This window comes from Musca vetustissima, unplaced genomic scaffold (assembly GCF_032173495.1).
Source record: "Musca vetustissima isolate MV318-11 ecotype Yass unplaced genomic scaffold, APGP_CSIRO_Mvet_v1 utg13007, whole genome shotgun sequence".
Taxonomy (NCBI): domain Eukaryota; kingdom Metazoa; phylum Arthropoda; class Insecta; order Diptera; family Muscidae; genus Musca; species Musca vetustissima.
In genome coordinates this window covers 114,805-363,620 of record NW_026881886.1, presented here as the reverse complement: position 1 = coordinate 363,620, position 248,816 = coordinate 114,805, and the positions used below count along the sequence as shown (strand labels likewise).

General features: G+C 33.6%; 27 protein-coding genes and 1 long non-coding RNA gene across 37 annotated transcripts; 11 read left to right on the top strand and 17 right to left on the bottom strand.

Moving 5' to 3' along the window:
- Nucleotides 1-21,258: 21,258 nt before the first annotated feature.
- Nucleotides 21,259-52,929, top strand: LOC133327929 (casein kinase I). 9 transcript variants are annotated; one of them, XM_061536467.1, is made up of 11 exons: nucleotides 21,260-21,484; nucleotides 24,194-24,253; nucleotides 24,803-24,913; nucleotides 32,972-33,120; nucleotides 36,687-36,801; nucleotides 36,879-37,147; nucleotides 37,217-37,387; nucleotides 43,524-43,604; nucleotides 47,054-47,152; nucleotides 51,951-52,057; nucleotides 52,502-52,929. In XM_061536467.1, the coding sequence occupies exons 1-11, from the start codon at nucleotides 21,373-21,375 to the stop codon at nucleotides 52,551-52,553; spliced, it is 1,326 nt and encodes a 441-aa protein (XP_061392451.1). In that variant the 5' UTR covers nucleotides 21,260-21,372; the 3' UTR covers nucleotides 52,554-52,929. The 9 variants fall into 9 exon arrangements, with proteins under 9 accessions (XP_061392456.1, XP_061392451.1, XP_061392455.1 ...); XM_061536466.1 differs by having other exon boundaries at nucleotides 21,261-21,484; nucleotides 32,969-33,120; XM_061536465.1 differs by lacking the exon at nucleotides 32,972-33,120 and adding an exon at nucleotides 28,436-28,599 and having other exon boundaries at nucleotides 21,264-21,484.
- A 6,696-nt stretch (nucleotides 52,930-59,625) lies between these two features.
- On the top strand, nucleotides 59,626-60,608 carry LOC133327956 (lymphokine-activated killer T-cell-originated protein kinase-like). The gene is given in 2 exon segments (XM_061536501.1): nucleotides 59,626-60,067; nucleotides 60,070-60,608. Coding segments are annotated over 2 exon segments (981 nt in total).
- Nucleotides 60,609-63,157: 2,549 nt separating this feature from the next.
- On the bottom strand, nucleotides 63,158-65,705 carry LOC133327955 (activating signal cointegrator 1 complex subunit 2-like). The gene is made up of 6 exons (XM_061536500.1): nucleotides 65,676-65,705; nucleotides 65,527-65,610; nucleotides 65,305-65,462; nucleotides 64,501-65,242; nucleotides 64,283-64,419; nucleotides 63,158-64,208 (listed from the first exon to the last, which is right to left on the bottom strand). The coding sequence occupies exons 1-6, from the start codon at nucleotides 65,703-65,705 to the stop codon at nucleotides 63,158-63,160; spliced, it is 2,202 nt and encodes a 733-aa protein (XP_061392484.1).
- A 780-nt stretch (nucleotides 65,706-66,485) lies between these two features.
- Nucleotides 66,486-70,897, top strand: LOC133327954 (nucleolar protein 6). The gene is made up of 8 exons (XM_061536499.1): nucleotides 66,486-67,851; nucleotides 67,914-68,202; nucleotides 68,267-68,377; nucleotides 68,437-69,113; nucleotides 69,180-69,737; nucleotides 69,808-70,208; nucleotides 70,277-70,585; nucleotides 70,877-70,897. The coding sequence occupies exons 1-8, from the start codon at nucleotides 66,486-66,488 to the stop codon at nucleotides 70,895-70,897; spliced, it is 3,732 nt and encodes a 1,243-aa protein (XP_061392483.1).
- Nucleotides 70,898-71,857: 960 nt separating this feature from the next.
- On the bottom strand, nucleotides 71,858-74,432 carry LOC133327953 (protein asunder). Its single transcript, XM_061536498.1, has 5 exons — nucleotides 73,585-74,432; nucleotides 73,225-73,526; nucleotides 72,701-73,159; nucleotides 72,263-72,432; nucleotides 71,858-72,204 (listed from the first exon to the last, which is right to left on the bottom strand). The coding sequence occupies exons 1-5, from the start codon at nucleotides 74,416-74,418 to the stop codon at nucleotides 71,858-71,860; spliced, it is 2,112 nt and encodes a 703-aa protein (XP_061392482.1). The 5' UTR covers nucleotides 74,419-74,432.
- A 314-nt stretch (nucleotides 74,433-74,746) lies between these two features.
- LOC133327926 (uncharacterized) lies at nucleotides 74,747-75,943 on the top strand. Of its 2 annotated transcripts, XM_061536462.1 has the most exons (3): nucleotides 74,755-74,883; nucleotides 74,967-75,058; nucleotides 75,127-75,943. In XM_061536462.1, exon 3 carries the CDS (start codon nucleotides 75,134-75,136, stop codon nucleotides 75,830-75,832), a length of 699 nt encoding a protein of 232 aa, XP_061392446.1. In that variant the 5' UTR covers nucleotides 74,755-74,883; nucleotides 74,967-75,058; nucleotides 75,127-75,133; the 3' UTR covers nucleotides 75,833-75,943. The 2 variants fall into 2 exon arrangements, with proteins under 2 accessions (XP_061392445.1, XP_061392446.1); XM_061536461.1 differs by having other exon boundaries at nucleotides 74,747-75,058.
- A 71-nt stretch (nucleotides 75,944-76,014) lies between these two features.
- On the bottom strand, nucleotides 76,015-77,682 carry LOC133327917 (uncharacterized). Its single transcript, XM_061536453.1, has 2 exons — nucleotides 76,927-77,682; nucleotides 76,015-76,854 (listed from the first exon to the last, which is right to left on the bottom strand). Exons 1-2 carry the CDS (start codon nucleotides 77,350-77,352, stop codon nucleotides 76,042-76,044), a joined length of 1,239 nt encoding a protein of 412 aa, XP_061392437.1. The 5' UTR covers nucleotides 77,353-77,682; the 3' UTR covers nucleotides 76,015-76,041.
- A 1,679-nt stretch (nucleotides 77,683-79,361) lies between these two features.
- On the top strand, nucleotides 79,362-81,703 carry LOC133327908 (ATPase family AAA domain-containing protein 3A homolog). The gene is made up of 6 exons (XM_061536444.1): nucleotides 79,362-79,582; nucleotides 79,807-79,961; nucleotides 80,032-80,144; nucleotides 80,205-80,411; nucleotides 80,477-81,301; nucleotides 81,372-81,703. Exons 1-6 carry the CDS (start codon nucleotides 79,375-79,377, stop codon nucleotides 81,634-81,636), a joined length of 1,773 nt encoding a protein of 590 aa, XP_061392428.1. The 5' UTR covers nucleotides 79,362-79,374; the 3' UTR covers nucleotides 81,637-81,703.
- Nucleotides 81,704-87,924: 6,221 nt separating this feature from the next.
- LOC133327952 (N(6)-adenine-specific methyltransferase METTL4-like) lies at nucleotides 87,925-88,968 on the top strand. The gene has a single exon (XM_061536497.1). The coding sequence runs from the start codon at nucleotides 87,925-87,927 to the stop codon at nucleotides 88,966-88,968; it is 1,044 nt and encodes a 347-aa protein (XP_061392481.1).
- A 1,404-nt stretch (nucleotides 88,969-90,372) lies between these two features.
- Nucleotides 90,373-93,542, bottom strand: LOC133327951 (uncharacterized; the record flags this gene model as incomplete). The annotated part of the gene is made up of 3 exons (XM_061536496.1): nucleotides 93,494-93,542; nucleotides 90,898-91,294; nucleotides 90,373-90,517 (listed from the first exon to the last, which is right to left on the bottom strand). Coding segments are annotated over exons 1-3 (591 nt in total), but the record flags the coding sequence as incomplete, so codon positions are not given.
- Nucleotides 93,543-96,229: 2,687 nt separating this feature from the next.
- Nucleotides 96,230-99,109, bottom strand: LOC133327916 (uncharacterized). Its single transcript, XM_061536451.1, has 4 exons — nucleotides 98,837-99,109; nucleotides 98,370-98,534; nucleotides 97,931-98,304; nucleotides 96,230-96,307 (listed from the first exon to the last, which is right to left on the bottom strand). Exons 1-4 carry the CDS (start codon nucleotides 98,921-98,923, stop codon nucleotides 96,232-96,234), a joined length of 702 nt encoding a protein of 233 aa, XP_061392435.1. The 5' UTR covers nucleotides 98,924-99,109; the 3' UTR covers nucleotides 96,230-96,231.
- A 2,287-nt stretch (nucleotides 99,110-101,396) lies between these two features.
- LOC133327950 (periostin) lies at nucleotides 101,397-117,647 on the bottom strand. Its single transcript, XM_061536494.1, has 7 exons — nucleotides 117,562-117,647; nucleotides 109,411-109,748; nucleotides 109,171-109,324; nucleotides 105,074-105,250; nucleotides 104,630-104,906; nucleotides 104,091-104,559; nucleotides 101,397-102,613 (listed from the first exon to the last, which is right to left on the bottom strand). Exons 1-7 carry the CDS (start codon nucleotides 117,639-117,641, stop codon nucleotides 101,397-101,399), a joined length of 2,712 nt encoding a protein of 903 aa, XP_061392478.1. The 5' UTR covers nucleotides 117,642-117,647.
- Nucleotides 117,648-125,413: 7,766 nt separating this feature from the next.
- On the bottom strand, nucleotides 125,414-129,891 carry LOC133327923 (THO complex subunit 4). Its single transcript, XM_061536459.1, has 4 exons — nucleotides 129,596-129,891; nucleotides 128,172-128,370; nucleotides 125,660-125,854; nucleotides 125,414-125,565 (listed from the first exon to the last, which is right to left on the bottom strand). Exons 1-4 carry the CDS (start codon nucleotides 129,836-129,838, stop codon nucleotides 125,417-125,419), a joined length of 786 nt encoding a protein of 261 aa, XP_061392443.1. The 5' UTR covers nucleotides 129,839-129,891; the 3' UTR covers nucleotides 125,414-125,416.
- A 1,519-nt stretch (nucleotides 129,892-131,410) lies between these two features.
- On the top strand, nucleotides 131,411-132,265 carry LOC133327949 (dephospho-CoA kinase). Its single transcript, XM_061536493.1, has 3 exons — nucleotides 131,411-131,528; nucleotides 131,599-131,890; nucleotides 131,953-132,265. Exons 1-3 carry the CDS (start codon nucleotides 131,417-131,419, stop codon nucleotides 132,263-132,265), a joined length of 717 nt encoding a protein of 238 aa, XP_061392477.1. The 5' UTR covers nucleotides 131,411-131,416.
- Nucleotides 132,266-132,528: 263 nt separating this feature from the next.
- LOC133327948 (uncharacterized) lies at nucleotides 132,529-133,140 on the bottom strand. Its single transcript, XM_061536492.1, has one exon. It carries the CDS (start codon nucleotides 133,138-133,140, stop codon nucleotides 132,529-132,531), a length of 612 nt encoding a protein of 203 aa, XP_061392476.1.
- Nucleotides 133,141-139,161: 6,021 nt separating this feature from the next.
- Nucleotides 139,162-141,195, top strand: LOC133327910 (aryl hydrocarbon receptor nuclear translocator homolog). The gene has a single exon (XM_061536446.1). It carries the CDS (start codon nucleotides 139,207-139,209, stop codon nucleotides 141,193-141,195), a length of 1,989 nt encoding a protein of 662 aa, XP_061392430.1. The 5' UTR covers nucleotides 139,162-139,206.
- Nucleotides 141,196-142,325: 1,130 nt separating this feature from the next.
- On the bottom strand, nucleotides 142,326-143,731 carry LOC133327947 (abasic site processing protein HMCES). Its single transcript, XM_061536491.1, has 4 exons — nucleotides 143,712-143,731; nucleotides 143,208-143,656; nucleotides 142,870-143,150; nucleotides 142,326-142,811 (listed from the first exon to the last, which is right to left on the bottom strand). The coding sequence occupies exons 1-4, from the start codon at nucleotides 143,729-143,731 to the stop codon at nucleotides 142,326-142,328; spliced, it is 1,236 nt and encodes a 411-aa protein (XP_061392475.1).
- A 505-nt stretch (nucleotides 143,732-144,236) lies between these two features.
- LOC133327925 (splicing factor 3B subunit 5) lies at nucleotides 144,237-144,500 on the top strand. Its single transcript, XM_061536460.1, has one exon. The coding sequence runs from the start codon at nucleotides 144,243-144,245 to the stop codon at nucleotides 144,498-144,500; it is 258 nt and encodes an 85-aa protein (XP_061392444.1). The 5' UTR covers nucleotides 144,237-144,242.
- Nucleotides 144,501-149,944: 5,444 nt separating this feature from the next.
- LOC133327906 (E3 ubiquitin-protein ligase Kcmf1) lies at nucleotides 149,945-153,917 on the top strand. The gene is made up of 6 exons (XM_061536442.1): nucleotides 149,945-150,018; nucleotides 150,111-150,535; nucleotides 151,434-151,694; nucleotides 151,790-152,056; nucleotides 152,132-152,364; nucleotides 153,218-153,917. The coding sequence occupies exons 1-6, from the start codon at nucleotides 150,003-150,005 to the stop codon at nucleotides 153,870-153,872; spliced, it is 1,857 nt and encodes a 618-aa protein (XP_061392426.1). The 5' UTR covers nucleotides 149,945-150,002; the 3' UTR covers nucleotides 153,873-153,917.
- A 2,609-nt stretch (nucleotides 153,918-156,526) lies between these two features.
- On the bottom strand, nucleotides 156,527-157,501 carry LOC133327946 (uncharacterized). Its single transcript, XM_061536490.1, has 3 exons — nucleotides 157,146-157,501; nucleotides 156,697-157,067; nucleotides 156,527-156,630 (listed from the first exon to the last, which is right to left on the bottom strand). The coding sequence occupies exons 1-3, from the start codon at nucleotides 157,499-157,501 to the stop codon at nucleotides 156,527-156,529; spliced, it is 831 nt and encodes a 276-aa protein (XP_061392474.1).
- Nucleotides 157,502-163,507: 6,006 nt separating this feature from the next.
- Nucleotides 163,508-163,907, bottom strand: LOC133327927 (uncharacterized). Its single transcript, XR_009754272.1, has 3 exons — nucleotides 163,755-163,907; nucleotides 163,622-163,694; nucleotides 163,508-163,560 (listed from the first exon to the last, which is right to left on the bottom strand). It is a non-coding gene; the product is annotated as an uncharacterized LOC133327927 (long non-coding RNA).
- Nucleotides 163,908-166,695: 2,788 nt separating this feature from the next.
- On the top strand, nucleotides 166,696-179,237 carry LOC133327945 (uncharacterized protein DDB_G0286299-like). The gene is made up of 3 exons (XM_061536489.1): nucleotides 166,696-166,968; nucleotides 177,719-178,156; nucleotides 178,227-179,237. The coding sequence occupies exons 1-3, from the start codon at nucleotides 166,696-166,698 to the stop codon at nucleotides 179,235-179,237; spliced, it is 1,722 nt and encodes a 573-aa protein (XP_061392473.1).
- Nucleotides 171,522-173,610, bottom strand: LOC133327909 (V-type proton ATPase catalytic subunit A-like). Its single transcript, XM_061536445.1, has 4 exons — nucleotides 173,521-173,610; nucleotides 172,740-173,437; nucleotides 171,687-172,664; nucleotides 171,522-171,614 (listed from the first exon to the last, which is right to left on the bottom strand). Exons 1-4 carry the CDS (start codon nucleotides 173,594-173,596, stop codon nucleotides 171,522-171,524), a joined length of 1,845 nt encoding a protein of 614 aa, XP_061392429.1. The 5' UTR covers nucleotides 173,597-173,610.
- Nucleotides 179,238-188,180: 8,943 nt separating the features above from the next.
- LOC133327944 (sodium-coupled monocarboxylate transporter 2-like) lies at nucleotides 188,181-192,721 on the bottom strand. Its single transcript, XM_061536488.1, has 8 exons — nucleotides 192,539-192,721; nucleotides 191,681-191,840; nucleotides 191,274-191,391; nucleotides 190,702-190,769; nucleotides 190,450-190,601; nucleotides 190,240-190,380; nucleotides 189,678-190,161; nucleotides 188,181-188,714 (listed from the first exon to the last, which is right to left on the bottom strand). Exons 1-8 carry the CDS (start codon nucleotides 192,709-192,711, stop codon nucleotides 188,181-188,183), a joined length of 1,830 nt encoding a protein of 609 aa, XP_061392472.1. The 5' UTR covers nucleotides 192,712-192,721.
- Nucleotides 192,722-195,612: 2,891 nt separating this feature from the next.
- Nucleotides 195,613-202,443, bottom strand: LOC133327943 (sodium-coupled monocarboxylate transporter 2). Its single transcript, XM_061536486.1, has 10 exons — nucleotides 202,229-202,443; nucleotides 198,331-198,490; nucleotides 198,150-198,267; nucleotides 197,994-198,061; nucleotides 197,768-197,919; nucleotides 197,561-197,701; nucleotides 197,381-197,489; nucleotides 196,267-196,641; nucleotides 196,042-196,199; nucleotides 195,613-195,973 (listed from the first exon to the last, which is right to left on the bottom strand). The coding sequence occupies exons 1-10, from the start codon at nucleotides 202,441-202,443 to the stop codon at nucleotides 195,613-195,615; spliced, it is 1,857 nt and encodes a 618-aa protein (XP_061392470.1).
- Nucleotides 202,444-209,640: 7,197 nt separating this feature from the next.
- LOC133327942 (sodium-coupled monocarboxylate transporter 2) lies at nucleotides 209,641-215,394 on the bottom strand. The gene is made up of 7 exons (XM_061536485.1): nucleotides 215,002-215,394; nucleotides 214,777-214,894; nucleotides 211,502-211,569; nucleotides 211,273-211,424; nucleotides 210,750-210,890; nucleotides 210,076-210,687; nucleotides 209,641-209,911 (listed from the first exon to the last, which is right to left on the bottom strand). Exons 1-7 carry the CDS (start codon nucleotides 215,392-215,394, stop codon nucleotides 209,641-209,643), a joined length of 1,755 nt encoding a protein of 584 aa, XP_061392469.1.
- A 21,221-nt stretch (nucleotides 215,395-236,615) lies between these two features.
- On the bottom strand, nucleotides 236,616-237,482 carry LOC133327920 (keratin, type II cytoskeletal 2 epidermal-like). Its single transcript, XM_061536456.1, has 2 exons — nucleotides 237,334-237,482; nucleotides 236,616-237,212 (listed from the first exon to the last, which is right to left on the bottom strand). Exons 1-2 carry the CDS (start codon nucleotides 237,349-237,351, stop codon nucleotides 236,616-236,618), a joined length of 615 nt encoding a protein of 204 aa, XP_061392440.1. The 5' UTR covers nucleotides 237,352-237,482.
- A 4,493-nt stretch (nucleotides 237,483-241,975) lies between these two features.
- Nucleotides 241,976-242,701, bottom strand: LOC133327921 (uncharacterized). Its single transcript, XM_061536457.1, has 2 exons — nucleotides 242,590-242,701; nucleotides 241,976-242,524 (listed from the first exon to the last, which is right to left on the bottom strand). The coding sequence occupies exons 1-2, from the start codon at nucleotides 242,605-242,607 to the stop codon at nucleotides 241,976-241,978; spliced, it is 567 nt and encodes a 188-aa protein (XP_061392441.1). The 5' UTR covers nucleotides 242,608-242,701.
- Nucleotides 242,702-248,816: the final 6,115 nt, after the last annotated feature.

The following is a 248,816-nucleotide window of genomic DNA, read 5'->3' as shown; positions in this document are numbered from 1 at the left end:
AATTGTATTATTAAATGCGAATTCAATTTTACTGAGTTGCTTTACCCAATCAGCGTGGGCTACCGGTTCGCTGAGTTTTGCTAGCATTCCTACCAAAGTCCTGTTTACCCGTTCGACCTGCCCATTTGCTTGAGGTGAATGCACTGCTACCTTTATGTGATCCACATTCTTTTCTTCCAAAAATTCTTCGAATTCCTTTGAAGTGAAGCAACTTCCTCTGTCTGTTATGCATCTAACCGGCCTACTGTAATAATCAAAGTACTTCAACATGGCTGTTGAATTTTACATACCCTCCAAATAAGCTCTGAACCTTCTTAAAGAATAAATGATCGCCAGAGTTTCTAACTCGAAGCTATGGTATCTTGTTTCCGCATCTATCGTTTTCCTTGAAAAGTAAGCTACTGGGTGAAATTCACCATCGTCCTGCTTTTGCATCAATATTGCTCCGAAACCCATTGCACTAGCATCACAATGCAGTTCCGTTTCCCTATTCGGGCTATAAATTGCCAAAATTGGCTTTGATGTTAATCGTTGCTTCAATATCTCGAATGCCTCTCTGCACTTGTCTGTAATTATATACTTGGCTCCATCCTTTGTCAACGCATACAATGGTTTCGCAATTAGAGAAAATCCCTGTACAAACTTCCGAAAATACGAGCATAAACCCAAGAACGCTTGCATTTCCTTTAAATTTTTTGGCATTGGATAGTTCCTGATTGCTTCTACATGTCCATCTGATGGTTCAATACCCTTCCTTGACGCCTTATATCCCAAATATTCAATTTCATTATAGGCGAACTTACACTTCTGTATTTTGAGTTTTAGTCCATATTCAGCTAATCTGTCCATTACTCTACCTAACAGCTTCGTGTGTTCCTCTAATGTTCGTGACCCTATAACAATATCGTCCATATAAATTACCATTTCATTGTTCCTTAAAAAGTCTTGAAAAATTCCGGAAATAAATCTCTGAAACACTGCTGGTCCGTTTTTTAACCCAAACGGTAACCTTAGGAATTCATATTGACCATTTGGTACTACAAATGATGTGTACTTGATTGAATCTTCTTCCAGCCTTACGTGGTAGAAACCCGACTTAAGGTCCATTATAGTGAACCATGACTTTCCCTCAAGATATTCCAAGCAATCTTCAATTAGTGGGAGGGGGTAATTATCCCGCACTATTATTTTGTTCAAGGCCCTGTAATCCACGCACATTCTAGTCTCTCCACTTTTCTTTTTCGTTAATACTATGGGCGATGCATAGGGTGAATTGCTTGGGCGTATGATTTTCTTTTCTAACAAGTCTGCTATAATTTTATTCACCACCTGTTTCCCTGCAAAAGATAGTCTTCTGGGCGGACAATATGTCGCGTTCCCTGACGTCACTAGAATTGAAGCCTTAAACTCAGATGCCTTTGGTTCTCTCTCGAGTTTCTCCAAATAATTTGTTCTAATCAAATTGCGCAATTTATTTCTATCCTGAATGCTCAGATGCGGGTTCATGTCCCATTTTTCCTCAGTTTCCTCAGTGTTTTCATCATTCCCTTTCTCTTTCGTCCATAAGTCGCTGACTTTTCCCTTACTTCCCTCCTCCTCCACTGTACCTACATTTTGGAAATTTTCCTCCCCTCCATTTCCCCTTTCTTCCCCATAGCTCGCCTCTTCTCGAGGGCTACCCCCCTTGTCCTCTTTTTCATAACCAATATTATTTAATTCATTTTTTTCATTTTTATTTATATTTTGCGGCCCAATTTTCCTTTTATTTTTCGGGTCCGTTTCCAAAAATAATTTTATACATTGATCCTCGGTTTCATTTTTTAATTCACCTGGGGCCGGGTCCCCTTTCCTTAAACATAAACTTATTCTAAAAATTTTTAAAAAATCGCGACCAAGCACCAAGGTACACGTGGCCGTCTTTGGCAAAATAATAAATTTCAATTTCTTTTCTAGTCCTCCGAATTGTAGGACTGCTGTCACCTGTCCGCATGTCTCCAGTCTTCTCCCATCTAACCCCTTATACTCCGAGATCCTCCTCTTTTCTGTCACTGTTTTTGGGCACACGGATTTGACTACCATCTCATTCATGAAGCTACATGGGCTACCGGTGTCAAGTAAAGAAGAAAACATGCGACTATTAGATCCATATATGTCAGGACCCAAGGCTACTCTTACCTGTACATTCCAGCACACTTCTCTTTCCTCCTGGGAAACCGCTGCTGCTGCTAACATTGGGCAATGAATCTTGAAGTGCCCCGCTTTTCCGCATTTGAAGCATGCTCCCATTGGTCGCCTTTCCTGCTTGCAACTCGTTGCATAATGGCCTAGCTTCTGGCAGTTGTAGCAACGAACTCCCTCGTATACCTGCTCCGCTTTATTTATTTTACTTTGCCTCTGGCTCCGCTCATCCACCATCTTTTCGTACTGGGGTATCAAATTTTTGAATTCCTTCATCGTAGTCGCCCCGAAAAATATGGATGCTGCTACCGATTTGTCCCCCATTCCATCCAACACACACTCCACTAGCTCCTTCTCAGAGATTGCCGCCCCCTCTGCAATCTCCTGCATTTCCAACGCGTACCTGTGCAAGCCTTCGTTTGCCCTGTTCCATTTTCTAGCGTCCAGCCGACGTAGGGTTTCTTTTATGCCTGTTGACTTATGAAACTCGTGTAACAATTCGTTTTGCAAACATGCCCAAGTATCAGCTTCGGCTCGACGCAAGAAAATTGCCGCGCTACCAGTCATCATCCGGCGAGCATAAATGAATTTTTCTGGTTCCTCACAGTTCATTATATTTGTCACTTTATTGAACTCCTTCAGCCATTTAGTGATGCTGTATTCATTGTCGCCCGAGAACTTTGGCAACGCCCCTTCTATATCAGCGAATGTGGCAACGTTTTTCTTTGTGCCTCTTGCTTCCTCCAATTCGCTGATCTCTTTCTTTAGTTTTAAAATTTTCAATTTTTTCAATAACCGCCGTTCTTCGGCGTCCTCTCCGCCATCTTCCATCGTTATTGTTTTTTCTTTTGTACTTTCGTCTATCGACTGTACTAGCGATGCATGGCCGTCTTCGTTTTGCTTGCTTGTTTGCAGCTGTGGCGTATGTGTGTGTGTTGGTTGCATTTCCACCACCTCCTCGTTTTGTTGTAACTGCTTCTGTGGCGGCGATGCTTCACTTGGCGACACCGAGCTTACTCCTATCACCTGCCGTAACAGCTCACGTAGCTGGGATGGAGTTGCGCTCTCTGGAAAATCTATTCCGGCTTCTCGCAGCTGCTCCATCAATGCCTCCCTTACCATTTCGGTGTATTTTCTTTTCCACAAATAATTTCAAATTTTTCTTTTGTTATTTTTATTTTTCAATTTTCCTCAGTTTTTTCTTCAGTTTTTTTTTTTCTTCAGTTTTTATTTTCCTTTTTAATTTAATTTAACTTTTTCTTTAAGTTTGGTTAACTTCACATTAATTTTTTCTTTGTTCTTCCACACCTGATTTTGTACACGTTGTTTCTCTTTTCGTCGTCACAATCAGAATGACGCTTCTTTTTATTTTCACATCTTATCTTTTGTACATTTTATCTTTTGTAAATGATCTTAACTTATCTTTGTAATCTGTTACCGTGTGTATACAACTCTGTGTTAACAAGGATGCATTCAAACAATAGTTGTGTTCCAATATATTCTACTACAAAATTGCCTTTCGTATAACAGAAAATATTTCCGACAATGCAATCACACTTTTCCCCAATTAGCGGTTGTAATTGTGTATCAACTGTATTACATCCTAGGATAATCTTTTGCCTGACATTTAATTAATATTTTTTTTCAAGGTATTTTGCGAACTCTTTCAAAAATGATTCCTAATATAAAACGGCATATACCTTTTACTGGGTTAACCTACTTTATGGGGATTTATTTGACAAATATGCAAAGGAATTGACAATTGAAACCCACTGGGTTAACGAAATCCGGTTAAATGTAAACGTACTGTAAGGCAGTAATAGTAGATTACAGAAAAACTAATGGTAAAGTACCGTTATGTTCACGCAGTGTATACCATAATGAAAAAAGCAATCAATATGTAAAGAATTTTTTTTACACTGGTAAAACTAAATTTTTGAATTGCAGCACACAATTCCGATAAATAGCAAACAAATATCCAAAATAATATTAGTATTATTTTGAGTTTCTACATTTGAAAAAGTTTTAATAATTAACCAGGTGTAAACTCAGTCTTGGCATACTGTATATATTAGAAGAAAGAATAAATCATTGTTGCCTAGTGTAACTACAAATCTAATACATATTTTCAAGGTAATTGGTGATAAGCTGCTAAAGCTAAGTTCGACAACCCTTGTAATGCATTTGTAGCCTTAGAAAACACTCCCAACACAAGTGAACACACCGCATATACAAATTATTCGAGGGAGGTTCACACACAGCACTCCCTTCCTTCCTTTCTTCCTAAACAGTAAAACTTAATTAGATGCATGGTTTCTAGTTCTGTTCTGTTTTGTTTTTTTTTGTTAACTACACAGACAACATATGATGTATGAACATGACCAAAACCAATAACGATAGCAACAACAACAAAAGCAGCAGCAAAAAGAAAATACACAACACATTTGTTGTTTACAACTATTTAAATATTTAACAGTGTTTTTTAGTTATTTTCCCTTTGTATGGTCATTTGCTTAAATTTTTTTCCTTGCCAGGTCACGCCAAAATGCATGCTTCAGATTTAGGCATGCAAATAGACAAACAACAGTCATGTTGGTTGTTGGCATGCATGAATTTGCTGAGCGAGCATACAATAACAACAACATACCGCACAGCACACATGTTTCGTTTTTTAAACGACCAGTCATCGTTTCCAGTTGTTAGTCGTCTATTTCGTTTGTTGTTGTTTTTTGCTACTATTCTCCCCCATACTCCCGTTTTTTTTGTCATTTTACAAGGAGTGCAAGAGAGGGAGATTGCTGATTAGCCTCCTCCTCCTCTCAGAGTGTTTGTGTGCATACGTGTGCAAATGTGTTTCAATTCACAATCATCAACACAACAGTGCTTGCACAGACAGCAGTGAATAATGCATTAATAATCAACTGTTTAGCTTTATTAGGTCTATAAGGCATGCAAAGGTCAATCTCAACAACAACAACTGCAACAACAAAAATAGCAACAACATTGTAATCTAGAAAAGAATACAATACACAGTACAATAACAAAAAAATGTAAACGTAAGCAATGTAACCTTCCTTACACAGAGATTAGATGGGGGAAATCTACATATTGGCATTGCTTGCTTGCTGCTAGTCTGGACAAAAAAGTGAAATAAAATAAAAACAACAATTTAAAAATTGTTGTCAGTTTGTGATAGATGGTTGCCAGATTTTTTTTAATGGCGTTTACACAATTAACCAAGCGATTTTGAGAGAAGAAGAAAACACAGTCATAAACGAAACGTTAAAAAAAAGCTCGTTTACACCAGTTTTGAACAGAACTAAATCGATAGTAAAACGGCATTTAGTGTACGTTTACATTGTACCGGATTAAGTTAACCCAGTGGGTTTTAACTGTCAATTCCATTGAATATTTGACAAATAAATCCTCATAAAGTAGTCGTTTTACATTAGAATTTTTTGCCGGGTGAACCACCTCTATGAGGATATATTTTGAAATATATGTAATGGGATTGACAATTTAGATCAACTCGAAAAATCATATTTTTTTTCAATAACTAATTAATTGGGAATATTGAAATCAATAAATTTTTTGCACATATTTCATTAAAAATCTAATATTGGCCTTATAAATAATGTGACCTAAGAAGATCAGCTGCAAGGCCTAATTTATAAGGCCATCCAGAGAGACCAGCTGGATATCAGCTGTTTTTGATGTTTCCTGTCAAAATCCATTATTGTGAATTTACTTTCATTATGAAAACGTAAACCAAATCCAAATTGTTGGCATTAGATTTAAGGAAAAAACAGCAGATTATTTTTGCTGGGCGACCTTATATCTTGATCAGCTGACTGTCAAAAATGCATTATTGAGAATTGATTTCGGGTAAAAAAACCAAAAGATAATATCATTTTTTTTTTTGATATTTAACATGAGAAATAACAGTTGTTTTTTTTCTACAAGAATCAAACGAAATTCTGAGGACACAAATCGTACAATTTGAATACGAGCCGATTTAAATAATTTGGACTGTATACACAAATTGGTACTGTTTACATGCTCTCTTCTTTATATTGAAAAGCGCATAACTCGCTTTTTTTATATGTGTCGTCCATTATCAGGCCTTAACAGAAGTAATCTAAAAAAATGTATTTTTACTTGCTGCGCCTTAAATATAAGCTCCAAAACATTGGACCACAAAAGGATTAAAAACCCACTGGGTTAACGAAATCCGGTATAATGTAAACGAACTATAAGATCAGAAGACATATAACCGTTATTTTGGTCTCTCCATGTAGGGTTCTTTAGTTTCAAAAAACAGTCCTTTTTCATTATCTATGTAGGGTTCTCTAGTTTGAAAAAGAAATACAGCCCTTTTTCGGTGTTTATGTAGGGTTCTCTAGTTTGGAAAAGCACACGGCCCTTTTACGTTATCTATGTAGGGATCTCTAGTTTGAAAAAAGGGTAAAAATCTTCTATTATGAATTTATTGAATTTAGTTCCAATAAATATTTTCACAAAAAAAATGAAAACTTTTTTTCTTGAAATTTCACCAAATTTATGATTTGACTCCCATAAAATAAAAACCCTGTATGGATTTCCTAAAGTAATATTTAGGTCCTAGTAGGCCTAAAACAGGTTTTCCGAAGTATTAAAAACAGACAGGTAGGGTTCTCTAGTTTGAAAAAGAACAGCCCTTTTTCTTTATTTATGTAGGGTTCTTTAGTTTGGTAAAACAAATACAGTCCTTTTCGATATCTATGTAGGGTTTTCTAGTTTGGAAAAAAAACACAGCCCTTTTTTGGTGCCTATGTAGGGTTCTCTAGTTTGTAAAGTATGGGTAAAACTCTTCTATTATGAATTTGAATTTATTTCTAATATTTTCACTAAAAATTAAAAGTTTGCATACAATTTCACTTAAATTTATGATTTGTTTCCCATAAATAAAAGACCCTGTATTGATTTCCTAAATTTCCTAAATATATAGGTCCTTTATACAAAAAGAAGTTCCGTAATGACAACAAAAACCGTAACAGGTTTTTAGAAGTAAAGAAGAAAAACTGACAGAAAGAAAACAAAACAAAGAGAAACCACGGGATATTTTAGTGCAATAAAATATCGTTAAGAAAGCGGATATCTTTTTTATTTTTACAAAAAAAAAAACACAAAACAACAACAAGAATTGGTATAATTTTCAATATATACCAACATTAGTATGAAATAAGAAAAAAAAGCAGACAAGAAGAAACAAAACTGGTCTTAAAAACGAAAGAAAATGGCAAGAAAAAAAAGACCAAAACCATAACTCTTTTTTTTTTTTTTTTTGAACGGCATGGATTGGAGTAGTGAAAAAACCAAACGATCGAAATAGCAGGATTTTCACTAGCAATAACCACAAAAAAAGAAACAGACGAAAAAAACTTAACCACCAGCACAGCCAGTCAGTCATTCAGCCACATGTTCTTGTTTTCTTGTTATTGTTGTAATTTTATGTACATAGTTGGTTATTATTTGTCGTTTTTTTTAGAGGCCGACAAACTTAACGAACCATAAAGACAGCTGAAAAATTGTAACACACACACACAAACAGCCAAGCTCACAAAACTTGAAACAATTGAACTTTACTTTACCAAACCAAGTCGGGGCAGACCAAGACAGGAGCAGCCACTCAGTCCAATCCATCCATCCACCACAAAAATACAAAAACAAAAACTTACATAAAACTCGTTTTGCTGTTACTGTGGTTCATATATTTTTTTTTTTGAGCTTTTATTCCCCATTTTCTGTTTTTTTTTTACAATATCACCACAGAGCAGCAGCGTAGACCAGTTCCCGCTGTGTTGACAGGGTAACAAAAAACTACCGGTACTTGTTGTTAAGGTGGTAGGTAGACACAATGAACTGCTGTGTGGTGGAGTGGGGAAAGGGTGGTGTTCTATTTTTTTATGAAAACTTCGTAAGGGGCACCATTATAATGATTATAATGACGAAAAGGTTATTTTTTCGGATGTTTTATATGGTTGATGATTTCTTGAGGTGGTGGGGGGAGATGCGTGGATTCATTCAGATAAGATTTATGCATGCACGTGTGCGTGAACCCACCAATTGTCATAGTTGGTTACATTCACACAAATTTCTTGGTATTTTTGGTTTAGGGTACACACAATTTTGATGGAGCATTTCATGGAATTTTTTTGAAAAAAAAGAAAAAAAAAACTAATAATAAATAAAAAAGGTATAAAACAATATTTTGTAATATTTAGTATATATTTTTTTTGGATGTTCGGTAAGAGAAGTGTTTTTTTTACCTACATTCTGATTTTTAATTATTTTGAGCCTTTTTTGGCATTGCAATTAATAAACAAAAACCGGTACAATGTAAACCTACTATAAGGTCAGAAGATACACAGCTGTTTTTCGGTCGTTGTTTAGGGGTCTCTAGTTTGAAAAAGAAAAACAACCGTATGTCGGTATTTAATTAGGGTTCTCTAGTTTGGAAACAAAACATCCTTCTTCATGGTCTCTATGTAGGGTTCTCTAGTTTGAAAGAGAAAAACAACCGTTTGTCGATCTTTAATTAGGGTTCTCTAGTTTGAAAACAAAAACAGTCCTTTTTGCGGTTCTATGCAAGGCTCTCTAGTTTTGAAAAAATTGTGATTATGTCTTCTATTATCTTGCGCCCCCGAATTTATTTCAAATAAATATTTTCACTATATCTAATAATTTTTAAAAAATGTTTTTTTTTTAGTTGTTGATGAAATAAAAAACTATTAACACTGGACAGAAGAAACAATTCATTGTGAAAAATAGTTTAAGGAAAAACAACCGTCAATCCGGTCTTTATGTAGGGTTCTCTAGTTTGATAAAGAAAATCAGCAGTTTTCTATCTCTAGTTTGAAAAAATAGGGGTAATGTCTTCTATTTTCTTGCGCTCTTCAACATATTTCTAATATATACTTTTAGTATATCTAAAAATTATTAAAAAAAAAAATTTCTTTCGAGTTGTTGGAGATATGAAAACTGAAAACACTGGACAGAAGAAAAATGCATTGTGAAAAATAGTTTGAAGAAAAACAAAGGCATGAAAATCAAGAGATTGGAATGAGGAGCTCTATAGAGGTCCGTATAGGTACTGAGGAGCTCTATAGACGTCCGTATAGGTACTGAGGAGCACTACAGAGGTTCGTATAGGTACTGAAGAGCTCTATAGAGGTTCGTATAGGCTCTGAGGAGCTCTATAGAAGTTCGTGAGCTCTATAGGGGTCCCCATAGGTATAGATCAGCTTTATAGGGGCCCGTGTAGGTACTGATCATCTCTATAGAGGTCTGCATGACTGCTTGTCAGATAAAAAATGTAGCTATGGCACACATAAGAACATACAGTATGTCAAGAATGAGTTTTTACACATTGAATAAATAAGAATTTTTTTTCAATTTTTTTAACTCATTGTGGCCCAATGTTGCCCAAAGGCAACAAAATGTTTGAGAGCTTATATATGTATTATTTGGATTTCATATTTCAATACGTGGATTTCATATGTCAATACGTGATTATGGACGACACATATCAAAAGAAAAATCAAAAAAATCAAAATTTTGGTAAAGTTATGAGCTTTTTAATATAGAGAATAGGGTACATTTGTGTACAGGACTAATTTGTGTATACAGTCCAAATTATTTAAATCGCTTCGTATTCAAATTGTTCAAATTATACCCTTAGAATTATTTTTGATTCTTGTAAAATTAAATATAGAGAATAATTTAAAATGATTTTTCTGTCGATTTTGCATTTGTTTTCTTGTTATTGGACTTTAATTTTTCCGAAATAATGTACTGTATCTCCCGAATGCAAGGATGTAGCGATGTCAAATTTTGTGCATATCCTATTTAGGATAGTTGCATTAAATCTGTGAACAGAAATTTGTTCTAAGATTGCGGAAAAAAATTCGGGGCTCAAAGGGTTAATCAGATTTTGAATCTATTTCATGTTAATACTAGTCTAAACAGTTATTGATATATCGATTTAGAAGGCAATTTCTAGATAATCAAAAAAGACTCCACAAGTAGTTGAATATATCCCATTGCATTTTCGATCTATAGATTCCTTTTAAGCATAGCCAAAAAAGGTTTTCGCATTTCTCTCTCTCTCTACATTCCATTTATCGAACTGTGGAACCCTTCAGTATAGAGTTGCCTTAATTTTTAAAACGATTTTCTTTATGGAAGGGTATTTTATTCTTTCTACTATCTTTTATTTTCGTCCGCAATATTGACAGCTGGAAAATGGCATTATTATACACATATGTTTTGCTTTTATTTTGTTTTTGCATTGTTTATTCTTACAATTGTTGTCTTAAACAAAATACCGGTTTTTCTTAATGTGGTCGGTCTGCATGTGCATGCATTGCATTGTTGTGGTGCTGCTGGTCTGGTGCTTGGTGGTTGTTATTCTTGTCGTTGATTCATAACCCGGCGATCCGTTTCAACGTCGGCGGTTCGGTGGCCGGTCGGTCATTGATCACAGAATGGTCGTGTATGTGTATGCATGAGAGGAAATGTAGACACAAAATAACAACAACAACACACCATCGCAAAGGGTGGCATATGAAGAAAAAATAAAAATAAGAAGAAGAATTAATAAAAGAGTTGGAGGTTGGCCGATGAATCATGGTTAATAGTTTTTTTGTTTGTTTTCATAATAAATACAAAGAAAAAGGCACAAAGAGAAAGGGAGGGAAATAGATAAGGAAATGTAATAATGAAAAAAATAACCTATTAAGGGATTACAATTATGTAAATTCTAATTTCTTGCAACTGTCATTCTCTCCCTTGCAACTGTCATCACTCACCACCCAACTGTCATAAGAAAACATATTGTCAAATCATTAAAAATGTAATTTTACTTAGCAAATAATACGTCAATGTTGCCTGTCTGTCTGTCTGTCTTTATGTCACCCATTATCAAAACGTCATTACAATTATGATAATTTGTTTCTTATCAATGACAATTCCACGACGACGTCAAGCACAAATAAGGCCAAGTAGTAGTTGCCATTGTAATTTTGCCGCCGATGCCGTCAACCAACGTCGGTATTGTGGGCGGCGACTACAATTACATTCTCATGAAATTGGGAAGCATTGAGAAAATTGAGAATGCAAATGAATTTGTTGAAAAAAAAAACACTAAAACGCCGACTTTTAAATTGACAATTTGCATAAATTCGATATGAATATTAAATTGCGATTGTAAAGTAGATATTTTCCCCTTCCTACTCATCCTCCTCTTCTCTCTAGAGTTTTAAATATACGGCTTAGTTTGTTGTGGATTGAATTGCAATGGATTGAATTTTGGCAACAATTGTGATTTTTTTTTCATGGAATGTGACAAGAGAATTTTATGAATAATTACCTAGCTAGTTGTAGCAAATTACAAAAAAAAAATCTGACGCAGGGTTTTCTATGACGATTTAATAGAGAAAATATGAAAAAGTATTCTTCTCTTAATAACGAGTTAAAAACGTGGATCGATTTTGATATTTTTTGTAGGACGATTTTTGAACCCATGATAGGTTGTATCGTAAAAAAAGGGGCGGACATTGATAATTTCCTTGTAGCTTCGGAACAAGATCTATTAATAAGGTCACCAAGATAGCAAAAATGTCAACTTTCTTTCCGTTTTCATAATTGAAGTCAATTCACAATAATGAATTTTTACAGCAAACTTGAGATGTATCGATTATTAGCTGGTCTCCCTGGATGACCTTATTTATAGGCCATGCTTCGGAATATGTATTTTTATTTGTTATACTGTCTTTCTGTCATTTATAGAACAATAGATCCCTTTTTAAGGATCGAATACCGAGAGGAATTTTTACATGTTTTTTCACTCGTTTACTATTTTTATTTTTTATAAAAAGTTCGGGAACGCAACAACATAGCCACTATAAAGACAAAGATTTATTCTAGGTAGAAGCCGAGATACCACAAATGCACTTTTTAGTCACCGCAAAGATTATGTAAAAACGCCTTTCAATTTGCAAATATTGTTTTAATGATTTTATAGAACTTTAGATCCCTATGTAGGGATCTAATACTAAGAGTAATATTACACGGTGAATTCAAGTGGCAAACAGCTGATCTGATAATCAGCTGATGGATGTGTAATACCAATTTAAGCGAAAAGCGTGCCTAAAATCGACAAAATACAGAAGGAAGGGTTATACCTTTGTAAGAAGGGACTATACCCCATCATTGAACGGCATTGATAATTTTCTCGTAGAAAATTAGGCATACCCTGAAAACCCAAAATATCAAATTAAAAACCAATTCGGTTGAAAAAAGTGAAAAAAAGTATAATATTATGGAGTACCGTTATATGGGACCTAACCCGAAACATAAGCCAATTTTGATAAATTTTTGTGGGAAGATTAAGATTAATAAGCAGTGATAAAATATTTAATTACAATCAATTTAACTAGAAAAAAACGTGACTAGACTTTGCAGAATATACCGAAATTTTGAAGGTACCATTACATGGAGGCTACCACTAAAAAATGGACCAATGTGGAATATTTTTTGTTGGAAGACTTTTCTAACCAATGAGAACCTAAAAATACTAAATTTCCGGCAATTCTGTTGAAATATGTACCCAAAATCCTCAAAATGCCGATTAAAGGAGGTATAGGAACTTACCAAGAAACTTAATTTTATATTGATAGTTTTTGGTAGATAAAATGTTTAAGCCCGGGGGAACTCAAATACTTATTTACAGCCAAACTGTTTGAAAAAAACTGCCTGCATTTCAAAAAAAAAAAAAAAAACCGAAATTTTGGAGGTATTTTTTATATGGAGGCTAGCCTAAAAGTTTGACAAAGATTGAAAATTTTTGGTAGGAAGAATTACGGTACCGAATTCTGGCTAATTCAGTTGAGGAATTTGCCAAAAATTCCTAAAATATCGAAAAATGTGGTGTATAGCGTTATTTGGGGACATTAACGAAACGGGGACCTAATATTGATAAGTTTTGTTAGGAAGATTTAATACTCAAATTTGACAAAGATTGAAAATGTTTGGCAGGAAGATTTACTACTCAATGAAAACCCAAAATACAGAATGCCATCTAAATCGTTTGAAAAATGTGCCAAAAATCCCAAGAATATCGAAAATTTGAGGTATAGCGTTATTTGGGGACATTACCGAAACAGGGACAACAATTGATAATTTTTGTTGGGAATGAGAATCCGAATTACAGTAAATTCGATAGAAAAACTTGCTTAAGGTAACAAATATGGGGGGTATTGCTATATGGGGTGCTCTCCTAAAAATTTTGATAATTTTTCTTAGGGGGATTTCCTACCCAATAATAATCCAAAGTATCAAATTACCGCCAATTTGCCGGAAAATGGTGCCAAAATTTACCAAATATACCGTAATGTTAAAATTTAACGTTATATTGGGACTATACCTAAACGTGAACTGATATATTTTATTTTCGATACCAAACGTCCTAGGAGTAGTTGTAAAGTCGGTTCAAAATTCCAAAGCTCTATCTTAAATATTGCGATCTCTATTGTGTTTTCAACTAACAGACGGGACATTTATATTTTGATAAAAAAAATATGGGATCTCCTTTAAATATTATTTTGTAATGAAGAGCCAATTCATCATAGATATTCTAAATTCCCATATTTTTATTTAAAAAAAAATTGGAATAATCATGATTTTCTCTAAAATTCCATTTATCGAGCTATAGATCCCTTTTGGCTTGTTTTTGAGCAGGGATGCCACTTATTTAAAAGAAAACACACACATATATATATATGATCTGTTCCCGTACTGCAAGAATCTACTAATTTTTACTACGATAACACTTTTTGTCTTTATGATATCGGGAACATACCAAAATAGTTTAATTAAAATGAGAGAAAACATATTTTTGATATTTCCCAGGTTATTCACAACGTTTTTTTTTCAACTAATCTTGGTAAAAAATAGATGTTTTTAAATTTTTTGGAAAATGAAATTATTTATGTTTCAATTCTTTTTTTGTTTTCTTTTTACTATTTCTATACAAATTTGTCCCAGTTTCTGTTGTCTGCATAAATTCAAAAAAATACCTTTCATTCCATTTTGTGTTTTTTTTTTCTTTTTTTGCTTTTCACAAACCCCATACCCCTATTATTATGCTAATTTAATGCAAAAAAAAAAACGAAAACAAATAAATTTCTTATTAAGGTGAAACATTTTTTCCCCTTACCATTGTTTTTTTTTTTTGCACAACTTTCCTTAAGTTGGGCGCCATATTCGGTGGTGGTTGGTTGGCTGACTGGCCTCCCTTTGTTTCTGTTTTGCTAATTGTCTCGACAACTTATTGTACTATAATACCACAACTGTTGTTATTGTTATCCAATGTTCCGATTATGACAGTTAATGTGTGTATATATATAGAGAGAGGGGATTACACAATAATAATAATAATAATAATATAAAGAGAAAAAATAAAAACAACAAGAAAATATACATTTTACGGCGCTAGACTTTGGCTTTAATATGGATTGGATTTCTTGGGTGTTTGTGTGTCGACACCCCGCCTGCGTGTTTATTGAATGCCTAAAAAGAAAGTGAAAATAATTTCTAATGTCTTGACTAATTAGTAAAATATGTTTTGGAGTTTTTTTGTACTTCTTACTCATATGGAAGTTTTTTTGCAAATATGTGTAGATATTTTGTTATGTTAAAATAATTTTACAAATATTATGTAAAAATTGCATTTTTATTTGTTATATTGTCTTTATGCCATTTATAGAATGGTAGATCCCTTTTTTAAGGAATGTAATACTGAGAGCAATGTTGACATGTTTTTTTACTCTTTTACTAGTTTTATTTTTTATAAAAAGTTCGGGAACGCAACATCATACCCACAAAAAAGACAAAGACTTATAGTTAGAAGCCGAGATATCCCATAACGGATATTTGATGTAAAAACGCCTTACAATTTGCAATATTGTTTTTTATGTCATTCATAGAACTTTAGATCCCTTTTTAGGGATCTAATACTTAGAGCAATTTTAACATTTTTTTCTATTTGCTTTTATTTTTTAAAAATTTCAGGAACTCAAGAGTATACCCTCAAATAGAAGACAACATGTTGTTATATATAAATAATAAAGACAAAGTTTTATTTTAGGTAGAAGTCGAGATACCACAAATGACTTTTTATAGTCACCCAAAGAGTATGTAAAAACGCCTTTCAATTTGCGTTATTGTCTTTATGTCATGTATAGAACTATAGATGCCTTTTTAGGTATTTAATAGTGAGAGAAAATTTAAAATTGTTCGCTATATTATTAGATTTATTATTTAAAAATTTCGGGGACACAGCAACATACTCATAAATAGAAGACCTCAGGTGGTTATTCTAGCCGAAGTACCACCTTGGATTAATTTGTTTACTTTTTTGTGGTACGTTTAGATATACGAAATCCACTCGATCTCAAATGTCAATTCCATTGCTTATATGTCAAATATAATCCACTGGATTTGTGAACAGGATTAATGTGACGTATACGCAATGGAATTGGCATTTGAGATCGAGTGGATTTAGTAGCCTAAACGTAGCCCCTTAGTCACCTCAAAGATTATATAAAAACACCTTTCAATTTGTCTTTATGACATTTATAGAACTATAAAGTAGTCTAAACGTAACCTTAGTCACCTGAAAGATTATGTAAAAACGCCTTTCAATTTGTCTTTATGACATTTATAGAACTATAAATTCCCTTTTTAGGGATCTGATACGTAGCCCCTTTTGATTTTCTCTCTCTCTCTCTCTCTCTCTCTCTCAATCTATTTTATTAGTTTTATTGTTTAAAAAGATCGGATACACAGCAGCTTATACAGAAATAAAAGACCTCAGGTGGTTTTTCTAGATAGAAGCCGAGAATATTTTTATACCCTCCACCATAGTATGGAGGGTATATTAATTTTGTCATCCGAACCTATAAAGTATATATATTCTTGATCAGGGTAAAATTCTAAGACGATCTAGCCATGTCCGACGGTCCTCCGTCTGTTGTAATCACGCTATCTTTTGAAGGAATTGAGATAGGGTGCTGAAATTTTGCATAGGTTTGTCTTTTGTTTGCAGGCAGGTCATGTTTGAAGATGGGATATATTGGTTTACGTTTAGGTATAGCTCCCATATAACAGTACCGCCCAATTTTCGGTATTTTGGGGTTCTTGAGCGCGTTTTTCAAACGAATACGCTGAAATTTGGTACATTGGGTTCTTATTGGGTAGTAAATGTATCCACAAAAAAATATAAATATAGGTCCACTTTTTCTTGTAGCCCCCATCCATATAATGGTACATCCTAATTTTCAGTATTTTGGGGGGTTTTGTCGTATTTTTACACCGAATTGGCTATAATTTAGTATTTTGAGTTCTCCACAAAAAATTATAAATATAGGTCAATTTTTTCGGATATCTCTCATATAAGGATACCCCCAATTTTCGGTATAGAAAATCTCTCGTGATTCGTGGTAATGATTCGTAATGTAAAGTACTACTTAATCTCAATTTAGTTTTGAAACACAAATTTTTTCTCTCAATCTCTCATTATTAATTCCGTTTTTATTATCCAATAAATATAGACTTCTTATTAACTGCATCAACTTTTGACGTACACTGTTGATAATGTGTCAGCTGCTGCTGGTGCTATTAAATAAGTTAACCACAAAAAACCATATGACAAGAAAAACAAACAGACACCAAGCCCCAAACTCTAGTATAGCAACAACAAGCCGCAACAAAACAAATTTTGTTAACATTACTTGTCGCCGTCGTCTTTGCTGTGCTTTGTGACGACAACGGCACAGCACAAATTGCCGACAACAGCGGCAAATGGCGTCAAACGCAATTGTTGTCGTTGACGGCGCTGCCGTCGTTACTGTGACTTTGCTGTTGCTGACACCTTGGGCACTGTACTGCAATGAGTCATCCAAACGTTATATCGTGGCGACATGACATAAATCATACAACAACAACAATAACCACAACAATTCAGCACTACTGAAGTCAACAGCGGTGGCGGGAGTATTATGTGTGGAGGGGTAGGAAGAGAGAGATAGAGAGAGCGCGTAAGGAGGTTGACCATTGTTAGCTTTTTGTTGTTGTTATTATTATTTAATTTATTGAATTGCAATGTAACCAAGCAATTAAAAATTAAAAACATTTCTACTCTCTCATAACTACTCTAGATAATAACAACAGTAACATTAACAAAATAAAAGGTCTGATTTAATTCATGGCGGAGTGATAGCACATTTGTTTCTGCTTCTTCTTATTGTGCACCTGTAAGTGAGAAGTTTTGTTTAGTTTTGCTGGACTAGTAGTAGTGGATTGCATGTGGCTTAAAAATTAATAATGCAATAAAAAATAGTTGTTTTCTCTCTTGCCCTCTCTTTCTCTTTCATTTGAAATGTACCACAATAACATAAAATTGTATTAGTTTTGTTTGCTTATAAGGTCTGCTTCTTCTTCTTCCCCCTCAACTCACAACCACTCATCACTAAGTGAGTGTTAAACGTCAATTGAATAGAAAAAAAAGTAGTTCAATGCCACGCGAGAATTGAATTGCGAATTTATGACCATCATAAATTACAAAACAAAAAATTAAATAAATTTAATATTAGATGAAAGAGAGAGATAGAGGGGGAGCACTAAAGCAAAGTAATTTTTAGGATAGGTCGGGAAAAATTGGCGTTTTTTACATTTAAGTGTAAAAGGTATTTTAATGGAAGGCGGCTTAAAATACCAAAAAAGGCCGTTTAGTGGGATTTCTGGATTTTATATATGCTACAACATGTTTTTGATTTATTGACAATTACAACATTTTTCAACAAACAAGATTATATTTTTTCTGCATTTTCTTTAATTTTTTACATCATTATACAAATTCTCGAAGATTATTAAATTTTATAAAAACTGGAAAACCCCTACTACGGCATTATTTTCAGACATACAAAATATTATAATTTTTGCAATACTATACATTTTTTTAAATTTGTGACAATTTTTAAATGGGTTTAATTTTTATATTGTATTTTTTAATAATTCATACATGTTTTTGACAAATTTTACCTCATTAACCGAATGTTTAAATGTTCACGAAATTTTGTACTATGTACAAAAAATCATAATAAATGTGGCAGTTTCCTGAACGTTCATTGCTTTTTTACAATTTTTGACATTTACACCAGTTCGTAAAAACCTTGAAAAACACCCAATATAGCATTTTAAGAGTTTCAATATTTCCCCTCTTTAAAAGTTCTTTACAAGTTTTTGACATATTTTACAGAATGTATGTACAAAACGTACAAAATGGTTTTTGACAATTACAATATTTCTTGCCACTCAATAAGAATATAAATCAATTAATGTTTTTCAAATTTCATACATATTTTATACAAGTTTTTGACATTTGCGATATTAGGTACCTTTACAATAATAATAATACCTTTAAAATAATATTTTAAATGTTTTTTAATTTATATTTTGATTTTCTACGTTTTCGTACAAGTTTACGACATATTTTACAGTGTGTGTGGTATGTAAAAATTGTTTTTGACATTTGCTAACTTATGTATCAACCACAAAAAAATCATAACAATTATTTTTTTATAGTTTCCTCAATTTTCATAAGTTTGTTACATTATAATACATGTTTTCGACATTTACATCAGTTTGTAAAAAAATCTGAAAAAATACCCAATATGGTATTTCTAAGAGTTTTCCAATATTTTGCCCCTTTAAAAGTTTTTTACATGTTTTTGACATATTTTACAGTATGTACGAAATGTAGCACTCATTTAGAGTAGCAATCAACTAATGTTTTTGAGGTTTCATACATTTTTTTACAATTTTTTACAACTTGTTGACATATTTTACAGTATTTAATAACCATAGGAATGTTTTTTACAGTTACTAAATATTACACTAGTCATTAAAAATTATAATTAATCAATTTCTAGGATTTTTTTGGAATTTTCATACGTTTTTTACAGTTTTATACAGTTTTTTTTTTACATTTACAACATTATGTTGTAAACCTTGAAAATCGCTGTAAATAGTTTATTTCTGAGTTGTGCTTAGTTTTGTACTTTTTGAGTACGTTTTTGACATGTCTACACATTTTTTACATATTTTACAGTATGAAGGAAATGTAAAAAAAAGTTTTTGACTTTTGCAAAATTTTTTACCAATAATAATATAATTATTTTTTGGGAGTTTCCTGAATTTGTATAAGTTTTTTACATTATTATACAAGTTTTTGACATGTGTATGTTACTGTATTTATGAAATGTAAACAAAAATTGTTTTCGACAATTACAAAACTTGTTACCGGTCATTAAAAATCGTTAATAATTTTTTTTTCGAGCGTTTCCTGCATCATTATTAGTTTTTTTACATTTACAACTTTATGTCGTAAACCGGGAAAATTCCCCAAAATATGTTTTTTTAGTTCTTCCTGATTTTGTACCTTTTGAGTACGTTTTTGACACGCCTTTACAAATTTTTTACATATTTTACAGTAAGTACGAAATGTAAAAAATGGTTTTTGACATTTGTGAAATTTTTTACCAATCATAATATAATAATATTTTGGGATATTTCAGCATTTTCATAAGTTTTTTACATTATTATACAAGTTTTTGACATATGTATGTTACTGTATTTACGAAATGTACAAAAATTGTTTTCGACAATTACAAAACTTACAGTTTTATACAAGTTTTTTACATTTACAACTTTTATGTCGTAAACCATGAAAATCACCATAAATAGTTTTTTTTTTGGTTTGTCCGTGGTTTTGTACCTTTTGAGAAAGTTTTGACATGTCTTTATACATTTTGACATGTCTTTATACAATAAGTACGAAATGTAAAAAACGGTTTTTGACATTTGCGAAATTTTGTACTAATCATAAACTTTTTTTTTTGTGATTTTCCTGAATTTTACATTGTTAAACAAGTTTTTGACATGTGTATGTTACTGTATTTACGAAATGTAAAAAATGTATTTTCGACAATTACAAAACATGGTAACAGTCATTAAAAATCGTTAATAATGTATTTTTTTGGGCGTTTCCTACTTCATTATTAGTTTTTTACATCTTTTTGACGTTTACAACATTATGTCGTAAACCCAAAAATATTTTCTTTCTGAGTTGTGCGTAGTTTTGTACCCTTTGGGTACGTTTTTGTCGTCATGTATTTTATTTCTAATTGATGAGTCTTGACATTTACGGCGTGTTTACACCACTGGGCGGCAAACAATTCTTTGCCGCCTTCAATTAAGTTATCACAGACGTCATTCATTACTGATTGTTAAATATGTCAAAATATATTTTTTGTCATTGTTGTTGGTAGTTGTGTGGGGAATTAAGTCGGCCGGTCGGGTTCTTTCCCTTCGTTTCAATTCCAATAATTCAATTATCAAAGAAACAGCAACCACATAACAACAAAATTTGACAGCTGACATAATGCCAATAGAATAGATAACAATTTGCGTGTGTGTGCGTGTGTTTTTTTATTTCAGAGAGAAGAGAGTGTGAGAGCAAGACATCAAAATTTGTTTGCAGTTAAAATTCTTTTGTTTTTTCTTTAAATGTTGCGACAAGAATTGGTTTTTACCACCGGCAACAACACGAACAATAATAATAACAGCAACAACGACGACGATAACAACAACAACAATATAACGTCAAAGAAAATGTGGGTATTTTTCCAAAAAAGCCTGTGTGTGACGTGACGTCTGACAATGACTGTTTGTGTGTAAACTTTTTTTCTAATTGTGTGTGTGTATTTTTTATATCAGAATGTCTTCTAAACTTTTGCAAAAATTCAAAAAATATTGGTAAAATATACGGATTTGGGGTTTGAGAGATTTATACCCGCCAATATTTTTGTTGTCCCTTTCCCTTTATTTTGTGTTTACTTTTCTTTTTTCTCTTCTCCTCTCATCTTGTCAATTTGTAATTAATGTGTTGTTTTTTGTTTCCTTTTTTTTTGCAGTGGTGGTGGAACACAGCCTGCAGGGACATCCGGAGCCGGTGGAGGCGGCGGCGGTGGGGGAGGAGGAGGCGGTGGGGGTAGCGGCACAGCTCCTGCACGTAACGCAGTCAGCTCCGGCAATATGTATTCCGCCCGCCAATCAGTAAGCACCTCAACCGGGGTCCTTATGGTCGGACCAAATTTTCGTGTCGGTAAAAAAATTGGCTGTGGTAATTTTGGAGAATTGCGGTTAGGTAAGTAGAGTCCAGATACAAATCACTTAAATAAATAAAAAACCATGGTTCTAGGAATAAGTCAGGAATATCAGTGGGCTTCAAGAAAAAACTTTGACACCTGATATAGGAGACTAATGAAAAATCCGTTTAAATCGATGTCCTGTAGGAGGTCTCAAAAGGCCTTTTGTAAAAGATTTATCCAGGTAAAAACGAATTTAATGGAGAATTTCCATATATGGAAGATCGCTACAATGTTTCCTCAATAGATTGATGTGTAGTCCCTGGAATATCTACTATTTGTGTTGGGACCTGTAAAATGTCAGATTTAGCATCCTAGATTGATTTTTGAGTTATGACTACTTCTGGAGAGGCTTTTTTTTAATAAAACTCCCCTGAAATGATCACCTATAAGAGGTCCTAGGAATATTTCCTTCCATAGATATATAGACACCAGACATTAACTATGTGCGTTAGAGATTTTTTTTGTCTTGGATCGGAAAATATCATTGGAGATATATGAAACTCTGTTTAGCAGTGGAAATTTATTTTAAGAATGTGAGTTTCTCTGGAGGGATTTTTGTTAACGGAATACCTCTAAAACAATTGTCATAAGTGAAAGGCCCCTTTTATGTTTACTTCAATGGAAGATTCTTCGAATGTTCTCTATACAAAAATAAAGACCTCTGAAGGGACCTCAATTGATTTCTAACTATGACAAATGCCCAAGACTTTTTTATCTGCGGAAAATTCTCAACATTTCTACTTTTATAGAAGATCTCTTAAAGGGTCTAAAAACGGGGTTTTAAGGTATGCAGAGGTTATAGAAGGCATTTCAAGTTTAGAGGAATTATGGACGGTCTTCTAACAATAAAGGTCATACGAAATCGAAGTTAACTAGAGCATTTTTAGATTATGTATTTTGTCTGCAGAAGATTGGAAGATTTAGAGTATCTCCATAAGGTCTCATGTCTATAACAGATCTCAAAGTCGTATTTTGCTTTAGAGAACTTTTGTGGAGGATTTCCCTTTAAAAAGAAATATTTCTCAGCCATTTACATAGAAGTTCCTCGATCGATCGATTTAGAAATAACTCTATAAGGTATGCTTATTCGAGAAGGTTAGTCTTTGACTACCTTTGAGACTACAGCTGATCAACTTTGAAACTACATTTTATTAGCTCTGAAACTACAGCTGATCATAATGAATATCCGAAGAGGCCTTCTCGAATAAGCATACCTTATAGAGTTATTTCTAAAGACACAAGGACTTCTACAGGTCGATAATAGATCGACGAACTTCTATGTAAATGGCTGAGAGAAATATTTGTTTTTAAAGGAAAATCTTCCACAAAAGTTCTCTAAAGTCTCTGAGCTAATCAGATGTAGTCTCACAGCTGATCAGCTGTAGTCTCACAGCTGATCAGCTGTAGTCTCAAAATTGATCAGCTGTTATCTCTGAGCTAGTCAGCTGTGGTTTCAGAACTGATCAGCTGTTATCTCAGATGTAGTTTCAAGGTTGATCAGCTGTAGTCGCAAAGTTACTCAGCTGTGGTCTCTGAGCTAATCAGATGTAGTCTCACAGCTGTTATCTCAGAGCTAGTCAGCTGTGGTCTCAGAACTGATCAGCTGTAGTTTCAGAGCTGATCAGCTGTAGTTTTAAAATTAATCAGATGTTATCTCAGAGCTAGTCTGTGGTCTCAGAACTGATCAGCTGTAATCTCAGAGCTGATCAGATGTAGTCTCAAAGCTGATCAGCTGTTGTCACACGGGTATTCATTATGATCAGCTGTAGTTTCAGAGCTAATCAGCTGTGGTTTCAGAACTAATCAGCTGTAATCTCAGACCTTAAAACTGATCAGCTGCAGTCTCAAAGCTAGTCAGATGTGGTCTCTGAGCTAATCAGCTGTAGTCTCAAAATTTATCAGCTGTTATCTCTGAGTTAGTCAGCTGTGGTCTTAAAACTAATTAGCTGTAATCTCAGAGCTGATCAGATGTACTCTCAAAGCTGATCAGCTGTAGTCTTAGAGCTGATCAGCTGTAGTGTAAGACCTGATCAGCTGTGGTTTTAGAACTAATCAGCTGTAATCTCAGAGCTGATCTGTAGTCTCAAAGCTGATCAGCTGTAGTTTTGGAGCTGGAGGATCAGCTGTAGTTTCAGAGCTGATCAGTTGTAGTGTTAGAAGTGATCAGCTGTAGTCTCAGAGTCAATCAGCTGTAGTTCAGAGCTACTTAGCTGTTATCTCAGAGCTAATCAGCTGTAGTCCTAGAGTTCTTGTTTCAGATCAGCTGTTAGGACCTGTTTTGTTTTTACTAGAGTCCTCTAAGGTTTCTGTACATGTAGAAGGTCCTATGTTGATACAGAAAAACATACAGAATGTGTTCTGTAGAAGGTCTTTAATTTTGAAACCCCTCTCATGAACAAAATGTACAAGAGCTATTCGATTTTTTTTTCGATGTTACCAAAGAGGTGATAAACCTGTTCAGCTTCGAGAAAATGAGATAGTATTTTAAAAAAAATTAGCTTTTAGAATTTTCTATGACGCGAGACGTCGTTTCATTTAAAGAAAATACAATAACAAATAATTTGTTGTAGTATTTTTTTAACAAAATTTTGTTTGTGGAAATTATTTACGCCATTGGAAATCCCACAATAGCATGGTGTTTTTTCCTTTGGCATTTAAATTCATTCTTCAAATATTCTCCTTTTAAACAAAAAAATACTCTACAGGTCGTCGAATGTGTTTCTTTCCATCAACACCCTATGCCGAAAAGAGTATTAATCCAGCAGGTATATACGATTTGTCTTTGCCTGCAAATGGTGTCCGTGTGTACGTCGATGTGTCGTTCAAAATTCATGATCACGTTGTTGTTATTGTGAATTAAGCAATTTTCATTCATCATCAGCTGTTTGGATTGCATGCATCCATCGTAAAATGATGACAACGTGTGAACCACCATACATCATACTCTTCTTAGTTTAGGGATCTCGCAATCGTTAACAATCATAACCAGCTACCGACTGTGTGATATTTTTCTTTCGTACGGTAGAACAGCTGTTGGATTGCTGCATGCATCATAAAATGATGACATCGTGTTAACCATCATTTACACTCTGTTTGCATAGGGATCTCGCAATCGTAATCAATCATTTTCAACAAAAAAAGTCGAATTTGTGATATTTATCTCTCTCCTCGTTCTCTTTTCAAATTGTGTTGTGATCATCGTATGGTTGCCTTAGATTTTGTGATTTTGTTTACAGCTTAAATGTATGAATAATAAGTTTTTGAAATTCATAATATATTAATGTGTATATTTTTTTACTTCCCTCCTCCTCTAGGCAAAAATCTGTACAACAATGAACATGTAGCAATAAAAATGGAGCCAATGAAGTCAAAGGCTCCACAACTACACTTAGAGTATAGGTTTTATAAACTATTAGGATCACATGGTAAGTCGATTTTTGAACAATTTACATTGTATTATTTTTTTTTTTTGGCTTTATTGTTTTTGTTATTTTTTACGTTTGTTTTTATTTTAGCAGTAAATTGTATTAGAATATTTTCCTAAAAAAATAGATTTCTTAAATGACTTGAAAAAAATCGGAACAGAAATGGGGGAAAATGGGAATTTTCAATTAAAAGATTTTTTTTTTTTTTGAATTCCATTAAGGTATTGAAATACCCCAATAAAATTGAGTCTAAATTTCGCTCAAAAAAAAATCAGATTAATGGGCAAGCATTTCTTTTTTTTCTAATCCCATTAAGAAGAAAACTTTTTACAAAAAAAAAAAATTGCTTTAATTTTCTTTCAATATATACTTTTTATTCTCTGTTATACTATACATACATATATGTATCTATATACTATATAAAATTTCACTAACTTATTTAACTTTGAAAGAAAGAAGAAAAAAAAAAATAAAACAAACAAAAAAATATATTTACTTTGACGTTAATAATAATCCCTATAGAAAACTTAGAAAATAAATAAACAGCCCTCCCCAATTTTTTTAAGAATATCCATTTTTTTTTTGCTGCACCGTTACCACCTTTTTGTTGAACCAACAAAATAAAAACGAAACTTAACGAATTTTTTCTTCAATTAAAAAAGAAAACTGTTGTTGTCTACTTTTTTTTCTATATACATTCATACATACATATATGCAGATTAAAATATATATATGTACATTGTTACATATTAAGAAAAAAAATCAAGATTTATTTTCTCTAGCATATTTACAACGCGCGGAGGTCGGTGCTTAAACTATTTTTCTTTTCTATTTAATTTTTATAATTAAATTTCAAAATACAAATTAATATTATAATTAGAAAAAAAAAAACAGTTGACCCGTTCATACATACTACACACACACTTACATTATAAATGTTGTATTTTTATTTATTATATTCTATATTTTTTAATATTATTAAAATTTTAATTAAAAAATGTAGTTAAAATTCTTTGGCAAAAAAAGTAAACAAAAAACACAAATTGTTGTTATTATAAATTGTGTTGTAAACACTTTGTAATATATATTTCTTAAATTTAAATTACATTGAACAATATATTTTGTTGTGGTGATATATTCTTTTTAACGACCTAGCGTTCCCTATGTGCGTTTATATGGCAAACACAATGACGGATGTACAGCAGATAGGGTACACATAGTCGAAATATGACACAAGTCATTGTATACGCAGAGTGTTATAACGGCGTCATTCATGTATTAGGGTGCACTAAATCGAATTATGACAACTTGCTTATAATCTGTTTTTCTTGATAGAATAATGAAATTTGAGAGAAAAATATTTAAATAATTTGCCAATTATTAAAACAAAATTAAAAGATAAAAAATACCATGTTTACACGAATCGATTTGAATAAAATAAATAAAAAGTCTGTTCATTATGGAAAAAATTGCCTATGCCGATGGAATTGTTGCCATAGATTGGGCGCCATTTCATGAAATTGTAAAAACAAAATAAATTTCCCAATAAAAAACAAAAAATCCCATGCTGGCGCCATTTAAAAAAAATATAGTTAAGTGTGGCAAAAAGTTTTAATTTTTTAAAATAAAAAGTCTGTTCATTATGAACAAAATCTTCTACGATGGAATTGTTACGCTTGCTATACGTTGGGCGCCATTTAATAAAATTGTATTATTTAAAAATATTAGCAAACAAAAAATACAAAATAAAGGGGTTTGTCTAACAAAAGAAATTCCCATGTTGGACGCCATTTAAAAAATATATAGTTATGTGTGGGAAAAAGTTTTAATTTTCTAAAAAAAATAAAGTAAATATATTAGCTAAAATGGAGTTTTATTTTTGTTTTTATATGAGACACACAAATGTTTCAAGTTGATCGCCAAAATTTATTTACAAAAATATCAATTTGTTCTTGGCTAACAATTCTTTTACGTTGGGCGCCATTTTTTTAAATATAATTTCTTATATATAACTGTGTGTTATTTAATATTTTTTATTAAAAAAATCTACAAATTTTAGATTTTTTTTTAGCCACTCTAATCAGATTTTTATCATATAATTGCCCCCACGTTGGGCGCCATTTTCATAAAAACTCTTTTTTATGTTCTTAATAAATTATTTCACCAAAATGTTATATTACACACAGAAAAAATTTTAAAAATGTTATATGCCTCAAAAAGCTTGTGTTGGGCGCCATTTTTAAAAAAGCTTTATTCTTTAATTTTGCCAAAAATTTTATAAAAAAATTGTAGCCACACTATAATGAGATTTTTATCAGATATTGCCCCACGTTAGGCGCCATTTTTAAAAAAGCTTTATTTTATAATTTTGCCAAAAATTTTGTAAAAAAAAAAATTTAGCCACACTATAATGAGATTTTTATCTGATATTGCCCCACGTTGGGCGCCAGTTTCATAATAACTATGTTGTATGTCTTAAAACCCTATAGCGGGATAGTAAAATTCCTGTTCTGGGCGCCATTTCTTTTTAATCTTGGTCTTATAATTTGAGTCAAAAAATTAATACAAATTTTATAAAAAAAATTGTAGCCACTCTAATGAGATTTTTTAAATATATTGCCCCACGTTGGGCGCCATTTTCATAATAAGTTTTTTTTTTACTATTTCAATAAATTATTTCATAAAAATGTTATATCACATACAGAAAACTATTTTAAAATATTGTATATCTCAAAAAATTATTGTTCAATGTTTTTTTTTTATATTTAAGAAAATGTATTAAATATGTATGTTATTGAAATTATTATATACAAAATAGTTAAAATTTTGTATGGTTTTTGTCAAAGTCACATTATTATTTCTTTTTTTATAAATATTAATTAGATATAAAAATCGTTGTTAAAGGACATTTTTTTAATATAAAAACAATATTATAATAAAATTATTAAATTAAATACATTTACAAAAAAAACCTTAAACTAATGATGCCATCCATGATGACTTGAACTCGAATTGGCCCACCCTATATGTCATCTGTCAAATTTGCCACCATTGTACAATTTATTGTCCAACCAAACTTTCGAATGCCGCAACGCACAATGTGATCCGATCTTCTTTTGTACACTCCATACAAATACCTATTTTGAAATTAGTTTGATGCAACATCAAACCACAACAATATATTCTAATACCAATCAATGATATTGAAAATATATATTTATCTTCTTGGCTCATATATCTATTTTCAATATAATATTTTGTTGTAAATGTTTCCACTACATATATATGTATAAATATATATATATATATATATATATATATATATATATGCGTTTCTTTTTTACATATATATTTTTAAAAATATATTATATTTTTTGGTAATTTTTTTTTATTGCGAAAAAAATATAAAATATTTTTAAAAATATTTTTATAATTTTTTATTATATTTTAATTTATATATCTATACATATATACTTTGAATTATCTATATGATTCTCCCTATCACACCTCACCCACATATAGATAATTGTCCAGAGGGTATTCCACGTGTCTATCACTTGGGCACTTGTAGTGGCCGTTACAATGCCATGGTATTAGAATTATTGGGACTGTCTTTAGAAGATCTCTTCAATATATGCAACCGTCAATTTTCACTCAAGACTGTACTGATGATAGCTAAGCAACTTGTAAGTTTATACAAAAAATCAGTAATCATTTATATTATTTATTAAGAAATTATTATTTGTTAATAATGAAAAAACAAATTAGGAACCTGGGATTTTTTTGAGACTCCAAAATATCATAAAATGGAAATTTCAGGTTCCTTTTGTTTTCAGTAATACCTAACATATCCGACTACACAACACTACACTCAAAAAAAGTAATAGATCTGAAAATGTATTTCCTTTTAGTTTATTTAAAGAAGGAAAAAAGTGAAATCGTTTTAAAAAAAAAATATTTTATTAAAAAAAAATATATAAACCCACCACTTTATTTCTTCTTTAAATCTTTTTTTTAACAGTGTCTCAACTACAAATAAAAAAATAATAGAAAAATTCTAAACGAAAATAATTCAAAATAAAATGTAAATTATATAATACTTACCTACATTTATTTATAATATATCAGAAACAACAACAACAATGAAAACCAAATTACTATTATTATTAACAAAAAAAAATCCATATTTTATTAATTGTTATATTTGTAGAAAAAAAATTCTGTAGCATCTATTTTTTTTCTAATTTAATTAGGATTGTTTTTATATTTTTCTCTAAACTTAAATAGAATTTGTTTGATTGGTTATATTGAAAATTAAAAAATATTGTTTAAATACTACTCTTAGCAACAAAACTGACTTTAGTATTTTCTTTAAAATTAACAACAACAACAATCTCTTACACATTTTCTATTTTTTAATACACACAAAATATATATGGGGCATGATTTTCTTAGAACAACAACAAGAAAAACATTTTCAAAACCTTTACGAGAATTTATATTCTTAGAATTTTTTTAAGAATAAATTGAAAATAATATGAAATTGTGAAGTTTTGGTATGGCCCCACGTTGGGCGCCAACAAAAAATTGTTACGGAATTCTGTCTTTCATCAATACGATAGCTTATTTAACAACTTTTTCCTCTTTCAATTTCAAATATCTATTTGTACATTTCATTTCCTTTAATGTTGGGCGCCAATTTTTTTTAAATACACAAAATACATGGGGCATGATTTATTATGAAAATGGAAAAACAACAAGCGAAACATCTTCAAAACCACTAAGAAAAATTATATTTTTAGACATTTTTAAAACATACATTGAAAATAATAAAAAATTGTGAAGTTTGGGTGCAGCCCCACGTTGGGCGCCAACAAAAAAATTTTACGAAATCCTGACTTTCACCAATATGATAGCTCATTTAACAACTTTTTCGTCTTTAAATTGCAAATATCCATTAGTTTTGCACATTTTTATATTAATTCGACGTTGGGCGCCATTTTTGAAACTTTGTAAAAATTAAAATTTTCCCCAAAAAATATGTAAGAAATAAATTAATATCCATAATATGTATATTAATAATACTGATAATAATATGAAATTGTGAAGTTTTTGGTATAGCCCCACGTTGGGCGCCAACAACAAAAATGTACGAAATTCTGTCTTTCATTATATTAACAAATAATGAAAGCGTTTTTAGCAACTTTTCTCTCTTTAAATTTCGAATATCTATTAATTTTTTCACATTTTTCCATTTATTCTACGTTGGGCGCCATTTTTGAAAATTTCTTAAATTTCAATTTTTTCCCCAAAAATATGCATAAGAAATAAATTATTATCGACGATACAGATAATAATGAAATGTTATTAAAATATACTCTAGCTCCACGTTGGGCGCCACGAAAAAAAGTTTTAGGAATATTTGTAGCAAAATAATAAAGGCTAATTTCTTAATAAATTAGAATGTTTTCTTTGAAATTAGTTATGTCGAGAAAAGTTTTTAAAATTCGATAATTAACAAAGAAATGCATTAATTTGGCTTTGCCGCCAAATCCAGCTGGTCGTTGTTACACCATACAACAGTTGATCTTGTAATAATATCCGTTATCATTTGGTTTAGTAACGGCCAATAAGAGACAGTTTTACACAAAAGTCAAAGAAGAACCGTTGTTACACAGTTATACCATAGTATAATCAGAGATGCGATATTATTAAAACTTAGCATAGCCCATTGGGCGCCAAGAAAAAATTTTTGTTGTTTATTTTTTTTCTAAATTGGGCGCCATTTTTTGTATTATTACAAATAAAAAAAAAAAAGATTCAGATTGGCCCCACGTTGGGCGCCAAGAAACATATAACTCTTGATAGCTCCTGACTTTCATCAAGAAAATTAATGACGAGCAACAGCTTTGCTGGCTTTTTATTCAGTTTTCTTGAATTTTTTTCACACTTCATTTAACGTTGGGCGCCATTTTTGAAATTTGTTAAAAATTGGATAAACAAATTAATTCTGCTGTCTTTTTATTCAGTTTTCTTTGATTTTTTACACTTCATTCCCCCTTTCAAGGTTGGGCGCCATTTTTGAAATTTACTAAAAATCATATTTTTTACACCAAATATGAATACAAAAATTAATAACAATCATATCATATAAATATTTAACAAAATGAAATGTTAGAATTTGGTATAACTCCACGTTGGGCGCCAAAAAAACGTTTTAGGAATATTTTTTGTCATATAGAAAAGTGCTTGAAATTGACACTTCATTTGTTAAACCAGTGAAATTAATACCTCATTATTATTAATTTTTTTTTATACGTTGGGCGCCATTTTTGTAATAATACAAAATTGTTAATATTTAGTTTAGACCCGCGTTGGGCGCCAACACAAAATTTGAGATACACTTGTTTTTTTTTATCAAGTAAATTAATGTTAATTTAATTAATCCAAAATGTTGGGCGCCATTTATAAAGTATTTTAAAATTATTATATGCTATAGATTATGTGATATTTATTGAGAGTAATGAAGAATTCTAAATATTTGGTATAGCATCACGTTGGTCGCCAATCCTTAAAATGTTAATGAAACTAATTTTTCATCACGTATTTTAATGCTGCACAATAAATGTTGTATAGCAAGAAGTGTCGAAAATTGGTACCGACCAATACAGGCTCAATATTTAGGCGTTGATTTTTTTTTTGGCTTTACTAAGAAAATGTTGGGCGCCAATATTAGATAACCCATATAAGTATAAAAATGCCGGACTTTTTTTTTGTAATTATCTTGCTTAAAATATAGTTCCTTTCCTCTCAGACACTGAATTAAATCCCTTCATTTTGTTTTCAAATTTATTGTATACCACCCACCTCTGTATTCGTTTCATATATATATACCCTGCTCCCCTTCTTTTTTGCATGTGTAATATGTTCTAAATTAATATATAATTTTCTTTTAGAACATACTAACCACACAATATTTGGCCAAAATACAATTTTTATTGACCTTTCTTATTAAAAAGTAGGAAATATATTTCTTGATAAATTTAAAAGGATTTCTTTTACATTAATTGTAGAGAAAAGATTTTAAAATTTTAGAATTTACAATAAAATACATAAATTGGGGCAAGCTGGCCGTTGTTACACCACATAACAGCCGATGTTGTATTTCATCTGTTATCTTTTGGTTAAGTAACGGCCAAAGAGAGAGGCAGTCTTACACATAAGCCAACAAGAGCCGTTGTTACATGGCTATACCATAGCATCAGAATGGGAGAGAGAGAGAAAAAACATCAAATAGAGTAACAATGGGAAGCCTAATATCACATTTACATTACAGTGACATTGTTTACATTGGACATTATCAGAAATAGTACACCGTAACGTAACTGTAAAGTAAATGTTCCAGTCTTGTAAATTAAATGTGGGCATATTTAAAATATTTTAATAGCCTGGGCATTATTTTTTCGCATATATTTTTGGTTATATTGTAAGTATATAAATATTTAAAATAAATAAATAACATTTTTATAGTTAAAGAAAAAAAAATCAAGCATTTGACTTCCATTTCGAAAATATGCAAAGAGAGAATGTCTTTTTTTTTCTTTTGTGTGACGATGATGACAATTGATTGAAAAAAATGTATACTATATAAAAAATAATAACTTATGAAGGTGGTAAATAAAACTAAATGATTTAAGCATAGATTTTGTTTACTGTAAATTAATAATTGGCAAAAATAGAGCAAATATTTTCCCTGCTCTCTATTTAACAAAAAAAAAAAAAGAAATTCAGACAACAACAACAATTCCCTTCGTTAAGCCTTATGCAAAAATTCCACAAAAAGCCGCCAAAAATGCAATTTGAAAAAAAAAAATAAAAGAAATCGAATCGAAAAACAAAATATGTCCTCCCGTTAATTTTCATTTATTTTTTCATCTTCTACTTTTTTCAAAATAAAACAACAAAAACAAAATTAGCTTACCTTACTTATAACAAAAAAAATGAAAAAAAAATCTGCATTGTTGTTGTTATTGTTTTTGTTTGTTATTATTGTAGCAGAAGGTGTACCCGAAGTATATTACTTCGGACCATGCGGCAAGTACAATGCTCTTGTTATGGAATTGCTCGGTCCATCACTTGAAGATTTATTTGATATTTGCGGCAGACGTTTCACTTTGAAGACAGTACTACTGATAGCTATACAATTAGTAAGTACCCCATAAACAAATACAAACAAACAAACAAAAACCCCAAAATCAAACTTCTTCTCCTTGTTTTCATTAATTTAATCGAAAAATGAACCCAAAACAACAACAAATACACAAAAATAATTAATTTAAAGCTATAGCAAATAAGTAACGAAAAAAAACACAGCTTTAACCAAATCACCACCACCACCACCCTTCAAATAAATGACAATTAACACATGGTTTGTAAAAAAAATTTGATCAGAAAATGCGGGAAATTAAATATGCCTTAGGACCCTTATATAATATATAGAAGATTTAATTATTTTCCATAGAATTCTATTTTGTATTTAATTTAATTTTTAATTTTTAAATTCTAAATTTCCATCCCTGTCATTTGGTCGAACGCGCACTTCTCTCTTCATTTCTTATGTGTGAATAGAGGGTAATTCCCCATAACATTTGACTGTTGACATTAAGAGAAAAAAGTACTGTACATTTTCTTATTTATAAGGTGGTCGGTCCACACATTAAGTCAGTTTCTCCAAATGACAATTAATTTGAGAAATTTATGTACCGTTTTTACACAACCTTTACTCTCTTTCACAACATTTCTAAAGTGGTCGGGTCATACACTAAGTCAGCTTTTTCAAATGTCATTTAAATCGAGAATTTGATGTACAGTTGCAAATTTATTGACCGTGTTTACACAACTTATTCTCCCTTTGACAACATTTCTAAGGTGGTCGGGTTACACAACGAATGCCAAGTAATTCAAGAATTCGATGTACAGTTGCAAATTTATTGACCGTGTTTACACAACTTATTCTCTCTTTGACAACATTTCTAAAGTGGTCGGGTCACACAATAAGTTAACACGAATTTCTTTATTTTGATATAATGTTGCAAATATTTTGGCCGTTTTTACAGAACAGACTCTTATTATAACCTGTGTTTTTGACAAAATTGCTAAAGACGGACGGGTCACACATTAAATTAAATCGAAAATAATCCAATTCCACCTAGAAAAACTACAGATTGTTGATGTCTTTACAATTTACCTGGGCCCATATTCTCCTCACCCACATTTGAACATTTTTTTTTACAGACCATGTGTTTTGAAAATAAACTTGTTATGGACATTACATTATTATTTTTTTTTTATTATTACATATTTTGGCCTATAAATATCCGTGTTTTTTTAATATTTTTTGTTCTTGTTTACATACATTTGTTTTTTTGCTCATCTAATAACAATCGAAAAATTGTCATCATTGTTTGAAAATAATCCCAACTCATTTTGTTTTTGATTAACCTTTTTGTTGAATATTAACCCGAAATTACATTAAACAAAATGGTTAAGGTTTTAATTTTTTTTTACATCACCCCCACTAGTCGTTTTTTTAGAAAAAAATATATAAAGTCACTATTAGAATGTTTTTTTTCACAGCTCAATTATTTTGTTTTAGAATTAGCATAGTATTTTAGCATTTATTTTAAATTTTTATTTTATTATTATTGAACATAATTGTTGGAAGCATGTTTTCTTTTCTTTGCGAATAATCACCGCCAAAAGAGCCAATTCAAGCAACACATACAAATTGTTTTGTTATATTTCATTTTATTTTGAATTATTTTTATTTATTTATTATTATTATTTTTTTTATTACAATGCTTTTTCTTCAAATTACCAATGAAAAGTAATAATTTACATTTACAAAAAAAAAATAAATTATCATCAAGCAATTTTTTGAAAATGAATCATTTGAAAAAAGAAAAATAAATTTTATAAAATGTGTTTTTATTAGTATCCAAATATGAAATAATGCGCTAGTTGAGACACTACTTTTTTATTTTCTTTAAAAAAATATTATTTATTTATACCATATACTACAACTACTTATCGCTAATTAAGCTAAGATACAAATTACATACTATCATATGCATGTTTAAAACATATTAACTGTGCTTACATACCCTCTACATACCCACCACATACAAACATTTAAAATAACATACAGAAATTATTTTGATTTAAAAAAAAAATCCAATTAAATTTAAATATTTTTAAAACTATATATTTAAATTGATATTTGCAATATATAATACAAATAAAATTACAATCGAAGTGAATTTCTATTAAATTATCTTATTGTTTGAACGAAAAATCAAAGTTTAAGGTTAAATTTATAAAAACGCTTGATAAATTGCGACAAAATTGTTACAATATGGCGTTATTATATATGTGTAACAACGCTGTCATAGTTTACACTGTTATTGACAACTACGCCGTTGCTACAATGATCGCATGGGAATCATATGGTATTACAACGGCGTTACAATGGATAACGCCGTCGACGAGCAATTGCTGCTTAAACGGCCTGGCCACTAATTAAATTGTTCATGGGTTATTATAATTCTCAGCTGGAAATCATAATTCTATTTAAGCTAAATATTAACAGCCATTCTGTTTTAATAAAACACATAGGCCATTTTGGCCTGGACACATATCAATTATGTAACATGGCCACACAACAAATTTGTGTAATTTTTATAAAAATTGAAAAATTTTTATTTATTACACAAACTTTTTGTATGGTGGATGGATTTCATGAATTTTGGACAATTCAAAAAAATAATAAACCCCAAGGTCACACATTAAATTGTGGACAAAAACTTATCAACATTGTCATATAATTTTATCCTTTACCGTATCTTTTAACGATTTGCCAGAAATAAAATATTATTAGGTGTACTGGCAACACAACAAATTATTTTGAAAAAAATCCGGGTCGGGCCACACATCAATTTAACAATTACATACAAAACTTTTAACTATGGAATTTAGAACATTTCATATTTTTTAGATTATGTTTAATGCCTGATGTCAGTCAATGAACAATTTCATTAAGTGGCCATGCTGCTTAATATGGAATTTAGAACATTTCATATTTTTTAGGTTATGTCACATGTCGTATTTGCACCGTATTATTTACCGTCGCGACGGTCGTTATGACAACTGCATAATTTAACATGACCGGCCATATCTACACCGCAAATGTTAAATGTAGACTTTAATTTGACGTTTTTAGAACGACTGTTGCCAGCTATAACGAAGTTTACACGCAACAATTATTTGATAATACATTTTTGAAATATTTTAAGAAAAAATACAATAAAAATTAATCAATGGAAGATATTTAGAAAAATTACAAGTAATTTTGTAGATATTTTGGAATATTTTTCTAATAAATATTCGACAAATATGTCGTATTTACACCGTAGGTTATGTCCTAAACAATTCATTTTGTTTTACAGTTATTACAACTGGGTAATTTGACATGGCCGGCCATATCTACACCGCAAATGTTAAATAAGTATTTTTATAGATCTTTTGGATCATCTTTGTAAAAAATGTGATATTTAGTATTTATTCTTTTTTTTAAATCATTAAAATTCTGTATGTTATTTTTAGATATCATCCCACTAACAAGAACCTATTATTAAAAATCCACCTTCTTATACATTTCAACTAATATTTAAATTTTTATTATTTTTTGTAAATAATTGTTACATTGTAACATCAGCTCCACCGGATCGAATATGTTCATAGTCGGCACCTAATTTATAGAGATGTTAAGCCAGAAAATTTTCTTATTGGCAGAACATCGACGAGACGAGAAAAAATTATCCACATAATTGGTGAGTTGAAGTCGTTTCCCGATTTATTTTTAATTTTATTTATTGTTTTCATTTTTCTTTCATTACGTTTCTTACAGATTTCGGTTTGGCCAAAGAATATATTGATTTAGATACAAATAGACACATACCATATCGGGAACATAAATCCCTGACGGGTACTGCTAGATATATGTCTATAAACACACACATGGGCAGAGAGCAATCGAGACGTGATGATTTAGAGGCATTAGGTCATATGTTCATGTATTTCTTAAGAGGTTCACTGCCATGGCAAGGTCTTAAGGCCGATACACTTAAGGAAAGATATCAAAAAATTGGCGATACCAAACGAGCAACACCCATTGAGGTAAGTGTAAACAACACATCAATATCCATTACAGAAATATAAAATAGTATTCCTTATGATCCTTTTCAGGTACTTTGCGATGGCCATCCCGAAGAATTTGCCACATATTTACGCTATGTGAGGCGGCTAGATTTTTTTGAGACCCCCGATTATGATTTTCTGCGAAGACTGTTCCAAGACTTATTCGATCGTAAAGGCTATGTGGATGATGGTGAATTTGACTGGACAGGGAAGACAATGGTCAGTAAACGGCAAATAGCATTGATATGAAGTTGTGATAGAGTTATACTGAAATGATTTTTTTGGAATGGAGTGGAATGGAATGAATTGAAAAGAGAATGATGAAGTATGAAAGATAGAGTATGCAAATTTTTGAATAACAGCAAGTGTGTAAATGTGGAAAAACCATTGGAAAAGAATGTGTGTGTGCCAAAAAAAATATTGAATTCTGAATGAGCCAAATGTATGCATTTCTTTTTTGGAACTTTATCAAAATAACCCTAACCAAATCTAACATTTTTTTTTTCAAAAAGAAGGTGTGAAGCATTATTTTGATTTTTTTGCTTACCCTATACCACCCTTTTGTGTACGGGCGGGAGAAAACAGAATAAGGTCCACTGTTACTTTTGACGATTATCAAATTTCGTTTTTAGCGTCAATTTTGTGTTTAATTGATTCAGATTTGAATGTAGCTCCCATACATATTTTCGTTCAATTTCATAAAAAAATGATTCCTCAAAGGTCCCACGTTTGTCCGATTTCAACGAAATTTAGTCAGGAATGACATGTGTCAAATTTGATTTGAACCGGAACAGATTTAGATATAAACTCCCACATAAATGTTGTTCCGATTCCATAAAAATGGTGCACAAAACACCCCACGTTTATGCGATTGTCACTAAATTGTGCATATCGTATTGTATTGAGTCATGAATGACGTGTGCCAAGTTTCAATCAAATCGTTTCAGATTTAGTTATAGTTCTCATATAAAATTTCTTCCGATTTCGTTGAAATTGTGCAACAGAGACTCGACCAAGTTTGTCCGATTCCCACTAAATTTTGTATAGGGTACTAAATGGAGTCCCTAATGGTGTATGCCAAATTTGCTATAAATCGTTTCAGATTTTTATATAGCTCCCATGTATATTTTCAACCGATGTCAGGTTTAATGTCGCATAAAAGTCCACAAGTTGGTCTGATTGTCACGAAATTTTGCATATCATACTGTATTGAGTCAAGAATGACGTGTCTCAAGTTTTATTTAAATCGTTTCAGATTTAGTTATAGCTCTCATATATAATTTCTTCTGATTTTGTCTAAATTGTGCACCAGACACCCCAAGTTTGTCAGATTGCCACTAAATTTTGTATAGGGTACTAAATGGAGTCCATAATGGTGTATGCCAAATATACTTTTAATCGGTTCAGATTTGTATATAGCTCCCATGTATATCCGATATCAGGTCGCATCCAAGTTCACAAGTTGGCCCGATTGCCTCGAAAAATTTCCTATCGTACTGTATTGAGTCAAGAATGGCGTGTGCCAAGTTTCATTTAAATCGTTTCAGATTTATTTATAGCTTCCATTTCTTCCGATTTTGTGCACCAAAGTCCCCATATTTGTCCGGCGTAGATTTATTAAAGAGTCCCTTTTTGGATGTCCCTCAAAGCGTACATTTACTCGTATTAAAGAATATTTTTTCAAAGATCCCTCAAAGCGTAGATTTATTAAAGGAACTATTTTAAATGTCCCCTAAGGCATATATTTATTAGAAAATATTTGTTAAAGGTCCCTCAATGTGTGGAAATAATTAGGAAATATTTTAGGGACCCTCCAAACGCAGATTTGTTAAAGGAAATATTTTAGGGTCGCTTAAGGTATTTCGCATAGGGCACTCAATTGAGTTTAGAATGGCATGCGTCATGTTAGATTTAAATAGTTTCACATTTGCATATAGCTGTCATATATACATTGGGCCGATTTCAGATAAGTAGCGAACGAAAGATCCTACGTTTGTCCGACTGAGAAGAATGTGTCATGTTTACATGTAAATCATTTCAGATTTCCAATTTCATGTATAGATACTTCACTACAAGAGTTTTAGAACATCTCTTGCCAAAGTGGTGGTGTAAGGTAGAATATTACATAGTCGGCAATATACGACTTTAGTCCATTTCTCATTAATTTCTGTTTATTTAATACATTTTATTTTGTATCATTTTATATTTGCAAGATTCTATACCATTTCCCCCACACCCCTCCCGAACAAATTATCACTCCCAAAGGTGATGAGCAAAGGAGAATTTCAAAATTTTGAATTAAATTGTAATGATGTGAACCCCAGTCTCCCTACTCTCCTACATCCTCAATTATATTTTATGTATTATTCTTTTTCTCCTCCATTTTAAGTTGTTTTCCAATCCAAAATAAATAATCAAAATGCATACAGAAACCAAGAGATATTTTGATATATAACATTATTTTCACATACAACACAATTAAACATAATTTAAATTATTGTTTATATATATATTTTTTGTAATCGGATATTGTTATGATTTTTTTTTTTGATGTTATATTTGTGTTGAAAAAAAAATCACACACATTTTTTTATGTCTTGCCTCCTCATCTCGTAATAGAACAAGGATAAACTTGATCAAATGAAAGCTATTAAAAATGCACCACCTTCTCATTTAGCCAAAAACAAATCGGATAAGGTATTCTTGTTTTGTTGTTATTGTTTTTTTTTTCTTTTTCATTAATTTGTATTATTTGTTGTGTTTGTGTACATGAATAGTTTTTTTGAAATCAGCTTTCTATGAAGTATGCTAGTATGATGTGAGTGCTAATAATGATGCGTAATTTTGAATTATTGCTGCTGTAATTCTATTGTTGTTGCACAAAATAAGAAACGGCATTAATAAGGGCCGAAATATTGTCCAAATATATATTTATAACAGATATTTTTATTTTATTTTTTTAAGGGAAATATTATGATTAATATTTAGAAGAAAAATTTTCAGCAGATTTGTTAAATAATGTTTCCATGAAATACTCTCTGAAATCATGTTGACTTATTAAAGAATATCTTTTAAAGGTCCCTCAAAGGATAGATTATTAGATAAAAACACTTTTTAAATGTCCCTCAAAGCGTAGATTAAATAATATTTTTAAAGTTTCCTCAAACTGTGGATTTTTTAAGAATATTTGTTAAAGGATTCTCAAAGATTAATTTTTTTAAGAAATCTCAAGTCGATTTATTTTTCCTAAAGACTCAAATTGTAGAGTTATTAAAGAATATTTTTTAAAAGCATACATTTTTAAATAAGCCCTTTTTGAATGACCTTCAAAGCGCACATTTATTAAAGAATATTTTTTAAAGATCCCTCAAAGCGTAGATCTATAGAAACAAATTAAATTTAAAGCCAAATTTATTATTAACAACTATTTTTAAGGTCTTTCAAAGTCTATTAATAACTATTTTTAAGGTCCCTTAGGGCATATATTTCTTAGAAAATATTTATTAAAGGCCCCTCAATGCGTAGATTTATTAAAGGAACTTTTTTTAGGATCCACCTCCAAATGTAGATTTATTAAAGGAAATATTTTAGGGTACCCTCCAAGCGTAGATTTATTAAAGGAAATATTTTAAGGGTCTCCTAATGCATATATTTATTATAAAGTATTTGTTAAAGGTCCCTCAATGCGTAGATTTATTAAAGGGCATTTTTAGGGTCCCCTCCAAACGTAAATTTATTAAGAGAAATATTTTAGGGTCCATTCCAATCGTAGATTTATTGAAGCATAAATTTATTAAATATACCATTTTTGAAGGTCCCACAAAGCCCACATTTATTAAAGAATATTTTTAAAAGATCCCTCAAAGCGTTGATTTATAGAAACAAATTAAATTTGAAGCCAAATTAATTATTAACAAGTATTTTTAAGGTCCTTCATAGTCTAGATTTATTAATACCTATTTTTAAGGTCCCCTAAGGCATATATTTCATAGAAAATATTTATTAAAGGTCGTTCAAAGTATGAATTTATTAGAGTCCTCCCTCCAAGCGTAGATTTATTAAAAGAAATATTTTTGGGTCCCCCTAATTATTAGAAAATATTTGTCAAAGGTCCTTCAATGTGTAGATTTATTAAAGGAATTTTTTCAGGATCCCCCTCCAAGTGTAGATTTATTAAAGGAAATATTTTAAGGTACGCTCCAAGCGTAGATTTATAAAAGGAAATATTTTAAGGGTCACCTAAGGCATATATTTATTATAAAGTATTTGTTAAAGGTCCCTCAATGCGTAGATTTATTAAAGGGCATTTTTGGGGTCCCCTCCAAACGTAGATTTATTAAGAGAAATATTTTAGGGTCCATTCCAATCGTAGATTTATTAAAAGAAATATTTTAGGCCCCCTCCAAGTGTGGATTTATTAAGGGAAATATTTTAGGGCCCTTAAAAGAGTGGAAATGTTAGAAAAAGGAAATATTTTAGGGCCCTTAAAAGCGTGGATTTATTAAAGAAAATATTTTTAAATATACCTCAGGAAGGGACCACATGATGTAAACACCTTTGACATTTTAATGACCACTTACGTAAGATAAGCACAGTTGCTTGTTCATTGAGAAGATTTCAATATCGAAGAACTTATGATTGCTTTTCTAGAAGAAACTTCATTGAGAGTTTTTTTTTTAATTCTAGAAAATTCTTCCGGGATATCTTGGTGCCTTGGATAGAGTACTGTATGGAGTCTAGAATGTAAAATTTAATTTAAATTGGGTTTTAAGGCCACTTGCGTATGAAAAGCAAAATTGGTTGTTCTTTGAGAACGTTTCAATATTTAGTTATTTTATTTATTTATTATCGAAGAACGAACTTATGATTGGCTTTCTAGAGGAAGTTTATTCTTGGTTTTTATGGTTCAATCGACACGATATTTTGATAGCATACTGTATTGGGTCTAGAATATCAAATATATTTTAAATCGCTTCAAATGTAGGTATAGTTCCCATATATATTTTCGTTTGATTTCAGGTTATAGAATTTAAATCGTTTTCGATGTAATTATAACTCACATATACATTATTTTTGGAAGGGGCCTAGTGTATGTAAATGCCTTGGACTTTTTTAAGACCAAAGAGTATTTGTGAAATTGATTTAATGAGAGTTTTTGTTTGGTTTCCTATATGAAGATTATAAAATATGTTCTGTAGATGAAAACTTCTTATCAGCCACAAATATTGTACATTCTGTCCTTTCGACCTCTATATTTCAATATTCTGAAGTATAAAGTATATGTTCTGGTAGACCTTTTAAGTCCTCAAAAAAAAAACCTTTAAAAGACTAAACCTTCTGGTTATCAGCCGCAAATAATAATGTTTTACAAATTATTTTTTTAATATTTTGTAAATAAATATTGATTTTCTATCATTTATTCTAATGACCTTTGAACCTTCTTGTTATCAGACGATAATAATAGTTTATAAGTTAATTAAAAAAAAAAATATTTTTTCCTTTAGACATCTGAACTTTAATATTCTAAAAACCTTTGATGTTCAATACGAGCTTTTTAGTTTATAAGTTACATATTAAAAGTATTCACAAAACCACTCGATTTTTTTTATTAATTTATAAGACATAGGTCTTTAGACCCTATATATCTACAATAGTTAGCACTCTACAATATTCTTGCTCAAATACCTATTGTCCTTTAGCCCTTTATGTGATAGTTTGCTATTCGGAAAATCTTTCAATTTGATATTTTGAATTTCAATAAAGCTATTTGATTTTCTACATGATTTCATATTCAATGAAATGTTTTATTATAATCTATTATTACTATAATATTTATAATAGATTATATTAGTATTTCATGCTAATTGAGATTAGGTTTATAGCCAGCCTTTTTGATTTTCTACATGATTTCACATCCTATTATAATCCTATTATTATAATCTATTATTAATATAATATTTATAATAGGTTTATAACCAGTGTTTTTTATGTTAATTTACCATTTTGCAGTTTCTTATTTTGTGCTACAGAGCGTAAAAAAGTGATTCTATTAAATTAAATCAAATTTATCAAATCAAATTGAATTTTTATTAAATATATATTTTATTTTTTATATGTTTTTTTTTTCAACGTGATGCATTGCAACAAAACCAACAAAACATGTGTGTTCCAAAATAATGTTGTGTCGTCCCAAAAAATAATGTTTTTGTTTTACCGTGTGTGAACATATAACAAACAACACACTTTCAACACAATACAACAACATCAACAAACACAATGTACAAATTTTCAACACATTATCGATATGGAATGGATCTGTTTAATTTCTTCAATAAAAACCACAACAAAAATGCAGTCAACGCCAGTTGGTTCATTACAAACGGGTCATGAAGTTATCATTTCACCAAATAAAGATCGTCATAATATAACGGGCAAGGTAATGTATATCCAAAAATATGTTTCTCTTTCTTTAATACAAACATATTTCAATATATAAATACTTTTTTTATACATACAATCATTATTAGTAAAACATACTACATATATATATATATATATATATTTATTATACTTAAAAAATATTGTATTTAACATATATTTTTTTATATTCACAATAACAAACAACTACTACTATTATCTTTGGGTTATTTATATATAAATATTATTTTGTTTTTCAACATTTACCTACTACTTTGTATTTTGGGTTTTTTTTCTCTCTCGACTTTGTTTAAATTTTTTTCTTCTTAATATGTACAATTTTGTTCTTAATCTTCTTCTTGTTTTTGTGTGGATATATATTTTTATTCCTGTTTTTTTATTTAATTTTTTTGGTCACTTCACATTCATTATCAAAAGGATGGTTCTTATTTTGATTATGATGATGACGATGAAGAAGAATATTTAATTTTGGAGGTTAGAAGATACTACTAAAAACTAGTTAAACTATATATGGAGTTTATATTCCAATTATAAGTACAATTACGTAATGAAAGAATAATTACGGTGTTTGTTGTGCGTGAGCGGTAGTCGTATATATATAGAAGTATTTTTGTTAGAATATCAAAGCTAGTGCGCCCTATTATTGTAATAAAGAAATTAAAACGCTAGACATTTTGAAATAGGTTTCATTTTTTCTTAGCTAATTTGCTTTAAATATCCTTTTGTCCATGTCCTCTTCCCACCTCCCACCCCCCGCATTGCTTTTCTCCCTATAAATTCCTCATAATGCTTTTTTGGTTTTTGCTTATGTACCAAATGGTTTTTTAGGTTATGAGTATTTTAGTGATTTTACCCCCCTTCCTTTGCCTAATAGGATTTATAATATGTTTATCATTATTTATTTACTACTTTTGTTTTGGTAATTATTTTATTAAGTGGTATTCTGGCTTTAAAATATATTCACTTGTTTTTAAATTGACTATTATTCGATCAGACCTAAATGGAGTCCTTTGGAATGCAATCTTTTGTTTAAATTTTATGCGATACGAATTGATTCTGTCGCAATGTATTATCTCAAAAAATAAAATCTAATTTCCAATCCATTGGAATTTGCTCGCTACTCTTTAAATGATTTTTATCCTATAAAAATTTATAGGTGATTTCAGTTTTTACCAGAGGTGTATTATTATTCTAACATCATAACAGATAGTAAGATTTGCTAAGTGGACACTTTCAATGTCCTGATGTAATCCCGGATAAAACGCACATGTGATTTCACCTCTCCCCAGAGGTATGTTGTCTTTTAACACCTGGGCAGATTTTCAAACGCCTTAAAAGGTGGTGGGATCCACACCATCCCGCTCGATATCCGCAGACTCCTTATTACGACAATTAACAACCTTAAGCCTTTATGCCAGGTGATCTGACTAAACTGTAGGTTCCGTCGATCAGCTTCGGAAGAGGCCCTTCAGATAACTGTCGACCAGCAACCATTTATCGCCACTGATAATCCCATCGGGGTCAGCACGATCTATGATTGCTACTCGCAAGTACCTCTTGTGAAGCAGCAGGGTTGCTAGGCGCCGGTGTGGATTTCTAGGCTTCCAGGTTTGAGACAGTGGGTTTGGCATTCACCACATCTTTCACCATCGATACTACCGACTACCGGGATGGTACTGAGGGCTCAGACTAGAGCCACTCACAGTCTTCTCTTTTGGAGGGTCTACCGTAGTGGTCTTCGCTCGTGGTTTAGGATACCTTTCAATCAGATTAAGTAGTATTGTTGAAAGCGCACGTTGTCCTGATAAATACCATCCAACTCCGACCATTAAAAACCATAATCATCTCTCAATCGCGCACTCCATTTTGGAATAAAAAAAAACAAATGACCCCAAAAGGTCATAAACCGCGCCAAAACAACAACTTTGCAGAGGCTTCTCAACAAGAACTCTCTAGTTTCCTGTGAGCCCCAGATGCAACAATTTTATCTTTCCTAATACAATCTGTACAGACACGAAGGTCCGTCCGGTTCCTTTTTAGATATTTTCATGGTTCTATGAGCATGTTCTAACAGAAGTGGTTGTAATTTGGCATTTTGTTTTTTCTTAGAGGATAACAAAATCTTCTGGCAAGCAATTTATAATAATATTTTTCATCGTAGGATGGGGTTGAACTAGAAGCCTTTGTCTTTTATGTGACCGACCCTTTGATGTTCTATGAGACTGAGTTTTAGTCTTGAATAAATCCTAATTTATAAATAACAACACAAAAAAGTTTTAATTAGTCTCCTTAAAATAACTGGTCCTCTTTTCTCTCTTAAGCAATATTTTTCCTCTTAATTAGATCTAAAAATTTTTTTTGAGATAAAATCAAAAAACAACACCATCTAAAATAGCACAACTGCAAGAAAATTAAAATTTCGACTTACTTTTTCCATGTTTAATTTTTACTTCAATTTTGTACTCATGTTGTTGTTTTATTGATTTTATCTCAAGAGAAAATTTGTAGACCTAATATTACATAGTATATTCTATTCTGTTCTATATACTAATTCCGAACATTGGTGATGGTTGAAAATAACAAAAATATATGTACATTTCAATTAGAGGACATTTTTATTAAATTACTACAATATTCATATTTGTATTGTGTTTGTAAACGCTTTAACTAACCATAACATTACAACAACAAAAATAAATATTAAGCAAACTGGTAGTCTACGAAAGCTTACAAATTTGCAAATTCATATTCTCGCGCGAGTTTTAAGCTAGTAAGTAATGCTAAGAATCTAATTTTCCAGTAAAATGGTAGCAGTATTTTTTTTCTGGTAAAAAGAAAAATTGAACGCTTTTCCATTTCCATTTCATAAATATGACATTGTATTTGTTTGTTTTTTGGCTTTTCGGTTTTGTTCCTCTCTATATACTTTATTTCCCTAATTTTTGGTATCAAGGTTAGTTTCAATACATTATGAGACAACAACAACAACAACAGCAATACATTGTTCACATTACTTATTTCCATTAGATGCTCTTTCTCTAAAAACAAATACATATGTAGCAACAACAATGTCATGTGGAATTATTGTGAAACTCATACAACAATTTTTATTTTTATTTTTTTCATAATTTTTCCAAAACAAAAAATAAAACCAACAAAATTCAAAATAAAAAACGAACTGTAACACCTCCTTTCCAATGACATTTAAAAACAAACTTTCAACATTTTAACAAAACAACAACAACAACTATGAATGTGTGTGGTGTGGGTACGAAATGGGTGTGTGGTGCTGCGTACCTTTCAAATTGATTCGAAAACTATTCCAAACAAAAAACACTCCTCTACCATTGTGGATGACACATTTTTGATTCCCAACCAATCATCTATCACCCAAAAAATTTGACACCAAACGCAATGAATTCAAACTCGAACGTCCTAAAAACACAGACAAATGCCAAAGGAGGTGTTGCCGCGTGGCCAGATGTACCCAAACCAGGTGCTACACTGGGCAATCTTACGCCTGCCGATAGGCATGGTTCTGTACAGGTAAGTCGTTATTGAGTGTCGAACATCATTTTGTTGTTCTTTTTTCTTTCTCTATTTTCCTTTTATTGTTTGTCTCGTCTGGCTCTTCTGTAAAAACAAAAACAATATACTGGAATTAAATACAAAATTAATTAAAGCAAACATATTATTATTGAAAAAAAAAACGTTCATTGTTCAGTCTTGTAATCGAAAAAAAAAATGTTTGAATTATGTTTAGAAAGTTATTTTTCAAAATTGTATTTCATTGTATAAATTAAAGGTTATGTGTGTTGTTCCAAATATTTATTTTGTTTCTTTGTCTTATGTTTTGAATTTTATGGTTTCCCCCAAAACAAATGCTGTGTATCCTTTTCGCGTCAAACATTTTACTTTTTTATTATTGTTATTTGTCTTATTCTTCTTCCTTCCTGACCTTGTTTTTTCTACAATTTACAATTTGTGTGTTGTACGTGCGTCTTTGCCTATATTCTACTCTATTACTTCCCTACCCCTTTACACCTCCAACAACAACAACAACCAACCACAACAACCTCAACAACAGACTCTTATATTTTTGGTGTTTTCAGTTATAATGTTTTCACTTGATTTACTCTACATTCATTCAAGGTATCTAATACAAAAAAGAATTGAAAACCTAACCTAAAATTTGTATAAATATATGTTGTTGTGTGGACAACAACAACAATTTGTCGTCTTAGTACTTTTTGGCTTTTCTTAGTTAGACATTGTTTGAATATATATTTTTCAATACACCCACCTTACACCATATTTTTTGGATGGTAGGTAGTAATCATTGAATTATCATCATGTTCATCAACAAAACGATTTTCTCAAATTTATTTTTTTTCGCGCGATATTTTAGAGGAAAAACAAAACTATTGGCTTGTCCAAAAAAGAAAAAAAAAACTTGGTCAGTTATAATAAAAGTCTTATTTTTGTATTCAAATATTATTTCAAAATAAAGAGGGGAAAGTATGGCATTAGTAATGGAAAACAATATAAGTTAAAAGACGCTTACAGGACCATATAATTGATAAAAGGCAGCTGTCCTATATTTTCTATATCCACATGACATATATATTTGAGGTCTTAAATCGACATTGGAGAGGCTTTTCAACAAGAACTCTTTAATTTCCTCTGGGGCCCAGATGCGACAATTTTGGCTTTTCTGATATGATTCTATCAGTACAGACACGAAGGTCCGTCCGGTTCCGTTTCAGGTATTTTCATGGTTATATGAGCATATTCTAACATTTTGTTTTCTCAGAGGATAACCTTGCTAAAAGGCAGCTGTCCTATATTTTCAATATTCTCATGTTTTATATATTTGAGGTCTTAAATCGACGTTGGGATTTTGAAGTTTACGTTTTCCTGTACGTGGTCCAAAAGAGGAACTCACAAGTTTTTAAAACACATGATATCGGTGGCCTCTTCCAGACAAGGTGAGGTCCGGAAACTTTTCCCCTAAACAGCAATGGTTTCATTGCTTAAGTGCCACGTAGATACGCCGATTTGAAAGCAAACTTTTTCCAGATCAATACCATCCAACATCTCTTCGATCATAAAATAGTATTTATCATGTGTAAATCCACCAAGCCGCCATGGGATTAGGATAGAGGCATCTCGACAATAACTTTTTGGAATTTCCGAGTCCCAGATACGACAACATTGCTACATGACGACGTATCCATCGAGCTGAAAATGGGCCTCCAAAGTCAAGATAATTTTGAAAGCATACGTTTTCCAGAGCAATACATCCAAATCCGATCATAAAAAAACATATTAATCATTTGTTAATAAACCTCACCTAGCCACCATAGCATTAGGCTATGGTGGCTTTGTTGAGAAGCCTCATCGAGTTCCAGATGCGATAATTTTCCTACTAGACGTAGCCACCGGGTGAGCTGTAAATGAGCCTATTAAGTCATGATGGCTTTCCGATGGAATTCAGATTAATTTTCATGCATTGAATATGATTATTTTATTTTTTATTTTATTTTTTATTTTCTGAAATTGACAGTCATTAATATGTTCATCACAACGATATTCAAAGGGTGTACATACCAACATTGTTTTATACAAAATACTTCCGTTAACAAGGGGTTCTACGTTGTCATCGGACATGACAATAAATTGTTATCCGACTTTTTCCTTATTTATATCCTGGTCCATCCATAAACACCATCTACTCCCACAAACATCTTTTCGTTCCTTTTTCCCGCCAAAATTATATTTCTCTCTGCTGTCATATATGTTAGGGATCCAAAGGTGGAAAACTGCCTTTAATAATTAGTGTTTGTTATATTAGTTTAATTAATATATCATCAACTGTGTTTACTTTTAATAAAATTTTTATATTGAATTGGGAAGTACATCCATTCCGGTTTTCTATTCCTAAAAAAAAAACCGAAAACTCTTGATTTATATGAATTATATGTGAGCTATTCTAATATAGGGATTTGCAGTTACAAAAATAGATTTTATCGATAACATCGATTTTTTTCTTTTAAATAAGGACAGTTTCCTTTGAATAACATATGATCTGTTGCCGTACTACAAGAATCTGCATTTTTTACAACAATATCGTAGAAAATAGTACAAATAGTAGATTATTGCACTACGGGAATAAACCAATAGTTGTGTTCCATTTGTAATTATCAACCACTACATTTAACATTTGAGGTTAGGTTATAAATAATAAGTATTGTTGATTTTATTAATATATATTCAACGTTTACGTTATTTTTATTTTGTTCGGTACTTTTTTGTCACGAATTACATATACCATTCACATCCATATTTCATTTTTTATATATGGTGTAGGGTATAGTTTTGTAATGTGTTTCCTTTTTCAATACAATTATCAGCAGCTGTATTTTTTTGAATCTATTGCAGTTCCACAAATCAGTGCACTTCTTTGTGTAGATAGATTCTTGTAGAGCATACAGTGTGTAAAAAGTAGACATTTTTTTCGTAAATAATGCACAATCATAAGTAACATTAAAAAATGTATATTTGTAATAAAATTTTACGAAAAAAGGAGCAAAGGGATGCATAATTTTACTAAAATCTTAAAATTCGGTAAAAATTGGGGTCAGTATCTGTCAAAAATCCTTAAAATACCACATAAACATTGTTTGGGATATATATTTTACATGGGGTCTATACCTAAAGGGTATTTTTTGATGGAGATTTTTCTACTCAGTCAAAATCCAACATATCAAATTACAGTCAATTTTATTGAAAAAATTTTCAAATATACCAACAATTATTGGAGCTATATGTACGTTATACCTTAAAGTGGACCGATATATTTACATTTTGGTAGGGACATTTGTTAGGGTATACAAAAACTGATTCAGATTCCTAACCACAAAAAATACTAAATTGCAGTCAATTCGGTTGCGGATATTCTCAATATTCTGAAAAAAAATTAGTAAAAATTACGGAGTATTTTTTCTGCAAAAGTTACAGTGTTGAATTAAACATTTATTTACCAACTATTATGAAATTTGAGCATTTTCCTCCCTGATATATATTCACTCCCAAAAAATTATCGTAAACAACTACACTAATGATTGATTATTAGGTTAAACGAAATAAAATAAAAACAAAATCCATTTACATTCAAATTTTATTTTAATGCATGATGTTATTTTTAATATGGAATGTTTTGAAATTTTTTAACAAAATAATTGCATGCCGACAATGACATAGTTTTGAAAAAAATAAATAAATGCCCTCTCTTAAAGCACCCGCAAAAATAAAACCTTTATGTCTTTATGTTGTTATTTTGTGAGGATTAATTTGAGTAAAGAAATTCAAAAACTTTTTTATTTTTTCTGGACAAATTTGAATTAAAATTTAATATAGAAATTACCCGAAGATTCATCATCTGACGATGATAGTCCCTTTGAGGCATACCGTAGCGAGGAAGAGAAATCAGTTAAGGCTGCTACTGCTGTTCCAGCTGCTGCTGCTACCACTGCTGTTGTTGCTCCCACTAATACTGCCAACTCAAGCAATCAATCCAAAAAAGATACAAGCAATGAAAACTAATGATGATGACAAACTGCATCATATAACAATTCTTCCCCTATCGCTCCAACACCCTCCAACACAAAAAAAAAGACGGAAGCTAATAAAATTTATAGTTTTAAGTTTAATTATTGTTTTGAGAGACATCGGAAAGCAAGCAAATGTATTTTTTTGGTTCTTTTATTTTTTTTTCACACACAAAAAAAAATTATATATATAAAAAGGTATTTAGAGTAAATGTCAGTATTTAGTGGTGTCCTCTGTGTTCTATCTATATGTTTTGATTAGTGTTTGGTTTTAATGTTTTGTGTTCATTGCTGTAATTGTTTTTAGTACGAAATGGGTGGAATTGGTTAAGAAAATGCTGATTTAGGTTTAATTGATTTTCCCTTCCATTTCACATTCTTCCCTTCAAAAGAAGCAGCAGCAATTTTAACTGACATTTTTGAATAGGTTAATTTGTTTTTTTTTTTTTCTTTTTTTACTTTTTTTCTTCCACTTAAATCAGCATTTAAATAAGATATTGAAAACATATGAATTTCCACACCACCGATATTTTCTTTTACTATGTACTATTGTTGTTCTCTTATATTACATCTTGTAAACGTTTCCAGAGTTTTTGTCAATATGTATACTTGTGTTTCCTTTTATTGTCGTCCCCCCTCATATTGATGACGGGGGAGGATTTTCCTTCTTTGCAATGTTTAACTTTAATGCTTTATATTTTATTTCTTTTTTTGTTGTTTTCTTCCATTTCTAGGTTGTGAGTTCGACAAATGGCGAATTAAATGCGGACGATCCCACTGCTGGTCACTCAAATACTCCCATAACGCAACAGCCTGAAGTTGAATTAGTCGATGAAACAAAGTAAGTAAACCACCAAGTAGTCATCGCCTATATAAGACAAGATCCAAGTTATAGGTTAAAAGATTCATTCATTCTGTACAGAGACCATAGGTCTTTATAAAGACCAATTGGTCTGTATAGAGACCAAAGGTCTTTATAAAGACCAATTGGTCTGTATAGAGACCACAGGTCTTTATAAAGACCAATTGATCTGTATAGAGACCACGGGTCTTTATAAAGACCAATTGGTCTGTATAGAGACCACAGGTCTTTATAAAGGCCAATTGATCTGTATAGAGACCACAGGTCTTTATACAGACCAAATGGTATTTTTGGAGACCATATGTCTTTATAAAAACTAATTGGTCTGTATCTACAGAGCTCTTATTACATAACATTTTTGTATAAAAAATTAAATAAATAAATTAAATTAAAACACCTTTTCCCCTTGCAATTTCCTTACAGATGTTGTTGTTTCTTTAAACGAAAGAAGAAGAAATCATCGCGTCAAAAATGACTAGATGGTGTTCAATGTAGTCCAGAACGCGAAGCAGTTACATTGCTACGCGCCACTTCACATTCAAATTCAAGGGATAGCGTTCTAAATAATCCAAGTCAGGATTATATACAACAGGCAACGTCACAACATACGTTGCGTTATCCTCCATCCGCGTCAATGCTGACGCCTACACCAACTACTAATACACCGACACTTCCGTTGTAATTTAAAAACATTTAAAGTTAAACAAACAAAACAAAAAAAAAAAAACATTAAAAAATCCATAAAAAAATAAAAATTATATTATACATACATTATTAATTTAGCATTATTATTATGATTTATTATAAAAACAAAAGATAAAACAAGAAGAAGAGAAGAGGAAGAAACCAACCACATTTAAAATATTTTTTATTTTATTTTTTTATTATTACCAATTTATTATTTTTTTGCGTTATTATATAAATTATTATAATTCTATTATAAATTAAATTAAAAACAAAACAACAACAACAAACAAAAAAGATTGATAACATGATATATTATTATTAAATGATATGATGATAATGATAAAAACCAAGATGATGATCAAAAAAAGCAGTAAGAGTAAAACTAAAAAAAAGATGAAAACAAAAAAAAAAAAGAAACAAATCACAACTTATATAATTTAATAACAACTTTAGCCTTTTTACGAGGGGGCAAATCAGCAACATCAACAACAACAGTTTAATTTGTATACAAGATTAAAAACACAAAAACCCATCAAGAAAACAACAACAAAAAAGAAAAGCGGAAAAAATATAAAAAGAAACCTATTAAAAACAAAAATGAAAAAAAAAAAAAAAAATCAAAACTTTAATCTTTAATTTCATTGATAAACAAAATATGTTGTTTTGTATGGCTCCGTTGATTTTCACAAATGGTTTCCACTTTTCTTCCATTACTATACATCATTATCCTTTTATCATTACTCACTGCCTTTTTTCCTCATTTTCATATTCGGTTTCAATTCTGAGGCTTTGAAAATTTTCAAAAAATTTAAATTTTGTTTTTGTGTTTTTCGATATAATTTTGGGGATATTTAGTTTGCCTGGTTATGTTCATGATTACCCCATAACAGTTGCCTTCAATTTGGAAATAGATATATATGTATATATTGTAGAATTCTATTCATTTTGAGGGTGATTTTTGCCTTCTAATGTAGATAATCTACATTAGTCTGCCTTTTGTAGTTTTCAGGTTAATGTCCTGACCTGATCATAGTTGATAATCCGAGTTTTCAATCTCGATCGAAGGTTTTTACAGTATATGTTCTTGTCATCATATGTGGATGTGGTGTGAAATGCTGTTGTGGACAAGCAGACATCTGTTTTTCTTCAATGGCGATGGAATAGTTCCTCAAGAGTATTTTACTAGTAGGGACATATGTGAAATCGGTCTGTATGTTTCACCTCTGCCGGCATTCTTCCCTGGCTGGCTCATCACAATCATTCGCTAGTATCTTTGCCTTACTTCGGGTATACATCCAACAGCAGGTATATAGAGTGAGCAGCGCAGCAGTGATGATGCTCTGAATAATTTCGGAAGGTACTCGGATCATTCCCAAGGGAAACGGCTAATGGGAATTTAGCTGTGCAACTGGATGATTAATTAAACTTCCCGATTTGCTCTGATATTTAGATTAATTTAAAGAATGCACAATTGCAGGTAGACCTTGTGGAATTTTAATCGACTGTGAGCTTCAATTTTCTCATTCGATTTTCAGAAATTCATAAGTACCAACAAAATGACGTTGATATCCTTGTATGACATCGATATGTGTAGAATAGGGGTCGTAAATACCAGAATGTCTTAATCAATTTACTGACTTGTTCCGCGATCATGTCCAGAAATGTACTATAGGCCCATACGTACGTAATGGATCTAAATCTAAATCTAATTGCCATAATATAGTTGGAAATTTTATAAACAGTGTAAGTATATTTGATCGTGTTTGCGAGAAAGGTGAGTAGTTAGTTTGGCATTACACAAAATAAACAAAGGTCAATAAGTCAAAAATTGTTTTTTTTTTCTAATACTCAATGAAATATTCTAGATGTCAATTCCATGTGAATTTACTCGCTCTTTCCCTTCGCCTTATTCTGAACAACATTTTCCAGTGAATTTTTTCGCATTCTCGCTTTCGCCTTATTCTGAATGAAGTTCGAAAGCGAAAAAATCCGCTTTGGCGAAAAATTAGGTATTCTGAATTACAGATGAGATGAAATTTTGTGCGAAATTTTTCGCTAATAAATTTAAGGGGAGTTGACTACAAAAACATAAGTAATAACTATTTTTATGAAAAATATTTACACAATACTTATTCTATGACGATTTAGAATATTATAAATGATAGTAAGCAAATTTTTAACTGGAAAACAGTCAATAAAATGCCATTGGAAATCCCATTGATAACGATGCATGCTGCCAAAGAATGTATGAAGGTAATAAGGAATATTTAAGTCGAGTTTGATGCATTTTGGAGGCGAAATACAGACATTTGTGTGAGGATCTGTCTCTCAAGAAAAAAATTTTAAAAATTATGGAAAAACCAAATTTGCCTGATGAGCCGCTTAAGAGTGAAAAACTGATATAAAAATTATGAAAGAACAAAAAATATTTTTTTTTTTTTTAAAATTATCGTGTGCATGATTTGAAGGAAGAAATAAAGGAGTAGGAGCAAATCATAACATAACTGACCACTTTAAGAATTTGGGGAGATAAAATATCAAAATTAAATAAAAAGACACACAATTATGTAGTGAAATAATAAACTGTGAATTAATTAATTAAATCGCAGATTTCTTCCTATTATTCGTTGTGTTTTTGCCATCATAAAAAAATGTTCTTTTATTTGTAATCTATTGTAGTTGTTGCAACAAATTGCATCAAAACAATGAACAGCTGTTTCACATGCCATATTGTAGGTTGCCATATTTTCAAACTTTAATTTATTTTCTTTTAATTACAAAGCATTTATACAGCGGATTCTTGATATTTCACATTTGTATTGCTATAAAGTTTAAATAACAATAAAAAGCAACAATTTTTAATAACAAAAATCAATAAATAATATATTGAAAAATATTACACAATTAAATTACAATGGGGCAACACACATTGCAACTTAAATTACAATATGGCCACACACAGCGCAACTTAATTTACGATATGGCAACACGAATCTTTTTTTCAACCACCATTTTCGAAAACTCGAATCTGCATCTCGCATTTTTTGCGTCTCCCTATTCATTCAGAATAAGGCGAGAATGTGAAAGCGAAAAATTTTTTATATGCGAGATATCTCCCAGCGAATATCCAGAATAAGGCTGGTCATATTTTCTATATAAACACTTTCAGTTTGGCGAAAAAGTGAACAGAATATTTTTTTAATACCGTAAGTTTTACCCCAGCGATAAAAAAAGCTTCTGAGCACTGGGATTATTACGGAATTATTTTCCCCCTGCTCTGGCTCGTGAATATAAGCCGCCTTGTCGTAATTGGATTTTTTTTTTCGATGGAACGAAAATTATTATCTAATTGTGTATTGCTCTTATAAATTTTTTTTTTAAATAATGCTATAAATATTGACAAAATTAGCGATCGGAAAAACCCGAAACATTTAGAACTGGTAGCCGCAGCTGATAATGGCAAATGTTGTTTTTTTGTCACTGTGATAACTCTAGCAATTTTCATAGGCAACTGTATTTATTTGGCCGTCATTACAGTAATTGAGAAATAACTCCATTTACGTTGCATACTTTTAGGCAAAGACTAATAAAAACATTTTTTTCAATAAAAAAAAATAATTGAAAAATGTAAAACTGACTAAAAATATTTAAAAGTAAATTAATGAAAAATATTTTTTTTTCCTGGCCCAAATTAATAAAAATATGTTTTCCCTCTTTCACTTTTCCTCTCTTTTTTCAGTTCTCTCTCAGCAAACATTTTTTGTCTATATGATCATGTTGTCATTCGCATTAAGTGCATTAATTTCTTCATATGTATTTTTATTATATCATGTTTCTTCTATTTTAATAATATATAAGCAAATATATTTGAAATGAATAAAAAATATAATTTTTATTTTTAAAATGAAAAAGTGATCCAATAAAAATATTAGTTTATAGTTAATTTTCTTTGCCTTTACATATATTTTAGTTATACCTCAACTACTTCTAATCTAAATATATGTAATAATTAAGTTTGTAAAAAATATTTAATTTAAGTTTTCAAACTTTGTGTTTGCTATTTAAATAGAGATACTTGTTTTGACATATATAAATAATGTAATTTTATTTTGTTTTTTGTGTGAACATTTTTTTCTTTAAACAAAATAAAAACAATAATCACATACACACAAAATGAACATCAAAAAAATGCTCTTCTTTCGAATTAAAATTATTCACAGACACACAACAACAACACAAAACAATGTTAGTTTACATTAAAAAAATAAATAAAGACAAAATTCTCGGAAGAAAAATGAAAAAAAAAACAACCCATTACAAAAAAAATCAACAAAATGCTATTGTAAATTTGAAGCAATTTTTTATTATTATTTATAAACTAAAACAACAACAAAAATAAATTTAAAATAAATAATATATTAAAATAATAATGTATTTAATAATGGATGAAGTACTATATACATATTAAATCTGCTAACAGAAAACATAAAATTAAAAAAAAAGAATACAACACCCCCCCAAAAAACCAAATTAAATTAAATTCGAATAAAAATCCCACAAACAACTCCGATTGAAATGCCCGCAGACACAAAAAAAAAAACAAATAAAAAATAAGAATAAAAACCAATGACAAACAAATTAAATTCCAATTGCAGTTATAAAAAAATGATGATGATAAACATATATAAATAAGGTCAGTTTTTTTTTAGTGTGTAACTTTTGTTAATTTTTCTTTTATCAATTTATTTTCTTATTTTTTCCGCTTTATGTGTGCGTTGTGTTAATTTGTTTTCTTTGTAAAAAAAATTTGATTTCAATAGGTCTGAAACAACAACAAAAAAACTTTAAATTATTTGATATTTTAATAATGTTGATTGCATTTGTGGTAGCAAATGGAGGTGAGTATCTTCAATTATATTACGATTTAAATAATAATGTAAAAAAATGATTTTTAAAAGAATTTTTCAAAAGACTATCCGTCCCATAAGCATAAAATCTTTAAGAGTTTTTCTAAAGATGCATCAAAGTTCTAAACCGATTAAACAGTCGGCCTTATCCTGGATATTCGCTAGGGAGAAATCTCGCTTGTGGAAAAATTTTCGCTTTCACATTCTTCCCTTATTCTAAATGAATAGGGAGAAGCAAAAAATGCAAGATGCGAATTCGAATTTTCGAAAATGGTGGTTGGAATATATGAAACTTATGGTATGTTCCCGTACTGCAAGAATCTACTACTTTTTACTATGATAATGAATTTTCCTTTATGCTATCGAAGAAAATAGTAAAATCTAGAAGATTCTTGCAGTACGGGAACAGACCACTATTGTAATTTAAATTTGTAATATTTATTTCAATATTCTATTATCTGATTTATTAAAAAAATGTTATTTTTCATTGTTTTTAAACTTTACAACAACATAAATGTGAAATATCAAGGATCCGCTGTAAAACTGCTTTATAATTAAAAGAAAATAAATGTAAGTTTTAAAATATGGCAACATATATATCTGCATGTGAAACATCTGGTGAAACAACTACAACAGATAACAAATAAAAGAACTTTTCTATGATGACAAAGACCTCCAATGCGGTCTTTGCAATCATGTCAAAGACACAACGAATAATGGGAAGAAATCTGCGATTGCATTAAATTAAGTTGCAATTTCCTTTTTCACTTCATAATTTTGTACCTTTTTATTTAATTTCGATATTTCTTCTCTCCACATGCTCTTCCTCTTTTATTTCGTCCTTCAAATCATGCAAACGATAAATTTGGAAGAAAAACGTTTTTTGTAGCTTGAGTTTTCACTGTTAAGCGGTTCATTGGGAAAATTTGGCTATGAGGTTTTTTCATGAATTGTAATATATTGTTTTGAATCCAAATTGCATTAGAATCGGCTTAAATATTCCTTATTGCCTTTATACATTCCGTGTCAATATTTGGATGAGCATGCATCGTTTTCAATAGGATTTCCAATGACATTTTATTTGTTGTTTTTGAATTAAAAATACGAATACAACAATTTATAATATTCAAATTCGTAATAAAATATTGTGTAGATATTTTTCATAAAAATATTTAAAACTTATATTTTTGTAGTCATCTCCCTTTACTTTTCGCACAAAAATCTATCACATTCTCCCACTCGTAATTCAGAATACTAATTTTCCCCAAAGCGGATTTTTTCGCTTTCGAATTTGATTCAGAATAAGGGGAAAGTGAAAATGCGAACAAATTCGCTGCATGTTTTGGTTCAGAATAACGAACACATTCACGGTGAATTGAAGTCCAGAATAAGGCTGAATATAATATTGTGGAATGTATAATTTTAGAGCAATTTGGGTTTGGTGAAAATAAACCAAGTATTTATGAAGAAAATTGAAAGTTGATTTCGAAAAGTTGAATTTGCGATTTCTTAAAAAATCAAAAGTCGACTTTTAGATATTTCAATACAAAATGTCGATTAGTCGAAAGTCGATTTACTTATCCCTAATTTACTTCTAGCAGAGGTGGAGTCTTTAAGGAAACGGCGGCGTGCTGCCGCCGAATTTATTTACTCAAACCGGCTAAAAATGGAGCCAGTTTGGTCGAAATGAAATAAAGTTCGTATTTATATATTTTTCAAATACAAAAATTTTCACAAGAAGGTAAAAATTGTAATTTTAATTCGAAAAAATATATGTTTTTGTGTGACGTCTGGTTTGTTTTTACGTTTGTTTTTCCATTTTGCGTCGTCGGCGTGCCGCCGCCGTTCAACTAATATGCCATGCGCCGCCAAAGAAATCACTCCGCTTTGTTGTCTGCCTTCTAGCGCGTTCTTTTTAAACTTACAATATTTTCCCAATAGTATTTTACCGATATGGAGACACCTAGGAAACCCCTCAGAAATCTTCACCTAGAAGTTAACACACCACTACAGGTGCCAGCCTCTCCATTGATGAAAACACTTGGTTATGGCACCGGAGTCAATGTGTACTTCTTGGAAAGATCACCAAAACCCAGCGGCCAAATACGTTCACCGTGGGCCATTAAACGTGTCTCGCAACGCACCCGACGTACAAATGGTGAAAATTCCAAAATATTTAATGATCGTATACGAAAAGAAGCCGAAATTCTGCGCAAATTAAAACATCCTAATATTGTGGGGTTTCGTGCTATCGCAAAAAAGGATAACGATGAAGTTGATAGCTTGGCCTTGGAATGTTGTAGCACATCGTTGGGATCAATACTGGAAGAACGTTTGGAAGAGGACGCTGGGCCTTTGCCGGCTAAGGATATCAGGAAAATGTTGACCGATATATCGATTTGAATTATTTGCACACGGAGGCAATGTTGTTACATGGGGATTTAAAGTCGCACAATATTTTGGTTAAAGGCGAATTTGAAATCTGTAAATTGTGTGATTTTGGTGTAAGCCTGCCGCTGAATAAGGAGGGCAAAATCGATTTCAAAGAAAATCCCGAACTAAGATATGTGGGCACTGAACTTTGGTGTGCCCCAGAAATTATCGAAGATGAAGAGGTGATTGACAGTAAAGCTGATATTTTTAGTTTGGGTCTTATAATATATGAGACCATAGCATTGATACCGCCTCACTCACAAAGGTTAGATGATACTGAAAAGGATGAAGAGGAAGATGAAGAAAATTCCCTAGAACAAAGTGATTTGGAGCCATTGGATGCAACCATGCCATATGGTACTCGACCACCATTACCCCAGGCATTTGAGCTGCACGAAGATTACAACGTCATAATGGAGTTATTTTATTTGTGCACAAATGAAGATCCTAAACACCGACCATCTGCCAAAATCATATATGATTCTTTGACAATCAAATCTTGAGATTTTGTTTTTCTTATTTTTTTTCATAGAGTTGTAGTCAACTCTCAAAATATTTTTAAAATATACTTCATTTTTTAGTACTAAACAAATTGTATTTGTGTTTTATTTTGGCCGATTTTAAATTAATATTTGGGTAAGATTTTTAAATGATATTTTTCCCCAACGGTTATGATGAATATAAACGTGTTTTATAAAGAATTTGTTCAGAGTTAGTTAAGGATTAATTTTTAAGAATGTTTTTCCATGATAAAAACCTAAATTATCAGCCTTATTCTGGATATTCGCTGGGAGATATCTCGCATATAAAAAATTTTTCGCTTTCACATTCTCGCCTTATTCTGAATGAATAGGGAGACGCAAAAAATGCGAGATGCTGATTCGAGTTTTCGAAAATGGTGGTTGAAAAATAGATTTGTGTTGCCATATTGTAATTTAAGTTGTAATGTGTGTGGCCATATTGTAATTTAAGTTGCAATGTGTGTTGCCCCATTGTAATTTAATTGTGTAATATTTTTCAATATTTCATTTTCTTGATTTTTTTATTAAAAATGTTTACTTTTTATTGTTATTTAAACTATATAACAATAAAAATGTGAAATATCTATAATCTGCTGTATAAATGCTTTGTAATTAAAAGAAAATAAATTAAAGTTTAAAAATATGGCAACCTACAATATGGCATGTGAAACAGCTGTTCATTGTTTTGATGCAATTTGATGCAACAACTACAACTGAGAATACAACAACGAATAATGGAAAGAAATCTGCGATTGAATTAATTAATTCAGTTTATTATTTCACTACCTAATTGTGTGCCTTTTTATTTAATTTCGATATTTATTTCCCCAGATTCTTAAAATGGCCTGTTATTTTATGATTTGCTCCTACTCCTTTATTTCTTCCATCAAATCATGCACACGATAATTTAAAAAAAATATTTTTTGTTCTTTTATAATTTTTATTTAAGTTTTTCACTGTTAAGCGGCTAATCAGGCAAATTTGGGTTTTCCATAATTTTTAAAATTTTTTTCTTGAGAGACAGATCCTCACCCAAAATGTCTGTATTTCGCCTCTAAAAATCAAACTCGACTTAAATATTCCTTATTACCTTCATACATTTCTTGGCAATACTTGCTTCAGCATGCATCGTTATCAATAGGATTTCCAATGGCATTTTATTGGTTGTTTTCCAGTTAAAAATTTGCTTACTCTAATTTATAATATTCTAAATCGTCATAGAATAAGTATTGTGTAAATATTTTTCATAAAAATAGTTATTACTTATGTTTTTGTAGTCAACTCCCCTTAAATTTATTAGCGAAAAATTTCGCACAAAATTTCCTACTCCCTGTAATTGAGAATACCTAATTTTTCCCCAAAGCGGATTTTTTCGCTTTCGAACTTCATTCAGAATAAGGCGAAAGCGAGAATGCGAAAAAATTCACTGGAAAATGTTGTTCAGAATAAGGCGAAGGGAAAGAGCGAGTAAATTCACATGGAATTGACATCCAGAATAAGGCTGTATGTGTCAGGCCGTCGTTGCATACAAAATCATATATCAATTTAAATATCGGACTACCTACATACAGAATGTGCCTTGGCCTAAAAGTATGCTATGATTTTCACAACAAACCGGCAGAGCAAAAAATTGCCGTTTAAAATAAATCAATTTTTGTGTGGTTTTTCATTTTCAGGTAATAGGCGCCCAGCACCGAACAGTAAGTATATTTCGGAACATGGTTGAATTCAAATGCAAATAACTCAGCGAATATTTAACCGATTTTTAAGAAATTTTTACAAATGGTTAGATGGAATTCTAAATTTTTATTACATATACTCAATATACATATACACAAATGTTATGTATGAGAAAAATGGCTTTATTTGCAAGTTCCAAGATATGTAAAATATCAAATATTTTTTGTTAAATGTAAACAAGTAGACATTATCTTTGATCGATTAAGGCGAAATTTTGCATAGCGTGTTGAATTGAGTCCAGAATGACGTATTCTGTTAACAAATTTTCAATTTTTAAAAATCTAATATTAAGCGATTGTAATGTTCGATTTGACCCAAACTCTGCACATCGTCGTATTTTTAACGAATCTAAGTCAAGATCGAAGATGGGGAACATAGGCCCACTCCGTCTGGTAGCTCCCACACAAAAAGTGTTAAAATTTTGTTGAAAATAACTTTTGTTATATCTACCTGATTTGAACCATGCATCGCACAATGTACAATTATCAAGCCTGCACATTGTTGGAAGATAAGATTTATTAGCGCATTCCTTCTAGGGTTACAACTTTAAATTTTTAAACATCCAATATTAAGAGAATGGAATGCCCGATTTTAAGCCTGGATTTTAAAGGGTATACTCTAAATAATATTCTAAAATATATATAAATTCGTATCTTTAAATTTCTTTTCAAGTGATTTCATAAAAAAATATATATATTTTTATTAGTATCATATTTTTTACACTACATATTAACCATTTACATATTTTTGTTTTTTTTTTTATTAAATTTCACATTAAAATCAAATTGTGCTTAAAGCATACCCTTACTACGTTTAAAGGCTGCACCAGCCTTACGATTATGATTGGCTCGTGACGATTTATTGGCCTCTTTCTTTTGGCGATTTCGCAAAACATCTTTCTCTTGTCCCTGGCCCTTTTGTTTGCCAACCACATCAAAGTTTTGTGGCGCTGGAGGTGCTTGTCCCTTCTTGGACCATTTAGCTTGCCGCCTGGCTTCGTAACGGGCCCGTATATCTTCTGGATTTTCACAAAAGTTCATATTTTTACGATTTTCCTTTTGACTCGTATCCTCCTCCTCCGATTCATTTTCATCATCTTCCGATTCATCGGCTACATTTGCCAAAACTTGTTTCATATCTTTCGATTTTACAACACGAGTTTCACTCTCCAGCAAAGCTTCATAACTGTCATCATATTCGTCGTTATATTCATCATTCTCTCCGGCCTCATCATCGCCCTCGGTGACCAAGGAATATTCTTGATATTTATGTCGTATGGCAGCTAAATCACGTTTATCATCGAGCAATTGTGCAGCATCTTTGGGCACATTCGGCATACCTTTACCCTTCTTTATAATACACTGAGGATTATCCTGAGTCATTATATCGTATTTATCGCCATCAAAGATATTAAAATGTTTAACACCCGTATCTTTATAGATTTTGTCCTGGGGATCTGGTGGTATATAGACTTCAGTTTGATCAGCTTCAGCTAGATCGGGTGGTAAATTATTTTCCAAAACTGCAGATATTGCCTCCTCTGCATTGTTATAACGGCTGAGCACACGTCGTACAAAACCAGTGCCCAGGTGTGGTAAACAATCGAGCACTACTGTAACTTCTAATTCTAAATCTCTGTTTGTTGCAGAAGTTTCGTTCGAATTACCGTTATCCTTGGGTGTTAGGTTATTGGCAGCTTCTTCTGAGCTATTTGGCAATGTTGGACTGGGACTCTCATTGTAAATTTCTTCTTTGATATTGTTGTTATTTATATTGTCTACTGCTGCACTGGCACATTCGCGGCGATAGCCATCAACAACAAAATCGGCTTTGAAACTATCCCTATTTAAAAGAAAATATAATATAAATATAAGGGTCCATTGAAACATGCAAGCCAAATCTGAAAGAAAACGTACACATCTGGACAGGCCTGTTTTAAAATATCCACATCAAACGATAAGGGATAGTGGCGTTCATAATCAACCACAAATGTTTGTTCAGATAAACATTCCGTCATAAGGCCAATGAATTCCTCAGCTGCCATGAGACCAGTCTCTCTGGAAACAACAAACAATTTTAATTGATTTTTTGCAAGGACCAAATGAGGAACAACTTACGGTTTCGCCAAAACAGCTTCAACATGAGAATAGGCAATGCAACGAAATGCTTTCAAAAACTGGAAACGAGCATGATTTATCCACAAAAGACTTTTGGATTGTTCATTTATCACATAAATATTTTTATAAAGGAACGGCAGTGTATTATCATAGAAGTTGGCAATGACTTGTGCCAATTTAATTTCCGAACATATCTGCTTGGCAGCGGGACATACATCCAACAGCACACTCAGTGTGAAAGCACAATCCAATGTGTAGAGGACAACATCATCAAAGGGCGTTTCGCAACTTTCATCGGGTAAACCACCACCGGCACCTTCAAAACCCTCATTTTCCGTTTGGGTATGTATGGAACGGAATGCCACGCGGAAATAGGTTAAAGCATGTTGTAAATCCTTTTTATAATTCGGTTGTAGCAGTAAAAGATTATCGAAAATCTTCTTCAGCAATTCACTATTTTCACGAGTAGCATTTCCCACCGCTACTAATAGATCGAAAAGCATGGGAATGGAAACAAGATAATTTTCGTATATCAACATCTTCAATTCGTCTTTTTTCAACCATGATTCGTTGGACTCCTTGGGTGAGAGTATGCGACATATTATGCGTAAAATCAGATTTAGAATACACTCATAGAGCTCTTGAATTTCGGCTGCAGGTAATTCGGTGAATACATTTATATAGAATGGTGTGGCTTTTTGTAAAAATGAAACAATCGCCGCCAGGGCAGATTGTTGATACAACAAATATGACCAAAATCTAAAAAAGGAAAGTTTTAATATTCAATACTCTTTTATGTCGGTTGACCCATTCTGACTTACTCATGCTGGCTTAGGCTTAACAAAAATTCCATATCATTTTTGAAAGTTTCCGCTTCATGTTTCCATTCCTCCAAGGCAGCTCCCTCCTTGAAATGGCCACCGGAAACTACCAGGCCAGTGTAGCTGGAAAATATGGATCGTGGTGCCCAATGTTTATCCTAAAAACCAGAATTATATGCATTTTAATTGTACTTGGAATACATATGGGTATGTAATATGTACCAATGCAGGAATATTTCGCCTAACACCATCGTCGCCGATTACAGAGAAAGTCAACTCCTTGAGAGACTTTTTATCGGGATTATCCTAAAATACACAGACAGACATACATTAATATTGTTCACAATGGAATATTAAAATGGGGGATTTACCTTGATAACTTTACTTTCGTTTGGTGTCATCCTTTCGGGAAATTCTTTCACATCCAACTACGAATCGAATGAATGAACTAGTTCATAGCATATATTATTCCCTGAAATGAACGATTGGAACTAGATGTGATGTATCAAAACAAAAACATATGTTTTTTTATTCTGTCCATCTGTCACAGTTTTATCTAGTAATAATTCTCATGGTTGGCAACATTGCACATCGGTGTACAACTAGCACTTTCGAGTGGCATTTTTTGTCAACATATAATCCACTGGATTTGTGAACAGGATAACGTGACGTATACGCAATGGAATTGGCGTTTGAGATCTAATGGATTTAGTAGTCTAAACGTAGTCTAGTATAAAATGAAAATATTCGCTGTTCCAAACATAAATTTACTGTAGAAAAATTTAATTTCGAAGGGGCGGGCGGGTCCCAGGGCCCCCCTCTGCCTAAGTCTTAGCCTCCTCACAGACCCATAATTTTAGTAATTTTATTGATTGTTTTTCATTCCAGATGGATTTTAACATTTTTTTTTCTATTAACAGAGAAATATGGCAACAGTACCAGAAAATGCAACCCTTTGTTTATATTCACAATTGTGCTCAGATTGTGAGAGAACATTGATGTTGGAACACGTGCGACGACAACAGAATTCAATAAGGGGAAACAAAAAAATATTTTTATTTTTAAAAAAATATAAAAAAATAATGGTACAAATAAAAAAGAATATGAAAAAGGTAATTGATAAAATATGTGATGAAGATCAATAAATTAACAATGAAAATTTGTTATAGAAAAATGCAAAAATGCATACAAAACTTGCGGAAGAAAATGTAAATAAAATTAAGCAGAAGAAGGAGGTGGTGTTGCCCGCTGCCGTGGATTCCGATGAGGCAGAAGAAGATGAAGAAATGCCGGTGGAGACTGAAGGCTACGATTCCATGATTGAAAATGGAACGAGTGATGAGAGCGATGAAGAAGAACTAGAAGATGATGACGATGACAGTGATGATGGTTTCTCAGATAAGGAGGAGGAGCAGGAACCTACAAAACCAAATAAAAAACGCAAGCAAGAACAGCAACAAGTTTCTGCACCCCAACAACAACCGGATGCTAAGAAACCCAAGAAAGCTGCTGGTGTTGCTGCTGTGGGTGGTGAAAAAGTCAAACCACCCACACTGGAGGAAATTAACGAATTGAAAGAAACTCGCAATCTCTTCCACTCAAATCTATTTCGTTTGCAAATCAAGGAAATGTTGGAGGAGGTGAAGATAAAAGATAAATACAACAACTACATTAACAGTTTTATGGAACAATTTAAGGGATTTGTAAAAGGTCTTAAGGATATGCCCGAAAAAGAAGATATGAACAAATTGTCGTTCTTAAAGAAACACAATATCACAGTACCTCTTAACCTGCCAGCTTTGAAGGTACAACAACAAAAATTGTTCCAATTTCAATTTCTGAAACCCACCGTTGAGCCATTCTTCATTGGGGCCTGCAACACACACACCCTTTTGGGACCACAGCTGCAAGCAGATATTTGTGTTGTAATGCCAGCCGATTGTTGGCAAAAGGAGAACTATTTAAATTTGCAATATGACCAAAAACGGGCATTTTATTTGACCTATTTAACACACAAGCTATTGGAGTCGAAAATAATTCCCGATCTAACGGCAAGCCAATTGAAATTTGTCTATTACAAAAATAATCCATTGAAACCGTTGCTGGAGATTACCCCTCCCGAGACGGCGGGTAAGAAATTGTCTCAGAAATTGGTATTTCGTATATTTGTTGTTGGTGATGAAAGTTCATTTAAATTGAATCGTTTTGTACCATGGAATAACAATATACGTTCCACCCTTTATGGTGTGGAGGAAGACGCCAGCGGCACCCGAACTGCCACACCCAACTACAATTCAAATGTTTTGTTCGATTTAACAATGCAGGCAAATCAAAAACTCCTGAATGAGACTTTTGAAAATCGTAAAAATTTCCAAGAAGGTTTTTTGTTGCTTAAAGTGTGGCTGCGCCAAAGGCAATTGGATGTGGGTTATTGTGGTTTCAGTAGCCATATAATGGCCATGTTTATTGCCTTCTTGGTGAAACAAAAGAAATTACACAATAATATGAGCAGTTACCAGGTGGCACGTAATGTTTGGAATAATTTGGGTAAGTCGTGGGTCTCTTCAAATTGAAAATTGATTTTAATAATAATACAAAATTTTCATTAGCCCTCTCCAATTGGAACGAAATGAATAAGGGCATAAGCCTTAGTAGCGGAGCGAGCAGTGTTCCAAATCAACCCACATTGGAACAAATGCATTCACATTTCAAAGTCGTTTTTATTGATTGCACGGGATTCTATAATATTTGCTCCAATTTATCTGAGGACATGTATAAACGTATACAAATGGAATCGAAATTGGCTGTGGATATGCTGAACGATATGAAATTGAATAGTTTCCAATATTTATTTATGATGAAAGTGCCACTATACACTCAAATGGATCACATTCTCAAGTATATATATTTTTGATTTATTTTTTTCATATAGTAATTATTTATTTAAATAATTTTCTTATAGAATTAACAAATCCGATGCTGTGGAACAAATCTTGGAAATGCATGTCAGCCCAGCCGATAAATATAACAATGCTGGTTATACATATACCTTGTTGCATGAAACCATTACCAAGTAAGCAGCAAACCGATTTTTGAAAACAAAATTATTTTCTAAAAAAAACTATTTTCCAGACTTTTAAAAAAGGGTCTACATAAAAGAGTTGACTTCTTGATACCTCTCGAACAAGCGATATTGCCCTGGCATATAAATGAATGCCCCTCAGAAGCTTTGCAAGAGCTTCATTTGGGGGTTATTTTAAATGCCGAAAATGCCTATGAAATTCTTGATAAAGGTCCAGAATCCATCGATCCATCGGCAGCAGAATTTCGTGCATTTTGGGGTGAGAAGGCCCAACTGAGACGTTTCCAAGATGGTACCATCACCGAATCTGTTGTATGGGCAAATGCCAATGATGATCTAGCCAAGAAACGTTTAATTGTCCGTTCCATTGTCCTGTATTTATTACAACATCATTTCCAATTGGAACAAAAAGATATTGAATATATTGCTGGGGAATTAGATTCTGTCTATACGCTGACGAAAAGTTTCAAAATCGACAATATCAAGAGTAAATATAAAATCCAACAGGACACCGATGCTGAGGCCTTGTCTCTGCATGTTATCAGGGAATTTGATGATTTGGCAAGGAAATTAAATGCCCTAAAGGATTTACCTTTGGAAATTGTATCCATTGCTCCCATATCACCGGTATTGAGATATTGTGATCCCCGGCCCGTGTTGCCACAGGCTCGTTGCATACAAGAACAATTTTTTGCCAATAATGTTCAGTATGGTATTATACAACTAGGTGAGAAATTATGCTTTATTTTCTCTCTATGATGATAAATAATTTTCATTTTATTTCTCTTTTTAGGCCTGAGCGGTAAATGGCCTGGTGAATTGGGTGCCCTGAGGGCCTTGAAAACAGCATTTTATATACAAATTGCTGCTTTATTGCGTGATCATCACAAACTTCAATGCAAGGTGACATATGATGGAGTGTTGATACTAAAACAGGGCTACTGTTTTAATTTGGAAATTGCCCATCCCAAAGAGGTGGGCCTATTGAAGAGGGAAATAAATGAAAAGGGCATAAAACAACATGTAGATTGTCCCGAAAGTATTGCCTTGGAAAAACGGCATTATGTACTACCCAAAGTTACAGGCGCTTTAAGGGCATTACATCAAACTCATCCCTCGTTTGGTCCCACCGTAATGATCGCCAAACGTTGGTTATATTCACAATTAATTGATGATGGCCAATGGCCAGAGGAATGTACCGAACTATTAATTGCCTCACAATTTCTAAAAACCTCCACAAAATGTATTAGCAATGCACCACAAATGTCGTTTATTCGATTTTTACATTTATTGGCCAATGCGGATTGGAAAACGGAAATGTTTTTAATTAATTTTAATAATGCCATGCAGGGTAAGTTTTCGGGACAAAATACCAATGGAATGACTTCTTATAAAAAAATAATTTTTTTATATTTTCACAGAAACGGAAATTTCCGATTTGGAACAAAAGTTTAGCACGGAAAGAGATGCATTTCCCCCCTTGTGCCTGGTAACATCATATGATCGACAACATTATGGCAAAATATGGACATCGGAACAACAACCAAATATACATGTTTTGGCTAGGGTTACACTGCTGGCAAGGCAATGTTTGGAAATCATTGAATCTTCGCTGCTAACAAATGCCAGCTTTATAAAACCCGCTTATATTTTTAAAGCCCCCACGGAGGGTTATGATTTGGTAATACAACTAAAACCCGAGGCGGTGTCCAATGCTTTGACTTTTGAATTGGGTTCACCGTTTGTGGACTTTACAAAACCCAATTGGCATATGCCTTTGGCGGGTAGTAATTTTATGAGAAATGCTGTGCAGAAATTAAGGGTAAGTGATGAAATATTCTGTTAACAAAATAAAATATATATAATTAAAATAAAATGTGTTTTTTACAGGAAGCCTATTCCGAGTTTGCCGCCTTCTTTTATAATCCCTGTGGTGGTAAAGAAATTGCTGTGGTTTGGAAACCCAATGCCTTCGAGTCAAAAGAATTCAAAGTTAACGAGGTTAATGGTTGTTCGCTGGCTGCCAATGACCCCAAGAAAGTTCAGGCAAAAAAAGAAATTCTAATTGAAGATTTCAAATTCATATTAAAAGATTATTATATGCGAATTGGCAGTGTCGAGAGTGTTAGAAAGGCCTCAGTCAACAAATCTTTGGAAAATGCAAGTGCAATTAAAAAAGAAAAACCAAGATATTTCACGGTAAAAGAAGAAAAGCCAAATACAGAGCAAACTACCAAGAGTGTTAAGAAAATGAAAACAACAAAAAAGCCGGAAAATTCCATATCGCAGAACTCCAAGCAAATCAAGAAAAAACAAAAGCAAAAACTTAAAAAATTGAAGAAAAACTAAATAAAAACTATATATAATTTATATGTTACTTTTTCCCCTTTTTTGTTTTAGTCTTTACATTCATAATTTGTTTTGTATATAGTGAAGAAATTTTTACAAATCCAATTACATAAAATAAAATATGTATGTTTTCGTTTTAAGAAAAATATGATGAAGAAATAAGCTTCTTTTGTTTTCTTTGTTCACGGGCATCTTGACAGTATTCTGTTATTGATTCGGGAGTTTGAGTGGCACAGGAAAATGAAACTTTTTTGGCATGCACTTTGCTGCAAGGGGATGTAATTTGTTTGATGGCTGTTTGCTTTTGCTCAGAGCATACATTAAGTTCAGTAGTTGATGTACCACGGGAATATGTAAAAGGGTACTAGAAAAACAGTAACCATAATTGTAACATAGGAAGGAATTTTTGAGTACCACGGAAAATGTGTTTAAAATATTTGTCTTTTAATATTCTATAATAAAATCCCGTGCCTCTTAAGGATTCCTTTAAAATTTTCTTTTTAAATTAAAAAAGAAAACCCACATCTCAAAACCCCCTAAATCTTTTTAAAATATCCATTTTAAATACTTACAGGCGCTTGCCTTGCATTACCACCACATCTCTCCCATTTCAATTGTTCTTCAATGGAACATTTTCCACTTGACGAAATATCCATTGGCTGTGGAAATGCAGCATTATTTGGTTGATTTGTTGTTACACAAATAATATTGGCATGCCCTCTCTTTAGGAGCTGCAGCAAATATTCAACTGTCATCGGCTCAATGTTATTCAAATGACCATATTGATTTAATTTTTGAAAACTTATCAGACGAATATCTTCAATTTTGCGCATATCTTGTTGCTTTGCAATATAGTATTCATTGTCGGCAATAAAATGAACTGTAAAGGAAAAATAATGAAAAAAATTTGAAAAGAAAAGAATTGTGGAATAATTGCATCTTACCATAGGTTGGAGCCAAAGTTTCTTCGGAAATTTGTACAAATTTTTTGGAGGAGGGATGAGAATACATAATTTTTTTGTAGATTTTTAGCCAAAATTTTATTTTGAATTTTAGTTTTGTAATGACATAATAGGTTCTTCTTCTTTTTTGTTGTGTGTGTACGATAAAGTAAAAAATAGCTTAAGTCCTTATACCGGGTACTTCTAATTTAATACCTAAATTTTCTTCTTTAATTGGTGTTGCTGTTGCTGAGCTTTCGCCATCCTTTAAACCAAAATCGGGATAAAGTTTTGCCACCTGTCCAATGGGAGTGCATAATCGTCCTGAAAAATCGGTACGTTTGCTGCACTGTGAACGTTCAGCACTAGTCACAATATCGAAGAGCGATCTTTGTCCCACATTACTAAAATTACGTTTGGTGCCTTTCGAGATATGACCACTACCCGAGTTGCTGGCATCCATAGAATGTGGTGGTGATAGCGGGGAATCTGTTGTTGCTCTTATTATCGCCTTACCGCTTGCATCTCCTGCAAAAGACTTTTATGGAAATTTTGAAATAAAAAACCTAAAATTCAAATAACTTACTTGTGGCATCCAATTCGGATTTAACGGTGGCATCACCACAGGCCGCTCTTAGTTTTTGTGTATTCTCCAATAAGACTTTGTGATAGGGTGTCGGGGCACAACTTTTTATTATAAACTCCAATTCAGAAAAGAATAATGTATATTGATCCACTTTCTTGTGGCCTTTTATTCTGCAAAAAAATAAATAAATAAATAAAAATAGTTTCGGGTTAGTTTAAGAAATTATTCAAATTATAATGAAATTGTAGCCTTTTTTTCACTTTTGTATGTCTGGGTTTATACATGCAACTTTTTTAAGCAACTCTGCGGCTGCTCTCTTTTATGCCTCTCACATCTAAGAACTCAGCAGAGTTGCTTACAAAAGTTGCATGTATTCTGAAGTAACTTAAAGACCAGAGCCAAAAATAATTTTTTCTGTCTCCCCCTTTTAAACCTCACCTATTGGCATTTAAATTGGCAAATGGTAACAATTCCCTTCTCGTCGATGCCTTATACAATTCATACATATTTTGTAAGCAGTGCAGCTCATCGGTTTCATCCATATCTTCTTTGGCAATTTTCCGAAGAAAATTTGTTAGCCAAGGTAGCGAACGTTGTAGATTGAAGACAATTGTCGTAGACAATGTAAGCGGGAAATATGAAGATCTCTTGTACAAACGTTCTCGGGCCACATTTAAATTTTCTTCGGGTTTTGCCTTGGACTTAAGTGGAACCAGACGATGAGCTTTTATAAATGACGCAAAATCTGCAATACGATAATCGGTAATACGACCACCGGGACCTTCGGATATGGAAGGCGGATCTTCTAGACAGGAACGTGTAATTTGTAAAGCATGTATGAAGATTTCTCCACCACGGGCCGATAATAAATGGCTAGTTGTCTTACCACCAGTTTTCCTACAAAAAGAAGAAAATATATGCGAATCCAAATAATTTATCGATTTTCAATAAAAATCCCTTACCTAGGCATTTCCAAAAGTACGGAGCGACCATTAAGCAAAAAATTAATAAGACAAGATGAAGGTCTGCTGGTGACATCAACCGGGGTAACACGATGCTGTGCCAGACACGGTGGACATGCTGACATATCAGATGCTCCACATCCTCGTGGTGTACACCATTTCAATGTAACGGTCTCGTATTCTGCTCCCTCTTTTATGCTGGTGGGTAGTAGAGCCTCATTGCCACAAATTGACGTGTGGGCATTGCGGGCATGCAGTATTTCTACATCATAATTGGCACTGGAATTGGCGTTTTGTTCTTCCTAAAAAAAAAATCAAAATTATTATTCCATTTAAAATCGTTCAATCGCAAACCTTTACCTTCATTGGTATACCCGTCACAGTTGTACTGGCCAAATCATAATGACTCATTATTAAATGTGTTAGCTTATTGGAAATCTCGGGAGCACTTGTGGTATGAATTTCCGTTGACAGACATGGTGACAATTCCATTTTTACCCTATTCGTTACCAGCGTTTCCATATTCATTGGCACCATATTAATGATCACCAAATGACAATGATCAATGGGTAGGATTTTCTTTTGTGCCATGGCCACGGTATTCTGTTGCATTAGAACATTATGAAAAATGTCTTCCAAACTTTTCATACTTGGATTATCTCGTGCTGAGGTGATACATATTACGCGACCTTTATTGGGAATTTTCTCCATAACACCTGTTGCAGCTCCCTCTTGATTTTGCAATAGAGCTAATTGCTGTTCCGTGGGCTCAGCCAGCGCTTCTATGGCCGCCCTAAGACCATGAATCACCGAATAGTCGGAAGATTGTGGTGTATTACGTTGTGGCACACCAACCAATGCCATTGCATTCAGGACATGTGACATATTTTGAGTGGCAAACTTCCATGTATTCACGATGTGGGCAGCCGTATCACTGACAATAAAACGTATTAACTTGCCGCGGGGAAATAGATCCCAAACAATGCGACAATATTCTATGGACGATTCTACCGACGAAGTCCATAGACTTTTACTAAATTGTAGATTTTGTTGTGATGCTGCCGGCAACGGTGGATCCGTGGGGTTATTTGACTTTCCTTTAAGAAAGTCCAAGGGTATATAATCTTCACTGGATATACTAAAATATTGGGTATGATCCAATACGAATATGGTCTTTTGATTTATATCGTACATTTTTATAAATTTAAATCAAACATATATGTATAAATGTACCGGGAACAGACTAATTTCACAATTTCTATTCCAATCCAAACTTCCTTTGTGAGCCTTTAACCGAATCAACCGAATTTAAAAACGTTCCCAATGAATTCATTAGGGAGTGACAGCGACAACCAGATTTGTTGTTTACGAATGTTGTGTGATGCTAAATGAGTTGTTTAGAACGAGACATGGAATAATGCCAATCAGCTGATGTTTCTGCCTACAAAATAGGGATACAAAAGTCGATTTTCGACAAACCAATTTATATATTGATATGACATCTAAATTTGAACGATCTAAAGGCGGGATCACATGATTGCCGCAATGCGCCAATTATTGGTGCATTTTATATGCCAATCGTGTGATTGCACAATTTATTGTCCAATGCGACAATCAAAAATAAATTGTGCTGATTTGCGGCAATCAAATACAACTCTGGTACGACAATCGTGTGAACTGTTAATAGACAACCTTGCGCAAATTTAAAGTTGAAAAATGCGTCAATATTTATTGTTTTCTAGTGCGTCAATCAAAGAAGACAATACGCGTCAATAACCTGATTTTTTTTAAATAATATTTTTTCTTGTGTTTGTACCGTCAACATTTCTTTGTCGTAAGTAAAGTAAAGTTAATTTAAATTGTTGTATTTGCTATAATTATGTTCATATTATGTATTTGCAGCTTTAATATGGAATTCGGTGATTGCATTGTATACGAAAATTCAGCTGAGCTTGAGTTCTTTTCCCCCGATCAGCAACCAGAAACACCTGTGCCGAAAAAAAGAAAAAAACCAAGTGTAATTTGTTCCTGGACCTACACTGCAATACAGGAGCTGATACAAGCTGTGGAACAGCATCCATGTGTTTGGCAGTATTCATCCACCGAGTACAAAGATAGGAATAAACGGGAGCAGGCATGGCGGGAAATTGAAAAAATGTGTACAGGGCACACGGTGGAAGACTGCAAGGCCAAATGGTGCAACATTAAAACGGCCTTTCAAAATGTAAAAAAAAAACTAAAATCAAAATCTGGTCAGGGAGCCGAAAATACCATACCACATTGGCCGCATTGGTCTGCAATGCAATTTTACAACGACCACTCTGTGTCAAAAATGTCAAGTACAGTGTCAACATTAGATTTGGATGACTCTGGAAGTACTTCACAACATGCCGCTGCTGAGATTGTAAAGGTAGACAAAAGTGACATTTTGCAGCGTGCAGTTAAGTGTTTAGATGCGGAGGAAGATAATTGGCACGCGATTGGGATGTATTTGGCATCACAAATGCGAGAAATTGCCAAGAAAAACAAGAAGGCTGCGAACAAACTGCATTTCCAGCTTGTCAAAGTCGTAATGGATGCAGCTTTGGAAGCTGAAGAAGATGATTAAGCCTTGATAAATTTTTTGCGTTATATTTCATTTTTTAAATTGAATTTTTATAGTATGTATATGTAAGTTTTTGTTTTGTTATTTTGTTTGCAATATTGAAGTACCTTCCTAGTCCGTATTTTTTTAGATAATAAAAATGAATTAAATAAAACTAGTAAATTTTCTGATTTTAAATTAAAGTTTAAATTTTATTTGATATATAAAATTATTTATATATTTTTATATTGCCAGCTCAATTCTCCAATAGGAGACATGAAATACTTTTCCATTTCATCCCGAACAGCCTTTGCTTCACTTGTTATATAAGAACTTGGAACATTTTCTGTTCCACTCACAGCATCTAGTGGGAAGTCATTTCGCCATGTACCAGGAATTAAAGCACCGTCCTCATCGTAGCGATCAACAAGCAACGACGTTGTATAATTTAAATTTTTTTTTAACAAAAAATTGTGTAATGCACAGCAAGCTAGAGTTGTAGAGGTTGTTTTCTCTGCATTAAGCTTGGAAGGGCGTGAAAAAATTTGAAATCGCTTGACCATTATGCCAAATGCATTTTCTACAACACGTCGTGCTCTCGATAGCCTGTAGTTAAATATTCTCTGCCCTGCAGATAAACTTTTACCAGGATATGGCTTCAGCAAATGTTTCTGCATGCGGAAAGCATCATCCGCAACCAAAACAAATGGAACATTTGCTTGACGACCTGGCAATGGTTTTGGAAGTGGCAAATTTAGCTCATTATTGTTTAAAGCACGTTGAAAAGTACAGTCTCCAAAGACTCCACCATCCGACACACGACCATTACAGCCAACATCAACGTATAAAAAGTTGTATTCGGCATCAACAACTGCCATTAGCACTATACTATGTGTACCTTTATAGTTATAGAAGGTGCTTCCTGAATTAGGTGGTGCTATAATTTGCACATGTTTGCCGTCAACCGCCCCTATGCAGTTCGGGAAGTTCCATAGTTTGTTAAATTTGAAAGCAACGACATTCCATTCTTCCTGCGTGGATGGTATCTACATACATATCAAAAGAAATAATAAGTCAATTAAAAAGCATAAATATGTGTGTATTTAGATTTTTCATACCTTTATGTATGCACCTTTTAACGCTTTATAAATAGCATCACAAACAATTGGTACGAAAAGTGATATGGTATTTGGGGCAACACGGAAGAAGACCGAAAGACTTTTATAACTGTCACCAGATGCAAGAAATCGAAGTGTCACAGCTAAGCGTATTTGTTCGGGAATAGCCTTTCGCATGTTTGTGTCTTGTTTTTTAATATATGGTGACACTAGTTGCAACAATTCGATAAACGTTTCGTCATCCATCCGGATAAAATTTTTAAACAAAAACTTTTGGTTTTCGATTTCCCGGAATTCCATTAATGTTTTGTCATATGCACCATCAGTGCTTCTTTTTGTGAGCCACTCTCTGACCCACGTACTTCTATTTACTTTTTTTTTCTTTTCTTTCCTTTCATTTTTCTCATCGTCAAATGCACACACCATAATTATAGCTGCTGCAATTTTCTTTTTTTTTTAAAGAACACATCTTAATAAAACAAATTTTTAAATGCTTTAACATTTTTAATAAACAAACTTTGACACATAGCAGCTGCTTCTGATATTTGCCGTGTAGTAGAACAATCGTGTGACTGAAGTTGGACAATAATTGTCACTTGATGGTTTTGAGACAATATGCGGCAATCAAATTTATGAAAAGTTGGACAATCATGTGACCGCAGAGAATTTGATTGTGACAATTTATTTATTGTAGTAAAACTTTGGACAATAAAAATTGGTTTAAATTGGCGCATTGCGACAATCATGTGATCCCACCTTAAGAAACCAGATTATTTGAGAATCCAGCCCGTGATGGTCACTTGACAATACGCAGATAAAGGTCAATGGTCTCATAAATTTCTTCAATCTGAGGAATATGAAAATATCAGCACCAAATCAACAGCCACACTGTATATCACATAAGTTTCTGAAATTAATCTTCCAGCCAAAATAATTTTCGATAGAAAACACATTCCGATAAACAATTGGGCTAAGATATTGGGGGTAACATTCGACAGCCATTTTAAATCGTCTGCGAAAATCACTACTATTTGCGACAACTGAGATGTGGGGACATAGTTATCAAGTCGCTGGTCGGTAGCACTTGATGCGTTCACAAGGAGATCTTGTTTAACAGAGTACCTCGGCATCATTTGTCGATACTGAACCTTACGAAAAGGGCACTAGAGTGAACATCTAGATTAACAGGTCTATAAAACGGGTCTGAATGGCATTAATACAGATGCAGTCAAACAAGCAATAAAACAATATCTTAAAAATGTTACACTCATAGACCATTATACTCTCTAGCCTTCAAATTCTCTACGGAAGCGGTCCATACAGCTTTTCTGAATTTGGATACATTGGTGATATTTTGCTTGTTTGATAGTGTACCCTCTCATTTTTGTCATTCAACAGGCAGCCACAAAAGTATTCATGGTTGTAGGACAGTCAGTAATCGATAAAAGAGTTTTCAGTCAAAAATGATAGTGTGTACTCGCCTTAAGGTATGAATTCGCCACCCGGCAGACTTTGTTTATATGCCATATGTGTACATCATCGTGGCTCATGGTATAATAATAAAAGGTAACAGCAAGTGTTGTTGTACAAAAACCAATACAACAACCACATGGAAATTTGTTATTGTAAGTTCTACTAGTGTCAACTCATTTGACAGAAAAATGTAAAGAAACAAACAAATTATCATCAAATTATTTTTATTTTGAAAATGGAATATTTTCGAATCCTCAAAATAAAAATTGAAAAACATGAATGAAAATCTATCAAATTTATATTTCTATCGCTTCCACATCTTTCCTTTAATTGAGCCATTGCCATATATATGTGTAACACATATGACAATGCTGGGAATAGCGAGTAATTCCTTCAAGAAGATTTGCTTCCTGAAACTTTCCCAGCAGGCAGATTGAGTAAATTGAATACGGGGGCACATTAATAAAGAACAATTTAAAATTGTTTGCGTTCCCAATTTTCCTGTTGGGTGATTTTTAAATACATAATTTGTCAAATTCATATTGACACTAGTATTACGTTGGAATCAAATCAGCTGGGATTTGCTGTTACCTTTTATAATTGTACCATGATCGTGGCTTAAATAACAGAGTAAATGTAATTTTTTGCATAGAGCATGAATACCCCTAATCATTCGATGTTTCTACTTGAACTCGACATGCAATGTTGCCAACCATTAGAAATATTACTAAATACAATTTGACAGATGTTCAAATAACGAACAGATGTTTTTGTTTTGATACATCATCTTATTATTGCATCATGTATCAAATGGTCAAAAGTCGACCTACACATCCCTGACCAATTACGTCTGCGACTGTCATTCTATTATCACGTTTTTGCAGAAATTGTGAAGTGAATGAGTGTGGAAAAATTTTCGTTAAATTTCAACGATTTTATCTATTAAAACCCACTTTTTAAATACAAAAATACGTAATGTCTTGGTTATTGGGAAGAAACAGGCCCCAACAGCCCCAAGATTTGCCACCCAGTGATGGGGGAAATCCTGATGGTGAAACTGCCGGCGAACGGTCTGGGGATGCACAATTGACAAAGGCTGAGCGTAAGGCAATGGAAGCTTATCGTTTCGATTCGTCAGCCTTGGAGAGGGCTGCTGAGGCGGCACGAACTTTGGAAAGGTCAAGTAAGTTAATTTCATCACCTTATCAATTTATTGTGGGTTGTAATATAATCAATTTAATCTGAGCATTGGAAGGTGGTGGGGGTTGGGGGCAGAAAAAAACTTCACACACAATTGCATAACCGTTTGTGTGTGTACATGTGTAGTTTTCGTATTTGTATTATTTGGGTAGCAATAGCAGTGTGATTTAACATTAATTGAACTTTGTGAAATCTTTTACTTTTAAGAACATGCCCGCGAAGCTTTGGAATTATCCAAACTGCAGGAACTTACCCGTCAACAGGAATATCAACAAAAGGTTAAGGAGTATGAGGCCCATATTGAACAGGCTAAGGTTGAGCAGAGGCGTATCGATCATGAGGAAAGAAGGAAAACTTTGATTGTAAGTGAAAAACATATACGTTTTTTATTTATAATTTATTTATTTATTTATAAAAAATTATTTCCCTTAGGAAGAGACCAAGCAACAACAACAACGTGCCCAATACCAAGATCAATTGGCCCGTAAACGTTATGAAGATCAATTGGCCCAACAACAACGTGTCCAGGAGGAGAACTTGAGAAAGTAAGTTTCAGTAAGGCATATTTACATAATAATTACTTAATCTACGGATTTTTATCTTAGGCAAGAAGAAAGCGTTGCCCGCCAGGAAGCTATGCGTCGCCAGACCATCGAACATGAAATTGAAATGAAGGAAAAGAACCGCCTGAAACTTCTTGAACATGAAATGAGAGTTAAGGCCAAGGTGGATCGCGAAAATCGTGATATCAATTTGGAACAGATTCGTTTGAAGGCCCAAGAACAACGTACAACTATTTTGGAGGGTATCAAGTAAGGGCATTTTAAAATCTATCTTAAGACAACATTTGCATTTATTTTTATTTTTTCTATCATAGGACTGCCGGTACAGTCATTGGTACTGGTGTTGAAGCCATGCTAACAGATTGGGATAAGGTTTTGACCGCAGCCGGAGGCCTCTCATTGTTGGCTCTTGGTGTTTATGCCGCCAAGGGTGCCACAGGTGTGACATCACGTTACATTGAATCTCGCATTGGCAAGCCAACCTTGGTAGGAGAAACATCCCGTTTTGCCATTTTGGATGCTGTACAACATCCCATTAAATATGTCAAGAAACTTAAATCGAAGCCGGCAGATGCCTTGCAAGGTGTTGTTCTGAACCCTAAGCTAGAGGAACGTTTGAGAGATGTGGCTATTGCCACGAAAAATACTCGCATTAATCGCGGTATGTATCGTAATATCCTGATGCATGGTCCCCCCGGTACTGGTAAGACTATGTTTGCCAAAAAACTTGCCGAACATTCCGGTATGGATTATGCTATCATGACTGGTGGCGATGTTGCTCCCATGGGCAAGGAAGCCGTTACTGCTATACACAAGGTGTTCGATTGGTCTCAGACCAGCCGTCGCGGTTTGCTGTTGTTCGTGGACGAAGCTGATGCCTTCTTGCGTAAACGTTCCTCGGAACATATTTCGGAAGATTTGAGAGCTGCTCTTAATGCCTTCCTGTATCGTACATCTGAACAAAATTCCAAATTTATGTTGGTATTGGCTTCGAACACACCCGAACAATTCGATTATGCCATTAACGATCGTTTGGATGAGATGGTGGAATTCACCCTACCCGGTTTGGAGGAACGTGAACGTCTGTTGCGTCTGTATTTCGATAAATATGTTTTGCAACCAGCAGCCGAAGGAGCCAAGTGAGTTTCTTCTTGATTTCCCCCCTAACTTTTGTGAACTAACAAAATGTTTATATTTTTTTCTTTCAAGGCGCTTCAAATTGGAGCAATTCGATTATGGTGCAGCTTGTTCGAAAATGGCTAAAATGTGCGAGGGCATGTCTGGTCGTGAAATTTCCAAATTGGGTGTATCCTGGCAGGCTGCTGTATACGCCTCCGAAGATGGTGTTTTGACCGAGAAGATGGTTTTGGATAGAGCGGAAGCCGCTGCCCAACAACACAAACAGAAGATGGCCTGGTTATCGGAACAAGAACGTTTAGATCATAAATCTATCACAGGTGGAAAGACGAATTAGAGTTAAGTTGAGATCTTCATTCATTTACTACTATTTAGTTAGTACTATATCACTAACATTACAACAAACCAACCAATCTACCAATCTACCGTTTAACATTAACGCTAATTAAGTTTTAAGTTTAGACAAAACAAAAACAACACAGAGATAAAAGCAGAGCTTTCCTGATGTCTGTTGACTGTTAATTGAAACAAAAAAGAAGTACAAAACTGCAAAGCTTAATAAACTACTGCCATATCCCACAGACAAACAAACACACACACAAATAGATCAAAAAACCAAAATCAATTGTACAGAGATGTAATTTAAGATTTTTATTGCTGTTTAAATTACGTCTCTCTTCTGAATGGGAGATTAACTAATCACACACAGGGACTTCTTTTTGTTTTGTAAATAATTCTTAGTATTCTTAAGATTTATATTTGTTGTTTAAGAATCATTTGTACTACTAGACATTGAAGGTGAGATGAGAAAAAAAATGTAAATCAGAAAGGCTTTGTTATCTGTTTGAAAAAAGAAATGAAATACCCATTGTTGACTGCTGAATAACGCACTTTACCAAATATCATACAAATCGAACTAAATTGCATTTTAGGGAAATTTATATTAAACTTCTCGCATTTGTTCGTTGAAAACTTTGGTGCGAAACAAACAATATATTAGTTTAAGCAGTAATTTGTTTTCTTTTGTTTCTTTTTTTATTATATTTTAATTTTTTTTATTTACAATGTCGCATTTTTCGAAAAAAAATATAAAACATAAATGTGTTAAACCACTATTATTAATATAAACACAAAAACAAATAGAGAATGTTCTAAATAATTTTAAAAAAATGGTTGATGTTTTATTTGGGCGGGGTATTGTGTATAACATTTCAGTATGAAGAATAATGGAAATATGGGTGGTTGAATATGGTTGAAAAATACGTCTCGATGAAAAATTTACTCAAGAGAGGGTATCTTTCTTAAATTTATATTTTAAAATAATTCTGAACTTTTATTTGAATTTAGATTAGATAGATTTTCGAAGCTATTTTTCATTTAATTTAAACGAAACAGCTGAAGTTAAAACCTTAAAATTTTGGGTGAGGGTCACTTTTGGTCTAAAGGTGACAGATAAGGCTGTGTTCTTGGAAATTCGTACTAGAACGGTACGAAAAGTACTAAATGTGATACCATTTGTATTTGGCGAGCCGGTAGAGCTAGAACTCTAAAATTTGGATTGAGGGTCATTGATGGACTGTAGAGTAGATGTACCAAAGGGTTTTTGGAAATTTGAATTATCCAACTATCCGAAAAGTACGAAAATGTATTAAATTTGGTGCAATTCCATAGCATGTGAACGGATAGCGCTAAAAACTTGAAATTTGAAATGCAAATTAGGGTTTAGAAGTAGGGTCGATAAAAGGATATGGTTATGATAGCGTGTTCTCGTGTGTACGAAAAGTACTACATGGTACTATATTTGATACAAATTTGATTTGGAGGTACAAATCGAGCCGGAATCCTGAAAATTGAAAAGTACTAAATCGTACTATAATTGGTACAATTTGAATTTGTGGAACCGATAGAACTGGTACAATGAAATTTGGAGTTAAGATCATTGTTGAGGTGTAGGATTGGTGTATGTAGGAAATTTTGGAAATTCGTACTAATGTGTACTATATGGTACCAAATTTGGGTTTGGTTAAATTCTTGACATTTGAAGTTAGGACCATCGAGCCGGAATCCTGAAAATTGAAAAGTACTAAATCGTACTATAATTGGTACAATTTGAATTTGTGGAACCGATAGAACTGGTACAATGAAATTTGGAGTTAAGATCATTGTTGAGGTGTAGGATTGGTGTATGTAGGAAATTTTGGAAATTCGTACCCAAATTTGGTACCATATAGTACACATTACTATATGGTACCAAATTTGGGTTTGGGTGAGCCCATAGGGTTAAATTCTTGACATTTGAAGTTAGGACCATTGTTTGGGGTTGACATGTGCTAATTAGGAAGTTTTGGAATTTCCTACTAAACTGTGAACTAAATTTGGTACAATTTAAATTATGAGTGAACCGATGTAGGAAGTTTTGGAAATTTGTACTAAATAGTACCAAATGTAAAGCGATTGAGCTGGTATCTTGAAATTTGACGTTGGGATACCTTTAGAGTGTAGTATTGGGCTTTGTAGAAAGTTTTGGAAATTCGTACTAACGTGTACTAAATTTGGTATAATTTAAATTTCGGGTGAACCAATAGAGCTGGAATCCTGAAATTTAGAGTTAGGGTCACTGTTGAGGTGTAGGATTGTGATATATAGAAAGTTTTGAAAATTAGTACTAATGTGGGCAGAATGGTACCAAATGTGGATTTGGGTGAAACGATAGAGCTGGAATGCTGAAATTTCGAAGTAAGATTCCTGTTGGATGCTATTATGGAAATTCATACTTATGGGTACTAAAGTTGGTACAATTTGAATTTTAGAACTGAGATCTAATGGAGCTGGGATCCTGAAATTTGGAGTTAGGATCATTGTTGGGGTGTAGGATTGGGCTATGCAAAAATTGTTGGAAATTCGTACTAATGTGTACTAAATTGGAGAAAATCGGTTCAGTTTTAGATATAGCTCTCATATATAGGTTTGTTGATTTTATGTAAATGGTGTATCAATATTACTCCGATTCACCGAGTACAGAATTAGGTCTAGATTGATGTATACGAAGGTTTGTTAAAATCGCTTTAGATTTAGATATTGCTCCCATATATAGTTTTGTCCGATTTTATGTAAATGGAGCACCATACTGCCAATTTTTGTCCGATTGAGACAACATTTTGCATAGAGTATTTATATTACTACAGATTGAAATCGGTATAGCTTTCGGTATAGCTCCCATATATAATTTCGTTCGATTTTGTGTAAATGGAGAAACATTCTGTTAATATATGTCCGATTGAGGCAAAATTTTGCACTGAGTACTTAATTAGGACCTGTTCGATTAGGACGAATTAGTACACAACCAAATGGAACCTAGAATACCATGTATTGCATTTTGTGTCGAGATACATTTTGGATAGCGCACTGTGCTGCAGCATTTATATGAACAAAAGATTGACAATCACATGACATAGTGCCTTTTCAATGGTATTAAAAGTATATTGTACATATGAGCATATCTTGTACATACCCAAAGTGGTGAAGGGTATTATATAGTTGGCCCCGTCCGACTTTTGTACTTTCCTTACTGCTTTTTAGGAACATGAAATGAAGCTAGGGGCGAAAAAAAAACTAAACTTGGGACACTTACCCTATATACTTAATGACAGATTCAATTCAGGATTTTTGCAAAGTGGTGAAGGGTATTATATAGTTGGCCCCGTCCGACTTTTGTACTTTCCTTACTGTTTTTTAGAAACATGAAATGAAGCTAGGAGGCGAAAAGGAAAACTAAATTTGAAACACTTACCCTATATACTTAATAAGGTCCCCGACAGATTCAATTCAGGATTTTTGCAAATGGATGAACAAGTTTAATACACATTTTATCTTACAGAAGTTGGCTGAGTAAGACTCAGGACCTTGGAAGCCAAGACTCCAGCCTTCATAAAATTCGCTTGTTAATCGTCTTTCTGCCAAGACTCAAGCGACGTCGTACGCAAACCTTCGCCAACAAATGGTCTGTTCCAGTACTTTTTATACCCTCCACCATAGTATGGAGGGTATATTAATTTTGTCATTCCGTTTGTAACTCATCGAAATATTCATTTCCGACCCTATAAAGTATATATATTCTTGATCAGGGTAAAATTCTAAGACGATCTAGCCATGTCCGTCCGTCTGTTGTAATCACGCTATCTTCTGAAGGAATTGAGATAGGGTGCTGAAATTTTGCATAGGGTTGTCTTTTGTCTGCAGGCAGGTCAAGTTCGAGGATGGGATATATCGGTCCACGTTTAGGCATAGCTCCCATATAAGGGTACCCCCCAATTTTCGGTATTTTGGGGTTCTTGAGCGCGTTTTTCAAGCGAATTTGTAGTAAATGTATCCACAAAAAATTATAAATATAGGTCCACTTTTTCTTGTAGCCCCCATATAACGGTACATCCTAATTTTCAGTATTTTTTGGGTTTTTATCGTATTTTTCACCGAATTGGCTGTAATTTAGTATTTTGAGTTCTTAGCAGGTACCAAATCCCTCCACAAAAAAATTTAAATATAGGTCAATTTTTTCGGATATCCCCCATATAAGGGTACCACCCAATTTCGGTATTTTGGGGTTCTTGAGCGCGCTTTTCAGCCGAATTCGCTGCAATTTTGTACATTGGGTTCATATTGCGTACCAAATATCTCTACTAAAAATTATAAATATCGACCCACTTTTTCTGGTAGCCCCCATATAAGGGCACCCCAAATTTTCGGTATTTTGAGGTTCTTAAGCGCGATTTTCAACCGAATTCGCTGAAATTTGGTACAGTGGGTTCATATTGCGTACCAAATATCTCTATTTAAAATTATAAATATCGGTCCACTTTTTCATTTCAAATACCTGTCAGTATACCTGTGGTGGAGGGTATCCAAAGTTCGGCCCGGCCGAACTTAACGTTTTTTCACTTGTTTAAAGTGGGCCACACACGTCAAACATGTGCGTTCGATCGGTGTGAAGCTCCTAGCCCACACACGTCAAACGGATCCACAAAACTTCATTTCGAATTTATTTTTGAAGCGTTAAGATGGACAGCGATAGCGATGACGGAAAAAAGGCCAAACATTTTTATTTAATTTAAATGTATTAAATAATTTTATTTCATTCCGGGAAAACATTTTTATTTGCCAGACTGTAGAATATGTGTAAAAAAATATCAAAAAATCTTCCAAAACGTTTTTTTGCATATGTTTGATATTGTCCGCTGATGTGCACTCCACGAAATTTCGCAACAAATGAGAAAATATCCACACACCAGCCCACAGACGTCAAACATGTGCGCGTCGCACAACGAAAAATTAAATTTTTTTAATTTCTTTCGATCGGTGTGCGCACCGGCAAATCGGTGTGAACACCGTACCACACACGTCAAACATTGCTTCGATTCACACCGATCGAACGCACATGTTTGACGTGTGTGGGCCACTTAATAGTAAAGCTAGTAAAAGGGAAACATTTCAAGTCTCAGAGTACAAAATAATTTGAAAAGTTCGGGAACGCAAATCTAGTAAATATGCCAAAATTAGATGGCAATACTTCAAAATCAACATAACAAAAAGTTTACAAAGAGAAAGCCATTTTGTTTTGTGCTCTCTTAAATTTGATTCAATGCTTTACCAGTTTTATGGGTTCAGGAACGGTTTTCGAGTAAAAAGTTGTAAAATTAGTAGATTCTTTTAGGTTTTGGAACGGAGCTAAAATAAAAACGACGACTGAAAAAATTGAAAAACGTTCCACCTGCTAACGAATGGGAGGAGAAGACAAAATGACCGATAAAGATGAACTCAAAATGGTATAACCGAAAGTTTACGAATGAGGTGGGATAGAGACTAAATGGAAACCGTGTTGTTTACGAATGAGGTTTAGGCAAATTATGATTAGGGATAAGTAAATCGACTTTTGATTAATCGACTTTTTGTATTGAAAAGTCTAATGCTAATGCCATGTACAGACGAGCGTTGTTCCCTCTCTCATTCGTGGTTCGACCCCCATGGCGGGGGTAATATAATTTACATAAATAATATTGGAAAATTCATAATTAAAATGCAAGCTACCATATATTTTACCAATCCGATCATCAGTTTCAAAAAATGCATATATATATGAAAAAAAACTAAAACGCTATTTACATTAGACCATTTTATATGCGTAATGGAATTAACAATTTTGTTATACTGGATTAAATAAATCCGGTACAATTTGAACGTACTGTAATTTTTAAATCAAATCCTGTAACAATTTTTATAACAATTTAGAGCTCGTTTAGACTAATAAATCCACTCGATCCCAAACGTCAATTCTATAGCGTATACGTCACGTTAATCATGTTCACAAATTTATTTATTTATACAGTGGATTATATTTGTCGTATATTTTATGGAAATGACGTTTGAGATCAAGGGGATTTTGTAAATTTAAACGTAGTCTTAGATAACTTACACCGTCCACCTCTTCGCTATTACGTATAGTGTACGTTGTACTTATATAGCTACTAATCAATGCAACAATTTTCCCTCGTTTTTTTCAAATAGGGTTCTATAGTTACAAAAAGCAACCAAGACAAAAATCAATTTCTAAATCTTTAACTGCGAAGTAAAAATGCATAAAATAATTCATGAAAATCACAATTGTTTATATTTAAATCATGTGAAATTAATTGAACAACAATATGCTGAATTTACACACGACAAAGAACGTTACAAATTAAAACCCGAACTGTTTAATTTTAAACCCAAAACCGCCGCAGAGGACAAAAATGTGGGAAGCCAAAACAAACGTAAAGCGGATGCGGAAAATGAAGAATGTGAGGAACTAAAGAAATTAATACAACCGTTTCGTGAAGAAATTCAAAATTTAATACATCAAGAATATGTGAAGTATTTGGAGAATATACCACGTACGTGGGAGGAGAAATTAGATTTTCCTAAATTCCATGGTGCCAATGGAACAACGGATTTCCAAACAACCAAATTTCAGGAACATGATTTTATAATACCACCTTATTGTAAATTCTATAACCACAATATCAATGATGTTCGACAAATTTTACCTGAACTCGAGAAATATGATCTAATAATTATGGATATGCCATGGCAAAATAAATACATTAAACGTCTGAAGAAAGTCAGGGACTCCTTGGCCTATCACATGCTCGATAATGATAGTTTACAAAATATACCCATACAGGAAATGATTCACGCCAATTCATTGGTTGTACTATGGTGTACAAATGCTCCACAACATTTGAATGCAGTGCAGAATGATTTCCTGCCCAAATGGAATTTACAAATTGTCCACACTTTAAAATGGTTTAAATTTAATACGGAGGGAAATTTGATAAGTCCCATAAAGGCGCAGGGTTATAAACAACCATTTGAAACGGTCTTTATAACATGTCATAAGAACAGAAATTTAAATAATTTGGATGGCATAAAAAGCATAGATTTTATTGCTAGCCTTCCGAGTATTATTCATTCCCACAAACCACCGTTGGCAATGTGGCTGAGAGAGTTTCTTGATGATTCCGTTCACTTTAAGGGTTTGGAGATTTTTGCCCGCTATTTACAGCCACAATTTACCTCAATTGGATTGGAAGTACTAAAATTAATGGATAAACGTTTGTATAATAAAATACAAAGTTGATGCTATTATTGGAAAATAAAATTGTTTTTGATTTTGAAGATTGATTACTCAAGATGAGCTTTATTATAAATGGAAGGTAATTTTGTTGAGAAAAATATATAATATTTTTAATGATTGAATTTTAAATATTTGTATTATAGAATGGAAACATCAATCAAATACAATATGAGTTTCAAATTCGAATAGAACATATAGAACATCTATATCGGGCTACAGAAGGACAACAGAATGTCTTTTATCTGCAAAGGAACTACAGAAGGATTTCTGCCAATATAAAACTTCTTATCCTTTCCATACTTTTTAACATGAGCTTAATAGTATTCTTGTTCGTATAAGGCTTTGGTCCTTGAAAAATTCGTTGACTATAAACTAAATTAAGAGTAAACTATCAGATTTGGATGACAAACGTATGACCTAAATATTTTTGCTTGTTGTCTTAATTTTTCAATGATGAAAAGATTTAATTCGAATCTCATATTGATTTCAGAGGAAAGTTGTTGGTGTTATTCGTAGGTTTTATACCATAAGCATATATCTTTCACCATGGGTTAAGAAGAGATTAGGTTATGCTATATTTCATTTCGGACGATAACAAGGCAATAAGAAATATAAGGAAGATATCAAAAGCTTTCAAAATGAAAGATATGGGAGAAGTATTAACGGTTCTTGGAATGAAGATCACCGGAGGCGTAGATAATATAAAAAATGATCAAAGTAAATATATTTCAGAAATTTAAGAATCGGTAAAATTCTTACCTTAACATTAAACCTTTCTAAGTTATAGTGTTCATTTGAAAATTTATTTTCATTGTTTTTTATTCAGTTTCATTTATTTTGTCATTTTTTGCAAAACCACAACTTAACAGATATCACAGGATAATTGGAGACAATACAGATTTAAAATAAATAAATAAAAGCCTTTGAAAGCAAAAAAGAAAACAAAAAAGGAAATTGATTTCATCTTCTTTTTTCGATTTTAAGGTTTTGCAGTTGTTGTTGTTGTTGGACTGGTAGTAGTAGTACTTGTGGCACTGATGGTTGTTGTGGCGATTGGGGCAGTTGTCGAAGTGGTCGTGGTCGTGGTGGTGGTAGTTGTTGTTAATGTTTTTGCAGTACTATTCCTAAAATAACAAAATTCGATCAGCAAAATGGAAACACATTAAAAATTATAAAAATATAGGTTAGAATTGAACCAGGGACCAATAAAAATATATATTAGAATATGTATTACCTTGTAAATTGGTTTGTTAAAAAAGCAAGTTAGGGTGTACTCTATAATTCTTCTCTTGTGTATATGTGTGTTACATCTTCCACGGTACCCAAGTGTATGGTATTATCCTCCTCTTCCTTTGTAATAACTTTGGCCTTGTCATTTGTTTTTGGTTGTGTCTTTGGTTTTAAATTTTTGGCTTGTTTTTGATTATTTTTGGGTATATAGCTAACCGTGTTTGTATCATTACTAACTGTTGTTGTTGAGTGCAATGACTTGCCTGAATCCTTCGAGGAAGGATCAGGACTTGTTAGTGTAATTTTCGAACCATAAGCAATTCTGCAATAATTAAAATTATGTCAGACTGATGAGTGTGTGTGTGTGTGAATGTTTTTCAAGTGCATAATTAAATAGGATTATTTTCAATACTGATTTTCGAGTTTCATAAATGCTTTGTTGAGTGCACTTAAATGTCTAAAATTTAAATACCTTTTATTTATATTTACAGTTTTGGTTTTTGGGGGGTAGCATGGCTATAGGCATTAAATGTGCTTGCATTGCTAGCTAGCTAGCCTATTGACGTTGTCGGCTTGATCCTCGCAATTTTTGTGGTTGTCTAGCATTGAAAATTTTTATACATTTTTTTTTTGGTTTTCGATGGCAAATAGAAATATTTACACACACATAGAAGCATTAAAATGAAAAAGATTTATATTTACCTATCTCTTGTCTGCATCGAAGCTTCTACATCCAAATTTCGGGGCTGACGAAAATCACATTCCAATGAAAATGCCGAATCACCGGGTGTTATTAACTCGGGATCGTTTTGAATAACAACAATATTCGAATAGAGTTCACCATCCTTAACCGTTTGACACTGATCCAAGGCAAAACTCATTTCCAATGATTTTTCACCCGAACTTGAGGTGGGTTTTACAAAACACGGTGCGGTTTGTTTGTAAAAACTACCGCGGGTGTACATAACACCAGTGAAGGGCTTCTCTGTCTCCAGTACAACATGCATTGAATCGGAGCCACATTTTAAATTGACTTTTTGTATGCCCTGATCGGAACCTTCAATTTTAAAGGTATCTGAAAGATCTTGTTCCCAGATTTCTGTAAAATAAAAAAGAAACAGTTTAACAAATCATATAAAAGAAAAATTGCCAATATCGGTCCATGGTCCACTATTTATACCCTTCACCACTCTGTGATAATACCCTGTATCACGTCTTTGTGCATATGTTTGTAACAGGCAAAAGGAATCGAGATAGACCCATGGTTCCTTTTGAGAATATAAACAGAATCACTCAGTCGATTTATGCATGTCCGTCCGTTCATGTATATTTGTGAGCAAAGTACAGATCGCATATATGATCCGATTTGGATGAAGTTTGGCACAGGTCATTTATTTGGCCCAAGGACGAACCCTATTGAAATTGAAGAAAATCTGTTCAGATTTAGATATAGCTTCCATATATAGTTTGGTCCGATTTTATGAAAATGGTGCACCAAACCTCCAAGTCTTGTCCGATTAAGACGAAATTTTGCACAGCGTACTGAATTAGGTCCAGTTTGATGTACGCGAAGTTTTGTTGGAATCGGTTCAAATAAATAGTTCACCAAACTCGCAACATTTTTCCGATTGAAACAAAACTTTGCACAGCGTATTGAATTAGGTCCAGTTTGTTTTATGTGAAATTTTGTTGAAATAGGTTCAGATTTAGATATAGCTCCCATATATAGTTTCGTCCGATTTTATGACTATAGTGCACCAAACTCCAAATATTTGTCCAATTGAGACAACTTTATGCACAGCGTACTGACTTAGGTGTAGATTGATGTACAGGAAGTTTTATTGAAATCGGTTCAAATTTACATATAGCTTCCATATATAGTTTCGTGCGATTTTATGAATATGGTGCATCAAACTCGCAAATTTGTCCAATTGAGAAAAAATTTTGCACAGCGTACTGAATTAGGTATGGTTCAAATTTAGATATAGCTCCCATTTATAGTTTCGTCCTATTGTAAATGGTGCACTGAAGTCCCTATATATGTTTCGATTTGAACGAAATTTAGTGCAGCGTACTAAATTGAGTCTAGAATGATGTGTGCTGAGTTTCCTGGAAATCGGTTCAGATTTAGATATAGCTTCCATATACAGTTTCGTCCGATTTTAGGTAAATCGTGCACTAAAGTCCCTATATATGTACTGTCAAGTTTTGTCAGATAATATGTAATTTTGTGGTCCTAGACTAATTTTCCAGCGAAATGACTGGCATTACGAACTGGAATTTGACATCTATTTTTCGGAATATTTGTTTTTAGAATCTATATCCATATTTCTGCAAATCCCCCATACAAAGGTCACTCGTAATTTTCGGTATGTTCAAGGTCCTAACCCCATTTTTCAAACTAATTGATTGGGGTTGATATTTCGTTTTTTCCCGCAGCATCGATTTTACATATTTTGAACGTTTAACTGATTTGGGAGGATATGAAAAATTCGGCTCGAAGGAACTTGCGGACGTTTTTAATTGTTTCAAATATTAATTTTTTCCAACTGAGAACAAGACGGAGGATTTGTGTGTGTGTGTGTGTAAAGCCGGCTCTTAGCATTCCTAACCGGTTTCTCAGTTCATTCACTAAAATTTCTTTTTGTGTTCTTGCGTTTAAGGTTAAGAAGTTGAGACGCCAACTGTAAACACCTGAGTTTTTATTGTAGTTCCATTTACCTTGTTGTTGCTGCTGTTGTTTTTGTTGTTGCTTTTGATGATGATGATTGTCTTTTTTGGCCAAACTAAGCGTCACGAAGCAGACACTCAAAACAAAAACAGTTAGAAATGAATTTCTGGACATAACAAACATTTTTTCGATTTTATTAAATTAAAATTTATTTTTTTAATTAAATTTTCTAATATTTTTTTATTAAGTTTTCTATTTTTGAATCACGCTAACAAACGTTTTGTGTTTACGATTTAGTGTCCAATAGTCAACTGATGATTTGAACGCTTTGTCTGAGCCATATAAAACCCCTGTCAGCCATGGCCAATTGAACGCAAAGAAAGAAATGTGGGTATGGAGAGTGAGAGAAAGAAAGAGAGCGGACGGGCGAGCGGGAGCTGCCGATCATAGAAAGAAGAAAACAACAACAACGAATTGTGTAATTTCTGGCCAAAGTAAAGAAAGGAGAGAAATGATTAACTGGGGCTTACAGTTTGGTTGAATCTTCATTACAAGGAGACCATAATGTAAGCTTCTTCTTTTGGTGGCCTATCTAGTCCACGGTAGAGATGATAATGGTGATATTACCTGGCACCACCAAATCCATATGTGTGTGCGTTAACATAAATAATATCATTATTGTTGCTGTTGCCTTAATAAACAAATAGGTGGCCTTTAACTCTGGTCTATTGTGTATTTGTTGTTGTTGTTACTAAAAACGTGTCTGTTGCACTAGCAGCAACAACACCAACCAACATCGTACGCAATTATTACAGTTTTTTATTACGATTTTTGCAATACGATTATGTTGCATCGGGAAATGTATTGTGGTGTCTGCACATCAATGCACACATTACGAACATAATTGAATATTAGGGTGGGTAGAACGTCACGTATTTTATGGGAATTTTTCTGGTTATATTTGAAGTTTCCAAAGGATAAATTGCAAATTGCGGGAAATAAATAACAAAGTTATTATGATTTTAGAACGTACACGTTTGTCCAAAAACGTGCGGTCCCTGACGTATGCCTTACAGATTTCTTTACTGTCCATAATGTGTTAATATTAGTCCTTTAAAAAAACCGCTTTCATCTCTATTTAAATTTTAATTTTCAAGTAGAAGCCCTTTCTTTAAATTTATTACATAATTTAATTAACTTCAAACCACCTTAATATTCATCGGTGCAACCAATGATGTTGCAAAGCAAAGAAAGCAAGGAAAACAAAACGGAACAATTATTTTGGGAGTTTTCCGCATTTGATGCTTGAGTGTTTCTGTTACTAACACAGCGCGGTGCTGGCGGCCCAAAACAACAATTTGGATTAACTTCCGAAACAACATTTCATGAGCAGTGAGCAGTTGCATTCGACAATGATTTTTTTTCTTGGTTTGGTCATATCGCGTGTCGGTATTGGACGGAAGTAGTTTATAGATTACCTTTCTAGTTTGGATTGTTAACACAAAAAAATGTAACAATAAGAGAAACAAGAAGAAAATTTATATCATTTGTAATGGTTATTAAAATATTGACACGTTTTGTGCGCATGGGTAATTTAATTTCCCCTCAAAGGAGAAAAACATAACCTCAAAATTGAACAAGTAAACAAAACCTCAAAACAAGCTAAATTTGTTGCTTTATAGATTTCAAAAAGATCTAATGCACGTTTATTAAAATATTTACAGAAGTACTCCTGATTGGCATTAAGAAAAAAAGTTCTTCAGGAAAATATAATCTCAAAAAGTTGAAAATTAAACATAAGCGGTATCGTTGTATAGGGAATAACCCAAGAAATTAGACTCACACCCAAAAATGTTTTCCAAAAACATTTTGTAATTTGATGGGTACATGCACCCACTCAATTGCAGTTAATTTTGTTGGAAAATGTTCCTAACATTTAAAAATCGACAAAATGCTGAAAATCGGATATTTTGTTATAAGGAAGCCTGTTCATGAGGAAATATATATACATGTTGGTAAGGAAATATTGTACCCAATAAGAATAAAAAAATATCATATTATATTGAAATGATTTGGAAATTATAACCAAAATTTTCAAAATACCGAAAATACTCATAACTTTTGGTAGGAAGATTTTCTATCCAATGAGTACCCAAAATATTAAATTGTAACTATTTAGGTTGAAAAACGTGTCCAAAATTCCTTAAAATATCGAACATTTTGGTAAACTCTATATGGGGGCTATACCTAAATATGGATCAATACTGATCATTTTTGTAGGAATATTTTCTATGCAATGAGAGAGAACCCAAAATATTAAATTATAGACAATTCGGTTGGAAAACGTGTCCAAAATGCTGAAAATTGAGGTTACCTCTACACGGGGCATATACCTAAATATGGACCAACATTGATAAATTTTGATATGGGAATTCTTTATTCAATGAGAACACAAAATATTAAATCCCAGTTAATTCGGTTGAAAAACGTGTCCAAAATTCCTTAAAATACCGAAAATTGAGGTTACCTCTATATGAGGGCCATACCTAGATATGGACCAATATCGATTATTTTTGATAGGGAGTTTTTTTATTCATTGAGTACCCAAAATATTAAATTATAGCCAATTCGGTTGAAAAAATTCTTAATATTTTTGATAGGGAGATTTTCTATTCAATGAGAACCCAAAATATTGAATTACAGATAATTCGATTGGAAATTTTGCCACCAAATCCTAAAAATACCAAAAAATATAGGGTGCCACCATTATATTGGGGGCCATACCTAAAAGTAGACCAAAATCACTTATTTTTTGGTAGAGAGATTTGCATCTTATCAGAAACCAGAATCAAACTATAATCTGTCCAAAATATTTTTAATTGTTAAAATCAGAAGGTAGCGCTCTATGGGAGCATTGCCTAAAACGGGACATATACCTACATATTCATGCATGATAGTTTCTAGCTCTCCAAGAATTATAAAAGATGAATTGCAATTCGATTGGAAGATATATGTCCAATTAATTCCAAATTTATTAGTGTTTTCTAACCAAGGATCGGATAAAAAAGGACGAAGAGAATATACGAATAGTGAATTTTCTTTGTCTTTGAAGAGCCATACATGTTCTTCTGGGTTCTTTATATACTCGCCAAACGCTTTAGAAATTTCCCATACACCGTGACCATACTGACCGTGATCACGACTTTTTGTCATAGTTTTATTAATAAGAACATTTATTATTGATCCACTACGTAACCTATAAAACAATAGTTTCACTTTTATAAAATGTTTTTCAAAATCTGAATACAAAACAAATTCTTACAATTTAATGGAAATGTTTTTTAATTAATTTAATTTTTCACATTTCATTTCTTCTTATTCATGGCAGCCCAGTAGCATTCCAGTTCATTACCCTCCCAGTTGAGTGATTTGTTAAAAACACTTTTCGTTGTGTCGTCATCGTTGAAGTCCAATGTGTGGTAGTTGTAAGGAAGAGCCCAAGAGGTAAATAAAAAAAATAAGGAAAAACAAATTATATTATTACAACAACAAAATAGGCATAACTTAATAATGTTTTTTTTTTGTTGTTTTTATTTTTTTTAATTTAGCATTGATAATGATCGTGAAATTTGTGTTGTGTTTAATAATGGAGATGTTAATGAAAGATTGCAATAGCAACAAAACAAGACAACATTTTACAACAAATTATAGGCTACAGTAGCTGATGGTCCGAGGCACCAACATCACCACAAGTGAATTAATGTTGCAACATCAACAACAAACAAATGCTGGGGAGTTTCGTTAATGTCCGATGGCCAATAAAAATTAGTTGGTGGGTCATTGTTGTCGGGTGGGGATTATGCATTACAAGGATAAAGTGATTAAAGCCGTAAAGGTAAATTTTGTGTAAAAAACATGTATTTTGTAATTGTTATCTATTTTTATATAATTTAATTATATATCAAAGCATTTGTCCCGACACAAACTATCAAAGCTTAGATGTTTTATATTCTTAGCCCCTCCTTAACAATGGGTCGTTCATTCCCGGTAATTTAAAAAAATAAATTTTTGATAGGGACATTCATGCAAGATCTTTTATGGATCACCAAAAATAACAAAAACCGAAAATCTGGGAGTTAGGTTAAAGAAGGGCTATCCATAGTCTTAATTCGTCGTCTTTATATAAAATCGGACGATATCATATATATGGGATATATATCTAAATATGAACCGATTCTCACCAAGTTCCCCTTAGACTAAAGACCATTTTCATATTGTCCGTAGGCCCGGCTACATCACTAGTACAGGGTATCATGTATTTGTGCATTTGTTTGTATCAGGCCAAAAGGAAACGATTTAGACACATGGCTCCTTTTGAGGATAAGCATAGAATTACTTTCTGAGTCGATTTATGCATGTCCGATCGTCTGTCTGCGAAATTTGGTGTAGCGTACTAAATTGAGTCTATAGTGATGTGTGCTGAGTTTCGTGGAAATCGGTTGAGATTTGGATATATTCATAAATATTGTGTCAAATCCTCAAGATAAAAAAAATTGGAAGAGCCCAATTATAAGGAGGTTTATACCGAAATCATCACTGAACCCATTTTTTCCTGATAATAATTTTACCAATGTTTGGTTTCCATCCAATTCGACTTGGTCTCTTTTCGATACCTAACCATGTCAATGGAATGGTTATAAAGCATTTAGTCCGTCCCATATAATGGACACACGATGTGATGATAATAAACGGCGACACATATTATGCAATTGACAACAGGTATTTGTGAGGCTAGGCTAGGATAGATGTGTCTGGTTCAAAGCAATCACTTTTTATAACTATTTATGGCAACTTGTTCATCTTCCTGGCAACACGTTTACATGGTAGCCGAATTGCACAATTTCAGTTGTGGTTGTTCGAATGTTTTTTTTTTTACTTTTCTTTCTCTTTGTCACTGGCAGAGGCATGTCATTAGTGTGGCGGATGACGGCCAACATAGAGAAATGTGGTATTAATCCAAAAACCAGTTACTATTCGTTTTTTTTTTTTATTTGTTCGACTTACGTATCTTTCAAGAGCTGCAGCACTTCCTGTTCCTTTTTGTTTAGGCCACTATAGTAGGCAGTCAAATTCATGTCCAGCAAATGACGTGTCTGCATGCCGACCAAAAACGTCGACGGACCATCCAGTTGCAGAAAATGATACATGGCCAGTTTGCCAAGTTCGATATTCGCATCTTTACAAATGCTAGCCGCTTTTTGGCATAATTGTTTTATTTCATCTTGGGCCGGATGCCAGGGTTGGGGACCACGATTCGTTAAAATACCGACACCATGTCCGGCGGCACAAACAATGGCCAGATTTTGTTGTTGAAAGTATTCCAAATAGGATTTAAGACTGTCATCCAGTAAAGTGTTGCGGGCATAGGATAAAACAACCTTTTGGGGAAAATTAATAGTTTTTTAGTTATGTTTTTTAATAATTGTAGTAGACCAGTACTCACATTAAATCTACCATTGGCCCGTTGTATACATTCCTTGAGCACCTTCAAAGGATAACCGGTAACACCAATATATTTGGCCTTGCCTTCTTTGACAATTTTCTCCAATTCCGGTAGGCATTCATTCAATACAATATCCAAGTCCTTGGCGAATTCGATGTCGTGGATCTATTAAACATAAAAACACAGAAATTTTATCTAGAATTAATGCAGACATTTAACTAAATTCTAAGTTATTCAAAAAGCCTTAATTTGGCAATTAATTATTTGTCTTGGTTTTCTCAGCTGCTGTTGATCAGCTGTGTTTATTTATTGCATAGAGAGAGAGATGAAGGAAGAGAACAAACAAATCCATGCTGCCTCTGTACAAACAACAAATAAACACCATTAATATTTTTTAATGGAATATTAATGCTATTGTTCTTATCACTTTAAAATCTACAAAATAAATCCGCCAAGTAACCTCGTACCTGTATAACATCCACATAGTCCAAACCCAGCAACTTGAGACTTTTTTCAAAACTCTCTCGGGTCTTTTTGGCGGAAAAATCAAACATCTTATCATAGGTCTTCTCATAACGTCCCACCTTTGTTGCCAGGTAATACGCTGAACGGGGTACAGTTTTCAGTGCCTTACCCAATATCTCCTCGGAACGTCCCTGGCCATAATAGGGTGCCGTATCAATATAATTGATACCAACTCGAATGGCTTTGTGTATTGTGGCAATTGCTTCCTCCTCGTCCAGTTCGCTGTTGATTAAACAATCCGCATTAATTTAACACTTCACACACACACACACACACCCACTCAAGTACCACTTGTGATTACATACCCAAATAGGGTACTTAAAGTACCACCACCCAATGCAACTTTGGACACCTTCATATCCGTAGCACCAAATTGTCGATATTCCATTTTGCGACAGGCTTCCTCATCATGGAAATCTTTTGTAAAGGTTGGAGGTAAATTTGTGGATGACATTCTTCTTCTTCTTCCTATTTTATTCTATAGAAGAATATTCTTGGTATATTACTTGACAACGTTCCGATCGGTACTGATGGCGAATGCAAAAGGTAGAATTGTTTAAATATTTTTCTTTTCAATTCAAGAGAGAATTTATTGCATTGCAATCTTTTTTATCGGTAATCTCTGTTCGCTCTCTTTTTTGAATTCTAATTCTGTTTGAGTAAATAATTGCATGCAGTGTTATATGCTTAGCAGATAGACCAAATGGGGTTATGTTATGGTAAATTGCCTCCAGAAGAAAATGAAATACCAAACAATTAAAATTTTCGGAATCTTTATATAAAGGGGCTATATTAAAATCGGAACCGATATTGATAACATTTTCGGAATCGTTATATAAGGCGCTATACTAAAATCGGAAACGATATTGATAATTTTTAGTACGAAAATTTAACACCCAACGTGAAACCAAAATATTGAATAAGAGTCCATTCGGTAAAAAAAGTCCAGAATATCGAAAATTTGGGAGAAACCGATATCGAAACGTGGACCTATATCGACAATTTTTTTCGGGAACATATCTCATCCAATCAGAACCCAAAATACCAAATTACAGCCAATTCATTTGAAAAACGTGCCCAAACATTACAAAATACCAAAATTTTGAGAGATATGGGACCTATACCTATAAATACCAAATTACAGACAATTTGTATGCAATCAAATACACAAATTTTGCAGGTAACGTTATAAGGGGTCACTACCAAAATGTGGACCGATTTCGAAAATTTTTTGTAGGAATATTGGCCACCCAATGGGAACTCAAAATACCAAATTACAGCCAATTCGATTGAAAAGCCTGGCCAAAATACCGAAATTTGGGAGGTACCTTTATATTAGGTCTATACCAAAACGTGGACCGATGTCGAAAAAATTTTGTTAGGAAGATTTACTACCCAAAGGGAACTCAAAGTACAAAAATATAGACGATTTGGTTGAAAAACGCGATAAAATTTCCGAAAATATCGATTTTTGAAAGGTAGTGCCATATGGGGGACCGATATTGATAATTTTTTGTGTGGAGGTTTTCTACTCAATGAGAACCCAAAATACCAAATTGCAACCAATTTGTTTGAAAAAAATTCTCAAATTCCCCAAAAAATCGAAATTTTGTAGGCTCCGTTGTATGAGGACTACCATAAAAATGGACCAATATTGATCATTTTTAGTGGGGAGATTTTCTACCCAATGAGAATCCAAAATACCAAATTACAACCAATTTCGGTTGAAAAACTTGCCCTCCAAAACTCTCCAAAACACCGAAATTTGGGAGGAAACCTTATATGAAGGCTAACTGGACCAATCTTGATCATTTTTGCTATGAAGATTTTCTACCCAAAGTGAACCCAAAGTACCAAATTACAACAAATCCGGATGAAAAACGTGCTCAAACTCCTCAAAATATCGATATTTGGGAGGTACTGACATTGCGAGCGAGCTATTGTGATTTCAACATACAGTCGGACAGGGCTAAATCGAAAATATATATTTTTTTCTTAAACAATAATTAATATTCTTTACGAGTCTCCCGTGAATATTTCGAGGTGTTTTAAGCGGAGGGACAAATGTAACATTCCCCTCTCTAAGGTGTAGGGTTTACAAAATCTCCAAACACAAAACCCGTTGGTTTTGAAGGGTTTGTTTTATTTATTTTATGTTTTTGTTGTTGGTGTTTCTTCGTACTATAAAAGCAATATAATTATTTTTATATGTATATCTCAAGTACAATATTGTATCGTGTGTATGTATGTTTCGATATTTATATAGCAAATATTCGAATTTATTTATTTGTTGTGTTATCAGATCAAACGTTTATCGCATTTCGAGAGCTTAATAAATAATATTGTTATTAATATAATTTGTTTTTTATTTTATATATGTATGTATAAATATAAAATTAGAATATTTTATATATGAATGTGTGTATATATTAATTTCAATACAAGTGAAATTCAATTCGAATGCCAATCAATTATTTCCTCGATTCCAAATTCCAATTCACTTTAGAAAAATAAATCACCAAATATATCATCGGCATTGGGGAAATGTTGTTGAGGTCTTGACGGCACCTGATGATGTGTTGTGAAATGGGGTACGTTGTGATGATGTTGATCCTGCTGCTGTTGCTGGCGTCTGGTATTGGGAATTATAACATCATTGATCTCATGTATAATGCCATTGGTGGCAATATTATCACATTTGGTAATGCCAGCATTTTGAATTTTTGGTCGGCGGTCACGGGTGATGCGCAAATGATGACCATTGTACGATTCAATGGAACGTACAAATGGCCAGTTGGTGGGTATGATGCCAGCACAACAGACCACATCGTTGACAATATGGGTCTTGATGAGATTCTCCAATTCACCCTGTTCCTTGTTCAAAGATTCTTCCAATTCTTCGAAGACATCGTTCTTGGGTACCAGTAGAGTAAAATCTTCCTCAGGATTGGCCAAGAGATCTGTCAAATTCGCCATATGTACCAAGTCCAAGAATTTACTATAATTTGGATTCGATTTCAACATTTGCAAGAGATTCTCTTTGGGTGGTGTCAATGGCTTGTCGACTTGATGCAGAACGGAACCACAACTTTCGTCATCGAAGTGAATGAGACGGGCACAATTCACCGTGGCACGATTCATAACATTCGAGAACAGAGCATGGGTGGAATAGAGATTAATGCGAACCTTATCACCGCCAATGGTTGGCAACATTTTCACTTCCAAATCACAGGTCTTCACCATGGGCTGAGTGACATGATAGTTAAGGAATTCAACAAGTTCCGGGTTGCCTTTCAATTGTTCGGGCGATTCTTCCAGCATCTTTGCCCACTTTGTATTCTGTAGAGCTTTGTCGGTGGGTGCAAACACCGTTACATTGTCCATATCATCGAATTTATTATCCAGACCGGCTGCCTCGAGAAGGCGTTTGAAAATCGTAACATTCTTCTCTTGCATCAGTGAGGACATGGGTAGGGCCGATTCGGTGGGCATAATTGTATCGATGACATGCATAACACCATTGCTACCCATAATATCGGCTTCCATAATTTTGGCAATGCCATTGATAATGACAGGTTCTTCCGTTTTGCTATCGTCCGCTGCCTTAGAACGATTAATACGCATGGGTTCACCCAAAAGGTTGTAAGCGGTTGTCTTGGCACCAGCAACGGAAGCCACCGAACAGAAGGTCAAATCGAGAATGTGATTTTTGAGAATGTCTGTAAATAAATGGAAAAACAACAACAGTTAATATTATGTAAATGCAACAATAAATCGGAAATGAAAAATAATCCATACTGAGGTTTTCCCTGGGAAATTTTTTAAATTAAAGACCTCCCGAAGTTGCAAAAAATCATTTTCCAACAAAAGTTTTTTATTTCTATTACCTCGTATTTCACAGATTGAAAAACTGAGAAATTTTTAAATTGTTGCCGGACCTTGTTGGACTTCAAAACAGAACATGATTTTAGATACATTTTGTTCACCGAATTGGCTCTTATTTCATATTTGGGTTACTCATTAGGTTGAAATTTACGTACAGCTCTTATTTTTGGTATTTTGAGGATTTCATATACGTCTTTCAACCTAATTGGCTGTAATTCACTGGGTGACAAATCTTCAAGCCTAAAATAATCAATATCGGACCATGATTACTTATGGCCCCATATATGACCATAACCTCGAATTTTCGATATTTTAAGAATTTCAAGCAAGTTTTTCAGCCGAATTAGCTGTAATTTTGTGATTGAAGTTTTCACTGGGCGAAAAATCTGTCTACCAAAAACAATCAATATCGGTCCACTTTTAGTTATAGCCCCCAGCTAATGCCGATGTGTTTTCAACCGAATTGGCTGTAATTTGGTATTTTGGGTTCTCACTGGGTGGTAAATCTTCCTACCAAAAATAATCAATATCGGCCCACTTTTAGTTATAACCCCACATAACCATAACCCCTACTTTTCGATATTTAAACAATTTCTCACCGAGAATTTCAACGGAATTGGCTGTAGTTTAGTTTGGGTTCTCACTGAGTAGCAAATCTTCCTACCAAAAATTATCAAAATCTATCCACGTTTTGTTATAGCCCCCATATAACCATTCGATCCAATATTCGATATTTTGGCATTTCAGAAGACATTATAAGCCGAATTGACTTTAATTTGGTATTTTGGAATCTGTCTGGGTGGTAAATCTACCTACCAAAAATAATTAATATTAACCCACGGTTACGTATAGCCCCATATAACAGTACCCTAAAAATTCAGAATTCTAGGTTTTATAGCGCGTTTTTTAACCGAATTATCTGTAATTTGGTATTTTGAGTTTTCATTTGGTGATAAATTTTTCTATCAAAAATAATGAATATTTTTCGATATTTTAAGGTTTTTAAGAATTTCAGACCGAGAATTTCAACGGAATTGGCTGCAATTTGGTAATTTGGGTTCTCCTGGAAGAAGCCCTGTCTACCAAAATAATCAATATCGGCCAATTTTAGGTATAGCCCCCCTTTTATAAGTGTCCCTAAATGTTCGGAATTAATAGGATTTCAGACGCATTTCTTCACCAAATTAGCTGTAATTTTGTATTTTAGGTTCTTACTTCTTCAATAAAAAATTATATGAATTTTCGGAAAACCCTGTACTAATGATGTGGTTTTGAAATTTTCAATCATATCTAAAATTATCTCCAACTTACTTGAAGCACAACCCTTGCCCTCCTTCAAAGCTCTACGCAAATGGGGTTCCAATTTATCAAATGCACTATCGGTGGGTACGAAAATCGTAATGGGTTTCTCGCCCTCCAACAGTTCGCTCAATTTTGTGTTCTCCAAAACGGTACGCATTATTGACATATCGCTGCGTTCACGAATCATATCCATGACGTTTTTACTAACCGATGGCATAACACCGGCCAATGTATGGACCATACCCTGTTCGGAGAGTTTATCGCGACGAACAATTGGTACACAATTGGCAGTATAACGATAGGGTTCGCGGCTCAAAGTCAAAGGCATTTGATAGCTGTTAATGCGCACGGTCTGGCCATCGGCGTGGGTCTTCAGGATTTGTTCATTGCTGACATCTTCCAAGTTGATTTCACCATCGACCACATGGCGCAAGAATAACTGTTTTACACCATCATCCGATTTCATTTCAACCACATTCTAGAAGAAACGAACAAAGATGAGATTAATAAAAAGGAAACGTGATTGAGATCACCATCATCGCACTTACATTCTCACTCTGTGCCGCATCGGCATAGGCACTGAATGCCTCATCCAGTGGCAAGAAGACGGTTACATTTTTACTCGAGCTGATCGTATCAGCTAGGCCACTGTTTTTGGCCTTTGCCACAAACTCTTTGGCTCCCATATCGGCTGCCGTTGCCTCAATATCTTTGATATCGATTTTCTCACAGGGTGTTGCATAAGCGGCATTACGTGGCCGGGCATAGCCGTGACAGCATTGGCGTGAAACAGTCAAAGTTTTCTTTTTGCCATTTTTGTTTACACTGCAAAGTTGAACAACAACAACAACGAATTAGACATTTTAATTTCAATTTGGTGTTTTTTGGATCAATATTGGCTCATAGATTGGCTGGTGTTACCAAGAGAGCCCACCAACCATGTCAAGCCATTACTCTTCTTCTTTTTCTGTTTTGGGCTCTGACATACTTACACTCGTGTACAGACATATTTGTTGGGCTTTTCAACGCATGAATTCAAACTGAAATGGAATTGTCCATACGAGGGTTGTTTAACAATTTCGGTGCCTTCGGCTGTTTGGGTCTCCTCAGTTTCATCCGAGGCTTCCATGTCCTTTTCGTCTTCTTCTTTTTCGGTACATACATTGGGTCTGAAATAGACGGAACGAAATAAATTAGAAAGGTGCAGGAATTAATTAAGAAAGAAAAATAAAGTTAGAGGGGATTTGTTGAAATCCCTCCTTGTTCGATTCGAAAATCTAAGGATGAAGGACTCTTATATAAGAAGTTGAGTGGACACATATATATATAAGAAGTGGAAAGTAATCTGTCACTTTTTCGTATTTAGTCTTTATTTATTTCACATATAATTTTTTATCACGTATTGTAAAGTTTTTTCATTAGTATAACAGTTTACACAAACTGTTATACCAGGGAAAAATCTATATAACTTCATACAAACGAATTTTATTGAATTTTATATTAATTTTGTGTTTATTTTTCAATTTTTTGTGTATAACAGTTTGAGTAAACTGTTATACTATTAAATTTTATAAAATTCATAATAAAAATCAATTTCGAAAAAAAATTAAAAAATTATCACAACTTAAAATTTTGTATGAAACTTTTACTAATGAAAAATGACTAAAATATTCTATATTTTGGGTGCTTGAACACGTTTGTCATGCGAATTTGTTGTAAATTTGTATTTTGGATTATCATTTGGTGGGAATTATCCCTACTAAAAATTATGACTGTGGATGCACTTTTAAGGCCAGCCACCATGTAACGATACGGACTAAATTTCGAAAATTTGGGGAGCTTGGAGACGTTTTTCAACCAAATTGGTTGTAATTTGGTATTATGAGTTCTTAGTGGATAGAAAATCTCCCTACCAAAAATTATGAATATTGGTGCACTATTAAGGGTAGCCCCCATGTAACGGCACTGTCAAAATTACAAAGATTTGGGGAGCTTGAACATGTTTGCCAACCAAATTTGTTGTAATTTGGAATCTTGAGATCATATTGGGTAGAAAATCTCCCTAACAAAAATTATGAATGTTGGTCCACTTTTAAGGTAACGGCACTGTCAAAATTTCGAAAATTTGGGGAGCTTGGAGAAGTTTTCCAACCAAATTGGTTATAATTTGGTATCTAGAGTTATTATTGGGTAAAAAATCTCCCTGCAAAAAATTATGACTGTGGGCCCAGTTCATATTGGGTAGAAAATCCCCCTACCCAAAATTGTGAATGTTGGTCCACTTTTAAGGGTAGCCACCATGTAACGGCACTGTCAAAATTTCGAAAATTTGAGAACTTGGAGACGTTTTCCAACCAAATTGGTTGAAATTTGGTATCTTGAGTTCTTATTGGGTAGAAAATCTCCCTGCCAAAAATTAAAAATATTTGTTCACTATTAAAGGTAGCCGCCAAGTACCAGTACCGATTAATTTCGAAATTTTGGGGGCTTTGGCAATTTTTTTCCAACGGAATTGCCTATAATTTTGTATTTTGGGCTCCCATTTGATAGGAAATATTCCTACCAAAAATCTTAGTAAAGTTCATTGAACTATCAGATTTTATTGCAACAACAACAAAAATCAAAATCAAAGACATTGTAATATTAGTAGCTGATAATAATTTTTGTCTACAATAATCTAATATGTACATACATGTATATATAAATAAATATATATACACATATATGTATGTAGGCATATCAAGTAAAATATTCATAGCCAGATGTGTTTGACAGATGCTATTCCAATGAAATTAAAAGAAAGATAGGAAAGAAAGAAAAAAGCTTCCAGAACAAACGGAATGGCTACAACAGAACAGCGACAGCTATGCAGGCAGGCAATTATGACAAATTGTTTGCTCTAAACAGACAAACAGACGGGCAACCAGGCAGGCATTCAGATCGTCAAACTAGCTTTGAAAGAGTAAACTATCTAAGATCAGGGTTTGCGGTCAGTGGCTTAGCTAGCAATACATACTGATGATAATTGTTTATATATACATACTGGCACCATAAATATGTACATAAATATATACATATATGTGTTTGTAAAAACATACAGTAATTCCATTTAGTTGTTTGTTTGTACTATAAGATTGCCATATAAAACCTACTTTGCCGGACCGGTGGTACCACCATCCGCGGATAATTTTTATTTCTCTTTCTTCAAACACACTCACACAACTATTGTAAATAATTTCTGCCATCCATAGAAATGATGGTGTCATTTTATTTAGTTGAGGGGGCAGCAGCAGAATGGAATCTTTTGCTATATTCACTCACTCACATTGAATTTAATTGAATTGGAGGGGAGCTATTCAATTTAATACAGAAAAATTGCCGCTTTTTCAACATTTTTTTTTCAAAATTTAATAAATTTGTTGGACACACACTATGTGGGAGCATAATTTATTTATTTACTTGTTTGAATGGGGTTTTACATTTTCTGAAAAAAAGAGCAGAACTGAGGAAGACTAGAATATTCTGGGAAAAATCCCACCATAATATGAAGACAAAAGGAAGATTTGAATTGTAATGAAAACCAAAAAATAGAGTCAATTTGGTTAAGAGAAATGCCTAAAATACCGTTAATTTTTTGGGGTACCGTTATATGAGGGCCATCCTGAAAAGTGGACCGATATCGATAATTTTTGGTAGACAGATTTACTACCCAAAGAGAACACCAAGTACCAAATTATAGACAATTTGGTGATCGAACTTCCGAAAATATCGATATTTGAGGGTACTGCTATATGGGGACTACCCTAAAAAGTGGACCAATATTGATAATTTTTGCTGTGGATGTTTTCTACTCAATGGGAACTCAAAATATCAAATTACAGCCTATTCGGTTGGAAAACGTGATCAAACTTCCTAAAGTATCGAAAAATTCAGGAGGTACCGATATATGGACACTACCCCAAAAAAGTGGACCAATATAGATAGTTTTTGGTGTGCAGGATTTCTACTCAATAAAAATCCAAAATATGGAATTATAATTCGAATCGTTTGAAAAACATGCTCAAACTCCCTAAATAACCGAAATTTTGATGTTCCGTTATATGTGGACAACCATAAAAAATGGACCAATATTCATAATTTTTGTTGGGGAGATTTTCTACTCAATGAGTATCCAAAATACCAAATAACAATCAATTCGTTTTAAAAATGTGATCAAACTCCCTAAAATATCGAAATTTTCAAGGTTATATAGAGACTACGATAAAAATTTTACCAATATTGATAATTTTTAGTGGGGAGATTTCCTACATAATGGGAAGTCAAAACACCAAATTACAGCCTATTTGGTTGAAAAACTTGCTCAAAATCATCAAAATATCGATATTTGGGAGGTACCGTTATATGGAAGCTACCCTAAAAAGTCACCCAATTTTGGTACCCAATGAGTAGCCAAAATATCAAATTACAGACAATTTGGTTGAAAAACTCGCCATTCATCATTCTAGACTCAATTCAGTACGCTATGCCAAATTTCGTGCAAATCGAAGGATATATCCGATTTTCAAGAAAATTAACACACATCGTTCTAGACTTGATTCAATACGCTATGCTAAATATCGTGCAAATCGAAGGAGATATAGGACCTTTGATGCACCATTTACCTTAAATCGGACAAAAATATATATGGGAGCTATATAAAAATCTGATCCTATTTTCACGAAACTTAACGCACATCACTCTAGAATCAATTCAGTACGCTATGCCAAATTTCGTGCAAATCGAAGGATATTTAGGGACTTTGGTGAACTATTTACCTAAAATCGGACCAAAATATATATGTATATATATATATAAGTACGCTATGCCAAATATCGTGAAGATCGAACCATTTACCTAAATTCGAACGAATATATATATATATATATATGAACCGATTTTTTTCCAATTTCACCACAATTTTCAGTGTGGTAAAGGGTATAAAAAATATGCGGAATACCCTTCAAAATATATTCTTAAAAAAAGACAATCCTCTTAAAAAAAAATCAAAATTTTTTCCTAACAAAAATCCACTACTACTACGTTAACTTACCCCTTCCACCAGGGTTCCTCTTGGGTGCCAATGCCAAATCCGCCAAAACTATTGAAGAAATTATTACCCAAGAAGGGGAAGGATTGATGGAAGAATAAGCCAGGCTGAGCTTGACCATTGCCGCCATTGACATCACTGGTGATGACATCGACATCTGGAATAAAAATGTTAGAAGTTACGTGCCGAAGTTCCCGGAACAAATTTCATTCTCTTGAGAAAAAAAAGTAAATCAAAACTTACCAAATGGTTTCTCTTCGCTGCCATTGGATGTTGTGGTCGTTGTTGTTGTCGTCGTCGATGTCCTGCCATGTGGATTGTGAGGATTCTCCTGAGCTTCTAGTGGCACAAATTCCGCCTCGGGTTCATAGCTATTGAATGGCGTATTAATTGGTAATAAAGTATTAAACAATTGTGGCCAAATATAGCTTTGTCTTGAGGTGGTGGTGGTTGAAGCTTGTGATTGATATGGTAGTTGTTGTTGCTGATGATGTGTTGGTGTTGTATAAAATGTTGTTGTTAGGGGTGGTGTTATGGGTTCAAGTATGTGAAAACTTGGCGTTTGGATGTGAGACATTAAACTATAAATGGAACAAAAAACAAAGACGCACAACAGGCAACAAATATTGTGTTTTAGCATGCAAAAACAAAAACAAACATAACAAAACAAAGCAAAAACAACAATTTCAAACAAATTATAAACAAACAAAAAGACACACCAATGTCATGCTCTTTAAAGATCTCTGCTCGGTTACATTATCAAAAATATGCAAATGAGCCGAGATCCCAAACAAAAGAAAATACCGAATTACTCCCGCAGCACCAACACCAAAATTAGCACCCAACTCCAAGAAAAAAAAAATAATTCAAACTTTCCGCCGTCTGCCTTTTTTGGCACAATTTAAAATGACGGAATTCTAAAGTCGTTTCACAGTTCATGAGAATTATTTAAAAAAATAAAAATAAAAAAATAAAGCGAACAATTATTATGGCTAAAATATTTGCCATATTAGTCTTATAAATATATTAGCCCGCCCCCGCGCTCTTTGAATACAAATGCGAGTAATTTGGTTGCCTAACATCAAGGGAGATCCACATGTGTTCTGGTGTTGTGGCTGATGGAACGGTCTATTACGGAAGAAGAATAATAAACAAACCAACCGAACCGAATAGCTCAAAAATTTCAACTTGGCTGGTAGCTATTAATTTTCCTCGCAACTCGAAAAAAAAATCTTTCAAAACAGATAACAAGAAATCAGTGTCAAAATCACAATCCCCTCTCGGTAAATAATTGAATAAAAATGAAATTGAATATTCTCTTCCATTCGAATCGCAATTAGAATGCCGAAAATGTTTGGCGATCATTTGTCATAAATTAGGTCCAACGTGCCTCAACATTTTTCAAAGTTAATGAGAACGAAGTAGAAGGACCACACATCATTTTATTAAAAAACCAGTAAGGAAAATGGTAAAGTCGGATGGAGCCGACTATATGATAACCTTCACCACTTTGGGTATATTCAACAGATGAATTCTAACAGACGTCGCATTTTTAAAGGACCAGTAAAATGAAATTGGATTCATAAACATGTCATTCTGCAACCGATACTAAATTTTTCATTTGGTCAGATATAGAAGCTGTATCTAAATCTGAACCGTTTTTCACGAAATTTAACACACATCATTCTAGACTTTTTGCGGTTAATAATTCATTTTATTTATTAAATTCAAAAATAAATAAATATAATAAATAACAGTGCCAAAACAGGATTCATGCTATGTGCAAAAAAACGCAGTAAACATTCTCCAAAAAAAAAAAATAATTAAAAAAAGAAGAATCACATCATGTGTCAAAACAATGGGTTTGATTCACCTACATTAACATGAACGTGCTTGAAATATCAGATTAACTGCATTATTATTAAAAAAAATCAAGTTCCAAAATTTCACCGTCAAACCCAAAACCAACAAAATGTCATTCGTCGACTAAAAAGCCGCATTCGACAGCCCTATCCGTTCAGATGTGTTTAAAGCCATGTCTAAAGCCAGTGGCACAAGATCAGCAGTAAAGTTGGAAGGGAGCTATCGGAGCACTTCAATACCGAACGAGGATTAAGACAAGGTGACAGTTTGTCGTGTGATCATTTTTTAACAACCTGTTGGAAAAAGTCATGACGAGAGGCAAAAGTTAACAGAAATGGCACTCTGTACACCAAAAAAAAAAACATGTTAATCGATATAATGGGTCGAACATTGCGAGCGGTAAAAGCCACCTTTGAACAAATTGAGAAGGAGTCTGTCAAAGTGGGTCCGGCAATAAACGACGAGAAGGCCAAGCTGATGGTATCAACGCGCAAGACGTCCAGTAGAATCGGACCAACTATGAAACTTGATAACTACAACTTCGAGGTAGTCAAAGATTTTATATATCTTGGAACCGCCATAAATAAAACGAATGACATCAGTTTTGAAATTCGGAGAAGGATAGTGTTGGCCAACAGATGCTACTATGGTCTGAGTAAGCAGTTTAGAAACAAGGCCACCTCCCGCCAGACCAAACTCACACTTTACAAGACGCTGATACTACCCGTGCTATTATATCTGATACTACCCGTGCTATTATATCTGAAGCATGGGTACTTGCGCAAGCAGATGAGGCAGCTCTTGGGGTGTTTGAAAGAAAAATTCCCCAAAAGATCTACGGGCCGATCTTCGTCGACGGTGAATATCGGCGTCGAATGAACCACGAGCTTTACAATTTATACGCGGACATCGACATATATTTCTATACAAACTACTTGCATTTAATTTTGAAGACTTAAAAAAACCAAATAATTACCCCCCTCGTATTCTATGAGTCACCCGAGGTGTTTATATGATGATTGTTGTTGATTTTTATATTTATTACATGTTACGTTTTTTTATTATTATTTCTTTCTTTTTTTTCTTTGTATTATTATTTTCATTCATTTTCAATTCCGTTGAATTTATTTTTTTAACTGTGTTGTTTTTTGATAATCAAACGTCGCGCAACCGCACACTTTTACATATTAATGGCTTTTTTACAATAACGTTGTCGATTTTTTTTTTTTCATTCTAGAAAATTGGCATTGTTTTTTGTTTGTTTTGAATGCACAAATTCAAAACAAAATTAAAGGAAATACGAGCAATTAATAATTAAAATTGAAAAATGACGTGGCCTTTTGGGATGATTTTAGATATTTGGATATAAAGCAGAAGTTTTATAGTCTCCACCATGAAGTGGGCATCCCAGACATACTAAAATCGCTGAAGAATTTTATAAGTGTGCTATGACATCTTAAATTGCTCCCGAAAGCTTAAACGTCTATCGTTTGCTCAGATTTTAACTATTGGAGAAAATTCAATATAGGCGAACGAATTGATAGCGAAGAGTTCTGACTACTTTGAATAGTCAGTCTTAAGAGGAGGACTAACATTTCCATTTGGATAGAAGGTATGAGGTGAAAGAATCGCCAGGATTATGTTCACTATGAAAATATTCCAACTGAACAATTTGTGATAGGGCAGGCAAGATGGAAAAATCTGCACCGATTTTCACGAAACTTGACAGACACCACTCTAGACTCAATTCAGTACATTATGCCAAATTTCGTCTAAATCGAAAGATATATAGGGACTTTGGTGCACCATTCGGACGAAAATATATATGGGAGCTATATCTAAATCTGAACCGATTTTTCCAATTTCAATAGGGCCAAATAAATGAGCTGTGCTAAATTTCATATAATTCGGATTATAAATACGACCTGCACTTTGTTTAAAATTTAACACCAACAGACGGACGAACGGACATGCATAAATAAACTCAGAATGTGATTCTATGCATATTCTCAAAAGGAACTATGGGTACATCTCGTTTCCTTTTGCCTGCGCCTTGATACCATCAGCTTGGTCTTTTCGCCATTTACTGCCAGTTCCACTTTGGCAGACTCCTCAATTTGTTCAAAGGTGGCTGTTACCACTTTCAATGTCAGACCCATTATGACGATGTTATCGGCGTAAGCGAGTAACATGTGTTGTTTGGTGTACAGAGCGCCATTTCTGTTCACCTTTGCCTCTCGTATGACCTTTTCCAGCAGGATGTTAAAAAGGTCACACGACAAACAGTTACCATTTCTGAATTCTCGTTCGATATTGAAGGGCTGCGACAGGTCCTTTCCGACTTTAACTGCTGACATTATACTAGTTAAAGTTATCCTGCATAGCCATATTAATTTTGCAGGAATGTGAAATGCAGACATGGCTTTAGACACCTCTGAACGGATAGAGCTGTCGAATGTGGCTTTATAGTCGACGAATAGGTAGAACGTGACACTGATAAAATAATATCATTGCCATTGGCTTCAGTCGTTCACACAGCGCGCTGGATAGCACTTTATATGCGATGGGAAGGAGACTTATTCCTCTATAGTTATTGTAAAATATTTATCCTTAGGTTCCAAATAAACTACTCTTGCTTAGCCTAATCTCAAACACAATATGTATCAGTAAACTATTTGTTCTAATAATATAATTTGATCTGTGGAGAGTTTCGCCATAGTGTGGGTCATAAAATCTCAACACCAACAACCACAGTCTTATCAGCGTTGCATGTGGGATTTTAGACTCATCTCTTAACCACTCCAACAATCAAATCTTCTGTAATATAAAATTAGGTTCAAAGTATTTTGAACACTATCTTTAACGATCTACTGGCTGAATACGCGAAATCGTTATCCATGAACAGCAGCCTACGAGACATTTTCAAAATTCATAGATAGAGGATATGGCCAGTATTTCATTATTTCCAAGTTCGTACACTCATTATGGATGCTAAATACCGTGAAGACTGTAATGTTGGTAAGATAACTCCCATGTCTTTGAAAACCTAAAAATTTTCATTTTCAATTTCTTTTTTTTTTTTATTTTTTGGCATAGGTAAATATTAATTTTTCGCAACTATATAATAATAATATGGGCGTACAAACATATGTATATAGATTTGCTACAATGACAGCGACACCACCTTCATCTGCCAACATCAACATCGGGGACGACAATGAACTACAACTTTCTTTTTCTTGGAAACAATATTGACACCTCAAATTTGTTGTTGGTGGATGGATGGATATCTAACTTCGAACGTAAACTTTTAGTGGGCAAATGAAATTTGTTTATTCCCATTTATTTACATATTCGTCAAGTGAAATTACCACAAGACATTGAATGGGTCCGGCGATTGGTACGCAAAAAAAGAGAGATTTGTTCATTTCAGATACTTTTTTGTTTGCCCTTCTTTTCTAAAATGACACACTTGGAGTAAAAGAAACACATGTTTGTGTTGATGTCAGCTGATTGGTGACCTTAATTAGTGATTAAACCCAAGCTTTATGGCATATAAGAAGGAAGCTCTTTCATGGAAGAAACAAAATAAAAACCTTTTATAAATCTTGAAGAAAAAAAAACCCTGAGATGTTGCAATTTTTTCATAAGACATTCTTTACAGAATAACCGTTTTTTGCTGCTGCAATAACAACTAAAAAAAACATTGAGCTGTTGGTTGTTGTTTCAATGCTAGGCATTAAAGACAAATCGTGCAAATCTTGGCAAAGTTTAAAACAAACAAAAAAAAACCCCGTCTGCAGAAAAAAAGAAGAATGCTGAAGTCGAAGTTTTTTTTTGCTGTAACCTACCCACCTCTTTGGAATTTGTTATTATTGCCGTTTTTGTTTTATTTTTATTGTTTCTGTTGAATGTTTCATCTTCACGGCACAATGAGTTTAACTGACGTTGCACAAATGAAAAAAAATAACAACATAAAGGCCGAACATTCAGCCAAACAACAGTCATCCATCCAGTCAACCAGCCAGACCCAGACCCAACACAGCTCAGCTTTTGCTTAACTTGAAAGAAAATTCAGTTACCAGCAGCACTTCTAAGTAGGTTATCGCAATAGTGGCTTGTAACCAAAAAAAATTGAAGAAGAAGAAGGAAACGAAAAATCAGCAATGGATGATCGTGACAAGAGATTGAATCAATTTCACAAATACATACATATATGTATGTGTTATAGGTCCCAAAAATACCTGGTGGACCTATTGGAAATAGGTTAAGTTGAAAAGAAATGTCATCATTTAGAGTCATTGATGGACAATGTTAACGGAAATACATTTGTAGGCTTAGGAGGACTAGCATTTAGACCTCACAGAACTATCCGATGAGATTCCAACAGAGTGGCCTATAACATAACATGGAAGGCGAAAGAAGTGGGAGTAAAGATCTGCATTTACCGGTTTAAGAGAACAAAAATATTGTCCGCATTCGAACAGAGCCATTTGTGATAGGACGTTTTATTGATTTCGATTGATTTTTCTCGTTTCGTTGCCTAGGGTGAAGTCAAAATCAATAGAAGTTAATGGAATTCCCATTACTTTTATTATTAGAAGCGTTATTCCATACATCTCTGATGTCATTTTGGACGTGGTTAACACTACGTCAACTTTTCCCCTATGTTGGAAAACTGCTCGAGTGGTAACAGTACCAAAATGCCGTTCGCTTACTGGACCTGGTGATCTAAGAACCATATCAATTTTACCAGAACTGTCGAGGAAGTGTAGAGATGAAGAAGGAAACCTGTTGACAGATACAGACAGCATATTGAGGCTCTGGAAGGAGCATTTTTGAAAAGCTTCGGGTATCAAATAGTTGGCGGTAAAGAAGATAATCCAGAACCAATAAGAGATGACCGTATGGATTGTATACCACCTAGCCAAGATGAGGTCAGAATAGTAATCAAGGATTTAGACAAGGTGACAATTTGTCGCGTGACCTGTTCAACATCCTGCTGGAAAAAGTCATACTAGATGCAAATGTGAACACCAAAGTGTATATGTTATTCGTCGACTTCGATATAATGGGTCTAACATTCAGAGCGTTAACAGCCACCTTTGAACAAATTGAGGAGTCTGTCAAAATGGGTCTGGCAGTAAGCGGCGAGAAGACCAAGCTGATGGTATCAACGTGCAAGACGTCCAGTAGACTCGGACCAACTTCGAGGTAAAGGTTTTATATACCTTGGTACAGTCATAAATACAACGAATGACATCATTTTTGAAATTCGGAGAAGGATTGTGATGGCCAACAGATGCTACTATGGTCTAAGTAAGCAGTTTAGAAACAAGGCCACCTCCAACCAGACCAAACTCACTCTTTACAAGTCGTTGATACTATCCGTGCTGTTATATGGATCGGAAGCATGGGTACTTGGGCAAGCAGATGATGCAGCTCTTGGAGTGTTTGAGTTTAAAATTCTCCGAAAGATCTATGGGCCGATCTGCGTTGACGGTGAATATAGCCCTTGAATGAACTACGAGCTTTACAATCTATTCTCGGACATCAACATTGTTAGACGTATTGAGCTGCAGTGACTACGTTGGCTAAGTCATGTTGTGAGAATGGATGAAGATGCCTCCGCCCAAAAGGCATATAAAAGCGAGCCGAGTGATGGTTCAACGCAGAAGGGGAAGCCCACGAAAAAGATGGAAAGATGAAGTGTAAGACAACATTGCCGAAAATGGTCTTTCAAATTGGAAAAACTGCGCAAAAGACCGACGCGCCTGGAAATCTTTTTTAAGCTCGGCTTATGGAACGAGAGTTCTGTCACATGCCAGCTATGTAAGCAAGTTTCCTAGTGAAGAGCACAAATTCTGTCTTAGTAAGGTTTTCACCAAGAGTGTGCCCAGTTGGACAGAGTTGAAACCATTCGACTTAAAAAAAAGAACAAAATTTGAGCTATGGAAACATGCTACCTTGAGGCTCGGCTGAAGTTTGGAAATCTTGTGTTTATCAAAATATTACACCAAGTGACATTTCCAGTATTTTTCCATGCAATTTTTTTTTCTGTAACCAATTTGAAATTATGATCGCTCCACTTTTTTTTAAATATTTCATCATTAACGGGTTAAAGCCACCACAATTTGTAAGCCGTTAATAAAATAATTGCTACAAATCTAGTTACTCGGGTTTACTTTGGACTATAAACCATAACAAAAAATGTAGTATTTTTTTAATTAGCAATGCAATAACAGCAACAACAAAAACAATTGGGAATTTTCCGAAACTTAACCCATATGCCAAAATTTCTTTTTTAGTTTTATTTCTATATATAAATAAATTGTGCTAAATTTTTGTATTTGGTGTGATGATGATGAGTGCTTGCTTGGTTTTTGGTATTGTTTGCAAAAAAAAAATCAAAAGCAGACATGTTTCATTTTGTTTGGTTACAATGACATATAATTGAATAATTATGCATTACAAGCTCTTTTTTTAAATGGCATTTGTTAGCAAAAACAATAATGGCAAACTGAAACTTACCTTCCAAAATATTGGCCATTAACATTGCTGGAAATCAGCAGCAATGCCGACAAAGCAAAACTTAAAGTAAAGCGTTTCATTTTAACGTTTAAACGACAACTTTCAAATTAACCGAAAGTTCTGGTACTTCTTCCGTTACGATGTACAAATAAATAAAAATGAGTGTCTGCTGCAGGTAAAAAAATAGAGAGAGAAAAAAAATTTGACATTAATTTCTTTGTTTTGATTTTTCACAACTAATTTATTTATTTTGTTTAATCCTGTTCGTCAACTCACTTTCTGGTATTTCAAAATAATTAAAAAAATAAATGAAATCTCTTGATCACTTTTGCACTTTGTTCAGTTCAAAATCACACTTTATTTTCTTGTTACAAGAAAATCAATTTTTTCTATCTTTTAATTTTCTTCTGTCAGAGATCTCAATTTGCCTCCGAACAACGCGCGAGGGAGAAGAGAGCGTTTTAGTTGCTTTTGTTTTTGTTGCGGTTTGTTTTTCACAGCACAGTTAAAATATTACTGAAGCAAGAACCTGAATTGAGCCGGTATTTATAATGTGTGATGAGACAGGCGGCTTAGCCCCTCATACACAAACGAACACACAAACACACACCAATATTGTGTTGAGAGATTCACACAAACATATCTGTCTCATATCTCACAACTACACTCTTTGACTTTTAATGTTTTTGTTTATGTTTTTCTTGTGGAGTCCCCCATCCTCATACACAAATGACGTTTTGTTAACACTCTGTCAGCCCAAAAGAGTCATATTGTGGTGCGATAATACACACAGAGAAATATATTGGTTGTTAGGTAGTCAAAGAGAGAGGGCAACAGGTAGTTTGGTGATTTTTAGTTTTTTTTTTGGAATTTAGAGATTAGGAAAAATGGAAGATCGCGTTGTATGGTACAATGGTTGCTTTTTTGGGTAAAGACATTTTTCCTGGATTAAAAAAATGCGAATAAAACAATGGCGTAATCTGTAGGACACGTCACTCAATCAGCATTTAAGTGAGTGAGTTTGTTCGTGCGTATGTGTGTGTGTGATATTTTGATAGCTATAATTGCGGCTAATTCTATTTCTGATTAAAAAACAACAATTATCAGTGTGGTCCAATATTTAAAACAATTAATTGCTTAAAAGATTAGAAAACTGAGAAGTATGGATGACCTATTAGTAACAAATCTTTTAGGGATGAATAGCTAATAGACCATACTTACTTAGCTGGCTTGTGACAGAAGAGTTGTTTAATAAGTCGAACGTCGGTCTTTTGCACATCTCATCCTATTTGAAAGACTATATACCGAGATGTTGTCTTCTATTTGATCTTTCCATCGAATTCGTAGCCTTCCCCACCTTCATTTGGCTCGCTTTTATATGCCTTTGGAGCTTGTGGGGAATCCTAATCCATTCTCATAGCATGACCTAGCCAACGTAGACGATGCAGCTCGATCTTTCTGGCCATATCAGATGTCCGAGAATAGGTGGTACAACTCATAGTTCATTCGACGACGATATTCATCGTCGACACAGATCGGGCCATAGATCTTCCGGAGAATTTTTCTCCCAAATTTTTCTTCAATAGCTGCCTCGTCTGCTTGCCCAAGTATCCATGTTTCATATCCACACAACACCACGGGCAATATCAGCGTCTTGTAGAGTGTGAGTTTGGTTTGGCGAGAGATGGCCTTGATTTTGAGTTACTTACTCAGACCATAGTAGCATCTGTTGGCCAACAGTATTCTCCTGCGAATTTCAAAGCTGATGTTATTAGTTTTGTTTATGGCGGTACCGAGGTATATAAAATCGTTTACTATCTCAAATCTGTAGTTTTCAAGTTCCAAACTTGGTCCGATTCTACTGGACGTTTTGCATCAGCTTAGTCTTTTCGCCATTTACTGTCAGTTCACTTTGGCAGACTCCTTCTCAATTTGTACAAAGGTAGCTGTTACCGCTCGCAAAGTTCGACCCATTATGTCGATATTGTCGGCGAGTGACATATACAGCCTTATTCTGGATATTCGCTGGGAGATATCTCGCATATAAAAAATTTTTCGCTTTCACATTCTCGCCTTATTCTGAATGAGTAGGGAGACGCAAAAAATGCGAGATGCTGATTCGAGTTTTCGAAAATGGTGGTTGAAAAATAGATTTGTGTTGCCATATTGTAATTTAAGTTGTAATGTGTGTGGCCATATTGTAATTTAAGTTGCAATGTGTGTTGCCCCATTGTAATTTAATTGTGTAGGGGAGAGGGGGGCACCTTTGAACGTGGGGCACCTTTGAACAGCGCTCATAAAATCTTGGTTTAATATTTTTCCGACCCGCAACCACATTTTTGTATATGGCAATCTTGTTCTCTATATGCGTAAACCACTTTGGTTTGCTTTTTCAGTTGTCGAAAAATTGTGCATGGGTGACCATGTTTTCTCAGTGTCATTGTAAACTTTTATTCATTTGGTTGTAAGGGCGCAGGAAGAATTCTGTGATAGTTTTCTTTCGTCAAACAAATTTTTTGCATTCCAACAATCATTTCAAACATAACTAATGTAATTTCTGTCATATATATTTATTACAAAAAAAATTATTTTAAATTTCCGTAAAATGCCATGGGTGGGGCACCTTTGAACATGCCCTTTAAATTCGAGTAAAAAGCGGAGTTTTTAACTTTTGGCTTCGATTTCTCAAAATTTCAAATGGGCTAATAAGATTACGAAATTAACTGTATTTTTCACCATATTAATTTTAGTTTTTAAGTCATTTTATGTTTTAATAACTTTTGATCTAATTTTTTTAAATTTTGAACATTTTTTATATATTTTTTAATGAATTAATGCATTTCTGATATGTATTAATAAAATACATACATATTTAAACATAAACACTGTAAAAAACCATGTCGTTCACAAATATCAACCCCTGTTCAAAGCTGCCCCCCTGGGGGGGCAGTTTTGAACACTTTGAGTTCGTTCATTAAAACAGTAATAAAATATATTTATCAAGCTTATAGTGTGTCATATGTATATTCATTTTGAAGGTTACATATGTACCTATTAGTTAAAATTTATATGAAACCAAAAATTATAAAATAAAAAATTTTATAAGGCTTGAAAGCAAAAAGTGTTCAAAGGTGCCCCCCTCTCCCCTAATATTTTTCAATATTTCATTTTCTTGATTTTTTTATTAAAAATGTTTACTTTTTATTGTTATTTAAACTATATAACAATAAAAATGTGAAATATCAATAATCTGCTGTATAAATGCTTTGTAATTAAAAGATAATAAATTAAAGTTTAAAAATATGGCAACCTACAATATGGCATGTGAAACAGCTGTTCATTGTTTTGATGCAATTTGATGCAACAACTACAACTGAGAATACAACAACGAATAATGGAAAGAAATCTGCGATTGAATTAATTAATTCAGTTTATTATTTCACTACCTAATTGTGTGCCTTTTTATTTAATTTCGATATTTATTTCCCCAGATTCTTAAAATGGCCTGTTATTTTATGATTTGCTCCTACTCCTTTATTTCTTCCATCAAATCATGCACACGATAATTTAAAAAAAAAAATTTTTTTTGTTCTTTCATAATTTTTATTTAAGTTTTTCACTGTTAAGCGGCTAATCAGGCAAATTTGGGTTTTCCATAATTTTTAAAATTTTTTCTTGAGAGACAGATCCTCACCCAAAATGTCTGTATTTCGCCTCTAAAAATCAAACTCGACTAAATATTCCTTATTACCTTTATACATTTCTTGGCAATACTTGCTTCAGCATGCATCGTTATCAATAGGATTTCCAATGGCATTTTATTGGTTGTTTTCCAGTTAAAAATTTGCTTACTATCATTTATAATATTCTAAATCGTCATAGAATAAGTATTGTGTAAATATTTTTCATAAAAATAGTTATTACTTATGTTTTTGTAGTCAACTCCCCTTAAATTTATTAGCGAAAATTTTCGCACAAAATTTCCTACTCCCTGTAATTCAGAATACCTAATTTTTCCCCAAAGCGGATTTTTTCGCTTTCGAACTTCATTCAGAATAAGGCGAAAGCGAGAATGCGAAAAAATTCACTGGAAAATGTTGTTCAGAATAAGGCGAAGGGAAAGAGCGAGTAAATTCACATGGAATTGACATCCAGAATAAGGCTGATACTGTTTCTGTTCATTTTTGCATCTCGTATGACCTTTTCCAGCAAGATGTTAAACAGGTCACCCGACAAACAATCACCATGTCTGAATCCTCGTTCGATATTGAAGGGCTACGAGAGGTCCTTTCAGGCTTTAACTACTTATTTTGTGTCAGTTAAATTTATCCTGCATAGCCGCATTAAGTTTGCAGGAATGCCAAACGTAAACACCTCTAAACGGATAGGGCTGTCGAATGTGGCTTTATAGTCAACGAAAAGGTGGAATGTGTCGATGTGCCAGTTCATCCCATCGGTCCACTCCTTCTAGTACTTCCCACACAAAATTTAGGTGAACATGATTTGAAACAAACTTTGTACAACCTATTTTTTACCATTGTTGGAAGATGGGACCCATCGGTGCACTTCTTCTGGTTCCTCCCCCCACAAAATGTTAAAATTTTGAAATTTTCTTAATTCGATATCAAACGAATGAAATGTCCGATTTGATCCAAACTTTGCAAATTGTAATACTTTTACCAAACCCCCTGCCAGCAGAGTGTTAAAAATGTTTTTTTTTTTTAAATCAATCACATTTGATTTTGAGATATGCAATGAAGACATTACGGCGTCTATGATCTCACTCGCTGAGGCATCATGTTAACAATTGAAATAACAATTCAATTAGTTTTGTTTTTTTTACTATGAAAAAACAACAACATTTCAAATAATGCAAAAAAATTAGTTCTACATTTTGAATAGATTGAGGGATTTATTGTTTTTTTTTTTTTATTGCAACAATTTTAAGTTCAGCAACAAGATAATCGGCAAATGCATGCATGGCTATACAAAAGCCATACCATGAGAGAAAAGAGTTCAGGCCCATGGCCAGAGAAAGAGTAGTGAAAGTATGTTGCACATACATGAATTACATATATATATATGTGTGTGTATAGTATATATACAGTTATAGTATATAATATCTCTTTGTGGCATCTCTCTAACTCTTTCTCTTTATTCGACGATCATTCTCGACCAAAGTGAACCACAATGGGATGGATGAACGAATGTACTTCAAAATCATTTATGGCCAGCAGCAGAGTCGTCACCTTAATTGGATTACGTGTATTTTGTTTTTTGCATACGCATCAAAGTCAAAAAAAAAAAAATACACACAATAATAAATTAGCAGCCCATTTGTTGGGTATAAGTAAGTAGATGTAAATTTTTGTAGATCTATCAAGAACATTCAAGCTGTTTTTTTCGCCAATTATTTGCAGACTTTTGTTGAGTAGTTTTTTTTCTCGTTTTAATTGTCTAAAAGAGAAATAAATAAAAAAGTAAAAAGTCTTTTTGTTTGTGATTTATTTTCTGGGAAATTCCAATTAAAAAAATAAACAAAACAAATGTTTTTTTGCACAATTAAATTTCTTACTACCGTTAACTCATAACCTGGACCATGACAATTATTATGGCCGGCGATAAGACTAGGCCTGCCATCATATTTTAAATGACAAACACTTGTTCTGGTGAAAAATGCTATCTTTGAACAGTCAGCGAAAATTCTATCTTTGAACAGCCAGCCTCACACCTAGGTTATCGCTTATTTCTCGAAGGAGTAGCATCAGCCGCACACTTATTCGACAATGTCTTCATTGTTTATAAAACGAAATTGAAAACGAAAAAAAGTACCGCTCTTATCGCTAATTGCAAATTGTCAACAATTACCAATTCTGGAAAAATCATCCATCACACTGTTGGGTTCGTCAATGGACATTGTTGTCATCTGCCAACTTTGTGTTGTTGTTTCATTAAGGAAACAAATGAATGCAGGGCTTTGTTCTCAAGCTGCAAGCAGCAATGATCGACTTTTTCTTTTTCAAGAATACATTTTTTATCAACACTTCATCCTGATGTGTAATGGGGGTATATTGTGTTTCATCGAAATATCTCGGACCGCTCCTTCTAACCTCACAAAGGTTCAAAATTTTCTGTTTTTATAAAACCAATGTAAAGCGCATGGAATGTCCGACTTGATCTAAACTTTGAAAATCGTAATATTTTCACCAAACCTAGATCATGTCCAAAGATGGGAACCATCGTTCCAATCCTTCTGGCATCCCTCCCAGAAAGAGTCGAAATTTCGAAACAATTTTTAATTCAATATCAAACAAATGGATTGACCGATTTGATCCAAACTTTATAAATCGTAATATTTTCATCAAACCTAGATCATGTCCGAAGATGGGAACCATCGACCCACACCTTCTGGTACCTCCCACACAAAACGTCAAAATTTCGAAAATTTCTTAATTCAATAACAAACCCGATTTGATGCAAACATGGAAAATCGTAACACTTGTATCAAACCTCGATCATGTCCAAAGATGTGACCCATCGACTCAGGTTGGACCCGTCGTCGGTCCACTTCTTCCAGCACCTCCCCCACAAAGTATCAACATTTCGAACATTTTTTTTAATTCAATATCAAGCGAATAGAATGTTCGATTTGATCCAAACATTACAAATCATATTTTCTTCAAACCTATCAACATTTCGACAAAGAATCAAAAATTTTTTTTTGAATTCAATATCATTTTTTCCACTTTGCAAATCGTAATATCTTTACCAAATCTATATCATGTCATCTGGTACCTCCCCCACAATATTTTAAAATTTTGACAATTTGTTAATTCAACACCAAACAAATGGAATGCCCGATTTTCTCCAAACATTGCAAATCGTAAATCGCAAATCGATGGTACCCGTAGGACCACTCCTTCTGGTACCTCCCCACAAAGTGTTACAATTTTGAAAATTTCATAATAATAATGGAATTTTCGATTTGACTCAAACTTTGTAAATCTTAATACTTTTACCAAACCTAGTTCATGTCCGAAGATGGGACCCATCCACCCACTCCTTCTGGTACCTCCCCACTATGAGTCAAAATTTTGAAAATTTCTTAATTCAATATCAAACGAATGGAATGTCCGATATTAAATTGAAGAAATTAACCCGTATTAAAAAAAACAACTCTTATAATTTCCTTAAATTACATTAGGTTTTATTTGTATTTTTTGTTTTTTCTTTTATTGTATTTTATTTACCAACAAACGTTTTGGCTAAATCAGTTCATAAAACTTAGTTTGTTTTGTATTTTATTAGTATTATTCAAATTATCATATATTCTAATTTTTCATAAATTAGCCAATATGTGTGTGTGTGATAAATGCTCTTTTCTTTTAATATATAAATATATTTCTTTTTAAGTTTGTTTGTTTCGAAGTCAAGAGGAGGAGTTTACTTAAAAAATATAGAGGATGCAGAGTTAAAAAAAGAAAATAAAGATTGCATTTGATACGATTATTTTGTAATTATTTCAAATACAAATAATATGAAGAGTAAATTAAAACTAAAACGTAGTTGACTACTATTTTTGTTTAGTAAAAAAATAATTGAGTAGGTTGATTGATTGATGGATGGTGGACCGTTTTTTTCTCTCAATTGTCTTTCATCGCGTGGGTAGTTGGGGGGTTTGTGGTGTCTCGACATCATCACCATCATTATTATTACTATGTGATATATATTTGTTTGTGTGTACATAAAGATGATGCCGCCGTTACCTGCCGCGCCTTAACATTTAGTAATATTTTCGCTTTTCGATTTTTAATACAAGAAATTAAGAAAATGACTAAAAAAATAATTCTAAAATTTATATTTTCATATCGTTGACATAGGCATCTAATTCGGCATCAAGCTCTTCAGCTGTGGGTGTTGGTTTGTTGGCGGCCCGAGTATTGCCACCACCACCGGCTTTACGATTTGCGGGTCCACCACGACGAGCACCGCCACCACCAGCGGCTAAAAAAGTAAACAAAATAATAGCATTTAAAATATATTCGGTGGAAGGTTGTATGAAGTTATGTTAACTTACCACCACCTCTTCGGTTGCCACCAACAGGTTGTCTTCTTCTATTGGGACTGGGTCCGGTGGTATTGTTACGTACAGGTGCTCTGGTTGCAGCAGTAACTGCTGAGGCATCAGTCAAAAATTGTATACTCATTGGTCTGCCATCCAACGGTACACCATTGTATTGTTTGATGGCCTTCAATGCATCGGAACGCCTTTCAAAGACAACATCAGCAGTTCCTGTAATTCAAAAAAATATTAGTTTTCAAAAGTTGAAAAAATATTTTCTTTAATGTTTAGAAAACCTTTCCTATAAAAATGTCGCCTAAAATATACCACCTAATAAAAATTTGTTTTTAAGATTTTTCTTTTAGAAAATTTCATCCTTGATGGAATTTTTTTATATAGAAAAATTCATCCATGAAGGAATACATTTTCCATAGAAGTCTATCATTGATGATTTTTCATATAGAAAAATTTATCATTTATGACTTTTCCTATAGAAAAATTATGTCCCTGATGACTTTTCCCACAAAAAAGTTTCTTTTCACATAGAATGGTTCCTACGGATTAATTTTCCTATACAAAAGTTCATCCAGGCTGAATTTTTCTATAGAAAAGTTCATGCAGGATGAATTTGCCTACAAAAAAGTTAACCTTTGACGAATTTTCCTGTACAAAAGTTCATCCAGCAAGAAATTTTCTATAGAAAAGTTCATCAAGAATGAACTTCCTATAGAACAATTCATGTAGGAATAATAAAGTTAATTCAGAATGAATTTTCCCAAGCAAAAGTTCACCTATAATTCATTCATCTATACAAAGCTTCATCCATTAGAAAAATGTAATCCAAAACTAATTTCTCTATAGAAAAAAAGTTCCAGAATTATCAAAAAAAAAAAAAAAAAAAATCATCTAAAATGAATTCTCATATACAAAAGCTGATAAAGGATGGATTTTCCTATTTCATGATCATTCGTGATGAATATTCCTGTACAAAAATCCAAAGTCCATAAAAAAAGTTCATCGAGAATGAAATTTCCTTCAGAAAAGTTCATCGGGGATGAATTTTCCTAAACTTTTGTATAATAAAATTACATGCGGATTAATCTTTTTTCGAAAAAAAAAATCATTGTGGATGAACTTTTCTATTGGACAATGAAATTACATGCGGATTAATCTGTTTTCGAAAAAAGTCTTCCTGGATGAACTTTTCTATTGGACAATGACCTGCAGGTAAACTCTCTGTATAGACAATTTTAATCATGGATGTGCATCCATTTCCTGTAATGTTCATTCATTTCTAAACAGAAATTCATCCCAGATGAACTTTTCTAAACAGAAATTCATCTCGGATGAACTTTTCCAAACATAAATTCATCACGAATGATTTTTTCTGTAGGGAAATTAAAATTAATTAATTAAGTTCATCGAGGATAAATTTTCCTTTAGAAAAGTTCATCGAGGATGAATTTTCCTTTATGAAAGTTCATCCAAAATGAATTCTCCTATACAAATAAGCTTAATAAAAATGAATTTTCAATAAAAAATCATACAGGATGAATTTTTTATAAAGAAGTTTATTCAGGATTATTTTTTCTATACAAAAGTTTATCCAGGAAGAATTGTCCTATTGAAATTTTCTTCCATGAATTAATTCCCTTACAGAAAAAAATCATCCGGGATGAATTTCTGTTTGTTTTAGAAGAAAATATTGGTTTGTGTACGAGAAACTAAACTTGATTTTGTGGAGTTGACAAAACAGGGAATGCAGCGGTTGCAGATCAGATCGATCGATTGATTTTGAATAACACTCGAGGGGAAATGGTTAGAAATGTGAAAGCTGGTCCTTCATCATCAGCAGACTTTTTTCGAGTTTTGCTAAATATAGCTGAATGAATTAATTCCCCTACAGAAAAAATCATCCGGGATGAATTACTGTTTAGAAAAGTTCATCCGTGATGAATTTCTGTTTAGAAAAGTTCATCCATGATTAAAATTGTCTATACAGAGAGTTTATCCGCAGTTCATTTTCCAATAGAAAAGTTCATCCGCAATGAATTATTTCTAAAAAAAGATTAATCCGCAAGTGATTTCCTTATACAAAAGTTTATCTGTGATAAATTTTCCCGTAGAAAAGTTCACTTGAAATCAGTTTTCCTACAGAAAAGTTCATCCGGAATGAATGCCTTTATTAAAAAAGTTCATCCGTGATGAATTTTCCCAAAAAGATTAATCCGCAAATAATTTTCAAATACAACATTTTATCTGCGATAAATTTTCCCATTGGCAAGTTCATCCGAAATCAGTTTTCCTACAGGAGAGTTCATCCTTAATGCATGAACTCTTCTGTAAAAAGCATACATCATTGATAAATTCTCATTCACGGTATCTTTCTGCACAAGATCTCAACATTGACGATTCATTCTGTGGAACCAAATTTCCTCATTAAAATATATTATCTTCCATCCCTAATAATCTTTCATTCCTTTTCTACAAGACAAACATTATACAACATTTCTTATTAAAACATCAAAATGTGAATATACCAACTTACCCAATGATCTACCCGAACGATCGTAATGTACAGCCGCCTTCTTCAGCGGTCCAAATTCGGTGAACAACTCCTTGATATCCGAATCCGATACGCCATAATCCAAATTTGATACTAACAGCTTTGCCGAGTCGGACGATTTCAAAATTCCACGTTTAGGTCCATCGTACATGTCATGTTTCCAAGCGCTGTTTACATCGCCCTAGAGTGAAGTAGGAGTAGGTACAAGTTGCAACAGAAGTTCGACTTTTGTGTTTTGTTTGTTTGTTTGATTGATTGCTTTGTTACTGTACTAAAGGATTTTTTTATTTTGTTTCTATTTTTTGTTTTGTTTGAGAAGAAAATCTTGGTTTGTGTACGAGAAACTAAACTTGATTTTGTGGAGTTGACAAAACAGGGAATGCAGCGGTTGCAGATCAGATCGATTGATTGATTGATTTTGAATAACACTCGAGGGGAAATGGTTAAAAATGTGAAAGCTGGTCCTTCATCATCAGCAGACTTTTTTTTTCGAGTTTTGCTAAAAATAGCTGTAAAACGTTGCTAAATTCTAGAGAATGAACCTCCCCCAACATCGATGCCGGGGGAGTTTTTACTTGGGTTGTTTCAAAAAAAAGGAAATTATTTTATATCGCAAAAAATGTGATTTGATTTTTAGATTTTTTGGGGGGGAAATTTTCATTGTAAATAGGTAGCAAATGTGATTGGTAGTAGTGGTAACACAATAACAAAGTTTGGTCAATACAAAATTATGTTGTATAGTAGTAGCAGTTGTTGTTGTTGAAATTGAAGATAAGCATTGGCAAAACGTAGTTTATTTTAGCTTTCATTATTTTGGTAATAAAAACTGATTTGATGAAATGCGAATAAGTGGGAGAAACGATGCAAATAAAAAAAACAGCAACAACAGCCAGCGATTGATGCCATTTGTCATTTTTGGATTTATCACGCACAGTACAGACAGTGTTGCCACATTCATTTGTGTGTTGTAGTTCTCTCCGCTCATTCGCTCTTTCCTCTCTCTCCCGTTCCCGCTCTTTATCTATATATGTATTTTAGCATCTTTCTTTAGGTTTTATATTCTTTGCATTTTTACGATGATGTCCCGTTATGAGGCCATTTTCTTTTTTTCGCAATGGAAATTTTCTTCATAATTCTGAATCTGAATACCGTTGTGTTTTTTGGGAAACAAAATGTTAAAAATTTGTTTAAAAATTCAATTGAATTATCTGCCACAGCCGTATTTGTTTGTTTTCTCCGCTCGTTTTTCTTTCTTGCTCTCCTCTCCTGATAACGATGTTTGACAAATATTATGTTCACATTTTTGTCTTTGTTAACAAGCCAGGTGTGAGCCATTTTGTAAAACTCGTTGCTTGGTGTTTTTTTTTTTACTTTTTTTGGTTTAATGAATTTCATCATAGCTTTACCCTTGAGAATTTGGCTTTTTGTATTCCGCCAGCACCACGGCCTTTAATAACAGCACCGCCGCCGCCAGGTTTACGTGGAGAAATTGGTGCACGACGTCCAGCACCACGACGTGCCCCTTGATTTGCACCGCCACCGCGTCTATTTGCCGCTGCAACGCCACCACGATTTCCACCAACTTTTTTATTTTGTCCACGATTGGATTTGATAATGTCGTCCAAACTCATTTCAATTTTATCCACCATTTTGTTTAATTTATTTTCTTCTTGCGTAACTGTACACGATAATATGCGAAAAATAATTAATTAAATTGTCTTTTTTATTCCCTTTTACGCCGCGGACAAAAATAAAGATCGTCGGTGATTTCACTCGTAAAACAACTAAACCTTGATACGCGGTTGGTGGTCGGTCGGAAATAAATGAAAAAACACGCTTGGATAGCATTCAGTGTGGATGGATAGCTCATGCAGTTATTGATTACTATTTATCGATTGTTATCGGTTACTTTCACAGGGGTTGTTTTTAGAGGTTATGTTACATTTGCAACGAACATATTTAGATGAAAATAGAATTAATCCAAAAAAGTGTGTATTAGTAGATTCTTGCAGTACGGGAACAGAAAATATGTCGAAGGCCACTCTACAGTGATTTCATGAAATAAATTAAACAGAATTATGAGATCTTAAACGGCATATACATTAGCATTTTTGACAGGGTTAACCTACTTTATGAGGATTTATTTGACATATATGCAAAGGGATTGATTAAAGTTATTTACACAAGCGTTGAGAACATTTCGAATGTCTGTCAGCTGGTATTTGTCTGCATGTACACACACTCTCTCACTTGTCCACAAAAAGAAAATAATTGTTACCACGAATTTTATAATAAGAAAATAATATTTTAACGCAATTTTTTTTTGGAATTTGATATTAGTAATATTTTTATTTCCTCTAATACGTATTTTCGGATTTCTCTTGAATGAAAATCATCTGAAAGAGACAAAATCATTTCAGAGGCTCAGTGCACATATCGGTGGTATCGTCATTCGATAATTGTAAATGTGCTTTAAATAAATACAAATCGAGCAAGAACGACGAAAATTCAGCTCGATTTTTCAAATATGTTCATATAATACTTAAAGTGCATTTAGATTCAAGAAATTCACTCTATCTTCAATGGCAAATATGACGTATACGCTACGGAATTGACGTTTGAAATCACCTATAAAATATAGTTCATAAAGAGGTCTGTTCATGTGCTGCAGGAATCTACTATTTTGTACTACTATAACCATTTTTCCTTTATAATATCGAAAAAAAAATTAAAAAATTGTAGTAAAAATAGTAGATTCAAATTTATGTGTCTGTTCCAGATCCTGTAGGATGTACAATTATTTACAACGATAACAATTTTCCTTTTGGTCTGTTCCTGTACTGCAAGAATTTACAAGTTTTTACTATTTTTTTTTTTTTTTTGATATCATAAAGGAAAAAAGTGTTATCATAGCAACAAAATAGTAGATTATTGTACGGGAACAGACCATTAATGTCATTGAAAAGAATGGAATCCAATTCTTGCAGTACGGGAACAGATCAATAGTGTGTACATCGGTTAATGTAAACATAGCATTAAATTCGATAAACATTATCGCCATGATTTCGATAATTTCAAGTGCATTGTAATTGATATCGTGTTATCACTATTCAAGTGGGTTCCATTATCAATAGGGTGTTCTAAGTGTATTTCTTTGGCCAAAGTTTTAAGTTTTACTTAAGTGGAGAAGTTGGAAAAGTGTAAAATAGTTTGTATAGAAAATAAATATGTTTATAGTTGCAATAACGGGTGGAATAGCAACTGGCAAAAGCACAGTTAGCAAAGTTTTTCAAGACAATGGTATTCCGGTCATAGATGCCGATAAAATCGCCCGACAAAGTAAGATTCTAAACCAAATAAATCATAATTAGGAAATGACCTAAATTAATAACTATTTTTGCGTTTGTAGTTGTGGAGCCTGGCACACCCTGCTGGCATAAAATTAAAGAAGTATTTGGAGATGAGGTATTCTTACCCACACGTGAAATTAATCGTGCCGCATTGGGAAAGGCCATCTTCAATGACAAGGAGTTGAGGGGAAAACTAAATAAAATTACACATCCTGTGATACATCGTACCATATTCAAAGAAGTTTTTAAGCATTTTATGACTGGGAAGGCATGGATTGTCTTGGATTTGCCATTGCTCTTTGAAACGGGCATTTTAATGGATTTTATACATAAAATTATTTGTGTTACATGGTAGGCCACAAATATGAACTTCGGTGTTCTTCCAGTATTTTTACTTTGGAAATTATTTTTAGCGATCCCGACAAACAATTAAAACGTTTAATCGAACGCAGTGAACTATCCGAGGAAGATGCCAAGAAACGTATCGACTCCCAAATGCCTCTGGAAAAGAAATGTGAGAAGTCGCACTTTGTAATTGACAATAATGGTTCCATTGAGGATGCCCAGGCGGCAGCCCAACGCATTTGCAATATGATGAATGAAAGTAAACAGCATTGGCGCAATCGCTTGAGTCTGCTCGGTTTCGTGTTTGCCATACTATTTGTTTTGTACTATGTAAACAAAATATTTAACATTTTTCCAAGTTTAGGTAGCATTAAAAGCTAAAGTAATTGTTCCATATACTACTGAATAAATAATTGGATTTTTTAATATAGCCACAGACTAGCCAAATATGTATGTACACAAAGACAAAAAGTTAGAAAAAGTAAATACCAACAGATGTTATATGCTATAAATTAGTAATTATTTTATTTTAGCAGTGCATCCACAATCCAATAATAATTATAATAAATTATTTATGACTCTAATTGGTTTTTTGTTTTTTTTTACAAACTTATTTTAATATTAGATTAATACTTTTCCCCCTACTAATTTGTTGTCTCTGCTGGTGGTATTTCCTTTTCCATTTCTTCCTTCTTATTTTGTTGCAATCGTTCTTCCACCGCCTCAAGACGTTTGTTCATTGCGCCCAATGAGTCCAGCAGTCCCTTTTGTATTTCACCATAACGTTTCATGGCCAATATTAAACTTTCTTCGATAAGTTCCGCCTGCTGGGCAAATTCTTTATTGTCTTCGTTGATTTGTTTTAGCTTGTCCACGCAACCACCGGGAATGTTACGAAAATATTCCGCCCCCAATGTCGGCTCCAATTCTTTGACACGTTCCAGTTGTTGAAATTGTGTATGCAAATCATTGGCCACAGCATTAAGATACACTTCCTTGGCACGAACCTGTTGATTTTCCTCAAGGAAATGTGGATCCAAATATGTTTCCAATTCTTCACTGCGATCTACAATTGCTTTGATTTTGTCACGGCCCGAAATGGCTTCGTTAACAATGTTATTGGCCGATATTAGGGAGTCGACAATATTCTCCGTTGGTGCCTTTGATGATTCACCAGAAGAATTTCCATCTTGGGGGACACCCAAAATACGTGTCAGGGTATCTATGCGTTTTTCCAAAATGTCGAGAGCCTCCATGTTTTGCGCTGATTGGAATGAAATAATTGAGTACTTGCAAAAAAATCTATTTTTTATTTTCAATGATGTCAACAAATACCAAGTGATTTTTTTTTTCTTAGGGATATGTAGATCGTTTTGTGACGATTACTATGGTCGATTAGTTATTAATCTATCTATGTATCCCTTGGTATGTTCACGTCAAAGACATAAAAGTATATTCACGTACTGCAAGAATCGACTACTTTTTACTATGATAACGAATTTTCCTTTATGATATCGAAGAAAATAGTAAAATCTAGTAAATTCTTGCTGTACGGGAACAGACCACCTAATAGCAAATAACTTGGTTATTATTGACATAAGCTGTGATATCGTATTGTACACAGAATTGGAAATTAATTGTCTGTTTCCTGAAAATATTGATACAAAACGGATCAAGGAAAGTCTTAACTCTAGTTTAGTAAAAAGGATAAGATTTTTCTGAATTTTTTTTCCAGAGGTATGTATTTTTATCATAATTGAGGTGATATCTTTTTTTCTTGGGGGACATAACCGGTTATTTGACCCGGAAGTTCGGGTACCCGGTTACATCCGGTTCTACGGATCGGATGGGAATCAAAAGTTATAAAAATACCTTTCCATTGAGTGGTGATATGATGGCGTTATCTCAAACCGTTTTGGAGATACAGTCAAATAACTGGGTTTTGGACCCCGATTTTATTGAAAAACCCCCTAAAAGTCGAACATGGGTCCATTATAGTCCCCCTCCAATCATGACTCAATTTATAGACCACAATTTGCCCATTCCAAAATGGTGCGATATGTGGCTTTAACCGGGTACGCCCCCCAGAAAAAAGATATCCTCATAATTGTGGATCAAAAGATACCCGGGCCAAATAACCGGGTACGTCCCCCCAGAAAAAAGATATCCACATAATTAGGGTAAAAATACCTATCTCTAGAAAAAAAATCAGAAAAATCTGATCTATTTTACTAAACTACAGTTGTTCCCAAGGAAAATATATTAATTCGGATTTAAAGAGAGTAGCCGGAGAAACTGTGCAACATCTATTGGCTTTAGCCATAAGTCTATAGACAATAGATGGTGTGTGTGTGTGTCGTGAGGGCTTTGTTGGCAGGAGGAACACCTATTTAGGGTTCCGTAACAATGCACTCCCGATACGAATTCAGAACATTGCTGTACCTCCTTAGTTGTTGCAGAATCGAACGGGAAGAAGCCTCTCATTGCAGGAGGAGGTAGGAGTAGGACTTTATTGCATATGTAGCCATTTATGGCTTCGGAAACCGCCATTTGATGCACGAATTTCATCGTGTTCGCTATCGATAATCTATTGACGTCCGATTGAATGATGCCTTGTATTTCATGACGATAGCGCCTGAAGTCTTGACGGAGGTGGAAATGTCAAGCTGTAAATTGACTTTGATCTCACTCACTCAAAGTTTTATAAAATCAGAATATTTTTTTATTTATTTAACATCAAATCGTTTCTTATTTAAGTTAAATAAATAAATCACTGATGGTTCTTTTGTGCCTTTTTCCAATCCCATTTCAAACGATTAATATATGTTTTGAATTTCTCTTCGACTTGTTCATATACTCTTAGATCTTCTTCATTCTGGGATTTTATATATTTCGACCTTGCAATATTCCTCAATTCAACAAGATGTGTAGCTTCTTCATTCCACCATGGCTTAGGTTCAAACGAAGGAACATGTGATTCTGTCCGTTTTTGACTCGACTCCTCTTCCATACGTTTCCATGCCTTCTTCTTACGTGAAATACATTTCTTAAATGCATCCTCCGCGTTTATACATTCAAAGGCATCTATATATAATTTGGTCTTTTCGAATTTATGTCTTGCTTCATTACGTAGATTAAAGAGGCGCGTAACTTCCTCACACCACCAGGGTTTAGGTTCGTGGTCCTGCTGCTTGTTTTTATTTCCTATATTTTTCCTATTATTCTGTGATTTTTCATGATTGTGAATTGTTTGTGTTAGATTTTTCTTATCATGATTTGAAATGTTGTATTCCGTATTTGAGACGATTGTTATTTTTTCATTATCATGGAATTCTTCGTGGTTGGTAGATATTTGTTCATTTTTGTTATTCGAATCGCTCTCGAATTCATTGATACTAACTGACTCGATTCTAGGCTTAGTTTCCTGAACATCATCTTGGTATTCTTCACGGTAGTCAGTTGATTCCATTTTGGCCTCATTGTTGTTATTCACATCGCCTTTAGTATCATTGATGTTAATTGACTCCATTCGTGTTGCAATTTCCATATAATGATTTAGAGCTATTTCTTGTATGCCAATTGATTCGATTTCTTGCTCGTTATTTGACTTCAATTTCGATTCAATGTTATTTGACACGATATTAGGATCATTATTGTTAAATGATACAATTCTTAATGCAATTTCCTCATCATTATCCTTCAAGCCCTCATTGAGGTCCCTTAAAAATTGAATCTTTGATTCATCACTGTCCGCATTTGACTCATTATTAGCATTTATCGTAACCTTATTTGTACCATTATATGGTATTAATTGTAATTTCCGCCTTTGCTCCAATTTCCAGGCATATTTCAATTCATTTATACGTTTTCGAAATGCATCGCCTGCTTCCTTGAATGCTCTAAGGTCATCCAAAGTACCAGACTTATAGTATTTTACCTTTGCCTCATATTCGGCGTTCAGCAGTTGGGTTGCTTCCTCACACCACCATGGTTTTGGAATATATTGCCGTTTTGGAGCATTGACTTTTTCGATCTGTCGTATTCGTTGTTTTTGTTTCCATTCAAATTTCAAATCTTTTATGAAATGGTTGTATGTTTTGTCGGCCTGCATATATGCTTTAAAATCTTCATCAGTTCTGGACATGTAATATCGCAACTGTGCTTGATTTCTATAGGCCAATTGTTTTTTGGCCTCATTACTCCACCAGGGTTCTTTCCGGTTTTTATTAGTTTTTTTCCTATTTGGATTTCGGTTTACTACGGTTTTGGAATTGGACGTCTCCATTTTGTGAGGTTGTGAGAATATCTGGAGAAAAGGTACAACATTTTTTTTTTTTTTTTTTTTTTATATATTATTTTGGTTGGCCCACTTTCTATAGGGATAGAAGGTTTAGTGCCATGTATCCGTATGTAGCTTTGCTACGAACTTGACTTTATCCATAGATGGTGGTTTGCGTTTTGCAGGTTGACTTCGATCTTCTTTAAGAATTTGACCACAATGTTCAGACTTTCTAAGCCTTGTGTATCAGTGAACTCTTCTACTGTGAAGGAGTCACATAGTAGCGAAAAGCATCTTCTTTTGCTATTAAATTTACGAAAATTAAAAATTTCATGCGCAGCTGTTTGGATTTTGTTGAACGACTCGTAATTTATAGGTTATCCGTATTTAAAAACACACGTGTTAGTTAAGCGAACGCTTAACAACCGCCATTTTGTAAAAATCTATTTTTAAGCCCGTGGGCGTGCAGTACTCATTTAAAATTTTTTTTTACGTCTTTCTTGTGAGCCGTCCGAGGACGAACTGTGAAGGTACAACATTTATTTATCAATTTGTGTGTTAGTTGCCTGTTGTGCTCAAACATGTTGTTGTTTGAAAGCTCAACACGAGCACCAAGGAAAGTTTCACAAAATAACAAACCTTTCAAAGATATATGTATCCAAAATTTATTAATAAAATATTTTAAAACGATATATTTTATTAATAATACTCAAAACGTGATTATATTGAAATTATATTTAATTTTTTTTCGGTCAAAATAGTTCGCGAAAAAATTAAACTTTTCCAAGAATCAAAAAAAGCGCCATAGTAATCGATTACTGAGTACTTTCTGGACCACAATGATGTAGTTTACACAAAGCTGTTTCATACATTAACATAGCCTAATTGTTTACACATACCCAAGATCCATTCACAGGTCGTGTAATAGTACGTTTACATTTAAGCGGATTTCATTAACCCAGTTGTCAATTCCTTTGCATATATGTCAAATAAATCCTCATAAAGTAGGTTAATACGGCGTTACATTTTATCGGATTTCGTTAATCCAGTGAGTTTAAATTATCAATTTCATTGTATATATGTCAAATAAATCTTCATAGTGAAGGTTAACCCGGTAAAAAGTTCTAATGTAAACGCCGTATAACCCTGGAAAATTTTCTAATGTATATGATGTTTAAGAAGCGAATATTATCGGCGGTTTTGGTTGAAAATCCCACAAAAATTGGCAACTTTTTTGAAAGCATGAAGTGAAAATTAAAATCTCTTTGACAGCTCTGGTAAAATCATCTTATCGGACGATCTCATTATTGGGCCATGGCACATACATTAGATCATGAAGTACATAAACATCAACTGATGTTTGTTTGAATCATTTTATTGGACGCCCTTATTATTGGGCGATGACATATACCCTAGATCATGATCTAAATAAAAAGCAGCCGATGGTTGCCGTAGTAAATATGTGCAAAAATAATTGTTGGATATTTGAAAATTTAAAAAAAAAAATTGAACAATTAAAATGTTGTGATAGTTTAGAAAGAAAAAAAAATTTCATAAACTCAAAAATATTATAAATAGTTTTTGTTCATTTGCACCTTTCGTTCTTCAATTTGTCACCAGTTGAATAGAACTCGATTTAAGTGACACCAACATTCAGTTAATAAATGAGTAATGCGACAAATGAACTTTATTTCAATTTAATACTATTCTAAACATCTACAATTTCATACAACCATTAACCAATCGAGTCGATTAAAAGACATAAGAACATTTTACAGATATAACCTACTTTATGAGGATATATTTGACATATATACAATGTAATTGACAAATAAAGCCCACTGGATTAAAGAAATCCGGCACAATGTAAACGTTCTAATAGGTGCCTTTAAAATTAAATGCGAAATCATATTCCCAACTCGATTTTGAAAATAAAACTTTTGTGCCCACACGTGTTTCTTCATTCTTGTTTATTTGTTTCCCTTCCACAAATGTAACTTCATTACATCGAGTTATTTTCTATCAGAAATTTATTTTAGTTCGCCAAACAAACAAAACAACTGATTTATTTGGCTTACATATGAAAATACATACAGAAATATAGCAGCCCCTAAACTAAAAAATTTAGTTGTCATATCGTTTTAACAGATGCAATTTTTCGTGTGGGCCACACGACATGTACGGTATTAACATATACATTTTATTAATTTCTAATGTAAACATTTCCTAAAAGCATCAAATTGTCGTGTGTTACGGCTAGGTTTTAAACTAATAGCGAATCGGATGAAACGTATTCAGCAAATAACGGGTGTTTATAACATTCTCCGCTTTACGCTCTGGCAACCCTTCATTTCAACAACAACTACAACATGTTTTTGGCAGTGTAGAATATTTGTCAGGCGCAGTAATCACACAACAATTCCTTTGTAATCGAATACTCGGTATACCTTTGCAACACTGACAGCAATAATTTTCATTTTCTCTTCTGCGAATCGACTAAAGAAAAAATCATGAACAGAGTCCGTGAAATTGCTGTAAATTGTACATTGTAAAAGTGTTTTAAATAAATAAACAAATAAAAAAGAGAATTAATTAAGAGAACATGTAATTCGTGGATTAATATTCATGTGGAAATAGTTCAGCAAAAGAACAAATAAATAGAAAAATAAACTATTTTATACATCTACAAATTGTCGTTTTCGTCGTCTACGTAGACACAAAAGCACCAACAAACACACTCATCAGATACATTTTACCAAGAACGCTGTTGGCTGCTACTGCCGCCGTCGTCGTCGCTGCTACTGCCTCTGCTGCTGCTGTTTACTGAAATTGTACATTGTGTGTATCGTTGTTGTCGTCGTCTTCTGCACACAGTCTGACTGATTGTCTGTCTGTCTGTCGAATAAGAAAAAGAAGAGCTAGAAAAAAAGTTAGAGCTAAAACGACTTACTACCAATACCAAGTACAGAAACAACAAAACTCAACAACAACGACGAAGACGTCGACCTAAAAAAAGAGGAGAAACTCATTACATATTCCAATCATGGACGATACCAGTATACAGGACAAGGAACGCTATGCCAGCCGAGAGAATCATTGTGAAATTGAACGCAGAAGACGGAACAAAATGACGGCATATATTACCGAGCTTTCGGATATGGTGCCGACATGCAGTGCTTTGGCCAGGAAACCCGACAAGCTGACCATTCTAAGAATGGCCGTTGCCCACATGAAGGCTTTGAGGGGTACTGGCAACACCAGTAATGATGGGACCTATAAACCCTCCTTTCTCACCGATCAGGAATTGAAACATCTTATATTGGAGGCGGCCGATGGTTTCCTATTCGTCGTGAGTTGTGATTCCGGTCGTATTATTTATGTTTCAGATTCCGTAACGCCTGTCTTGAATTATACCCAAAGTGATTGGTATGGCACCAGCCTGTATGAACATATACATCCCGATGATCGTGAAAAGATTCGCGAGCAGCTATCCACCCAAGAATCACAGAATTCGGGTAGAATATTGGATTTGAAATCGGGCACGGTGAAGAAAGAGGGCCATCAGTCCTCCATGCGTTTGAGTATGGGCGCACGTCGTGGTTTCATTTGTAGGATGCGTGTGGGCAACGTTAATCCAGAGACTATGGTTGCGGGTCATTTGAATCGTTTGAAACAACGTAACTCCTTGGGTCCATCACGGGATGGAACAAATTTCGCCGTGGTCCACTGCACAGGGTATATTAAAAATTGGCCACCAACTGAAATGTTCCCCGGTGTTCACATGGAACGTCCCGATGATGATATGCATGGATCTCATTGTTGCCTGGTGGCCATTGGCCGCTTGCAGGTCACATCCACCGCCTCGACAGATGTCACAAATGCCAACAATCAAAGTGAATTCATAACACGTCATGCTGTGGACGGAAAGTTCACCTTTGTCGATCAGCGTGTCATGAACATTTTGGGTTATACACCTCCCGAGCTGTTGGGTAAAATTTGCTACGATTTCTTCCATCCCGAGGATCAGTCACACATGAAGGAAAGTTTTGAGCAGGTGTTGAAGCAAAAGGGTCAAATGTTTTCGCTAATGTATCGGGCCCGGGCCAAATCGGGTGAATATGTTTGGTTGAGAACACAGGCATATGCCTTTCTAAATCCCTATACCGATGAGGTGGAGTATATTGTGTGTACCAATAGTTCCAATAAAGCATCGCTGCATGCCGCGACGGCTGGTCATGATAATAACAATCCGGAACAGCAGGAACATGTTTATGTTACACCGGGTGTCGATTATACGCTGCAGGGTAGACGTGATGTACCAGGTGGTGGTGCAGCTGATCCAAATATGTATGCTGCGCACAATATGATACCGCCCACAAATGCCGGTCCTCCGCCACATTTGGCTCAGCAGCAGGCCAGCAATCAAACACCCCAGAATGTACAAAGACCATCGTCGGCCCAAAATACGGTACCGTATAGTTATGATGCTACACATTCGCCGTTAGCTTATAATACAGCTGCCGGGGGACCATCACCCAACACGGTACATATGGCCAAGATACCCAAAGCTAATTCATCACCCACTCCGCAACATCCAACCAATTGGCCCCTGAGACCGCCACCACCTCAGCAGCAGCAACAACAACAGCCTGTGACAGAGGGTTATCAGTATCAACAATCGAGTCCGGCTCGTTCACCTAGTGGTCCAACATATACTCAGCTGAGTGCTGGCAATGCACGACAAGCAGCAGCAGCTGCATATCAGACAGGCCCGGCCCAGGCGCCACCGCATGGTATGTGGGATTGGCAGACGGCCCAACATGCACCACATCCTACTGCCCATCCAGGGGCACATCCACATCATGCTACGCATCCACATGCCACACATCCAGTGCATGCTCATGTTCCGGGTCAACAACCACCACCACAACAAGGTCAGGAATTTTCCGATATGCTGCAGATGTTGGATCAGAGTGCCCCTGGGACATTTGAAGATCTGAATATAAATATGTTCAATACACAGTTCGAATAATGAGAAGAAGAAGAGGAGCATGGCGATGATGATGAACAAAATGACGTATTTTATTGCTTAGTTTTTTTCTTTTCTTTTTTCCACCAAAAAAAGAAAAATATGCAGAATCAGTATAAGGCAGCCCCGAATAAAATGAAAAATACACAACAAAAACATAGTTTATAAGTCTCGATAACAGCAACAACAACTTCTTTTTTTATAAAATAAAAACCAACTTTATGTATGTATGATGGAAAAAAATATATTTTAAACAAAAACAAATAAAATGTACATATAATTTCAGCTGTGAGGGGAGGGATAGATAGTTGTTGCAGTATAGTTTTTGCATTAATATCAGCATTTTCAACAACAATATCAGAATTTTCAAAGTCATTTTATTTGGGAGAATTATCTTCATCATCAATTTTTTACTTGAAGGCATTTTTTAAATAGAGCTGCAAACGCTGGATTAGCGTGATGCCTATGGGATATAAACTTCAAAAAACTCGTCTTACAGAATTTTTTAATGTTTTTTATTGAACAAATATTAAAAAGAAAATAAGATCATATTTAAAACCCCTAAGAAGTTATTGAATAAAACTTTTTTAATCCAAAACGTTTTTGGTTTTAAAAAATAATTGTTTTTTTTTAATTTAGGATTAGATTCTTTTGTTAGAAGAAATTGAATACATTGAACCGGAAGGTTTTTATATTTAAAAAAAAATTTAAAAATTAATTTTTTAATTTTAAAAGATTAAATATTTAAAAAAATTATGCATGATTATGGTGTTGAATAATATTTTTTTTTATAAAAATCAAAAAAAAAAATATTTAGTATTAAAACCCATTAGGAAGACTGCGTGTTGAAAAATTGAGTTTGATTCCATACTTCATTTGGGATTTGAAAAATATATTTTTTGCAAAATCCGTGCTAAAAAATATAGCATTGAAAAAATATGTTTAAATAAAATATTCTCAACTGCAAAATTTGTATTAACAAAATTTATTTTCTACAAAATAAATAACAAAAAAATTAAAAAAAATAATAATATTCAAGTTGAAACTTCTAGAACGACACTACTATTTAAATTTTGTGTTCCTAATATCTATGCCTTAGAATTGTCAGAATTCCCCAGGATTTTCTTGTTTGATTATTCCTTTTGAGATTTAGAGACATCGCTATCCTCCTCCGCATTGCCAATATCGCTAACTTCCACTACAGCATTTTCATTATTTCGGTCATTTTTCATAGCTCGTTTATAGTCACGAAAACGTGGCCGTTTTGCGGCATATAACTCCGATTCACTTTCACTAGTATTTGTTGTGGTCGTTGTATTACCACCGACCACACCATAATATCTAGCTGATCGTCGATCATCATCAGCACCATCTTCATTATCACTTTCCAATTCAGACGATAAGGCAGCTTCACGCCGTTTACGTGCATTTAACCAGGCAGTCATGAGTTTATTCATTTGTGGCTTTTCATTTACCATTTCTATAGGTTTGTTACATTTATCCGATTTGTTGCGGGAATTATTAACCAAATTCGATACTTTGTGCCATTGGAGTTGGGTACAGGGACGTAGTGTGGCCAAGGCTTGCTCATCGCTGACATTTTTAAAATCTAACCATGTCTGCAATAGAGTAATAATTTAATTTTTAAAAATAGTTATAAACAAATTAATAACTTACATTCAGCTGCTCCTCTGTCTCCAATATGGCTGGCATGCGATAATGTAGCCAGGACATAATTTTGGAAGATTCAAATGTTATAATACTATAGCTATATATCTTATCACCCTGTTCATCCTCCCACACATCAAATATGCCGGCCATTTTTAGCAGATTCACATCTTCCGGCTGCCAGGTATTGCGATCATAAATCTTAATCTGTTCCTTTTGCGGCATATACAATAGATGGGCAGCTCTTTCGGATGGTTTGGCAGATTTTGTTGTTTGCCATTCATAGAACCCTAAAATAAAACCTAATTAGTAAAATGTATTGGTAAATAGTTGATACTGATACCCACCTTCGCACAGTACAGCACAACGTTGACCTCGACGAAAAGGACCTCTATATAATTTCGAATTCAGCATATGTTCCAAACGACAATTGTTCGTTGTCAGGCCGTGTTTACGATAATCACCTTTATGCCAAAACGGTATCATACCCCACATCATGGGAACAACAACACGCGAGCTTTCCATGTTTTTAGCTTCCTCTTCATCGTAAAAATGATATTTGGATGCCAAGACGGGTGTTATGTCTGTGGGTGCTATATTATATGAGGGCATATATTTTCGATCACAATTAAACTCCGAACGCCATGGAGGTTCAATTAGGCAGTCAACATTGTCCTCCTCCTTGTTGCTGCCTACCGGTTTCTTAGATTCCCGCTCATTTTCTTTTGATTTGTTCGATTGTTGCTTTGGTTCTCTATAACGACAAGCTTTTAATATGTCGCAGGGTTCCAATGTCCTATAGAGTATTAAAAATTAAAAATGACCAGGGGCAACTTTCAAAGCAAACTTACAAACAAGTACGTCCACACATTTGGCGAAATTATATACAACCCGTTGTTTTTTCCTTTAGTTTAGTGGCGCTTTCCTAGAGAAATGTCAATGCAGTCAATTACAAGGTGGCAACGGCGACAAACAACTAGATTTGGCTTTGGCTTTCACGTTTATTTACAAGGGTTTTGGAAATCGAAAAATGACTGCCGATAGGGATTTATAATTTGACATTTTAAGCAGATAAGCGTGAACTGCTGAAAATAGATTATATATGTATAGATCTTGTCATTATTTAAAAAATAAATTAAACCTTTTAAAAAACATTTTTTTAATATTCAAGATCAACAACACAGAATGGAAAAAATAACAAACAAAACAGTAAAAAACGCAGCTGGTCATTATAACGCCGTTAAATTCTCTTTCTGCAGTATTAACTGCGTCAATGTTCGCACAGTTGTACTCCGTATTCCTTGGCTACAACTAGTGAAAAGTTTGGACGCGACCGGCATTGTTTATAGGAGAAAATAAAAAACATTTTATATTTATTAAAAATGGGCGATCGTTACAACATTCATAGTCAATTGGAACATCTGCAGAGTAAATATATTGGTACCGGTCATGCAGACACATCCAAATACGAATGGCTAACAAATCAACATCGTGATTCCTTGGCCAGCTATATGGGACACTACGATATGTTAAATTATTTTGCCATTGCACTGAATGAAACCAAAGGACGAGTAAGATTCGATTTAATGGAACGTATGTTACAGCCGTGTGGACCACCACCCGAGAAGATGGACGAATAAATATTATTAATAAATTAGTTGATGAAAAATACATGGCTTGTTTTTTTGTTTGGGGATAAGTAAATTAGTGATGTATAATTTGGCGAGTAATTGAGTACTCGGTTTGTAATCTTGGAAAAGTAGTCAGGTATCCTATACGCATCAAATGCACTGAATTTGCGAATAGGGTTTTTACAAGAGAATTGCTTAAATTGCTATATCTCATCTTGACTTCATGACAAATTAAAAATTCTTCATAAAAATCACAGTTTTAGAGCGCGTTTAGGCTACGAAATCCACTCGATTCCGAATGTCAATTTACACCTTACATGGTAACAGATTTTGTTATATTGTCATTCCATTGCATATATATCAAATAAAACCTCATAAAGAATGTAACAAGTTCTAATGTATATGTCGTTTTACATTTAATGCCAAAATAATGTAATGTTTTATACTATTTTTATGTTCTCTTTGTTTTTATTATTTATTAAAATGTTAGAACACAACTCCCGTTTGACTACTTTATCATATAATCAAATTTGCCCAACATGGCAACCCCATGCGTTGAGTACACTTTTTTGACAACCCTCCTTCGGTCATACCGGATTTAACAACCCTGATCAAATAAAGTACGACGATAGGAAGAGAACGAAGAGAACCTCGTCTCGAAATATTACAAAAGAAATACAAATTGTAAAAATTGTTTTATTTTTACTTGAAATTTTTTTGTTAATTCATAATTTCCTACATCAATTACAACAAAAGTCCAACTTACATGCACATAGCCAATCACTGGATATCTCAATAAATCGAAAAAGAGTATGTGAACTAAGAAAAATATATAAAATTTTTTAGTATAGCCCCCCGACAAAAGTCGAAAGAAAAAACCCCAACGGTAGATACAAGAGAAAAAATGGAAAAAAATAATACAAAGAAAAGAATGAAAAAAAGAAAATTGAAAATTTCATTTGTCATGACAATTGAAAAGGCAAGAAAAATCAAATTAAAAAGAAAATCAATTTTGCTAAAAAAAACAAGAAAAAATACATATACACACATGTATATGAAATATTCACAAGTGAATTGTCGTTTTTTGTGCAAGATCTGTTGTAAAGATAGCAGTCAAAAATTTTGTACATATATAATTTGTGTGAATTTGCAAAAAATAAAAAAGAACGCACGAAACTCAACGACGACAAACATACATACACATTAGCAAGAAATGATGGTTGGTGATGAAAAGTGCATTTTTGTTTTTTGGTTATTTAATAATTGTATGAAATGTGTGTAGTGAGTGTGTGTGCCTGTGTGTGAAATCAAACAAGAAAAAAGTATAACATTTTTACCTTCGCGGGACATAACGACGGTGACCCAAACAACTAATTTAAGTTCGTACATTCACGATTATTGAGCAGCCAGAAGCAGCGGCAGACCAGAGACCCCCTTGCATTTATTGAGGCTCTTCTTGCAGCAATAACAACAACAACTACGACCACATCAGCTGCAAATCTAATATGTATCGTATTTGGTGTAAAATAAATTTCGTGATGCATTAATTGCGTCTTATTCTTTTTCAAAGGCAAATAATAAATATATTTGTCATGAAGCGGAGAAGGACAGTGTGTAAAGAAATAATATATTAGAAAATAATTTGGGCGAGGGTAGGTCTCCACAAAATGCAATGCATTTTCCCGTTTTATTTTCGCATATTCTCTAATGTGTTATCTCTTTTGATTGTATTAACTAATCATTAGCCGAGGAAGAAGAAGAAGAAGCAGCAGAAAAAAACAGTTAAGCCAGGGAGCAAATGAGGGAGAGCCAGAGAGTTGTGTTAGGCCTGCAATAAAATGTTTTCTTTTGTTGTTGTTATTGGAGGGGAGAGTGTCAACAACAAGAAACCCGAAGTAAAAAATGGGGACTTCTTCGAAGTTCTCCTACCAAAAACATCCCAAATAACAGAGTTGCAAAAACGAGTAGTTTATCAAATTAATAGAAAAATATAGAGCGAGCACGAGAGAGAGAGAGAGAGAGGCAAAATAAAGTAATAAATTCCCCGTTGAATCATTTTGTTTAATATTATTTATATATTTTGTTGGTAGATTTTCTAACTAATCTGTATTGCTTTTATAAAAATGCTGTATATTTATAATTATTGCTACGGTTGTTATTGTCCAAGAATGTGTAATTTAATTTGTTGAACAAACGAACGAACATCTTTCTTTCGCCTTTCCATTGATTTTGTCTTGTCATTTTGCAACACTTATAAAATGCGAAAGGTCTCTCATATCGTTTGCTTTCTGCTGCTGTTGCCTGGCTGCTGTTGTATATAATCAGACGAATATTACGGAACGTCACTCGTGAGAATTAAAAAAAAAGAAAAATAAAGAAAATAATACAAAGAAAATGTAAGAAAAAAACCGAGGCAAAATACATTTTTATTTTCTGCACAAGAAGAATAAGTTAAAAATATCGTTTATTAGTTTATATATGGTTCGGCGGTTCGATATATTGATGTTTGGTCCGTCATGAGCTGCACTTTTTTCCGAGGTGTGGTGATGATGGTGGCTTACAAAAACAACAAAAATGACAATTTTTAAATAAATTAAAATCACATAAAGTGCTTGTAATATTTCATGATTGATTTTAGCAAAACTGTCACCTTCTCCTCTCTTCCCTACCAAAAATCATTTGTTTGTCTTTTGCCGCCGCTGCTGCTGTCTGCCTGCATGCCAGTCAGCCATGAGGTGTTCTTAGCTGCTCGGCTGTGGCTGCTTCTCAATGCAAATGCCAAAAATGAATTCCTTTTTTTTTGTTCTTTTGTATATTGATGTAGAAATGTAAAACGTTTTCCTCTTTTCCTGAAATAAGAAATGAAAAAAGTCTTGTGTGTATCAATTTTAATGAATATTTTTTTGCATATAAACAAGGCAATTATTATAACAAAAAAAAAATATATTTTTCTTTAGTGTTGGTATTTTGTTCTTTAAAGTTTCATTGTGTCGTTTTTTTCACATCACATCTCCATGGCCAATTTTTGTGTGATTGTTTTTCTTTTGCAATTTTACGTGGAAATTTTCTCTAAGAAAATTTATTTATTACATGGAATATATATTTTTTCAAAATATATTTTTTGTATTGACTATTAATTATTTAATAACAAATCTAGCTCTTGTATCGAAATATTCCTATAAGTCCCCGGCCAATGGGCCAGCCACCAACCAGAGCTTTTTATTTAAATGTGTATTTTGTCCGGCAGCCGGGTGATGAAATCTTAATTTCTTTTTTTTTTAATTCTAAATTTTTGTTCCACCATCACTGGATGGAGTGCAGATTCATCTCTCGTTCGAAGCAAAATATCTTGGTACGATCCTGGACTGTCAACAACTACGATGGAACAGGAATGCTGAAGACGGGAAGATTGCACTCTATTCATGCAAGAATATCCATTGGGGAAAGTTAGGGGTTAAAACCATCGACTATACACTGGAAGTATAACACCGTAGTAGGGCCCACTGCCTGCGCCAATTCTTATAACTGGAGCCGCTAGGAGCACTCCCCAAAGGGGCTCTGAACGCTCAGCATTAAGTGTCAGGCAGCATTAAGTGTTAAGTAGCGCGTAGTGCATGAACAGAACCATTGGCAAAATTATGCTTATGGGCATAGATGTGTCCTAAACGAACAAGGTATCACATTGGAATTGTGGAAAACTACGTGAATATATATCACCAGTACTGAGATTTGACTATGTTGATGTCGTTATTCCCAGTAGAGACGACTGGAACAGTAGTAATCCTGACTTTTTATACAGATGGATCCAAGATGGAAGAAGATACAGGTGCTTGGCCTTGAGCTTGTATCCTGAATGAACAAGGACCAATGTGGACAACTAAGCGACTATATATCACCAGTCCTGAGATTTGACGATGTAGATGTCGTTATCCCCAGTAGAGACGACTGGAAGCGTAGTAACAGTCCTCTGGACGACAGTCTGGCTTTTTGTACAGACGAATCCAAGACGGAAGGATAGCAATTGCAGTGTTCTCCAAGCTGAAATCTTCACGATTTGGAAGGCTGCTAAATTGATTAAAAAAGTCTGAATGAATTGATTAAAACAAGTGGATAGTCAGGCGGCTCTTAAAGCCATCAAATGCTGTAACATCATGTCTGAGGTCGTCCTCGAGTGTAGAGCAGTTTTGGAAACACTGTAACATTATGGATAATGAAACAGCAGACAACATGAGTCATCGATTGCTACAGATCTAGCAATCGATGACTCGATCAAACTATCCATCTGTCACCTTTTCCGGATTTTTGAGGCACAACGAATCTAGGTGCAATGTGTTAAGATCTATCTGGCCGACTCTGTCAGCCCAAAGGACAAACTCACTGTTGGACCTGAGCAAAACTGAAATTAGAGCAATGACAGGAGTTATTACTGGTCATTGTAAGGTTCTGAAGATTTTTTAATTAAAAATATACTGCTGAGGGACTCTTGAGACATTTTTCTTTCATTGGAAAAAATACCTTAAAAAAACAATTTAATTGGAAGGGAGAATCCTTAAGTCCCCACTGAGGCCTTAGGAATTTTTCTTTTGAAAAATGGGGTCCTGGCATACCTGAGATTTTTTTTTTTTTTGCTCCGGTGGAATGTTTCCCCTGAAAGAAAAAGGGTCGCGAGGAGACCTGAGTATTTGTTTTAGAAAAAAAACACATCTGAGGACTTTTTTTAAATTATTGGTCACAATTCTAGATGCGTGTTTTGAATCTTAGTGTAAATTATTTTATGTATTCCAGACCACCGGGGATATGCTCCACATATTTCCTAAACCACAATATTGCTGGCAGGCCAAAATGTCCCATGGCCATTAAAACATTCATTCTATTTTTTTACATTTTCCCCAACAATAAAAATTGTTTTAAACATAATTCAATGATACAATAAATATTTTTTTTTTTATATTTCTCTTTTCCAGATTAATTTGTTGCTGCAAGGAAATTCTTCTTACCAATAACACAATACAATTTAAAATAATTGAAATCCACAATTTATTAATTCAACAACAAACATCAGAACACATTTGCTGCTGTTGCTGAAAAATTGAAGAGTTCCTCTTTGAACAACAAGAAGCAAATTAGCCATATTAGTACTGTTGTTTGTGGAAGACGGCAGATTGCAATTTCCAACGATATTTCAATAACTACATCGTAGCCCTCTATAAATAAATAAACTACTACTGAACAGTAGCCGATTTTTGGTGCTTAGATAAAAAAGGCATAGCCTTTTTTCTTTTAGTTCTAATCCTCTTTTCGTAATACATTGGCAAACAGAGAATTGGAGGAGGGAAGGTCAATTTTTTAGGTGGTGGAGTGCTGTCAACAAACAACACAAATTCACAAGAAAATAGAAAAGAGAGTAGCAGGAAATCAAAAAGCCGAGCAGCCACACTTTATCGGAAAGTTCGTAAAGGTGGATGAAACGAATTTCAATTGAAAACTATCACAAGTTTTCCTAAATAAATAATGAGTCGCCATGAAGGTAAGCAGTGATGAAATTCATTTTATAAATTTCCAATTGATGATCAAATAATTTCCTCCGTGTATTTTTGGTTTATTTGAAAATCTCCATAGGTGTCAGCTGCGATTCATGTCTTAAATCGAACTTTAATGGTCGTCGCTATAAATGTCTAATTTGTTATGATTATGATTTATGCGCCGACTGTTATGAGGAAGGTGTCACATCAACACGACACTTGGTCGATCATCCTATGCAATGCATACTAACACGTTCGGATATTGAATTGTTTTTCGGTGGTGAAATGCTCAATACCGAGCAGCCACAAAGTTTCACCTGTCCGTATTGTAAAAAAATGGGTTTTAGTGATGCCACACTATTGGAACATGTATCGTCAGAACATACGGAGACCAGCTCCGAAGTTGTATGTCCGGTATGTGCTGGCCTACCGGGTGGTGAACCGAATCTAGTCACAGATGATTTTGCCGGTCATCTATCGCTGGAACATCGTACTGGACCACGGGAATTGATTTCATTTTTGATATCCTTTTTAAACAAAACCAAACAACTTGTATTTTATATTATTAATTTTTTTTAACACTCACACATGTAACACTCTTACATATATAATATTTTTATTAGGGAAATCGTTATTATTAATTTTGATATAGCTCCCATATATATTTTCGTCGGATTTCATGTATAGGGTCCACCAAACTGCCAACGTGTATCCGATTGGCGTGAAATTTTGCATAGGGTAGTTAATTAAGTCTAGAATAATGTGTGCTAAGTTTTGTTAAAATCGATTTAAATTTATATATAGACCCCATATATATTTTCGTCGGAATTCATGTAAATGGTGCCCCAAACATCCAAAGAGTATCCGATTGGCAAGAAATTTTGCATAGCGGAGCGAACTAAGTGTAGAAAGACTTGTGTTAAGTTTCGTCAAAATCGGTTTAAATTTAGATATAGCTCCCATAAATATTTTCATCGGATTTCATGTAAATGATGCATAAAATATCCGAAGCGTATCCGATTGGTATGCAATTTTGCAAAGCGTATCTAATTGAGTCTAAGATACTATGTGCTAAGTTTTGTTGAAATCGATTCAGATTTAGTTACAGCTCCCATATATATTTTCGTCCGATTTCATGTAAATGGTGCCCCAAACTTCCAAATGTTTGTCCGATTGAGACGAAATTTTGTATAACATATTGAATTGCGTCTAGAATAATGTGTGTTAAGTGTTGTTAAAATCGTTTCAAATTTAGATATAAAATCGGGTCAGATTTAGATATAGCTCCCCACATATAGGTAAAAAATCCAAAAATCACATATCATTATCACTATATTTAATATAAACATTATTCTATAAAAAAAAAAAAAACAAATATTTCCATTGCCTTGCTATGGCATTCTCCTTAACTCCTTTGCACGATGAACCTTCAGCTATACGACATGGCGGTGGAGTACGTCGCATACCAGGACGTACACTTGGCGGACCACGAGCACGTCGTTCCAATATGCACTTTAGCTCTTCGAGTGGTCTCTCAGCTTTATCACCCTCTGGACGGGAATCGGTTGATCCGATTGCAGAGCTACTATCACAATTATCTGGCGTAAGACGAGGCGGACCGCCAACATCTCAATTGCAGCAGTTGCAAATGCAAATACAATTGGAGCGCCAACAAGTGACGGCAATTATTAATTTTCCCCAACTAGTGACTGAGAATGTTTTGGCGATACTAAATTAATGTTTTCTCTTTCTCTCTTTTTGTTTGGAAATCTCTAGGCCACACGTCAACAACTGGAACGTTTGCCAAGACGTGCCCATCCATTGGTCTCATCATCGAATTCAAATGCAACCATGGCCGAGGTGATTAGTGGTGCTAGCGGTGGAGGTTCGGGATCTGGCAGTGGTCTAATCAGTGGTAGCGGCTCTGGCTCAAATGCCAATGGTGGCGGCAGTGGCTCATCGCGTACCAATGAATGGTCGGTGTCGGCCCAGCATCAGTCGGCGCAATCAAGTCTGGCTGCAAGTGCTTTAAATACCAGAGAAGTACCGTTGAATTCTAGCAATTATTTGTCTTTCAACGATTTCGGTTTGTCACCACAATATTCCTCCTTTCTACAGCCTGGTGGCAGTGGAATCGGTGGTAGCAACGGGAACAGCATGCTGGGCATGTCAATTGCTGGTGGTTCAGGCAGTGGAGCAAATGCTGGTTCAGCTGCTGGTGGGGCATCGGGTAATGGCAGCGGTGGTGGAGCTGATGGTGGTGCCCAATCACAGTTCTTGCTCACAAAATTCATGCAACCAACACTGAGTGAAGCCGAATGGGCTGAAATTGGTAGAGAACGTGCTGATCGGTGAGTTTACGCTATTAAAAAATTATATAATTAAAATTGTATACCACATACAACGGAGTGTTATGGGAAGGGAATTAGATAGAAACTATACATAGAAGAAATACTTTCCCAAATCGTTATATACGGGACGTACATATACGTCCATGTTTTTTTTAACAAAGTAATGGACACATTTATTTTCCAATTGCAAAGAAATTTGGTACGGCACATTAAATTGGAACACTATTGGCATTAACGTATTCCCAAGTTTAGATTATATTTTACGTCAACGACGTAGCACAATTGATACGAAATTTTCCAGACCATATCGAACTGTGTCTACAATGACGTGTACTGAGTTTTATTAACCCAAGGCCAAAAAATAATTATGTCAACCGATTTCATGAAAATGGCACATCCACAAATCACAACGCTTCTCGGATTGTGATGAGTTTTTTTGAATCGTTTTTTTTGAAGCTTTCATATATACTTTTCCGTTCGGTTACTTGTAATTTTCCATAGCGTGCTCTGAATTATGTCTAGAATAATGTGGTTTTGTCAAAAATGGTCCAAATTGAAATATTAAATATTGAAATATTAAGTTTTATTTAAATCGATTCGGTTTTCGATAGAGCTCCCATACATAATTTACGATTTCATGTAAATGGCGCGGCCAGGACCCCTCTTGTATTCGATTAATATGAAATTTTCCATAGCGTGCTGAATTATGTCTAGAATGATATTTGTCCTGATTGTTTTGTGGTTTGGATAGCATATCATATAGTCGGTCCCGACACTTTGTTCCTTTTATATATGCACGATTTTTATTTACGTGTCCTTAAATGTTCTTCTTCTTGTTTTTGCTTTTGCACAGATCACAATTTGTACAAGCCTTATTGCTCTCAACATTAGCTTGTAACTCATTGGACCTGGATCCCGAACATGATAAACGTGGCGAATCCCAGGAAACTACCAATAGTGATAATGTAAATAATGAAAAGGCAGCATCAGCGGCAGCCGCCAATAACACAAACACAGCCAATGACAGTGAATCGTCGTCGTCGTATGGTGACAATACGCGAGAAACAATGATGAACAACAATGCTGCAGATGCGTCTGCACAAACTACAAATACAACAAGCAGTGTTGGTGGCGGCGGTGGCACGTTACGCCAACAGGTCCATCAACAGCAACAAACCTCGCCGGAAGATTTTGTTGTTGATGATTTGAAACAGCAGCAACAACAGCAGGCCTATTCAAGTAAAAAGAAATCGGCAACGGCTGGCGGTATTAAAGCAGCTGCGGCTGGGGCAACAACAGATAGAGGCATTGAACGACGTGGTCGTCCACCACCCACAGTGGCGGCGGGTGCTGCTGCTGCAGCGGCTGCTACCGGATCACAGTCGCAGCAGCAACAACAACAGCAGCAGCAACAAGGTCAACAGCCACAAAAATATAAGCAAAATGCTGCCGCCAATGCAGCAGCGATGTCGGCAGCAAACACAAATCAAATACCCGATACTAGGTAGTGTTATCATCTCCATAGACCCGCCAAATCACTACAGCAACAACAACAGCAGCAGCATTGTTATTATAATTGTATTCAGAAATGTAATAGCAACAGCCAGGAGCAGCAGCATCAACAGCAGCCGAAGAAAAAGAATAACATCCAAGATCATCATTGTCGTCGTCGTCGCAATTATAAAAATCACCATTCTTAGCAACCAATTAACTAACCAACCACCAACAATAACAACAACAACATCACCACACGTACCCTACAGACAAACAACAACACCTTCGCACACGCCGCCGCAAAACAACAGCACCATCAACAAACCAAATTTATATATAAATGTGGACTATATTATGATGGTGACTGACATTTGATTGGATGGCCGGTCAATCAAGGATTGGCATGCCAACAAAAAAACCAAAAAAGCAAAAATCTACTGTCCCTATTATTTACTTTTACTTCAGCACATAAATGTCACTGTCTCTCTCTGTATTTTGCATTTTATGTAGTAAACTAACAAAAGAGAAACAACAGCGTGTGATGCCATCCACTTCTCTCTCCCACTATCCACCAACAAATAACATTCATTGTCCTACTCTTCTGTCAATAATTGTTTGTTTTCAATTGGAACATGCGAACCTGAGCAGCAGCAACAAAGTTAAGTCACGGCATGACATGTGTGAATGGCGAATGTCAATCGCTCGATCGATCCAGTTGAGATTGATGTGGCATATGTGTGTGTGTTTATATGATGTATATGATTTCCAAATGTTGCTGATGATGATGACGATGATCATGCAAACAAAAAGAAAAACAACAACAAAAAAGTATGATGGAATTTTATAGGTGTTAGCATGTGCATGCACAGCAAAGCAGCAGTTGCAAACAACAACAAAACAAAAAAGAAACAACAACAACATAATATTCGTTTATTAAAATAAATATAATATTATAACTATTTAAAAATTTATATAATTATAAAAAACCACAAAAAAGAAAAAAATCTTATTGTAATCATAACTTCAAAAAAAAAAAAAAAAAACATGAATTGTTGTTGTTATTATTAATGTTTTGGGTGAGGGAGGATATTATGAAAAAACGAAGTCCAATGGTCTGATTATCCTTAAAAAAAAGGATAGTTTGATAAATCAAGGAAATGTATTCTTAAAGATCTATGGCAGGAGCTGCGAAAAAAAATACTTAGAAAATATTCTTTTAAAACAATTATGGTGACGATAAATCATTCAAATTTTTTTAAATCCCAATCAAAAGGTATTTATTAATATTTATTTATTCCAAAAAATGCCGATTTATTTATTCCATTAAGGCCGATTTCAAATAAATTGCAAACTATACTACTCCATGTAGCATTGATTTCTTAATAATATAATACAAAAAAATATTTACAAATTCAAATTTAGAGAAGTGCCGTGAATTCTAGCAATTATTTGTCTTTTAATTCTTTCGGTTATTGGTCCTTTCTATAGCCTGGTAGCAGTGGAATCGGTGATATCAACGGGAATAGCATGCTGGGCATTTCCAGCCCATCTACTATATATATATCTATAAAGACTCCCTTCAACTCGTCTATGAAGACTCCTATAAAGACTATAAAGACTTCCCTTCAGCTCGTCTATAAAGACTTCCCTTCAGCTCGTCTATAAAGACTCCCTTCAGCTCGTCTATAAAGACTCCCTTCAGCTCGTCTATAAAGACTCCCTTCAGCTCGTCTATAAAGACTCCCTTCAGCTCGTCTATAAAGACTCCCTTCAGCTCGTCTATAAAGACTCCCTTCAGCTCGTCTATAAAGACTCCCTTCAGCTCGTCTATAAAGACTCCCTTCAGCTCGTCTATAAAGACTCCCTTCAGCTCGTCTATAAAGACTCCCTTCAGCTCGTCTATAAAGACTCCCTTCAGCTCGTCTATAAAGACTCCCTTTCAGCTCGTCTATAAAGACTCCCTTCAGCTCGTCTATAAAGACTCCCTTTCAGCTCGTCTATAAAGACTCCCTTCAGCTCGTCTATAAAGACTCCCTTCAGCTCGTCTATAAAGACTCCCTTCAGCTCGTCTATAAAGACTCCCTTCAGCTCGTCTATAAAGACTCCCTTCAGCTCGTCTATAAAGACTCCCTTCAGCTCGTCTATAAAGACTCCCTTCAGCTCGTCTATAAAGACTCCCTTCAGCTCGTCTATAAAGACTCCCTTCAGCTCGTCTATAAAGACTCCCTTCAGCTCGTCTATAAAGACTCCCTTCAGCTCGTCTATAAAGACTCCCTTCAGCTCGTCTATAAAGACTCCCTTAAGCTCGTCTATAAAGACTCCCTTAAGCTCGTCTATAAAGACTCCCTTAAGCTCGTCTATAAAGACTCCCTTCAGCTCGTCTATGAAGACTCCCTTCAGCTCGTCTATAAAGACTCCCTTCAGGTCTTTAAGAGATTCCTTTCAGATACTCTAAAAAGACTCATTTTAGCTCGACTATAAGGACTCCCTACAGCTAGTGTATACGACTTTTTCAGTTCGTTATTCACAACTTCCATTTTCGTTACAATAATTAAAAATCCATAATATTCTAAACATAAAATTATATTTCTATTTCAATGAAATACATATGCATATGTATGTATTTAACTACATACTACATTGATTATTCATATCTTAACATTCCTTTCTATATTAACGATATACTTGGTACATCTTGTAAATCATCCAATGTCATAACGGCCTGATGCAGGCAAAAATAATTCTCAATGCATCCTTTGATAATGGATTCATCTATAAAGAAAAAAATATTTCTATAAAAAAAACATAATTATGTACTTGTTTACAATTTTTAATTACCTGGATATTGATTTTCCATGATTATAGAACGTGCTATATGTCTGGCTAGCTTCTTGAAAACAAAACGATTACCGATTAGGCCATGTCGCATTGGTATCATCAAATGTTTCACCACCCAGGGTGATATACGTTTAACACAGCTGCCCATTAGTATATCATCCAGCTCAATACTAGGACTGCAGGGTGTAAATTCATCATCACTATCATCGCCAAATAATTCCGTAAATTTCCATTTCATAATTTCGTGCCAGCGCAAATCTTCTTCCAGCAAACGGGCCAAAGATTCGCTTAGTTTACGTTTTTGCATAAATAATTCACATGGCCAAAGACTATTGCTAAGATCCTTTTCACAAATTTTACTACCACCCCCACTAACACTACATGTGGCAATTGCAGGATGTGTAGGTGTTTCTTGTTCTGTAGGCTTATCATCATTAATAAGTAAACACAATTTTGGACTGTGATTGTTTGCTTTATCAAAGTTAGGAGTTTGTTGTTGTTTTCCACCCACCTGAGCCAGCTCAATTTCTTTTAATATTTTACATATTTGTGGATCATCGGGTTCTTGATTCGGATCAATGCCAAATATTTCATCCAATTCGGTTTTTTCCTCGCTAAATAATCTGGCCAATTCCAAGGCAACACTGTCATTGGAATTTTCCATATCGGCAACAACATCATCATCGATAGATTTTGTTAAACCAATTTCATTATTTTCATTTACAGCTTCGGGGATTTGTTGTAATTGTTGTGGAGATGTTTCAGGACGGTCGCTCGATCGATCCAGTTGAGATTGATGTGGCATATGTGTGTGTGTTTATATGATGTATATGATTTCCAAATGTTGCTGATGATGATGACGATGATCATGCAAACAAAAAGAAAAACAACAACAAAAAAGTATGATGGAATTTTATAGGTGTTAGCATGTGCATGCACAGCAAAGCAGCAGTTGCAAACAACAACAAAACAAAAAAGAAACAACAACAACATAATATTCGTTTATTAAAATAAATATAATATTATAACTATTTAAAAATTTATATAATTATAAAAAACCACAAAAAAGAAAAAAATCTTATTTTAATCATAACTTCAAAAAAAAAAAAAAAAAACATGAATTGTTGTTGTTATTATTAATGTTTTGGGTGAGGGAGGATATTATGAAAAAACGAAGTCCAATGGTCTGATTATCCTTAAAAAAAAGGATAGTTTGATAAATCAAGGAAATGTATTCTTAAAGATCTATGGCAGGAGCTGCGAAAAAAAATACTTAGAAAATATTCTTTTAAAACAATTATGGTGACGATAAATCATTCAAATTTTTTTAAATCCCAATCAAAAGGTATTTATTAATATTTATTTATTCCAAAAAATGCCGATTTATTTATTCCATTAAGGCCGATTTCAAATAAATTGCAAACTATACTACTCCATGTAGCATTGATTTCTTAATAATATAATACAAAAAAATATTTACAAATTCAAATTTAGAGAAGTGCCGTGAATTCTAGCAATTATTTGTCTTTTAATTCTTTCGGTTATTGGTCCTTTCTATAGCCTGGTAGCAGTGGAATCGGTGATATCAACGGGAATAGCATGCTGGGCATTTCCAGCCCATCTACTATATATATATCTATAAAGACTCCCTTCAACTCGTCTATGAAGACTCCTATAAAGACTATAAAGACTTCCCTTCAGCTCGTCTATAAAGACTTCCCTTCAGCTCGTCTATAAAGACTCCCTTCAGCTCGTCTATAAAGACTCCCTTCAGCTCGTCTATAAAGACTCCCTTCAGCTCGTCTATAAAGACTCCCTTCAGCTCGTCTATAAAGACTCCCTTCAGCTCGTCTATAAAGACTCCCTTCAGCTCGTCTATAAAGACTCCCTTCAGCTCGTCTATAAAGACTCCCTTCAGCTCGTCTATAAAGACTCCCTTCAGCTCGTCTATAAAGACTCCCTTCAGCTCGTCTATAAAGACTCCCTTCAGCTCGTCTATAAAGACTCCCTTTCAGCTCGTCTATAAAGACTCCCTTCAGCTCGTCTATAAAGACTCCCTTTCAGCTCGTCTATAAAGACTCCCTTCAGCTCGTCTATAAAGACTCCCTTCAGCTCGTCTATAAAGACTCCCTTCAGCTCGTCTATAAAGACTCCCTTCAGCTCGTCTATAAAGACTCCCTTCAGCTCGTCTATAAAGACTCCCTTCAGCTCGTCTATAAAGACTCCCTTCAGCTCGTCTATAAAGACTCCCTTCAGCTCGTCTATAAAGACTCCCTTCAGCTCGTCTATAAAGACTCCCTTCAGCTCGTCTATAAAGACTCCCTTCAGCTCGTCTATAAAGACTCCCTTCAGCTCGTCTATAAAGACTCCCTTAAGCTCGTCTATAAAGACTCCCTTAAGCTCGTCTATAAAGACTCCCTTAAGCTCGTCTATAAAGACTCCCTTCAGCTCGTCTATGAAGACTCCCTTCAGCTCGTCTATAAAGACTCCCTTCAGGTCTTTAAGAGATTCCTTTCAGATACTCTAAAAAGACTCATTTTAGCTCGACTATAAGGACTCCCTACAGCTAGTGTATACGACTTTTTCAGTTCGTTATTCACAACTTCCATTTTCGTTACAATAATTAAAAATCCATAATATTCTAAACATAAAATTATATTTCTATTTCAATGAAATACATATGCATATGTATGTATTTAACTACATACTACATTGATTATTCATATCTTAACATTCCTTTCTATATTAACGATATACTTGGTACATCTTGTAAATCATCCAATGTCATAACGGCCTGATGCAGGCAAAAATAATTCTCAATGCATCCTTTGATAATGGATTCATCTATAAAGAAAAAAATATTTCTATAAAAAAAACATAATTATGTACTTGTTTACAATTTTTAATTACCTGGATATTGATTTTCCATGATTATAGAACGTGCTATATGTCTGGCTAGCTTCTTGAAAACAAAACGATTACCGATTAGGCCATGTCGCATTGGTATCATCAAATGTTTCACCACCCAGGGTGATATACGTTTAACACAGCTGCCCATTAGTATATCATCCAGCTCAATACTAGGACTGCAGGGTGTAAATTCATCATCACTATCATCGCCAAATAATTCCGTAAATTTCCATTTCATAATTTCGTGCCAGCGCAAATCTTCTTCCAGCAAACGGGCCAAAGATTCGCTTAGTTTACGTTTTTGCATAAATAATTCACATGGCCAAAGACTATTGCTAAGATCCTTTTCACAAATTTTACTACCACCCCCACTAACACTACATGTGGCAATTGCAGGATGTGTAGGTGTTTCTTGTTCTGTAGGCTTATCATCATTAATAAGTAAACACAATTTTGGACTGTGATTGTTTGCTTTATCAAAGTTAGGAGTTTGTTGTTGTTTTCCACCCACCTGAGCCAGCTCAATTTCTTTTAATATTTTACATATTTGTGGATCATCGGGTTCTTGATTCGGATCAATGCCAAATATTTCATCCAATTCGGTTTTTTCCTCGCTAAATAATCTGGCCAATTCCAAGGCAACACTGTCATTGGAATTTTCCATATCGGCAACAACATCATCATCGATAGATTTTGTTAAACCAATTTCATTATTTTCATTTACAGCTTCGGGGATTTGTTGTAATTGTTGTGGAGATGTTTCAGGACGGTCAGGATGTGTTTGCAATAGAGGACTTATGTGTTCTTTTCCTAAAACTTGATGATTAGTATTTTCCTTATACGGCCGATGATGGTAATGATGTCGTCGTCTTTGATGATGTTGTTGTTGCTGTTGTTTATCACATTTGTGTGATTCTTTTTTGCGAAGATGATGATGAGGATGACGATCTTTTTTTGTCGATAATGAACTTTTGTTGTCCAGCTTCTTCTTATTGCCATGTTTTGTAATATCAATAGCTGTGGTAATGTGTCCATTGTGTAAATGTCGTTTAAATATTTCAATTTTTTCATCCAGTGTCATTTCATAGTTGTCATCTTCAGTCGATTGAGTGATTCTTTCGTGATCATTAAGGTTAGGTTTCTGTTTTTCATTATTGTGATTTATGGTTTCTCGACAATTTCGATCTATAAAAATTCCATCTTCAGTTTGTGTACCTTTGGTTTGTGGCTCATTCAGTTCAAAGTTTAATATTGACTCTTCGAGGGGCTTTAGCAGGCGTTGTTCTTCGGTTGAACGTCGCACAATACGAATCTAAGGGAATAGAGAGAGAGCCGATATATAAGATATTAAATATTTTTTAATTGATTCTGCCCTTTGTAAAGATCTAAAAAGGAGTCTTCATAGGCTCCTATAAAGGAGTCTGTATTTGCACCTATAAAGAAGTCTTTATAGGCTCCTATAAAGGAGTCTTTATAGGCTCCTATAAAGGAGTTTTTATAGGCTCCTATAAAGGAGTCTTTATAGACTCCTATAAAGAAGTTTTTATAGGCTCCTATAAAGGAGTCTTTATAGGCTCCTATAAAGGAGTCTTTATAGGCTCCTATAAATAATTCTTTATAGGCTCCTATAAATAAGTCTTTATAGGCTCCTATAAAGGAGTCTTTATAGGCTCCTATAAATAATTCTTTATAGGCTCCTATAAAGGAGTCTTTATAGGCTCCTATAAAGGAGTCTTTATAGGCTCCTATAAAGGAGTTTTTATAGGCTCCTATAAAGAAGTCTTTATAGGCTCCTATATAGGGGGGTCTTTATAGGGGTCTTTATAGGCTCCTATAAAGGAGTCTTTATAGGCTCCTATAAATGAGTCTTTATAGGCTCCTATAAAGGAGTCTGTATAGGCTCCAATAAGGAGTCTTTATAGGCTCCTATAAAGGAGTCTGTATAGGCTCCAATAAAGGAGTCTTTATAGGCTCCAATAAAGGAGTCTTTATAGGCTCCTATAAATAAGTCTTTATAGGCTCCTATAAAGGAGTCTTTATAGGCTCCTATAAAGGAGTCTTTAAAGGCTCAAATCAAGGAGTCTTTAAAAGATCCTATAGAGCAGTTTGTATTATCGTATAAAGAAGTTTTTAAAGGCTGATATAAACAGGGCTTGTGGGATCCCATAGAATATTCCTTGTAGACTTCTATATAGTAGTCTTTGTAGACTCCCATTAAGGAGATTTAAAACTGCATAATGTAAACTTTATGGAAGCGATATTTATAGACTCGCTCTTGGTGCTATTTACTTTCTGTATACTCACTATTTTTCCCATAGCCCTTTGATATCTCAATGATATACGACACGCTTCCACAGCCTTATCTTCCAGCAAATGTGCAGTCTTTTTGATTGATTTTTTATATTTTTCCGCGAATTCTCCATTCGGCGTATTTTCATCTATCACAAAATTCTGATTATAATAGCATTTTTGGAAATTCTCCATAAGCTGGCGTTCGAGGTAGTTAAAATAATGGTTTCTTACCTAATCAAACAACAACGACAACAAACTATTTATTAAAATAACCTGGAGAGCAATTTTTGTTCGGTTACTTACCATTTCTGTTAAAATTGGAATATCTGGATCCTCCTCCTCATGACAAAGTAAGTTTTTTATATCAAAATCATCAGCAGTTTCCAGGTATGGGATTTCCTTTTCAATTTCCATAATGATTGTTGTTGGTGCGGATAGATTCCGAGGAATCCTGAGAATCCTAACAAGAATTACAACAAAATGTAAACAAATAATCCCCTAGTTAGAATTTGCAAAAAAGGATTACAGCTTAATGATTGATGTGTGGCATATATGAATCTACATTTAAAATCGTAATCTCATAAAGCTAAGAATTTGTCTTGTTTATAAACAAAAATATATTTTTTATTTAAGGTTTTATAAAAATTTTAATAACAATAGTTCTTTTAAATAGTTTAATTAATTGTGAATTTTAATCAATTATGTGTAATTTTGACACTTGTCATACAGCATCAATTTAGAAGCCACTTGCAAGTATTATACAGTGTTGTATTTGCAAGGAATGAATAAAAGAGAACAACATTGAAAGAACAAATGACCCAGTAGGAAAAGGAACTATTTTGATTATTTTTTTAAATATTGAAATAAATTACAGGAATTAAAGAATTATATTAGTTGAAAATATTTCAAAAGCTCTTTATTTATATAATTTTTAATATAAATTTTTATTTAATTTGTAAACTTAGTACCATGAAAATACCAAACATTTGGCGGGATCCTAATATGGTGGAGTTATAACATGGAAAAACAGTTGCAAAAATTATCCATTTATAGATTGATTATTTTGGAAAAAAAGAATTTGTTGTCCAAAATATTGAAAATATTTGTGCCCGGCGTATACGAAAGAGTCGGATTAAATAGTTGCTGAATCGCAAATTAGTTTGAAATATGAAGATACATATGAAAGTGGACGTAAATCCACACGTAAGGTGAAAGCCTTATCCCAGCGTCGTTAAAGTTCATTGTTTGATCAAAAGGAAGTATCATCTGCCGCCATGAAGGAGTCCAGTTTTGATAAAGGACATAAAGCGGAAAAACTAATCAATGTAGTATTTTATATTTGCTAATACGTTTCAAGAATGTGGGTTAACCAAAAATAGTGTCAGCCACAGGGACAAACATAAAAATATCATCAATGGTTATCAAATTCTATGAGGAACTTATGTTACTATCGGAGAATATGGAATGAGGGAACTGAATTCCGAAGGAGTGAGTTTTTGTATTGAACTAAGTTTTACTTTTCATTTTTTTTTTATTTATATAAAAATAGCTTAAATTAATTAATAAATTACTGACAAAAAATTATTGTTGCATACGATTTTCGTCTTCGCCATAGATTTCATTGTATTTTGCCACAAATACACTAGTGGGCTTCTTGAGAATCTAAAAAAACATTTCAAATTAAATGAAATAATACAAAAAAAAAAAAGAAATATGTAACTACCTTTGCTGTCGATTCAAAAACTAGCTTTTTATCGAACTCAATGTGAGCTCTATGACCCCAGGTATAGAAAAATCTACAAATATATACCATATGAACATCAAAAATTTGTATTGGAAAATTAGCTTTCTCTTACTTTGTTTCGGCATCCATATCGGATATAACTTTATCCCTTTTCAAATAGAGCTGTTTGACAAAAGTCTCAGTTAAGAGTTTTTTCACATTGGCTCCAAAATATTCATGGCAGCTATCCAAAGAAATACGCAAACCACTAAGAAAATTAATTAAGTCCTCTACGAAAGAAAAAAAATTAAAATTGTAATTAAAATTCCCACGTATAAATAAAAATACCTTCAGTTGTGTGGTGTTTATCTGGGGAATCGGAACCCCGCATAAATAAATATGATAAAACAATAAATAACAACGTCAATTGTTGCAGTTGTTCTTCATCATATAATAGCTGACATTTAGCCGTATCTTCATTATAGCATATAAAGGCTTTTCCACTCCTGGTGTCAGGTACCTCGGCCAGGCAAATTCCATAGGTCTACAATATATAAATAAAATTTAAAAAAAGAAACAAATTTGCATTTCAAAAGTTCGTGTTTACCTCTTGCAAAACTAATTTTGCCTGCTGGAAGGCCATATTAAACATTTTCCCCTTGATATTAAGAGCCGTACACATATCTTTCTCCTTCATGGGAAGCTTACATGATATGCCGTTGAGTATATATGTTATAATTTCATTACGGTGACCTGCAACTTCACCAACATCGAATCCTGTTTCCATTTTGGCAAAATGTGTTCTTATTGTTTAAATATGCTCTGCGTATTATTATATGGGTGTGTTTGTTCGCGCCATGGACCATCAGCCTGTGGGCTTGGCCTATTATGTTTAAAAGGAATGTCTTGTATATAACCAGCTTTCGTTGTTTTTATTTATGCGCTTTCCTAGATTGTCCTTTTAATTCCATTGAGTGCGCCGTTCCAATTGCAACGACTAGATGGAGGAAGGAGAAAGATGGATTGTTTAGAAAGAGACTTGGACGGATGGTAATGGTTCAAAAGGAAGTGCGTTAACTAGTAGCCGCTCCGTTCGCTGAAAGAAATTAACCTATTTAATTTAAACACGTTCCACGTTCCAAGAACCAATAATGAAATTGACCTACCTAATTTAAAAACGTTCCACTCTCTGGGAATGGGGGTGAACACAGAAATTGACTGAAACGAACCTACTTAATTCAAAAACGTTCCTCTTTCATTTTTTAATGGAAACCGTTATGGTTTAGTAATGTAAAACTAATTTTCTTTGAAATGTATTTAAATTAGGTAAAATAAAAGCGGATTTACATATCAGGGTTTATTTGGTTAATCCGGCGAATTGACCATAATTTATCATACAAATACTACTGCATTTTTGTACGAAAAAAATACAACTCCCTCACAAAGTACCAATATTTGGAACTGTTTTCGTTTATTTTTAAATTTGACCGTTGCCAAATACAGAAATGAAAGAAGAAAATAAACATTATTCATAGAATTTATGTGTTTTTAGATGATTTTTTTACTTTTCAAACGATCATAGTATTGCAAAAACATTTCCACTGTTGTAATTTTTCTTTTCATTTTCAAATTGCAAACTAATATTTTTGGCGCAAATTAGTAAATTTGTATGTATACTAACAAACATCAGCTGATCGACATTTAGATTATGATTGAAGGTATGTGTAAGCAATTAGTGTGTATTTTTGGATTTCGTTAATCGATGGTGACATGGTAGAGTAATACAAGGTAGGGCAGCTTGAGGTGAGTATCAAAAAATATAAAAAACATGTCAAATTTAAAAAAAAATATACACAAGTGGTTGTGTTTATTTCACAGTTTTTCAAAAAATAAAAATGCGAAAAATGAATGAAAGATTATGATTTCTTCCCAAAATTCAGTAGGAAACACCATGACATGTTTGTTTCATCCATATCAAAGTAATTACATTTAGAAGAACAGCATAAAAATAATTAAATTTTAATTAAAAAAATCGATAACAATTTCAATTAATAATCTTGCAGGTTCTGGGACATAGGAATATTTTTACAGAATAAATTAAAAGTATACCCCTTTCTTGTGGCTAAATCGAAATACCTGTTCTTGAACCTGCCAGAACATAGATTTTTTTTGCTACAGTAAATCAATTATTATTTATAATATAAAAATTATAAAATTCTTGTAGTACTGTTAACGGAATGCAATTATTATGTTATAAGGTACATTGCAAACTAGCTGCGATATAACAAATCTCGTTATAACGCATTTATTGGTCTGTTTATTGGTCTACTCGATTTTACTATTTTCTTCGATATCATAAAGGAAAATTCGTTATCGTAGTAAAAAATAGTAGATTCTTGCAGTACGGGAACAGACCATATGTTTACCATATACTTGTTTTATGAAACAATTTGATGTGTGGCCATATGTCATCTACCATCAAATAATATGTAATCGATAACACAAACATCTAGAAAAAATAACTCGTAATTGGTATTGTGTCATCATCGATTACTTTAAATTACCGACTACTACCCGACAGTTTAGCATTAACACTTTTAGTTGGCGTTTTATCGGCTGTTGTGCATTAATTCTTCTATTCGAAATTAGAGAGTTTTTTATTGAATATATTTTCGTTTAAATATTATCCAAACACATACGTATTTTTTATTGATACAAATAACATTGTTATTGCTTCAAACAAATAAACTACGTGTTCCATAACGACGGGTGAAACAAAAGTGTGAACTAGCAAATAAAAAAAGGAATATTCCGTGCCTGCTGTAGTTGTGTTTGTGTATGAGTAGAAGTTGTTTCAATACAATCAAAACTACCTACGATTTTTTTCATTTGTTCATTTCTCGCGTGAATATCAAAAGTAGAAGTGTGTTGTAGTAGAGTGTGCTTTGGCAAGGAACAAATATAAGAAAAAAAAAGAAGAAACAAAGTTTTGGATATTTGTCCTAAAACCACAAAGCATTAAAATCAATAAATCGTAATAAAAAAAGAAAGAAACAAAACCAAAATAAGAAAACATGTCTGAAGTTGTTGAAAATATTGATGAACAACAGCAAAATAGCGCGCCATCAACAGAAGCTGCAGCGCAGTCGACTGAGGCGACCACTGAAGTTACAAAACAAGTTGAAGCTGCCGATGAGACTCCCGCTCAAAGTGACACCACCACAAAGGAGGTGGTGGAGAAGGAGGATGCTACTACCAAAACACCAGATGCTGATGTGGAATCTTCAGCAAAACCGGCCGAGTCATCATCTTCATCGTCACCCATAGTGGAGAACAAAAAGACACCCGTAAGTGCCAGTTGTTTGTTTGTATATTTGTTGTTGACGTTCTCATCTTCGGTAATTTGTGTGTAGTCAGTTCGATAAGTACAAACGACAAAGCGCATATAAAGATTCGTCGTCGTATTGTCCAATTAACAAGGTTGCGCGATAAAGCTTACCTCGTTTCTGTTATAGACTCGTCATTTACTCGTGTTACTTGTTTTTTTTTTTCTTCTTTCGATTTTGTTTAAATATTGCTTTTATTATATTCGGGAGATTGTGGTGTTTAGTACACGAAGTAGAAATAAAAAAAAAAAAAACAAAAACAGCGATTTACTGAGAGATTAATGAAGCTCTCATGAGCAGCTCCAGCGCTGCTGCTGTTGACAGAATTTTTCCCGCGTGTTTTTTCATTTCCTTAGAGAATGGAACACTCTGGAAATGAAAGCATGCAATGAATTTCATTACATTTTGTCAGCACAATAGAAATTAGCAACAATAAAAATGGCAAATGCATAACACAAATATTTTCAAACAACATATTTTCCAAAAAATTGTGCCTACCCATTGGGCATTGTTATAATTGATTGCCATAATGGCAGCATAGCTAGCTCTACTGGTAAATGTTGCCCGCTTTTCCATTTTTTTTGTTTTAGTTATTTTTTATGAGAGATTTACATGAATCTTTGCTTGTGGTCTTGTCTGTTTCTCGTCCACATGTAACATCTTACCAATACATTCGACTACCCTATTTCATGGCAGTCAGTCATTCACATCTGTATATATCAAAACACCCGCCACCTCTAGCACCACACACCACATTTAGCCATCTTCCATCGTGACTGTATTTTTTCTGTTATTTTGGTTCTCTCTTGATCATAGGTGCCCATCAGTATACTTTAAAGTAGCTGCCTACTCACACGCATTGTTATGCTCTTTCAGTCAGTCGTTGTTTGACAGGCAACGAATGAACACATGCAGGGGTGCGCGCACGACGTCTTGTCCGCAGAACTAGAAAATCAACGAAATAACACTTAGGGATAAAAGTGTTTCAGTATATTTCGATTTTTATTTTATTATTCAAAATGCGTTTTGTATGTTTAAAAAATTTTAAAAACAACAGAACAATTTCTGTTTTTTTAAAGAATTAAATATTTGATAATTATCGTAGTATTTAATATTATTATTTAATATTATAATATGATTATTATCTCGGTATATGCTACTTTATAAACTTTATTAGATTTTTATGATTCATATAAAAACATTTTTAATAATGCTTTTATTTTATATAATAACAAAAATTAAATTCATCAATAATTTTTTCCGACCACAAAAATGTACACACAATTTTGTTCAGTACTGTTCTGTTTTCTCTCACACATACTAACGCATTTTAATTTTGGGCACCTATGCTCTTGATGTTGTTCAAGTTTCTGGTTTATTGGTGGTTTGTGTATTTGTACAACATTATATTTACATTTTTGTTTTTAGTTCGATTCGCCGTGTTGCCGGCCAGCCAAACCAAATGTATTTGATTTTGTTTTGTTGTATTTATGTATGCATGCACGCGCTAGCATGTGTGTGTGTGTTTCACATATTTTTTCCCTTTTGTGTTCTCAATGTTGTTTTTATTATGACGCCGCCGCTAACATTATTGCTATTGACGACGTCGTTATCAGTCATCCCATTTTTTTCTTTCAAAAGTTATTTGTTTTTATTTCATTGTTTTGTTCCAATTCTTGTTTCATTCGTTAGATTTGTTTTCCATTGTATTATGGTGTGTGTGTACGTGCGTTTCTTTTTTCCTATGTGTTTTGTGTTTGCTGTACTTTGTTTTTACATGTTGCGCTCGTGTTTTTTTTGTTGTGTTGTGTTTCTCTTCTACTTCGTTGGTTGGGCTGAAATGTAACGTTGTCTCACATGGTTGTTGGTTGTTGTTGGAAGGGAGGAGGAGAGGAGGGATTGTACGCAAGAGATGTAACATTTAGCCGCCGTTATTATTTCAAATGAATGACACCTACCTTACACAAGAGCAATGAGAAGAAGAGATGCCACATGTAATGTGTTTGACATATGCAATTCAAAGTGCATTGATAGCAAGCTTTGCTAAGCCTTTTTGAGGCTGTTGCAAATATGTATAGGGAAATTAAAACAATTTTTTGCAAACATTTGATGTAAGTCAATTGTAAAACATAAAAAACAAGGGAGAAAGAACCATAAATAATGATGAGAAAGGAGGAGGAGAGGAGGGATAGTAAGCAAGAGATGTAACATGTAGCCGCCGTTAATATTTCAAATGAATGATACCTACCTTACACAAGAGCGATGAGAAGAGATGCCACATGTGATGGCTTTGACATATGCAATGTAAAGTGCATTGATAGCCAGCCTTTGATAAGCCTTTTCGAGGCTGTTGCAAAAATGAAAAGGGAAATTAACAAAGATTTGATGTAATTCAATTGTAAAACTTCAAAAATAAAAAATAAGAGAGAAAACAATAAATAATGATGAGCAAGAATATTAATGAGGAATTACATTAATGAGAGCCAGATATGCCACAGAGCATTTAACATATGTGCACAATGTAAAGTGCATTGATAGCCTTGTTTACGACTTTGAGACTGTTAGCAAACATTTATTAAAAAATAAACTTTTTATTTGCAAAATTTAATGAAATTCTATTAAAAATTAAAAAAAATGAGAGCTTTAAACAATGAAGGGGAAATTGATGAGAAATGAAATGATATAAAACAATTTATAAAAGTAAACAAATTACTTGTGTATTCCCTCCGACCTCCACCCTTCCACTCCGCCTCATTTTTATTTAAAAAAAATGCAACAGGTGTTTCAATGTAACTTGTTTGAATATACATAATGTTTGTTTTTTTTTATTATTGTTGTTGTTGTTTAAATTTGTTTAGAGAATATATGTATGCCAGAAATGTATGTCATATACACTCTATGTAGATAGATACATGTTTTTTTTATTAACGATTACTAATGCTGAATACTAATAATAACTAATCATTTTAGTGTGTATTAACCAAAAAAACAACGTATGTATCTATATTGTTGTTGTTGTCTTTAATGATTTGTTTGTTTTTTTTTTTAGTTAGTAATTATTATAATAAGTAGTACACGGTATGGATTATACATATGAGAGCTTAATGTTGTTCGTTTTTTGGTTTTCAATATCAATTAAATATACAATAAAATTAGAATAGAATAACACATATAACATTTTATTTCTTTTTTTTTTGTAAGGAGAGAATATTTAAATGTAAATATTTTTCTTTTTTTAAAAGAAGGAAACATTTTTTTTTTGAATTTTTTGTAAAGGAATTATTTTTTCCTCCATCTCAAAAAGATAATTTGTCTCCAAAAAGATGTAATTTTTTTATAATATCTGTTCGGTTTTTGTTGCTGTTGTTGCTTTATAGAATAGGCGTAACATTATCTCTGTAAAGAAAAAAAAATGATTGGGGGAATAAATTATTTTTTATGTTATTTGTATATGCAATTACATAATTAAATTGTATATTTTTTTATCATTTTTATAATGTTCCTATAATTGCTATATTTATTATGTATATTTTTTTATTATTTTATAAAATTAAAATACAATTTATATTTTATAAAATAAAAAAAAAATAAAAACATTTTAAAATTCAATGAAAAAATTTAAAAGTATTTTTATTTATTATTCGAATAACATAAATTATATTTCAATAATTGGTCTTTTCCACAACCTGCAAGAATGTACAATTTTTTACTACGATAACAATTTTTTGTTTATGATATCGAAAAAATAGTAAAAATTAGTAGATTCTTGTTCCCGACCATAGTTATTTTTTAAAATTGTTAGATTTTAAATTTTTAAAGAATTTTTATTCGTTCAATCATTTTAAGTATTTAATTTTTGAAATTTTCATAATTATTAAACTTTTTATTCATTAAATGTTAAGAACATTATGAAAATTTTTATATCAAAATTAAAAAAAAAAATGAATTTAAGAACTTCATAATATTTTTAAATTTATTTTTTTTTATAAAATTCGAATTTAAAAAAATATTTTTTTTTATAATTTGAAAAAATATAAAATTTTTTATTACAAAATTACTAGCAATAAAAAAATATAAAATTTTTTGCAAATGAAAACTACATTTTTTTCTAATAATAATTTTTTTAATAAAAAAATGTGAAAACATTATTTTTTTTTAAATAAAAAATATATATTTTTTGTTTAAAAAAAGGAATATAAGTTTTATATCATTATATTGTAAAAAATAATAAACTTTTTAATATAAAAAAAATAAAATTTTTACATATGAAAAATACAACATTTAGATTTCTATAATGTTAATTTTTATTGTTTTTTTTTTTCAATTTTAACTTACCTTTTTGTTGTTTATCCAGCCAGCTACAATTATTGTTCGGGTTTCGGGTTTTCTTTTTGTTTTCTTCTTCTCCTTCTTCTTCTGCTTAGTATTTATTTTCGCTATTAGTTTTAGCTAAGGTTTGTCTTTAAAATTTCTCTATATATTGTTATGGTATTGGTTGTTATCTATCCTTCCCCTTAATCCTCCAAATTTCTAAAGGCCTGTTGCATGTCCTCATGCAGTTGTTCGAAATCGGCCTTTATTTTTGTCTCGCCATCCTTGACGGGATCCTGTAAATACAGCATCATTTCAATTGTTAGTCTCTCTCTCTCTCTCTCGCTTCTTTCCTCTTCTCAACTTACCTTAAATTTCATCGATGACAATTGATACATAATATTACCCATCGATTCGCGTATGGTATTCCATGTCACCTTATTATCCGATTGGGCCGTCGATTCCACAGCATGCCGGGCCAATTCATAGAAGGCAATCATATTCCTGAGCATACCCACTGTCTTATAGAATGGACACACACGATCATAGGGAGAATAGGAATTTTGTTGCAAGAAATCATCCTTCAACAGTTTGGCAACTTCCAAGGTTATTTTATCGGTCTCGGCCAACGAGGCCTTACCAACCAGCTGGACAATTTCCGATAAATCTTCTTCCTCTTGTAGGATTTCCTTAACCTTGGTCCGCAATGGTACAAATTCGGGGAAATTCTTATCGTAGTATTCATCCAAGGCCCGCATGTACTTCGAATAGGAAATCAACCAATTAATGGAGGGGAAATGTTTGCGTTGGGCCAGTTTTTTATCCAGACCCCAGAACACCTGGACAATACCCAAAGTGGCTGAGGTAACTGGATCTGAGAAATCACCGCCAGGTGGTGAGACAGCACCCACAATTGATACGGAGCCTTCACGTTCTGGGTTGCCCAGGCAACGGACACGGCCAGCACGTTCATAGAAAGTGGCCAGACGGGCACCCAAATATGCGGGATAGCCAGAATCGGCAGGCATCTCTGCTAGACGGCCAGAAATTTCACGCAATGCCTCAGCCCAACGGGAGGTGGAATCAGCCATCATGGCCACATTGTAGCCCATATCACGGAAATACTCCGAGAGAGTAATGCCGGTGTAAATGGACGCCTCACGGGCAGCGACAGGCATGTTGGAGGTATTTGCCACCAAGGCAGTACGTTTCATAATGGACTCCACCACACCATCAATTTCACAGGTCAATTCAGGAAAATCTCTCAAGACCTCAGACATTTCATTGCCACGTTCACCGCAACCGACATAGATGATTACATCGGAGTTGGAGTATTTGGAGAGGGACTGGAAGAGAAAGAAATAACAAAAATTAAATTAAAAAAGTGGACAAATCCCAATCTCCCTTTTCCCTTAACTTACCTGTGAAATAACAGTTTTACCACAACCAAAAGCCCCAGGAATGGCCGTAGTACCACCCTGGACACAGGGGAACAGCGAATCCAACACCCTCTGACCCGTAAACAATGGATGATTGGCTGGCAATTTCTCAATTACCGGTCTGGGTTGACGCACTGGCCACACCTGCAACATGGTGTGCTTTGTCACCTCACCATCAAATTCTGTTTCCAAGACGACATCTTCCATGGTGTAATTACCAGGTGGTGCAATATAACGCACCGTACCCTTACTGCGTGGACTAACCATCATTCGATGTTTAACCAAAGTGTTTTCAACGACAACACCATACAAATCACCTCCGGTGATGTGGGATCCCACCTTGACATTGACGGGGCTAAATTCCCAAGCGGTGCTACGTGACAGGGCGTGGACATTAACACCCTTGGGTATATAAATGGAGCTGGTCATTTCACCAATATCACGCAACGGACGTTGAATACCATCAAAAATACTACCCATAATACCGGGACCCAATTCAACGGATAAGGGTTTACCGGTTCGCAGGACAGGATCGCCCACGGTAACACCGGAAGTTTCCTCGTACACTTGAATGGTGGCCATATCACCCTCGAGACGAATAATTTCACCAACTAGTTCATAGTAGCCGACACGTACCAATTCGTACATAGCCGAACCGGACATGCATTCGGCGGTAACGACTGTCCGATGGGGAGAGAGGGGGAGACAAAGAGTATAGAAAATCATTATTGAGTTGGATAGGTTATGTGAGGTGGCCATTTACCTGGTCCAGATACAGCAAATACTCGTCCATATTTGGATTCTCGCTCCTCATCAGCGAAACGTTTCAACAACGACATTTTGGCAGGATGTGCTGAAAGAGTAAGGAGGAGTAAAACGAAAAATATTAGGACAAAGTAAAATGAAAAAAATGATAGGCTAATAGGAAAATATGATTATACATTTATATGAAAATTGTGGTCCAACAACCATAACCTAAAAATTTGTCCCAATTTTTTTATTTTTATTTTGAAATGTACAGCCACAAACAAATTTAATAGAATTTTTTATATGAAATTTTATCTGTATAAATATGAAAAGTCCATATTTTTGTTTTATATGGAAATCGAGGTCTAACATCCATAACCCAAAAATTTTTCAGAATTTTTTAAAGTTTTTGAAAATTTCAACCTCAAATTTAATATAAATTTGTATATGGATATTTAATCTGTATAAATGTAAAAAATGCATAGATTATTTTTACATGGAAATTGGAAAATAAAATTTATAATCTCAAATTTTTTCCAATTTTTTAAATATTTTTATAAAATTTTCAAAATTTTAATACAAATTACAACCTTGAATTTATGGAATTGTATATGGAATTTTATCTGTATAAATTCTGTATATATATCTGTATATATAAAAAACATGGAATTTTTTATACATAGAAATTGCGAATCAAAATTCATAACCTCAAGTGTTGTCCGACTATTTTTAAGATTTGGAAAATTATAATCACAATTTCAATACAAAACATTATATATGGAATTTATATGTGAATTAAATACATGCAAAAATTTATTGTTTTTACTTGCACTCCAAAAATGTAAACTCTAAAATTTTAAGTCAAGTTCTGTCTCAATATAACCTCAATTTTTTCAAGTTCTTTTTTTTTGAGATTTTCTTGTTTTGATATATTTTCCTAGATATTTTTTTAATATTCGGTACTTTGCCGAATTTTTTTAGGGAGTCATGAAATGTAAGAAAATTTAAAATGGCGTCTTAAACATAACCTCAATTTGTGGTTTTAAAATTTTTTGAAAAATTTGAAATGGTTTTCGGAACATAACATCAACATTAAATGGCTCAAAAATTTAAAAAAAAATTCAACATAATCTCAAATTAGGCTTAAGATATTTGGAGAGAGAGGGAGCTTACCCCTCGCTCCTCTCTCTGCAAATATCTTAAGCCTAATTTGAGGTTATGTTGAATTTTTTTATAGTCAATTTTTGTACAGAATTTAATACTATTTATGTGATGAAGACATTTCTTTTCCGAAATTTCACACAAGTTTTTCTCATTGTATGGGTAATTATCCTTTCAAAATTATTAATATCGGCCAATCTTTAGGTATAGACCCCCACCCCAAATATATAGGTCCACCCAAAACGAAGTGGCTTCACAAAATCTAGCCAACTTCTTCACAAAACATTTTCAAAATTCATAAGCTCAAGATTCTACAGGCCCCCATTCATTTTTTGGGTATACTGGAGATCATAGTTCCCAATTAAAACCATTTCTTGTGTATGTTGGCATTTTCGCCAAAATTATACCAAAAATTGTTAACAGATTTTTAGTTTTTTTTTTAATTTTGAAGTCAACTTGTTTCAAATTTTATTTTTTGCTTCTTTGTTATTAAAAAACAAAAACTTCGGACAAAGTATTTTTCAAACCATGTCCTTGGTACACTTGTGAAATTCCATCACCAGAACCAACCCAACACCAACACGAAGAAAACTCACTATTCCTTGAGGGACAATTTTAATCCATTTTTTTTTTTAAATTTGTTTAAATTATTTTTTTTTTTAAAATATGGTTACTTTGTTTTTTCTTCCTTTAGAAACTATTATGAAATTTGGTCATCTCAGTTTTGGAACAATGTTGTAGTCCTTACGACAAAGAAACTTTTTCATTTACAAGCAACCACCACTCATCAATTTTCGTTTTTTGTTGTTGTTGTTGTTCTTTTTCATTCGTCGTGGTTTTTTTTCATCTCCTCCTCGTCGTCGTCTGTTTGTCTCTCTGTCGTATGTCAGGCCATGAAGAAAATCTATACTGCTTCAGTCAACTTGGTGAGGAAATCGAACAAAAAAGGATTATGACATTGCAGGAAATGCTGATGAGGATTTTCTCGATTCATTTAATTTTATTTTTACTAAATTTGCGTTTTTTTTTAATTATCAAAACATTTTTTTTATTCTCACACTCTCCCAAATGTTTTGGGGTTTCTTTTTTAAACAAAAACACAGTTTTTTTTTTAAATGGATTACAAGAGTTTTCTTTTCCAATGTTTTTTTTGGCAATCGTTTTGCAGAATTTCCTTTCATTCATTATTTTCGCTTAAAAAAGTGATTTTAAAAATTTTAATTTGCTTTATTTTTGTATTGTTAAATCCATCCATGGGTTTGAACAATTTGACACATTTTCTTTTCAAAGCACATCAAATTTACTTACTTTTTTGTCCCTAAATTAAAAATTATAGATTTTTTTCTTCTAATTTTTTTTTCGTCTGCTGTACTCTGGATACCGAACCGTTCGATACGATTTGATGTTCTCAAATGAAAAATTTTTTCACACAAGAAGTATATTTTCCTTGTGAGAGTTTTTTTTTCTGGTTGAGAGGAAGAGAGTAAAATGAGAGCAGCGAATTTATTCCCAGAATATATATACGATGATGATGATTGGGGGACAAGTGTTTTTGTTTTGTGGCGAGTGAGTCGTGCATGCCACTCTGCGCATCACAAAATCATGCGCCAATTTTTTTTAAGATTTGTCACACACAATTGGCCGAAAGGAGGATTGAAAGAAACGCCAAAAAAAAAAATGAATTACGTTACTGTTGCCATCTCCCATCAAAATGGGATATGGCAATATTTTGGTGACATTTGACAGGTGGAGGGTCTAAATGAAAGCGTGTTGGGCGTAAAGACTGTAGAAGACCCAGAGGTCTTCTAATTGCTATAGAAGACCTAGAGGTCTTCTTATTGCTATCGAAGACCTAGAGGTCTTCTTATTGCTATCGAAGACCAAAAGGTGCTCTATTTCCTATAGGAGACCCATCGGTCTTCTATTTGCTATAGCAGACCCATAAGTCCTTTATTTGCTATAGAGGACCAATTGGATTTCTATTTGTTGTAGAGAACCCATATGTCTTCTATTTCTTATAGAAGAACCAGGGGTCTACTATTTTCTATAAAAGGCCCATACGTTTTCTGATTGCTAAATAAGACTCATAGGTCTTTTAATTGCTATAGAATACATAGAGGTCCTCCATTTGCTATAGAAGACCCATAGGTCTTCTAATTGCCATAGAATACCAAAAGGTCTTCTACTTGCTATATAGTACCCACAGGTCCTCAATTTGCTATAGAAGACCCATAGGTCCTCAATTTGCTATAGAAGACCCATAGGTTTTCTATTTGCTATAGAATACCAATAGGTCTTCTTTTTGCCATAGAAGACGTAGATGTCTTCTAATTACTATGGAAGACCTAGAGGTTTACTAATTGCTATAGAAGACCCAGAGGTCTTCTATTTGCTATAGAAGACCCAAAGAATCTCCTATTTGCTATAGAAGGCCCAAAGAATCTCCTATTTGACCAAAAGCTCTTCCATTTGCCATAGAAGACCCATAGGTCTTCTATTAGCTATAGAAGACCCATAGGTCTTCTATATCATATAGAAGATTCATAGGCCATATATTTTCTATAGAAGACCCATGGGTCTACAATTTGCTATATAAGACACAAAGGTTTTATATTTGCTAAAAAAGACCCATAGGTCTTCTATTTGCTATAAAGACCCATTGGTCTTCTAATTGTCCTAGAAGACCCATTGGTCTTCTAATTGTCCTAGAAGACCCATCGGTCTTCTAATTGTCCTAGAAGACCCATAGGTCTTATATTTGCTATTGAAGACCCTGAGATCTTCTATTGTCTGTAGACGACCCAGAGGTTTTCTATTGTATACAGAAAACTCTGAGGTCTTCTATTGTCCTTAGAAGACCTTACAATCTTATATTCCCCATGGAAGGTCCAGAGATATTTATTTTATCTACACAAAATTTAGTTGGCCCCTTTTTGGAACTCATGGAACACCTCTGCGAGTATTTAGATTTTCACCTGAACTTCTCCTTAAATGTGTTTTCCTTCGTCTGTCCTAATAACCACCCTTCTTTCTTTTTAATTTCCCTTTTACAGGCCAAACGTACACCCTCCAAACGGTTATCCTATGTAGAACGTGCCCGCCTTGAAAGTGAGGAATTGGTTAAAAATATGGGTGGCTCATTGGAAATGGAAGGTGGTCGAAGGACGCGCTCCAGTACCCGTGGTACACCAACCAGAGCGGCAGCTGCCGCTACACCACCGCCAGCTAAAAAGGCACGTACTTCACCGGCCAGTGGTGCCAGTACGCCGACACGTGGACGTGGGCGTGGACGTAAATTAGACACATCCACAGATAATGCTGCTGGCGAAGAGGAGGAGAAGGAAACCACCAAGGCCGCTGCACCAACACCAAGTAAAAAGAAAACACCAGCCAAGGGCGGTAGAGGTGGAGGTAGAGCGGCAGCAGCTGCCAAAAAAGAAGAAGCCGAAAAGGAACAAATGGAAACGGAGGAAGGGGACGAAGAGTCGAAGGTAGGTGGTGGATACACCTTTCTTTTTTCTTTGTTATAAATTGAAAATAATTATCAATTTTCTTTAATAGAAATCTGAGGACAAGAAAAAACCCCAAGAGGATGAAGTAGTAGATGCCGCCGTCGCCAAGGAATCAGAAGAACAAGACAAATCAGAAACCCCAGCTGTAGAGGCAACAAAGAACGAGGAAGAGAAGGTGAAAAAATCAGAAACCGATGCTACTGCTGAGGCTGAAACACAAGAAACAAATAAAACAGATGAAGAAAAATCAGCTGCAGATAATGTGGCAGAAGAAACAGCCACCGCCGCCGCACCGGAGTCTGCTACAGAGGCAGAAGCAACCAAACCCACAGAAACTGCAACGGAAGAACCACCTGCTAAAGATGTCACCGACACAACAACACCAGTAACACCATTGCCAGCCGTTACAGAAGAAACTCAATCCCAAGTGGTTGCGGCTGAGGAATCTACCGCCAAATCGGATGATGTGGTGGTCCTGCAATCCGATTCCAATGATAGTCCCATGAGTTCAGATGATGTGGAATTGGTTAATGAACAGATTGAAACCCCAACTTCTGCCGCCGGTGGTGGTGAGGAACCAAAAGAAACAACACCTGCTGCAGCCGCCCCCGCTGAAGCCAGTGAAACGGTTCTCATTGAATCTAAGGACACAACACCCGAACCCATGGAAGTTGATTCATCCTCATCGAGTAATGATGTTGTCGAAAAAATGGATGAAGATGTGGTAGTTGAATCACAAACAAGCAATGCAACAACCAGCACTACCGCCCCCCAAGATACGGCAACATCGGAAAATCATGAAAATAATGAGGCTGCCACAACAACACCAACAAGTGATCCTAAGGAAAATTCAGCAACAACAGAGACAGCTGTTGCCAATGCTGTTGGTGCTACCGATGTCACCGACAATTGTAATTCAAGCAATTCTTTGGAAAAGGATTCAGCGTCCAGCGATGTTGCCGTTGTTAACAATAATGCTGAAGAATCTTCGACAACAACAACAACTACACCTGCAATTACTAAAACAAATGAAAATGATTTATGTAAGTATATCGAATAGATAGAATAATAAGAATTTGTCTACAGAAGACGTTGAGGTTTTCTGTTGTCTATAGGATACCTTAAGGTCTTGTATTGTGTTTAGCAGATCTTCAGGTCTACTATTGTTTTAGGAGACCTTCCATAGAAGACTTTCATGTCACCTAGTGTCTATGAAAGACATTGAGGTCTCCTATTGTCTATAGAAGACCTTGACGACACCTTCAATTGTCTATGGAAGACATTGAGGTCTTCTACTGTCTACAGAAGATTTTGATGTTTTGTTATTGTCTTTATAGTGCCTATAAAAAAATTGAGGTCTTCTTGTGTTTATAGAGGTCTTTCATTGTCTATAGAAGACTTTGAGGTCGGTCTTCCATTGTCTTTAGGAGATCTTGACGTTTTCTTTAGGTTAGGTTAGGTTTGGGATGTACGGCTGTTGTAACAACCGTCCACTCGGAGACTATGTCCATTGTGATCATCCATTATGTATAGGTGTACCTATAAAGAGAGAGAAGAAAAGATAGTGGAAGAGTAGAGAGAGAGGTAGTCAGAATAGGAGGGAGCGGAAGCGGAAGAGACATTATTTTAGCCAAGTCAATTTTTTGACAAAGCCTAGAATTAGGTTAGGGTCTATTTTGGAGAAGAAGACTAGATTATCAATTTCATAACATCCAAACTGTTTATGTCTTCTGCTGATCAGCGATGGACATTTGCAAAGGATGTGCTCAATTGTTTCCACTTCTTCTTCATCCTCACATAGACGACAGTAATCCTCTCCACTGGAGTCCCACTTAGAAGTGAGAGATCTAACTTTGCAGTGACCAGTAATGATCCCCACAACGATCTTAATCTCCCTCTTGTTGTGATCCAGCAGCGAAGACGTTCTTTTATGAGAGAATTCTGGCCAGATGGATTTAGAGATTCTGCATGCAGGTTCCCTTAGCCATCTGTTGCCGACTACCTCGCAATAGAACGCACGGATTCTGCCAATGAAATAGCTAATAGGGGGTTTCACAGATCTCTCAATCAGAAGACTGGACGACTGTGACCCCCCTCGAGCAAGCTCGTCGGCTATCTCATTCCCTTCAATATCGTTATGTCCTGGAACCCAGCATAACCCAACTGTTTGACGTATATCATTCAGAGCGGTCTTACAATCATGAACTGCTTTCGAGTTTATAGTATGCGACTTCACCGCTTTCAGGGCCGCCTGACTATCTACGTAAATAGTCACCGGTCCTGTAAAGTCTGTATTAAGTGCTTTTACTATCTCGGCCGCTTTCGTGATTGCAAGAATCTCTGCTTGAAAAACGCTACAATCATTGTTGAGTTTATATGAGTTTCGTATACCTAATTCCCTGCAGTAGACGCCTGCGCCAGTGCCTTCTTCCATCTTGGACCCGTCTGTGAAGACTGACAGACCTGGCAGAGGTAGGGAGCCACTAGTCCAGGATTCCCTGTTAGGAAATTCGACTTTAATGTCATTAAAATCCCTGTGGGGGGGAATATAATCACTGATATGACTATCCCCCCTAAAAAGGTCATAACTTGGCGTTATGTTTAGAATGCTGGCATGACCATAGTTCCGCGATTTCAAGGCATCTGTTTCCCGGAGTCTCAGGGCACACCTAGCAGCCTGGAATTTGATCAGAATGTCCAATGGTTGGAGATTCAAGATTGCGTTCAAGGCTGCTTGTGGTGTGCTTCTTAATGCTCCAGTGATCAGAATTGAAGCCGATCGCTGTACTAAGCTCAGTCTTGTCAGCAGCTTCTTTTTATTCACCCCCTGCCACCAGACAAGACATCCATAGGTAAGTATGGGTAAGACAATCGTCGTATACAGCCAGTGTATAATTCCGGGTCTCAATCCCCAACTCTTGCCTATGGAGTTCTTGCATGAATAGAGTGCCATCAATCCCTTCTTAGAGCGTTCCTCGACATTCCTATTCCACAGTAACTTGCGGTCTAGGACAGTGCCAAGATATTTAGCTTCATCAGAGAGAGTTAATGTCACTCCACCAAGTGATGGCAGACGGAAACTAGGAACTTTGTATTTCCTAGTGAAGAGTACCAGTTCGGTTTTTGTGGGGTTTACACCAAGACCTTTGGTGCAAGCCCAATTTGACAGGGTTGAAAGAGCACCCTCCAGGATGTCTGATATTGTCGTAATAAACTTACCCCCAACCAACAAGACTACATCATCGGCATAGGCTACAACCTTTATCCTGAGATGATTGAATTTCATAAGTATCTCATTTATCACCAGAAGCCACAAAAGGGGGGAAAGAACTCCACCCTGAGGTGTGCCTCTGTTGACAGATTTCCTCACGGAACTCTCTCCTAGGGATGAGTTGATAATTCTGCTTTCCAGCATTCTATCAATCCATTCCGTAAGGAGTGAGGGGATACCTATGTCTACGAGAGCAGAATGGATTGCCTCTAGCTTCACATTGTTGAAAGCTCCTTCGATGTCGAGGAATGCTGCCAACGTGTAGCCAGAGGACTCCATATTCTTCTCGATGTATCCAACCACCTCATGCAGAGCTGTATCCACTGATCTGCCCTTGATATAGGCATGTTGGGATTCACTAAGTTTATTACGGTCAATGGTATCTCTAATTTCTGAGTCTAGTAACCTTTCTAAAGTTTTTAGTAGAAAGGAAGAAAGACTAATCGGTCTATAGTCTTTAGGTACCGTATGACTCGGCTTCCCGGCTTTCGGGATGAAGGTCACGGTAACCTCTTTCCATAGACTGGGTATGTACGACAAAAGTAAACAAGCCCTAAAAATGTCCTGCAGATATGATATTATCCGTTCATCTGCGTGTTGCAGCATGGCCGGTGTTATACCATCTGGACCAGGAGATTTGTAGGGTTGAAAACTATTTATCGCCCATATCAGTTTTGGGTATCTTATAGTGTCTTCTATCATCTTCTCCTCTTCCCTCGTCCGAACTGTAGGCTGATGCACACACTGCGCATCTTCCCTATAGTCCTTACAACCAGGAAAGTGGGTTGATGATAGAAGATCAAGAGTCTCACTGCCAGAGTTTGTCCACGTTCCATCACTTCGCTTAATACTTCCTATGGATTTTGGATCCTTAGAGAGTACTCTGCGGAATCTGGCCGCTTCGTTGACTCCTTCGATCGACTCGCTATAGCAGACCCAAGACTCACGTTTAGCTTTCTTGATTTCGCCCTTGTACCTATTGAATTGTCTTTTATAGACATCCCAATCTGTACTGAGCTTTGTCTTACTAGCTCTATTATAAGCTTTCCTTGCAGCCTTCCGCAAGGTTGCAAGGTCCTGTGACCACCATACCGGTTGAGATTTCTTCCCAGGGTATGTCAGGGGACAAGATGCCTCATAGCTCTTCAGAAGAGTGGCCGTGACATTTTTCACAGCTAATTCAACATCCTCAACCGTTTTGAGATCATTACGATCCCGAAAAGAGGCTGCTGTTTTAGCTTTGAATTTGTCCCAGTTCGTCTTCCGAGGATTCCTATAAGGTTTCTGTTTAACTCTAGAGGTAGGAATCTGGAAGGATATGAGTCTATGATCCGAAAAGGAACATTTCTCAGACACCTCCCAGTTTACGACCCCAGAGTCGTCCATATTTGTGAGGGTTATATCAATGACTTCACCTCTCACCCTATTTACAAAAGTTGGTGTATTGCCTCTATTACAAATTCTAAGATTATAGCTAAGTATAAACTCGAAGATGGACTCACCTCTTGTGTTTGTGTTGCTGCTTCCCCAATAGAAGTGATGTGCGTTGGCGTCACATCCCAAGACGAGGTCACCAACTCTACTCATCTCCTCCAATAGGCGGCATACAGCAGTGCCGGGTGGGTCAGGAGCTTCGTAGGGAAGATAGACGGCAGAGACTATCAGTGGCTTCGTGGTACCTCTGTCTAGTCTTGCTGTCGTCATATCTCCATTGCTGAAATTAGAAAGAAGCATTAAATTTAACTCCTTTTTAGCAAGAATACACGTTCTCACCTTCTCTCCATTGGAGGTAGACAAAAGCGTGTATTTGGTGTCGCCCAGTCCAGTCACCTTACCTTTGTACAGGTAAGGTTCCTGGATGAGCGCCACGTCGATGTTTGAGGAAGAAAGGGTGAGTAGCAGTTCAGCAGCTGCTGCTTTACAGTGATGCAGATTTATCTGGATCACGTTAAGCGCTTGCTGCTGCCTGCCTATTGTTTTGGAGTGGTGAGACGGAAACAAAGTTTCCCCATTCCATAAACAAGCTCACCCTTGTTCTTCCTCAAGTACTCCTCTCCCGCAGAATCGGTAGCGAACTTCGCGACTACACCGCCGTTCCTTTCAAACGAGGCGAGGATTCTCCACCTCCTCGTCTGAAGGCCGTCGTTCTGCTTCTCCAATAACCTCAGTGTCTTCTCCAGCCCCTTGAAAGGTTTTGGGATAAACACCGAGGTTACCATACCGCTCGGTATCTCTTGAACCGCTACGGCCGCCAGACGACCACCCTCCCAAAGGGGGTCCAGGCTGTTGATTGTCTTCTTAAGAAAATCTGAAGTCTTCTTAGTGCGACAATCAACAACCTTTACTCCTTTGTAAGAGGAGGTCAGGCCAAACCGCAGGCTCTCTCGATCAACCTCGTCGGACAGGAAGAGGTCCTTCAGATAGCTGTCGACCAGCTCCCATCTCTCCTCACTGATAAACCCGTCAGGGTCAGCTCGGTCGATGATCGCTACCCGCAGATCTTCCGGAACCTCTTTTGGATCAGCAGAGTCGCTTTGCTTAGTTGTAGGTGTCCGGGCTACCTGCTTCGAGACAGCGTGTTTGGTTTTCACCCCACAATCGCTGCTCTTGGCAGGTTTCTCCTTCGACGCTACCACCGAAGCAAAGGAAGCAGAGCTCTGTACGGCCGACGACTGCGTGGGCCTCTTTGCAGCAGGTTGTTGCTCCTCCGAGGACCTCATTCTCTTGACAGCCGTGGGCTGTGGCCGAGATTTGGCACCCGGGGTAGCAGCTACCACAGAGGTATGCCCAGCAGACGCAGGCACCTGCTTCGCGTCCGCTACCTTCTGCTTAACCACTGACGACTGCCCAATTGTCACCGCCTTGGCTGTCAGCTTTGGCAATTCGGCAGAAGGTGGATTGACAGAGGGCGGTTGTGCCTTATCGGTCTTCTTGGAGGCCTTTTTGCGGGCTCTCTTTCGGGCCGACTTCGACAGTCCCCTGCCTTCTGTCTTTGTGGATTCTGATGTCTGAGACGTCTCAGTACTCAGTTTACCCTTTGGGGGTGCTGAGGGCTTAGACGTCTCAGGCATCAGCTTCCTGGATGTACCGGGGCCATCAGCAGGTTTCTCCTTCTTAGAAGGGACTACCGCCGTGGTCTTAGTACTGGGTCGGGGGATCCTGTCAATCAAGAAGTCCCTCTCAATGTCATCAGGATAGTTCCTAGAGAACTTCCTAATGAGTTTGAGGTTCCTCTTGATTAACAGGAACTCCTTACCCGTGATGGAGTCGCTGTCCCGTCCAATGTACCGTTTGCAGAAATTGACTGCTCTCCGATACATTTTCTTGGCAGCGATCTCCTTAGCGTTAGCTTGTCTATCAGATAATGGTACAGATGAATCATCCATCTTAACGATGGGAGCCTCATCGGTGCCAGCATCTGCTTCGACAGCCAACTGCCTTAGAAGCCTCGCGACGTCACTGCAGGCCGTGGAGGTTGAGTCAACGTCTTCAACCTCGCCAGGGTTTGCCTCCTTAGTCAGCCGAGGGGACCCTCCTTGCTTCAGGGGAGACATCATGGTTTCTACCGTACTTATCACCGTGGTTCTAATAACGGTGGTTTCCATAATGTCATCCTCGTCCGACAAGAGAGAGTCATCCCAGAGCTGATTTGGGATGCTCTCCTGACTGAGGCGGAAGGAGCCGGTTTCCTCTAGAAGGTCGAGGAGAAGATTCGACTGCCTCTCCAGGCTCGCATTTACGTCATCGAGAGATGGACAGGTGGCTAAAGATAGGTCCAGGGGAATTGCTTGGGTCGTCAACACTTTGGGGGAATCATTGATGTCTGACCTTGTAGAGTTCGAGACTGAGGGTGCCAAGGCAGCCACACCAACATCAGTCGAAGGTTCGCATTCATTGTTGTTTTGTTTTTTGGGGGGGGGGGTGTATTAAAAATTGGCTCCATAAAAAGTGCTGTTAGTGAGGATTTGAGGTCGACCATGGCATAGCCTCTTACCATGGAAAGGACTTGGCAACTAAGCCTGAAACACTTGTTGAGGCGCCCAGGTATCAACAAGGCTCCGTTCTAATACAGTCGGTACCCTGACTGCAAACCGTGGAACGCTGATAGGCACGAGGTCGCATGACACCCCAGCGTTAGGGGAGACACTTTAAGAAGGTAGTGTCCCAAACCTTGAGATGGATATATGGGAGGGGCGCCATTCTCGCCTCGTCGACTCAGGGATCATTGGCACTCGGTCATTTCCTCCGAGACTCTCCCCCTGAGCCCGCTGATTGTCCGCGACTGTTTATTGGTTATTAACAGTTACCCAACGAATGGTGTTGGGCTTTCCACTATCCGCAACCTGTGGACGCGTCCGATAGCATTCAGCTTTGCTCCCCGTAGGCGGCTATATAGCATTCAGCTTTGCTCCCCGTTTTCTTTGGCTATAGAAAACTTTTTATTGTCTATATAAGATCTTGAGGACTTCTATTGTCGACTTTGAATTTTTATATTGTGTATGTTGTCCTTAGAAAACCTTGGGGTCTTGTATAAACAATATAGACTATAGGCAATATAAGACCCGAAGGTCTTCTAAGAATAATAAAAGTCATTGGACCCTTGAAAAATAATTATTTAAAAATCCACGCTTTGAAGGTTATTTGGGTCTTGAAAAATAATTATTTAAAAATTCACGCTTTAAAGGATATTTGGGTCTTTGAAGGTCTTCTAAGAATAATAAAAGTCATTGGACCATTGAAAAATAATTATTTAAAAATTCACGCTTTAAAGGATATTTGGGTCTTTGAAGGTCTTCTAAGAATAATAAAAGTCATTGGACCATTGAAAAATAATTATTTAAAAATCCACGCTTTGGAGGTTATTTGGGTCTTGAAAAATAATTATTTAAAAATCCACGCCTATGAGGACATTGGACCACTGAAAAATAATTATTTAAAAATCTACGCTTTGGAGGTTATTTGGGTCTTGAAAAAATTATTTAAAAATCCACGCCTAGATACTTGAAACCCCCTGAGGTGTTCTTTTGCTTATAGAAGTTAATTTTTCCAATTTTTCTCATTTTCTATTCTCATTTTATTTTTAGGCGAACCAAAAATTGCCACATCTCCAACAACAATTACAGCGGCCAATGATAACAGCTCTGCCACAGCCACAGCAACAACAACGACGCCGCAAACTTGTAATTAGGGAAGATAACAACAACAACAGCAAATTTGGAGCTTTAACTCTAGCAATAATGCCGCCGCCTGTTCTCTAATGTGCGCTGCTGCTGTGCAACAACGGCAATATCACACAAAATCCAAACCCAACTAAGCCCCCCACAAAAACACATCTAAATAATTACCTTACCTATCGTCGTATATATCATTTATTACAACAACAAAAACAACAACAGAAAACAAGAGTTATAGGAAAAGTGTTAAATCACCGTTTTATCTTAAATATAAAAATAAAAACAAATAATAATAGAATTTAAACAAAAAAATCAAACGTTAGTAATCCCACTTACACACCACTCAACTCCACAAAAAAAATATTGGCCCCTCTTTCCAAACAGTTCAAAAACAAATTGTGTCTCTTTTTTGTTTTTTTTTTTTTTAATTCTTAGTTTTAGACCCCCAACAATAACAAATTTATATATTTCAGCTTTTTATATATATTACAACTATAAGTTTTTATGTTAATATTCTGAAGTTTTGAAAAAAGAAACAAATTTTTATTATCTTTTATTTGATTTCACCACCTCCAAGACCTTTAATCTCCCACATAGTTTTTTTAAGCCTTCATACATTGTTTTCAAAATGTATAAAATAATTTTATATATTTACAAAAAAATATATATCTTATGAAAAACAAAAACCACAACAAAAACCATTTAATTCTTTATATATATCTGTAGTTATATAAACTGGATTAATAGTTGTAATGTCTAAAAGTTAAAAAATTATAATAAAAGCAAAAATAATATTAATACTAAATAATAATAAAAATAATATAATTCAAATAAATGATGTTCAACAAAATAAAAAAATAAATAAAACAAAAAAGTAAAAAAAACAAGAACTCAGTTTTTAATTTTTTCAAACCTTGGAGGCCATTGGACCCTTGAAAAAAAATTATTTATAAAACCACGCCTTGGAGGCCATTGGACCCTTGAAAAATAATTATTTAAAAATCCACGCCTTGGAGGCCATTGGACCCCTGAAAAAAATTATTTAAAAATCCACGCTTTGTTTGGGTCTTGAAAAATAATTATTTAAAAATCCACGCTTTAAGGCCATTTGGGTATGGAAAAATAATTTTTAATAATCCACCCTAAAGACCATTTGTATGTGGAAAAATAATTATTTAACAATCCACGCCTAAAGGCCATTTGGGTCTTGAAAAATAATTATTTAAAAATCAACACATTGAAGGTTATTTGGGTCTTGAAAAATAGTTATTTAAAAATGCAAACCTCGAGGTTATTTGGGTTTTGAAAAATGTTTATTTAAAAATCCACAATTTTTTATTTTAATTTTTAACATTGCAATTAAACATAACCTATAATTTAATCATTCATTGTTATTATTTTTTTTATTTATTATTATTATTTTTTTATTTATTATTATTATTTTTTTATTTATTATTATTATTTTTTATTTATTATTTTTTTATTTATTATTTTTTTATTTATTATTATTTTATTATTATTAATTTTTAATTATTATTAATTTGTATTTATTATTATTCTATTGTTTGTTGTTATTAAATGTAATTTGAAGATTTTCATCAGCCAACGATGGGTGAGGTGTCTTCAAGGGAACACTTTCGGCCACGTAACGTATTGGTTCCTTAGTCTCCTTCAACCATCTGCCAATTATTGGTGAATATAATTTGGGATCACATTTTTCATCTTCCGCCGGTTTCCAAATATAACTTAAAGGTATGGCTGTAAACCACACCAAGAGGGTACCAATTACCTGATACCAATAGAAAGAGATTTCATATAGAGAAAATGGGCGATTGCTGCCGAAGGCGGTGGTGACTAGGTTAGGAGTCTCTGTCGACGTTGTTGTAACATTTATGGGCACGGATAGTTGGGGAGTTGTCATGGTTCGGTTGGTGGTGTTTTGTATTAAACTATAGAAGTTGTAATTCTCACATTCATCGATTTTTGTTGGCAGTGGATCGTATTTGATGGCACCCGAATTGAAACGCATCTGGGCATTGGTAATAATCCAGAGCATTATGGTCATGCTGACACATAGGGAGGTGATGACGACCTGGAAAAGGGACATTAAAAGAATTATTTTTTATATACAAAGGTAGGTATATAGACCTATAGAGGACTTATAGGCCCTCTAGAGACTATAGAAGACATATAGGTCCTTTAGGGGCTACAGAAGACGTATAGGCTCTCTAGAGACTATAGGAGAACTATAGGTCCTCTAGAGACTATAAAAGACCTATAGGTCCTCCAGAGACTATAGAAGACCTATAGGTCCTCTAGAGAATATAGAAGACTTATAGGTCCTCTATAGACTGGAGTAGACGTATTGAACCTTTGAACCCTTGAAAAATATTCATTTAAAAATCCATCCCTAGGGGGCTATTGGACCTTTGAAAATATTTATTTAAAAGCCACGGCTAGGAGGCTTTTTGGATCTTGAAAAATAATAATTTTAAAATCCACGGTTAGGAGGTTATTTGGGTCTTGAAAAATAATTAATTAAAAATCCCCGCCCAGGAGGCTATTTGGGTCTTGAAAAATAATTAATTAAAAATCCCCGTCCAGGAGGCTATTGGACCCTTGAAAAATACTAATTAAAAAATCCACGCCCAGGAGGCTATTAGACCCTTGAAAAATACTAATTTAAAAATCCACGCCCAAAAGGCTATTAGACCCTTGAAAAATATTTATTCAAAAATCCACGCCTGGAGATCATTTGGGCCTTAAAAAAATATTTTTTTTAAAAACCCACGTTTTGGAGGTTTTCTGGAATTTGAAAAATATTTATTTAAAAATCCACGTCTGGAGATCATTTGGGTCTTGAATATTATTAAGTCTATGAAGATCTATTTATAAGTCTATGGAGATCTATTTATAAGTCTATGGAGATCTATTTATAAGTCTATGGAGATCTTTTGGACTTTGAATAATAAAAAAGTAAAAAAAAAAACTGCAGCCTAGGGGGTCCTTGAAGCCAAGGCATTCTCTATACGAAAGCAAAAATCTTCCAACTTACCTTTCCATTAACCCTTGGCACCAGCATGCCCAACATAAACACACCCACAACAGCTCCAGTGTTCAACGAAAATATCGTCAATATCGTTTGAAGAATTGAACTGAATTTCTCGACCAAAAATCCACCGGCAATACAATAACAACCCATAACGACAACAAATAGCTTCATAATAGCATTGGCCCGAGCATCAGTGTGCTTAATAAACGGTTTGATGTAATCGAAGTAGGCAACACCGGCCAAGGAGTTAAGCGTTGCCGACATGGTACTCAAGGCCGCACTGAAGACACACGAAATGAAAATACCCGGCATTCCGCTTAAATGTCCCACAACATCCTGCACAAAGAATGGCATCATTTTGTCGGCTTTTTCAACCACACCAGCCAGAATGGGATCACAGCCGGCATAACGGGCATACATAATGACACCTGTGAAGCAATTGGACAACATTATGGCAAGGACACCACATCCCGTCCATACTAGAGATCTAGGCAAGAAATGAAAAGAGGTAAGCAAGCAGTATTTTTGAGAACCAAGCATTTCAAAATTTTAATTTCCAACTTACTTTTTGGCATGCTTCAGGCTGGGTAGCGAAACAATACGCTGTACACAGCTTTGATTTAAACCGAGATGTCCAACCCACAAAAATAGACCAGCACTGAACATACCCACCACAGAGTTCCGAATGCGCGGATCCAAACCGTAGCTGTAAGTAGGATAAAATTTAAAATTTGGTTTCTATCATCCAAATAACAAATTCATTTTCCTTTCTTACTATAGATCCAAGCGTTTACCATCAGCGGCAAGATCGAGAACTTTTCCCAGACCACCAACTTTATTGATACCCAATATGGCAACCAATAAAACCGAGGTTACCATAATGCCAGCCTGCACCACATCGGTCCAGACAACAGCCTTAATACCACCCTGGATGTGGATGTTAAAAAGGGATTAGAAATATAATTCAAAGAGAGGGGGAAGAGAGAGAGAGAGAGGAAAAGAGAAAGAACAAGGGAGGTTGACTTACCAACATTGTGTAGAATATGCAGATGGAACACACTATGGTGTTGATAATATGAATATTAATGCCGGTCACTGGAAAATAGAAGGGAACATGAATTATTTGTGGATATATCGAACAAATATTCTTTAAAAAATCCACGTCTTGTAGGTCCTTGAATAAATAGTCTTTAAAAAATCCACGTCTTGTAGGTCCTTGAATAAATAGTCTTTAAAAAATCCACGTCTTGTAGGTCCTTGAATAAATAGTCTTTAAAAAATCCACGTCTTGTAGGTCCTTGAATAAATAGTCTTTAAAAAATCCACGTCTTATAGATCCTTGAATAAATAGTCTTTAAAAAATCCACGCTTTATTGGTCCTTGAAAAAATATTTTTCAAAAAATCCACGTCTTATAAAGTTTTTGAAAAAATTTTAAGAATCCGCGTCTTAAGCAGTCCTTGAAAAAATATTTTTAAAAAATCCCTGTCTTATAAGTCCTTGGAAATATATATATATATATTTTTTTTTTTTTAAATTTAAAGCCTAGGGATTTGTCTCTTAAAAAATCAATACTTTTATGGTATTACTTTCAATTTACCTTGGGCAAAGGCCAATGATGGCACGAACATAATCACAGGTAGCATCAGGCAGGTACTTAAAACAAAAGTTCCGGTAATAAGTTTTCTGGTTAATTTATTGAAACGCAATTGAAGATACTGAAAATAAAGGGGAACAAAAGAAAGGAACATTTAATTAAAATAATACCAGAATTCTTTCCAGAACCCAAAAAGACCAGCAAATATCTTGTATTATGGAAAATAGAAGATCAAGGTCTTGCAAAGCTATTAAAACATTATCTTTAGATCTTTAAAAAAAGTAATACCCCGACCTTCTTTAGAAGATGAATTGTTATTATTTATGTATGTGTGTTGTTATGAAGATTTGTTTATGAGATTAGTGATCTCACGATCAGATAACATGACACCTGTCTTTGGCCGTACTTACCTCATAACAATTTGTGATGTTGTTGTTGTAGAATACCGGTATAATAATATAATTTAAAATCGGTATAACCATGCAAACGGCCGAGACCATAAACATATAACCAATGCCAAAGGAATAGTTTTCCGAGGGTACCGACATAATGGCTATGCCAGACAGTTGACTGAAAGTTTACAAAAAATGTTTTATTGTTATAAAAAAATAAAAAAAAAATTATCTAAATTTTAATTCATAGCGTAAGAAAATAATAAAAGAGAATATGGGGTGATCACGATTAAATTTCGATGGCCTAGCAACCGTTTGTTGAAGCGGCATTTTTTTAAGAAAATTGTTTTAGGACAAACAGGCGAGGGTTTTAAAAAAAATATTCTTTTAAAGTTTTCAAGCTTTATATAGTCCTTGAAAAAATATTCTTTTAATGAATCCAAGCTTTGAACAAATATTCCTTGAACAAATATTCTTTTAAAGAATCCAAGCTTTATATAGTCCTTAAAATTTTTTTCTTTAAAAAGTCCACGCCTTTTATAGTCCATGAAAAAATATTCTTTAAAAAATCCACGCTATATATAGTCCTTGACCTTATATAGACCAGGAAAAAATATTCTTTAAAAAACCCACGCCTTATACAGTCCTTGAAAAAATATTCTTTAAAAAACCCACGCATTATACAGTCCTTGAAAAAATATTCTTTAAAAAACCTACGCCTTATACAGTCCTTGAAAAAATATTCTTTAAAAAACCCACGCCTTATACAGTCCTTGAAAAAATATTCTTTAAAAAACCCACGCCTTATAGAGTCCTTGAAAAAAATATTCTTTAAAAAATCCACGCCTATTGGTCTTTGAAACTCGTTTTCCTTACCTTGCCACCAACGATATGGCTATGGGTAGGGTTTTCATTTTCTTGCCGCCCATTAGATATTCTTCGGTGGTATTTTTCGATTTCGAAAAGAACCCAAAATAGGCCCCAATACCGGCCGATACCATTAACATGAATGAAAACACAATATAATCCGCTGTGCCAAAGGAAAACATTTTGGCTGCATTTTCCGCAAGGGTGGGCTCGGTGGCAGCAAGGACGCTGGCTGTTGGTTTCATTGCCAGGATATGTTCGTTTTTCCTTCGAAGGGGTAGAAACTATTTCAAATTACTATCCAAAACCTTAAAACGCTCCTTTCGTGTCGAACTTGTCTGCTGGCCTCAACATCAAGATGAACTCTGATGGTGTGAATCGTTAGTTTGGCGACATTTAATATTAGTAGTTGTCATTAATTCTTATCAGATGCTACCTCAACAACAGATTTACTGATTTTAGAATTTTTGTTGCTGTTTACGCTGATTCATTAGCAGATTTACTAATTTTTTGTAGTTGTTTTTTTTAGAGGGTACTTTAGATTGTTGCCATTTACGTTGCCTCATTGGCTGTACGGTAGTTGCCATAAATATTTATATATCCAGATATCTTTATGCCCGACATAAAATATCGGTGATATGAAATGGGGATTATAAAATAGCACATGCGCTTTTTTCCAGTTGCCACAGGTTTTGAGATTGAGATTTTTATCTGATCTCTCTCTGTCTCCGATCACTTGGGGAATGATGAAATACTTGATAAAAATTACAGTTTAAGGTCGGAGCAAAAATACCCCATATAGAAGACGAAATTAACACACAAAGTTTACATCAGACACTTTCATAATATTTTTTGAGGCGTGGGTTTTTTCAAGTACCCCAAAATAGGCGTGGATTTTTTAAAGAATATTTTTTCAAGTACCCCAAAATAGGCGTGGATTTTTTAAAGAATATTTTTTCAAGTACCCCAAAATAGGCGTGGATTTTTTAAAGAATATTTTTTCAAGTACCCCAAAATAGGCGTGGATTTTTTAAAGAATATTTTTTCAAGTACCCCAAAATAGGCGTGGATTTTTTAAAGAATATTTTTTCAAGTACCCCAAAATAGGCGTGGATTTTTTAAAGAATATTTTTTCAAGTACCCCAAAATAGGCGTGGATTTTTTAAAGAATATTTTTTCAAGTACCCCAAAATAGGCGTGGATTTTTTAAAGAATATTTTTTCAAGTACCCCAAAATAGGCGTGGATTTTTTAAAGAATATTTTTTCAAGTACCCCAAAATAGGCGTGGATTTTTTAAAGAATATTTTTTCAAGTACCCCAAAATAGGCGTGGATTTTTTAAAGAATATTTTTTCAAGTACCCCAAAATAGGCGTGGATTTTTTAAAGAATATTTTTTCAAGTACCCCAAAATAGGCGTGGATTTTTTAAAGAATATTTTTTCAAGTACCCCAAAATAGGCGTGGATTTTTTAAAGAATATTTTTTCAAGTACCCCAAAATAGGCGTGGATTTTTTAAAGAATATTTTTTCAAGTACCCCAAAATAGGCGTGGATTTTTTAAAGAATATTTTTTCAAGTACCCCAAAATAGGCGTGGATTTTTTAAAGAATATTTTTTCAAGTACCCCAAAATAGGCGTGGATTTTTTAAAGAATATTTTTTCAAGTACCCCAAAATAGGCGTGGATTTTTTAAAGAATATTTTTTCAAGTACCCCAAAATAGGCGTGGATTTTTTAAAGAATATTTTTTCAAGTACCCCAAAATAGGCGTGGATTTTTTAAAGAATATTTTTTCAAGTACCCCAAAATAGGCGTGGATTTTTTAAAGAATATTTTTTCAAGTACCCCAAAATAGGCGTGGATTTTTTAAAGAATATTTTTTCAAGTACCCCAAAATAGGCGTGGATTTTTTAAAGAATATTTTTTCAAGTACCCCAAAATAGGCGTGGATTTTTTAAAGAATATTTTTTCAAGTACCCCAAAATAGGCGTGGATTTTTTAAAGAATATTTTTTCAAGTACCCCAAAATAGGCGTGGATTTTTTAAAGAATATTTTTTCAAGTACCCCAAAATAGGCGTGGATTTTTTAAAGAATATTTTTTCAAGTACCCCAAAATAGGCGTGGATTTTTTAAAGAATATTTTTTCAAGTACCCCAAAATAGGCGTGGATTTTTTAAAGAATATTTTTTCAAGTACCCCAAAATAGGCGTGGATTTTTTAAAGAATATTTTTTCAAGTACCCCAAAATAGGCGTGGATTTTTTAAAGAATATTTTTTCAAGTACCCCAAAATAGGCGTGGATTTTTTAAAGAATATTTTTTCAAGTACCCCAAAATAGGCGTGGATTTTTTAAAGAATATTTTTTCAAGTACCCCAAAATAGGCGTGGATTTTTTAAAGAATATTTTTTCAAGTACCCCAAAATAGGCGTGGATTTTTTAAAGAATATTTTTCAAGTTAGGCGTGGATTTTTTAAAGAATATTTTTCAGTACCCCAAAATAGGCGTGGATTTTTTAAAGAATATTTTTTCAAGTACCCCAAAATAGGCGTGGATTTTTTAAAGAATATTTTTTCAAGTACCCCAAAATAGGCGTGGATTTTTTAAAGAATATTTTTTCAAGTACCCCAAAATAGACGTGGATTTTTTAAAGAATATTTTTTCAAGTACCCCAAAATAGGCGTGGATTTTTTAAAGAATATTTTTTCAAGTACCCCAAAATAGGCGTGGAAGCTTGAGAACATAGTTTGTGAAACATCCAAATCGTCACCTGAGAATCCGTAAAAATGATCTTAGAAATTCACTCCTTTGATGATTGAAGAATATTCAATCGTATATTTTTCCGAAAATCAAAGCATACTTTAGGGGTTGTGTATTTGTTATTTAAGTGCCCACTTGGAATTGGAACTAATATTAATTAAATTATTAGTTCTAATTAATTGCACTGCACATTTTTATCGGGCTTAAATTGTTTCCGACCCAGCCGAAAACTAACAATTTTATTGAATAATTTTATCTAAACTATAATTACAATGCGATTCACATAATAGTTAATAATTGTTTTTATGCTAATGCCTAAGCAAATTATTGTTTCAAATTGCCATTAATTGGTGGATCTTCATGACCATCGGGTAACAGAATTGTGGTCGTTGCTGCGTTGCCATTTTCCGCTGGATGGGGCGCTTTCAGTGGTACACTTTCCATTTCTTTGGGTGATTTGGGTAAAAATCTCCATATAACTGGAGAATATAACTTCGGGTCATATTTTTCATCATCCTCCCGTTTCCATACATAGCTCAGGGCAACGGATGTAAAGACCAGCAAAACAAGACCCATCAATTTGTACCAATAGAAGGAAACTTCGAATATGGAAAAGGGGCGATTACTTTCAAAGGCAGTGGTGACTAAGGGCTTTTCCAAGGGTGGTGGTGGTTCGGTGACATTACTGGAAATTAAAAAAATATATTAGTTATATAGAGTTCTTATGATTTTTGTACAGAAATATATACTTACAAACTTTTAATCAATCCATGGAAACTGTAATCCTCGCATTGATCCAAAGTGGTGGGCAGCATTTCGTATTTCATTTCACCCGATTTGAAACGCATCTGGGCATTCACAATAATCCACAACATAACGGCCAAACTAACACCAATTCCGCTAAAGACACACTAAAGAAAATAGAAAAAAAATAAAATGGAACAATGTCCTCGAAGAATCCTTGTTCGTGGCCCTTACCTTTCCATTAACCCTTGGCACGAACATGCCCACCAAAAATACACCAATCACCGCACCATAACTAAGACTGGTAATGGTCACAATTGTCTGCAGAATGGAATTGAATTTTTGCACAATCAGACCTCCAAGGATGCAATAGCTGCCCATGGCCACCACAAAGATTTTCATAATGGCATTGGCCCGAGCATCAGTGTGTCGAATGAAGGGTTTAATATAATCGAAGTAGACCACGCCGGCTAGGGAATTCAAATTGGCTGACATGGTACTCAGCGCAGCGCTGAATACACAGGATATGAATACACCAGGCATACCCTTCAAATGGCCCATGATGTCCTGCACAAAGAACGGCATCATTTTGTCGGGCTTCTGAACGAGCTGGAAGTAAAAAAATTTACATAAGTTTTAGAAAAAACAAATTAAAAATATTTTTGTAAAAAAATGAAAAAAAAATATTTAAAAAAATTAAAAAAAATTGAAAAAATATTTAAAAAAAATTTTTGAAAACATATTTAAAAAAATTTTGAAAAATTATTAAAACAAATTAAAAAAAAATATTCTATAAAAAAATGTAAGCCTTGTTGGCTACTTGAAAAAAATTTCTTTAAAAAATCCAGGCCTTGGCAGCTTCAATGTGGTTTGAAAATTTCTTTAAAAAATCCACGCCTTGTTGACTACTTAAAAAAAATTCTTTAAAAAATCCATGCCTTGTTGGCTACTTGAAAAAATGATCTTTAAGAAATCCACGCTATGAAAAAAATATGCCTTAATAAATCTACGCCTTGTTGGCTACTTGAAAAAAATATTTTTTATAAAATCTACGCCTTGTTGGCTACATGAAAAAAATATTCTTTAAAAAATCTACGCCTTGTTGGCTACTTGAAAAAAAGTATTCTTTAAAAAATCTACGCCTTGTTGGCTACATGAAAAAAAATATTCTTTAAAAAATCCAAACCTTGTTGGCTACTTGAAAAAAAATTCTTTAAAAAATCCACATCTTGTTGGCTACTTGAAAAAATATTCGTTAAAAATCCACCCCATATAGTCCGTTAAAAATTTTTTTTGGTAAAAAATACACCTTAAAAATTATTTGAAAAAATCTCCAAGGTTAACTTACTCCAGCTTTAATGGGATCACATCCGGAATAACGGGCAAACATTACAATACCACTAAAGGCATTGAAACCCATTATGATAATCACACCGACACCCGTAAGGATCAAGGCTCTATATATAGAGAAAATTTGAGTATTAATAATGGCTCCATATTATGGATAAAGGCCCCTCATCTGTCATACCTTCGTGCATTTTCCATACTGGGCAGTGAGACAATTCGCTGAACACAACTTTGATTTAGACCAATATGACCCGTCCACAACAATATGCCGCCGGTGAAAAGTGAAATGACCGAATTTCGAACCCTTGGATCTAGACCATAACTGAAAATAGATTTTTTTTTATGAAATTTACCGCATACCAAAATAGGCCAATGCCAGATTTCTTACTAGAAATCCAAACGTCCACCTTCTTCGGCTAATTCGAAAACTTTACCCAGACCTCCAACTTTGATGGTACCCAGAATGCCCACCAAAACCACTGAGGTAACCATAATACCAGCTTGGACCACATCAGTCCAGACAACGGCTTTGATGCCACCCTAAAAATAAAACACACAAAAAGTAAATTTAAAAATAATATAAAATAGGTTAAGGGTCTTGAGATCCTACTCACCAACATTGTATAGAAAATACATATGGAACACACAATAGCATTAATCAGATGAATATTTATGCCCGTCACTGTAAATGAAAATAAATTTTAATCCAATTTTTTATTTTAATAAAAAAATCCGCTTTATTTTGAATTTAAAATTTATTTCCATTTTACCTTGCGAAAAGGCCAAGGCAGGTACAAAAATATACACGGGTAGCATCAAAAAGGCATTGAAAACAAAGGAGGCGGTAATTAATTTTCGGGTTCGCTTGTCAAAACGCATTTGAAGATACTGCAAAGAGAAATGAAGGTTTAGAGGGCTCGGGATATTTATAGAAATAGTTGAAATCCTCACCTCATAACAATTGGAAATATTGTTCTTATAGAATACAGGTATAATGATATAATTCAACGTGGGCACCACCAAAATCATCGCAACCACCATAAAGAAATATGAAAATCCAAAGGTATAGGTCTCGGCGGGTACTGACATGATGGCAATGCCGGAAAGTTGACTGAAATTCAAAATAAAAATGTAATAATTAAATTAAAATATTAGGAAATATGTCTAGATCTTCAATAGATAGATATGGTAAATGATAGACAATATTGTTACTAATACTCTAAGAAACATTTTTGTCTTTGGGGACCGAGTTTTTGAAAAATGTATTATTAATTATAAAATTTATTTACTTTTCAGAAGTGGTAATTTCTTCTGAAATACTAAGTTTGTGTATAAAGATACCAATGGAAAAAATGTTCTACATCAAATTTCACAATGGGTCACTGAACAACAGAAATCGGTAGATATAATACATAACCTTAAGAAGTAGGTTCGAATATTGATATGTTAACCAAAAAATGTTATGTATATTTGTTTTGATTAGCTATATTTGATACTAATTAACGCCCTCTACATTTCATTTTAGGATGTTGGTGTTAATGGAAAAATATTCTACACCAAAATTCATTATAGGTGACTGAACAACATATACCGGTAGATATAATACATAACCTTAAAAGGTAAGTTAGAATATTGATATGTAAAGGAAAATATGTTGAACGGTTTTTTGGTTACTTTCATTTGATATCATATAACGCCCTCTATATTTCATTTTAGGAGGTAAGTGACAATTGAAAAAAATTCTACACCAAAATTCACTATGGGTGACTGAACAACAGATACCGGTAGATACAATACATAACCTTAAAAAGAAAGTTGGAATATCGATGCGTAAACGAAATTATATTAATAGATTTTTTTACGTTAATTTCTTTTAATATCACATAACGACCTCTACTTTTCATTTTAGGAAATTGATGTTAATGGAAAAAATATTCTACACCAAAATTCACTATGGGTGACTGAACAACAGATACCGGTAAATATAATACATAACCTCAAAAATTAAGTTAGAATATTGATATGTAAATTAATATATATTAATATATTTTATTAGGTTAATTTAATTTAATACCACAAAACATCCTCTACATTTCATTTTAGGAGGTTGGTGTCAATGGAAAAAATATTCTACACCAAAATACACTATAGGCCACTGAACAACAGATATCGGTAGATATAATACATAACCATAAAAAGTAAGTTGGTATATTGATATGTAATCGAAAATATATATAAATAGCTTTTCTTGAGTTCATGTTGATTTTATGCCACTTTACGCCATCTATACATCATTTTAGGCGGATGGTATTAATGAAAAAATATTCTACACCAAATTAGGTGGTTGGTGTCAATGGAAAAACTATTCTTCATCGAATTTTAGTATAGGTCTCAGACCATAGGAATTCTTTACCTATTCCATATGTACTTCAAAAATCCCTTACAAATATACTACACAATCAATAATATTATTAATTGATTTTTCCTCTGGTAATTTCCTTTCATAACAAATTGTTCCATCTGTACTTCATTTTATGGTCATCTTGTCAATGGAAAAAATATTCTCCATAGAATTTCAATATAGGTTATTGACCAAAAGAAACCTGTACTTCAAAAAATGGCTTAAAATTATACTCTATAAACAAGAAAAATTGAATAGTTTTTTTAATGAGTTAATGAATTTCATATCAAATTACGACCTCTATAGTTCTTTTTAGAAAGTCGATGTCAATGGAAAAATTATTCTTCGTCGAATTTCACTATTGGTCATCGACTATGCGAAGTATATAGGTATAATATATATTCATCAAAAGTCGTTTACAATTTGTCGGAATAATGTAAAAAGTAATGTAATTATTATTTTAGATTACTTTAGTTTAATGTCCAATTGCGACCTCTATATTTCATTTTTGAGAGTTTATGCTAATGAGTAAAATGTTCTCCATAGAATTTAAATATAGGTCACTGACCCAATCAAATTGTATATATTATGAAAATCGGTTACAAATTGTCTATATAAACAGAATAATAATAATCGATTTTTTTTTGGTTTAAATTAGATTGTTGTCAATTTAAGTCATCTATACTTCATTTTAGAGAGTTCATGATAATGGGGAAAATATTCACCAGACAATTTCACTAGAGGTCACTGACCACATCATGTCTGTAGACATATTATATATACATCAAATATCGGTTACAAATTGACTATATAAACAACAAATATTATTTTATTTTTTCATGGTTAAATTTCATTTGTTGTCAAATTGCGCCATCTATACTTCACTTTAGAGAGTTGATGGTAATGAGAAAAAAGGTCCCCACAAATTTCACTGTAGGTCACTGACCACATCATGTCTCTAGATACAAATTGCCTATATTAACAAAAAAATATAAAATAAATGTTTTCTTAGATTAATGTAACTTCATGACACATTACGCCATCTATACATCATTTTGGAGAGTTGATGCAAATGAGAAAAATATTCTCCATAGAATTTCACCATATGTCTATGACTAAAAAAAATTGTAGATATAATTGAAATGCTTCAAAAGCCGTTTACAAATTGACTATATAAACAAAAAATATAAAATAATTTTTTCATGTGTTTTTTTACTTCAAGGCAAATTGCGCCATCTCTACTTCATTGTAGAGCGTTGATGGCAATGAGTAAAATGTCCGCCATAAAAATTCACTAAAGGCCATTGACCAAATGAAATTTGCAGGTATAATTGAAATGATTTAAAACCCGGTTACAAATTGTTACGAATAAAAAATATAAAATATATTTTTTCGTGTGTTATTTAGATTCATGCAAATTAGGCCATATATTCTTCATTTTAGGGCGTTGATGGCAATGAGTAAAATGTTCTCCATAGAATTTCACTATAGGTCACCGACCAAATCAAATTTGTAAATGCAATTAAAATGCTTCAAAAATCGTTTATAAATTGTCTATATAAACAATAAAATATTTATCGATTTTTCTGGGGTTAATTTCGTTTGTTGCCAAATTGCGACATCTATACTTCATTTCACAAGATTGATGTTAATGAGAAAAATATTCTCTATAGAATTTCACGATAGGTCACCGACCAATAAAAATGTGTAGATATAATGGATATCAACGAAAATATCGTTTAAAATATCATATCAAAACAAAAAATGCTTCTTTACATTTTCGTTGCTAATTTCATACATTGCATGAGTGCGCCATCTATACTTCATTTTAGAGGAACGATATCAAAGGGAAATTTATTCTATATTAAATTTCACAATAGGTCACTGAACAAATGAAATATGTATATGTGCTATATATCATCAAAAATTAGTTTAAAGTTGTCATTTTTCTATTCGTTTTTTTGCTATTAATATTAAGTGCGATCAATTTTTTGGGAGAATACTTCGTTTTAGATGCATGACCCCAAGGAGCAATATATTCTACATCAAATTTCACTGTTTCACTCTTGAGAAATGGAGACTGTATATATGTTATATATCATCAAAAACGGCACTTTCAAATCGGGTATAATAATAAGAAAAAAAAACTATTTTTAATTTTGATTTTTTCGTTTTTTTGGCCCAAAAGACCCCTAAAATGACGAGTTAGAGGGTTATTGTGTTCCACAAAAATATTCCTTGTAATGTTGAGATTACATTTGCTCTTTATAGCCTTAAGCAAAAATGTGTGTATATAGAGATAAATGAGAATTATGCTGATGCGCAAATCAATGTCATTCGAATCCTTTCGGAAATATGAAAATCGATCGAATCGAATTTATGTTTTCTTAATTAAATTTAAAATTCGAAATTATGTGATTATTGGATCCATTACATATCACTTCTTACCTTGCCACCAATGATATGGCAATCGGTATGGTCTTCATTTGCTTACTGCCCATTAAATATTCATCGGTTGTATTTTTCGATTTCGAAAAGAATCCAAAATAGACACCAATACCGGCAGATGTCAACAGCATTATAACGAACACGATATAATCGGTGACACCAAAGGTGAAACTTTTTGCAGCCTCAGCGGCAGCGGAATTTTCAATTAAAGTCATGGCTGAGATATATAATTGAATTCAAATATTTAACGTATTCTTAAGATTCTTTCAACACCTTATTCAAATTCGAATAGTTCACATTTCTTTAGTTCGAATTAATAATAGTTCACTTCGCGACCGTCTGGACTTTACAAAGGTCCACAATTAAATGTGACTTTCCACGGCGTAGAACAGTAGTTCGATGGAGGAGTGCTGCTCAAGTCAAAGATAATGATGAAATGCTATTTCCGACACCTAAAATCTTATCGGCAAAAATGGTCCATGTATGTCTTCACTTCTTCTGAGAGGAGACAGCAATAACATGAAGGAGGTAACCGAGGTGCTGCTGGCGTCATATTAAATCGTAGAGATTTTTCCAACACTTTTTATGATTGTCTATATTTAATAAAAAATAAAATTACACCCGCTTATCTCTGTCGGATCCTGACATTTTAATTGCATGTTAAAGACATTCACTGGTTATTTTTCACGCACAGTCGACAGCTTTTTTTCAATTCAAAGAAAACGGTTTTCATTATCTGAAATTTTAAATTAAATAAAAAATTGTAGCGGATTTGAGAATAGTTTTTTTTTTTTTTCATAAAAATTAAAAAAATGTTTTTTGTTAAATAAATTTTAAACTGAGTTAAATCCAAATAAGACCGGATTGTTCTGAAACAAACTCAACTCTTATTTGGTCCGCGAAGTTAGCTCTAAATATCGCAGTCTTTTGGTCTGGGCCAAGAGCGAACAAATTTCCAGCTCATAATTCCCTGGTTTTAAAGGCAAAGAAAAAAGCAAAAACAAAGACAAAAATGTTCTCCATCAAATTTGACCCCAAGGAAATTCGTAGAAAATCGTTGACAATTTTATTTCAATTGTGATGTATAAGAAAAACGAATTTTTTGAGTAATTTCCGTTTGACACCAAACGCTCCTACATTTCGTTATACAGTAGATATCGGATATAAGAAACTCAAAAAAAGCCGGAGATTTCTTTCTTATATGCGTTTTTTCTTATATGGAATTATCGGATATAAGAAAGTATAAGCTCGGTGTTTTTGATAATCCTTCTTATATGCGATTTTTTTTTTATATGAGATGTGCTTATATCCGATATCTACTGTAGGAGTTTTGAGTCAAGAGAAAAAATATTCTTTATAAAATTTGACTATAGGTCGCTGACCAAAGGAACTATATATGTATACTAATTATCGTTCAAAAATCGGTTTCCATGTGGCTGGAAACAGAAAAAGTTGATATTCTGTTCTCAATTTTATTTGAAATCTAACTGCTCCCTCTAGACTTCATTGTAGGAAGTTAAGGTCAATGGAAAAAATACTCTTACTACTAAATACTTTTTGTTACATCGAATTACGCCCCTACATTTCATTATGGGAGGTTGGTACCAATGGAAAAATTGTTCTCCATTAAATTCCACTACGGATCATCGAAATGTGTATGTATAATATATATCTTGCAAAATCCGGTTACAATTTGGATATATATGCAAACATTTATAAATTAATTTGTCTTGGATATACTCAATTTGATAAGTAAATTGCGCCATCTACATTTCATTATATGAGGTTGGTGCCAATGGGAAAAATATTCCCCACAAAATTTCACTATACGCCACCGACAAAAAGCAATCTGTAGGTATCATATATATCGTTTAAAAATCGTTTATAATGTGACTGAATGAAAGGAAAAATATTATTTGATTTTCTGTTCTTATTTCTATTTCAGATCAAATTCCGCCCTCTATATTTCAATGTATGAAGTTGCTTCCAATGGAAAAAATATTCTTCATGAAATTTTATTATAGGTCACTGACAAAAACAAAGTTGTAGTTTATCATTGGTTGGTGCCAAAGAGAAAAATATTTCCCCTAAAACTTCACTATAGGTCACCGATAAAAATAAATCGGTAGGAAAAATATTAATCATTCAAAAATCGGTTACAATGTGGCCGTTAAAACAGAAAACGTTAATTTATTTTCTGAGGCTAATCTTATTAATTGCGCCCCCTATACTTCAATGTTGGGTGTTGATGCCAATGGAAAAAATATTATCCATCAAATTTCACTATATATCTCGGGCTATATTAAATCTATAGGTATAATATATACCGTTCAAAAATCGTTCAAAAAAGTGGGTTTTAAACGGAAAACGTAATAATTTAATTTCTCGGTTTAATTTTACTTTATGCCAATTGCGCCTTCTTTATTTTAATGTAGAGTATTGATGCCAATGGAAAAATAATTCTCCATCGATTTTCACTATAGGTTACGGACAAAATAAAATATAATAATATATATCGTTCAAAAATCGATTACATTGTGGTTTTATACACAGAAAAATATTAATGAAATTTTCTTGCTTAGATTTCATTATATGTCAAATTTTGACCCCTATATTTCATTGTAAGAAGTTGGTACCAATGGAAAAAATATTCTCCATTAAATTTCACTATCGGTCACAGACAAACAGAAATCTATAGGTCTATTATATGACATTCAAAAATGGGTTACAATACGAACGCATAAAAACAAAACATATCCATTGATTTTGTGTATTTAATTTCATTTGATACTAATTTGCGCCATCTATACTTCAGTGTATGAAGTTGATACCAATAGAAAAAATATTCTGCATCAAATTTTACTATAGGTCACAGACCAAATGAAATCTGTAGGTCTAATATATGCCATTCAAAAATCGATTATAATATGGTCATTTCAACAGATCACAATTTAATTAATTTTCTGACGTTTATGTTATTTGATGCCATATTGCGCCCTCTATACTTCAGTGTATGAAGTTGATACCAATAGAAAAAATATTCTGCATAAAATTTTACTATAGGTCACAGACCAAATGAAATCTGTAGGTCTAATATATGTCATTCAAAAATCGATTATAATATGGTCGTTTCAACAGGAGATTTATTTAATTAATTTTCTGACGTTAATGTTATTTGATGCCATATTGCGCTCTCTATCCTTCAGTGTATGAAGTTGGTATCAAAGGAAAAAATATTCTGCATAAAATTTCACTATAGGTCACAGACAAAATTAATTCTGTATGTCCAATATATGTCATTCAAAAATCGGTAACAATGTGACTGCATAACATCGTAATTATGTTTTTTTTAGGTTATACTCATTAGATGCCCAGTTGCACCCTCTATACTTCATTGTTGGAAGTTGTGATCAAAGGTAAAAATACTCTCCATCAAATTTCACTATGGGTCTCAAACCGAATGAAATCAGTATATGTATTATATATACTTTAAAAATCGTTAATAAATTGTATGCTTAAAGAAGAAAATATAAATGGATTTTAGTTGTGAAATCATCAATAAATGACAAATTGCGCCACCTACTCTTCATTATAGGAGATTGGTGACAATAAAAAAATATTCTCTATCAAATTTGGCTATAGGTCATGGTGAAAATTTAATATGCACCTATAATGTATATCGTTCAAAAATCGGCAACAATTTGATAACATAAAAGGTTAAGTTCTCAATTAATTTTCTTAGGTAATACTCTTATGCCCAGTTGCGCCCTCTATACTTCATTGTAGAAAGTTGTGATAAAAGGAAAAAATATTCTCCATAAAATTTCACTATGGGCCTCAAACCGAAAGATATCAGTATATATATCATATATACTTTAAAAATCGTTAATAAATTGTATGCTTAAAGAAGAAAATATGAATGGTTTTTTCTTAAGAAAATGTTACAAGATGCCAAATTGCGCCCTCTACCCTTCATTATAGGAGGTTGGTGACAATGGAAAAAATATTCTCCATCAAATTTGGCTATAGGTCATGGTGAAAATTTAATATGCACCTATAATGTATATCGTTCAAAAATCGGCAACAATTTGATTCCCTAAAAGGTTAACTTCTCAATTAATTTTCTTAGGTAATAATTTTATGCCCAGTTGCGCCCTCTATACTTCATTGTAGGAAGTTGTGATCAAAGGAAAACATATTCTCCATAAAATATGGGCTTCACTATGGGCTTCAAACCGAAAGATATCAGTATATGTATCATATATACTTTAAAAATCGTTAATAAATTGTATGCTTAAAGAAGAAAATATGAATGGGTTTTTCTTAAGAAAATTTTACAAGATGCCAAATAGGAGGTTGGTGACAATGGAAAAAATATTCCCCATCAAATTTCACTACAGGACACCGACAAAAATGAGAATGTAGGTATAATATATATCCCTCAAAAATTCCTCACCATGTGACTGCATAAAAAACAAAAATAGTAGATTTTGTGCGGTTAATTTCATTTCGTTTCAAATTGCGCCATCTATATTTCGATTAACCTTTACGATAATTAGATATACTATTAGATGATGTTTTTTCAATATTAAGAGGTCACCTCGGAAGAACTATGGAAATACCATGCATTCCTGGCCATAAAGACCACAAAGTGGGAAATCATTGATATGAAGCATTTATAACCTATCAAAGTTGTAGGGTATCATATGAACGACCCAGCCTTACTTTTTCATCAGCGAAAAACAGTATTATTCAAGAAATATATAATCTGCCTGAAATATGATCTACTAGGATTTACATTTATGGCCGTGAATTGCTATATTTGTGTACTTCATTATTTTTTCTGAACTTTTTTTCATATTTATCTCAATGCCAGCGACAAGGTGCTGGCAGGTTCACAAACTTTCTAATCCTTTATTAAATAAGAACTCGAATTATTTACATACTCACACACCCATAGGGCATGCATACACATATAAATAATAGCCATAAAAATGTTTAAGTCGATAAAGAGTTCATAGCCCATTTGTCGTTCACACATCAGAATTGAGATGCTGTTATAGTTACGAAAATGTTCCATCAGAGATGAGACAGAGAGTGTGGGTATGTATGTATGTTCGTTTCATATTAAAAAATTACGCTTGATTAAAATTTAATTGGTAAAAAAAAAATTATACATGTGTAATCCTATTTTTATTTTTAGAAGGATGAGTCAGGAAAAAAGCCCGACCTGATCAGTAATCTTTAATTTTTCTCATTTACTGTTATAATTTGTCAGAAATTGTGTTTTAATATTTATTAAAGTATTGTTGATTTCAATTTAATTTAAATTCAGCAAAGCTGAATCAAGAACGAAGAGAATTGAATTTATGTGAAATGATTGATTAATTATAAAATATTCAATTCAGCTACATAAAATTGAAAATTTTCAAGAAAAATTATTATTTACTCAGATCATAGCGAAAAATATTATCAAAGAAAGTAATTCAGCTAAGCTGAATTGGATTTTTCTTTCATTTGACTTTGCTGCATAACTATTTTCAAATAGAAAATGCAATTCAGCTATGAAGAATTACGAGAATTTTTAATTCAGCTGGTTAAAATCAAAGATTAATTATAAAATATCCAATTCAGCCACCAAAAATGGATATTTTATAATTAATCTTTGATTTTAACTCAGCTACCAAAAATTTCCACAGCAAATTTGCATTTTTCTTCGTTTTCTGCCTATTCAGCTGAGCTGAATTTAATTTTTTCTTCAATTCAGTTATATTATTGTTATAAATTTTACAATAAGTTTCGTTTTTCATCTATTTTTATCAATTCAGCTGCATTTATGAATTTTTAGCGTCGTTGAATTTCGTTTTTTCTCCAATTCAGCTGTGCAAAATTTTAATTTCTATGGAATATTGGCATTTTTCTTCATTTTTGTCTGTTCAGCTGAGCTGAATGTGATTTTTTCTTCAATTCAGCTGAGGAAAATTTTTATTTCTATAGTATATTAGCAATTTTTATTTTTTTTAATTCAGCTGAGCTGAATTTGATTTTTCCTTCAATTCAGCTATGTTATTGTTAAAAAAATTTACACTAAGTTTCGTTTTTCTTCTATTCAGCTGTGAAAAACGCCTATATCTATAGAATTTTTCATCATTTTTGCCAATTCAACTGTCCTGAATATATACTATTGTTGCATTTTTGAATTTTTAGCTTCGGTGAATTTCATTCAGCTGTGCGAAATTTCATTTCTAGGGAATATTGGTATTTTTCTCCTTTTTGTCTATTCAGCTGAGCTGAATGTGAATTTTTCTTCAATTCAGCTATGTTTTTGTTTTACGTTTTGTGCTGAATTTCGCTTTCGTTCTATTCAGCTGTGAAGTACCCCATTTTTCTGTAGTATATTTGCAGTTTTCATCACTTTTTGTGCTGAGTTTGAATTTTTCTTCAATTCAGCTATGTTATTGTTAATAATTTTGCACTAAGTTTCGATTTTCTTCTATTCAGCTGTGTAGAATGCCTATTTCTATAGTATATTTGCATTTTTCTTCGCTTTTTTGTCAATTCAGCTGTGCTGAATTTGAATTTTTCTTCAATTCAGCTATGTTATTGTTAAGAATTTTGCACTAAGTTTCGATTTTCTTCTATTCAGCTGTGTAGAATGCCTATTTTTATAGTATATTTGCATTTTTTCCACTTTTTTGTCAATTCAGCTGTGCTGAATTGGATTTTTTCTTCAATTTAACCAGGTTTTTGTAACGAAATTTTAAATTTAGAGGGTTAAATCCTGTTTTATATTACCGTTACTTTATCAATCAAATTTTTTGTCGGAAATCCTTTAATGCCTTAATGAAAAAAATTCTCGCGAAATTTCTCACTTAAATGTACGAAAAATTTCCCCCACCCTCCCCAATAAATATTTAAATAAATATTAAAATAGATAAACGTTTTTTTTTACTTCTTTAGGGACCTGTGAACAACCTTGATCTTTGTTGACTGATATCTGACAGATATCACCCGTGATTTATGATCCAAGAAAATTTTCCCTCCCTAACATAATTTTTATTAGGTTAAGGTGCAATAAAATCAGAACGCCCCGTTTCGTTTAGTTCTACATTGTATTTATTGTTGTTGTCATTGTTTTAAAATTAACACACATTTTCATCCGTGCACACACACATACATAAAGAGATGGGGACGACCGAAATGTACATAGTACATACAGACATATAAATAAAAGTTAAATATATAAATAGTACAAATAAACAGACGATGATGTGCTATTATTACGATTACAGTTATTTTGTGTGTGCTATAATTACTATTATTATTATATAATAGGAAACATTCGTTATCTATGTTTATTGTTATTAAGTTTGTTGTTCGTGGATTGCTTTTGAGGTTATCTATTTTTCGATTTATGATTTCGTTTTTGTTGTGATAACTTCCAACACCTCCTCGGTGTTGGCCATTTCGTATTTGGCAAACGGCTGAATGATTGGCGACAATAATTTCACATCGAATTTGGCACCCTTCTCCGGCTCCAAAATATAGCTGAGAGGTATGCCGACCGCGAACACAACAATGGCGCCCAACGTCACATACCAGTTGAAGGATAAATCGAGTATATTGAAACCTTTCTCGGGGTCGATGCTATCGAATGTTTGTTGATAGGTTGACATGTTGGAGCTGAAAGATAGGGAGAATATGGCAACAGGTTCCAATGAACTATTTTTGAAGAGTATTTTTGTAGGTGTGGATTTATTTTTTTAAAGGTCTTCAATTTTTTTTTTAATAATTTTCCGATACGTGAATTGATTAGGGTAACCAAATAATAGCCATTTCCTACATACCTGGTCATATTAAGAGCAGGACATGCCTCCACCGAGCTTGGTAGTGTTGCATATTGGTTTCTACCCTGCGAGGCACCGACAACATAGATCATTACCACCATACTGGCAACTACCGACCAGAAAGCAGCACGTCCATGGGCCTTTGGCACCAACATACCCAACATAAATACCCCAAAGACAGAACCGAATGTTACACCACCAATCGAATAGACAACTTGTAAAATCGATGAGAATTTTTCGACCACCGTACCGGCGACGATGCAATAGATGCCGCAGAAGAGAACGAAAGCTTTCATTGTCAAATTGGCACGACGTTCGGTGTGTTTAATGTGCGGTTTAATATAATCGAAATAGACAACACCGGCCAGTGAATTCATACCCGCCGACATGGTACTCAAAGCGGCACTGAAGACACAGGAAATAAATACGCCGGGCATACCCTTCAGATGGCCGACAACATCCTGCACAAAGAAGGGCATTAGTTTATCGGCTTTGCTAACGAAGCCGGCGGCCAAGGGATCACAGTCATGATAGCGGGCATACATCACAATGCCGGTGAAGCAATTGAAGAACATGATCATGACAAAGCCCACGCCGAATATCATTAGGGATCTGAATAGGAAATCGATTTTTAATTTTTAATAAATTTTGGCTAAGAATTTTTCGCCACTTACCTTCTGGCATGCTTCAGGGTAGGCAGGGAGACAATACGTTGTACACAACTCTGATTGAGACCGACATATGATGACCACATTACCGTGGAGGATATGAAATTATTCCAGAATGTTGAACGTGTTGTGGCATCGAATTCGAAACTTTAAGAGAAACAAGAAAAAGGTTAGGTTTGAAAAGATATTTTTTTTTTAATTGCCAATAAAAGTTGGGCAATCTCATTCCTGCAGCTCGTTTCGGTAAGCTCTAAAAGCGGTACTAGGTTATTCATATAGTTCCATAGTTCATTTCAGTTCAATCGTTCATTGCTAGGCTACAGTTTATTCGTTAAATGAACGGGAAAATCTAAATGAACGATTGCATTAAAAGGAACTAGTCGAAAGAAAGCAAATTCGAAGGGACTAGAGCAAAGGAACTAGATGAACGAAAGAAACGGACCTAGTTCCTAGTTCATTACTTTTGTGGAATAGTTTATTTGAACCCCTTTACGGTACGGAAAGACTTATCTCTTGGCTTCATACTTACTTAACATTCATCCGACCACCATCTGCTGCAATGCGGAAAACTTCTCCTATACCTCCGACTTTACTGGCACCCAAAAGTCCCACCAAAGTTACAGAGACAACCATAATGGCAGCTTGAACCACATCGGTCCAAACGACAGCTTTAATACCACCCTGTAAACAAATTAAATTGGAATTGAAGGTTATTTTCCGATATTAAAAGAATGTAGGTCATTTTTATTTATACTTACAAACATGGTATAGAAGACACAGATGGCACAGACCACACCATTGATCAAATGGATGTTTAGACCAGTAACTGGAAGGTAAAAAAATATTAATTAAAAACATTGAATATTTTGAAATGGAGCAATATAGCAGTGGATAGGTTCCAGGCTTTAAATCAGAAACATCTCTTTAAGTGATCAAAAGAAACACATGAGGGTAGGAAGATTGGAATTCCAGGCGTTTGGCGCCATCTAGACAAAATTGGCAACACTAAATAAGCAAGGACCTCAACCATAGCTCATAAAATTCATCCATGTATTGATGATAGTCTACGAAAGAGGGCAGCCCCACTCATCTGTGTTTGAACTACTGGTAAAAGGGTCTTTGCTAATTTTGTCTTGTAGTGTTCTCCGATAGATGTAATGAAACTAGTTTTAATATTCAACGCGGCATTGTTGCTAGGCCACGACAGAGGGCAGCCCCTACATCATTTGTGGTTGATGACAGAAGAACTACTGGTAAAAGCGTCTGTTCCAATTTTAGAAGTTTTCTCTTATAGATGTCACTAAACTAGTATATTGTATTAATCGCGGCGTTGTTGCTAGGCTACGACAGAGGGCATCCACCCCATCATCTGCGGTTAATGGCAGAAAAGTGTCTTTGCTAATTTTGTCTTTAAGTGTTCTCCGATAGAGGTCATCAAAGTAAAGAAGTGTTGAGCGTCATTTTAATTATTTTGATTAATTTTGTACTTTTTTTCGAATTGGTCCTAACTTCTTCAAAAATCTTTCAAATTAGGGGTGAGCCGCTAAAAGTGGAAATATTCTCCATTAAATTCTACTAAAAATTATCTAATATCAAAAATCGATAGCTCTAATAATTATCATAGCAAAATCGATAACAATATGAGCCATATAATCGAAAGTGAATTTAATGATTAATTTTGTACTTTTTCGAATTGGTACTAATTTCTCCAAAAATCTTTCACATTAGAGGTAAGACTCTAAAGGGGAAAATGTTCTCCATTAAGTTCTACTAATATCAGAAATCGATAGCTGTAATAATTTTCATAGAAAATCGATAACAATATGGGCTATATAATCGAAAATGCATTTAATGATTAATTTTGTACTTTTTTCGAATTGGTACTAATTTCTCCAAAGATCTTTCACATTAGAGGTGAGACTCTAAAGGTGGAAATTTTCTCCATTAAATTCTACTAAAAGTCATGTAACAACATAAATCGATAGCTATAGTAATTATCATAGAAAAATCGATAACAATTTAAAATATATTTTTGAAATTATTTAATTTTATTTTTTTTTCGAAACGGTCACAAATTCTTCCCAAAATTTTCACTTTTGGTAGTGGTTGCTAAGGGGAGAAATATTCTCCGTCAAAATTCATTTAATTCGCCGAACAAAAGAAATCGATATATAAAATAATTAGAATAGACAAATCGTTAGCAATTTGAGATTTATTATCGATATACTTATTTATTGGTTATTTTTGCACTATTTTCGATTTTATTCCGTTTTTACCTGAAATCTTTTACTTTAGGTGAAAGATACTGAAGAAGAAAATATTGTCCATAAAATTTTACTAAAAGTCACCGAACAAAATAAATCGATATATAAAATATTTACTATAGAAAAATCGATAACAATTTGAGGTTTGTGTAGTTTATAATCACATTTAATGGTTATTTCAAACTATTTTTGAATTGATCCCGATTTCTCCTACAAATCTTTCACTTTTGATGGAAGACAATAAATGAGGAAATATTCTCCGTCGAATTTCTCCATCGAACTAGTCACCGAATAAAAGAAATCGATAAATATAATATTTATTGGTGAAAAATCGTTAAGAAATCGAGAATTATAATTAATAAATTTATTAATGGTTACTTTCAAATTATTTTCGATTTGAACACGATTTCTCATGAATTTTTTCACTTTAGGTGAATGATATTGAATGAGGACAATATTCTCCATCGAATTCCACTATAAGTCCCCGAATAAAAGTAAAAAATCGGTAATAAATTGTAATTATTTAATTGTTCTTTTCGCACTTTTTTCTAATTGATCCCGATTTCTCCTGAAATTTTTCACTTTAGGTGATTGACACCAAAGAGAAAAATATTCTGCATAAAATTTCACTATAAGTCACCAAAAAATAGAAATCGATAAATATTTTATTTAGGGATGAAAAATCGGTAACAATTTGAGATATATAAGCGATAAATTCATTTAATGGTTATTTTCGTATTTTTTTCGAATTGACCCCAATTTTTCCTGAAATTTTTCACATTAGGTGAATAACACTAAGAAGTAAAATATTCTGCATAAAATTTTACTATTAGTAACTGAACAAAAGAAATCGATATATAAAATATTTCATATAGAAAAATCGGTAACATTGTGAGATGTATAATCGATAAACGAATGTAATGGTTATTTTCAGACTATTTTCGAATTGATGCCAATTCCTACAATTTTTTTCACTTTAGGTAAATGATACTAAAGAGACAAATATTCTGTACAAAATTTCACTATTAGTTACCGAATTAAAGAAATCGATAAATATAATAGTTAGCACTGAAAATCGGCAATAAATTGAGATATATTAACAATAAACTTTTTTAAAGGTTATTTTCGCACTTTTTTTTTGAATTGGTCCCGATTTCTCATAATTTTTTTCACTTTAGGTGAATGACACTAAAGAAGAAAATATTCTGCATCGAATTTCATTATAAGTTATTGAATAAATTTTATCGATATATAAAACATTTAATATAGAAAAATAGATATTTTGAGATATATAATCGATAAAAATTATTTTTTGCTGATTTTTGCATTTTTTTTGAATTGATCCCGATTTCTGCAAAAATCTTTCACTTTAGATAAATGGTACTAAAGAGAAAAATAATTTGCATAAAATTTCACTATTAATCGCTGAACAAAAGAAATCGATAAATATAATATTTAGCGCTGAAAAATCGTTAATAAATTGTGATATATTATCGATATAAATATTTAATGGTTATTTTCGAACTTTTTCGAATTGATGTCAATTTCTCCTACATGTTTTCATTTTAGTTGGATGACACTGAAGAAAAAAATATTCCGCATAAAAATTCAATAGAAGTTGCCGAATAAAAGAAATCGATAAATATAATATTTAGTATAGAAAAATCGATTACATTTTTAGATATATAATCGATAAAATTATGAATGAATGGTTTTTTTTTGTTTTTAAGTCGTTGGCGGTATTGAATTTTATCTGGAACCAAACTTACCCTGAGAAAATGCCAAGGCGGGAATAAAAATAAAAACCGGCATCATCAGGAACAATGTACTCATAAAGGCAATGGTTTGTATTTCACGTGTCTTGCGATTGAAACGGACTTCCAAATACTGTGAAAAGAAAATTTGGTTTTTTTCACATTAAGGACACAATTTGAATTATTCTATTTTTATTTATTTTTTGATATATTTTTAATTTTTATTGCCTTTATCCTCACCTCATAACAATTGGATATATTATTATTGTAGAACACCGGAATGACAACCCATATTAAAATCGGTATAATCACCACCATTGAGACCACATTGAAAAACCAATTAATACCATAGCTATACATTTCCGCAGGTATTGTCATAATCGATATACCCGATAACTGACTGGCCACCAGCGATATGGCTATGGGTAGAGTTTTCATTTGTTTACCACCATGCAGATATTCTTCGGTGGTCTCTTCGCCCTTGGAAAAGAAACCGAAATAGACGCCGATACCGGCGGAGATGCACAACATAAATACGAATACGCTGTAATCGAAGGAATTGAATACAAATTGGCTAATATCACTGGCGATGCCACCACCATCGGTGGCATTTAATGCATCCAAAGTGGCCATTGTTGAGCTGAGGATATTGGTGGCAGACATGTGGTGAGAGATTCGGATTTAATTTTTTCGAAATTATTTTTTTTATTTTTATTTCCACTTTTATTCAATTGCACATGCTATTGGGATTTTGTTATTATTTATTTATTTTTCGTTGGGATCCCAGTTTATTTTCCTTTAGGGATCCACTTTTCCTTTATTTTTTTTTTCAATTTCACAAATAATTTTTTTCCTTTTTAAATTTTGTTGATCGTTAATTTGACACTTCAATCACGTTTTCCAATTTTAAAATGTTTCCTCATCACAAATATCGAGGGGTTTTTATAAATTTTTCATTTTGGAGGGCAGAACCTTTATTGAGATTTCCGATGCTGGCGTCAACGTTGGCGGCGACGTCGCTTCATCCATTATCAGGAATAATAACTTACTTAAAATTGGCGTTTATTTACATTTGTTGTTGTTGCTCTTATTCTTAATATTTAGGAAAATTCTTATGAGCGGAGACAAACTTTTTTGTGATTTCTATATATAAACACACACACATACATATATATTAATATAAAAGAGTACGCGTGTCTGTCTGTATTGTAAACATAAAATACTTTTAATGACTATAATTAAATGATATTGATGTTATCGGTTGAAACAGGTAGAAGGAGGTGGGGGAGGACAGTTGAAACAGTTAAAAGTTATAAAATAAAAAATTCAAAATTAAAAATAAAAATTAGGTGTGGAGGTTATACTTCCAAGATAGTGTTAAATATTTTTTTTTATTATTTTCTTAAAAAGTCTTTTATGATTTTTGCAAATGATTATTGTTCTCACATATACCATACCCAAAAATGTTGCTGACTTTTTATTGCCCTACATTAATACTACAAAGTTTTGATGTTCGGTGACCCATAATGAAATTCGATGGAGAATATTTTATCCATTGACATCAAAAAGCTAATATGACATATTGATGGAGGTTTTGAAACTTTATTGGAAGAAGAAAGAAATTGATTTAAAAAAAAAAATTAAATTAAATTAATAAAAGTAAATATTTTGAATAATTTTTAAAATGTATATATTATATATACACATTTCTCTTGTTCGGTGACATATAGTGAAATTTTATGGAGAATATTTTCTTCCTTTATATCACCTCTCCCGCACGAACTGTTCTTCGAAAATTCGACAGATTTTAAGATTAATACGAAATTTCCCAAAATTAAGTGAATTTATTTTTATATATCTTTTTTAAAAGTGGATTTTTAATAATATGTGTTATATATACAGATTTCGATTGTTCGGCGAACCATAATGAAATTCGATGGAGAATATTTTAGCCATTGACATCAAGCCGCTAACATGAAAGAATGAGGGAGAATTTGTAACATTATTGTAACGAGGAATAAATTAATTATTTAAATATGAAATTTTAATGAAACCTAATATTGTGAATGATTTTTAGAAGATATATATTATACATACAAATTGTGGGTGTTCGGTAACCTCTATGGAAATTTTGTGCAGAATATTTTCTTCCTTGACATCACCTCTCCAACACGAAGTGTTCTTCGAAAACTCGGCACATATTTAAAAAAAAACGAGATTTTCCCATTAAAGTGAATTTATTTATATATCATATTTTGTCAGTGGATTTTTAATAATATGTGTTATATATACAGATTTCGATTGTTCGGCGAACCATAATGAAATTCGATGGAGAATATTTTATCCGTTGACATCAAGCCGCTAGCATGAAATATTAAGGGAGAATTTGTAACATTATTGTAACGAGGAATAAATTAATTATTTAAATATGTAATTTTAATGAAACCTAATATTGTGAATGATTTTTAGAAGATATATATTATACATACAAATTGTGGGTGTTCGGTAACCTCTATGGAAATTTTGTGCAGAATATTTTCTTCCTTGACATCACCTCTCCAACACGAAGTGTTCTTCGAAAATTCGGCACATATTCAGAAAAAACAACATTTTCCCAATAAAGTGAAATTATTTTTATATATCACTTTTAAAAGTGGATTTTTAATAGCATGTGTTATATATACAGATTTTGATGATTCGGTGACCCATAATGAAATTCGATGGAGAATATTTTTTCCATTGACATCAAGCCGCTAACATGTAATATTGAGGGAGAATTTGTATCATTATTGGATCGAGGAGTATATTAATTAATTAAAAATGTAATTTTAATGAAACCAAATATTGTGAATGATTTTTTAGGATATATATTATATATACAAATTTTGAATGTTTCGTAACCTATATGGAAATTTTGTGTAGAATATTTTTTTTCCTTGACATAAACTGTCCAACATGAAGGGTTCCTTGAAATTCGGCACATATTCAGAAAACTAGGAAATTATACCTGGATACCTGGATTTATTTATATATCATATGTTGTCAGTGGATTTTTTTTAATATGTGTTATATATACTGATTTCGATGATTCGGTGCCGCATAATGAAATTCGATGGAGAATATTTTTTCCATTGACATCAAGCGGCTAACATGAAATTTTGAGGGAGATTTTAAAGAATCATAGGAACCAAACTGGCAAAAAATCTAAAAATAAAAATTTTAATAATATTAAATTTTGCAAATAGTTTTTATAGGATATATATTATATATACAGACTTTGTGTGTTCGGTAATATGTAGTGAAATTTTATGGAGAATATTTTTTTCCTTGACATCACCTCTCCAACACGAAGTATTCTTCGAAAATTCGGCACATATTCAGAAAAAACGACATTTTCCCAATAAAGTCAATTTATTTTTATATATCATTTTTAAAAGTTGATTTTTAATAATATGTGTTATATATAAAGATTTCGACGATTCGGTGACCCATAATGAAATTTGATGGAGATTTTTTTTCCCTTTACATCAAGCCGATAACTTGAAATATTAAGGGAGAATTTCCATCATTATTGTAACGAGGAATAAATTAATTATTTAAATATGTAATTTTAATGAAACCAAATATTGTGAATGATTTTTATAGGATATATATTATATATAAAAATTTTGGGTGTTTCATAACCTATATGGAAATTTTGTGCAGAATATTTTTTTTCCTTGACATAAACTCTCCAACATGAAGGGTTCCTTGAAAATTCGGCACATATTCAGAAAACTAGGAAATTATACCTTTAAAGTGGATTTATTTATATATCATATTTTGTCAGTGGCTTTTTTTAAATATGTGTTATATATACAGATTTCGATTGTTCGGCGAACCATAATGAAATTCGAAGGAGAATATTTTATCCCTTAACATCAAGCCGATAACATGAAATATTGAGGGAGATTTTTTTAATTTTATTGAAAGAAGTAGAAAATTAATTCTTAAAAAATAAATTTAATAAAAATAAATATTGTTAATGGATTTTAAAGGTGATATATTATATATAACTAAATCTTTTATTTGGTGACCTATTGGAGAATATTTTCTTCCCTAACATCATCTCCCTATTGTAAAGTGTTCTTCGAAAATTCGGCACATTTAAGGAAAATATCCAAAATTTTCCCTTTAAAGTGAATATAATATTTATATATCACATTTGGCAATGGAATTTTAATGATATGTGTTGTATATACCAACTTTGAATGTTCGGTGACCCTTAGTGAAATTTTATGGAGATTAATTTTCTCTTTAACAGTATACCTCCAAAGTGAATTATTTGTGTGGGAAATTGTAAGTTCAAAGTTTAGCTCAATAAAATGCAATTAAAATTCGGATATATTTACTACCTCAAATAAATATAGATTTTTCTATGATAAATATTAATGATAATAATTTCCCTTATTCGGTGACTTATAGTGGAATTTAGTGGAGTATAATTTTTTCTTTATGAGTATCTCTCAAAAATGAAAATTTTTTATGGCCAAATTGGATTAATTTATAAAAGAAATGAAATGAACCCCAACATATTTGCTGTCGATTTGATATCGATTTTTCTATAATAAATATTATAGCTAACGATGTTCCTTATAGTCGAATTTTATGGAGAATATTTTCTTCTTCAGGAGTTTCTCCCTCATATGAAAACTTCGGAGAAATATGAGCCAATTTTGAAAATGTTTTTGAGTACAACAATTGTGAAACACACACCCCCTCTCTCTCTCTCTCTCTCTGACAAATCTAACTTCAAATAACTTAAAATATTTATCTTTACAACATTGTGAAAACATTGTAAAGATATAGTATACGTACGTACATATATTTGTACATTTTTTCTTTTATTTTTATTGACAGTGAGCTTTATTTGGAAATACGCATGTAATGCAAAATAACAACAAATGTGACTAAATATTTGCAAATAAGAAAAAAAGGAGTGTACATTTTTTTAAACAACAATCGGAACAAAATTTTCTTCATAAATCCTAAAATACAAATTCCTAAATAAATAATGACAATTCATTTAACAGATATGAAGACAAGATGTGATAATGAAATATAAGATTTTTGACACATTGAAGGTCGAAATTTGGGGGGTAAAGACTATTTAGTTTTTTTCTTTATAATAAATTAAATTAAAAAATCGGAAAGTTTCATTATCTATAAATAATATATCGAAATTATAAATAATATATCGAAATTAAAGAAAAAAAATATCCACATTAGATTAATGGCGTTTAAGGCTATCTTTTTGGGGGGATCCACTATAAATGGTGATTTTACCTCAATTTATTAACGATTTTCCTATGATAAATATTATAGCTATCGATTTTCCTTGTTAGGTGACTAATAATGAAATTTTCTGGAGAATATTTACTTCTTTAAGAGCACATTTCTAAATTGTAGTATTTTGTAAAATATGGAGCAATTTTAAAAAGGCTTGCAATTGGCCCATAAATCCCATTCAAAAATTTCTATTTAATATACCTCAGTTTATTAACGATTTTTCTATAATAACTATTATAGCTAACGTTTTCCCTTGTTCGATGACTCATAGTCGAATTTTATGGAGAATATTTTCTTTTTTAAGAGTACGTCTCTAAAGTGGAGAATTGTGGAAAATATGGACCAATTTCAAAAAAACTTGCAATTGACCTATAAATCCCATTCAAAAATTGCTATTTAATATACCTCAATTTATTAACGATTTTTCTATAATAAATATTATAGCTAACATTTTCCCTTGTTCGGTGACTCATAGTCGAATTTTATGGAGAATATTTTCTTCTTTAAGATCACATCACTAAATTGTATAATTCTGGAAATTATGGACCAATTTCAAAAATATTTCCAATTGATCAAATTTGTGGGTCAATTGCAATCTTTAAATAATTTCTTGTTATAATACCTCAACTTATTAAAGATTTTTCTATAATAAATATTATAGCACACGATTTACCTTGTTCGTTGACTTATAGTCGAATTTTATGTAGAATATTTTGTTTTTTATAAGTATCGCTCTAAAGTGAAAAATTTGGAAAATATGCACCAATTTCAAAAATTCCATTACCCAAAAAATTTATATACATCGATTTCCCAAGGATTTTTCTATAATAAATATTATAGCTAATGATTGTCATTGTTCGCTAACTTATAGTGAAATTCGATAAAGAATATTTTCTTCTTTAGGAGTATCTCTCTACGCTGAAAAATTCTATAAATTATGGATCAATTTCGAAAAGGCCTGAGAGTGAATCACTATTTTCGTTCAAAAAATGTATATTTAATATATCTCGATTTATAGACGATTTTTCTATGGCAAATATTATAGCTAACGATTTTCCTTACTCTGTGACTTATAGTCAAATTTTATGGTAAATAAAATTTTCTTTAAGAAAATCTCTCTAAGCTGGAGAATTATGAAAAAATTTGTGTCAATTTCAAAGAGGCTTGCAATTGGCCCAAACAAATCTATTAACACTTTTCTGGTTTGCCTATATTAATTTCCCAAGGATTTTTCTATAATAAATATTGTGGCTAACGATTTTCTTTGTTCGGTGACTTATAGTCCAATTTTATGGAGAATATTTTCTTCTCTAAGAATAACTCCCTAAATTGAAGAATTCTACAAAATATGAAACAATTTCAAAAAGGCCTACAAATGACCCGAAACAAAAATTCTCTTACAACTTTGCTGGTTTACATACAGCAATTTCCCAAGGATTTTTCTATAATAAATATTATAGCTAACGATTTCCTTTCTTCGGTGACTTATAGTCAAATTTTATGGAGAACATATTCTTCTTTAAGAGCATTTCTCTATATTGAATAATTTGTGATAATATGCACCAATTTCAAAAAAAAACCTTGCAATTGACCCACACACTCCATTCAAAATTTTCTATTTAATATATTTATTTATTCAATTTATTGACGATTTTTCTATAATAAATATTATAGCTAACGATTTCCATTGTTCGGTGACTTATGGTGAAATTTTCAGGAGAATATTGTCTTCTTTAAGAGTATTGCTCTAAAGTGAAGAATTTGAGATAATATGGACCAATTTCAAAAAGGCTTGCAAGAGTAACCCACGAATATATTTAATGTATATGTAAAATAAAATTAATATTTATATATATATATATATATATATGTATATATATACAATATTTATATACATATATATATATATATATGTATATACAATATTAAATTATATAAATGCAATAAAAATTAATTTGTAGCAGATGTTCAAATCAAAAGCAGTCATGACAAATTTGCCATTTATTTTCATTATATTTCATTATTAATCATGCCTGCAATTAAGAATTACTACATACATACATATTTATTAAGTAACCAACCACATTGTATAGGTCAGGATCGAAAACCCTAAGTAATATGTCACTGCTTTTGGAGCAATGCCCATTTCATCTGGGCATTGCTCCAGCAGAGGTAGAAGGTAGAATTAAAAAAATTTTCCATATTGAAAAAAGTCCATATGTTTGAAAAATATTTAAAAAAAAAACTCAAGAAACTGGAGATTCCAAATTTGAATTTTTTACTACTATGAGACCTTTAAATATCATCCTCTATTGTATTCTACAAATTAAGATTGTAGAATAGAATCGATTCACACACTGCAGTTTTTTTTCTCTCTCTAATTCACCTTGAAGTTGACATAACCTCACTTTTGATTTGATTTCATTGAATTTCAATATAATAATCGGCATCAATATTACGAAATAAAAAAATCGACAACAAAATCGATTATGATGTAGATCGCTGTTAGGCTCTATCATCACAATCGTCATCATGGCCACTGGCCATTCATTCGATTCCAAGCTAAACACTGGCTGTGGGCCCATCTAATATTGTTGCACGTTATTTGTTTTTGTTGTCTTTAATTTATCTGCATCTCCTTCTGGGGCAGATTTTATTGCCGCTACCAGTAGTTGTTGTTGTTGTAGTGCATCACATTGTGACGTAACAATAATAGCAACAGTAGCTACAGCAACAATCTGAGAGTTGTTTGGATGGAAAAAAAGATGCTCCAAACGAAATTGGTTACAACAATTGTTTAGCTTGGTTTGTTGTTGTTGTTGTGTGATTATGGCACTACTGCTGCTGCGGCTGGTGATGGTGGGTACATCTGTGGTAGCAATAATACGAGTATTGTTGCATCTTAGTCAGAGGGCATTCGAAATGTTAAGCCACTTATTTTGAGCAGAGTTGCCATGTGTGATGAATTTAAAATTTCTGGTTTCTAATATAAGCTTGGATTTAAAAAATAATATTTTTTAAACGAGGATTTAAAAAAAAGGTATTTTTCGAAGACCATCACTGAGCGTATTTTTTCGAGGATCATTCGTAGGCCTGGATTTTGATATCCTACACAACTATGTTGTCAGGGTATTATAGCTTTGTGGAGACCCAAGAGTTTGTAACGCCGCGAAATATTGATCCTAGACCCACCTTTAAGTATACCGATCGTCAAATCTCGACTAGCTGAGTCGATCTAGACGTGTGTGTCCGTCCATCCGTCTGTCCATTATAATTTGTAACCACGATACAGGTACAGTTATGGACCAATCTTCACGAAATTTTGCATGTAAGATGGGTTCTGGCCAATTAAGACCCCTATTGTTTTTGGTAAAGATCGGTTAATATTTAGGGGATGAAATGGACCAAATACTTAATTTTTTTCGGTTTTTCTCGTTAAATTTTACATGGAGAAGGGGAGCGGGCCAAAAAATAAGCATGCCTGTTTTGATCAAGATCGGTCAATATTTAGCGGGTCAAATGGACCCTGACTTTTGTGTGAAAAACTACAACAATTTTTATTCTGGGGCGTATGTATTTGCTCCTGAAGGACATATACCCGAGAAGTTGATAGTATATACGTAATTCGGTAAAGGTGACTATGTGCATAGTATTACTATTACTCCATTAGAGGACGGAAATGTCGCGCTGATCGCTTTGAAATTGTACATGAGGTTCCAGTTATGGTCAAGGACGACGCCTATAGTTTTCGGTGATGTTGAGATTGTAATGAACCGAAAACATTAATTTTGTCAGATTTTCTAGTCTCTCTAGAGGCAATTATTATATGCAGAACATCACATATTTTACAAGGTGAAGGGGATCTGATCAAATACTGACGACCGGTCAATATTCCGAGGATCAAATCAGCCAAGAAAAAAATTGGAAAATATGACAGTGTTAGAACGTGGAGTTGTTGATCTGTAATCGGTAAAAAGGGTACAAATATCACGAAATATGGCCCAGGCTCAGAATATAGAACCGCAGAACCGCTTTTCGTAATAGTTGTGTAGGGTATCATATGGTCGGCCCGTCCGACTATACTGCTCCGCTCACTGGTTTTTAAATATGTTTATAGGGTCCTACTTAAGGCGTGGATTTTTTTTAAATTGATCAGGGTCCTGTTTTTTTAATATTTTTTTTCAGAGGCATTTTTAAACCTGTAAGGAAAAGTCAAAAGTCGTATGGGGCCGACTATATGATATCCTTCACCACTATGGATACATACAAGAGGCGCTAATATATAAAATATGCTGTAGATAGAACAGACAAATCATCTTTAGATTTTCCAAAACTCAACACTCAACATTCTAGACTTAATGCAGGACGTTTTGCCAAATTTCGTGCCAATCGGAAAATTTATAGGGGCTTTGGTGCATCGGGCATTAAATCGGGCGAAAATATATATATGGGAGCTAGACTCAATTAAGTGCGCTGTACCAAATTTCGTGCAAATCGAACGATATATAAGGAATTTCCTACACCATATACATAAAATCGGACGCAAATATATATATGGGACCTATATCAAAATTTGAACCTATTTTCAGGAAACTTAACACACATCATTCAAAACTCAATTAAGGGCACTGTGCCAAATTTCGGGCAAATCGAACGATATATAATGTAGCATTTACAAAAAATCGGACGAAACTATATATGGGAGCTATATCTAAATTTGAACCGATTTTAACAAAACTTCGCAGACATCAGTCTGGACCTAATTCAGTACTCTATGCAAAATTTTGTGCCAATCGGACAAATATTGGGAGTTTGGTGCATCATTCACATAAAATCGGACGAAACTATATATGGGTGCTATATCAAAATTTAAACCTATTTTAACAAAACTTCGCAGACATCAGTCTAGACCTAATTCAGTACTCAATGAAAAATTTTGTCCCAATCGGACAAATAATGGGAGTTTGGTGCATCATTTACATTAAAATCGGACGAAACTATATATGGGAGCTATATCTAAATCTGAAGCGATTTTCTCCAAATTCAATAGGGTTCGTCCATGGGCCAAATAATTGAACTGTGCCAAATTTCGTCCAAATCGGATCATAAATGCGACTTCACAAAAATAGATGGACGGACGGACATGCGTTTTTTTTTAAATATTTTTTCAAGGCGAGAATTTTTTAAAAATATTTTTTCAAGGCTTGGATTTTTTAAAAATATTTTTTTAAGACGTGGATTTTTTAAAAATATTTTTCCAAGACGTGGATTTTTTAAAAATATTTATTCAAGGCGTGGATTTTTTAAAAAATATTTTTTCAAGGCGTGGATTTTTTAAAAATATTTTTTCAAGGCGTGGATTTTTTAAAAATATTTTTTCAAGGCGTGGATTTTTTAAAAATATTTTTTCAAGGCGTGGATTTTTTAAAAATATTTTTTCAAGGCGTAGATTTTTTAAAAATACTTTTTCAAGGCGTGGATTTTTTAAAAATATTTTTTCAATGCGTGGATTTTTTAAAAATATTTTTTCAATGCGTGGATTTTTTAAAAATATTTTTTCAAGGCGTGGATTTTTTAAAAATATTTTTTCAAGGCGTGGATTTTTTAAAAAATATTTTTTCAAGGCGTGGATTTTTTAAAAAATATTTTTTCAAGGCGTGTATTTTTTAAAAATATTTTTCAAGGCTCTACAAGAGGAGTAGAATTTTTAAAAATATTTTTTTAAGGCGTGGATTTTTTTTAAATATTTTTTCTATGCGTGGATTATTTAAAAATATTTTTTCAATGCGTGGATTTTTTAAAAATATTTTTTCAATGCGTGGATTTTTTAAAAATATTTTTTTTAAGACGTGGATTTTTAAAAATATTTTTTCAAGGCGTGGATTTTTTAAAAATATTTTTTCAAGGCGTAAATGTTTTAAAAAATATTTTTTCAAGGCGTAAATGTTTTAAAAAATATTTTTTCAAGGCGTAAATGTTTTAAAAAATATTTTTTCAAGTCGTGGATTTTTTAAAAATATTTTTTTCAAGACGTGGATTTTTTTTTTAAATATTTTTTCAAGACGTGGACTTTTTAAAAATATTTTTTCAACGCGTGAATGTTTTAAAAAATATTTTTTCAAGGTGTGGATGTTTTAAAAATATTTTTTCAAGACGTGGATTTTTTAAAAATATTTTTTCAAGAAGTGGATTTTTTAAAAATATTTTTTCAAGGCTTGGATCTGTTATGTTTTGGATTTTTTTTAAATTCCGCCTTGGCAACCCTGTTTTGCAGTTTCGGAAATCTACCCCAAACAATTGCAAACGCATTATTTGTGCGCTTCTTCGGCTTTATTGCATTCGTACGCATAATTATCATCGTTGTCTTCTTCTTCACATGAAAAGTGCCTGGCGGCTGCTGGCAAAGTGGTTTTTGTCTTGGCGACTTTTAAGTGCAGCTGTTGGCTTGCAGGTTGCCTAACCAGATTTACGTGTGCGGTAATAAGTTTTACGTGCATTTTTTTCATGCAACCATTTTTTTTTTTGGTTTTAAGCTGAGACCATCGGCAGTAGCACCCGTGGATGCAATAAAATCTGTCGTTTTGGGAACGGCAGAAGATTATCGCCACCACGATCATCATCACCTGCAGCATCATTCATATCGTTTGTATGAGATTTGTATGGGTCTAACACTATTTTCAAAACAGTGGGGTCACAAGAGGTCATGTTACAAACAAAAAAAAAAAATAATTATAAAAAATTAGAACCCCATAGGACCTACAATACTTATGATACGTATTTTTTCATATCGTTTGTATGAGATTTGTATGGGCCTAACACTATTTTCAAAACAGTGGGGTCACAAGAGGTCGCGTTACAAACAAAAACCAGTAAGGAAAGTAGTAAAGTCGGACGGGGCCGACTATATGATACCCTTCACCACTATGGGTATATTAAATAGGTCTATTAACATGAAATTGGATGAAATAAAATATGTGATATTTATCTAAATGTGAATCTACCTAGATCTATCCATAAAGTATGTAAATCGACTTCAAACAAATACAAAATAGGTCATCCGTTAGGCTATGGTTGTACTTCTAGAAAACGCAACTACGCAATTCTATGCTCACTTTTGTAAGTTGTGCAAAATTTGATGTCAATCTGACTAACATGAGGACTTTGATGCCCAATTTACTTGAAACCGGGGGAAAATATATATGGAAGCTCTATCCAAATATTAAGCGATTTGATTTTGGTTGTAATTTCAGAAAGTTTTGTTACTTAAAATCAATCTATAATAGCTATATCTAAATCTGGACCCATTTTCACAAAAAAAGCAGACATCACTCTAGGCTCAATTCAGTACGTTATGCCAAATTTCGTGCAAATCGAAAGATATATAGGGACTTTGGTGCACCATTTACATTAAATCGGACGAAAATATATATGGGAGCTATATCTTAATCTGGACCGATTTTCTCGAAACTTGGCACACATCATTCTAGGCTCAATTTAGTACGTTATCCCAAATTTCGTGCAAATCGAAGGATATATAGGGACTTTGGTGCACCATTTACATGAAATCGGACGAAACTATATATGGGAGCTATATCTAAATCTGGACCGATTTTCTCGAAACTTGGCAGACATCACTCTAGGCTTAATTCAGTACGTTATGCCAAATTTTGTGCAAATCGAACGATATATAGGGACTTTGGGGCACCATTTACATGAAATCGGACGAAACTATATATGGGAGCTATATCTAAATCTGGACCGATTTTCCCGAAACTTGGCAGACATCACTCTAGGCTTAATTCAGTAGGTTATGCCAAATTTCGTGCAAATCGAAAGATATATAGGGACTTTGGGGCACCATTTACATGAAATCGGACGAAACTATATATGGGAGCTATATCTAAATCTGGGCCGATTTTCTTGGCAGACATAACTCTAGGCTTAATTCAGTACGTTATGCCAAATTTTGTGCAAATCGAACAATATATAGGGACTTTGGGGCACCATTTACATGAAATCGGACGAAACTATATATGGGAGCTATATCTAAATCTGGACCGATTTTCCCGAAACTTGGCAGACATCACTCTAGGCTTAATTCAGTAGGTTATGCCAAATTTCGTGCAAATCGAAAGATATATAGGGACTTTGGGGCACCATTTACATGAAATCGGACGAAACTATATATGGGAGCTATATCTAAATCTGGACCGATTTTCACGAAATTTGGCAGACATCATTCTAGACCTAAATGATTAGGCTGTACCAAATTTCGTGCAAATCGAAGGATATATAGGGACCGTTTACATTAAATCGGTTAAATATATATATGGGAGCTATATCTAAATCTGAACCGATTTTTCCCAATTTCAATAGGGTTCGTCCTTGGGCCGAATAAGTGACCTATGCCAAATTTCATCCAATTCGGATAATAAATGCGACCTGTACTTTGTTTACAATTTAACATGGACAGACAGACGGACAGACGGACAGACGGACGGACGGACATGCATAAATCGACTTAGAAAGTGATTCTATGCATATTCTCAAAAGGAACCATGTGTCTATCTCGATTATTTTTGCCTGTTACAAACATATGCACAAAGACATAATACCCTGTACCACAGTGTGGTGAAGGGTATAAAAATAATTGTAAAAAATTAGAACCCCATAGGACCTACAATCCTTATGATATGTATTTTTTCAGGACACTGTTTAAAATTTGTATTCAAAATTGTTGGTATTCAAAATCCCACCATTGTGCCAAATCTGTGACCAAACATGACGTGACAGACATATTGACCATAACAACTTTGGATTGCCTCTGACCATACAATTTGGAACCAAAAACCAATTTTCAATGAACCACAAATAAAAAAAGTGAAAGGATTTTTTTTTTTTTTGGTGACCAGTTTCAAAATCAATTACGAATTTTTGTGGTGCTGTTGCAGTCGAGTCATCATTGTATAGTTCAATTTTCAAATCCAAGTTACGAAACTAGTTTAGCTCACTATTCTTGATGAGACTCCCAATTACTTTCAGTGTACTACTTCGAAACGAATGTTCCTAATCATATATCGCTTCATCCGTTATTTACCTCTAAATCATGGAAAACCGGAAAGTGATAATAGCTTTGACGTAATGTCAATAAAAATGTTGTCACCTTGTTGGAATATTTTTTATTTCAATGTTTTTTTTTTAATTTTCTTTTATCTACTTTTTAAATAATAATTTTATCTAAATTACTGCAGTTTAGCTGGCAAAGATAATTGAAGATGCTGAAGATACGTGGATTGACATTTATGAACATGAATTGGCATCTTTGTGATTTGTTCATGGCAATACCAAAGTTAATACTTTAAGAAAATATTATTTTCCTTTTTTATGGAGACCTGAGGTCTGGTCACGGGAACCAGCATGAAACGTGAAATTTTGTGAAATAGCACACGTTTTGAAAAAGAAAACCAGTAAGGAAATGAGTAAAGTCGGTCGGGGCCGACTATATGATACCCTTCAACACTTTGGGTGTATTCTACATATGTATCCTTTAATTAAGGACCGTAGTATATAAAAACGTAAAGAACTTTAAAACATGCTAAGTCTTTTCGAAGATGTCACCTTTTCGATGGAACATTGACATGAAATTGAACAAACTTAAAAATGTGATCTTTATTTATTTGTAAACTGACTAACATCAAACCCTACATATGCCATTCTGCAATCTATGCAAATTTTTTTTAACCCGAATAGGTCGAAATTTTGTATGGAAGCAATGCTATTTAAATCTGAACCAATTTCAGGGAAACTTGCCCCGATTAATTTATATTTATTTCAGTACGTTGGTCAATCGGCCTAGCTATGGGTCTTTGGTTCACCATTTACTTGAAATCGGAGGAAAATATATATAAATCTGAATCGATTTCAAGAAGCCTTGACACACGTCATGTTATACTAACATAAGTACATTGTACACAATTGTGTGCCAATCGGTTGAACTTTGGGACTTTAGTGTACAATTTCTGAATTCTGAACCGATTTTTACGGAACTTGCCACAGGTCATTCTAGACCTAATTCAGTACGCTTTGCCCAATTTATAGCAAATCGAAAGATATATAGGGACTCTGGTGCACCATTTACATTGAATCTGACGAAAATATATATAGGAGCTATATCTAAATCTGAAACGATTTTCAAGAAACTTAACACACATCATTCCAGACCTAGTCCAATACGCTATGCGAAATTTCGGGCAAATTGAAAGATATATCGGTACTTTGGAGCCCCATTTACCTTAAATCGGACGAAAATATATATGGAAGCTATATCGAAATCTGACCCAATTTTCTCGAAACTTAACACACGCCATTCAGAACTATGTTCAGTACACTATGCAAAATTTCGTGCAAATCGAAAGATATATAGGGACTTTGGTGCACCAATTACATAAAATCGGACAAAACTATATATGAGTGCTATATCTAAATTTGAACCGATTTTCTCGAAACACATCATTCGTCACCCAATTCAGTACACTATGCCAAATTTCGTGCAAATCCAAACATATATAGGAACTTTGGTGCACCATTTACATAAAATCGGACAAAACTATATATGGGAGCTATATCTAAATTTGAAGCGATTTTCACGAAACTTAGCATTCATCATTCTGGACCTAAGTCAGTACTCTGTTCCAAATTTCGTGCAAATCGAAAGATATATCGGTACTTTGGAGCCCCATTTACCTTAAATTGGACGAAAATATATATATGGGAGCTATATCGAAATCTGACCCAATTTTCTCGAAACTTAGCACACGTCATTCAAGACTAAGTTCAGTACAATATGCCAAATTTCGTGCAAATCGAAAGATATATAGAGACCTTGGTGCACAATTTACATAAAATCGGACAATACTATATATGGGAGCTATATCTAAATCTGAACCGATTGTCACGAAACTTTTTACATATCATTCTAGACTTAATTCAGTACGCTGTGCCAAAATTCGAGCAAATCAAAACATTTCCAGGGAGTTTATTGGACCATTTACCTAAAATCGGGCGAAACTATATATGGGAGCTATATCTAAATCTGAACCGATTTTTAGGAAACTTAACACACATCAATCCAGACCTAATTCAATACGCTGTGCGAAATTTCGTCGAAATCAAAAGATATACAGGGACGTTGGTGCCTCATTTACCTTAAATCGGACGAAACTATATATGGGAGCTATATCTAAATCTGATCCGATTTTCTCGAAACCTGACACACGACACATTCTAGGCTCAATTTAGTACAATATGCAAAATTTCGTGCAAATTGAAAGAAATATAGGGACTTTGGTGCACCATTTACATTAAATGGGACGAAACTATATATGGGAGCTATAGCTAAATCTGGACCGATTTTCACGAAACTTGGCAGACTTCATTCTAGGTTCAATTCAGTACGCTATGCCAAATTTCGTGCAAATCGAAACATATATAGGAACTTTGGTGCACCATTTACCTAAAATCGGGGGAAACTATATATGGGAGCTATATCTAAATCTGAACCGATTTTCACGAAACTTTGCACACATTATTCTAGACTTAATTCAGTAGGCTATACTAAATTTCGTGCAAATCGAAATATATATAGAGACTTTGGTGCATCACTTACATTAAATCGGACGAAAATATATATGGGAGCTACATCTAAATCTGAACCGATTTTTCCCAATTCCAATAGGGTTCGTCCTTAGGCCAAATAAATGAGCTGTACCAAATTTCATCCAAATGGGATCATAAATGCCACCTGTACTTTTTTTCAGAAAAATACATGGACGGACGGACAGACATGCATAAATCGACTCGGATACAGCTCCCATTTATATTTTCGCCCAATTTTAGGTTAATGGTGCACTAAAGTCCCTATATATGTTTCGATTTACACGAAATTCGGCACAGTGTACTGAATTAAGCCTAGAATGATGAGTGGTGAGTTTCGTGAAGATCGGTTCAGATTTATATATAGCTCCCATATATATATATATTTTCGTCCGATTTAAGGTAAATGGAGCACCAAAGTCCCTATATAACTTTCGATTTACACGAAATTTGGCACAGCGTAATGAATAAGGCCTAGAATGATGTGTGCTAAGTTTTGGGAAAATCGGTTCAGATTTAGATATAGCTCTCATATATATTTTCGTTCGATTTAAGTTAAATGGAGCACCAAAGTCTCTAAATATCTTTCGATTTACACGAAATTTTGCACAGTGTATTGAATTATACCTAGGATGATGAGTGGTGAGTTTCGGGAAAATCGGTTCAGAATGGAGAATTTGGTTTTTTGTTTAATATTCCTCAGGAAACTGCTTTAACCTCGAATTTCTTTTGAATCTTTTTTTAAGTCCGACTTTAAGAGTTTATTTTTACACTCTTGCAGGTAATCTATGAATTTCTATGAAAAATTTGTAGAATATCTGGGCTTTGATGTGAGTAGCAACATCTGCTCTGGTCTATGCAGAATAATACGACCTTCTGGTCTTCTCTGAGAAATTGAGATCGTGTGTGCACTTTTTCACAACATTGTTCCCACTTAAATTCCGCAAAAACCCTCCTGCCCCAAATAAAATCAACTTCCAAGTTAATTTACAAATTTTCGCACACCCATTCGGGCAGAGACCGGAAAGTAGAAAAAAACGACCATACATTGAAATTAAGAAGAAGAGGATGAGGAGAAGTACCTACTTGATGAACTGTGATGATGATCCCCATCATCGTCAACATCATCATCATCATGGAGCTGTTGACTATCGTAGTCTATCTACATTGTTTGTTAATATACTTTATATAATAGCATTAAAAAAATAAAATAACTCAACATGAAGTAACAACAACAACAACAACAAAAACGAAAGCATCATCCTCGAAAATAGTTTAACAACTGTGGCAGCAGAAGCAGCATAAAAAACTGGCTGAAACTGGAAAAAACGCCGATGTTGTTGTCTTTTTATTGTAGACAACAATTGTTGGCCATAATTATAAAGCACTTGGGTGATTATCGCCAACAGCAATAACAACAACAACAACATGATATATATGTAGTGAAATGAATTCACAAAAAAATGTTTAGTACGGTATACAAAAAAAAATTGTTGTAGATTAGGGTGTTATTAAAAAAAAAAAAATTGATGAAGTTACAAAAAAAATCCAGGGGTCATATCAGAGTCTAATTATAAGTCTGTATTTTTTTTAAAAAATACTTTTAAGCATTGATTTTTTTAAATATTTTTTCAAGTTTTTTTTCAAATACCCAAGGGTATTTTAATCGTTCCACCCTAATAATAAAAAGCATAAATTATTTGTTATTTATTTTACTTTTTTTGTCTACTCTTTCTTTTTTGTATGTTTATGGGTTTATAGTTAACAGCGTATAGTTATAACATATATCATCCTCATCACCCACCAAGTGGAGCAAAAAAAATTTCAGAGATTTTTCTGAACTCTAAAGGCTAACTCGAGAGGGTAGTACTTCAGATGAAAGCGAAATAACTGACGAACTTTAAATGGATGCCGTTAATTAAACATGATTATAATAAGGCATGCAATGGACTACATATTAATACCCTTCACCACACTGTGGTACGGGGTATTATGTCTTTGTGCATATGTTTGTAACAGGCAAAAGGAATCGATATGGACCCATGGTTCCTTTTGAGAATATGCCTAGAATCACATTCTGATTCGATTGTACAGGTCGCATTTATGATCCCATTTGGATGAAATTTGGTACAGCTCATTTATTTGGCCCAAGGACGAAATTGGGAAAAATCGGTTGAGATTTAGATATAGTTCCCATATATATTTTCGTCCGATTTAAGGTAAATGGTGTACCAATGTCCCTATATATCTTTCGATTTGTACGAAATTTGGCACAGCGTAATGAATAAGGCCTAGAATGATGTGTGCTAAGTTTTGAGAAAATCAGTTCAGATTTAGATATAGCTCGCATATATATTTTCGTCCGATTTAAGGTAAAGGGTGTACCAAAGCCCCTATATATCTTCCGATTTGCCCGAAATTTGGCAAAGCGTATTGCATTAGGTCTGGAATGATGTATGTTAAGTTTCGTGAAAATCGGTTCAGATTTAGATATAGCTTCCATATATATTTTCGTCCGATTTAAGGTAAATGATGCACCAATGTCCCTATATATCTTGCAATTTGCTCGAAATTTCGCACAGCGTAATGAATAAGGCCTAGAATTATGTGTGCTAATTTTCGTGAAAATCGTTTCAGATTTAGATATAGTTCCCATATATAGTTTCCCCGATTTTAGGTAAATGGTGCACCAAAATTCCTATATATGTTTCGATTTGCACGAAATTTGGCATAGCGTACTGAATTGAGCCTAGAGTAAATCTGCCAAGTTTCGTGAAAATCGGTCCAGATTTAGATATAGCTCCCATATATAGCTTTGTCCGATTTAAGGTTAATGGTGCACCAAAGTCCCTATATATCTTGCGATTTGCCCGAAATTTGGAACAGAGTACGTGATTTAATGTAAAAGGTCCAGATATATCTTTCGATGTATTTGTCTAGCGTATTGAATTAGGTCTGTGAAAGTTTCGTGAAAATCGTTTCAGATATAGATATAGCTCCCATATATAGTTTTGTCCGATTTTATGTAAATGGTGCACCAAAGTCTCTATATATCTTGCGATTTCCCCGAAATTTATCATAGCGTATTGAATTGGGTCTGGAATTATGTGCGTTATATATCTTGAAAATCGGTTCAGATTTAGATATAGCTCCCATATATATTTTCGTCCGGTTTAATGTAAATGGTGCACCAATGTCCCTATATATCTTTCGATTTGCATGAAATTTCGCACAGCGTATTGAATTAACTCTGAAATGATGTGTCTTAAGTTTCGTGAAAATCGGTTCAGATTTAGATATAGCTCCCATATATATTTTCGTCCGATTTCAGGTACATGGTGCACCAAAGTCCCTATATATCTTTCGATTTGCAAGAAATTTCGCACAGCGTATTGAATTAATTCTAGAATGGCGTGTGTTAAGTTTTGTGAAAATCGGTTCAGATTTAGATATAGCTCCCATATATATTTTCGTCCGATTTTATGTAAATTGTGCACCAAAGTCCCTATATATCTTGCGATTTGCCCGAAATTTCGCACAGCGTATTGAATTAGATCTGGAATGATTATTTTAAAAATCCACGCCTATGGTAGGTTCTCCAAAAAGATTATTTTAAAAATCCACGCCTATGGTAGGTTCTCCAAAAAGATTATTTTAAAAATCCACGCCTCTGGTAGGTTCTCCAAAAAGATTATTTTAAAAATCCACGCCTATGGTAGGTTCTCCAAAAAGATTATTTTAAAAATCCACGCCTATGGTAGGTTCTCCAAAAAGATTATTTTAAAAATCCACGCCTATGGTAGGTCCTCCAAAAAGATTATTTTAAAAATCCACGCCTATGGTAGGTTCTCCAAAAAGATTATTTTAAAAATCCACGGTACGTTCTCGAAAAAATTATTTTAAGAATCCTTGAATAGGAGCTAAAAGCAAATCTTTTGAATCCCATTTTTTTTAAATAAAAAGATTTTCAAATTTAACGGTGACAAAATTTACTATTTTTATTATTTTTTTTTTTAATTTTTTTTCGGTTTCTTTTCTTTGTTTTTTTTCTGTTTGTTTCAAATAAAAAAAATTATTTATATATAAAAATATTAAAAACAATACTTAAAACTAAATAAAAAATGAGAAAATAAAAAAAAACTATTTACAATTGTAGCCAAAAAAGTGTTGCTCACGCTGAGAGAAAATGTGAAAAAATGTGACAAGAAGAGATCAACGTGAGAACAGTTTTTTTGGAACTACAAAGAAATGGAGAGAGAGAGGTGATCACTGAGGCCAGTGGATAGTTGTGGAAAATTGGGTTTGAAAAAATGAAAATGCAAAAAATTCAAATTCAACCAAAAATGAGAGAGAGAGAGATGAAAAAGCTGTCTCTCTCTCCTGAATTTGGCCAATTTGAATTTTGCGGAAACGGAAATATGTTTTGTTTTTTTTGTTTGTTTTTCTTTTCAAAAATTAATCACGTTGGTGTTATCCTTGGTCCGTGTGCGGGTTGTTTTTCCAAAAATACAAATAAACCACATAACCTTGGAGGGGGTTCGTTTTGCGAACCTACTTTTTCTTGCTTTTCTTTTTTGATTTTCCAAAGTTTTTTTGTGGTTTTTTATGTTTTCTTTTGTTGTTGTTGTTGGGGAGAAGATAGCAACGAACATCACTTCTCTGCTTTGGAGTTCGGGTTTTTTGTTTGTTTTGAAATTCAAATCCTTTTTTAAATCCGTTTTTCGGGGCGTTTTGTTAAAATCGGCGCTTATTCTGGTCTGCTTCTTCTTCTTCTTCCTTTTGTTCTTTTTTTGGCAGTTGGGCTTCTTGATTGATTTGTTAACTACATTATGCTAAAACGTCTAATCGGTTGTGGTCTAAATTTTCTGCAAAATTTAGAAGGGAGCACCATAGCTACCGCTGGGTCTGGAATAACCACCACCACCACCGCTGCTGTAGCCACCACCGCCGCCGCTGTAGCCACCAAATCCACCACCACCACCAGCCTGGGTGCTGGTCTGCAAATATTGGGCCACCTGGATGGCTTGGCGGACACCTTCCAAATCAATGCCAACAACACGGCCACCACCGCCGCCGCCACCACCGAAGGGAGCACCATATTGGCTGGATGGGGCACCATATGAACCCGAGGGAGCACTGGGATAACCACCACCGAAGCCGCCGCCACCACCACCACCTCCACGACCACCGGATTTGCTTTCCTCCTGCAAGAGGATTTGGCGGACCTGTTCCAAGAGCTGGGGATCGACATTTTGGCCCTCATAGGTTTGGGGTCCAATGGCTACTTGGCGATAACCGCCACCACCGCCGCCTCCACCGAAGCCGCCACCGCCAAAGCCACCACCGCCAAAACCGCCACCACCGAAACCGCCACCTCCAAAACCGCCACCACCACCGCCTCCATTACGTTGATAGTTGTAACCGGATGGTGGTTCCGCCACAGCCAGGGCAGCCAAGCCCAACACTACGAGCTGAAATGACAAAGAAACCCGGAAGCGTTGCAATAAACAAAAATCCTTTTACAGCATCACTCCCACCCGGTGATGGTGGAAGGGTGACGACGAGAGGAGATCCCGCTCCCTCTTAACTTACCACTGAGAAGGAGTTCATAGTCGTGTGTGTGTGTGTAAATGAGGGGAGAGAAAGAAAACTTAAATTAAAATGCAATAGACGTTGCTTTCAACTAGGCAACCGACGACTGAATGCCATCGATAGGCCACAGCGGCCCTCTTTATACCCAGATCGAAGAAAACCTCAGACGAAAATTAAAAAAACAAAAAAAAACTCAGTTCATCATTAGCCAAGCTCACAGTTCACACAACGCTCACAGACCACTTGGACGGCAGGCCAAGAGTTGAGTCAAGTCAATAGACCTCTTTGAAACCCGTCCACCAAAAACACAACAACACCAACAACCACCAACAAAAACCAAAACATTGTCTCATCATCATCGTCGTCGCCGTCTTGAGCATTGCCGGTTTGTCTCTTCGCCCTCATCTTTCGAACGCATTGTAACAGACAGACGCAAAACGCTCTTCAAGGAAACATCGAAACTTGATTGCCCGAATAGAAAATCCATCTCTATGCGGATTATTATTTTTTTATTTACTGCTACTTTTGTTGTTGTGGATTTTTTTTTTTTTTTGAAAATCTTGATTTTGGCCACACAATTACTGTACGTTTTTTTATTTGGCTAAGCAATTTGTCTTTGCTGCTCTGCTCTAAGCTAATACCGAACTCCTCATGGGTCATTTGTATGGACGAAGAAGTCTCAGCGTACATCTTTTTTGAATGCGATTATTATCTCAATTAACCACAAAAACAAAGACAAAAAAAAATCGGTAAGCTACTGCAAAATTAAATCACGAAGAAGAAGAAGAAGAAGTCGGAATTCCAAAATGGAATAGCGATTAGATGTTCCAAAGATTTACTTGGAAAAAAATACACACACCCACTCAAAAACCAGTAAGGAAATTAGTAAAGTCGGACTGGGCCGAATATATATTATACCCTTCACCACTTTGGGTATATTCTACATATGTATCCTAACAGACGTCTCGTTTTTGTTATACATATATCTATATCTGAACCGATTTCAGGAAAACTTGCCAATCGGCCTAGCTGTGGATCTTTTCACGAAGCTTAGCAACATCATTATAGACTTAATTCAGTACCCAATACCAAAATTCGTACAAATCCAATGATTTTCAGAGACTTTGGTGCACCAATTACCTAAAATCGGATCAAAATATATATAGGGGAGCTATATCTAAATCTGAACCGATTTTAACGAAAATTTGCACGCATCATTCTAGACTTAAGTCAGTGCGTTATGCCAAATTTCGCGCAATTCGAAGTATATATAGGGACTTTGATGCACTATTTACATAAAATCGGACGAAAATATATATGGGCGCTATATCTAAATCTGAACCGATTTTCACGAAATTGTACACACATCGTTCTAGACTTAATTCAGTGCGTTATGACAAATTTCGTGAAAATCGAATGATTTTCAGAGACTTTGGTGCACTAATTACCTAAAATCGGACGAAAATATATGTGGGAGCTTTATCTAAACCTGAACCGATTTTCACGAAATTTAACATACATCATTCTAGACTTAATTCAGTACTTTATACCAAATTTCGCGCAAATCAAAGGATATATAGGGACTTTGGTTCACTATTTCCCTAAAATCGGATGAAAATATATATGGGGCTATCAGTAGTGTTGGCGGGTTATTTGGGATACCATTTGTTAGTTTTTTTTATAAAAAACAACTATTTATTAGTGGGGAATGTATGGCATTGTCCGCCGAGGGGTAAGGCAGGGAAGATTATAGTTTCGGATCTCGCCACTGATCCTCATCAGTTTCCTTAGTTTTTTGTTGGGATATTCTCCCCAGAAGCTATTTATTGCTTCTTTACAAAAAACCTTTCATACCCAAATGTCTCTTGTGACAATTCGAAGTTCTTACGTTACCAGCGATACGACCCCAATGAGAAGTTGGTGAGACTTTGGTGCACCAATTACCTAAAATCGGATGAAAATATATATAGGAGGGCTATATCTAAATCTGAACCAATTTTCACGAAATTTTACACACATCGTTCCAGACTTAATTCAGTGCGTTATGCCAAATTCCGCGCAAATCGAAGGATAAATAGGGACTTTGATGCACTATTTCCCTAAAATCGGACGAAAATATATATGGGAGCTATATCTAAATCTGAACCGATTTTCATGAAATTTAACACACATCGTTCTAGATTAAATAAAATGCGACCTGTACTTTGTTTACAATTTAACATGGACAGATGGACGGACGAACGGAAATGGACTTAATATGTGATTCTATGCATAATCTCAAAAGGAACCATAGGTCTATATCGTTTCCTTTTGCCTGTTACAAACATATTCACAAAGGCATAATACCCTGTACCACAGTGTAGTGAGGGGTATAAAAATGTTTTTCAAGGGTTCAATAGGCAATCTCAAATTTAAAACCAGTGAGCGGAGCAGTATAGTCGGACGGGGCCGACATACGTTACAACGGAACTATAACTTTCTGCGGATGTTTATTACAACATCCGGGCAATATTTCATGATATCTACACCCTGTTGCCCGATTAGAGGTCAACAGCACCTCTTCCTTACACTGACATATTTTCCGAATATTACTAATATTCTGACATCATTCTGAATGACATCAGTTTTGAAATTCGGAAAAAGAATTGTGATGGCCAACAGATGATACTATGGTCTAAGTAAGCAGTTTAGAAACAAGGACACCTTCTGTCAGACCAAACTCACACTTTACAAGACGCTGATACTACCCATGCTATTATATGGATCAGAAGCATGGATACTTGCGCAAGCAGATGCGGCAGCTCTTGGTGTGTTTGAAAGAAAAATTCTCCGAAAGATCTACGGGCCGATCTGCGTCGACGGTGAATATCGGCGTCGAATGAACCACGAGCTCTACAATTTATACGCGGACATCGACATAGTCAGTCGTATTGAGCTGCAGCGATTACGGTGGCTAGGCCATGTTGTGCGGATGAATGAGAATGCCCCAGCTAAAAAGGCATATAAAAACGAGCCTACTGATGGTTCCCGTAGAAGGTGAAGGCCACGAATTAGATGGAAAGACCAAGTAGAAAACAACATCTTGGAACGTGGTCTTCCAAATTGGTGGAATTGCGCACAAGACCGACGCGCTTGGAAATCTTTTTTAAGCTCGGCTTATGGAACAACCGTTCTGTAACAAGCCAGCTAAGTAAGTACTAATATTCTGTACAGTCCTTATAATTACTTGTCCAGATTCTCTTCACCGTGGGTTGTGTTGTGATGTTTGGCTTTTAATTGTGGCGTATAGATCGACTGAAAAAAAAATCCAAAAAAAAAATATTCGGTCCACTTCATCCCAACATGTTTATCTGATCATCACCGAAAATTATAGGCGCTGTCCTTGACCATAACTGAAACCTCGTGCACAATTTCAAAGCGATCAAGCTATATTTCCCCCCTCCAGTGTGGTAATGGTCTACTAAATAATATATGAATACCTAAGCATCTGTAAATATTTTAGTGTAACTCCCACATCCGAGTACATATGACAATATTTATTGGTATCAATTTGAAGGACAACCACTCCTCTTGGACATACTATTAACTTCTCGGGTCTATGTTCTTCATTTTTCACACAATAAATAGTTTTTTTTTAATAAAAATATTGTTTTTGAAATAAAAACAATTTAAATTTTTTAAGGGCCCTGAGCAGGTTTTAAAACATATATATATATATATATTAAAGATTTATTTTAAGGTTTTTAGGCAATGTTTTTTTTCTAAAAAAAAAAAAAAAACAGTAGAGAAGTATAAACTCCATTTCCATTTTTTATTCAAATAAAAAAACTCATTGCAGTTAACGGTGACAAAATTTACTATTTTTTTATTGTTTTTTTTTTTAATTTTTTTCTTTTGTTGTTTCTTCTTTCTTTCTTTGTTCTTTGTTTGTTTCATAGTTACACATAGTTTATATAAAAAACATTACTTACAAACTAATGATGAAAATGTTAATTCATTAAAAAAAATTAAGAAAAACTATTTACAATAAAAAAAAAAACTAACAAATGTTACTCTCATTGTTATGGAAAAATGTTGCGGAAAAATAACGTTGAGGTTAGGAAATAACAATGAGAGACACCATTTGTTGTGAGAGTCCTCTGAGTTGTGTGTGTGTGTGAGTGTAATGAGGTGATAGTAGGATATTAAAATTTGATAGACGGAAATGAAAATGAAATTAAAAACAAAACATGGAGTTTTGTTTGGAAAACAAAAGGAAAATTGTAAAAATTTCCTTTTTCGATTTTGTTTTTTCTTTTGTTGGTAACAAATGGTTTTGCAAAAATTTTTGAAAAAACTACAACACAGCTGTGCTCACATTACAACATCTCACATTTGTGGATGTTTTTGTTGTTGTTGTGTCCATTTGTTTTAATTGCGAACATCACTTCTCGAATTTGAATGGCTGGAATTTGATGTAATCTTTGATGTTGAAATTTATAGATTGGCGATGATGATGGTGACATTTCAATCCGTATTTTGTTGTTATTGTTTCGCTTATTTTTCTGCTGAATATTTGGCAGCGATTTTGTTTTTTTTCTTCTTCTTCTTTTACTAAATCTTAGGCTAGAAAGCTAAAACGGCATCAAATCAAATCTTCGATCTAGAATGGGGCACCATAACTGCCACTGGGTCTTGAGGGAGCACTATAAGATCCCGATGGACCGCTGGGATAACCGCCACCACCGCCGCCGCCGCCAGCTTGTGTACTCTGCTGGGCGAATTGAGCCACTTGGATGGCTTGACGTACACCCTCCAAGTCAATACCCACAACACGGCCACCACCACCGCCGCCACCGCTTGGAGCACCGTATTGGCTGGAGGGAGGTCCATAGGAGCCCGAAGGACCACTGGGATAGCCGCCACCACCACCGCCGCTACCTCCACCACCACCAGATTTGCTTTCTTCCTGCAACAAGATCTGACGGACTTGCTCTAACAGCTGGGGATCAACATTTTGGCCTTCGCTGGTTTGGAAACCTCCGCTGACGGCTTGATAGCCACCGCCGCCACCACCACCGAAACTGCTGCCACCGCCAAAGCTGCTGCCACCACCAAAGCTACCACCGCCGCCGCCACCACCTCCACGTGGATAGTTGTATCCCGACGGTGGCTCTGCCACAGCCAAAACGGCCAAAGTCAACACCACGAACTGTAAAAAGGACAAAAAATGCAAATGAATATCCTTCGATCATCTCCAACATCAGCAGTACTTACCACGGAGAAGGAGTTCATAGTTGTGAGTTTTGAGTGAGTGTGTGTGTATGAGGGGGGTAGAGAAGTAAAAAACAGTTATAATTTAGTTGCTTTCAAGTAGGGAATCGACGACTGAATGCCAATGAAAGGCCACCACCAGCCCTCTTTATACCCAAAGCGTTGTTGTCGTCGTCGTCGCCGTTTTGCTGTCATCCATACTGCAACACAACAACAACAGCAATAACAAAAACAATTACAACATGTATTCTCCAAAACTCCATTTTTTGTTTGTTTCATTTTCGAAATGATGAGCATGCTGCTAAAGGGGACAACAGATGTATGGCGCAGGCGCAACACCACCATGGCCATACGAGTGCCATAAGAGTTTTGCCTGAAAATAAGACAAAAAACAATAACAACGAGAACACGAAAATTAAAGAAAAAACACTCATTCCAAAAAAAATATCGATTCTAAAGATTTCAACATTTTCAATTACAACGATGGAATAGTTTCTATATATTTTGTTATCGATAACAAGGTTTCCTTAGATAATTTAATAAAAAAAATTTTAAATAGCAATGTAAATTATGGAAAATGTAGACGATAACATGATTTTCTATAGAAACTATTTTCGATAACATTTATTTCTCTTGAAAATGCTATCGATAACACAATTTTCTATACATAATATAAACAATAACAATATGTTTTATGGAAGATATAATCGATAACAAACGTTTCCATACTAAAAATCTAAAAAATTGTTATCGATAACACAATTTTCTATATATAATATAACCAATAATAACAAACATTTCTATACTAAAGATCGTGGCCGATAACAAGATTTTGTAAAAGACAACATAATCGATAACATGATTTTTACGAGTATGCATATTACCATTAACAAGATTTTTTTAGATAAAATGTACCGATAACATAATTTTATATAATAAACATAAACCACAACAAAATATTCTATATAAAATATCGCCGATAATAAGATTTTCTACTTTGAAATTGATCGATAACAACATTTTTTATACATTATATCATCAATAACGAGATTTTCTTCATTAAAAATATTATCGATAACAAAAAATTCTATATAAAATATCACCAATAAAAATATGCTCTATATATAGTAATCGATAAAAAAAAATTTATATTTAATATGTGCAGATACCATGAATTAATGTAAAAACTATCGATAACATGATATACTAACTTAAACATTTTGTCGATTTATATGGTTATCTATAAAAAATATTATCGATAAATGTCGACAACATTGAAAAAATATCATCGATAACTATAATTTCAATTGAAAATATTATCGATAACACAAATGTTATAATGAAAATATAATCGATAACAATTTTTCTATATTATATTTTCTATATTTTATTGGTAAAAAGTTTTTTTTGTAACAAGATTTTTTGTAGAAAATGTTACCGATAACAAGATTTTCTATGGAAACTATTACCGAAAAATAGATTTTCTATAAAAATATTACCGATAACAAAATTTTCTAACGAAAATATTACCGATAACAAGATTTTCTACAAAAAATATTATCGATAACAAGATTTTTTATAGAAACTAATACCGATAACATGATTTTCTTTGGAAAATGTCACCGATAACAAAATTTTTAACGAAAATTTTACCGATAATAAGATTTTCTATAGAAAATATTACCGATAACAAACAAAATATTACCGATAACAAAATTTTCTTTGGAAAATATCACCGATAATAAAATTTCCTAAAGAAAATATTACCGATAACAAGATTTTCTATAGAAACTAATATCGATAACAAGATTTTCTACCAAAAATATTATCAATAACCATGCGTTCTACAAGAAACTGTTATCGATAAAAAAATATTCTATAGAACATTTCATTGATACCAAGATAGTCTGTAATATTTAATTTAAAAATATATTTTAATTAAAAAAATATTCCAAGATTGGAGTTTAAGTTTTTATTTTTTCTAGGCAAAATGTAATGCATCTGTTCATATTTGGCCTTACAATGCTATCATTCATGGCTCTAACAGATACCAACAAAAAACACATTTTATTTCTTGTAAATAAAAAACCAAAGAGGAAGAACGTAGGCCGGAGGGGGGACAATTGGGCATTGCGTGTGTAATATTTTTGGTCATTGTGACCAAAATGCTTGGTTTGTTTCGAACATCTTCTCTCTCAGTTAATGCCTTGGCTAAGTGTGACGATGATCTTCATGGCGATCATCGCCACGATGATGACGATGATAGTCGTCATGATGATGACTTCTGCTGGTTGCATGACGATTTTTTGTTAATTTGCAATTTTTTTGTTGTTTTTTTTTTTATTTATTTTTTTGTTTTTGTGGTTAAATTACCGTATTGCTTACAACCATCAGCCAGCCAACAAACCGGCATCTTCATTACCCTCTCCTCCATTTCATTTTCCATTTTTTCGTTTTTCTTTTCAAAATAAAAAATGTTTTCTTTTCTCATCAAAAAATAGTTCCCTGGCAAACATTTTTTTTTTTTTTTTTGGTTTGGAGAAAAATGCCCCCAACAACAAAGAAATATTTGCATCTGCATTTTTTGGTTTTGTTTTTAATTTTATTTGCCATCCATTCATCCGTTTTGAGTTTTTTCTTTTTGGCTAAGAGGAAGTATTTTAGCCCACTCAAAACAAAGACCCCTTTGGCTCAAGCAAGAAAATGGAGACAAATCTGCAAGGTATTGCATGTATTCACTTCTTATTGTTGTTGTTGCTGTGTCCATCCAATCACACATACACACATGTGTCAATATTTGATTTCCAATCGTGTAACAGTCATTAACATCTTCGACTCTCTGCATTTCCCTGTCTCTCGCTCTCCCTCTCTCTCTCTCCCTTCTATTTTGCAGTTGATTTTGGGAAACTGAACCCTGACATATTGCAGTTGGTGTTGTTGTTGCTGCTGTGGCTGTTACATCGACGATCAAGGGATTATTTCCTGTTTGTTTGCAGCTACCATCTCTGGTTTGAAGTGGTCATTGGCGAATTTCATTTAATAATGCAAAAACGAACGAATTCCCAACTGTTATGCAAACTTTTTAAACAGACAGGGGGATGAGGGAGAGAGACATCATTTTTGGTTTTTTAGGAAGAGAGTTTTCTTCATTTCAGATGCCAGTATTGACATTTTGGAGTTGACAATGTTCAAAGGAAATTAACGGGAATTTTACTATTTGGCATCAAAGTAAGATGGGAAATAATTTTGTTACCGAAAATATTTTCCATGAAAGAAAATATTTTTCAATGTTGCAAATATTTTCTATCGAAAATGATTGTTATCGACAATGAAATTATTTTTATAGATGCCAGTTATCGATAATATATTTTACAGAAAATATTGTAATCGATAATATATTCTAAAGAAAATACAAAGAGTTTGTTATTGATAATAATTTCTTAAAAAATATTGTTATCGATAATTTTTTTTTTTTTAATATTTTTATCGATAATTTTTTATAAAAAATATTTTTATTGATACTTTTTTTATAAAAAATGTTGTTATCGATAATATTTTCTATAGAACATTTTGTTATCGGATGTATTGTTTACATAACAACTTTTTATCGATACATTTTTCTTTAGAAAATCTTGTTTTCGACAACATTTTCAATAGAACATCTTGTTATCGATAATATTTTCTAAAGGAAATCTTGTTATCGACTCATTTTTCTTTAGAAAATCTTGTTATCATTAATATTTTCTTTTTAAAATGTTGTTATCGATAATATTTTCTATAGAACATTTTGTTATCGGATGTACTGTTTACATAACATCTTCTTATCGATACATTTTTCTTTAAAAAATCTTGTTATCGACAATATTTTCTATAGAACATCTTGTTATCGATAATATTTTCTAAAGGAAATCTTGTTATCGACTCATTTTTCTATAGAAAATCTTGTTATCGATAATGTTTTCTATGGGAAATCTTGTTATCATTAATATTTTCTTTATAAAATATTCTTATCGTTAATATTTTCCTTATAAAATCTTGTTATCGATTATATATTCTATAGAAAATGTTGTTATCGAAAATATTTTTTAGATAATCTTATTATGGTTAATATTTTTCTGCAGAAAATCTTGTTATCGATAATATTTCCCATAGAAAATCAAGCCATCGATAATTACTTTCATTAGAAAATCTTGTTATCGACAATATTTTCAATACAAATATAGATAATATTTTCTATATTAACTCTTGTTATCGACGCATTTTTTTAGAAAATCTTGTTATCATCAATATTTTCTTTATAAAATCTTCTTATCGTTAATATTTTCTATATAAAATCTTGTTATCAATGATACATTCTATAGAAAATTTTGTTATCGAAAATATTTTCTTTAAATAATCTTAATATGGTTAATATTTTCTATAGAAAATCTTGTTATTGGTAATATTTTCAATAGAAAATCTTGTTATCGATAATATTTTCTGTAGAAAATCGTGTCATCGTTAATATTTTCTTTAGAAAATCTTGTTATTGTATGAAAATTTTATTATCGATAATATTTCCATAAGATAGTCTTGTTATCGGTAATTGTTTCTATAGAATGCAAAGAAAAAATTAGAAAATATTAATTTTGGGAATAAATTACAAGTACTACCATCATTAGTAATCATTTCTACCTGAGCATGTCAGACTGTGGAAAAAATCAAACCAAATAAACCATCCTACCAGGCAACCAAATTACAAGCCCATCTTCAAGTAAAAGTAGTTATTTTGTATTTATGTGTCTGCTTCGTTTCACTACTGTATTTTTTTTTTTTTTTTTTTTTTGTGGATTTTAATTTTTCAACACAATACTTGCTTACATAAATAATAAAAATAGTAACCATAAATTATCAGCAGATGTAGCACCCTCGGAGAGTAAAATAGAAGTTACCGCAGGAAAGTAAAAGTAAAAATATTTTCTTAGGGGGGAGATTTAATTTGGCCAAGACCAGTCAATGGTGATGATGACTACAGGTGACTAACTTCGTTGTTGTTGTTGTTATTGTTTGGATAACAACATAACGTAATTGTTGTGTAGTGTCTGTGGCGGGAAGCAGTATTTGGCCAAAAATGTGGTAATAGACAGATTACAACAACAACAACTGTGTATGTTATTACAACATTCGATATAATTAGATGTTTATGTATTTTTTTAAAATATGAAGAATGGTGTGAAAATATTATAAAATCATTGTTATCGAAAATGTTTTGTATAGAATATCTAGTTATCGGTACAAGTTTTTACACACAATCTTGTTATCATTAATTTTTTTTCCATAGAAAAATTGGAGTCGATAATATTTTATACAGAAATTGTTATTATCGGTTATATTTTCATTAGAAAATCCTGTTATCGGTAATATTTTTTACTGAATATATTGTTATAGATAACATTTTCTATAGAAAAATCGTGTTTTAGAAAATGTATTTAATCGAGAATCTTGTTATCGGTAATACTTTCTACAGAAAAGTTTGTTATCGGTAATATTTTCTATGGAAAACCTTGTTATCGGTATTAGTTTCTACAGAAAATCTTGTTATCGGTAATATTTTCTATGGAAAACCTTGTTATCGGTATTAGTTTCTATAGAAAATCTTGTTATCGGCAATATTTTCTATAGCAAATCTTGTTATCGGCAATATTTTCTATAGAAAATCTTGTTATCGGCAATATTTTCTATAGAAAATCTTGTTATCGGTAATATTTTCTATAGAAAATCTTGTTATCGGTAATATTTTTCTATAGAAAATCTTGTTATCGGTAATATTTTCTATAGAAAATCTTGTTATCGGTAATAGTTTCTATAGAAAATATTGTTATCGATAATGTTTTCTATAGAAAATCTTGTTATCGTTAATATTTTCTATAGAAAATCTTGTTATCGGTAATATTTTTCTATAGAAAATCCTGTTATCGTTAATATTTTCTATAGATAATCTTGTTTTAAATAATATTTTAAATTAAAAATCTTCTTATCGGTAATATTTCCAATATAAATTCTTGTTATCGATAATATTTTCCGTAGAAAATGTAGTTATAGGTAACATTTATATACATTGTCGATAAATTTTTCTATAGATAATATTGTAATCGGAATTTTTTTTCTATAAAATTTTTTATCGAAATGATTTTCTAAGAAAATATTGTTATCGATAATATTTTCTATAGAAAATCTTGTTATGGGTTATA

Bases quoted from the DNA above. Each gene is read 5' to 3' on its own strand.
- LOC133327948 (XM_061536492.1), bottom strand. From the start codon at position 133,140: ATGGAGGCTCTCGACATTTTGGAAAAACGCATAGATACCCTGACACGT.
- LOC133327926 (XM_061536461.1), top strand. From the start codon at position 75,134: ATGGAATTCGGTGATTGCATTGTATACGAAAATTCAGCTGAGCTTGAG.
- LOC133327944 (XM_061536488.1), bottom strand. From the start codon at position 192,711: ATGTTTTCCTTTGGCACAGCGGATTATATTGTGTTTTCATTCATGTTA. The intron at 191,392-191,680 runs GTAAGTACGGCC...CTTTATTTTCAG, and splicing joins ACATCACAAATTGTTATGAG to TATCTTCAATTGCGTTTCAA. The intron at 188,715-189,677 runs GTAAGTTGGAAG...TCCCTTTTCCAG, and splicing joins TGCCAAGGGTTAATGGAAAG to GTCGTCATCACCTCCCTATG.
- LOC133327952 (XM_061536497.1), top strand. From the start codon at position 87,925: ATGCATAAAATAATTCATGAAAATCACAATTGTTTATATTTAAATCAT.
- LOC133327955 (XM_061536500.1), bottom strand. From the start codon at position 65,705: ATGACACCAAACGAAAGTAAAGTTATCAAG. The intron at 65,463-65,526 runs GTACATATTACA...TCTGGTTTTTAG, and splicing joins GGCGAAATATTCCTGCATTG to GATAAACATTGGGCACCACG. The intron at 64,209-64,282 runs GTACGTTTTCTT...TCTTTTAAATAG, and splicing joins AAACAGGCCTGTCCAGATGT to GGATAGTTTCAAAGCCGATT.
- LOC133327943 (XM_061536486.1), bottom strand. From the start codon at position 202,443: ATGACTTTAATTGAAAATTCCGCTGCCGCTGAGGCTGCAAAAAGTTTC. The intron at 198,062-198,149 runs GTAAAATGGAAA...TTTCATTTACAG, and splicing joins TGCCTTGGCCTTTTCGCAAG to TGACGGGCATAAATATTCAT. The intron at 196,642-197,380 runs GTAAGTTAACCT...TTTTACTTCCAG, and splicing joins GTGATCCCATTAAAGCTGGA to CTCGTTCAGAAGCCCGACAA.
- LOC133327942 (XM_061536485.1), bottom strand. From the start codon at position 215,394: ATGGCCACTTTGGATGCATTAAATGCCACCGATGGTGGTGGCATCGCC. The intron at 211,425-211,501 runs GTAAGTATAAAT...ATTTGTTTACAG, and splicing joins GTGTCTTCTATACCATGTTT to GGTGGTATTAAAGCTGTCGT. The intron at 210,891-211,272 runs GTAAGTATGAAG...TTTCTCTTAAAG, and splicing joins GGTGGTCGGATGAATGTTAA to TTTCGAATTCGATGCCACAA.
- LOC133327917 (XM_061536453.1), bottom strand. From the start codon at position 77,352: ATGGTGTGTGCATTTGACGATGAGAAAAATGAAAGGAAAGAAAAGAAA. The intron at 76,855-76,926 runs GTATGAAAAATC...ATATGTATGTAG, and splicing joins TAAAAGGTGCATACATAAAG to ATACCATCCACGCAGGAAGA.
- LOC133327908 (XM_061536444.1), top strand. From the start codon at position 79,375: ATGTCTTGGTTATTGGGAAGAAACAGGCCCCAACAGCCCCAAGATTTG. The intron at 79,962-80,031 runs GTAAGTGAAAAA...TATTTCCCTTAG, and splicing joins AAAGAAGGAAAACTTTGATT to GAAGAGACCAAGCAACAACA. The intron at 80,412-80,476 runs GTAAGGGCATTT...TTTCTATCATAG, and splicing joins ACTATTTTGGAGGGTATCAA to GACTGCCGGTACAGTCATTG.
- LOC133327909 (XM_061536445.1), bottom strand. From the start codon at position 173,596: ATGTCGTTGTTGAAACGTTTCGCTGATGAGGAGCGAGAATCCAAATAT. The intron at 172,665-172,739 runs GTAAGTTAAGGG...TTTCTCTTCCAG, and splicing joins GTAAAACTGTTATTTCACAG to TCCCTCTCCAAATACTCCAA. The intron at 171,615-171,686 runs GTAAGTTGAGAA...CTGTATTTACAG, and splicing joins TGTCATCGATGAAATTTAAG to GATCCCGTCAAGGATGGCGA.
- LOC133327925 (XM_061536460.1), top strand. From the start codon at position 144,243: ATGGGCGATCGTTACAACATTCATAGTCAATTGGAACATCTGCAGAGT.
- LOC133327953 (XM_061536498.1), bottom strand. From the start codon at position 74,418: ATGTACGATATAAATCAAAAGACCATATTCGTATTGGATCATACCCAA. The intron at 73,160-73,224 runs GTAAGGGATTTT...TTCTTTTTGTAG, and splicing joins GTACTTTTGGAAATGCCTAG to GAAAACTGGTGGTAAGACAA. The intron at 72,433-72,700 runs GTGAGGTTTAAA...ATTTTTTTGCAG, and splicing joins GCCAATTTAAATGCCAATAG to AATAAAAGGCCACAAGAAAG.
- LOC133327929 (XM_061536465.1), top strand. From the start codon at position 21,373: ATGTATTCCGCCCGCCAATCAGTAAGCACCTCAACCGGGGTCCTTATG. The intron at 24,914-28,435 runs GTAAGTCGATTT...ACCCACATATAG, and splicing joins TAAACTATTAGGATCACATG to ATAATTGTCCAGAGGGTATT. The intron at 37,388-43,523 runs GTCAGTAAACGG...ACAAAAATGCAG, and splicing joins ACTGGACAGGGAAGACAATG to TCAACGCCAGTTGGTTCATT.
- LOC133327954 (XM_061536499.1), top strand. From the start codon at position 66,486: ATGCATACAAAACTTGCGGAAGAAAATGTAAATAAAATTAAGCAGAAG. The intron at 68,378-68,436 runs GTAAGCAGCAAA...ACTATTTTCCAG, and splicing joins TTGCATGAAACCATTACCAA to ACTTTTAAAAAAGGGTCTAC. The intron at 69,114-69,179 runs GTGAGAAATTAT...TTCTCTTTTTAG, and splicing joins GTATGGTATTATACAACTAG to GCCTGAGCGGTAAATGGCCT.
- LOC133327946 (XM_061536490.1), bottom strand. From the start codon at position 157,501: ATGCCACATCAATCTCAACTGGATCGATCGAGCGACCGTCCTGAAACA. The intron at 157,068-157,145 runs GTGTTTACTTAT...ATGTAGTGTTAG, and splicing joins AACAATCACAGTCCAAAATT to TGGGGGTGGTAGTAAAATTT. The intron at 156,631-156,696 runs GTAATTAAAAAT...TTTTCTTTATAG, and splicing joins CATGGAAAATCAATATCCAG to ATGAATCCATTATCAAAGGA.
- LOC133327950 (XM_061536494.1), bottom strand. From the start codon at position 117,641: ATGAAACGCTTTACTTTAAGTTTTGCTTTGTCGGCATTGCTGCTGATT. The intron at 105,251-109,170 runs GTAAGTTAACGT...CGTCTATTTCAG, and splicing joins GAGGAACCCTGGTGGAAGGG to ACCCAATGTATGTACCGAAA. The intron at 104,560-104,629 runs GTAAGTGCGATG...CGTTTCTTCTAG, and splicing joins ATGCGGCACAGAGTGAGAAT to AATGTGGTTGAAATGAAATC.
- LOC133327945 (XM_061536489.1), top strand. From the start codon at position 166,696: ATGTCTGAAGTTGTTGAAAATATTGATGAACAACAGCAAAATAGCGCG. The intron at 166,969-177,718 runs GTAAGTGCCAGT...TCCCTTTTACAG, and splicing joins TGGAGAACAAAAAGACACCC to GCCAAACGTACACCCTCCAA. The intron at 178,157-178,226 runs GTAGGTGGTGGA...TTTCTTTAATAG, and splicing joins AAGGGGACGAAGAGTCGAAG to AAATCTGAGGACAAGAAAAA.
- LOC133327910 (XM_061536446.1), top strand. From the start codon at position 139,207: ATGGACGATACCAGTATACAGGACAAGGAACGCTATGCCAGCCGAGAG.
- LOC133327916 (XM_061536451.1), bottom strand. From the start codon at position 98,923: ATGTTTGATTTTTCCGCCAAAAAGACCCGAGAGAGTTTTGAAAAAAGT. The intron at 98,535-98,836 runs GTACGAGGTTAC...TATGTTTAATAG, and splicing joins ACTATGTGGATGTTATACAG to ATCCACGACATCGAATTCGC. The intron at 96,308-97,930 runs GTAAGTCGAACA...CACAACGAAAAG, and splicing joins CTGCAGCTCTTGAAAGATAC to TGTTTTTAACAAATCACTCA.
- LOC133327947 (XM_061536491.1), bottom strand. From the start codon at position 143,731: ATGTGTGGACGTACTTGTTT. The intron at 143,151-143,207 runs GTGGGTATCAGT...GTTTTATTTTAG, and splicing joins TTGTGCTGTACTGTGCGAAG to GGTTCTATGAATGGCAAACA. The intron at 142,812-142,869 runs GTAAGTTATTAA...ACTCTATTGCAG, and splicing joins AGACAGAGGAGCAGCTGAAT to ACATGGTTAGATTTTAAAAA.
- LOC133327923 (XM_061536459.1), bottom strand. From the start codon at position 129,838: ATGGTGGATAAAATTGAAATGAGTTTGGACGACATTATCAAATCCAAT. The intron at 125,855-128,171 runs GTAAGTTGGTAT...TTTGAATTACAG, and splicing joins TCGTTCGGGTAGATCATTGG to GAACTGCTGATGTTGTCTTT. The intron at 125,566-125,659 runs GTGGCAACCGAA...TTACTTTTTTAG, and splicing joins TAGAAGAAGACAACCTGTTG to CCGCTGGTGGTGGCGGTGCT.
- LOC133327949 (XM_061536493.1), top strand. From the start codon at position 131,417: ATGTTTATAGTTGCAATAACGGGTGGAATAGCAACTGGCAAAAGCACA. The intron at 131,529-131,598 runs GTAAGATTCTAA...TTGCGTTTGTAG, and splicing joins CGATAAAATCGCCCGACAAA to TTGTGGAGCCTGGCACACCC. The intron at 131,891-131,952 runs GTAGGCCACAAA...AATTATTTTTAG, and splicing joins AAAATTATTTGTGTTACATG to CGATCCCGACAAACAATTAA.
- LOC133327906 (XM_061536442.1), top strand. The intron at 151,695-151,789 runs GCAATTATTAAT...GGAAATCTCTAG, and splicing joins TGGAGCGCCAACAAGTGACG to GCCACACGTCAACAACTGGA. The intron at 152,365-153,217 runs GTGAGTTTACGC...GCTTTTGCACAG, and splicing joins GGTAGAGAACGTGCTGATCG to ATCACAATTTGTACAAGCCT.